The 288,358-nt window shown below is 43.0% G+C and overlaps 1 protein-coding gene across 6 annotated transcripts; it reads right to left on the reverse strand.

Annotated features, from left to right (window-relative positions):
* Positions 1–5,890: 5,890 nt before the first annotated feature.
* On the reverse strand, positions 5,891–182,116 carry LOC144944915 (adhesion G protein-coupled receptor B3-like). 6 transcript variants are annotated; one of them, XM_078873091.1, is made up of 31 exons: positions 181,114–182,116; positions 164,374–165,191; positions 144,899–145,006; positions 132,144–132,317; positions 118,447–118,611; positions 111,824–111,988; positions 105,294–105,458; positions 97,845–97,946; positions 95,293–95,399; positions 93,148–93,336; positions 92,105–92,173; positions 89,477–89,585; positions 71,680–71,826; positions 70,683–70,755; positions 69,738–69,843; positions 63,075–63,115; positions 59,756–59,882; positions 56,940–57,043; positions 55,669–55,771; positions 54,686–54,836; positions 50,516–50,585; positions 43,107–43,173; positions 42,515–42,600; positions 37,032–37,203; positions 33,201–33,290; positions 32,513–32,552; positions 29,832–30,817; positions 28,169–28,204; positions 23,573–23,677; positions 16,640–16,702; positions 5,891–12,826 (listed from the first exon to the last, which is right to left on the reverse strand). In XM_078873091.1, the coding sequence occupies exons 2-31, from the start codon at positions 165,173–165,175 to the stop codon at positions 12,629–12,631; spliced, it is 4,920 nt and encodes a 1,639-aa protein (XP_078729217.1). In that variant the 5' UTR covers positions 165,176–165,191; positions 181,114–182,116; the 3' UTR covers positions 5,891–12,628. The 6 variants fall into 6 exon arrangements, with proteins under 6 accessions (XP_078729217.1, XP_078729219.1, XP_078729218.1 ...); XM_078873093.1 differs by having other exon boundaries at positions 29,832–30,775; positions 56,940–57,046; XM_078873092.1 differs by having other exon boundaries at positions 16,640–16,699; positions 56,940–57,046.
* Positions 182,117–288,358: the final 106,242 nt, after the last annotated feature.

Consider the following 288,358-nt stretch of genomic DNA (forward strand, 5'->3'; position numbering starts at 1 on the left):
ATGAATCAAGAGCTGTGTTCTGCAACAATTGGAAATGCTGCACTCATCGCGTTTTTTTTCATTTTGCGCTTTTGCTCACAATGACCTTCAACTTCAAATATCTTGCCACTTTGAAAACAAATATTGCTTCAATAATTGCCTCGGATAGCCTCGCTTTATGGGGGGGGGGGGAGGAGAAAAAAACAACTCGATCATGATTGAGAACAATGCGTACTCAACCCCAGTATGCAATGTTTGGAGGAATATAAATCCCATGTTATTGTCATGTGATTGGCATGAAAATTGAGCCGATTTGGTGCAATGGTCCCTCGATCATCCAGCGCGTCAGCCGAAATTGGCCCAACGCTTTCTTGCGCCGTTGCTCGAGTTACGATTTTGTGATTATCGTTCGCTCGTTAGCCCCCTTGCCAGCTCACAAAACAAACATTTTATCAGGCCATCATTTGTGCTATGAAATCGCTTGATTAATCGCATCGGTTGTCTGGCGTGAAAAAAAAATACACTTTTTAAGAGAGCGTTTATCAATCATGGAACTTACGTTGGCATTGTGGGGAGGTAGCTGTGACTGCCTCTTGAATGCTCGCAGTTAACGCTCGTGCCTAAGAAAATCGAATTGTTCTTGATCTTCAATTAATCTTTATATATAATAGCCTACTTGTATATATGTGTGTAACGGGCAGGCCTCGCCAAACGCGGGGGTTACGTTCAGGGAAAATACTGTGTAGGGCAAAACCGCGTTCGACAATAGACCATTGGGGAACAATACGGTTGTGTTCCTGGGTCTGAAATAACCCTCTCCCTATTTGTTCAACTAATGTCTTGTGTGTGTGTGTCCACTCTTATTGTTCAATTTCACTTCAACTCAAAAATCGCGTCTCCATTCCTCTTCCCGCACCGCGCGCGCCACTCACCCCAACGCTCGCCCCGAACGCTGTCACTCCCAACATTTACGATTTCACCATCTCGACGTCCATATGACTGACGTTCTAAACGAGTGGGCGGGTAGATGCGTGCGGTAATGTGTGAACATTGGCATTGTGCGTTGTTAAAGGATCACACACAAACTAAACACGCGCACGTGGTAGATACATCGTTCTCACAGTCGATTCGTTCCCACCTCCCAACGGACGCGGCCCTCTCACGGCACAACTTTGTCGACGACGAGATGAGAATCTTAGCAGCGCCAAACCGCGTAGAGCCAACACATCACCCCCGTGTTCCAGAAAACAGACCTCATAAGGTACGCCGTGTATGGCCGAAGCAAGTGTTTGATAAAGCTGCGTTGGGCAAGGTTTTCACGTATTTACAAAAAATAGAATTTTTAAATACGAAGCACTTCCATCAGCCTGGTCCGTGTCCCAGCAGCATTTGGCACCAATCAAACATCTCATCGTGTCAGAATGAGACCAGCTGCCATGTGTGAAGCCTTCACTTTGTGAACTGACAAAAAAAACCTCCATTGTTGTGCTTTCATAATCACGTGGCCTCATATCCTGGCTGACCAATTTTACCCATTCATAAATGTTGGCAGTAATTTCAACAATGTTTACGTAATGTTGGAAACCGACACGGTTGAAATGTTTAATAAATTACGAGTGAAAGTTATTGTGCAGCTTATGACGTGTTAACACGGTGGAAAATGTGTTGCAAGTGCACAAAAATAAAACGGCATTTTATCTTTAATTATTCATGCAATTGTTCGAGCCCTGAATTATTGTCTGTCCGGTGCATATTATACACCAACGTCTTCTCAATCAGTCATGCAAACAGATATGTGCAACTAATAGTGAAACGTTAATGCACAATGCAACAAATTAACAAAACAATGTTGGGGCAGCAATACCATATGTTCCATTTGGACCATACAGATGGAAATCTGTATTGAACGATAAATGCAAAAAAAACCCTATAGATTTCCTAGGACTCGGAGCTATTCGTTTGGCGCTGCCACAGCCAGTGAACAGTGAGCGGGGGGCATGGTGGGTACGTTGATCGGAGGCGACTACACCACGACCATTGTCAACAGAGGGATGGCTGAAGCACGACTTGCCGACGCGGGAACCCATTTCCCTCCTTGTCATGGACAGAGCAGCACGATGATGGCAAGACACCTCACGGGGGGGGGGGAGGGGTGGAAAAAGACCAGGTTGGCTCGGCCAAGAGAAGGTTGAATGCAAGTGAGTTTTTACTCGAGTATTGAAACGCTTTATGAAATCCAACCAAAAAGACTGGTTCGCCGTCCGATGGACAGTGCAAATGTGAATCAGTTTGTGGTGAGAGTCACATAGCAGAGGGGACCCTGGAGACGGATGATGCCATGGCATTCCGTTGGGATCAGGGCCTGGGGTATAACGCTCCATATCCCCTTGATTGCCAAGGTCACCATGGAAGTCCAGTTTACCATTGGCACCCAAAACAACATGAGGCATTTTTTTCCGAATTCAGTAAAAAAAAAACAATCTTTCAAGAGCCGCAATGCTTGTGAATACGAGACGGTGATCCCTAATAATTAATGTCACGAAACAGTCCTTTAATGAGCAGCATGCGGCTTCGGAGCCGAGGTTCCAACTCCTGCCCATGGTAAAATGAACTTACATGGTGAACTGGCCCTGAATGTTCAGGGGTCGGCCACCAAAATAACAAGAAGAGACATTTTTTTTGAATGTCAAGAGCCACACTGCAAGTCTTTAAAGAGCCGCAGGTTGTCCACTGGCAGGCCCTTAGGTGCATGACAAAGTCGAGGAATGCAAGTAATGCTGATCACCCAAACTGGGATAGGTGGTTCCGATACTCGGGCCTATTGACCCCCGTGGGCTGGACATGCTCAGACAGAGGTTTGGGTGGCAAGGGGATCTCCAGATGCTGGGCTTGATGACCTGGTTAGTTGTGAGCGTGAGGCTTATCCAGCGAGATCTGCATGATCGAAAACTGTTGGGTTTCTTGCAGAGGCCTCTTTATGTGTTTATCAACAATTCCTGCCAAAGCCTAATATTTGTTAAGGGAGCCAATAGGCTCTTGCTGTCTTTTAACCTATCCAGCCATTTGCCAATTTGAAGACACCATTTGCCACAACGACTGCAAAAAAAACACAACTCAACAAAATTAATACTAATGTAGGACTCGTACAAGGGTTGTCTTTCTCTCCTCTTTATTTTCCTCTTAGAGTCCACCTTCGCCGCGCTACCGCTCCGCGTCTCGGCGCGGCCTCGCTCCGCTCCCCGTCTCTCTGCTGCGCCATTGCTCCACGTCTCTCCGTGCCCTCACTCCGCTCCGCGTCGCCCCGCGTCTCTCTACCTCACTATCGCTACGCTTGTCGTCTCTACGGTTTCTCCTACTCTGCATCCTTCCGATGCATGGCTACCCTGGTTGCTCACTGCGTTCTCGCTACCACTGTCTCTCCGTGCTTTACTCTACTAACACTGTCTCTCTACGCTTTACTATCACTTGCTCTGCGACTCCCCGGGCACCGTTGCTGCAGCTCCATCCACGACGCCGACTCGTACAGGACCCCCTTCTCTCCGTTGCGCTCTGGCTTATATCCCCACACCAATTAATCTCCCTAATTATCTCTACCCCCCCCCCCCGCTTATCACTCACCCCCTGCCCCCCCCCCCCCGTGTCACGTGGCCTTGTTTTCGCCGCCGGAGCGACGCCAGCTAATGCCCAATTACCTTTCCAGCCAATCACTGGCCTGTGTCCTCCCGGCTACCCTGACACCTGTTTCAACCCTTAACGACCCACTTCGCCTGAAGCCACAACAACAACCATTACCTCACATCACCCCACTGTACTGTGCTTGCTTACATAGCAACAGACGCAGGGGATGCGTGGCACGCTATACTCAAGCCCTACACTAAACAGGCAAGCTTAACAATACAACACACAGAACACAATGTAATCTGAAAAAAAATTACCGTGCTGCGTACTGGCGTTGATAGACCTTGCCCAGCGTTGGTTGTGTAAAGGAGTTGCAGCAACCGGGCGAGCCTTGAACTTCGTCTTCATTACCTCGTCCTCATGGCGTATCAGAACATCAAAGAATCCCTCCGTTCAGCCGCACCAAACTCCTTTCTTACCCCTCCTTTGATTCCCCCCCCCCGCCCTATCGTTTCCCGAACCTTCCAGGACTCTCCACCCAATCCCAATTAATTTCCCAAAGCGGTTTCGCAACCGACCACTCATAACCATTTTAGTTTTCCCTGACGAACAATCAGATTTGAATGTCCCTCCGCCTTCAAATCCGATTGGGTGCCCATTGTCAGCTCCCTCCCTCCACCCCACTGCGATAGCTCCTCTGCCAATGAGAGTCTGGCGTGCTTTTCAAACTCACGAGGAGTCCGTCTTCTTTCTTTCGTATATGGCTGATGTAGACGCAGAGCAACGAACGACAAAGTTACATTTAGGTGGTGTCAGGGGCAGCGAGGAGTGATATCCCCGTGATGTCTCCCCTTCCTATTTGTGGATCGGCATTTCATCATTGTTGTACGGTCTGTTCTGGATTAGCGCTCGAGTTCAATTCACCACTCACGGTCAACACCGGTGACAACTGAACTGGTCCTGGGCCTCCCCTACGTTGGTTCGGCCTCAAATGAATACCTGGCGGGGTGTGTAAACATCGCCCCCAGGAGAGACAGAGGCGTCTGGGCGTAGTGTTGGCCAACAACTATCCCTTGTGTGCCGTGCCGGCCTTCATAGGTGCTCGCTCGTAGCACTTGCCCCCAACAGACTGATACGGCAACACGGGGGATCCTGATGCGTCCGTGGACACGTTTATTTGTTGTCTGATTCCGCACGAAATGAGGCTGACTTAATGTACTGTTTTTCAAATGATTTTTTTCTATGCGAACATGATATCTTATAACACGTAGGCTTTCGCGACCAATATTGTTCATAATCAACGATTTTTGGGTTTAGATCGCGTTATTTATAAATGTGTCGTAACCCTCCACCACCCGACACGGCCAAGCAGTAAAAAAAGTGTCACGTTGACAAAAGACAAATAGTTCACTGCTTTAGCCCACCGGTGTGTTGAAGCGTGAAACCACAACATTTACAATTTGAGTACGACGTTTCGCTGGTAATTGCATCCAGCATCATCGGGCAATTCGCCAGAATGGTGAGGCTCTGCTGTGTCTCCCGTTCTTATATAGAGCAGCAGCAGGGTGACGTCATCATTAACTCATTAACTCATCAGGTGCAAAGATTTGAGGGGGGGGGTTATTGTAATTATATACTTGATTAGTAATAAGGCTATTGTTACGATGCGAGTTGTAGATTAGTAATCATTTGGAATGTGTGGAAGCGTATTATTAAATAAGATGCATTACAATTCCTTATAAGGGAAACAAGCACTAACTGATTATTAATGTAGCATAATCACAATAGAACACATTCCAAATGATTACTAATCTACAACTCGCATCGTAACAATAGCCTTATTACTAATCAAGTATATAATTACAATAACCCCCCCCCTCAAATCTTTGCACCTGATGAGTTAATGAGTTAATGATGACGTCACCCTGCTGCTGCTCTATATAAGAACGGGAGACACAGCAGAGCCTCACCATTCTGGCGAATTGCCCGATGATGCTGGATGCAATTACCAGCGAAACGTCGTACTCAAATTGTAAATGTTGTGGTTTCACGCTTCAACACACCGGTGGGCTAAAGCAGTGAACTATTTGTCTTTTGTCAACGTGACACTTTTTTTACTGATTGGCCGTGTCGGGTGGTGGAGGGTTACGACACATTTATAAATAACGCGATCTAAACCCAAAAATCGTTGATTATGAATTTTATCTTATATTCATGCATGTTCTTGTGTTCGTGTGTGTTGTGTTCTGTTGCTCGCGAAAAATAATGTCAGTGAACAAACGCACGCAGGTAATTGTTTTTGGTAAGGGGGATATTTTTTAATGATAACTTTTTTTTTATTACAAATGACGCCCAAAATCGATATGCAAACACAGATGGCAAAGTAGACAGTCCCCACATGAATATTATTTTGCCAGAGTTAGATATCAAATCATACATCATAGAGCATCAATCATAAACGGGAGACACAACAGTTATGCTACAGCAAAGTCAAGCAATCTACACACGTTATAATTAACATATCCATATGGACAGGAACTAAAAAGTGGATTGAAATCATTATGAAAGTTACTTTTTAATTCTGTGCTTTAATTATTTAGTATTTGTTTAGTATCTTACACGATTAGGAAGGATGGTGCCAAAATTAAACTTGAGTCATGCCCTTCTCACAGAAGCGTTGCAACTTTTTATATTAAATGCTTTATGTGCATTGTGAATGGCTCCTGGACGAAATTATCAATGTCCGTTTTGTTTCGAACACTTACATTCACAATTAACGTATATATTTTTAAAACCAGGCTGTTGGTAAATAATGTCTAAAATATGCACTAAAAGTCACAATGATTCCGAGGGGATTAATCCAGATCAACATGCGATAATTAACAGAGAATTAATACAGGGAAAGCGAGTGAAAAAACACGTAAATTGATGCGTCTTGACAGTTAACTGTATTTAGTAAGCCATTTACTGCTTCTAATAATCATACTAAATGAGGTCATTTTGGGACAATTGATTAATTGGGAAATCACTACTTTTTAGTCTTGTCTGCTTTGCCTCTGTTGCTGTGATCGGACCTTTCTGAGCTACAAAATAATGTACAAATGCGCCCCCCCCGTTTGGCTCTGACAGCTGATGTTGATTGGGTTGCCATTTGTGAATTGGTCAGAGGCCAGTTTCAACAATCGCACACCTGTGTTCATTTTTCATTTCTATAAAGTTGGGTTGATAATACATTCAAGAAGGTGGCTGTGCATTGTAATCTTGGATGGCCAATCCAGCGCTTCCAATGTAACATGCGCTTTCCTACAAAGCAGACTGGTTTTTTTCAATTAACCGCCGATGCAATCAAGTGAATTGTTCAGCATCCGTTGGTGATGCAGTAAATAAATGTACTACCGACGGTCATAAAAAAAATCCCCATCTTGATTAACAAAAAAATGTCTATCTCACTTTCTAGTCAGTGGATGTTTCTCAGTCCAAACATTTGGTTATTTTACATCAATTGTGCAAGCCGTTTGGAAAAGAATTTAAGATGAATATTTTTTTAGACTAAAGCACTCCACTGACACACACGTTGTTAAATAAAAAAGCGAGAACAATTTACCTACACGATATAATTTCCAGCATAGTCAGTCCATACATCCTAACTAGATGTCCATAAATCCTAACTAGAAGTAGGTACATATGGAATAAGAATGTACAGAATAAATTGAAAAGCTGTTAAAATTTTAGTCAATTGTGTAAGGGCTTAAGCGATGGGCCAGGTTGCCTGCCAGTCATAAACCTTTCAAATTGTCCCAGAGGAAAGCTTTCAATTGCAACACAATACAGACAGATCAAGTGGCAAAAGAAACAATATCAAATTCGATCAAGACACTCCCAGTCCAGTCTCAGCATGGTTCTGCACCAGGTAACTCTTTGCTTTCTACACTGGAGCCCAAAAAGTTGAGATTAAATCCTGCACCAGCTGTGAAAATCGCTCTGTGGTCTCGCCTCGTTTACCTGCACACATTAATTCCAAGGTCCAAGCTTGCTTAATTTTTGTTTTACACAATTTGCTTTTCTCAGAATCTAAGAGGCTTACGTGGCAGTAAACAGCTCCAAGCCACCCTAATGGAAGGCTGTCTCCTGATGCCATGGGCATGGATGTCGATGTAGGATAATTGTGTGAAACATTAACCTAAACTTTTTTCTGTTTAGGCCAAAATTGGGTATATTTTTGTCCTTGCTCACCACTGCCAACGTTTTTAATGACGATTTAAAAAAAATTAACACCTACCTTAGAATGTTTTTGAGAAAGTAACATTTCACATGAACTCTTTAAAGCGTATTACTGAGTCTCAATACCTTTCTTGTTAATGATTGTTTTTGCCAATTCTGCTTTTATTTAATCTCCATTTCGTAAGGAAACCAAGGAACAAGTTTGATATGGGAATGCCCGACACTAAAACTCTGCAAAGATGCATCAGACACCGACTTGCCTCACGAACCTTTAGGTGGATGTATCACACTACTGTGTAACAGTGGCTTCTTTGTGGTTAACTCATGTCGTAAGAAAGAAAGCAATGATTTGATGCAAGCATGCGAGGTTTAAACATGAGCATCACTGATTAAGCATCATCCACCATTGTATAACGAAAACAGAACCAGTGTGGGAAGCATTTATAGAGCCCTAAATGAACCTCGGAAGAAGTATCGTATGAATAATATATGGTTTGTGAAGATCCCAGAAATATGACACGCAATGTCAAATTTGTGAAATGATTTAAATATCTTTCATCCTGCAGTGGTTGCGCTCATTCACCAAATTCATAGGTCACCCTAACCTTTGTTTTAAATTACGTGCACAAATTAGTGGATGAAACATGTCACAGGAGGATTATTGCAATATTTATTGTGCCACAGTCAACACAATTAATCGCGTTGCTCTGCAATCCACTTTAGCAAGTGCAGATTCATTGAGCTGTGACACAAGTGATGCATGTATACTGACGTAAGTATATTAGGGATTTACATGTTTTGGTTACTTACAAATGACATACGTGTGCATGTTTGTCATATTTAGTTGCCGAGAACACGGGGTGCGTGTTTCGCCTGCAGGCAGTGCTTCTGTAAACCCAAGGAAGTGATCAATCTACATGTGGCAAAACAGACACAGCTCATATCTGAGTGGCTGGCAACAAAGCATAAAAGTTACACTTTGCGACTGGCAGGGCTCCGAAAACACGAACACTACTGGCTGGCGTTACATCATGCCAATATTCAACTGCTGTGAATTATTAGGGGGCACAGGATACACATTTCAGATTGTTTCAGAAGCATGTGCAACTGGATGCCCTTGATTTACAAGATAAATGTATGACAATTCGTCGCGATAATGCTTCTCGTGCCGTCATCCCTGGCTACGTGATTGATCCAAATGTACATCGGGTCCCACCCCGACGTGCAACATAAATGAACTTACGGTGAAGAGACGACTACGTCTCGTCTGTTCCGGTGTCGTCTGTTCGAGGAGCCGTGCACAACTGGTGGTTTAAGCGCTAATCCTGACCGTGCGCAGACAAATTAGTCATAGGTCGAACAAAGCTGGTGCGATTACGAACACGAAATGATGAACACACCTCGTAGTTACCCACTGTATGACTCGAAGATGAATCAAATATAATGCTTTCAAAGCCAACTGTGTTCAGTTTAATCTACAAAAAACGGGAGGCTCCGTTCAGGTGCTCAAGGTTTCTGATGGTTAAAATGTAATGCAAGGGGCATGTCCCGGTGTTAGTGCTGCGAAGCAGACGCACATTTGTTGATGTTTTTTCCACAACGGAAAGGCATGTAGCAACTGCCCCGTATTACGATAAGTTCTCAGCGTCGAGGCTGCCCGAGGGCATCTGGGCAAAACGTCGTGGGCATCACGTGAGAGTCACACCAGGAGAAGAAAAAAAACCAAAGCACTTCCTGCACTGTACTTGGATTAAGTGAGTTGGATTAGCAAACTTGTGGCATTCATAGAGGGTCAATTGTCAAACTTCATCTGTGAGTTAAAATGTATCTGTCATTGATCTTAAATCTTAGGAAAACTTACGAAGCAGACACGTGCCCACCGGATGGTTGACGCTATGCTGTAGTCAAATGAATAGGCCCGTCGTAGCAGTACAAATTCACCCCCCGATGGTTTCCATGAATTGTCACAATTTTTCTATGCAAGAATCCATTTTTGTTTTACATTGATTGTGAATGGTAGCAACTATAGAGGCTGCAAGGTGTGATGTGAATACCAATGTGACTTTACCGAAAAAACCTAAGAATATGAATCCTTGCAGTCACAAAAGCTTAAAATCTAGAATGAATACCAATACGTACAACTTACATTTATAATGCTCCCATAATATGAAATAAAATGCCTCACTGCAAACATGGATAACGTGAGAAAAAAATACTGAATCTCGAGTGTGAAATTTGGTGCATGCAATCATGAGCTTAGGAATTTATATTAATTGATGAATAAATGCATGGAGTCCACCCCGAATATGGTGGACAATGTGACCAGCATTTCTATCTGCTGCCTTTGTTTTTCCCTCCTCATTTATGCCAACTCAATGTAGCAAAGGACCACACAATCCGCAATCAATCGGCTCCGAAAATTCAAAGCAGGGATTGAATGCAGGGACACTGCAATTATAGCGTGCATCTGCTGTTTTTTACAGACACGCAAACACGCATTCACAGAACCCCCCCCCTGTTTAGTCTTATGGAATGCATGTGTAACGGCTGTTAGTGAGCATCTATTAAGGCTGGTTGGTATGATGTACAAGAGGGTGTGGTTATCACCATGCCAATTTGCCTGTCTCCCCAGTGCCGTTATTTACACACACTGTAAAAGATAGTACTAATCTCAGGCCGAGTCAAACAAAGGAGAACTGAACAATAGGTTCAGACACCACGTGTCACTGAACTTAGCTATGGTCTTGAATCGAACCCTGGTTGATGGGATCACAGTAGTCTGAAAACCATTCCATCACTGATTCCATCTTGCACACACACGAGCACAGAAAGGCCACACTATCTCACGTTGCCAATGCCCTCAGTACAGCAGCACATGGAAGAGGATATACCATTAAGGGTGAGAGGATAGGACATTAAGGGTGAGATAATTACGTGGCACCATGGCCAAACTCATCCTACCTGGGAGTGCCTGTCGGAATGCGTGTAGCGTTGTCAGCATTGCCCACAGCTCTCCTTACCTTCCTGATATAATACTCGTACTGTCAGTCCGTCACAGATGCACTGGATACTCATTTGATTGAAAACTTAGTTTCAGGGAAATGTTCATTGATAGTACCTCTGTATTAGTTTAGGCAGTGTTACTTAAAATGTCATTTCCTAAGCGAATACTTTGTGAATTAAATGATATTGTCATTTTCGGACAAAACCCTCTGGCATAACTCATCCCATGTGGAGACAGCCGAAGGAGGGTGGACATTGTTCTACTATCTAAGTAAGTGCTGGCATGAGAGGTGAGTGCTACCCAATGATCGTTTCAGAGCACAACTGTGCCTTCATAATATTCCTTTATCAGACTATTACATTTTAACAAACACAATTTTATCATCCATCTACCAGTAATTCTGTTATATTAATAAACGCAATAGAGCATTCCTTTGCTTTGTTGCTGAAATGCCACGTGGTTCCACCCCATCAGTGACTCCAGGCCAGACTAAAATTTCACTTTTTGCACCATCCTTCTCACGAAAGTACAAAAAACACATGTGCCAGGATAATATTACAAAGTAAGACAATTGTTATCCCTCCCTCGAATGCCTATGTACAGTGGTGTAACTCACAACTCCACAGCGAGTGCAGACGATGTGAGAACAACGGGAAAAAAAGATCTGTCGCGCCGTAGCAGCACTCTCTAACTGTTCCATGGTAGCTGTAAACATTTTTTTGTAATGGTCTACATACTTTCTCTGTGAAAAAATTTGGAAGCAATGGAAGCCAATTTAAATAGTGACACTTTACACTTAGCAGCAGTAAATAACCACGGTGGAATTTATGGGGAAATTACTTCAAAATGTGTGGTCAACCAACAACGTAATCGTTCAGCGATTGTTGAATCGCCAGGTTAAGAACACAATAATAATTATTGTCACTGATCATCAGAACCAAACTGCAACCCACCTTCGGTTGTTGTGTTAGTCGCGGTACGTTGTTAACCGAAGCGAATGTATTTATACATGCTGCCAATGTTCGCACGAGTAATGCTTGTTTTATTTTTGCTTGTTTTTTTCTTCTTCTTCTTCTTAATAAACATTGCAAAACGGATTAAACTATACACTGGTAATTATACGGTGAAGCGTATTGTACATCCAGTCAAAATGATGGACAATAGTTCTTAAAATATTAGCATTAATTCAACTACTGTATGTTCAGTTAAGCAAGTAAACAAGTGAAGCAAATGCTATTTTTTTTGTTTAAAATATACCATCACAACCTAATATAACTTTTGCACTTGTATAATTCTTTTAGTTTATTTATTTTCTTTTTTTAAAAATAAAATAATTATCATTAAATGAATTATTAAAAAATAACTTCTCATGCCATCACATGAATTGAAATTCTATTTACATGCAGTCAGACCTTTCCGATACATTTTACATGTTTGCAGTACAAAGTCTGAATGCTCTTAAGTTTAGCGAAACTAAAAACTGAAAAGAATTATATAAGCCGGTCGTAAGTAAACAAATTTAAATGAACACTTTCTAAAGAAAGGTGGTATACCTTTGTTTTAATTATCACAACAGAGTCTTAATAACTAACTTCTTTACAATGCCTATTACATTCGATGCTAATAGAGATACACGCCACAACCTGGGCCAATATCACTCGAAAAAATTTGCCTAAAATATGAAGCGTAAAGTACAGCAATTCCTTAATCAAACAAAGTAATAAGGGGGGGGGGGGGAAGCTTTTTTCAAACCTTTCTCTCAACCTTTCTCACACAAAAGTGTGCTTGGCTGTCCGTGCACCACACTCACACCTCGGTCTGGAAATCGCCCGTTCCTCCCGTGAAGGAGATCAGGTCTTCCGAAGCTTCCTGCTCCGACGCATCCTTCATCTGGTGCTCGTGTCCCGTGCCGTGGAAGGGCCACATGGCAGGAGCGGGAGACTGCCGCCGGCTGCTGTCGGTCGTCGGCAGATCGAGCGGAGGGCGACTCTGAGAAGACATCTCCTGCAAGGGCAACGACGGCAGAAGTGACAAGCGATGAGATTGTCGCACAACGCCACTCGTTGGACCACAATGACAATGTCAGTTAATTGAATGAAGGGCAGAACGGTATGTCGCGAGTCACGCTTAATGAAATTACTACGTGCGGGTGTGAATGATAGTGATGACTGTGGTTGTGTTGATAGCAGACAATAACGAGGGTGATGAATCTGATGGTTATAACCAGGACGATCAGGATGACAGCATAAACCATCACGCGAACTCCGGTCATTCTTGCGGTGGCTTTTGGCTGGACATCGAACAAAGAGGGCCAATGCATCGTGCGCTTTCAGATGCGCTTCTGCGGCTGTCTGGAACGCTCTTTCTTCTGATATTAGGAAGCCACGGGGGGCTGTGCACTTGTAAATGATCTCGATTTAAAATGAATTTCTTTAAAACAGATTTTTGTGTTTAGTTTGTTGTCCTTCGCCCACACTTCCGATTAGCACGGTTGGTTCTGTACAGTTGGAAAGAAGTTCAACATACATGACGATGTTGAGGGTGAATGATGAGGAAACTGATGATGACATTATGGTAACAATTGCCTTGAATCTTTATGGTAATTTTTTTATTTGTTCGTCAGTCTACATTAGGCGTTATGGCTGCCAGCGCTTCAATAGACTCCCAGCCTGGAAGAGCATGTGGAAACTCTCCCTCCCTCACTCAACTCTGCCGAGTTATTGAGGTGCCATGAACTCCATGCCAGCCATTAGGATGGGACACATTTCGCTATTCAGACGAGGACAGGACCTACTGTTCCAGGGGCTTAGACCATAAAGCTATGGCCATGACGGCTGGCAGAAGGAAAGACCAATTTGGACGATGCCAAGAGTAATACCTGTCAGAAAATGTGCTCCTGCAAAGGTAAATTTAAGTTATTACTGCCAGCCATGAACTTTATGCCAGGATTACTGAAGACACACCCCGACTGTTCTCTTATTAATTACACGTCATGTGCCGTTCACGACACCATTTCCACGCGCCAGCGCCACATGAAATCGTGTCGCTACACTCCCGCGGGCATTGGGCGATGCTCATCACTGCTGCTAGTCCTGAGCCAGTCGTAGGAATTCCATATGCCTATGCCAAGAACCATGGGGACACATCGCTCGGAGGTTGACCGAGGTTATTTTTTCCTCCCATAACCAACTAAATGAGTATCAATTTATGGTACTTTGAAGGGGAACGATTGCAAGACTGGCTCACTCCATAGCAATGTAGAAGTTGTACCACTGGTCAGGGTAATTTGTGGAGAGAGACTTTAGCGCTCTCCAACCAAGGCTGAGAGCGGTAATGCATTAGCTTTATCTGTAGAACGTGGTCGCGATAACTGATGAAGATGATGCAAAACAAATTTAACTTTCGTATGCACTTTTGTCGCTAGAAGGGACTTAACCGATAGGATATAGGCCAAATTGATCATTGGCTGCCAAAAACTTGAAGGCAAAAACAAGTGCTAAAAGAGTTCACAAAACCAGCATTCAATGAAGTGCGCACCCCCCTCGCCCCCCTCTCAGCCTCATGGTGTCATTGCTTGTGACTTAATCTTTCAACGCCATCTCACTAAGCTTTTTGAAACTCAAAGATAGTATCGCTAGTTAAATATTTTCCAAAAATCGGCACTCACGTGGGAAAGCGTCACATAATTAATGCGTACATGCGCTTTTTCCTCCCTCGTTTATTTTAACCTATCCACGTCGATCTCCAACCGTGGCTCTTACCCGCATACGTCCACGGTTTAAAAATCGCCGCATGGAGCAGGAGCGTTTATGGACGTGCAGAAGGAGCTATATTAAGCACCATAATGCCCTGTGCCACAGTACACAAGGGCTTTGTAGCGCAGGGCAATGCAATGTGCAAGGGCCAGGGCCGGATTAAGGTTCTTGTAGGCCCTAGGCACTTGTTTCGTAGGCCTTCCGTGATAACTTTCTACACTTGGCACTGCTGCCCCTTGGTTACGACTACTACTGCCGCTGCCGCTCGCTTGTTTCACACGGTACTTCGTCCAGTCGCTGGACAGATCTCGTTACTAATACGTTCATTATTTAGTCTGTGACCCTAATTTTACGGGAGCACGCTGTGTGCCGCAGATAAGCAGATTTAATTTGAAACACTGTGCCTATTCTTGCTATGTCAATGAATTTATTCAAGGAAATATCTTGGCTACATTATTTTTCAATAGAAACAAAAATACATGGTCACATTTTTTTGTAGGCCCTTTAGTTTTCATCGGCCCTAGGCACAGTCGGCACTGTGTCTGGTATGCCTTTAAATTTCATATGCACTGTTGGATAATACGGCCCTGGCAAGGGGGGTGTCGGAATATAATTGTGCAGCATTATCTCTTATAGAAGTCGTTTGCTTCATCCGTGCTCTCCCTCCCACGCTCTAACCCGTCTCGTGTACACGCTCAATTCTTCGCCTTGAGGCACAATCATTTGCACGGATTGTACAAAATAGCTCAAACTGTGAAATTGCAATCATTACAATGGTATTATTATATGATGACACACACAAACACATGAACACTTAGTTGCTCGTTTCACTTAAATGAAAATAAAATGTAACTGCGGTTATTGTTCAAGACGCTGCAAGTTTCACAACTGAAACTCGCTCTCCTCCTCGTGATACCGGTGAATCGTGCCATGAGCTCGCTGCACATGTTGCACATGCTGCACATGCTGCACATGCTGCACGTGCTGCACATGCTTCACATGTTGCACATGTTGCACATGCTGCACGTGCTGCACATGCTGCACATGTTGCACATGCTGCACATGCTGCACATGCTGCACGTGCTGCACATGTTGCACATGCTGCACATGTTGCACATGCTGCACGTGCTGCACATGCTGCACATGTTGCACATGCTGCACATGTTGCACATGCTGCACATGCTGCACATGCTTCACATGTTGCACATGCTGCACATGCTGCACATGCTGCACATGCTGCACATGCAGCACATGCTGCACATGCTGCACATGCTGCACGTGCTGCACATGCTGCACGTGCTGCACGTGCTGCACGTGCTGCACGTGCTGCACACGCTGCACACGCTGCACGTGCTGCACACGCTGCACACGCTGCACACGCTGCACACGCTTCACGTGCTGCACATGCTTCACATGCTTCACATGCTGCACGTGCTGCACATGCTGCACATGCTTCACATGCTGCACGTGCAGCACGTGCTGCACGTGCTGCACGTGCTGCACATGCTTCACATGCTTCACACGCTGCACGTGCTGCACACGCTGCACACGCTGCACATGCTTCACATGCTTCACATGCTGCACGTGCTGCACATGCTTCACATGCTTCACATGCTGCACGTGCTGCACATGCTGCACATGCTTCACATGCTTCACATGCTGCACGTGCTGCACATGCTGCACACGCTGCACACGCTTCACATGCTGCACGTGCTGCACACGCTTCACATGCTGCACACGCTGCACACGCTGCACATGCTTCACATGCTTCACATGCTGCACACGCTGCACACGCTGCATATGCTTCACATGCTTCACATGCTGCACACGCTGCACATGCTTCACATGCTGCACACGCTGCACACGCTGCACATGCTTCACATGCTGCACATGCTGCACACGCTTCACCCGCTTCACCCACACGCACGCTGCCTCCCGCACGAGCTGCCCAGCACTGGAAGGCTGCACGGTGAGTGGCGTTGTGGTGCGGGTGAATGCTGCATGTTTCATGGTGCGTGACATTTGGTGCCGTGTGTGGGGTTCTGAGCTCGTGTAGACTCACGCTCACGCTCTCCACCACCGAGTCGCTGCCAGGGGACGACAGGCTCCATCTTTTCTCCGACTGCTGCAAAAAATATAATAACGAAAGGGCTGATGTAAAGTCTATTGGCAAGGGTGGCGTACGAATGTCTTTTTGTACTTTTCCATCTGGAGTTTATCGTTGGTAGCTCACACGATTATCATATGACATTATTTATGTGACCGACATGATTACACATGATAATTGCCCAGGCGACGATTCATTAGCACGGTTATTCGGTACTTGTGGAGTGACATCGGGGATGTCACTGTATGGTGCCGGCCCGATAGGGGCGTGGCGTGCGATGCACCGTCATCGCGTACACCCCGTGGTGGGTGTAGTACCAGCCCTAGCATGGCTTGGTGTGCGCTGGGATAGCGCAGGAACCACGCATAGCGTGTGGTGAGGGCTTACGCAGGGGGGAGCGGGAGAGTGTCAGCCCAGGGACAGTGTTGCCTCGGGCCATGGCACTCTGGTTGACCCCGTAGACACGTGATCACGAGTGTCCAAAGAAGGGGCCCCAGGTGGGGGAGCGGGGGATTAGGGGGTGATCACATGTCCGGGGAGAGCTCTCGAGAGAGAGAGATCGAGAGGAAGCTAGAAGGCTCCAGAAGGCGGGCGGGGCCAAGGGCTGAGCAGCCCCGAGCCGGGAGGACATAAGGCGGGTCCCTGAGAGGGACCGGGGTCGCTGCATTCGACAAGCTGGAAGCTCCACGTCTACAAGCTGGAAGCTCTACGTCCTACGAGGCATCAACACGTGGTCGGGACCCGAGTGAGGGCCCAACCTTTCGTAGCAGTAACTCCTCTGTATTGGGTAGTTAGCTGGATGGCCACCACCCTAGGCTGTAATCTGGTGTTACGTGTTACAATAAAAGTGTTGCCTCTAAAGAACAACATCTGCGACTCAGTTGGACTCACTACACTTGTAACAGAGCCGCTTTACATTTTTGGATGCGTTTTGTGAAGAGTTTGAGTAATTCTGGCCATAACGCTGCAGCACAACTGTCGGCTTATGCTGCGAGTGCTGTGCGTGCTCAGAGGCCTGCGAGCAGACGTGGCAAGTGCTGGATTCACATCCCTTCAGAAGGACACGGTTGGCTACGTATGGTGCGGAAGAAGCTCAACAAACATACGTGTCTTTGACCTTTGACCGGATGATCAAAACAGTGTGCCTCAAAGCCCATCTCGATTACAATCATTGCCACATCAACATTTCTCTATCCACTGCTAGACAGAATCCCTCCAGCCTTGGTACAATTTCTGCTTGCTTTCACAGCTGCGAATATATGTTGTTCATTATCTTGCAACGATTAAATCTGTCCACCTTTGCTCTGGTCATCCCGCTCAACAATGCTCTCTCTCTGCTCAGTGCCAGTTCTCTTCCTCCACTCGCTTCATATCACCAAGCAATTTGCCCTGCCCAAGAACATTTTCATTCCAGCTATAGAGCCTGCCAGTAATGATGTTCATCAAGAGGGTACATTCAGGTGGGGCTCCACTTCCAGATACTGCCAGCCAGACTCCTTTGACAAAACAATTTTGGTGCGACCAAGTGGAATTATATTATAGCACTGCTAGATACGTTTGTCAAGCCACGCGACAGCGTAGCAGAATACTCAACTCACAATGGGAAGGTTGCGAATTGAAATCTCAGCTGGGGATAAATTCATCAGATAATTGCCCCACCTACAGTGCCGGATTAAGCTAGTGCGGGGCCTGTAGCGTATGTTATAAAGGGGGAACGAAATAAAAAAAACCTAAATATTAAAACACAAATTTTTAACTTGCATCGTAAAGTAATAGTAATTTTTCATTTGCTATACAGGCAGATAATACGACAAATCGCTAACCTTAAACACCCAGTCGTTCATAAAAGTTGAAGGCAGTATAGTACTATAGTAATAGAGCAAGTGCAGAATCACTGAACCGGAATTGATAGCTTGAAAGCATTTCGTGCGGGGCCCTTGAAAGTGCGGGGCTCGTAGCTACATATGTAGCTACTTTTGCTACTACGATAATCCGGCACTGCTCACCCCCCACCCCCGCCCTGGGATTCGATACAATGAGCACCACTTTGGAGGAAGTCCACATTGGTTGTTCTGTGGAGACACTGGCCCCTGCCACGTTGATGTGGCATAAGCACCACTGTGACTAAACACCGTTTAATTATATTTTGCTTTAACAAAATGTGTGCAGCATTTGTGTGCATGAATGTATGTATGTATATATGTGTTGGTAGATGTATAGATATCTATGAGATAGACTCTGTCGGTCCATGTATGTGCCAACAGGCAAGCAAGAGACAGACGACTTGCAAGGCAGGGATATTTATGGACTTCATGGTAGACAGAAACCAAATAAAAATGCAATTATTAAAAGAGATGTATGGACGAAGAGAGCTAGAAACCACAAAAAATAGATCGATATCTCCATTCTCAAATGAACATTGGGAAGTTCTCATCCCCAGAGTTGATTCTGGATGGTGAGGGGCTAGTGGTGGGAATTCTAAACGCCCACAATTTGGGACCAGTCTCTCTATCAGACAGCACCTGTTGATCTCCCACCAAAATATGCACAGTCTCATATGGTGGTGCTTATTTTACAAACTCTGAAGGAGTGATTGGCGCAAGACAGCACTACCTAGAACTTGAACGGACGACCTTATTGATGGGAACCCTGATAAACGATCAGCCGGACACAGTGGTGAATGCCTGCCATTGCAACACTTTTGAGGTGAGGGTTGGTGGTTCATGTAGTGTTTTGTGAAACTCTCAACTCGACTGAGCGATGAGTAATGGACATCTGTGAAAAGGAGCTTTATAGGTCATCAGATTCCTCCAGTATAAATATTCTGATCACCAGGAGGTGGTAGAGCAAGTGTAATACATCCATCTGTGCAGAGCTTTGAATTTTATCCCTTTAGTTTTGTTGGATTTCTCTTGGTTCTCCAGTTTCAATCAACACGCCAAAAACTCTATAATGGAACTCGCCAAGCATTTCAGTGTAGGACCATCCTGAAAAAAGTTAAAAAGGGCATGATAATGACTACAAACTTAACTAAATACCAGTTGTCAGAAGAAGAAAAACTATTACAAGGAATGTGCAAGGGATATTACTTGGCCAAAACAAATGACAACCAAAACAATGCGTATCTTTCAGCCCAATATGTGACGTGAAAGGTTTAGTAAGTGGTCTTAAGGGGCACTCTGAGATGGAAATTCTCCTGACAGATCTCTACGGGATAGAGGTCTGTGCCACTTATGCAAGCGTACGTTCATTATCGACAAAGGTTAAGCTGGCTCGTGAATGTGCACGTTGGTAAATTTGCGGCATGCTAGATAAGTTAATAAAAGTCTTGGCCACTCCGCTGGGCAACATGAACTTCTCAATTCAATATGCCGTAAATCCGTATGACAGCCGGGCATTTCATGACAAAATTGTTTTAAAATCCTCGTCGATGGTTGGATTGTAATTAAATTTGCACGCCAGATTATTGATGAGGAAAGGTTTATTGATGTTCGGCCATTCTCATTTACACTTGACTAATTAGCAAGAAAAACCTTGGTTCCTTAAAATTACAAAATCCGTGGCTGTTCAAAGCACCTCTTGACACCTTCCTTTGGTGTGGCTTAAAAACAACTTGGGCATACGCGAGCGCAATGGGAAAAAGTTTGAAGCAAACAACTGTTCAAAGGTCTCTTTTTGAGGTTTAACTTTTTCCCCCAAAAAGAAAACTGCCCAAAAATGAAACTGTCAAGGGACTCGCACACCTTGGTGGTATATCTCACACGTCAGCAAGTGTTTTGTCACTCCAGTGGTTACATATCAGGAAATGGCGGTGTTGAGAAACGTTCATGCGATAGCTAGAATTTAACCACCGTGGCTGTTCAAGTGGCCCATCTGCACTGTGTTCAATGTGCGGTTGATTAAATCAGGCCAAATAGCTTTTGCGACAATGTTGCACTCTGATCCCCGTATGAATGTTTTTTTCACGAAGGTAAAACACTTCGCAAAGCCCAAGGCTATATGTATTCATGTACTGTATGTTAAGACTTCTTTCGCACCGTACGTAGCCAAACCGTGCCAATCAGAGGTGCGGACAACAAAAGAGCTATCAACACTTTGTGATTTCGCGAGCATCGGTCTGGTGTTGTTATTCAGTATACTTTAGTCAAAGTGCAGATTTATTCCGACTAAAAAAAGTGTCCTTGTCAGTTGCCCACTGATAATCTATTCATATAAAAGGGAAATTTGTGAATGTGTGTCTGTTCGAAATGTTTAGCATACTTCCCGACATGCAACTAACTTGAAATGTGGCATGTGGGTAGCTTCCAGACGGTACACAATGCAAAAAGTATAAAAATAGACTTTTGTATTTTGGGGGGCTGGAGGGGGGCGCAATAATGGATTATTTTGCACGGCAAGTGAGCGGTGACGTCACATCTGTGATGTCACCCGCATGCGGCAGCGTCATGCAGTGTGCCTGCTGACGTCACGCTCCCCCCCCAAACCCTCCACGTGGGCCGTGTATTAATCCAAGACAAGAATCCAAGTCTCGGGCGAAGCCGGGTAGTAAAACGTGTATATCAAAGTTTCATATCACATCTGAGTGCCGGCCTTCACAAAGAACGAGCTCTTTCTTTGCTCGCTCGTGGCAGTTTTAACGAACGGCGCGGATACTCACGTGACCACAATTCGTAACAGGGACACCGTTAAAAAAAAACGTACCCCGCCAGTAAATACGTGGAAAAATAGCGAACGCCTCTGTAGAGAACTTAAACATTTGAGTCTGGCATTGGTAACAGGGGAGGCGATTTTTCTTTCCCCAGCCAATTTGCAGAGTGAGGGGGCGGAGCTTTGGCCTGCGTTTTCGTCAGCTGTTGCTTTGTGGGCGTTCCCCTTTTTTCACTCTTACAGTTGTTAAAGAGCTGGGTTGGAGGGGGAAGGGCGCCTTGACAAAGGAATTTGCATATCAAGAGGAATTTAGCATATTTATGGCAAATGCAGATATGGGATTAGTCACTACTTGTGGAATGAGTAGGAGGTGGGGGGGGGGTTCAAAGTCATATTATGCCCGTGCATTATGCAAGATTAGCAGCATCAAAGGGAGGGAGTAGGGTTAGCAGTAATAAAGGGAGGGAATTTTAATAGTAAGGAGCTGCAGCAGCTAAACCACCACGTAAAAACTAAAATATAAACTACATCAGTATCATCAATATACTAAATATACTCTCCAATAAGCTGAGCTACAAACAGTAAGTCATACATTACAATTCTATGTCGCAAAAAATATATGCCTCCAGCTAAACTTTTTTCTCTTACATCACACGGGTCTACCCCGTACTATATACTGCCATAGACAAACCCAACATAGCAGTCACGAAAGCTTTAAATCGAAAATTGTTAAAGAGTGGTATTTGTGACCAGAACCATCCTGAGCGCGATCAGAACATCTTTGACTGCATGAGTTAGTAAGGTGCCGAATAGGGGAATATCCTGCACCTTTTTATAACTGCTTTTGGGCAATTTATCATCGGTTGCAAAAAAATTTGCGGCAGAGAAACATCGCCCTTTTGAAACTCCTACAATCAGAGGAGCATTACAAGGCGCATAAATCATCACGCGAATTCCAGTCAACATCGCATGGCTTTTGGTTAGCCATCGAACAAAGACGGCCAATGCATCGCGCGCTTTCAGATGCGCTTCTGCGGCCGTCTGGAACGCTCTTCCTTCCGATATTAGGAAGCCGCTGGAGCTGTGCACTTTCAAATTTAGGGGCCGTCCATAAATGATGTCCCGCGATTTTGGACGTTTTTTGAACCCCCCCCCCCCCCTTCGTCACACGGCGTCAGAAAAAGTCAGACCCCCCCTCAAATATGACGTCACAAAGCTCTGCCCCCCCCCCCCCCAAAAAAAAATAAAACATGCTTCAAATTGCTTTAAACTATTGTCATTGTAGTGCATATTTAATGTGGCGCTGCACTCTGATGTTGTAGGAGAAAACATTTATTAAAAAGTATATTTAATTAAGTAAAACGTGTTGTCTATATTTATTTAAAGTTGTGCATTCTGATGTGACGTCACATTTCTCACCACCCCCCTCCTCGTCACACATCGTCACAAATGTCTGACCCCCCCCCCCCCCTAGGTGCGTGACGTCATTTATGGACGACCCCTTAGATTGACAACTCATTTCTTTAAAACTGCTTTTATTGTGTTTAGTTTGTTATCCGATTATCACGATTGACTACGTACGGTGCAAAATAAGTTCAACATACAGTATGTCTAGAAAAAAGTCATGGAAGATGCTACGTAACTATCTGTAAAGTGAGTTTAATATTGGCTCAACTCACGCAGAGCTAAACCATGTTAAATTACGTGGAAAACAAACCACACATTTGATGTGGTGCTTTTCTTCGTTTTATTTGTGTGCAAAGTTGATGGTCAAGAGTGCATGCCCCGTAATCAGAGCCTGGTAAATTCAAATCTTGGTAAGGGGTTTCATTAATCGACTTGAGCATTGTGGGTGAGTCAATTGTGGTTGTCTTATCAATCGACTTGCCCGTGCCATCACAGAAAATGTAAATTCCATTAAGTAGTTCAGAACTGGTGTTATGGAGATGAGCACCACCCAATGCTTGTGTGCGCAAGACCATGTCCTTTTTGTCTTTGTTTGGGACTGAGTTGCAATCAACAAAATCACCACAACGTGGAGAGAGAAATGTAACCCTCACATAACTTCCCAGATTTGAACTCAGGTGCTCAGCGGTCCCGGGTCAGTGCTCTGACACTGACATTATTTTCTTTTAGCCGCCGAACCCCACGGTCACAAAACATATCTCATGAGATGCCGATACTTTAGTGCAAAAAGTGCAATGGATAAGAATGTTGTGCCGAGAAGCTCTGTTCGCTCACCTTCAGGCTATCTGCAGGTGACTGCCAATGTCGATCCAAAGTTGGGAATTTTTGGCTCATCTCATGAAACATCTCATGGTGCCTCTTTCTCGTGTGCATGATTTTCTGCAAAAAAGGCCGAAAGCCACAAGCGAAGTTAAAGTGTATACGAACAAAACTCACACGCACAAGCGAAGTACAGTAGACGAGATTATCCGCGCTAATGACGGGGAGGACGGCCGCGGATAATTCAAAATCGTGGATATTCCAAAAATATAACCATTTTCCGTGAATCTCTATGCCAAAAACGAACGATCGACCGATCTATGCGCGTGCTCAGTGATAACACTTTCCTGCTCCCGCGCATAAGACTCTGCCCACTAAGTGGATAGCTGAGCCACGCCCATCAACATCAAACTCCACCCACTTTTGTCATAATATGCAACTACTGTACTGTAGAGGCGATCAAGTGGATTTCGGTTTAAGTGCGTGACTTGTAATGAAATTTTTTAAAAATAACAATGTATTACTGTTTTTAGATTATTAATTTGGGCTTTATAGAAACCATGAGTTATTACATTATGTCAAAATCTCAGGTGCATGGTCAATCCGTAAATCGGATAAACCGCATGTGGATAATCAACAGTATACTGTACAAACAAAAACACAACATAAGCAAAATTAAGGTATGAGAATAGGGTTTCCCCTTTTTCTGGCAACAAAACAGGTGTTAAGATGTTAAAACACCAAACTGAAACATTTTACAAGGAATCATGTCTGCATTAACTGCAATACTTGTGATCAGAATGCAAACTTAAAACATACTCTGACAGCATATGCATTGTCTTTGAAACTGATTGGTCCACACCAGAATCAGCTTTCTTTCGAGCCTCGTCTCAAACGGTGTTAGACCAGAACTTTGGTGTTTTCACATCTTAACACTTGTTTTGTTGCCAGAAAAAAGGGTGACAAAAGGGTGAAAAAAGGGGAAAACCCTATTCTCATATTTTGGTACTGGCAAATGAGGTCCCATGATAAAGTTAAGGGAAATACAAAAAAAACATGCACACAAGTACAATTCAAGTATATATAAAGAAATGCGTCTCACTCCTGCCTGTCAGCCGGTCACATTTGCTCAAAACTCTTAGACGGTGACAGAAGACAAGAGGGCCACAAAGCAGGACCCGTTTATGTTTTTTTGCAGAATGCACGAGGCTGAGTGCTTTTTGTACAAGTTTCTGTGATGTTGGAAAAAAACCATGGGGGTTTCCAGCCTGCAGCGACTCTTTTTTTTAATTCGGATTGGGTTTCTCCTCATTTACAGACCTGACTTCTGGAGTACAGCAACATAGAGAAACGCTTAAATCCAGATGGGGGAGATAACGACAAGTTGCCCTTGGAGGTCAGGAGTCAACTGTGCAACAAGCTGTCTGATCTATTTGAGGGAAGAAAGTGATGATGAGGTGCGATGGCATCAACGGCAATGGCCATTGCGTCTCGCCCTTCACCTCGTCTTTCCAAATCCAAGGTATCACGTGCTTTTGACTCAACTCCCTTCTTCATGAGATAGATAGATCGTTTATTGTCATTGTCACCAGTACAACGAAATTTAAAATGCTCACCAGTCAGGGCATCATTCATAAATTTAAATTAAATAAAACAAGAAAATAAAAATAAAATTAAATGAAAGATAATCAATTTATACTATATATAAAAACAGCCCAAGTATACCCACATACCCACATAAGGTTACATTTTGTCATTGCACATCTCTATTTCACATTCAATTGTAAACACTATTATTTAATAATTAATTAGCATTATTGAGTGTGGTGATCGCTGTAGGATAAAAGCTCTGTTTGAATCTGTCCTTGTTTTGACTGATCTGAATCGTCTGCCTGATGGCAACAGCTCAAACAGTGAGTGTCCAGGGTGTGAAGAGTCCTTTAGAATGATCTGTGCTTTTTTGATGCAACGTGAACTGTGTAGTTCTTCCAGTGTGGGGAGATGGCAGCCGGCGATCTTTTGGGCTGTGTTGATGACCCTCTGGAGCGCTTTCCTCTGAGCCACTGTGCAGCTGGTGTACCATACACAGATGCAGTATGTAAGAATGCTCTCGAGCGAACTTGGTAAATGCTTTACAACATATCTGTGACCGACCGCTGAATGAATTCACCCTTGAAGGACAGCGGAATGCTCATTAAAACTTTAGAATTGACAAATGCCTCATTCTGTGTGCGTTTGCACGGAAGCGACCTCTCTCTCTCTCTCGTTGTGTTAACCTACATGTGAGCAGAACGGCGTTTCAAAACCGCACGCTTGAGCGGTGAGCAGCTGGCTTGTTTAAGCTTTATTTTGTGTAATTGTGCCCACAGGGTACGTTACAAGTTTCAAACAAAAATTGTTCTTAATGAAGCAACATGGTTTCGAAGCCTTTTCCGCAATAGAGCTGCGTACTATTATGTTAAGCTGGCGCTAATAAAACAACTCAGAATAAGGACATTAGACTAATGAGCACAGTTTGTACAGTAATGTAAAGGTTACCGGAGATTTTATTCAAAATTGACTTGATGAACATTAATGTAGCGAAATGTTTAAGGATTTAAAAATGGGAAAAAAAGCGATATCAATAACGGAAGCCAAAACCCTTAAGACGTGTAGCTTGTGTGGCGTGAGAGTGGGACATATATCAGGGGGTACAATGCACCGCTGCGCTAACGGCATGAACGCATGACCTTGGCAGTTACAATTTTCCAAGGAGAGAATCAAAATGAATGGTTGTCTCTCAGTGTATCTGTACGTACGTAAGTGTACGTTGAACTTCTTCCGCCGTACATAGGCGACCATGCTAATCGGAGTGTGCGGGGGAAGGACAACAAGAAAGTATCTACGGGTTCTTCAAGTGGCTGATTTGTCTTCTGAGTGGAATATGACTTTTGGGTTCATAGAGGCGTGATTTCAAGTCATGCATTTGGACCTTTTTGCCAGTATCAAACATGATCTGATTGTCTTTGAAACTGATGGGTTTACACCAGAGACAGCCTTCTGTAGGGCCTAGTCTCACCAGTGTCAGATCAGAGAACGCCAAAAGATGAACGGTACAAAGACAATGCCATATATTATCAGAGCATGTTTGTTTGCATGTTCACCACGAGTACGTCAATGCAGAATTGATTCCTTGCAAAAGGTTTCTATTTGGTGTTTCAACATCTTAACACCATTTCGATTTAAAGCTTTCGTGGCTGCAGGAATTCATCTTCTTGGTTCTTTCGGTAAAGTCACGTAGAAGAGAAGTAATAAAATAATAAAAATAAAACGTAATAAAATAATTCTCACGACGTTTCGGCCACAACGCAAGCAGCCGTCCTCAGGCGACAGCGTCTGAATGACTCAGACGCTGTCGCCTCGACAGACCTGGTTTTCACCTGAGGACGGCTGCTTGCGTTGTGGCCGAAACGTCGTGAGAATTATTTTATTGTTTTATTTTTATTATTTTATTATTTCCCTTCGACGTGACTTTACCGAAAGAACCAAGAAGATCTTAACACCAATTTTATTGCCAGAAAGGGTAAAACATGTTCTCATTTTCCATAACACTCCGCTTCATTTCACAGGCCATGATGATGGTGATGGCATTGACACGTAAACACCCAAGGAACACTACCTATTTGATGGCAACTTGCGTTGCCTGTAATTAATACAGGAACTTAATAATTTTGCTAATGCTGGATCAAAATACAGCCGCATACCTCAAGTGAATGTTAATCGGATGAAAAACAACCTGCAGGAGTAAATGCAGTGAATGTTGTGGTGGGAAGTGCTGCAGAGGTCTGTGAACTGATTCTTTGGGAAAAGTTCTGCAATGTATTTTTTTCTGGAGCTGTAAGGTGATGAGGTGGTTGGTGTGATGCTTGTGGGATTTTAATGATGGGGGGAGGGGGGGGGAAAGTTATGTTCTGTTTTGCTGCTAAAAGAGAACTGGAGAAAATTCAAAAGAAGTAAAACAAAAAAAAGATGAATAGGCTTTTGCACATCACTCAAGCTTATCCAAGGAAGGTGGCCTAAACCCTCAAATGGGTGAGTGTCAAGGTTTATAATTATCCATTTCTTTTGACAGATTATCTAAGAGACTGGGCCAATGTGAGGAATTCACTGTTGACATTGGACACAGGGATGTTCTTTGCCATGATCACTTGTGTCCATGACGAATATGCACGAATGTTGGTCCTGTTATTGCAAAGTGCTTCACACAGCCAGAATGAGCATGAGGGGGCCATGACCCACCAGTGGAAATTCTACATTTTCACGGCTGGGATCATTCTCTCCTCGTATGGGCCACTGTTGACTGACCACACATTGGCATGCATTCTGTTAAGTCCCACGGCTGAGTTGATTCCCCACCAGGGTTTCAACTCGCAAACTTTCTGATTGTAAATCGAGCAGTCTGAGTGGAGAGCCCCCTAGTCAGATGATTGTAGAGATATTAAAAGGGACCAAAGTTTAGAGGTCAAGTGTTTCACCAACATATAGAATGTCCAGTTAATCAATGATCACATATACACTTAACAATCTATGCTGTGTAAAACATTTTGTGAAAAAAACTACAATTGCGCTTACCTGGAAATCTAGCTCAGAATATTTTGCTTTTCGTCTCTGAAATAAAATGGCAAAATAGCAAGTCACTTATTATGCTCATTTTCTCTAATGCGATAAATAAGTTAAGACAAATATAACAATTACTATCAAAAGTATGCTTTTTTTGTTATAATCATTTTCAGGTGGTACATTAATGAATTCCAATTATATTTGCAGTCAGCGTTCATTAAAGCGTAAGACCTGCACTTGTCAAAGGATATTATATTAAATATAAAGTATGTTTGGCACGCTTACGAACAAATCACCCGGAATGCACCCTGTCTCATCAGACCTCACAAGCTAAGCAGGTATGAGCATGGAGAGTGCTTGGATGGGCAACCACCACCGTGCACAACTAGTGCTGTGACTGCGGGGCTGTTTTCAGCAGAGGGCAATGCATAAATATCCAATGCTGTACTGTACTATTATGCAACGTCTATGCTCCCCGCCTTCATGAATCCTCAATGACCAAGCGTGGTGAAGTATGGTCAAATAACCTCCATAGGTGTGGGGGGGGGAAGCCCTCATCCAGCAGTGGATTGATAAAGTGTCTGCACATTGATGTACTGCAGAAGGATTATTGGAGACGAGCCCTACACTTTTCTCTGCTCAAACGAGCAACGGGTGGAAATTCCACATTGCCATGGCATGAGCCAGTCTATCATTGAGACAACTGCTGTTCCAATATCTACAGCCATACAGCCATTATATATTACACTAAGACTATCATTGGACATCAATGGGAGGAAAGTATGATCAACCCTGCCCACACAGTACTGTCAGATACATATAAAAGTCTGCCGGTAATATTTATTGTTCAGGTTGCTGTACAGACAGAGAAGTTCGCGTTAGACTAAGATGGCTAGCAATTGATTTCAAGTTAAGCCAATCGGAGGTTACCACTGTATCAGGCAGCAAGAAAGGTATGAATCCATCATTATGTTCATTTGACTTTTTTCGGTTGATTATGATAACCATAATCATAATAATAATTTCTCCAGGAAGGCCTCATTTAGTCTTAACATTTTCTCTGGATGTTTGGCCAATTCCATAAATGAGTGATTGGCTTAATATTGGAGGAAACAAGAGTAGCTGGAAATTCCTATGCACATAAAGGCAGAATACCCAACTCATACATAGCCTTTGCTTGTCTATTTTTTCCAAGCCGATCACCCTAACAAGCGGAACATGCAATGCTTTAAAAGGAAATATTTAGTATATGGAAAAATGCGATCCTCATCTGGCCCACGAAATATAATTCAAATTTTCGTCATTTAATTAACTAGGAAAGCGTTATCGTGTTTCGAGTACATTTTTAGAAGATTCTGCAGCATTTGCATGTTTGGTCAATGCAAGGAAACCAGAAAAAGCCCACGCTTATGAGGGAAGTAACATCTCTCGGCCAATTTACAGCCCAAACCTACAACACCCAATATATTCCAGGCAGCCTCCCATCCAACGACTTAGCAATTACACCCATGCTTAGCTTCCGAGATCTGACAAGACTTGGTACGTTCAGTGTCATTTGGTCACACGTTGAAGCCGCTTGTGCCTCCATTTGATAAACCATCTGTGGGTCATCTGAAAACGAGACCCATTCATTGCAATTGGGCAGCGCTTGATCGGGGTTGGGTCTAAGACCTACATCGAGCGAGTTGACCGAAGTGGTGGATCCCGACTCGCTGTTGAGCAGCTGCCGTATCACCCCCTTGTCAAACTCCGGCAGACTCGTTAAGGTGTTGGACGCGTTGTTTCCCCGCTGGCCGGGCTTGATCATCGTTCTCCGGGACTGCAGCCCCATCCGCGGCCCCGTAGACGCACCACCACCACCGCCGCCCCCTCCCCGCGCACCGTACCCCAAGCCGCCCCCACCATCCGACTGTCGCCCGTCCAACGTGCCACCCTTGCCCTCCTTGAGGCTACTCTGCAGGACGATGTAGTCCTTCTCGAGAGCCCGCTCTTGCGCACGCAGCAGATCACTGTCCGTGCGGCTGAATCTGTCGCCGCCGCCGCCGCCGCCGCCACCGCCACCACCGCCTCCAAACGGAAGGCCAAAATTGGCCCGGTGCCCATTTCCACCGCCGCCACCGCTTTCTTGCCCGAGCCTCACGCGTTCGCCGAACCCTCCGTAACCGCCGACCACCTGCTGCCCCGAGATCTGCGAGATGGGATCCTGAAATCCCACGACGCGAGCACCGCCATCCTGGTATCTCGAGGAGGACATCGCCGCCCCCGACGTCTGAAACCTTGGCATGGTGGCGCTGCTCTCTTGGAAGCGCTGGCCGTGGGGGCCGTGGTCCGGAACGCCGCGTGCGTTCACGTGCTCGTGCACGTGAAGCATCTGACCGGCGGAGTCTTGGAAGCGCGGCAGTGTCGCTGCCGAGTCCTGGAATCGCACGACTGAGGAGGACTCCTGGAATCGAGGCAGCGTGGACATGGTGCTCATGTGGATCTGCGTGACCGGGTGCATGGGGATTTCGTTTGCGGAGCTGCCTGGCAGACGCGTCTGGCCCAGGCAGGGCTGCATCTCCGTTTGCTCATTGTTGGCGTCGTTGTCCGGTGCGGAGGTGCGCGATAGGGTGCTCGCGACTGTGGAGGACCGAGAGGGTTTTATGTCTTTCTGATGTAACACTGGAATAAACGCAATGGAATAAATGCTGTTGGAAACATTCACGGTTATAATTCCCCAAACAATATGCATTATACACGGGTAATTTTATTTTTTTATTTTGTTATTTTTTGTGTGCTCTCACAGCACCAGAACGTTTTTGCGCACGATCAGCGCACCCATTCTGGGTCTGTAATGTGGCAATAGCACAACTCAATTTGCTCTTGCTCTGCCACACATTGAACTGAAATGTCCTGTTATTGAGCCACTCGCTATAACAATGGCACTTCTGCTGAATGTGCCATTACGTTCTATGTTTATACTCCTTGACTATAACCATGACACTCACCTATAATCTAACCGGGAGCTATTCACAGTCTGCAAGATCTGCGGCATCTGTAGGTTTGATTTAAAGTTGTGGTCAAAACACACCGATATTTTTCAATTATTATTTAGATGTGGTGGAATTTATAGCAATAAAATTACGTAAAAAAATAAGCACGCACACACACTAGTATGCAGAATAGTGAGCGATTTGTTTTGAAAGATATAGAATTGGAACGAATAGAACCAGGCTAATGATAGCGATCTTTGAAAAACCACATTTGTATTCCAGTCACAAAGCTTAGCACGAAAATACACCGATGGTTATATTATTGCAGTGAACTTATTACGTGAACTTAAAATATTCAGTTTGATTTCCCACAGCACCGTATGCATATCGTCTGTATTTCTATATAATCGGGTTATAATTACAGAATTCAGCGATTCAAGGAAGTTTGACGATTCGGGGTTATAATTCTAATCAAGAATCGATTCTCTTTTTTAACACTGCGGTGGGTGGGGGTACTTCCGGTGGCTACGGGGGGTGACGTCACCCGATTTCATACAATGTATGACAGATCCCCTGTATAGCCTCGACAGATTGTTGGAACAAGTCCTCTTAGCGAGCACCTATGAAGGCCAGCATGGCACACGAGGGGTTGGGTGGCCAGTAGCCATATTTACACGCCGCACCAGATACTAATTTGAGGCTAAGTCAACCTAGAGGAGGCCCAATATCAGTTCAGATAATCGTCACAGGTGTTGGCCGTGAGCGGGAATCGAATTCTGGTTGTTGGGTTTGTAGTGCAGCGCGCTAACCACTGCACTGACCCCTCATCCAACATATACACACACCTAAAACATAAATTCTTACGCTTGCAATTCGATGTATTTATCGTGAAGTTAAGAATGAACACTAGTCGATGATTCGGGACATTGTTACACCACTGGCATGTAGCCTCTAGGATATTCTATGCAATGCTAAGACACAAGCCACTTGATCGCATTAGGGTGGCTTCTCTGGCAACTGAGGTACAAGATGTGATTCATAAAAAAAACGTCATTTGTGAAAACATGACATTTTGAAAATGAAAAATATAATTTTCACGCAGCTATTTTAAAACAGAATCCCCACGCTAGACATAAATAGTCGATATATGCATACAAATGAAAGCCATTACTTAAAAAGAGCAAATTATTTAAACTGCAATTATCTCACACATACGTATATTGGCTGCAAGGTATTGAAAACACTGAAAGAGTTAAACACAATTACTTTGCTTTAAATCGCCCGAGGCCATATTTGTTTTGCAATGATTTAATTACGGATATAGTTTTCATTTATCATTCTACGCGGGACGATGCAGCAAAGAGGCAAAGAGTTGTCACGGTACCTGAGCGGCAGGCGAGATCAACGTCCTTTTCAAAGTCTGTCTGTAACAAATTTGCAACGGTCAAAATCAAACCAAACGTCGACGTAGAACTCAGAAGAGCGCTCGATTACCCTCAACAATTGCGAACGCGCGCGCGTGTGATCGCATTGCAAAAATGAAATTAAGTTAAATGGCCGTAAACAGTTGTGGATGTGGAATAACCTGGGAGTAAATGAGACGGCCTACGTGAAAATGTACAATACACACAGCATGTAAATCGTGTAATATTTCTGCATGCGCGCTTATGTAAATGTGTGTGTAAATTATGTACATCGTTAGAGCGATCCATGTGGTGAACGCAAACAGAAAACAAACACTAATTCTTCCTGTGGACCAGCCACCTATTGAATTTATTTTAAGCATCATATTAAATTTAAAACACCCAGCACATCACGGGTGTCATATTGAACTGTAGGGGCAATTTTAACCTCCTTTGTTTTACAATTGCGAGCATATATCAATTTGTGCAGAACATCAATTTTGCTACGCTGCAAGACACAAAACCATAAATTGCATTTTAAGAAAGCTTTAACATTGTTAAGATTATAATTATTTCTGTGGTTTGGGAAAATGGAATGATACGTAAATATTTTTTGGCCATATTTTTGTTTTGTTTGCTTTGCCGTGATGATAGAATACTGGGTCTCACCATTATTTGCGCATGGCCATTTTGGAAATAGCTGCAGGGCTCACTGGGCTCCAGTCGTCCTGTAATCCGAAATTTGATGGCGCTTTGCACCTGTAAAAACAGCCAATATGTAATATATGTGCTCCACAAAGTATCGGGATGGCTAAATAAATGCAATAGTTGGCCATTCTCCCTTTTTTTATAATTTTATAATACGCGCGACATTAGCACAATGGCGGGTACGGATAACTGCCCGGACCCTTGGCGATTTACATGCACAACCGTTTTTTCCCATAATCTGGTCGTCCATTCCTCACGTGCAGTGTCAGCTATTTCCCAAAAGGTTTTTTGCGGGGCACCGAGGTCTAGCCCTGAGCCCGACACTACATCACGTCCCAGAGTGGCTGCTCACCGACTGCCTGGGCTCCACGTATCCCGAGGCAGAGGAGGGACAGAATTAGCTTTCTGCTTCGCCACAGAACAACGGCGAGATCGCTTCCCGATAGTTGTCGTTGTTTCGTACCCACAGTGCACGTGGGGCACCGAAGAGTTTTTATTTTATTTGTCCGTGATTTGTGCCTCAACAAATTTTCTGCCATCGCGTCCTTAGGCGATTTGTCACAGGCAAAGGCCAAAGGAACGTCACGTGGGGAGCTCCCCGATTCACCCGACATCCATGCACGACCGGCCATAATGGAATGCTTCAGGGACGGCCAATTTGTCTTCTGACGTGACATTGCCCCCTCTTGCCAGCCGCGACACGGGTACTCAAGCAGCGGTCCTGTGACATCAACATCCATCCTCTCTGCCAGACTCGAGTCCCAAGCCCAACTCCACAAAAAGCCAATCATCCGAGCAGCAGGTCAGGACCAGGGCCTCGACTCTCGTGAAACCTCCAAGAAAGCAGGTGAGGACCAGGCAGTAGCGGACTGGCACAGACTATGGGATAATAGTTGACAGTCTAAGCCATGGGGTTCCAAGCAGTGTCGTAAGTCGGGTGATTACGCCACGTCATAATGAGAGTATTTCAGAGGCTGATATAAATGGCCAAGAATCACATTGTGCAGACATCACGGTACTTTTTGGAGCACGGTTGACACGTTTCTCGAGGAAGATAAAACATTTGTCCACTCTGGGCCGTCAAAAGCATTGGGTTGGATGCTGTTACACTGCCGAGCACGGGGTAGCTCAAAGACGGTGCACGACGCTGCCACTGTATTTGTATGCGGACCTCGCCGTCAGGTTCATGACAATAAATTGTTAAGCCTGGTACACAGAGCTGGTCTATGTGCATCGCTTGCAGGTTCATTTTTTTTTTTAACACGCGCCTCAATTATGTTTCGCGGGTGAAAACTTTGCGTGCACTCAGGATTGCGTGTTAAAAAAAATCCCGAGTTACTGCATTATTTCAGCGGGGACCATTTTTCATGATTGGAAATATTCACGGCTCCGTTAGCCTTCAGGTTGTTAACGCGCTTACTTTTATCCAACGCAATGTGACGGACAATTTTGTAACGTTACGGTGCGCCAGGGGCCTTTAAGGGAACGTCGAATCACGCATTCACGAGGCTTCGTTGCACACACACACACGGACACTCGGCAACCCAAAGCTTTTGGCTTTTCCTCCTATTTGTCTTCACAAGTTTCAAATTCTAAGGCTAGACAGTATTCCTATGGGGTAATAGGGAGAAAGACTCATTTTTTTTTACTGTGGGGCTATGGTGGTGATGACCTTTGCTGCATTCATTTTAAGCCATGAATCACGATTTTAAATCTCCAACTGGCTGGCTGGGTGTGTGACTACGCATATGTAAGCCTGCTCATAGCTGTGTGGGTGTATGTGAGATTCTTTCATCGCGTCCACCGCAATTTCCTTTGATTAACTTTCTTCTCGTGCGGAAGTTGCAATCGCTTCAGCTGGACGTGCGGCAAAATCATATAAATAAGTCAACGGCGAGGCTATCTGCGAACTTGCATTCATTTATTGCAAAACGACTGCTGCGGGTGCATTCTTCAATGCGGTGATGAAATTAAGGTTCTATGTTAACGGGTCAATTCCCCGCACGTAGCACATCCAGTTTGGTAGTCTCTGCAGGCTCCATCTATGATGTCAAAATGAAGCCCGTTTGAATGTAAACAAAGCATAAGATAAATGTTTCAGTGATACTTTTAAAAGATAACAGGTTTACAGATATATGGCAAAAAAATAAAATAAAACCCCTATATTATTCTACACGTGAGATTTTCTATTCAGATAAAGGTCAGCACATGCATTAAACAGGCATGTATTTAAAAAAAGGGAATCTGCCAATTTCCTTATTGCAGCTATGCTCTTTTCTACTCCAGAGAGGACACGTGCTCACGTAGAACCGTCACAATAAAAATACGCTCCGCGTTTCCACTGTCCTGAACGGGCATCAACCTACTAAACAGAGCGTACAGAATGCGGACTCATCTATACCACTGATTCCTAAGTGATGCAAAAACGAAAAGCCCTCTTTGGGGACAAAGGGCACGAACACACTGCTGTTGATCACTGTGACATGAGATGATGGGACGTGGCACGTGAACTCATCCCCACACCTGTCCAAGCATTATTGATTTTTGGACAGTGTTGATGTAAAACAATAGGTGGTCATGAGTCAACACCATCACACCATCGGGGTCACCATAACCCAATTCGTTGTCCCGTATTGACTCTGCAGAATGCTTCACGTTGGACGTTGACATTTGGGGCCCGGATTCACACGCTGTAGGAAATGGTCGAAACACATCACCGAAGGTAATTTGCTTCTTTGTTGGTGTTGGACACAACTGGGGGGCACGTGTTTTTGATAGATATATTTTTTTACTTTTTGTTAACAAATACTGGAGAAAGAGGAGCTCTCTACCATGCGTGAGTTGGGCCCTGAAAAGACGGCAAAATGACGATCAACTGATTAAGAATTGTACAATCACTGATTTGGAGAAACTTGCGAAAACACTGTTTCAGGAGTTAACCGTAAAACATGCATGCAAAAAAAACACATTTTAAAAATCTGATTTGCATGCTGCATAATACTCGACACATTTTTCAAACACAATTGTTTTGTTGTTGGAGTTGTAGAGGCATTCTCCAATGAGAATTGGTATATATTATGTATACATCAATAAACTTCAATTTAGATCACCTCGTTTTGAGCGGATGCAATTAATTCTAAGCCAAATGATATTTGAATTTCCAACTCGCTCTGCACCTTCTGATTCTTGTAACCCGGCAAATCAGTAAATATGTTAGTGGTGACTCATGTCCATGAGCAACGGCTAATCATTTTTCATTTTTATTTTACAATGGTATGACTCGCAGCTAATTTTCTACAGCAGCAGGGCCCTGTTTGTCGAGTGAATTATGAGATTATAGCTCTTGATATTTGGCCGGATGATGGTGGCGTATATGCCTGTAAATCCAACCCACTGGGAGAGGTTGCGTGGGTGAATCACATGGAGATGGAGCCGTCAACTGAGTGAGACATTCATCTTTAGGGCAATGATCCACCTGCAGAAGGCATTGCAGCAAGTCGTATAATGACCGATCTGTGAGCAGTAGGTGCATTCATCCCTCGTATTATGAGTTTTCTCTGGGCACTCAATCAAAAAACAATAATTCAAGCACGTGCTCAAGCATTTCAAGATAGGACCATCCTTAAAACATGTTAAGAGTCGGTAAAAGGCTCTCTTATATTAAAAAAAAAGCCAGATTTGTATGTTGCTAGTCCCACCAATGCAACTCCGTTGGATTTCAAGAACGATACCATGAACGTAAAAAAAAACATCTGCGAGTGAATAAAAAAATCACATTTGGGTGCCACGCACCTCTTTCTTGAGGATGCAGTGAACACTGAAGATGACGCAGCCCTGCAGGGAGTCGAAGACTGAGAAGAGGATCTGAAAGAGGCTTGAGCGGGGGTCAGTGATGGCCAAAACGGCCGACATCCACGTGAGGGCGAGGAGAGGCAACACCACGCACGAGCTCCACAGCGACGACCTGGCGAGTGGGCACAAAGACAAAGATCCCCCGTATAGCCTTAGCAAACTGTCGAGGCAAGTATTATTAGCGAGTAACACTTATGAAGGCCGGCACGGCAAACGAGGGTGGGTGGCTTGCACCATGCCCGGCCCCCTTTGCCTCCCCAGTGGCGATGTTTACACATTGCACCAGGTACTCATTTGTGTCTGAGTCGACCTAGGGGAAGGCCCAGAACCGGTTCAGATAATCGACACTGGTGTTGGCCACGCAGCGCGCTAACCGCTACTACACTACTGAGCACACATGCACAGCACACAGCATGGCTCGGCAAAAGAAAACCCCACGGTGTCTCGCCACCAGCACGGCAGCACCGCAAGCCCCCGTGGGAACGCCACGCTTTAACTCCCCCCGATCGCATTGCCATTATGCATGTATGTTGAACTTCTTTTGCGCAGTACGTAGCCAACCGTGCTTTTATCGGAGGTACGGGGAAACGGTACATGTTAGCTACGGCACTGCCTCTGGCACCATCTCCCGTCTGCGACCGTCCAGTCACCGCAGTGAACGTATGATGAGAGGAGTGCGATTCTACACTCTCTCACTTTACCTCGTCCAAACGTGCCCTGTTGGGCGCACTTCCCCGGTATTTGAGCAATGCCTCATGGGACCTTTCTTGGCAGTATCAAAATCTAAGAATAGGTGTTACCCTTTCTGGCAATAAAAGAGGTGTTAGATGTTAAAACACCAAACAGAAATCTTTTGCAAGGAATCACGTCTGCATGTTCACCACAAGTACTTGTGGTGAACATGCAAACAAAAAACATGCTCTGGTAATAGATGCATTGTCTTTGTGACGTTCGTCTTTTGGCGTGCTCTGGTCTAACACTGTTTGAGACTAGGCTCTAAAGAAAGCTGTCTCTGGTTTGGACCAATAATTTTCAAAGACAATGCATCATACACCACCAGAGCATGTTTTTGTTTGCATGTTCATCACAGGTATGCGTGGTAAATGCAGACACGATTCCTTACAAAAGGTTTCTGTTTGGTGTATTAACATCTTAACACCTGTTTTATTGCCAGAAAGGGTAAAACCAATTCTGATCAAGACCTATTGATTCACCTCTTGCTACTGTGACTTGCGATTAGCACGGTGAGACTTGTGATTAGCACCGTTGGCTACGTATGGTGTGAAAGAAGTTCAACATATGTAAATACATTGCGTATGTAGCGGAGGCGGTGACCACCACTGCTGTCGACTTCCCAAAAAAGTAGTGGTAATTTCAGCAACCACAATGGGCTGACAACTCCTGACCAAGGGATGAGATCTCGATACTTTTTGTGAGTCAAGTTCACTTGGCCACAGGGCTACCCAGCAGAGCAATAGTTTAAGGAATCCCATTAACAATGAAGTACATGTCTAACCCAACGCTTCGGATGTGAGGTTGTTGGATCATGAACACACCAAACAAACACGAAACACTCAAATGGACGGTTGAGTAGTCAGTAGGAGGAGGCATTGCTAGTACGAGAACATTGTTGTGTTTCTATAGACTGTACACTCCCATTTCCTCCCTTGTACAAAACGCTCAATAAGTAATTGGCCAAACATGGCAGGTAATAATCTTCTTACTAAGGGATCGTCAGACTCATGCTTTCCATGGTTTAGAAGGAATGTTCCTTCTAAACCATGCCTTCCCCAATTGTCTTCCAATCCTGCCCCTTTCTCTCTCTCGCCTCCAACCGCCCTCCAAGCCCGCTTTTTTCCACATTCGAACCCTTCATCAAATCCCTTGCTTCCTCATCGAACAGCTGAGCTAGCGCAGCCTCTTTTAATTAATTTATTTGAGGCGTCCTTACATGACCCTTACACGGAGAAGGATATTGGTATTGATAAGCTGTGTCAGATATTTCATAGAGGCTGAATCAGGGGTTTGTAGTTTTCATTAAAACAGGTGAAGTGTCCTCAGATGTACGAATGGCCAGATGGAGACAATATATCCTGAGGGTAGTGATAGGTGGCCTATCAGCTCCCATAAAATGGGTTATTCACAAAGACAATGTTTATATCTTTAAACAACATCCGCCTACTTATTCCCTTATAGTCTACACTGTTCTAATTTATAGGAAATAGTGTCTGGCATGGCCAAAAATCACAGTAACGACAATGTAAATCACGAACATTTGTTCAAGAAATAAATTCAAAAAGCACTTTGCACACATAGCGCATGCAAAGCGTGCATTCTCACCCAAGTGCAACGTTGATGTTATGCAGTACTCCTGATTACTTTGACACGGATACTTTTTTCCCCTTTCAAGTTGGAATGTCATTGTGATATACAATATTCTGCCAGGGGAATTCAGAACATACAACAGTGTGCTGTCCTGGTTTTCTCCCCAGTCTAATAAAACCAGGTGAAGGGAATTTCTGTGGCAATTTTCTCCCCAAGCACCACTTAGTACCAGGTATCTGAAATGTGTATCTGTGCACAAAACCTGGGCTATTCGTCGCTCCAAGACTACACCAGATGGCCTCATTTCACTGCAGCTCCCTTTTGCATTATAACCTCTGTGCTTGTAAATTATTTATATTATTCTTTAGTCTATTTACAAATCCAGAGAAGCCTCATCTCAAAACTTTTTGAAGAAGCCCTTTAATTAGGTGGGTTAAAAAATGTTTTCCCGAAAAGTGTTCTTGATGTGGGAGGAAGCCAGACGACACAGCGAAATCCCTGAAATACCAGTCGATGACACTCAAAGATCTGCATACATTGGCTATGCACTCATTTATTTTCTGCACTTCAGCCATATTCTGCATATGGATGATGTTGATGTAGAGCAACAGCTGCAACTTTGCATTGAGGTGGATGAGCCGAATAATTGCATCAGGAGGAGCGGAATGGTGCATCGCCGTTATGATGTGTGTATGTTGAGCTTCTTTCGCACCGTATGCCTCCTTATTCATGAAAAGGGCATTGAGTCGTCCAATGCTCCATGCTTCTGTTGTGGGCGACCACAGCTGCTGCATGCTGCCGGAGAGTTTTTATTTTATTTTATTTTCCATTATGCGCATCAAGTCACCTTTACGTGCTGCCAGGGTTTGTGCAGTGGATGCGGTTTTAGGGTTGTGGCCCCCAAGAGGCTTTGCCAAAGATCGAAGCCAGGGAGCTTCTGCATTTGGTCTTCACTGCACTGCTGTCCCCCCCCACCACGACCACAACGCAGCCCAGCTGGTGTGGAAGTCTTGACTTAAAGCTTTCGTGACTGCAGGAATTCATATTATTTGTGTCTTTCGGTAAAGTCACGTAGATAGGTTCAAAGAAAATAACTAAAAATGACGACGTTTTTTTCCCTCCTGATGATGATCGCTTGTGTTGTGATTGAAACGCCGTAGTTTTTTGTTATTTTTTTCGTTATTTTCTTTGAACCTATCTACGCGACTTTACCGAAAGACCCAAATAACACGTTGTGGAAGCGGTCGCTTGCCTCCGCAATGCTGCATCGCAGTTGTGCGCCGTCCCGCGTGGATATTGCTGCTCTGACAACATCGCATCCAGCGATGTGGTGCTCTGATCAATCGTCCTTCTATTCTTCAGTGTCAGCTCTGGGGTCAGAGGTCAATGGGTCAACCTAGGGCCAGCACTTCCTCTCAGCACAACACTCTCGTGGTGTTTCCTTGATGTCGTCTCACCGTGTTCATCTCTATCCAACTCGTGTAAGAGGCTATCAGGGATACTGGCCTCGTGGGGTATTTAATAGCTATTGAGAGCTCAACCCCAATTCTACCCCCGCCATCAGTAGCCAGCCTCCCGTGGGGTTTATAGTAAACCAGGGTACTACAATCTCTCCTTACTCTCACTACGGCAGTCCTCGCCTCTGACATTCTCATAATTAGAGGTTTACAAGTTTAAATCCTGATCAAAGGTCAACTGCCTCTTCTTCTCTCCGAGGGATGATAATATCAACATTGGTTGTTCTGTAGAGAAACTAGCCCATGCCATAGAGGAACGTGGAATTTCCCCCACTAGCTCAGGTTATTCAATGAAGAGGAGCTACATCCTCCAATTGCTCATTTGAGTTGGGAGACATGTGTGTCTTGATTTGACAAATCACGCAGGTGTAATGTCTTTCTGCAAAAGGCTCATTCATTCATGGAATGAAGCTACGGTCTGTTCTCATATAACGTGGTAGTTTTATTCCTGAAGAATACCGCGTTATGGAAAAATCGCGTTATAATGAATAATATATAATATAGGGGTAAACCACAGTCCGCAATAATACGTGAGATGCGTACGCAGGCTGAACGAAGACTGAGGCGTGTGGGTAGCATCTGGAAGCATCCAACAGCATCCCTCCTTGTGCGATGCTACACCGATGCAGCCGTACCACCGCTTATTCCTACTCGAGCGACGTAGTTCAATTTGCTCAATCGCGTCATATCCAATTCGCATCCGCGTTATGAAAAAAAATGTTCCCTAACACATATTCTTAGGTTTTTTCGGTAAAGTCACATTGGTAAAAAAGAAAGATTAATAAAAGTAAAATAAATAAATAAATAGACAATCACGACGTTTCGGAGGCAACACAAGCTTCCGTCTTCAGGTGGAACCGTCAAGTACTTGATACAGCAAGCGTGCTGTGACGGTTCCACCTGAAGACGGAAGCTTGTGTTGCCTCCGAAACGTCGTGATTTTATTTTATTTTTATTTTATTTTACTTTTATTAATTTTAATTTTTTACCTACGTGACTTTACCGAAAAAACCTAAAAATATGTTCCCTAACACGTTCATCGCATCATATCCAATTCGCGTTGTGAAAACACGCAGCGTTTTAGCAGAACAGACCGCACCATCAGTATTTCAACCAAAATGTGTCTCACGTGACCCAGTGAGAGCACGGTGGCTTGCAAGCGACACGCTAGCGGCACTGAATGTCACCCCAGCTTGTTGCAGCAACTGGAGTGGGATGTTTGAAGTTCAGTGTTAAGCATAAACACCGTTTTGCAAATGCTAGCCACAATAGTTTGTTTTAGGTTAGATCGCGAAAATATGTGTGTCATTAAACGCGCCACCACCCGACACAGCTAATTAGTAAGGTTTGTCACGTAAAAAAACTACGTGCAAATTTATTACTAGTTCAGCACACCGGTGTGTTGGAGAGTAGACTTACAACACTGGCAATTCGAGTACGACGTTTTGCCGGTAATTACAAGTAGCATCATGAGGCGACAGCCAGAGTCGTATGTTTACATGATCTAACCACAAAAAAAAAAACCTTGGTCGCAAAAGCCTACTTATGTGTTAAACTGTGCAAATGTTGATGGGTACTCACCCTGCCCTGTGTTTCAGCTCTTTATCAGGAATGCCTTCTTTGGACACGAGCTTGTTAAAGACCAGAATTCCCAAAACCATGTTGACCTGTACGAAGCAAAAAAAGCACACACACACACAACAGGAATCCAGATCGCCCTCACTTGCTGCGTTTACAAATCCATGCAAGCTCATCCAAACGGAAGCCCCCCGTTACAGGTCTGATAGCCCCTAAAATCAATCAAGGGGAAGGATTGTGTACATAAAGCAATGCAGCCACTTTAAGGAACTGGGACTTGTTGTAAACGACATGTCATCCGTGTGATTTCAACGGTGCAATCGTGATGACGTCTCTAAAATAATATGACGCATACTTTAAAAACATAAGGTCAGCACTGTCAAAGAATACACTCAGCATGACAGTCGTTCATATTTTGGTGACATTTATACCATTATGTAAATATAAAAAATTAAACCCCCCCCCAAAAGATCGGGAATTATATATTTATATATATATATAGCCCACGGAGGTAGTTCAATGTGTGGCGCTGTTATCTTGTTCCGTTGCATTGAATCTAAGTCAACGTGAAAGCATTTGGATATTGTGTTTTTACCAAGACAACAGCAGCAGCTGGTCCAACAAATGAATAAAGCAGGCCTCCCTCAAGAGACAGCCAACAACTAGTGGGACACAAGACACACAAACAAAACCGTTAACAACACATCTTCAGTGGTTAACAATGCAGCGATACATTCCATTAATTTACGTTCTATATTACTGTGAAAGCAAGTTCAAGCAATTTTCTAGACAACACCTTTGGTTGCAAGCGGCTGATGATACAAATGTCAAACTTATTAACTTTTCGTAAAAATGTGTGCATAATAGAGGTTTTTTTGGGTTAGATCGCGTGAATATAAATGTGCTGTAAAACCCGCCACCATCTGACGCATCCAATTAGTAACGTGCCAATTTGTTACTAGTTCAGCACACCGGTGTGTTGGAGAGTAAACCCACAATTCGAGTACGAAGCTTCGGCGATAATTACAAATTGCATTATCAGGCAAGCGCCTTACTAAATGGCTGTATCGGGTGGTGACAGGTTTAACGACACATTTATATTTACGTGATCTAACCCAAAAAAACCTCTATTATGGATATTAGTCACGAAAGCCTACATATTAAACAAAAAATTAGTGGTTGGTAATTTTTAGCATTTGGAATATGGGTGCTCCGACAGCATTAATCAATCTTGCTGTCCTTGTACAAAGAGCTGCTTGGTTCAATGGGCCTCACCGAGCTGAAATAATTAAAGTCTGAGTCTGATCTATATTCACAAATCATGCTCTACAGTTGTTGATGTCGTTGTTTTAGTTATCGACTTAGACGCTAGGGGTGTTACAATATATCGATTCCTCAAAACATTCTTACGCACAAAAGACATGCATCGGGTCACACGTATAAGTATGTATGTTTTTCAGAGTTGGGCAAAAATTTAAAATTTCACACTCATAAAAGTAGATTTTGTTGCTAAAAGAAACGGTTCGAATATAGTGGCCACCCTGATTAATACTGGGTGTAATAATCGTAATACTGAGTGCCCTCTGCTACACAGTGGAAGTGAAAGATCCTTTGACGTAATTCGCAACAGGAGTCCATTGTATGCTGGTTCCAGGGTCAAAAATTGTCAAATTCGAAAATACACCACAAATTACTGTGCTCTCTTCAGAATCAACATAGTGATCATCTCTGCCAACTGGAAGAATAATGCCCCAGGTCACTCTTGCAAATGAGACTATCCTGGTCGCTTGAGGTCTTACCTGTTTAAACAAAATATACCTGAAATATTTAAATTATACTACACTCACTGTGCACGGGGGTATCTTAGGCGGTTTCTGCAGGCACTCTAGACATTTTACAGAAACAATGCATGCAAAGACTTGTAAAGTCAAGTTTTTATCGTGGTAAAATAACTCTTAAAGAGTTATTTTAAAAGGGATAAATAATTTGTTTATCTCTACATACTGTAAAAACTGGAAAAGTTCACAAAAAAATAAACTTTTACCAGGTCACACATTACAAGTTAATCCCCCCAATTTTTTTTTTCAGTGCACATACACTCTAAGTGACCAATTCACAACTCTTCAGCCACAGGAGGCACTCACCACGCTGAATCGTGAAAACGAAAATCGTTACAACCTTACTGGGCAGTAAACTCTACCCTTTGCTCCAGTGATGATTCGGTTTACGACAAACACACGTAACCTCTGTAGTCAAATGAGACATTTGGTGGACTTTAATTGTGAATGAAAGAATCGCATATATAGTCGACTCTCAATTATCCACGTGCGGTTGATAAGATTTGTGGATTAACCGCGCACCTGAGATTTTTACACACATTAAAAACTCGTCGATTTTCCCTTAATCCCAAATGAATAATCTAAAAACAGATGTATATATTGTTATTATTGGAATGTGTATTACAAGTCACGTGCTTAATCCGAACAAATATGTGCTCCAGTTAATCTGAAATCCACGTGACTGCCTCTGCAGTAAAGTAGTTGCATATCTTTACAACAGTGGGCGGAGTTTGATTGATTTTGATTGGCGTGGCTCTGCGACTCACTTAGTGGGCCGAGGCTTTTGCGTGGGAGCAGGAAAGTTTTGTCACTGAGCACACGCATCGATAGAGATGCACGGAAAATGTATATATTTTTTTTATTATCCGCGATTTTTTCTTATTCGCAGCTGTTTTCCCCACCATTAGCGTGGATAATCGAGTCTACTGTATGTATAACGTCTAATTCTAATCATAGTAATAAAGGTAAACTAAAATATTGATGCTGTGACAAAAAAAACCCATGAGCTCTTCCCCTATTTTTTTTTTATTAGGATGAGAGCCTTTGACAGGAATGTTTTACAACTCTGCCGTTATCTTTCACAAACTCAATTAAATATTCAGTCAAAAATGTTTTCGTCTGTTTTAAAATGGCAGCAGGACAAGTGCTTGCAACTAATTCTCATCCCACCACTTGGATTAATGTTCAAATGCTACCCACTAAAGTGCTTTTAAAATTCCTCCTCAGTTCAATGTTTTTTTTTATGGTGACATTTCTCGGAAAATGTCAAGCCTGCTTACACATATCAACTGTTCTCTGAAAAGAAAAGTTACGTACAACAAAAAACGTCGACGAAAATGAATGAGATACAACCAATATTCTCAAATGAACAGAAAAAAAGTATTTAAGTTTTAGTTACATCCATAATAATACCAACGATAATAATGAATGACATATTTTTGTCAATCCACTGCTGGATGAAGGCCAACCCGTCCCTTTTGTGATAGGGGTTTGTTTGACTGCACTTCACCACACAGCTCAGTTCAAGATTGGTGAATGGGAGGCCCAGGCCTTATTCAGCTATCGAGTGCCACTGACGTTCACCCCGGTCGACAATCGGACTCGGTCCACGGGGCGAAGACCCCAGGGCAGGCCGAGGACACCCTGGCGGGACTCTGTTGCTCGGATGGCATGGGAACGCCTGGGAATTCCCCAGGAACAGCTAGGGTCTGTCGCCAAGGAGAATTGTATTATTTTATTACGTTCTATTTTTATTAATTTTATTATTTCCCTTCTACGTGACTTTACCGAAAAAACCTAAGAATATGAATCCTTGCAGTCACGAAAGCTTCAAATCTAGAATTAATGCCCTCTACGGGGAGGAATTCCACCTATCTGTTAGAGTTTTTAACAGAAAACGAGACAAGAAGTCACAGCTTCTCGAGATGCTGGCCTTCCTCAAGAGATGCCGAGATAACAAGGTAATCTTGGAATTTCTCTCACTTGATACAGCTATCGTGCTGTGACGGTTCCACCTGAAGACGGAAGCTTGTGTTGCCTCCGAAACGTCGTGATTTTCATTTTATTTTTATTTTGCTTTTATTAATTAAAATTTTTTACCTACGTGACTTTACCGAAAAAACCTAAGAATATGAATAGGGAAAGGAAGGTCTCGACTGCCCATATCAACATGCTGTCGCTGCGACCCTCAACAGAACAAGCGGACTGAGAAACAAACGAATGAATGCACGTGAACGTATAGCGCACCACGTGTATCACTGTGCCACCGTTCCACCCCCCCCCCCCCCCAGTTCTATTCGCATGGTTAACAATATAATCTGAGAAACTTACACATACGCATGATGGAGCCACTTTATTTCAGGCTCCTCTGTATGTCAAAGTCAACAAACATCATAAAAAAACCCATACTCATATTGGGAACCATTCAGCTTATTATCTTTCCAGTGTAAATCATTATTATTATTATTCTAGAGAGTGGTCGTGAGTATAATAATGCTCTTTACCCATGAAATCCTCAAATAAGTCTCAGCACTCAGGGGGATCGTGAATTGGAAAGGCTGGCCAATCCCATTAATGGGTGTTTGGCTTATGCGGAGGAAAACAGAGAACATGGGGAAAACCAATGCATATGAGCAGGCAACACTCAAAGCTTCACACAAACACATTGAAGAATCCAATTGCTATTCTACCATCATCTGCGCACCTCACAAAACCAATCCTACAACATCTGGTATGCCCAGAGAGTCTCTCATGCAAGTACTAACCAGGCTCAAGCCTGATTGGCTTCTGAGATGTGATGAGAGTGGGAACATTTTGGGTGATTTAATGGTAGGCAGTGTCCCCGTGCTCAAACAAGCATTGGACACTACTACTCTCTTCTGGTGATCTAAAGTCTCTCCTGAGGATGATCACACTCCGCTAAGGTGTGTATGTAAGGTGTGTATGTATGTATGTAAGGTGTGTGTATGTATGTAAGGTGTGTGTATGTATGTAAGGTGTGTGTATGTATGGTGAAATTTTGTCGCACCGTACGTAGCCAACCGTGCTAATCGGAGGTGCGAGGGAAGGACAACAACCTAAACACAAAAAACTGTTCTAAATAAATGAGTTTTCAATCTAGATTATCTAAAAATGCATAGCTCCAACGGCTTCCTAATATCGGAAAGAAGAGTGTTCCAGACGGCCGCAGAAGCGCATCTGAAAGCGTGCAATGCAGTGACCGTCTTTGTTGGATGGCGAGCCAAAAGACGCTTTTAGGATGACCGGAGTTCAAAGTAACCATCAAGGGGGGCAGTCTTAGTGACTCCAGAGAGATGATAATGATGATGATGATGCACTCAATTAACCCTGGACAGGAATTGAGCCCAGACATGCATGACTTTCCTGCTCTATCAACTGAGTGATTCCTCCAAAGAAATACAACACCACTTGGCTAATAAATATTATTTTGAGAAATAGACCCAAACATATCTCTGGCCATGCCGACTACCTTACAGAGTCCAGACACCTTGTACAAGATTTAATAATCAATACAACTACATCCATTTTCCTCCTCCACAGCCCTGAAACTTTCCACTCACGAGTTTATTTTTAGGATTTAATGGTACCGTTTCTAGCATAGAGAACTTTTGACTCATCGATACAAATTGCATTTTCCCGCCGGGTATCCCGAGCAAAGCGCTGGCCATAAATCTGTTTTGGAGTTGACGTAGGGTGGCTGGATCAGGTGGGCCGGATAGTAGCCTCGGCGCCGAAGCAGCGGATTTGTGAGAGATCAGCAAGCCGAGCGCAAACTCCTGCGCAGTAAATACCGCAGGACGTTACGACGGCCACGGCGTTTGCTGTGAGAGACGTTTGGTCTGGCTTTGCTATCACGGCGCTCTTTATAACACGTAACAAATGAGAAGGCATCGCTTACGTTTGAAACAAGTTACATGGCGATGCTGCCGTTGGCAGTGGTGCACGGGCACAATGAATGAAAAATAATTCAACAAAAACGGCAGTGTGGCCAAACAGAATATAAAAAACGGCTATGAGGCAGTCGTGTGCCTGGTGAGTTTTCTCCGGGCACTTCAAAAACATCCTCATGCAGGACCCAACTAAAAAGAGTCTTGGGCCTTGGTGAGGATTTTCTAGGTACTGTAAATAATTGGTGTCATTCTCATGCTTTAATGTACGTGAATTCAATGCAGCTCTTCGATTATGTCTTCGAACGGGTGGAGACACCTACAATTTACTTCACACAAAGGAAGCGGCCAGGCTAAGCAATGAACCAAGTTCAAGCTCCTTGGCTAAAACTTGAACCAAGATATTTTATCTTCTTGGTTCTTTCGGCAAAGTCACGTAGAATGGAAATAATAAAATAATAAAATAAAACACAAGAATTTTTATTATTATTTTATTCTTTCCATTCTACTTGACTTTACCGAAAGAACCAAAAAGATGAATCCCTGCAGTCACGAAAGCTTTAAATCGAAAAATCAAGATATTTTAGTCCAGCATCGTTCCTGTTAAGTGCTTGTGGCCACAATGACTTATTTGTATCCGTCTGTGAAACTGGTTGCTAAAAGTGAGGGAATACTTTACACTGCATGTAATGTAAAAGTCATGAATACTTTCATTACGCAACTGTTTCCATTATGAATAATATAAATTTGTCTCGAGCCTCTTTTCTTGGCTGCATTCCAACATTTTAAACCACAAAGCTACCTTTTGTTTAATGCGAAATGACTTCCACTTTTTCCAGTCGCCTTCCACTAAAGAACTGTTTAAGAATGAACATAAAACTATAATTCACAATATCCACGACAATTACGCCTGTTGCAACTGTTTTGTCCTGTGAACTTGCACCTTCCTTGTCGCCATCATCGTAATGACTGGAATAGAAATCAGATTCAGTCCTGAACCAAGTAAACATGCCAGCGTCGGCCAAACGTTTGTGTGGTTTGTTTCCAACAGTGGAGAGATATCAGCCATTTCCCGTCTCCTGGCATTTACTCTGTATCAAAGGAGCCATTAAGAATGCCATCCTCTGCAAGACAAATCTTCCGATCTTCTTTTGCCTACATCCCCGCGATAATAAATCAGTAGACGCATCTTTATTTAACCCCGTCGTCAAGTAACGGCACGGTTATATTTAAACAGGGCTTTGTGTGCCCACTTTCATGAGCAAGATATTACCTGGATACACTTAAGTGACATATATATGTGTGCGAAATATATATGTTGAATATACTACTACTCTTCTTGGTTCTTTCGGTAACGTCACGTAGAAGGGAAATAATAAAATAATACACATAAAACATAATAAAATAATTCTCACGACGTTTTGGCCACAACGCAAACAGCCGTCCTCATGTGGAGAACAGGTCTGTCGGAAAGACAGCGTCTGAATGAACACCACCATGCTTGGCAGCGTATATTTAAGCTGAGGACGGCTGCTTGCGTTGTGGCCGAAACGTCGTGAGAATTATTTTATTATGTTTTATTTTATTATTTTATTATTCCCCTTCTACGTGACTTTACCGAAAGAACCAAGAAGATGAATCCCTGCAGTCACGAAAGCTTTAAATCGAAAAATACTACTACTCTTTCAGAAAATATTAATTACGGCAATTATGTTCTATGCATGGAAAAGAATACGGAATTTTAACTAGGTGTCCACATACACACCTGTTATTTTGAACAATCATGTCCATTTAAAAAAAAACTTGAATGTTCTCTTGAAAGGAAAATCACATTTTATTGTGTGTATAGTTTGTTGTTCCTACCCCCCCCCCATACATACGTATACAGCGCGTACGTACAATAAAAACCAGCTGAAAATTCACAGAGGTAGCCCTGGGTTTTGGGTGGAAATTCTACATTCAGACAAAATGACGCAGTCTCTGCATAGGACAATCACTGCCGACTTCCATTCAAGAACTACACATGGTATTCTTGTCGGACATGTTCATGGTCGCATTGACGACTAACTACAATCTACAATTAAAAAATATATATTCAATCATTCACTTAAAGCCAATAAACTATGCTTCCCCTGATAATAATATTTCATCTACATCGTCGTGTCAATGCATCAGCTCAGAGTTGCTAATTTGGAGGCAAAACAAGAAGAACTGTGTGGTGATAACCGTGGTGGTGGCGGTGCTGGTGTCATGCTCACTAATTGGCCGTGCCGTATCCACTCGCTTTCGTGAAGCCCACCGAGGTCGCAACTACGAGAGCTGGGAGCCCTGCATGGACACGGCACAAGACACACACACACATAGACATAGATCCCCCTCCCCATAGAATGAACAGACTGTTGGGGGAAGGGCTGTTAGCAAGCACACAGACAAAGGCAAAGATCCTCCGTATCGCCTTAACAAGTGCTTCATCTTCTTGGTTCTTTCGGTAAAGTCGCGTAGAAGGGGAATAATATAATAATAAAAATAAAACATAATAAAATAATTCTCACGACATTTCGGAGGCAACACAAGCATCCGTCTTCAGGTGGAACCGTCACAGCACGATCCCTTCTATGTGACTTTACCGAAAGAACCAAGAAGATGAATCCCTGCAGTCACGAAAGCTTTAAATCGAAATTTAACAAGTGCTGTTAGCGAATTGCACCTATGAAGGCCAGCACGGCACACGAGCGGGTGGGTGGCCAGCATCATGCCCAGCCGCCTTTGTCTCCAAAGTGGCGATGTTTACACGCCGTGCCAGGTAGTTATTTGAGGCTGAGTCGACCTAGGGGAGGCCTAAGCATCAGTTCGGATAATCGCCACTGGTGTTGGTGGCCGTGAGCGGGAATTGAACTTGGGGTTTCCGTGTTCGTAGCGCAGCGCGCTAACCGCTTACACTACCGCACACACAACACATCTCCTCGTGCACAGGATTACTGACCATTGCGCACATGAGCATGAAATACATGTGCACTATATAGTATGGTTCATTGATAAAAGTTGCTGTGCAGTTGCCAGTTAGCGCACTATGCCATGAACGTGGTGACCCCCGTTTGATTGCCGGCCACGCTCACTTCGGTGGCGAGTGATATTTGAAACCGGTTCAAGTGCTCCCCTATGCCAACCTGCTCTTACCAGCATGGTGAAGTGTGGTCAAACAATGCCCACGACTGACATTGTGAAGGCAGGCTTTCATTTAGCCAGGGTGTTGATATTCATTATTATAATGTATTAAACAATAACACAGTGGCCAAACCGTAACGACCGTTTGGAACGTTACCAACATTTATCACGAGCCTATAAACCATGTGCTAGGGGTTACGGAGGTGATGCCTCAGGTGTGGCTCACGAACATCACTATGATATCGATTAAAGTACGGTACTTATCTAAGCAGGGCGGCAAAATAGGTCGTTCGCCGAGAGCGTTGAACGATCCATCAACACAAACAAAGAAGGAATATGTGGCTTCAACATCACCTGTTGTATAATATTTGGAAATGAATCGATGTAGAATAAAATAAATAGAATGTGGATTTTTTTTACTCTTCGTGTGGGTGAGTTTCTTGATGGAAAAATATATAGTTTGTACGCTGGTTGTATTTAATCCGTTTTCTTTCCATTCCGTATCGATGACCTATGTGTACATCAAAATAAAATAACTTTATCGGTACCGAGGCTCCCATAAGGCCATGCAGGAGGGCGTGTGTCGTAGAGTGCAGCGGTCGTGTTGCTACAGTTCTCTGCGGTGAGTACAATGTCTTTAAAAACAACGGCTTTACGCCTCTTTAAATAAAATGAACGCGAGCCACTTGCGTGTTCCGAGATTCAGCGGTAAACGGGATCCACCACCCTGCAATTTGCAGATGTCTCGGAATGGGAAAAGGTTCATGCCCGTGACCGTGATAAGTGTAAACTGATGATTGTTTAGTGTTGTCTGCGAACAGACATTGCACAAAGCCACCCACTAGCGAGCGAGTGATTTTTTTGCTCATGCAGCCACTGTCGCCGGATTACGCGCTCCTTAAAATGAGCTGAAGAATTTCCAAAGAGCCTACGTTGTCTTGGCAAAAAAAGCTAACAACCCATTTGGAAATTAAATGTTTCATACGCTTTGAAGGCAAGGGCCAGTCTATCCATAATGCAATCATTGTTGAATCTGATTTATCGACCCAACATGATGATGATCTGAGTTAGGCCCTGACTGATAATTCCTCGGAATAGGCTTGCGATTCATTGCACAACAAAGTTTGATTTTGGATCCGATGTGTGCCAGATTGTTAATTGAATCGCTTTGGAAAAAAAAAGTGGACAATGAATTCTAAATTTAGTGAAGGTCTGATAAGCCCAAGGCTGCACAGTTAAATTTTACACCCACAATTTAAACAAGTCCAAGTATCCAGCTGAGTGCTACATTGCTTCAAAATGCTTCATTGCTGTTAAACAATAAAAAAAGATTGCGTTTTAGAGAAGGGAAACGAAATTGCATCTGTTTGTTTTCATGTGGTTAGCTTCATAAGTGTTGCGTGCTCATCAAAATGTGTTACTGGTGCTAAAAATACAAATAAGGAATGCATTATATCGTGCATGAAGGTAGGGCAATGCCTAAACACAAACACTGAAACTATCCAGCAGAATAGGTTTGGCGTGTGTGGATAATGACTTTACGTTGTATGCAAGGCGCATGGAAGTTTAGATGCAGTTGTCAAGTCGGAAAAGTTTAGGAGCGCCCAATGTAACAGATTTCTTGGAAGTAACGCATTTATCTAAAATATGATGGGTGTTACATTTAAATATATTGCATGTGTACCTCACATCGAATCACCTGAATGGGAATGCTTTGTCTCACTTTCTTAAAATGTTTATCCTGCAATGTAGGTTTTTAATTCCCCGTATCAAGATTCAGTACATTCTGAAAGCGTATCATTTAGTGACTATTTTTATAATGTCATTGAGCATCAGAACTTGTTCCAATTCACATTAATGCTTTTTGAAAGTTTTAACAATTGTAAGTGATAAAAAACCCGACTTTATACAGTGATTTATTATAGATAAATAAATATTTTTTCGTGATTCACTGAATGCGTGTGATATTTAGATCTCGAGTGTTTAGAAGTGCACTCTCTGTACATAAATAATGCCTCGTTTCCACGACCACTTTGAACTGGACTCAGAATCAGTGCGGGAGCCCAGACATTATGTCCTCACACTTCTGCATGAACCATGAGACTCCATGGGCTGAACCCCTTCTCCCTGTAGCCCCAGGACCCTTCACTTTCCCTGCACAGCCATGTCAAGCACCACGGTGGGGAGATGAGATAACTACCTCGCCTGGTATACAGGAGGTCGCATGGTATATTTGGAGTTTCATGTTCTCCCTGTGATCACGTGAATTTTTCTTCGGGTCCTCCAGGTTTTTCCATCCACATTTAGAAACATGCGTTTAGAGTATTTGGCTGCTATATATAATGTCTACGTGATAAGTCACTTCAATGAGGTATCATTTGTGGCCAGGTCGCTTTTGAAAAGAGCTAAACAGCTCAATGGGCTTTACCTAGTAAAATAAAATAATTGCTTAATGTTATCATTGCCAAGCCCAGTGGGATCACAGTCAGGAAGCAACATTTAAAATCTCGTGTTTTTTTCATTTACAAAATTCAAAATAAGTGTGCGTTCCGTTTGAGTGTTTAAGGTTAAACTTACTTTTTTAATATATATATCAATTTCAGCCATGTAGTTTCCACACAAACACAGTCGGGAGATGAAACTAAGTGAGTGATATGGCCCACACGTATCTCCTTTCCACATTGACCCTGTGATATCACGACTGGTTTCGGGCATTGGTCCAGCTCGGAGTGGCATGTGGCACGCGCCATGAAGTGGGCTCCCGTGAGATCGATCCGAATTGGCCTGGCTGACGTGGAAACGTGGCACCGGCCGAATTGCGACAACTTAGCCGGAATTTACCAAATCACTCTAATTTCTGTCTGCTTTTGTCTGATTTCAGAGGCTCAGTATGATTGAGCCAAGTTAATAGTTGGATGTGAGACTACCTGGGAATATCAGGCGTTGTAGGCTTGGGCTAGGAAGTTGAAAGAAGATGGCAGTACAACAAGGGATGGAATCCATCTGTGTGGATTTTTGTATGTCAACCTCTCACAATTGTGGGTTTTCTGTGATAATTATAGGTCTCTCTAGCATGTGAAATACTTGTAAATGTAATTTCCCAAACATTCCAATGGAAGGCTGTCCTGAAAAAGTCTTGAGTCTCACTTGCAAGGCTTTCCTGGGTAATTAAATTTCATAATTATGATTATGGTTTAAACTGGTCTTAGAAGCGAAGTTTAACGTTGCTTGTTAAACATGCGCAGTGTAAAGAGCAGCCTCACCCCAGCCCATGCACAGGAAGCGCTTGCGTATGATCCTCTTCATGGTGACGCCCCGCACAGCCATGTAGGATTGCCAGGCCTCAGTGAGAACCCAGCAGAAGGTGGCCAGAAAGGAGAAGTGCAGAAACACAGCGATCATGGTGCATACACCCTGCAAAGACACATACACACACGTCATCATCATAATTATCGTCGTCATAATGTATTGATTACAAATTCACAACGAAGATCTCTGAGCAATGGTGTCCATTTTGAGCCAGAGCCCAGCTTTGAGGCAATGCCGCCTCATATTAAGGGGGTGCAACCGGTACCTACCATACAACAACAAGCATATAAAATCTGCAGTGCGAGACACAGATAAGGATGACGAGAGTTGTGATGGCAGCCAAACTCAAATCCACGCTGTAATAAAAGCGGGACATTCCAACAACAATTTCCAAGTCATACATTTTAATGACCTTGATTTTACGGCATTGTATTTCACAAAACTGTTTAAAATGTTTATTACGCGACAGAACAGTCAGAATGCAGATTCAAACTTGTAAAAAAAATCTCATTATTTGTAGAATTTCTCCATTGGTACCTCATTTGCCAGTAAAAAATATGAAAATTGGTTTTTTACCCTTTTATCTGGCAACAAAACTGACACCTTTTTTACGAGGAGTCATGTTTGCATAGACCACAATACCTGCAGTTGGAATGCAAATAAAAAACATAACTCTGATAATGTATGCACTGTTCTTGAAGTTGATTGGTCCACACCCGAGACAGCTTTCCTTAGAGCCTAGTCTCACATGGGTTTGACCAGATGACACCAAAAGGCGCACAACTCAAAGACACTGCACCATCAGAGTATTTCTGTTAACAGATCATTTATTTTAAAAAAAACCCCCCTGTGACCCATTTGGAAACTGAGTATGTTTCACAATCAAGTTGCTCGTAGTTGCAACAATAGAAAGACTCGAGCAGACTGGCTACTATACCTTGTTCTGTGTTTGTGTCTGTCCAACCAAGATCAAGATGTTTGAAGAGATAATGGAGAGGCAGAAGTTGATGAGAATTACACTCCGGTCAGACTTGATAGATCTGCAAATGGGGATGCAAGAGAATGAACACAATCACAGAAGTGCCACAGGACATTTGGCACCTTTGCTTGCACACAAGTTCACGGTTATATTACAATGGCTAGAGCTTTAATAATCCTTCAACTTAATTTATTACCAGATAAAAAAAATTGTAATCAACTACTTTTTTTCTTAGTTGGTTGCAAAGCGACCCCCCCCCCCCATCACGAGTGATGATGTCACCAAGCCCCACCCATCACCTCCCGGCCAGTGGCACGCGTGTAGGTGAGGCTTTTTTTAAATGTGAGATTATTCTGCGTAATCAAACCGATAATTGGGACAGCAATCGATTGCATGTATGATCGTATAGCCCGTATCGAACTGAATTAATTATTTTAGCTAAATATAAATCATATGGCTTGGTAACAGCTCTCTACAACTGCATAGCCCTCTGTAGCAGATAAAGATGGATATCTGGGTGTAATTAGCAGAGGCATGCCTCTTCGGTAAAGGGTGCTTAAGTTGTGAAAAAACCCACGGATACCTAAGAATGCATTCGTTCATTCCACATCAAATGTTAATTCAAATAAATGTTTCACCTTCTCTGTGTAATTCTTAGAAATAATAAGGGTATAGTGTTGATTGGTATGCTTGATCCAGGCATTCTTAAGCTTGTGGTTTGAAATTAAGATTACTGTCAGGAGTTAGGCTTATGTTTTCGGGGGTAAAAGTTTAGGTTTGCGGATAACTTTCAGCACTTTGAATGGTAAATTTAGTATTATTATTTTGACAAAGCGGTGATAGTTTTCAGTGCGGTGATAGCTTGAAAATTTTACATAAACGTGTTTCGAGTTGGATGTGTGTGTCACACATGAAGCTGCAGTGTGCTTGTTGATATACGGAGCTGCAATGCAAAGGTAGCTCCACTGTGTTTCCTGCCCATCGTGGACGTGGTAACCAAACCTTGGTCGAGCCCTCCCTCGGGTTAACTCAGCCGAAACGAAACAAAGTATACCTGAAACACAGTGTGGTCACCCACAGAAGTGTCGCCACAGAAGCTTGCAGACATTTGTGGTGCTGGCTAAAACAGTCCAAGGGATTCTGTGTTAACCTTAAATAGGTGCTGGCTAAATAGCACCTTCGCCAACATCCTATACGGGCCTATTTTACTGAGTGAATTGAGAACATACCTCCAGATGAGGGTGTATATAAAGATGAGTAGCATGAGAGCGAGAGAAGAGATTGAGCAGCCGACAATCAGAGCCACAGACAGTGTCCTCACTGGCTCCACTTTCTGCTGAACACACAGATACACAAACAACGACAAAGACAAAGATCCCCTGTATAGTCTTAACAGGTTGTTGGGCCAAGTATTGTTAGCGAGTGCCTATGAAGGCCGGCACGGTACACAAGACGGTGGGTGGCCGGTACCACGCCTGGCCGCCTTTGTCTCCCCAGTGGCGATGTGTTCACACACTGCACCAGATACTCATTTGAGGCCGAGTCGATCTAGGGGAAACCCAGGACTGGTTCAGATAATCGCCACTGCTATTAGTCATGAGCGGGAATCGAACTCGGGTCTCTGGGTTTGTACTGCAGTGTGCTAACCATTACGTCATCGCTCCCCACGCAACTTGCGCACCCACACATACACAAAAATGTTATGTTGGTAGGAACCTTCTGGTTACACCAGCCCACAGGGGATTATTGTGTCCGTCCGTCGTGCAGGGAGGAGCTGGGTGGGTGGGGAGGGAGGGGCTGGGTGGGGAGGGGAGGGTGGGGAGGGGCTGGGTGGGGAGGGTGGGGAGGGGCTGGGTGGGGAGGGTGGAGCTGGGTGGGGGGTGGGAGGGGTGGGGCTGGGTGGGGAGGGGTTGGTCACCCTGTGGTGCCCTTATAAAACTCAACGTTTAACCTACTCACGCCGGCTTGTGCCCGCCCTCACAGTTGGGCATATTTGCGGAATACACCACGCCGCCGTTGACCCTGGCCATTGACCGAGCAACCCAACTTTCCTACCAGCTCCCTCCGCAGGAATGTGTTTTCATACGGCTGATGTAGACGCAGAACAACAACTACAATTTCACATTCAGGTGGTCAAGCCCAGATAACTGTGTCAGGAGCAGTGGAGTGTATTGCTGTGATGTCTCCTTTGTATATGTGGACGAGGCATTGCGTTGTTATGCGTTGTACGGTTTGTTCTGGATGATCACAGTCTCACATACATGCACTGTGCGCACACATGTATGTGCTAAGGATTGTACCACTCATCTCTCCTGATGTTGAAGTATTGAAAGATGTTTGTCATTCTGCTTATATCGTGAAATACAAAGTAGTACAAAAATGAGCGCTGCACGAAAGGCTGAATTTAAAAATTCAAGTTTTATTTTCTTTGCTCTTTGGTTCTTTCGGTAAAGTGACGTAGGTATAAAATAAAAGGTTATTATCCGATCTAGTGAGTGGGTAAAACATTTAAAGGATTAACTGGTTGTCTGTTGTTGCTCACGAAAGACAGCTTAATGGATGTCTGGATTACAATGTTGTTAAGATCATCATTATTCGTTGATTTTGTGTAAGATAATTTTTGTCATCATCACCATACAATTATTGGGGTATTAAAAACGCGTGTTCATCCATAATTCCGGTGTTAAATACAGTTTTGTGTAAGGATAAGCTTTTGTGTTTATAGCGGCCTTCCTGTTAACATGGCAGTGGTAGTGGGGTAGAAATCCAGTTATTTTCTCCTGTGATGAGGCATAGAGATGTTTGATTTGACTGGACAACTTGACAATTCGTATTTTAATAGCAATCTGTGTCACAGTGACTCCATACCCAACTGAGCAATTGGACAAAGCTAATTCATGTTGGCAGCCCAGAACCATTAGTGGTGAATCTACATTTCTATGGAGGGTGATGCTCTCTGAGTGGGATGAATGATTGAGTTGACCACTGACCAGTATTCCAAATTGCAATGTTCCAATTCAAAGTCAGGCGCTCTATTCTAGCACTTGGCTGGATATAAGAAATAAATAACCATTATAACCATGAAAATATATAAACACGAACAGAAATTACAGACAAGGGAGCTTTCCATCATGTTTCCTCACACCTCAAATGTATTGGGCATCATTCAAGTCTATAAATGGATGTATGCTGAACTTCTTTCTCACTGTACGTAGGCAAACGTGCTCATTGGAGGTGCTATTAATGGACCTGAGCCATTCGTTGAAAATTCCAAATTGTTATGGCAATGTGGAAGCCGCTGGAGCTATCCACTTTTAAATCTAAATTGAATAAAAAATATTTCTTTAGAACTACTTTTTGTGTTAAGTTTCTTGTCCTTCCCCCGCACCTCTGATTAGCACGGTTGGCTACGTGTGAAAGAATTTGAACAACAACTTTTTTTTCGATTTAAAGCTTTCGTGACTGCAGGGATTCATATTCTTGGTTCTTTCGGTAAAGTCACGTAGAAGGGAAATAATAAAATAATAAAAAATAAAACAATAAAATACATTTCTCACGACGTTTCGGTCACAACGCAAGCAACGCAAGCAGCCATCCTCAGGACGTCCTCAGGACGGCTGCTTGCATTGTTGCCGAAACGTCGTGAGAATTTGATATTAGAATGTTTTATTTTTATTATTTTATTATTGCCCTTCTACGTGACTTTACCGAAAGAACCAAGACTATGAACAACAACAACCGCTGCCATTCGCCACAAAGTGGCGGTGACATCACCACGGCGCTCGTGCCAGGCCATGTGCACTTTAAAGCCGCGTGAAGTGTCGAACGCCCGTTGGCAGGAGGTCACGGGGCAGACCCAGTTGCCACGGGTTGACTGACTGAAAGAAGTTCAACATACGTACGTACATACATGGCAGGGACAGATCCCTCAATAACACAACCAATGTCAACTTCCTATACACCGTTCCTTACTGCAAAGGCGTTGTGTGTCAACAGTGACCAATTACGCATGGGGGGGGGGGGGGGTTAAAGCTTGACCATGTACCTGTGTTTGAGCCTGCTGGGCGAGGACAGTGAACGCAGAGATCTTGCCGCACTGGCACAGGGTCCTCCCTGCGTCGCTCAGTAACGTCTTGCAGAAGCGAGGGGACCATTTGCCGAGCGTTGCATCTCTGGTCGGCAGGAAGATGGAAGCAGAATGATTATATTTTTTGCAGAGCAGGAGAAGCTACGGTAAGAACTCATCGACGATGATTTTTTTCTTACTTGCCTTTCACACCGCATATCGCAATCGCGTTGCCGGCGTCATGGAACCAGATTGAGACATTTTCATTTGGAAACTTGCAGAGGGCAGCATTTCTCACTTTAGCCCAGCAACAGCTGTCACATTCTCCCCCGTTTGACTCTTAGCAACGAGGCGATCCCACGCGCCTGACATTCACACAATGCAGTGAGTTGTGAGGGGAGGAGGGCGTTCCTGTGACTTCTATTGCTCTTGTTCACTCAGGAAAGTGGCACCGAGTCTCGTGGCTCTTCACCAGGAAGGTCCTAAATCGAAATTTAAATCGAAATTTAGGTCCTACCAAGTTTTATTGACAGCAGGGGGCGATGATTGCTATGTAGATTCATACTGGCATCAGCCCTGTTGAGCCATGCTAGTCACCACCAGCAGAAAAAGTTATTTGGTTATTTGATGACCACCTATCTATAAAGGGCCACATCATTGCAAGCACCTTTCTACGGCGCTGTTGATTTATTCGGAATACTGACAAATACAGTGCATCTCATATGCAATCACAATCAGCCCTCCATTTCTTAATAAGGGTGCTTTTGTGTTCTTTGCCTAGGGTTGGTTATAGATTGTATGCGGAATTCAATCGATGACACGACCACTCAACCTGTTCAATTAGTTTTAATTACGTTCAGATTTTGTAGGGAGCAAGACGACGGGGTGGAGTGGAAATGAAAGGACGACAAGTTGCCGGGACGCATGGCGGCCTGCCACCAGAGTGGCCACAGCATTTAGGAGATGAGATGTCGAGCGACGTGGTACCATTGTATTGCACACATTACGACGGTCTGGTAAATTTAAGCAAGAGCGTATGGTAGCGTGGTTAAGGATTTAATAATTATGAAAGCCGCAGAAACTGGGTCGTGTCAGCAATAACACAATAAATATTTAATGGCCCAAAAAGATCCAATAAAATAATATTGTTGAAATATCAAATGTTAATTATAAATTTGCTTTTGTTTTAGTAATCATTGTATAATTTCTGACAACAGATTATGGTAGGACTATTATAAAAAAATTATGCAATGGCTCCGTTAAGTACTGAAACTTAAAATGATGCAATTATTTGTACATTTACATCGCAAATAATGTTTATACATTTTCAATTCGCTCCCGGATAAGCTTAACCATGGAGGTTGTTTCACCATACTTCACCACACTGGTCAATGCGGGGTTCGTGAAAGAGAGCAAAAGGCGAGTTCAAATATCACTCGCCACTGATGTTAGTCGTGGTTTCAAAAAAACAACTGAGATCACTGGGTTCACAGCACATTGTGATAACCACTGTGCCAGTACATGAATGCACATAGCTGAGATGATGACTTGGCATGATGTGCAAGTGAAAAACAATATTTGTGGCGACTAGGAAATAGAATAAAATTCTCATTCACTTAGTAACCCTGGAGCAAATCACAAAAAGTGGCTCATTGCTTGAAGCGTTGGATATCATTGTGTGCGTGCAAAAATAAATAAAAAATACGCAGCTTCTACAAAACATCCGTCATTTCATAATAATTCTTATGAATCATACCGCTGCTCTGTGTTTCAGTATTTTAAAAAAAATTACAAGTGAATAATAAAATTTTCTTTTCATTTTCCCTTTTTTATTCGCAACATCTTCCCATAAAGAGGCTGCAAAAATCATTACCTTTTACTGAGGACCAAACGTTTCACCTCCCACACAGCATCTAGAAGCCACAACTCTTAAATTGCCTAAACTCTAAAATACTTTGTAGCAGCTCATAATTTTTATAAGGATCTATTATCGACAGACACACATGTCTCTTTACGCCTAGCATGCAAAACACAGAATAAAGGAACTGGTGTGTGATATTTCACGAAGTTTTATTTAATATTTGGTTTGCTTATTTATTTGCTTGCTTCTATAGCTCTCAACTCATCTGCTGAGCTTATAGGAAAACATTTACTTTGTCGCTGTAATCTGAAATTACAGAGTCGAGAAATGAGAAATGGAGGATGGCTTTCGTGAATTTCAATTCATGCACCAGCAGATGTAGCAACACTGCTTGATGTATAACCAACATTGAATACACACTTTGAATGAGGGTCTTTCTATGCATTTTTATCAGATGCATGAATGTTTCATTTTGATATAAAATTGTTACGCAATATCACCACAGGATTATGCAGACAAGTGAAGAAGCATTGAAAAATTGATTACTGTGAATGTTTATGCTTAGGAGACATTCACCAAATCGTACATGAGAGAATAATTGCGTTAAAATGGAATTAATTCGGCAGTGATATGCCAACACTACACCTATGCTATGGAGCTAAACTGTGCAAACCATAAATATTATTTTGTTCATGAAAATTTTCCAAAATGAGAAGAACAATCATTGAGTCATACTCTTGTGCATACTGAATTGGCAGTAGCTGTGTAGCCATGAAACATAGGAGGCATTAAATTAAAATCATAAATAAAACCAAACAAAATGAAGCAATGCATATAATAGATCTATTTCCGACTAAAGAAACTGCAAAAATCATTCACGTCCATTTGAAATAAAGCATTTAAAAAAGTATATTAATGAAATCAGTCAGAGGCGAGTCAAAGGGTCTTCATCCTCCAACAAGCATTGGGTTGCACTCATAAATTTGTGGCCCTGAGCCAGTGGAGGAAACTCGACATTCCAATGGTGGGATTAAGTCCGCCCACAAGACGTTCGTTGTTGACTTCCCACAAGTAAAAAAGAAAATCTCAAAGTGTCTCGCCGTCCAAAGCAGCAACGTGGCAACACGCATCTTCACCGGTAGCCCTGAGGCAGAGGACGTACATTCCGCATCGCATTCCCACGGTGGGAGTTTGTGTCTGCCAAGTAATAACCCACCACGCTGGCAATTATGCACGAGCAGAAATGTCGTCTTTTCAACGACAACAACAACAAATAACGAAAACGCTTTCCCCCCTCGCTCGCGCCTTAGCCTTGGCGGGTGGCAAAGTGAACAAAAGACAAAAAAAATCTCGGCCAACGGGGAGGACCCCGTGGGGTGGCTCTCTCGGCTCGGTGCGTGTCGTTGAGAAGTGTCGGCATGCTCCGTGTTTACTCACCTGCTCGCCGCGTCCCACGAAGAGCAGAATGCGCCCGTGCCCTGCGGTAACGGGGAAACATCGCGAGCATTAGCGGGGAAAAACCCTGCATTGCGTTTTTATAGCTCGCTTTATTAAAACAGACTCCCAAGAGACGCATTGCTACTGTGAGCATTACGAGTTTGATATTTTTTAACAGGCGCTGTCTCCCCGACAGACCTGGTCTTCACCTGAGGACGGCTGCTTGCGTTGTGGCCGAAATGTCGTGATAATTATTTTATTATGTGTTATTTTTTATTATTTTATTATTTCCATTCTACGTGACTTTACCGAAAGAACCAAGAAGATGAATCCCTGCAGTCACGAAAGCTTTTAATCGAAACATAAAAATGTTTTATTTTTATTATTGTATTACTTCCATTCTACTTGACTTTACCGAAAGAACCAAGAAGATGAATCCCTGCAGTCACGAAAGCTTTAAATCGAGATTTAGGGTGTGGGCGTCTGTTGGTTAGTTTGGTTGGGTGCTGTTTATTTTATTTTGTTGAACAATTCTTGCATAAAATAAAGTATTGGCATAAGATGAAATGACAACTTAACAAGTGCCCATTCCTTTGCCAGCTGGCGGTGAAAATTACGGCGAGGATTTTCTTCATTTCAAGACATGGCTCCATTGGGATGTATTTTACTGACTCAAAAAAACCTCTCCCGTAAATTCGCTGGCATTCATTTTAATATTTATACATGTAATAATCGCGCAACTTTTATTATTATACTTTTTTATAGTCTAAAGACTTTCTTTCAGGAGGGTCCTGCCAAATATTGATGGTCGCGGCGACGTTTGCTATGCCTTTTTGCAATTCAGTCAAATTTGCGAGTAGTCTTTCAAATATGGGAAAATTTAAACCATGGTGCTGACATATTTCACCATGTATATGACACGCGGCCTTGAAAATGCCCATGTTTATTTGCACGGTGAGACATAACCACACATGTGAATTGCGTGGATGATTCATACCTCAAAAAATTAAGTTTACGACCCAGGGACGTGTCATCAGATGTCATATCTTGTTCAAAAAGTGGGGGAAAAGTAGGGAAGTTTTTAATGCCCAGCTGAGCTATAGGGCTTGATTGTGACGGTCTCTACTGGTCCTGCTGCTGCTGTCTTCACAGAAGCTCTTAATCAATCAGCAAATGTAATCGAATGGCGTGGCGTGGACTTCTGATAGCAACGCTGCGTTCATTCAAACTCTCATTGTTGATTGAAATAATACCGGAATTCAATGTCGATACATTTTACGTAAAAAATAAGTTTAGTTTGAGCGCGTTAACAAATTAAAAGCCCCACCCCTCCCCACCCCCCAAGCTTGATTTCTTATCTATAAAAAACATTGCGACCTCATTCCGCGCTCAATCTCACATACAGCTGACGTGGACGGTTTACAATCCGTCAGACCACGGCGACGGATCCTCCGGAGGTACGAGAACGATGTCCTGCCGAGGTGTGCCTCACTGTGATGGATTTGTCACGCGCAGCACCCGGCTGAGGCACGAATCCTCGCGCGGTACGGACGGCAATTTGATTTAGTTATTCCCCCCCCCGCCCCCAACCACTGCCACAGTTCTCTGCACTCAGTCAACTCGGAGCCAGCTACCTGGCACAGCAAGAGCCCGTAAAGTGAATAAGTGTTTCTTCGTACGCACTCGTAGAAAATAAAGGTTTGGAGGCACGGGCTGAGCCGCGTTGCGGTGAGTCGGGCCTCAATAAGGCATTTAGGGAAGATGAAAAATTGGTATTGTCGATGGTTATGCCATTTCGCGAGCGTGGTAGCGACCATGACGATGTTGATGATGATTGACGATGTGCTGTACATTGAGGGCGACGTTTGCATGGGATTGAGTAAAGTCTGCGCGCATGCTGATCGGAAAAAAAACAAACCCTCCCAGCAAATATTATTCAGATAAATTGGTGAAATGAAAGATAATTATTCACACGCAATGGAGCACGTTTTATGAACAACAACAATACGCAGAGTAATGACTATATTTCGTAAGTATTCAGAATGCTAATTAAGCAACAATGAAGTAGCATTAGTCACAATCTCCCCCGAGTCAATACTCCACGGATATGAAGCAAAAGAGTTAATCTCACGTCCAAAAATGTAAGCGACCTGACCGATTTCCCTGTATTGTTCATGCTAATAATGTACACCACAACTCCGTTACTAAGCAACAGGCGATTGTGTGGACTATTTAAAAAGCGCGACGGTCAAGTCCAGGAACGAGTAATGAACGATTGAACGCGCACCGCGTCGAACGTCGCAGCTTGCGGATCAAGCACTGGTTGGCACGGCTGGTGCTAACGCCTCTGCATTGCTGTGTAAATTTGCCAGGCCAGCAAACCGAAACAGTTTATGCAAATGTGTAATATTTGCCTCAATTATGTTTGAATCCACGCTGCTACGTCAAGACCAGGCACCTATCGTTGTCGATGAAAATTAATGTGAGTCTTCCCACCGGAATGCGATATTGGAGCCAAAGGCCTTTCCCTGCTCAAGCAAGACAAAGATAAAGGATCCCCCGTATAGCCTTAACAGACTGTAGGGACAAGTGCTGTTAGCGAGCACCTATGAAGGCCGGAACGGCACACGAGGGGGTGGGTGGCCAGCACCACGCCCGACCGCCTTTGTCTCCCTAGCGGCGATGTTTACACACCGCACCAGGTACTCATTTGAGGCTGAGTCGACCTAGGGGAGGTCCAGGACCGGTTCAGATAATCGTCACTGGTGTTTGCCGTGAGCGGGAATCGAACCCGGGTCGCCAAGTTCGTAGTGCAGCGCGCTAACCGCTACACCACCGCTCCCCTCAAGCAAGAGCACATGTTGTCACACCCATCCCCATTGGTAGACCTGAGCCACTGGCGGAAATTCTACATCTCTAAGGCGGACACCAGTCTCTCCATTGTATTATCATTGTTGTTGGTTTCACACTGTCTGAATCTCATCAGCAGAGTAAAACCTGTTGAACAAATGTTGCTAAAAAGAATAGACACATTCGTACAGAAAATGACAATGCACCAATATGTGGCCTTTTAGGCCAAAGGGGCAAGTAAAACTTAACTATTACTACAATTATTTTTTACTTTACCAAGTAAGACACACTGAGCTATATAGCTCTTTTCCAGAAGCGACCTGGCCACAAATGATAGCTCAACAATCACGCGGAAATGAATAAGCGGCCAAAAACTCGAAACGCATTTTTCTAAATGTGGAGGAAAAAACCAGAAGCTCTGGAGAAAAATCCACACAACAACGGTGAGAGAAACATGCAAGCTCAAAATATGCAGCAGGCATCTGGGTAAGGATCGAACCCACGACCTTCTGTATACCAGGCGAGGAAGTTCACATTTTACCACCGCGGCACCCAGTGCTGTTAGTGAGCACCTATTATGGCCAGCATTGTGTAAGATGGAGTGGTCAGCAGCACCCCCTGGCTGGGTACGTCTCCCTACAGCTGATGTACACAAACAGCTCCAGGTGATTATTAAAGGTTGAGATGACCTAGGCGAGGGCCCTGGACAGGTTCAACATCGCTTGTCACTGATGTGGGTGAACAGAAATGGAATAAAGATGGCCAGAATTGTAGAACATGAATACAAAAACAAAAAAAGATTCCCCTTAAACAGACTGTTGGGGCAAGTGCTGTTAGCGAGCACCTATAAAGGACGGCATTGTGGCACACGAGGGGGTGGGAGGCCCACACCATGCCCGGCCACCTTTGCCTCTTTAGTGGCGATGTTTACACACCGCACCAGGTACTCATTTGAGGCTGAGTCGACCTAGGGGAGGTCCAAGATCGGTTCAGATATTTGTCACCGATGTTAGCCATGAGCGGGAAAACGGAGCATCAGTGTAACTAACTGCTACACTGACGCTCCCCATATGTATGTACACATGCACAGATGCATATGCTATCACAGTACTATACTTAGATGCAAGTGCGGTTGAATTAAACACCTACAGACTAATAATGATTTATTATTGAACCCATTTCGCTGCAATAAATATATGTTTGTAATTTCATGATTAAACACTAATGTCCCACCCTCTGGGTATGTACAGAAATGCAACTAATGAGCTTATTCAATATACATCTTCACATCAGCAATTTTCAATGCTAGAATGCTTCCAGACATTTCATTATTAAGACTGCAGCATGCATTTTCACGATTGGCAACGTGTGAATTAATCATTCGCAGAAAATTGACACCGTTTTGCCAAAAGGGAAAAAGGAATAATACAATAAAACAATTAAAAAAATGCATACGATGTTCTGAAAGTGTTTTGCCGACGCACACGGGATATGTGACAAGTCCCTGTGCTGTGAGCTTCTCTGCCATTTCCATCCTGTAACCAATTAACCACGGAGCACGACTCTAACGGCACACCGATGATGTACCCGCCGTCGGCGGAGACTGCAACAGCGGCCAACGTCTGCTGAAATCACCGTGCAGGCGTAGTAGTGGTGCATGCCTGTAACCCGGCTCTTTTGGAGGCAGAGTTTGATGGATTGTGCGGATTTAATCGCGTGTACAAGGTGGCCAAGAGATGGCAGTGCAGCAAATGGGGTTTATGATTTGCCCGCGCAGATTTTAAGACATGACGTCCCCTCGGACTGCACGGGGTTTTCTCCGAGTGCACCGATTTTGCTCTCGTGCGAGCAAAACACTCATTAAGGAAAAGGCCAATCGTGCAAATGTAGGTCTCTCTTCATAGCGAACCATTATACGTGAGCGGTTCTTCCTAGAAAATGGAAATGAAGTTCTGCATTCATATTAAGACTGACACAATGACAGCAACACCAACAAAATGCACCAAGTATAAGCTTGGTGCATTGAAAATCCCATTCCTGTAACTCTGACTGGCCTTGATAGGAATATTGGGATATTTTCTCGGGAGGGGGGGGGGTCTAAAAAATAAAATTAGGCTTTTAATAACCAATTTATTGTTCTTCTTGGTTCTTTCAGTAAAGTCACGTAGAAGGGAAATAATAAAATAATAAAAATAAAACATAATAAAATAATTCTCACGATGTTTTGGCCACAACGCAAGCAGCCGTCCTCAGGTGAAGAACAGGTCTGTCGGGAAGACAGCGTCTTCAGACGTTGTGGCCGAAACGTCGTGAGAATTATTTTATTATGTTTTATTATTACTTTCCTTCTACGTGACTTTACCGAAAGAACCAAGAAGATGAATCCCTGCAGCCACGAAAGCTTTAAATCGAAAATCTATTTATTGTTGTATTAGCACGACGTACCAACTCCTTTATTTTCGGCTCAGCAAGAGCCCATTGAGACCACAAGTCTATTTTTCAAGGAGACCTGGACTACAATGTACTGCAACAGCACAATTAACTGATGAAAAAAAAGAAACTTAGTAAAGCATACTCTTTGGTTCTTTCAGTAAAGTCACGTAGGTATAAAATAAAATAAATCACGACGTTTTAGGCGCAACACAAGCGTCCGTCATCAGGTGGTAAAGCATGGCCTGCTGCTGAAGCAGACTATATTAAAAGCATGATAACAGCAAATTGTTGTAGTGCACTATAACGTTAAAAAACGATGTTGAATCAATGAAACACGGATCAATAAGAGAGTAATGCTGTGTAAAAAAAGGACTCAAAGTGTAAACAATAACAAAGTCAACGCAAAAATTAAGACTAATATGATTATAGACTCACTTAGTAATTGTGCACAAGCTGCTGCGTAAATGCCCCAAAACAAGGGAATAATTCAACTCAAATCTGTCCCCCTGGATATCCGGAGAGACCACCACTGGGCCATCTTCATCCTAAAGGTCCTCTTAAACAAATCTGCCAATTACCTAAAGGACTGCTCAGTTCCGCTGACTCCCTCCCGCAGCCTCAGAAGTGCCTCTGTATTCCTTCTAAAAATGACATTTGCTAAAACTTTGGTAGTAAAAAAAAAACATTTCCGTGTCACTGCTCCACTTTTCTGGAATACCCTGGTCGCTCATCTGCAGCTTGGTTCCCTCTCTTCACTCATCCCCCTCTTTACTTCCCGAATAAACCAAAACATAGCGTGTACTTGCACGTGTACCGAACGTTTGTCTGGCGCCCCTTACTCCCCACATGTTTACACTCTCTTTATAGATTTACGTGTGTTTATGTCACTGTGAGATTAAATATAGAGCTTACTTAAACCTGGATATAACCTTATCCAGTGCATCTTGCTCTCATGTTATATTTGTACCGTTGTTTCTTTTTTTTATCCGCGTGTCTTGCATTTACGACCGAATAATAATAATTCACAGCCTATTGTCATTCTATTGTTGGATGAAAGCCTTCCCACGCCATATCAGTCATGGGGTTGTTAGACCATGCCTCACCGATGCTGGTCAGTGTGGGTTGGTGAAAGCGGGGGTTGGGGTACCCAGGACAAGTTTAAATATAATTTCCCATTGGCCAGGAATTAAATTCAAGTCCGCGGGTTCAAAGCACAGCACGTTAACCACCGCTCCACCACTGAAGCCGAAAAACAAGTTACGATTTGTTAAATGGATTGTGCATTCATCTGCTCTGCCACATCAACCAGAACGCCCCATCCACCATAGGTGTTGCCTGAAAATGAAAAATACGACTCGTCAAAGCGGACGGTGAACTCACATTCGATGTGTGAGAGAATTCTATTTCCAGAAGTGGCAAGTCCTTGTTCTTTGGTGCTGGCCGGATGGTCACAGACACTATCCTGGAGTTGATTATGGTCCCATTGCTGCAAAATACAACATATTTCTGATCAAAGGACAGACATTTCACTTGTTTACATTTAATTCACTCGTTGAAGATCAGTGTGTTTAGAAATAAGTTGCAGGAGAGCTGCTTTTTGCAAAAGTTTTCAAATCGAAACGAGATAGATTTTCAGTGGCACAATTAGGATAATATCTTTAAGTTCCTCGAATAATGTTTCACTAGTTTCAAAACACACATCTAGCAGAACAAAATAGTGCCTGCCAACTCTGCATGACATATTTTTAAATTCCGAAATCCAATTACAGGTGGGAAAAGATGTAAGCATTTTAATTGTTTCTCTTGGGCTAACATTTTAACCATGAAACTTTTAAAAAAGGTTATAAGCCGTCATTATATTTCACTCGTTATAAATCGTAGGCACATGAATACACATGTAAAGTCTGCGTGGGATTAACTATACTTTAAACTGCAAATTCTACTCTATGCTGCAGAGGCTCCACAGCAAAAGAGAGTGTTTAACGAGCATGCCAGCGAAAGTGTTTTTGCTCAGTGTTCACATTTTGAGAGGATTTTTTCTTTGCACGTTATTTTTTCCTTACATATGTTTGTATCCGTCAACGATGTCAAAAGGCCTATTATGGTGGCGTGTGCGCGTCTGTATATATGCATGTACAGCCTCTGTGTGATGCCATGCCTCTGCTACGTGTGGTAGTGCGAGCATAGTACAACGTGTGTAAACGGGGGCGTTGCACGTGTTGTCTTCGCGAAAGGCACAATTATTATTTCTTTTGTCAATTTCGTAGCGATTTAGTGGTGCACTTGACGTGGAAATATATTTGGAAATAAAGCACAATTTATTACCTTGGCTTGGGTATGATGCCTTCCAGGTTCTTATAAAAAGACACTCCGATGACATAAACCGGCGGCGGTTCTCCTGCAACCAACGCAAGAGCATGTGCACAAATAAACCACATAAAATATAGCTCATGTACACACGAGGTCCTTTCATGCTCGGTGAGTTTTATATCATCAATGGCTAGGAATCTTGTGCCTAATGTTGCATGCACTGCCCTGGCATTAACGCTGCTTTGAGTCAATGCATAATGCTTTAATGCTAGAAAAAAAAACCCACTGCTACGCATTTGACGTCATTATGTCTGAGATCATGACTTGTTTTAGAAGACGTGTATTTTAGAGAAATACATGTCATGTTTAAACGACATCTGCTGATTATTCGGCTAGAACGTTTCTGCATAAAACACGCGCATGTTTTCATTTATTTAAGGTTGAAGTTTCTAACGTGCAAATATTACGTAACGTAATGATGCTCATCTCCACTGGTGACTGTATGGCAGTCGTGAAAATGCTACACTCCTATGGCAGGGTAGCCACTATGGAATTCCCACCATGCATAACGTTGACCTAGTGGCGATCATTTAATCAATTCTAAGGGCTGAGTTGACCTTTTCCTGGATTTAAACACTCAACCTTATGACTGGAAACCAGCTTGTGCAACATAATAAAGGTTCCAAATAGAAATATGTATTTCGTCATTAATATTATTATTCAAAAGCCAAAATATCACCCAACTGAAATAGAGGTAGGGTAGTCCTTGTGGCGAAAACGCCACATTTATTATGCCGGGGATCAGGCATCAAATAAATAAATAAATAAAGGGCATGACCCATCAACATTCTAAAACAATTGCCGACTTTCCCGAATAACGCCAAACCGAGTTTGGCATTCGCTGGCGAGGTTCCGCGCGGTGCCTCGCGGTTATTTGTGCCGACGTGATGATGTCGAGCTCCCCGAGAGGAGCGGTTCGTCTTCACGGTGGAACGCTTCCCACCCCTCTCACCCTGGCGGCCGGACGAGAGAGCCGCGTTGGAGATGACCACCTTGTCCTCCGTGCTCTTGACCCACTTGATCATGTTGCGCCGGCCCTTCACTGGGAACGTCAAGTCCGTGCCGCCCTCGGCGCTCGAAAGTTTGTGCACGCCGACGACTACGGGTGGGGCATGCAGCAGATGGAACAGACACAGAAGATCCCACCCCGTTTAGCCTTTAATAGACTGTATTCTTAGGTTTTTTTCGGTAAAGTCACGTAGGTAAGAAATTAAAATTAATAAAAGTAAAAAAAAATTTGCGACGTTTCAGAGGCAACACTCCGGCTTGTGTTACCTCCAAAACGTCGTGATTTTTATTTTTTATTTTATTTTTATTTTACTTTTATTAATTATAATTTTTTTATTTTATTTTTATTTTACTCTTATTAATTTAAATTTTTTACCTACGTGACTTTACCGAAAAAACCTAAGAATATGAATCCTTGCAGTCACGAAAGCTTCAAATCTAAATATAATAGACTGCTAGGGCAAGTGCTGTTAGTGAGTAGCACCTATTAAGACCGGCACGGCACACGAAGGGGTGGGTGGTCAACACCCCTCGTGACGATGTTGACACACCGCACCAGGCCCTCGTGTACGGGCTGAGGCAACCTAGAGGATGGTCATCGCCGGTTCAGATAATCGTCACTGGTGTTGGGCGTAAGTGGGAATAGAAGTCGGGTTGCTGGGTACGTAGTGCAGAGTGCTAATCACTTAATTACTGCTACCCCCCACACACACAAATGCAACACACACCGATCATAGTTAATAATAATTATAATCCAGCGCTTTCCGTAAGTGATCAGAAAACCCACATTGAAAAGACATTTCACTCCGCAGAATATTCATGCGGCAATTGAAGCTCTCACCAACTAAGGACCAAAATAAACCATTCAGAAACAACAAAAAACAATTACCAAAATGGAACAGCTGCACTCATATCACACGAAGGTATACCATATGCAACGTAAATACGCACCATTGAGTTAGGCTTTTCGCGTAAATAGGACAAGAATGCCTTTATATTTACGGCACACATAGAGCCGGTGAGTTCGAAATCATGCTGTGGGATGATAAACCTCACTCATTCCTGCGAGCTCCATAACACCCCCAGCACACAGCAGTATGTCATAATTTGTGACTACGCCCATCATTGTAGTAATTCGGCACAATACCCATTACGCGCTTGGAGATCTACAATAACTGTGCCTGATACTCATGGGCAATCAAAAAGGCCCTCTTTCCAGCAGTGTGTATTGAGACTGAGAGTCAATCATCGGTGTCAGAACACAACCGATAGAACCACCTGTATAATGGGTCATGCTGTACTGCGCATCTTCTGCTATTATCATCATCATCATCATCCAGAGCGCGTGCTCCCAAGACGTGTACCTTGATACACACCTGAGTGTCCTTGTAATTGAGCGCAAGGTGGATACGATTGCAATGTTCCACAATACGTTCTCAAATGGATCACGCAAACTTCTCATGAATTATGTAAATAAGTGCAGATAATGCTGTGAAAGGAAGTTGAGAATGCATTTTCACGGCAATGGTTACCCTTTTTTTACCAAATATCATCATAACAGAGGAATATTGCCTTTTGTTGGAGCATTACATTTGATCTACCAGGCTAGGAGAAAATCATAACATTTATATGCAAACACCTCCTTGTAAGGGTTACAGGCAACAATATAAAAAAAAAACAAGTCTGTCTTTCCAAATAAAAATCGAGGCCAATGCCAATTTTGTTCGTGAGCCTAGAAACCTTATCTTCCTATATTGTCGGAAGAGTTGACAACGGCACATCTAAGTTTGGCAATCCACTCGGTGGCTTCCTGAGATGCCAAGTATAGGGGTGTGAGGTGCCTCCCAGAAAGGGCCTCAGTGGGTAGGCTGATGCGATATGTGCAACGGTTATGACTTTTTAAAAATATTATTTATGTAAAACTATCTTCAGATGGAGTCAATGTCAAGTTCTTCTATGAATGTAAACAAAGTTGTGCCCCTGTTAAAACAAGCACGATGCAGTGCTCGTCTCTCTCAGTTGTCCTGAAACAGCACGGGAAATTCCACATTCCCACGGTGGGGACCAGTCTGTAATAGGTTGAGTAACGCTGACTTTTCACAAGGTGGTTGTGATTGTATTGGCTGCTGAAACAAAATAAAAAACAGGATTTGAACTCACAATCTTCTTAATGTAGATCGAGCACTCGACCAGCAGTCTAAATCAGCCAGATATCGCATGTGATCGTTACTTACACATATATTACAGATAATGTTTTGCATTAAACCCAGAATGTAATGGAATTGGCTTAACTGTGAGAAAATTTATTTGAATATAAAAATAAATAAATATATACATTTCAACATAAAACTATTTTAACGTCCAACATCCTAACCTGTAGTTAATGTGATTTTCATAACTATGAATTTGCAATCTCTGGCTGGGGTTAAATTACTAAGATGTTATTCAGTGTCACTTTTCATGCATCTGCCTGCCATTGGAAACACACAATCCTGAGATGAATAGTTTTTTCTAAAACCTCTATTAAACTCTCATGGGATTTATATCAATATGCAACTTCCGGCAGAAGCGTTTACATGAACTGGGTAACAAAAATGAAACGCGCATTCGGTTTCCATTTAGAAATTGGATAATTAAAATGCATTTTAATCAAAAGCAGCCTGTTTTTAAGTTGAGTAAAACATTTTTCAAAAAGATTGTATTTCTATGCAACAGCTCCGACTGACATCGCGTACTGACCCTGATGTATGCCTTGTATTGGCACAGGAGCATCCTGATTATGACTACAATTGGATGGATTTCATTACATGCACTTAATTCTCCTGAAAAGTATTCACTTCATACAAAAGGCATTCATTTGACAAAACACAACGGCTGAATCAATTGTATATCCTGTTTGTGGGTAGGATTCGTTGTTCGTAAGAATAGATACAAAATTATTTAATGCAATATTTATTCAACTTAAACGTGAAATGGAAACCGAATAACATACAACTAAATTAAGTCACTGCCGACTCAGGTCTAATATTCTCAAGTGTAGGGAGTTGATGTTCTTTGCCGGGTCACCAATAACTACAGAAAACAATTAATTACACAAAATATACATACGTTCGTTAACGTTGGTATTATTCAGCTGCGAGGTTTGACATTCATTAATGTACCAAATGAGTGATGGAGGAGAAAAGCCACCACGCAGAGCCCGAGTGACGGATTGACGGGGAGCTTTCAATAAGGTGGGCCTAATGAAGTCACCCCAGGAGTGGCTCTGTGCTCTTATATTCCAGGGCCCTTCACTGAGAAGATACACATTCTTCCATCGGAATAATTTCCTTAAAGGAATGTACTGAGCTCATTACACAGTGCAGAGAACGCTACTGGGATGTAGATTGTGATGTAAACAAATGGGGTAGATTGGTGGCAAAGTGATTAACACTGAACTTTGATTCCGGGCTTCCCGAGTTTGATACCTGGCCACGGTTCACATTAGTGGCGAGTGATATCTGAACTGGCCCTCCCGCTTCACCAATTCCGACGTGACTAGCATGATAAAGGAGGCATTGATTCAGCAGTGGAACGACAAATGTCTGTAAATTATTATTCCAGATTTTAAAAAAATATGAAAGAATTTGATTGACCATATTATGCTTCCAGTCTTTGGACACCACGCTTAACGAATGTGACCATCGCCCATCATCAATTCTCTCTCACTATACCCACAGACAACTTTAACATTCTCCACACAGCTGTCCATAGAGGTCTGGCTCTGGCCTCATTTAAAAGGAATCCCTCCCGTTTCGTAGCCCTATTCCACAAGGTCATGCCCTCTGCCACTGCAACCTGCCCTGGGTTCAAAACACAAGTGACAAGTGATGAGACAGTGCACAGGCGGTAGATCTCTGTGGGAATCTCGTCTCATGCTGATGGCGCATTTATTTATTTATTTCCCTTTTGCTTATTTATCCGCTTGTTTCCTTTGTGCACGCTTTGTGAAATATTTAATTTCGTCAACCTCTTCTTGTCGGGTTAGTTTGAGCAAAATTTCGATCTCATTGCCCGCCGCCCGTGATGTTTGTTTGTGATAAGCGGCTCAGGAATGAATATTACCTTTGAAATTGGATAATAGAAATACAGTTGACTCTCCATTGTTCAATTGGGGGGGGGGGGGATTCATGTGGTGGATTAACCGTGCGTAAAAAAAGTGTGTGTGTATATATCTATATATATAAAATCGCAAATCTGTCTGTCTGTTTGTGTGTGTGTCTGTGCGTCGCCGGACCATACGCAGTTTCATTGGACGGCGGTTGCCCCTGGCAACGGGTAGCGACGCATTCGCTGCCGGGTGGACGCCATTTTTAATTCCCGTTAAAAATATGCGCACGCATTTGTCGTATAAACTCGATATACCCAGCGTTGCCCGGGGGGAAAATACATTTAAAATCTCATGAAAACTTTCAAACATTACATACCAATGAAAAAAACAACTGTGTAATTACTTTTAAACCCGACGCGCCAAGAATCGATTCTCTGAATCGCGCAAAGGAAGCGAAGGTTGTAGATTCCTTTACATTCGGACGATTCCCGTTTACTATAAGTTGCTTAAAGTCGATATAAACTGCTACGAACGGGAAATATCCGGCCTTGACCGGGGCAAAAATGTAATTAAAAACTCCTGAAAAAATAAAAAAACAATGAAAATGAAACTCTATCATTCAAAATGTAAACCCCCAACATGCCAGGAATCGATTCTTTCAATCGCACAAAGGACTAATCGAAGGTTGTAAATTACTTTAGGATGGCGCTTCCTGTTTAATATAAGTTGCTTATAGAGTTTATATAAACTGCTACGAATGGGAAATATCCGGCGTTGACCGGGGCAAAAATATAATGGTGAGGGCGGTTGTGAGTGGCGATTGTGAGTGGTGATTAGTGAGTGGTGAGGGGAGGTTGAGTGGTGAGGGTGAGTGGTGAGGGTGAGTGGTGAGGGTGAGTGTTGAGGGTGAGTGGTGATTGGTGAGGGTGTGATTGGTGAGGATGAGTGGTGAGGGAGAGTGGTGAGGGAGAGTGGTGAGGGTGAATGGTGAGGGTGAGTGGTGAGTGGTGAGGGTGAGTGTTGAGGGTGAGTGGTGAGTGGTGATTGGTGAGCGTGTCATTGGTGAGGATGAGTGGTGAGGGAGAGTGGTGAGGGTCAATGGTGAGGGTGACTGGTGAGTGGTGTGGGTGAGTGTTGAGGGTGAGGGTGAGTGGTGAGTGGTGATTGGTGAGGGTGTGATTGGTGAGGATGAGTGGTGAGTGGTGAGGGTGAGTGGTGAGGGTGAGTGTTGAGGGTGAGTGGTGATTGGTGAGGGTGTGATTGGTGAGGATGAGTGGTGAGGGAGAGTGGTGAGGGAGAGTGGTGAGGGTGAATGGTGAGGGTGAGTGGTGAGGGTGAGTGTTGAGGGTGAGTGGTGAGTGGTGATTGGTGAGGGTGTGATTGGTGAGGATGAGTGGTGAGGGAGAGTGGTGAGGGTGAATGGTGAGGGTGAGTGTTGAGGGTGAGTGGTGAGTGGTAATTGGTGAGCGTGTCATTGGTGAGGATGAGTGGTGAGGATGAGTGGTGAGGGAGAGTGGTGAGGGAGAGTGGTGAGGGTGAATGGTGAGGGTGAGTGGTGAGGGTGAGTGTTGAGGGTGAGTGGTGAGCGCGTGTATGTGTACCTATGGACGGGGGGTGCGTGTGTGGGGCGAGCGGTAGTGTAGTGGTTAGTGCGCTGCGCTATGAACTCGGCGACCCGAGTTCGATTCCCACTTACTACCACCACCTGTGACGATCATTTGAACCGGTCCTGGGCCTCCCCTAGGTCGACTCAGCCTCAAACGAGTAACCGTGGTGTGAACATCGCCACTGGGGAGACAAAGACGGCCGGGCGTCGAGAATCCAAGTCCCGGGCGAAGCCGGGTAGTAAAGCTAGTATTTATATAAGCGCGTGTGTGTGTGTGTGCTGTTTAATGATGTGGGAGCTGTAGCACAGTGGTTAGTGCTCCAAGCTTAGAACCCGGAAACCCCAGTCTGATTCCCGCTGCTCACAGCCAACACCAGTGATTATTATCCAAACTGGTCGTGGGTCTCCCCTATGTCGACTTGGCCTTAAATGAGTACCTAAGCTGGTGTGACTTAACCGAAAGAAACAAATAATAATTCCTGCAATCACGAAAGTTCTAAAATTAAGATTGGTGTGTAACCATCACTAATACACGACAAAGTTCAGCCGAGCTTGGTGCTATGCCCTTTTGTGCCATACCAACCTCAGTAAGTGATCTCTCACAGCACTTGCCCCGACAGCCTGTGTAGGCTACACGGGGGATCTTTGTCTTTATTTAAGGATTAGCAGCTTCTCGCTCGTCAACGGTTTGTGACTTAGTGGCATCATGACCGCAAACAAATTAAGTAACCAAATTCTCAGGTTTTTTCGGTAAAGTCACGTAGGTAAAACATTAAAAGTAATGAAAGTAAAATAAAACAAAACAAAAATAAAAATAAAATTCACGACGTTTCGGAGGCAACACAAGTCTCCGTCATCAGGTGGGACCGTCACAGCCAGATTAGCTGCATCAAGTGAAGCAATGATTCAAAATGTAATCCCTTATAAGCAAGTTGAAGGGGGGGAGGAGAGGGGGGGGGAGTTCATCAGAATGTGGTAGCCAATGAATGGAACGTATCGGGAGGGAGGGGAGTGGGAGGGGGAGGGAGCCAACAAAACATTTGGCGACGGCTTGGACGCGGCTGCTGCGCACGCCAACACAATGGGCAGAAAGGGTGGAGGGGAGGTCTGATACACATGATAGAACAAAGGAACGAAAATGCCCATGTTTATACCAATGCAGGCTGAAAAATGAAGAGAGTACTGTTAAAAATAACTGGGGATGTTAACACTCGGTGAAGTAAATTAAAATAGTGCCTGTCAGATAAGATGGTCCAAAAAGTGTAATTAAGTCTTTTTTGCGTGGTTAATAACATCTTTCCAGTGATTACTGAGTTTGTACCCATCATCACGGTTGAAATTATGTCTGTGTTTGTATATTTGTATGGCTTCGTGTACAAACCTTTGATGGTAGCCAGGAGGCTTGCAGAGAACCTTGGTCTCGGAAAAGACAATATCATGAGAGCCCGCCGAGTTGTAGCAATGATCGGCAACGGCCGAAGAATCAGTTCTGCCGTGTTTCAGATCTGACTTGTGCTCGCGGACACGATCAGCAACATGACGTTTTGTTTCTCCAATGTAGCAATCACCACAAATGCAACTCAATTTGTAGACTCCAGGATACTGTAAGTCAGGAACGACATCCTTCACAGATGGAATCAGATCACGGATTTTATGCACTGTGCTGAATCGGACTTGGATCTTATGTTTGTTTAGAATTTTGGAGATCTTTTTGGTCACGCCTGCTATGTATGGTAACGTGATAGTTTTGGTCGGAGTTTCATGTGGTTGTTTCTGTGTGGTGGGAGAGACAGCTTGGCGGATAGTACGGTCAGAGTATCCGTTCATCCTGAGGGCCCGATGTACATGTCTTAATTCATCAGTCAGGTGGTGTTGGTCAGAAATGCCATGGGCTCTGTGGTATAGCGTTTTGATGAGAGAATTCTTTTGAGATGGGTGGTGGTGGGAATCCGGTTTCAGGTAGGAATCTGTGTGGGTGGCTTTCCTGTAGACAGAATGTCCCAAGGATCCGTCAAGCCTCCTCTTAAACAGAATATCCAAGAATGGTAGTTTACCGTCTTTCTCCACTTCCATGGTGAATCTGATAGATGGGTGTCTAGAATTGATGTGGTCCAAGAAGTGGTTCAATGCTGGGAGGCCATGTGGCCAGATGACGAAAGTGTCATCCACATATCTCTTCCACAGGGAAGGACGCAGGGTGGATGTCTGGATGGCGTCTGATTCAAACTTTTCCATGAAAATGTTGGCTATAACTGGTGACAAGGGGGAGCCCATAGGGGTACCCTCATTCTGTTTGTAGAAGGTGCCATTCCAGGTAAAATAGGTGTTGGTGAGGCAATGCCTAACCAGCGCAGGTACATCAGAATTCAATCCCTGTTGGACTAAGTCCTCAATTATTGTTAGGGTGTCCGGTACTGGGACTTTGGTAAACAAAGATACTACATCAAAGCTGACGAGAATGTCATCAGGAGATAGTACCATGTCCTTAACCATAGAGACTAATTGGGTTGAGTTGAGTACTGCCGAAGAGGTCTTGCCTGTGAAGGGGAGCAGAGTATCTGATAGAAAACGGGCTAGTTTGTACGTCGGAGAGTTTATCGTCGACACGATGGGTCGTAGCGGGGTGCCTTCTTTATGGATTTTAGGAAGACCATAGAGTCTGGGAGGTCTTGCCGCCGATGGTTTTAGAGAGGGACGTTTGCTTGGTTCGATTAGGGAAGTCGAACTCATGATGATACTGTTGGTTTTTGTCGTTAGGCTTTTAGTGGGATCGTTTTTAATTTTGGAGTAACTCCCATCATTAAGAAGGTCCAGGATTTTGTTGTTGTATGAATCTTTATCCATGATGACCGTGGCATTGCCCTTGTCTGCCGAGAGGATGACTATATCATCTCTCTTTTTTAAATTCGCGAGTTCAGAGCGTTCGTTTTTGCTGATGTTACTAGTGGGTTTCTTAGCATTCTTGAGAATAGTAGCTATTTCAGCTCTTGCTACATCAGCATGGATGTGTCCTATGCCTCTGAGGGCTACATCAATCTGAGAAATCATATCCTCTACTGGTATATATTTAGGGGTGACGGCGAAATTTAGTCCTTTGGCCAGTACCGTTTTTAGATTGTCAGAGATTGGAATGTTACTCTGATTAATCACGGTCTTGTTAACATCCAGCTTTGCGATGTGTGGCTCTGGTTTCTTTTTAGATAGGAGGTTGAATTTAGAAATCAGGTTAGCTTTGCATTTGGCTGACATTGAGTCAGCAGAAGCAGAAGTCATGTTATCAACGTGGTTCCAATCAGAAGGTGACATTTTTTGTGTTAACATTAGATGTGTTTGTAAGAGAGTCTTGTCTAAATTATCGAGTTCAGATCGGAGTAACCTTATTCTCTCCGAGATTAGTGATAGGCTAGCTTTAAATAAGATCTGTTTGGAGTTCGGTGAGGACACAGCAGCGGATGTGAGTGTGAAAGCGATGGGTATTACCTTGTTATCGCGGCATCTCTTGAGGAAGGCCAGCGTCTCGAGAAGCTGTGACTTCTTGTCTCCGACCAAAAAAAAAACTCCGACCAAAACTATCACGTTACCATACATAGCAGGCGTGACCAAAAAGATCTCCAAAATTCTAAACAAACATAAGATCCAAGTCCGATTCAGCACAGTGCATAAAATCCGTGATCTGATTCCATCTGTGAAGGATGTCGTTCCTGACTTACAGTATCCTGGAGTCTACAAATTGAGTTGCATTTGTGGTGATTGCTACATTGGAGAAACAAAACGTCATGTTGCTGATCGTGTCCGCGAGCACAAGTCAGATCTGAAACACGGCAGAACTGATTCTTCGGCCGTTGCCGATCATTGCTACAACTCGGCGGGCTCTCATGATATTGTCTTTTCCGAGACCAAGGTTCTCTGCAAGCCTCCTGGCTACCATCAAAGGTTTGTACACGAAGCCATACAAATATACAAACACAGACATAATTTCAACCGTGATGATGGGTACAAACTCAGTAATCACTGGAAAGATGTTATTAACCACGCAAAAAAGACTTAATTACACTTTTTGGACCATCTTATCTGACAGGCACTATTTTAATTTACTTCACCGAGTGTTAACATCCCCAGTTATTTTTAACAGTACTCTCTTCATTTTTCAGCCTGCATTGGTATAAACATGGGCATTTTCGTTCCTTTGTTCTATCATGTGTATCAGACCTCCCCTCCACCCTTTCTGCCCATTGTGTTGGCGTGCGCAGCAGCCGCGTCCAAGCCGTCGCCAAATGTTTTGTTGGCTCCCTCCCCCTCCCACTCCCCTCCCTCCCGATACGTTCCATTCATTGGCTACCACATTCTGATGAACTCCCCCCCCCTCTCCTCCCCCCCTTCAACTTGCTTATAAGGGATTACATTTTGAATCATTGCTTCACTTGATGCAGCTAATCTGGCTGTGACGGTCCCACCTGATGACGGAGACTTGTGTTGCCTCCGAAACGTCGTGAATTTTATTTTTATTTTTGTTTTGTTTTATTTTACTTTCATTACTTTTAATGTTTTACCTACGTGACTTTACCGAAAAAACCTGAGAATATGAATCATTGCAGTCACGAAAGCTTCAAATCTAGAATTAAGTAACCAAATTACTTTAGGAAAATATAACAACCCCGTTAAGTTTAGTAAACAATACACACGTATATTGACGGTCTAATTCATTCTCCGTGACAGAAGGGCCTTTCTGCCAGCAGTGGCATTACGTGTAGCAGGGCTGCGCTTTTCCCTTATTCAGAATACATTATATGGTCACACACAAAGTGATTGCCACAAATAAACCGCAATACATTGCTGATCTCGTCAAAGAGCATAAACCATCACGCGAACTCCGGTGATCCACGCAGCGGCGGATTTTGGCTCGCCATCGAACAAAGACGGCCACTGCATCACGCGCTTTCAGATGCTCTTCTGCGGCTGTCTGGAACGCTCTTCGTTTCAATATTAGGAAGCCACCGTAGCTATGCACTTTTAAATCTAGATTGCAAACTAATTCCTTTAGAACTGCTTTTTGTGTTTAGTTTGTTGTCCTTCCCCTGCACCTCCGATTAGCACGGTTGGCTACGTACGATGCGAAAGAAGTTCAACATGCGTACGTCTGGCCTGGCTGCCCTGGAGATAACAGCACTCAATCAGCGATTTAAAGCTTCTGGTTATAAATAAACAGTTGTTGTCCTTTCGATTTAAAGATTTCGTGACTGCAGGGATTCATCTTCTTGGTTCGTTCGGTAAAGTCACGTAGAAGCGAAATAATAAAATAATAAAAATAAAACAATAAAATAATTATCACAACGTTTCGGCCACAACGCAAGCAGCCGTCCTCAGGTGAAGAATGAAACACCACCAAGCTTGGAGCGTATATTTCCCATAAATATGCTAAATTCCTCTTGATATGCAAATTAATTTGTCAAGGCGCCCCTTCCCCCTCCAACCCAGCTTAAATATACGCTGCCAAGCCTGGTGGTGCCCATTCAGACGCTGTCTTCCCGACAGACCTGTTCTTCACCTGAGGACGGCTGCTTGCGCTGTGGCCGAAACGTCGTGATAATTATTTTATTATGTTTAAATTTTATTATTTTATTATTTCCCTTCTACGTGACTTTACCGAAAGAACCAAGAAGAGTGGTTGTCCTATGCAGAAACTGGCCTCTGCCATCGGAAGGTGGAATTCAAAATGTCTCAGAGCCACCAAAATAAATGTGCCCATCCCACGGCTGGTTTGAACAGGGAGGCACTTTGGCTTATGAATCGCACAAGAGCAACCTTTGTTTGGCCGCGTTTCTATGAACGCACCGCACTCCGTTTATGGGGAACCCATTTTCATCACAGTTATGGCTACAGACACGGGGAGCAAGCCATTCCGTCAGCAGCAAGGTCCGCCGCAGTCTCTGGCATCGGTCTCGGTAATTTGAGTGGCAGAACACCCACAAAAGCACCGTTGAGCAACGGAAGCAGGTTTTTTTTTGTATCCTCGTGTCAAAAAAAAACAAGGCAAGAAACAAGTTTGTATTCAATTCTAGATTTGAAGCTTTCGTGACTGCAAGGATTCATATTCTTAGGTTTTTTCGGTAAAGTCACGTAGGTAAAAAATTAAAATTATTTTAATTTTATTTTACTTTTATTATTTTTAATTTTAATTTTTTACCTACGTGACTTTACCGAAAAAACCTAAGAATAAGTTTGTATTCACTTTCTGTTCTTCCATCCTCGTGTATACCCCCTCTGGTGTGACAGGTCGGCTCAAAAAAACGAGATGAAGTATGGCACCGACCACATCCCAAAGAGCATTACGCAACCCGCGAGCATCAGTGCGCTGTGGTCTGCACTCCTTCAATGGTGGAGGAGGAGGAGGAACAAAACCACACGAACTCTCTCTCCGCTGAAGATCTCTCGTCGTGACCAGCAGCAGCGGACCTCGCCATTGGCATTTATCTTTTGGATATATTGCTGCCGCCTGTCTTACGCAAGAAGATAACAGCGTGCCGAGCACTGCTCTGCTGCTGCTGCTGCACTGCCAAAATTGTGAACAGCACGAACGTACTCGCCTGCAGGGAGTAAAGGGAGGAAGAAAGGTGATGGTGTAAGTTGAACTTCTTTCGTACTGTACTAAGCCAGCCAAGCTAATCGGAGCCGCGGGGGATGTTGAAACGAGACTTTTATTAGGCAGAGTGAGTGAGGAGTGTGGCATGTGCCTGATTCAGAGACTCACATGCGCAAAACGCCCGAGCTACAGCGGGAATCTGTGCCGAGCTTCAATGTTTTTAGCACGTACGTATGAGTTTGCTCTGGGTTTCTCCAATTTCCTCTCACTAGCGAATGACGTTTAGAAAAAAACAGTGACATGGAAACCCATTTCTAGGGGTGTCTTGAGTCGCTGTCTACTTGGGCCTCAGATTCCCAAGGGTAGGGAATTGATTGTTGGCCAAAAATTCCAAGCAGGACCTCCACAAAAGCGTCTTGAGACTCCGTAATGGTTTTCGAGGCGAGGAAATAAATGTTTATCGTTATGTAAAACACGTCTTAATTGTATCGTTCATGTTGAGGCAATAGCATCGGGCAGCTATGGGGGTTTAACTGCAGCTTGCGGCCTTGACTACCATTACAGCATGCTTTATCTACATTCAGGCTGGTGAAGGCAATAGAGAATAATCACAATCAATTATTCGCGTATACGTAAACGCAAGTGCACCCAGGTAAAGCGGTTGTACTCTCTCAATGCCACGTTTTAAAATGATGGTATTCGCGAAAGTAAAACCGCGGGTTGGTTGATTTACGAGACGAACGGCAATATTAGTTTCAAAGGCCTGAAAGAGATCGACTTTCGGGGCAATTAGCAACTTCGGAGGTTCGCCCTCGCAGCCGTGTGCTTGGAAACATGAATCCAGTGGCTGGCAGAACACGTCATTAACTGCTCTCAATTTTGCATAATGCCTTCCTTGAATGTTTTTTAAAAAGGTACTTTTTCACAATTATTGCCCTCACCGTTCATTTTGGCACAAACAAAATAAATCTGCGAGTATTAATGAGGTGATTAAGCCCATTGCGTAACTATTAGTCACGACCGCACAATAAAGATAAATGGATTGGTCCACCTTTTTGGAAATTAAAGTTCATTTGTTATAGCTCTCCGAATGTGGTCACGTTATTCAGCACAGCACCAACAGATGTGGTTCTTTATTAAAACCAAGCCTCTGACGTGTCTCTGCAAATTAAAGGTAAACATCCTAACCAGCCAAGTGCACTGCTACACCAAACCTGGAACTCAACAAGTCTTTCTAGATGTGTTTTTATTACATTATTTTGCCGCGAATGCAGAAGGGTTAATGGCTGTGCATTTAAATTCTTAATCGCCTTCTCATGAGTGCAATTTGTTCAAATGTCTATACCTGCTCCATGCTTGTAATTGTTTTTCATAGCAATTGGAGAAGTTGTAAAATTGAATATTATTTTACACGAGCTGCACGAAACAAAAAAATGGAAATTCAAATAGTCATTATTCTAATCTTAAATCAAGGATTTATTTTGCTTCTAAGCCCTGCTCTAATGAGTTTCACTCGGTGCTCATCTCTGTCGGCATGCCTGAAGCCAGGGGTGGAAATCTCACATTCCTACCGGTGGGACAAACACTGGTGATGTCCAACAAACATAGGACTCATTTAATCAACCCTTGAGGGACGATGGGCTGAGTTCTATGTATGGACGTGTATGTTGAACCTCTTTCTCATCGTACAAACTATGGGCATCTGTGTGAGTCGATGAGTCACTGTGCGAGTGTATGGGTCTCCGTGTGAGTCTATGCACGTACGTATGTTGAACTTCGTGTGCACCGGTCATAGCCAACCATGCTAATCGAAGTTTATGACCATTCCCGATTTTTTGTGACCCGCAACATTCTGATTGTTTGGGTCAAGTGCCCTAATAGCATTGCCCCCAAACAGCATGCGTGTTGGTGCTGTGATTTTAAAACACTGCATTCAGTTGAATTTTACTTCAATTACTGAATAATTAGGTTGAGTACGTATATATTCTCTCAAAGCCGGGCTCATTTGGGTGAGAGCCTATGCAGTAATGCGTGACGTCTGGCATACAGCAAATAAAATAAAAATCATAAAACCACATTTTCATTACATTTACATATAATTAACTCGTAAAATATTGACTGAACACTGAAAACCATTTACAGCAATACCTGCATACCGATGATTTAATATTCACAATTTCATAACGCACAAAATCGTCACTGTAATGTGACTTCCCATGAAGCAGGGTTGGGAAGGCTGATCTCCGCTGGATGTGTGCGGCTTAAGAGATTTCCTGATGGCCTTGAAGAGTGCATTTTGTTTATTCGTGAAATAAGTGAGACTCGTGCAAATGCGACTTATCCCCCAGTCTCTTGTGTTTTCACTCGGTTAAACAAAGATCAACTCACAGCATGTACGTGGATGACCGAGGCCTCCAAGGGCTTGGGATCATCACGTTTCATACACCAGATCAGTAAAGCTGTTCGCATATACCCGAACCATATCCTACTTGCACGGTGGCTAGCTCCAGTGCGAACGGCGCTCCAGTTCGATCGATTTAGATTAATGTTTAATTTATTAGTAACGCTGAAACGATTCCGGACGGGACAAGGTCGCTGCGGGGTCAACCTCGTCCGATGGGGTCAGGCTACTGACCCAACCTGCGGTTGTGGAGCACCACCGATGATGTCACGCATCGTGAACAACTGTCCCCTGACATGTTTTGACGGTGGACTACCGGTGCTTCACCGTGCCAATGTTCGTTGGCTCGGCACACAGTGCAAACGCGAATAGTAATTAATTCGTTTTGGTAGCATTCCTGCTTACTTCCAATTCTGGATTTTAATTGAATCCATGTTAGAGAGGTTTTAGTGTGTCCTCTGCTATTATTCAATTAACACAAACCCATTGTCATGACCAAACATCGTTGTGGAGTGCGCAAGCACCCTCCTAAAATGTTTGCTCGTACTGTAATTCTAATGACTAGTTAATGCATAAATACCATTATAACAACAATGCAAACAAAACGCTGAAATAAATTTGCTCTGAATTTTAACAAAGACATTTAATTGGTCCAGTAAATTGAATAAACGTGCTTTGGAAATCCATATTAGAGGTTTTTGGGTTAGATCGCATAAATATCTAAATGTGTCGATAAAACCCACCAACTAATTGGCTGTGTCGGGTGGTGGCGGGTTTTAACGACACATTTATATATTTACGCGATCTCACCCAAAAACCTCTATTATGGATGATATTGGTCGCGAAAGCCTGCTACGCGTTAAAATGCTTTGGAAACGCTTGCACAAGGGATTCAAACCAAAATATGCAAATGCGCCGTGCGTATTTAGCATTTTTACAGAATAATTCACTTGAGCGTGTAGGCGACCTACAGGGGAAATAAATTGGTTTATAAATTATTCAGTTTTTTTTTTAACGGACCATTTTGCCCATGAAACTTACCTCGTGACCAGCGCATTTTAGATGTTAAGCCCTAAAGATTTCACAATTATCTCCTAAAGCCTTAACCTTTAGACCACAGGTATGCCTGTGCTTCTTTAATGATTTACATTTAAATCAGTGTATAAAGTACAGTATATGCATATTTGTCCTCTAATTTAAAGATACACAATGTAAAACAGAAAAATTTATTCTGCCTTCTTTAGCATCATAATATATAATAATTTACTTATTTATCCAGGAATGCCACACTGAGCCATATGAACCCCAATACCTTGCTGCTGATCTCGTAAAGAAGTATAAACCGTCATCACGTGAACTCCGGACACCCTCGCAGCGACTTTTGGCTGGCCATTGAACAAAGACGGTCACTGCATCGCGCTCTTTTAGATGCACTTCAGTGGCCCTCAGAAACTCTCTTCCTTCCGATATTAGGAAGCCACTGGAGCTATGCACTTTTAAATCTAGATTGAAAACTCATTTCTTTAGAACTGCTTCTTGTGTTGAGTTTGTTGTCCTTCCGCCTGCACCTTCGATGAGCATGGTTGGCTACGCACGGTGTAAAGTAAGTTCAACGTACGAACACACAAGTGTGAGGAGCACTGGGATAAAACCAAAGTGGGCAAGAGGGAAACGCTCGATCCCTGTACAGGTTGAAACAGATGTAGATTACATTATTGGTTCTTTCGGTAAAGTCACGTAGAAGTGAAACAATAAAATAATAAAAATATAAAACAATACAATTCTCACCACGTTTCGACTGCAACACAAGCAATCATCATCAGGTGTGAAAAACACAGCAAAAAATCAGAAAAAGTGGCGTTTTTTTCTTAACGTTATTGTTTTATATTTTTCTTATTTTATAGTTTCCCTTCTACGTGACTTTACCGAAAGAACCAAGAATATGAATCCCTGCAGTCACGAAAGCTTTAAATCAAGATGTAGATTAGTCCGATTGCTGTACCGGTATACACCAAACCTCACCACCTCCACAGTGCTGGATTACAAACCACGTGCATAACAGCCACTGCTGGGCTTAGTGAAACATACTTCAATATAAGTTGATTATATTCAAGTGAGTACATGGCCACATTGATAGAGGATATCCAATGTGGAATGCTCGATTGAGTGCAGAGTGGAAACAAAGCTATATAAACAGTGTTCCATTGCCACAGGCATCAGTAATAAATATAGAACAAGCCTTGTGTGGCAATCGCTAATGCTGCAGAATCCAATAAAGCATCTGCAGTTGAAGTACCGTACACTTACGCTCAGGTATAGGCTACAAGAACAGTCCGGGCTGCATTGTAATCCGATCAACTAATGACACTTGGGTAATGCAAGCCGCATGGGTTTCCAGACTCAATCAAAATATAATGTATTCACTCAGCACGTAACTTGTGAATTGATTAAAATGCATTCTTATGCTCATGATGCGTCCATTGAATCGTGCGTTGGATAATTATTAATTGCATATGCTCCTCACATCCAAGTAAGTAAAGACAAATGGGGCATAATGAGAGACAATCCCAACGAGACGGCAAAAAGTAACATTTCACTCGAATCTGATCGTGATAATTCTTCAACACGATTCATGCACTGTAAACAAATGGATACACGCAGCACGGTCAAATAATTGCTGTTTATAAAGCATCCCATTATGACAAGCACTTATGTTCAGGCCATTTGTCGAATACAAAGAGGCCCGAGGGTGTATTTTTAAAAATTATATTTTCACCAGCGACCGTAAAACTTTTGTAAAGGTTTTCAGTAAATAGATATTGATTTAAAGTGGTCTCCTAAACTTTCAATTCAGTGTTATAATTGATATAGTTATAAGAAAGAATACCTTTCCACCCGAAGTGGAAAATGGAATTTTCAAGAAAGAAACTTAAAAAAACGAACAGTTGTTGCATTCAATGAAGTATGTGTCCAGAATACATTATTCACGGCGTAATGGCTCAGCAAATGGATGCGTTACTGTCAGCACAAAAGGTTCCGCATATTAAATGCCCACTTGACTTACCAATGTTATCTTTGGCGATGTACATGTCGCTGAAGAGCTTAATTCCCGAGCCCACCACGTGAACGAAGTCTTCCACAAGCTGCATGAGCTCCAGCACAGCCGGCGGATTCTGTCGGCGGCACAGAGATGCCCGTTGTCCCTCTCTCTCATGCACAGCGGCCGGCTCACAAAGGAGAACAGCACTGCTGCTTGCTCTGCCCTAACGGAATGGTGCCCTTTTAAAATGGTGCCCACTGGAATAATGCTTGCTCTAGTGGTTCCCAGTGGTCCACGGAGCACTGATGGTTTGGTCCCTGCAAGGCCATACATTGGTCTCGTGGGTTTATTGGCAATACAATATTTTTTTCACGAAACGTCGTATTTCTTTGACCGCATTCCACAAATGGACAACTAAAGAGTCGCCTTTTATTGTCATTATTGTCACGGCGGTGTTCGCGCCGTCTGGATCGTCACGCAGCCGACCACCGGCCGTCGTGTGCTCGCACGACAGTCACGGGACACTGCCTGAAGCCGTCGAACGGGCTCGCCGGACTCTGGCGTCCGGTTAAAATGCTTCGTAAAGTTCCCTCTCAAATACTCAAAATGAAAAAGGAGAGGCTGTTGAAGGTTTACAGTGGTCCACGTGTCCAGAAAGGTGGGGAGCCACTGCCCAAGACTTGCATAAGAGAGATGTGCCGCAGTTGTCCGTGAAATGTGCTACAGTTCTTGCAATTCAGCTTTGAATCAACCTTCGTAATGTCTTGCTCAAATGAGCGCTGGAAGCAGTGCTCAACTCCTCTTTAGAGCCCTGAGCCAGTGGTGGAAATTCCACATTCCATTGCCAAGGATGAGTCTATCCACTGCTGAATGCCTCCACGAAGCGGAACTCCATTTCATTGATCCCAGAAAGGATGATGGCATCCGGCTTTGATCTCCCAACCTTTTGTCATTCGCGAGCCACTCGCTCTACCACTGAGCCACCTGTTTAGACACGACTGTCAACTGTGCAGGTCAATGGCAATTTGATGTTCAAAGCTTACAAGTGCCTCCAATAAGATGGCTCAGCCAAAAGTGAGCGCCGTTCGCTGTGTGTGTTCGCAACGGAGGCACAAAAGCAGCTGGGTGTACACGGTGCTACCCTTAATGAGTGCTCACTAACAGCACTTGCTTAAGAGTCTATCAGGCTAAACTAGAGCAACGTTGTCTTTATAAATGTCCTGCCCTTGGGCAAATTGATGCGAAGTGTGTTGCTTTACCACCCTTCTGTGGCTATAAAACAAAACAAAGCTCCCCCGTATAGCTTGACCAGTCTGTTGGGGAAAGTGTGCTGTTAGCGAGCACCTATGAAGGCTGGTACAGTAGACGAGGGGGGGAGGGACCGGTTCAGATAATCGTTACCGGTGTTGGCCATGAGCGGGAATCGTACTCGGATGGCCGGGTTCATAGGGCGTTAACCACTACACTATATATACATATATAGACACACACATAATTCGAATTAAAAATGCACATGTGGAAATTGTCATTATCAGCAATATCAGCCACTATTTTTTCCACTGCTGGATGACGTTTGCTCCACACCATGATCATCCCTCATGATCCTGGAATCCCACAATCCACCTCACTCCTGCACATGAACCAATTTCATTGCGCCATCTATCTGGTGGTTGCTCTTTCATTCTTTTGGCTTCCATTCCTTTACTAGCCTCATGCCTTAGCCAGCATCCCTTCAAGCGATATATAATGCCCAAGCCCACTAACTTTTCTCAATATTCAATGCGATCTTCTCCAATGTTTGCTTTGTTCACTGAACCACCGTACGTCTCTCTCTGTGTCTCTTCGTGTAATTCAAAGCGTGCGTCATTCCATGCTACTATGCGCTCTCTTCAGATCCTGTTCAATTCCCTCTGTGCCAGTGTCTATGTTTCAGATCCGTATGTCGTGTCGTTTAATCAACAACGAAAGGAAAAGTTTCCCCTTCGGAGACCCTGGGATCGTAGGTTGAAAGATCAAATAATGAAAACAAATGTTATCTGGGTTTTTTTTTTGCTCAATGGGCACTTTTTAAAAAACGCAGGGAAAGCAGGCTATCTCTGTGTTAATATTTTTTTCAAACTTCTGCTCATGAAGCACCAATAATTAATCGTATTCTATGCATAGGCGTATTTTATTCTTGTTGCTGTATCCTTCGTTAAATCGAGAGTTGAAACACACGCACTGAGACACATGAAACATTGCCTATTTTGCAAGGGCGACTTGGCTCAGAGTTTTCTGTTTATACATAAATATTTGTTAAAGATACCATCGAAAATACAAGATATTAGGCCAATGCAAAAATAAGAAGCCGAAAAGCAGAGGGCCCCAATCTTGTGTGGCAGAAATAGCAATAAAAGCTTGAACAATTTTCCATTCAAGCGGCAAGAACATGCTCTCTGTTGCAGGATAGTACATGACCATCAATTTAAAATGTCTCATTTAATACATAAGATGATATTCAATTAGCACACTCTGTTCTCTCACCATGTCTCACTGTGTGGTGTAAGGATACGTCCTGAAATACACGGAAGATGCATTTCTCATAAAGTTGTTGGAATAACACAGCCCACGAGAGTGCTCAATGGGAAATAAGATTAATGGCTTTTAACGTACCGTTGGCATGTCTTCCCACTTAGGTCTGTTTTCGTCCGAAAGCAAATTGCTCACAATTTCCAAGAAATTCTGTAGTGGAGGTGGGCGGGAGAAATAAAATACACGAAAATGTACTCCAATTCAGACAGTCGATTATAGTTCTCATGCGCATTCGTATGAACTACAGCAAAGCCATGCACGGACGGGGGAATCGCGCGAAATACAATCTGGACACGGGCACAGCATTGTTTATTTTCTACATCGGTAACAAGACGACAGCCCCGTGATGGGCGTGTCTTTTACACGTCGTCCTCGAAAGAGAACATTCCACCATTTAACCAAGATAGCTTTGAAATGAATATTTGGATTGCATATTCATCACGAACGAACGCCAAACAAAGAGAGGAAGCTGCCGTATTCTTCCGCCATGTTATGACGTGAAGCAAATTATTTTTTTGAGAGTGGGAACATCAGTGGGCACAGGACACCACCGGCACACGGACGACAAAACAATCGCTTATCATGCCGGTAGAAGCAGAATGCCCTTTGAACCGAACATTACAAAGTTCAAGATGCCGCCTCTCTCCTTTTCAGGAACGCAGGCCACCCAAAAATTATATGGATAGAACGAAGCCACATTGGGCACGATCTTAAGAGTGTTCACGCTCCCTTCAGAATACATGAAAGTGTGCGCTAAGCGAAAGTGTGTGTGCAGTGTGCATGTGTGTGGGGAGCGATAAGGGAGCGGTTAGCGCACAGCGCTACGGATTCGTCGAACCGCGTTCGATTCCCGCTCATGGCCAACACCAGTGATGATTATCTGAAACCAGTGACCATTATCTGAACCGGTTCTGGGCCTCGCCTAGGTCGACTCAGCCTCAAATGTGTACCTAGTGGGGTGTGTAAACATCACCACTGGGGAGACAAAGGCGATCGGGCGTGATCCTGGCCACCCACCCCTTCATGTGACATGCCGGCCATCACAGGTGCTCACTAACAGCACTTGCCCCCAACAGTCTACAACAGGCTACGCGGGAGGGTGGTCTTTGCCTTCATGTACGTGCCTGAATGTCCTCGCTGGTTGGGTCGCGAGAGACCCGGCGAGCCTCTTGCGTGAAGTTGCGCAGGACCTCAATGCAGGCCAGCAGGTCGCCGCTGTAGAGCAACCGGGTCTGCGAGGTGCCCGCCAGGTTGCCCAGCACCGCAGCCATGCCCTCTGCAGTGGCTTGTCCCACCGCAAGCTGGTCCCTCATCTAACAACGAGCACACACACAAGCCCACGTTCGTCATCGGCGTGGGCGAAAACGTGACCCGCGTACGGCTTTGCGTACAATATTCAACTCGCAGTTATAAGGTCACGAGTTAAAGGTCGTGACGTCACTGGGCCATGGATTGGCTGAACCCCACCCTGTGAATGTGGAATTTTCACCATTGATTCTGGGCTAATGAAGGAAAGTGCCACCCCATTGCTTGCTTGAACAGAGGGGAGTGAGAATTGACTAATTAACTGGTTCAAAAGTTTCAAGTGTGAATTGGCACTGACAGAATCAAAGATACAATCGGAGATAAATTCTGGGGAGCTGGTAGCGCAGTGGTTAGAGCACTGCGCTATGAGGCCAGTGACTTGAGATTGACTCCCAGCCATGGCTAACTTCAGTGGCGAGTGATATCCAAACTGGTCCTGGTTATCACTCCCCTTCAGCAACAATCATTGTGAAGTCCGATCAACAACCCCACATGACCATCACAGCATAGGGAGACGTTCATTCAGAAGTGAATTGGCCTGAAAATGACAATAATTATTCGCAGAGTAAGTAACATAATGCCACATGCCCTAGTCTCAGCTCATTTGCCCGAGTGGCAAAAGGTTAAAAAGGTAAAGGTGAAGCCCTGCAATTGCTCGCTCATTCCACTGCTGGCAGAAGGGCCACCACGAGAGAGAGTGCTAGGCAGCCCCTCCATTCGATCGAGTGGGACGTCAATGATATGCCACGCGCAAATGTGATTCTGAAAATGATAATCACATCACAGAGAGCAAAGATTTATCCAAACCGAGCAAAAAACACTGCACATTAATCTCCAGTTAAAGAAGGCGGACAACATTGCCTGCCCTAATAAAGATTTATAAACAGAGTTTTATTTATACGCACATCACCTGCCAGTTCATGAGCAGGAGTGAGATGGATCGTGGCAATGCATGATGGTGAGGGATGGCAATGGTGTGAGTTTGACATCCAGCAGTGGATAGATAATGGGTGTAATAATCATGATATCAATTTGTCATCATCATTTTCAATAAAGTGGCTCTCGAGTGAAGATTCTCCGAGTCCATATTGATATTTACATAGTGTGTTTTACTCATGCATTTTTATTCAGACGTTAATTAAACAACATTTGTTATGAGGAGCTGTTGATTGACAATGATTGCCACTCAGGCTCTGTAAGTCTGCGGTAATTTCAATTAGAAAAAAAACACCTTTTCATCATATGCACCCAAAACAAGACAACGTGACTTCGTGAAGAATATCAACTTGACTATCTCTAGGCTCTTGCAAAAACAAGAAATTAGCATTTTGAGATTGTGAAGAGCAAGACATGATGTTGTATATGGTGAATGAGGGAATGTATCGTGAGAGCAGCACTGAAAGAGCATAATTTAATCCTGATCAAGACAATGGATGGATGGAAACAGTCATATGCATGAAACATGCCTTTGGAGTATTTGGTTGCAAAACATTCCCACATGATAAGCCACTTTGTTGAGCTATCATTTGTGGCCAGGTCACTTCTGGAAAAAAACGATACAGATCAGTGGGCCTCACCTGGTAAAATAAAAAATTGTTTGGTTTAGAAATAGATGAGAAGAGGAGAGAAAATGACAATCTTAATGCTGGAGGTAAGCTACGTGGAGGACATGAGGAGAGATTTCAAGACTGTGGGAGCAGCAGTGGAGAAAGAGCGACCTCCGACTAAGAATGTTATTGGAATCAAATCAACTCAAACATGACACGCATTGTCATTTCCAAAATTACAAAAATAACACAAATACATTTTTAATATTATTTCACTGGTTCCTCCGGGATTATCCAACACAGTCCTTGGTGTACAACACGTAAAGAAGGCACATCGTCACTGAAGCAAGACCCATGCTCGAGAGAGACGAGAAGCAGAGCGCAATCGTCGCAGCGTCGCAGTGCACCGCCTCTCACCAACTGCAGCGCATTGCGGACGTCGTGGGAGATGCATTTGATGAAGCTTAGCTTTTCCCACGAGGCCACTCCATCGGAATTCAGCGAGCACTGCCGTATCACCACTCCTGTTCATTAGCCGGGGCGACAGCAATTAACATTATACAGGAGTAACAGCATTAGGCTGCGTCAAGCCGGTTTGTGCCGAGGCACCGCTCTGTTCTAGATTTGAAGTTTTCGTGACTGCAAGGATCCATACTCTTAGTTCTTTCGGTAAAGTCACGTAGATAAAGAAAATAAAAAATAAAAATAAAATAAAAGATAAAAATAAATAAAAAAATTCTTGCTGTGGTTGTACCCGCCTGATGACGAACGCTTGTGTTGCGCCCGAAACGTCGTGAAAAATGTATTTATTTATATTTTTTATTAATTTTTTTTTCTTTTCTTTACCTACGTGACTTTACCGAAAGAACCAAGAGTATATACACCGCTCTGTTTTGCTTCATTTTCTGTTCCGTGGCTCATTTTCAGTTGTTAAATTCTTCCCACAACTGCAGCGAACTCCATCGTCCTACCTGATGGACACTATGGTATAAACGTTCTCTCTTCAAAGGTCAACTTATTTTCTCGGGTGCATTCTCAAAAATGGAATTGGGCGTCTGGAAGTGGAACGCTTTTTAGTGGGGTGCGTGTACTCTCCCTGACATGTTCTCTGCCGTCTCTAAATGACACAACGAAACGTAATTAGGCAAACTTTGAGGGGAACATTTACCCGCCAGCACTTGCACAGGCATTGACCGAGAGATCAGGCTGAGCAATAGAGAGGTGGAATTCTGAACACTGCATTCACGAGGTTGGTAAGTGAGAGAGGTTGCTTATCTAGTGCTTTTAATATTTAACATTCACCTGTTTGTAAGGGGATCAACATGATTTTTAAACCAATTTTTACAACACATCACCACAAAACACGGCGTAATGTTTTCAAAGATACCGTCATTTAACAATTTAATACCTCACATACTTTCTGCTGCTCGTACTTTATAAATAATATATTAATATGGATCTTTGAGACCGGATAAACTCTAAGCTGAAACAGCATTTTAATGTTGCTGCAATTTATCTCGCTTCAATGAAAGTTGTCAATATTTGACCACGTAGGAGTGCCAGACTCACAAGCAAAAGCTGCGGGTTCTCTCCAGAATAAATGTTTCTCTCTCTCTAATTGTATCCCGATTGTAATGTCGCCGATTATATATATATTGTTTGAAGGCAATTACCCTTTTTCACGGGACATAAAACGACACGTGTGCTATGACGAATTGCCATTGCCGGAAATGTTGACTATTCCATATTTCGATGTTAAGGCTGCTGTGTTATTGACGGATGTGTGTTGAGTTCATTTTTTTGCATCAGAGTCCATTACAATAGGAAGAAAAAAAAGTGGAAGAGTCCGCAGGCAATGGTGATTAATCTTATTAAACAATTACGAACGAACGCATGTTCGGAATTATACGCCGTCACATCCCTGACGTGAGTAACAAATACATTATAAATAATGAACCATATGTAAGAGCGGCTGTGAATGCTGCGGAGAGAATGACGTGTGGCAGTGGCAAGACATCCCTTTGTGGCGTGGGATGTGAAATAAGTGAACAATTCACAATAAGTCACTCAAATGGTCTTTAGGGACTTCAGCAAATTTCAAACGGTAAAAATCCATTCCCCCCATCAGTCATTTTTTTTGGGTAAATAAATGCATGCAGTGTCTGTATAAATCTTAAGCGAGAGGTCGTCGATATCACAATCAGGTCGCATTTGAGAATAAACGTTACATTGCACTCAAGAAAGGCAGTGAGAAAAAATGTACACGTACGTACTGTATTATGCCCCATAACAGATCCAATATAAAAGTAATTTAAAATTAATTTGGACGAAAACCAAAGGGCAGCAATTTTCAAACCAATAAAGCAGAAACCTTGAAATAAAACCAACTTCTATAGATATTCAACTCTTAGAACAATCCGAAATGTCAATGGAAATTAAGTGACTTTTAAAGAAAAAATTGCATCAATGTTTTGCGAGGTACAATATAAACATTTTAATGCCTGTACACTGATACATACAATGCAAATATCATTTTTGGTATTGCATCATACATATCCCCAGATTGTTGACAGGTTTGCTGTTATATGTATGCTATATATTGTTGAAAAATATATATAAAAAAAAGTTGTACACATTTTGGAGGAGGGTTTACGACACACTAATTTAATGTCGCCCAATTTTGCTGTTGTCACGAATCATAATATTTGTCGTGAAAACCTACGTGTTAAATTTACAGATGAATTTACGTAAATCGTAAACATCCTATTCTTGCATGTTACACGCATCGTGAACCACCTAAGCATTGACATCAATCGATGAACTTATGCACGGGTGCATACCTAGAAATTGCCATCAAGGAGACAAAGTAACAGTAACAGCAACAACCACAACGGCAAAGATAAGTGTTTACGGTAATGGGTGATGGGTGGTGAGCGTGTGGCCACTGGGCGTGCTGCACAGGGACTCACCCGTGGCGTCAGTGGGGCAGCGGTTGGTGGCCACGTTGGTGGCAGCGGTTTTCTGCCACGTGACGGAACCCAGCTGCTCTTGGCGGCAAATTTCGTGAGGAGCTGCGAAGGCAAAGGGATAATATGACGATGATTATTTAAGTTTTCTTTGGTTCTTTCGGTAAAGTAACCACGACATTTCGATCGCAACACAAGCGGTCGTCATCAGGAAAAGGGGGTTAGCCTCTAAAGGCAAACTGTTTATAAAGGTTTAAAATGGGCGTAGCCCAAGTGTCAGTAGCATGGGCGGGGCAGCTAATGTTAATGTCAGTGGTGGGCGGGGCAGCTAATGTTAATGTAAGTGGTGGGCGGGGCAGCTAATGTTAATGTGAGTGGTGGTCAACGACGGCGCTGGTGGTGGGTTACCATCAATTAAAGAGCTGCCAGGGAAAAATTAGCATGTTCATGTAAGATCGGAGAGCGGCCTCCACGGCGACATGTCTCAGACCATGTTTGTGAACATAAGACAGATCTGAAACACGGTAGAAAGAACCAAAGAATATAAATTCCTGCAGTCACGAAAGTTTTAAGTCAAAATGTATTAGTTAAGTTATCAAGGAAAGCCACATTTGAATCCAATGACTCTTTTTTTGGCGGGTCCTGTGTTCAGGTTTTTATAGGTCAAGACAGACACGGGGTGGGAAGGTGTGAAGTCCATTGCTAAATATTACTGTTATTGTCATCATCAAGCTTGTCTTGTAGCAGTGTAGCCCTTAATTAAACTTATCACAATGAAAACAACTGTATTCAGAAATTATTAATTGAGTTATGCAGCCATTCAATTAAAATCACGCTGGAAAATATGTTTGAAGGACCAATAACTTGGAAAATGTCAAAAACAATCACTCAATTGTGTCAATGTGACCGAATATCAAACCAAACTTTAAATATCAGTGTTTCCCTCCTCATGTGGAATTTTCCAGTGCTGGAAATTCCACATTCCCATGGTGAACTCCAGACTTTATTGAAGACAATAACAATTAACTTGTGCTACTTATATTATCCACCCGAGAGGAACATGGGATCGTATGTACACCAGACTAGGATTTGCACTTTCAATTTAATTCTGAGTCAAATGTCATCACCAAGCACAATATATACTACACATACTACAAAGCTAATGGTATGGTACATTTTTATACACGTGTAAATCACCGCAAAATAAATAAGTAGGGAAACTAATAAATTATGCACGGATTGTCAAATTGACTTCATGTTACAAAGAAAGTACAGTGATTGCAAGTTTTCCATGACGGACTCGCTCGGTGCTTGAACTTCTTCTCTGCTACGGCAGGATCGAAAAGTAAGTGTGTTAAAACACGTTGTAGTTGAACGCAAAGTTTGTTCAACCGATCCACAGAGGCAGTAGGTGCAGCGTGGATAGCAGCGTACACATCCAGTTCGTCAGGGATGCGTTTGATGGTTTGCACTTCGCCACATTTGCAGGTCGGCGATTCTGTGATCGTCGGTTTGTGGATGGCGGACGCGCGTCTCCCACACTGCATTTCCGCACGGCTTAGCGAGGTCCGCGGTTGTTAATGGAGAGAGAAGTCTAGTGCTTCCACATAGCCTTAAATTTACTCATGAGTCCAATCTGTATTTTTTAAATTAACAATCCTACAGGGCCACCTCATTGCACAGAGCTCAGCACTTGGGCTCCAGGGTAGATTCATGATCTCGGCTGCAACTTTTAAGGCCTGGCCGATCCTGAAACCAGCTGTGACGACACAGCGTTAATGTGGAAGTGAGATGTGCGTACCGTGATGCTGTTTGCTTAGTTAAATGTCCCAAACGTGCAATTGTTAAAAGCGTATGATGAAAGATTATGAGTTGGCTGGGTCATGCCTCAGACTTCAGGGCACTGAGTCAGCACTGGTAAAATCACAGTTTCCAATCCAGGCAGCCACCCATTTTTAAACTAGGTTCTCAACTGTATTGAGTAGCGGACTTAATGGTGTCTCTGAAGCCCACCAATACCTACACAAAACAACAAAAAAAGCATCATGTAAAGTTTCATTTTCTCTGTGGTTAAATTCCAACTTTGAGGATTTAAAATATCGATCTGACTTGTCATGCAACAAAACTTTTCTCCCATTGGGGAAAGCGTGCCTCTCTGTGTGTCGAAAAAGAAAAGGTCACTTGAAGTGATCTTTGAAGTTCTGTGAAATCCAGTTCTTCTGTGGTCCATTCTCTAATCCACAGGGCTTCGCTGTCCTGTGGGACTTCTCTGAATGAATACTTTGTATTGTGACTTTCAATAGCCCACGCGGGGAAGGGAAAAAAACATTTGCACTTGACATAGTCTCAGGATCTATGCACCCCCACCCCCCGACTGCGGCGGGCAGAGCCGGATGGGTTCAGTGGGTTCAGAAGCAGAGGGCCAATCCCACAGTGCCTCATGGCCTCTGACCAAAGTCACCTTGAATACAACTAATCTCCTCATGTCTTGGAAGTTAAGTAGGATTGAGCCTGGTTGTACTTTCCGTGGGAACCTTCCTGTAAAATCAAGGTATTGTAGGATTCTCTATATATATACCTGGGTAAATATACCTGGGTTGTTTTTCTGGGTTCTCTAGTTTCCCCTTCACATGCCAAATGTTCTTTCTTGGGAATTGGCCAAACACCCCAATAGGAGTACACTCCTAAAAAAAGGCTTGAGACTCAGTGAGACATTTCAGGGCAAAGGGGGTGATTATTGCACTATGTAACACAATTTTTGTTCCTAGGTAGTAAGTGTTATTTCGTAATTGCTCTGCCTAAAAAGTATCGAAAATATCTATTATTCTTGATTTGAAGCTTTCGTGACTGCAGGAATCCATACTCTTTGGTTCTTTCGGTAAAGTCACGTAGGTATAAAATGAAATAAATTACGACGTTTCGGGCACAACACAAGCGTCCGTCATCAGGTGGGAAAGCATGGTTTGCTGCTGAGGCAGACTGTTTTAAAAGGTTTTAAAAGGTTTAAAACAGTCTGCCTCAGCAGCAGACCATGCTTTCCCACCTGATGACGGATGCTTGTGTTGCCCCCGAAACGTCGTGATTTATTTCATTTTATACCTACGTGACTTTACTGAAAGAACCAAAGAGTATATCTATTATTCCCCACAAACTTTGCTTTTGTGACCAGGACAGTGATATTTTGAAACTTACCTATTTTCAATGAAAAAATGGGCGAATTTGTGTCTTTTCGTTCACGTAAAGTCAGAAAAAAAACAACGTATGAATCAAAATGAACATCTTCTTGGTTCTTTCGGTAAAGTCACGTAGAAGGGAAATAATAAAATAATAAAATTTTAACATAATAAAATACAATTCTCACGACGTTTTGGTCACAATGCAAGCAGCCGTCCTCAGGTGAAGAACAGGGCTGTCGGAAAGACAGCTTCTCATTCAGACACTGTCTTTCCGACAGCCCTGTTCTTCACCTGAGGACAGCGTCTCATTCAGACGCTGTCTTTCCGACAGCCCTGTTCTTCACCTGAGGACGGCTGCTTGCGTTGTGGCCGAAACGTCGTGAGAATTGTATTTTATTATTTCCCTTCTACGTGACTTTACCGAAAGAACCAAGAAGATGAATCCCTGCAGTCATGAAAACTAATATAAAAAATTGTTACGCAATGTTATTATTATTTTTGAGTTTGGGGAGACGGACCCAGACCCTGCTGCTGATCCGCAGACCACTCCACTGTGCAAGAAGAGCCAGGATTCCAGTGATCATGGAAGGCACTAGTGTCAAGATTCTATAGAAGTTGAAATCTTAAGTGATGACCTCACTCAGTGTTAGTACATTGAGAATGTTTCCACTCAATGTCAGTAGTCGTGTTTGCTATGCTGATGAGCAACAGAAATACACTTACATCCCAAGTGCATCAATTAGCTGACCAAAATTGTGAAAAGACCACAAACAACCTTATCTATTACCCAGTATGCTCCATAATAGCACACACGATGATATATGCACCTATTAAAGCTCCACTTGTCGTTTGTGAGTGCTTTGTAATGCTTGATTTTCTCATACAAAATATTAACTACACTACTGTCCCTTGAGTGATTTAAATGTCTGAGTTTAATATAACTAATTCTACGCCAGTGCAATAATTGCATAGGCGTAAGCTAAATGAGGCTCCAGCATGTTGAGAAATAATAATTGCGTTCGTGACATTCATCCAATAAATTCACCAACAACCAAACTACTTCTGAGCGTCAACATATTCATGCCGTTACACAGTTTTACGACCGAACAAAAGAAGATATAACCGTTCCTGGGAACACAACTGAAAAATAAAACAGAGTACTGTATTCATTCAAGGCGAGCCAGGATACAAATTAATAAGTAAAGAGATGATAAGGTGTAGCGTGTGCGTTTTTACATAATTATTTCATGCTAAATGAAATAGCCACATACCAAGGTGTTTAAACAGCCAGTTTTCAATTGGTGCATTTTGCCTGCTATGATATATGGCTCAGAAACATGAATAGTCACAAAGAACATGGAATAAAAGCTGATAACTCGGTGATGAAGCATGGAGAGATGCATGCTGGGAATCACGGAGAGAAAGAGAGAGAAAAACACGTAGCTCAGAGGACGAATGCAAATCAGAAGCATCACACTGGCTTGGTGAAGATGCAGCACTCCAAGGTATGATGTCCGATGGATGAGACGGGTGATGGAATGGCAGCCAAGGACAGATCAACCATGGAGACGAAGCATTACTATAACAAACTACGACTCCTACACTATTTTTTATTTTACCAGGTAAGGTCCACTGAGCTATATAGATATTTTTCAGAAGCGACCTTGCTAACACAAATGATAGCTCAACGAAGTGGCTGATCACGTGGAAATGTATAGCAGCCAAATACTCCAAAACGCATGTTGATTCTAAATGTGGAGGGTCAAACTGGAGGACCCGGAGAAAAATCCATGCGACCACGGAGAGAACATTCAAATTCCAAATATACAGGCGTCAGGGTCGGGATTGAATTCACGACCTCCTGTATGCCAGGCGACGTAATTAATATCAGCACTGTGGCGCCCTGATCGTCTACTCTGCAAGACCAAAATGGATTCCGGTAAGCCCACTTTTGCTTACCTTCATTATCAACACGATATCTCTAACTTGCGTGCAATCTCTAATCTTCGTGTCTATGTCTGTCTCTCAGTGTAAATACAAGGCATACACTTCTCCTTGCTTCTTTGCTAACGTACAGCCTTTGTTCCATTTTCTTTGCCAATGATCCACAAGTGATTGGCACCGATTCTGATTTTTCATCGGCACATTGCTGCTCTCCATTACTGTCGTACAACATTGAATACAAATGACTCCAACCTATTCATGTCCGCTATCTTTAATTAATAAATCTAATGCTGATATGACGTTAACAACCTGCCCTAAGTATATAAAAACTTTTTTTTTCAATTGTGTTCCTCCGATTGATTTAGCAAACTCGGCTTTGTGTGCCAATGTAACAAGAAACACACATTTTATGGCACCGTCACCACATGTCATCTAACAAGGTAGCTTCCCGCTGCCAACACATTTTGAGACTTTGACTTCAAAACAAAATGCCACATTTAAATAAAAAATCAACAGCGACTTACCGCTATCGGCATTATATTTAAACTTGTTGCAAGACGGAAATTATTAATCCAGATCACGGCAGGAAGCTCATTTTACACTTAAACAAATTTTTACGGCTAAATAAATTGATTGCGTGATTTAATAGCGTTCAAAGGCTAAAGCGTCTTGTTAAGATGCAGAAAGCAACGCTCATTATGGGGCTATGCTGGTCTAAAGGAGTGAGCGTGACGAGTCCCCAGATTCAGAGCAATCATCAATCAGAGTAGCATTTAGAAGGTTCTTGACAGCGACTCATTTGAAGCTTTCATTACACACCAAAAAGGTGGAATTAGCTGGTGGCTGACAGCGGACGGATTGGGCGTGTACAAAATTACGCAATTTAAAGCGAGTGGTGGCTGCACTTTCATAATGAGAGAGTTTTTACAAATTCGGCCCCCGGTATTTCACGACGATTCTGGGTAGGTGATGGCCTTGATAAAACAATTTTCAAGAAAAATACGACGTACTTTTGACCGTTTCCATTTTGTTTGCTTGCAATAAACAAAAATAAAAAGCTAATTTTGGAAGGCTACCAAAGGCATTCTTTTTCCTGTCGTTACGAGCAGAGGTGAGATAAGAGGCGAGAAGGATGCAGCAGAAGAGGAGAAGGGGGTCGCGACCTCAAATTCTCAGTCGGTGAAATTCGCAAAGCACAAGGCTTCAGCTTGTGGGTTACATTGTGCGGACAGCACCTTGGTTTATTGCCACCATAAACTGTGGGAGATGTAAACCCCATGAAAACCTCACCTCCCTTCCTCTTTGTTGCCTCGAATTTCTTCCACCCACACGCTCGCTGCTGTCTAACACCCCCCCCCCCCCCCCGGGGACCCTGCCCCCCCTCACTCGTATCTCCGATTCACCTTCACGATAATCCTCTAGTTTGCCCTTTGTGAGTGAGTCACAGCAGGCACAAAAAAAATATATTTTTTTTACTGTCAGAGTCAAAAGGACAATTTCGTAATGTTATGCATTGTAATAAAAAATAGATTAAGCTCGCCAAAGCAAAACAAATGTAAGTGGCCAAATTGTAATCTGCTGCACCGTTAATTTGAAGTCAGTCACAGGTCTCACCCTGCTCAATTGATCATCTAATGGAAGTGACCAACACAAGAGGAATATGCAATTTTACCCACTGTCTCAGGTCCACCGAAGGGTACGAGCACTGCCCCATGGCTGTTTTAATAGGAGTGACAATTTGCATTTTTACTTGACGGATTCAAAGTTTAGGATATTTTCTTTACTATGTAATGACCTCCAACAACACTTTCAAAATAATGAGCCTTCTGGTCCAATGTTATCCAGCAGTATTTTTTTCAGCAGGCAAACCCAGAATAGCATTTTACTCTTAGGGTTTCATCAGCGGTCAGGCCCATTTCATAAATGGCGCTGGATGAGGCCTGATATCAAACGCAATAGCACCCCTTGAACACAGTTGGATTTATTCAGCACAAAACAGTAAGCTCGTCCAGACAAGAAAAACAATTCAGTCTTTCAGTATATAGGCCTCCTGGACCTAATGAGTCGTCCGTTATACCTTTACACACACAGATGGCAAGGTGGTGTCCGACCTCTGGGCACCTACATCACGTTCAGAAGCTTGAGAGCTTAAATCCCGTGGAGTGGGGGATGGCGTGTCGACAAAGCCCATCATCCTTTCAGGGCCAATAAAACGAGTACCGCTTTGCTGCACCAACAATGTCTCATGGAACAGCGACACAACACCGTAGAAATGTGGAATTTTCCACCAAAATGTCTCAGCACAGCGCGAGCATCGCGACGGGTGACCTACCGGGGCACTTCGCCTCAGCGCACGTCTTTGTCTCGGAGGAAAGGCCGTCGCACATCTTCCCGTCGTTGAACGGCCCGTGGCAGACGCGGATGCGCCTCCGCTCACCTCTGCCACACGTCACGGGGCATTCGTTCCACTGACCCCAGGACATCCACTGGCCGTCCACTACCCAGGCACAGAGACACACCAGGGGGGTGGGGGGGTGCCCAAGATAAGCCATCCAGACTCAGACTTTACGGAGCAAGGGGCGTTTGTGGAGTAGCCGTCGACGGCTGTCACGACCGTCAGAAGAGAAGGGGCGGTGTGGCACCAGCGGCACACCTGGCACGTGAGGGCAGAGAAAAAACATCCACACGTACACAAAGTACGCGCACACGGATGCAGTACGAACTAAACTAGGGTCAGGCCTCGGCGTTCGCAAAAGTAAACTTCGCGAATGTAGCTGCTCTTTTTATATGGGGGGAGGGAGAGAAATGGGGTTATGTTCCCGTGGAGAAAATTAAAATTGCATAACATTAATCCTGTACTGTCCACACAAACCAAACATCCATATAACATAATTAAATTGTACAACAATATAGATAATAACACAAATAAGACAACAGAGTAGAATAAATAAAAACAAAACGCATCAATTCCACTGTCAATTTAAAAGTTGTATGTACCTCTGCGCGGTCACGGTCACATGAACGCGAATGACACGGCACGTCCTCCTGCACGAGTGGACCGGCTCGATGCGTGTGGCAGTGTGTGCGTGTGGGGAGCGGTGGTGCGGCGGTTAGCGCTACGCTGCGCTATGAACCTGGCGACCCGGGTTCGATTCCTGCTCAAGGCCAACACCCAGTGACGATTATCTGAACCGGTCCTGGGCCTCCCCTAGGTCGACTCAGCCTGAAATGAGTACCTGGTGCGGTGTGTAAACATCGTCACTGGGGAGACAAAGGTGGTCGGGCGTGGTGCTGGCCACCCACCCCCTCGTGTACCGTTCCGGCATTCATAGGTGCTTGCTAACAGCACTTGCCCCTACAGACTGTTAAGACTATACGGGGGATCTTTGTCTGTGTGTTCGGCCGGATAGAGGGGGCTAAACGGGCGCGGGTTAGAGAAGAGACGGAGTGATGTGGTACAAGAGCCTCTTGTGGAGGAGGCTCGTGAAGGACGCTGCTGATGCTACTGGGCAGTTGGAGGCAGTCGCCCTCCAGCAACAACGGAGGGTCGGGAGGAGCGACGCTCACAACAACGAGCGGAGCGCCGGGCGGCTAAAACACAGCAAGTTGGCTCAGGTGGCGCATCGACCAGTCATCTCAGTCAGTCGACCCGTGGCACCTGGGTCTGCCCCGTGACCTCCTGCCGGCAGGCGTTTGACACTTCACGTGGCCTCAACGTGCACCTAGCATGGCACAAGCGCCGTGGTGACATCACCGCCACTTAGTGGCTGTTGTGTGCACATCAGCGCTGTGCGCGTGGTGTGGGCCCTCTGGGTGTGCACACACACAGGGCCCACACAAATCCACCACGAAGGTGTGCTGCCAAATCGCGAAACTCGTGCTCGCTCACAGCAACACGCCCCAACAGTGCGTTAAGGCTATTGGGGGTGGATCTTCGTCTGTAATATAGAAGGATAAGAGGACTTTGGATGACCTGACAATGCATCATATGAGAAATACTGTTTAAAAAGGCACATTTTTTAAAATCTGCTTATATGCAACACAGGTTGTCATCATCTCTGTTTATTGCCGTAAGCTCGTGTTTATATTCCTATAGGGTGGGGGCAATCACTCTGCAGGGCGACCATGGAAATACAACACAAATGACCGTGTCATTTATTCATCCAAAAAAAGGTCCATGTCTTCCATAGACTCAATTCTAGGAAGGTCCCACATCAGGACGTTTTACCAATCCCACCGTGGAGTGTTTTTGGCCTGATACACAACGCAAGAAGGAGAGTGAGAGAAATTTAACACGATAAATCATAAGCAATAAAGATGGATCCTTCGTGCAAAGTAAAACGGGGGAGAGAGAGGGACATAAATTGACAGCAAGTGGAGGGCTGCTCTAGGTTATAAGAGCAGCGGAGGGGAAGGAATGGCCTCCCATTGCACGGCGATTGATGACGGGAGGTGGATGGAAGTGTGTTTTCTAGCTCAGAGAGAGAGAGAGCAGAAGCGATATTGCGAGATGTGGGCAGAGGTAAATAGGAGGAGGGATGTAACGAATTTTTGATGAGAGTGGGAGAGATATTTTTTATTCGAGAGGTAGGTGAATGAAGGTGGTTGGACATTTTTTTTTGTGGTTGATGCCTTGCAATTGCATTAGCATATTCATACTTAGGGTACACACGTTGTTTACATGCCATCAAACTCGATGGGATGTTACGCCCGTGCCGCTTACAAAAACAAACACGTACCCCTGGCATGGATAAGCCTCAGAGGAAAATAAATGAGACTGAACGTAGCAATATAATATGTGACCCCACATAAACTGCCCTTTCCTAACCCTCCACTCACCCTTGTGCAATGATTCGGTTCAGAAGCTACCCTCCCCCATCCAACACACATTTCTCATACAGTTGCAATTATAATATTTCCATCTGTGTCATTGCTTGTTCGTAAAGGACAAAGAGTGAATAGATGGCAGCTCATGATCTTGCCTCCGGTCCTCTTAGCCATTTGTAACGAGGGCATTTCCACAATCCTGTCAAACATTTCACGTCCTTTTCCACATTTATCGGCCAACGGAATTCCACACAAGTGGCCCTATCATGAATCCACATCGCTCAAGCGTTGCTGGTCTAATGGCTCTTTGCATACTCACCATCGTCTTCACTTGCTCACGTTTTTGCACTGAACTCTTGCAAATTATGGACCTTTACACGAATCAACAAGAGACCACAAATTGAGGAACGATATATCGGCGATGTTCCCTTTGTAGTAGAAAAGGGACTTCCGGAAATAAAGAAGTGATTTCCTGCAGTGCCTTGCTGTTGCTTACAATCCAATACATCACGATATTCAAAGCTTGGCGTCTACAAGCGCAACATCAAATTAATCAACATTTCCCTGCGTTTGGTAAGCTCATATAGAGGGCCCTATTGATTGCGGGTGTCAGCAGTGGTGTCTTAACTGAAAAATTGATGTTTGGCTTTTTTTATTATTGTACCCCTCCCCGCTGCATTGTAATGACTGACACGCTCCTGTGAGACCCACTGCGCTCTCTGTGCACATGCACAGCTTCAGCCCCCCGTCTCAGTGGAGCGCCACAATTGCTGCAATTCCATCAAATTACCAAGAAGCGAACATCAAGCGCTCGAAAATTGTAAAAGCCCTGCACTGACCCTGCTCTCATCATCACACAAATGTGAATGCACCCATTTCTTTGCTTCAACCCGCAACATAATTGCATCAACCACCGCCCCCCACCCCACCCTTACAACCCTAGCTTGGCAAAAATAGGCAATCATCCAAATAAGTTACTGCATACAGAATTTCAGGTGAAAGTATACTTTTTTGTTGTTGCAAATAAATGCTTGCCTTGATTTGCACCGAACATCACAGCGATGCCACTGTCAGGTCAAAATCCCACCTACGCATCGTGCTTGTTACAAAAAAGATGCCTGCAAGCACGGTGGATGTTATCTACCTCGCCTGGTATACAGGAGGTCGTGGGTTCAATCACCACCATGACGCCTGTATATTTGGAGTTTGCGTGTTCTCCCCGTGGTCGTGTCGATTTGTCTCCGGGTCTTCCGGTTTTTCCCTCCACGTTAAGAAATATGCTTCAGAGTATTTGGCTGCTATAAATTTCCATATTCTAAGCCACTTCCTTTGAGCTATAACGTGTGGTCAGGTTGCTTCTGAAAAAAGAGCTATATAGCTCAGTGGGCCTCACCTGGTAAATAACAAAAAAATTTCAGGTTAATAGTTTCATTTCATTGCGTATGTATACTCTTTGGTTCTTTCGGTAAAGTCACGTAGGTATAAAATAAAATAAATCACGACGTTTCGAGCGCAACAACAAGTGTCCGTCATCAGGTGGGATTTTATTTTATACCTACGTGACTTTACCGACAGAGTATGGATTCCTGCAGTCACGAGAGCTTCAAATCAAGATTAATGTATGTATGTTGAACTTCTTTTGCACCACACGAAGCCGATCGCGCTAATCGGAGGTTGCGAAGCATTCAACAATACAACAACAATAATAATCACGAGTGATATGTGACCTGTATGCTTGTATGAATTAATTTCTGTAAATACAATGGGCAAGGATAATTTCATTAAAAGTGTCTTAGAACTGGGTGGAGTAGAAGTACAATGGTTGGTATGCTGTGTGATGAACCCAGCGACCTAATTTCTGTTCCTGGTTCCGGCTGCCATCAGTGCGGTGAAATATGGTAAAATAAATATTATGAGCAACAGGGTGTGGGAATGTCTTCATACGACAGTGGATTGACAAAAGGCTGTATATCATGTTATTGTTATTATTATTTTAATACATTATCAGAGTGAATAAAGTCACACGTAATCCTGTGAATGTTTTAAATATGCTAACAGGTAATAGCAATGTTAAAAACAATAGTATTCACCGTGTGATGTATTTTTTGTACGTGTTTAAAAATAAACCTGAAATTGGATTGGTATTCATTTCCTGGATTCTCAGTCTGGTTATATTTATAATGCCATTCATATGCATATGTTCACGAATATGTATGTATGTATGCATGAACGCATACATACAGGGGCAACAGAGTGGCTTATTAACAATATGCATCCCCTAGATATAAGTGTAAAATAAATATTGCTGTGCAGAGTAAAGAATCCGATATGAATACATGCATGTTTAAAGTAATTTACATTTTTAGACATAATGTAATATTTCATTACAGATGTGAAAGAGTATTTCATTCCCTTTATGAATTAAATAACAAAAACATCGAAAATAGAAATTAGCATCGTGCCACTTTGTGACACTAAAAAACGCATTCAGGAAAAAAAGAATGGCTTTGTTGTTAATGGATATTAAACAATAACGGCACACTGCGCATTTCTATTTGAGGCCCTGAGCCAGTAGTAGACATTACACATTCCCATGGTATTGGCCAATCTCTCTACAGGACCGTTCATAATATTATTAGGAGTGACCATATTAATACTGTGCATAGGGATTAGCGTGAATCCGTGTGTACTTTTTTAACACCGTTCATTAACAACCACAACGACATACAATCATTTTAAGGACTTTAATAATAGAAATTAAAAAAGATTTCCAGAGCAACATCACTTAAATACGTTTATGAAGCTTACTAAGAGACTTTTACTGAAATATAGGCAATAAAAGAGCCACCTGGTCACAAATGATAGCTCAACAAACTGGATTATCACGGTGACATTTATAGCAGCCATATACTCTAATATGAGCCATAAATACAGTACACACTTTTTACAGAAAAGATATAGGCTTTATTGTATCAAATGATCACCGGAGTCCTGTCTACATAACATTAAGAGACGTCCTCATTGTCCTGTGGCATCATAAAAGGCACCAGAAAGAGGCTGAAACATTAAATTGTCCAAGGTAACAAAAAACTCAACACGTTCGTCAATAACTGCCTTGAAAGGACAAATATATAACAGGTCAGGGGTTGGCAACCAAAATATCAAGAGCAGGCATTTTTTTCCAATTCGGGAAAAATACCCCTAAATATTTGAAGAGTCGCAATGCATGTGACAATGAGATGGCGGTTCCTTAATAAATAACGTCTCATATGCATGTTGAATTTCTTTCGCACCGTACGTAGCCAACCGGGCTAATCGGAGGTGCGGGATGTTTTGGGCAAAGGCCCTTCTCGGCACGACGGTCCTTCTTTATTGTCCACATGAGATCACGTGAACCAGGCCCTATAGATTTTGCAATGCTCGGTGAAAATAAGTCTGATTCATGTATAAATAATGAGAAAAAATTAAGTGCAGAAATAACATCAGAAATGTCAATACTTTCTAGATGCAAAAATATGCAACAGGCATTTATAGCAGCCATACTGCTAATTGAATTGGCTTCAAGCATTACAGGCCTACATTTGAGCACTTCCATCTAAACATGCTATGACTGAGCCAAAACGTCTACACCTGATAAATATATAAAAACAAAACATATCTTCTCTTTTATTTAAGTGGTCAGCAAACTCGATTTAGACGTAACAAAGGGTACACTGGAATAATGTTTTGTTGTCAAAAAATTCAAGAAAGTACATTCCAGCTGGTTCAAAAATAAAGTCTCTCTTTACGTACAATATGAAGACTCACCGATTGTCCGTAAAACACAAATCCTCATGCCGTTTTCATCTCATTGTTTTACCTGGGCTAGAATTATGCACAATGATGTTACTCATAAGCAGAACGCGTATGTAATATGTGCCGGAACGCACAAATAGTAATTCAGCACTTGAGTAAAATGTTCACTCGAATGTATAAAAAAAATAATCATTGGGGGAATGTGGTGGGAGATTGTGCGTAAATTAAAAAGGTATTTACCGGGACAAACGCGGATGTAGCATTCTTGTTTTTCAGTCCATTGGCCCCTGCACTCCGCGCCTCCATAGATGGGGCCTTCGCACTCCCGTGATCGTTGCTGGGTCCCATTGGCACACGACACAGAGCAAGGAGTCCAATTTGACCACTTTGTCCACTTTCCATCCACTGCCAAACAGAAAACAAACAGGAAGTTTGATGTGATAAAGAGGTCATTGTAATTACTGCAGCTGATGCCACCACAACTCACCATCACGCCCGTCATTCAGCCTGATCATGCAACTGTTGTACAGTCAACACACAACTTCCAAAGTCTGCATTTACATTGTGCCTCCTTCTGGGCTTCAGCTTTCCGCTGAGATGCCCAACCTATGGGTGCTCACTCAATACCTGTCTCAGCAACATATTCTCGTTCACCATGCGTACTTACCCCAAACTATGGCAAAGTCTCCTTCCCGATGATGTCTGCAATGCTTTCTTGCAACATCTATTGTTGTATTGCTCTCAGAGGGATTTGGGTCTTCATGAAGCCGACCCACCCCTACTATCCCCGCCAACTACTCATCAAATTTTGGCTGTCGCCTGATGAGGCTGGTTGCAATTACCGACTAAACGTCGCACTCAAATTGTAAATGTTGTGGGTTTCCTCTCCTGAATAAGTAACTTCCTGGAATGTTTTCATTACGTGACAAGCCTTACTAATGGGCTGTGTCGGGTGGTGGCAGGTTTAACGACACATTTATATTTACGTGATCTAACACAAAAAAACTTCTATTATCGAAACTATAGGCCGTGAAAGCCTACTACGTGTTAAACTCCTCTGCCCTTCCAGAACCCCCACCCCTACCAAAAACAAGCCCAACCCCAGCCAGAGGGAAGGGTCGTGGCCTAAACAGGAATGGGTGGGGCCTAATCAGGATGGGGTCTAATCAGGAAGGGGTGAGTCCTAAGGAGTAAGAGGGAAGGCCTAAAGAGGAAGGGGTGGGGTCTACAGTAGTTGAACTTCCCAGTTGATTTAAGACAACAAAATAACAGAATCAAATACGTGTAGTAGGCAGCGTCGCTATATTACTGCGGGTGTGGCCACAGGAACAACTAGTTATATTTACATATGCAAACGTCTAAGTTGTTTATTGTTTTTCCAAAAAGCTTATCATGCACATTTTCTCAAAATCCTAGTTACAGCTGTCTAAGTCTCAAATGCTGCCCGATACTATAATGTAGACATTGCTGTTGGCTCAAACACGAATCTCTTAACACTAAAATATATCAACACTTTTTGAAGTGGTGATGAAGCCAGACCTACCAATGCTTCTGGACAATTACAAACATTTACAAGTATTATTTCCCATAATCTGGTCAGGTGGCATTGTGCCACAGCACCTGACTCACACTCGGATGATCCTGAGCTTAAATTTGAGATGGATCATTCCAGGCCATAATCCGTCCCAGGGTTAATAAAATAAGGGGCATTTCCTTAACAAGCAACAGCAGTTGTCCTATGGCAACAAACGAATTACTGCCATAGAGATGTGAAACTTTTATTGCTGGCTCAGCATCGTTGCACCTGCATTAGGGCATGCACAGGCATTTTAGAGAGTTACACCCGGAATTTACTGGATAAATATTCACACGAACGCTCGCTCGGTGGTCTCATTAGCTACACCTGCTGCGGGGGATGTGAACATCCCCTTGTTGGATAAGGAGATTCCACCGTGGGCTTGTAATCTTGCTTTGCCAGTGGGAGACCAAAAAAAATGTGTAACCATGTCATTGTGCAAGTGCAAATTTAGAAAAAAACTGCTCCAGGTTTATTTTGTGATACATTTCAAGATCCCAGGACTTTTTATGTTTCAGGCTTTGCTGACAAAAGCGGTTTACACAGCCAAATTAAAGCACCGATATATATATGAACATTACGCCTTACAAAAACAAATGCATGAAAAAATTGCCCATTATACAGTATTAGAAAGACACTGGAGCTATGCACTTTAAAATCTAGATTGAAAACTCATTTCTTTAGAACTGCTTTTTGTGTTTAGTTTGTTGTCCTTCCCCACACCTCTAATTAGCACGGTTGGCTACATATGGTGCGAAAGAAGTTGAACATATATACAGTGTAAAAACATGGTCGGTTCAATTAGAAAAACTGTGATCCTGTATGGTTATGAATGTTTGCAATGACCAAACAACATTATAAAACGCAAAAAGGTGGCTTGTATTAAAGCACATTTCTAGTGATAATCAGAATGCAGTGAATTGCAATGCAATACTTGTGCAAATAAAAATAATTACTGCAACAATCTCAGCGAAGTTAGCATTTAAGTAAAAACTATTTGCGAAATCCTCTTCAGAAATTTGGGAACGATTTGTAAACCTGTCAATGGGCCAAGGCAGTTTGTCCCTCGCCACTGTTATTTCTTAAGCTGCCGTGTGTTTACATAATCAAGCGAACTTACATTTCGCTGATCCTTGTCTCTCACATTTACCACCAATACACGCATGGAACTCCCTCTCTGCAGCGATCAACTGCCAACTCCATCCCGCTGTTCAAGTCCAAGCCCATGACCTTCCCTTTCTCCTCTGCCTATGACTGACTGCCTCCCCCCATCCAATGCATTCTTTGCTGTCCTCAGTGCACTGGAGCCCTCGCCTGCTCCCTTGACTGACATCCTCCCGGCCCCCTTCCCCCACCTTTTCATCTGCCTCTTGCTACAAACGACGCCCCCACCCCCATACTCCCGTATAGCATCTTCTGTCACATTTATCCACCCTTATATTGCTAATGCCTATGCGGCTTGCATCGCATTCATTGTTGGGGAATGACTCGGCTGACAATCTTTCCAACCCTCTAACAATGCAAAGAAGCATCAATTCACATCGCAATACATCAAATTGTGTGTGTGTGCGTAAAAGCGTCGATTCTTTCGGATTCAAACTTATTTGGAGGAGGCCCGCCTGCCAGCAGTGGCAGGAGCAAATCATTTGCAAGGCTTCACCATTACCCCTTTGTTTACCTTTCACAGTGCATGCAATTGAATCACTGGATATGCCATATGAACAGCAACGGCAAAAAGGAATCACTCCTTGAGTAGAATCTTGACAACTCAACGAATCTCGAAGCAGATAATCGTTATGTGTCAACAATCCTCCACATGAACTCGCCCAATTGTGCGCGTGCTGCTGACCAAACACGTTTTGTCAGCCTGCCAAATTATTCATTTGTCCCCAACCTCATAAGCATGCAAGGGTGCACGCGTGCGCACACGCTCGCGTGAATTTTTGTGCTTATTCATGTGTAGATGTATGGTGCGCAGCAGGGAACGATGGCGCAGTGGTTGGTGTGCTCCGCTACAAACCCACATTACCTGGGTGATTCCCAGCCAAGGTTGGATACCCCCCCCCCACCCGTGCTCTAGGTGAACTCAGCCTTAAATCGGTACCTGGTGCAATGCCAGCCTTAATAGGTGCTTGTTAACAGAACTCTTCCAAACAATCTATGCATGTACGTATGCTGAAGTTATTTTGCACCGCAAATAGCCAACTGCGCTAATCGGAGTTGTACAGGGTGAGGGGGGGTGGTTGTCTTTCTCTTTGTGTGTGTGCAGGTTTGCTGAACATTTCTGTGAGGTCTTGGGGGAAGAAAAACTCTTTAGCTCAAACAACAGCAAGATTGACCTTGATGGGACTGCAGTGCTTCAAATATTGGAGGAATCAGCTGGTCTCTGTGACTGGCTAGCTGAGCAAGTGCGAAGGGTGATCTTAGAGCCTGAGACCAGGTAAAGCGTCGGGCAGAGGATGACCGTTCAAGCGAACTGATGAGGGAGGTTGGCTTTTTATGTGCAGACTGCCCAATGTGGCAAAAGTACAACCATCTGATACACAGGATGGGTTCCACATAATTGGAAGGATGCCTTGGTCGTCCCCATTTTTAAACAGGGGAGCCAACACTGATTACAACAACTACCCTGGCATCTCCCTCCTCAGTGTGCTGTATTTTTCAACATCTTTCCAGGCGTGCTGAGAAGAGGCTTGCAGAGCCCCGATGTGATTTCAGACTGGCGCGGTCCTTCACGAACATAATTTTCTCCGTCTGTCTGCTGCAGCAGAGTTTTAGGGAATTTCAACTGAACATACGATCATTATAAAGCATATACATATGTGCTTTATGATACGATCAATAGGCCAGGGCTCTGGATTATTTTTCGTCCTTTTGGAGTCCCTGACCCTCTGCCCAGAATCATTATGGACCTTCATAATGGTGAGCAGGACGGGGTTAAGCTGCATTGCCAGGAGTCGGAGCCATTATCTGTTCACTTTAGAGTGTGACAGAGGTGTCCTCTGATTTGTATTTATAATGTTGTTAGTATCTTTATGGATGGATATCCATTGTTTAAATATTATAAAGTACGTTTTATGGGTGAAACGGGGTAACTTTCGATGCTATCGGAACTAATTAAGCATTTAAAATGTATTCTCTATACTCGCTTAATGACCAAAGACATCACTTAACGACCGTTTTCGTGGAACCAATTGCCATCGTTAAGAGGGGTTCTACTGTACAGTGCATTTTCGGCGAAGATTAATCTTTCGATAAAGTGGCTACGGAGGGATAGGGTTGCAGCCTACTATTGTGTATCTCTGGTGTAAATGAACACCCTTCGTGCCTCTTACCAACAACCCTTTCGGCTAAGTTTATATGGATGGCCTACAGAGCTTTCTCCGTGAAATATAATGAACGGTGGCTGGATTGAACATTTCCCGTTATTTTAGCTTTAATTTAATGTCTTTCTTTCTTCTGCATGTGCATTATTTTAAATTCAGTCAATTAACAGTCGCAGAAGCATCAAATATAACCCAACACATCCCCGCATTCACATCATAATTGGACTCCATCTCTGTAATACATCAAAAAACATATTGTTCCTTCTAAAAAATTGAACATTATATTCACAATGCATGCACTATATACCATCATCATTACTAACACCGCCTTAAAAACTGAACAAAAATACATTAAGCCAATCATTTGGCCAATAGACATTTCAAACAAAGGAACATCGCATGGAAGGTCATTGCTATAAATAGTATGCATTTTCTTACTTTGTTATATGTAAAAAAAGGCAGCATTCATGAATGTAATGGTGGTACTAGAGTCGTAGTGGGAAGCGGAAGTGCAGTGGTTAGCATGCTACGCTACGAACCTGATGACCCGAGTTTGATTCCCGCTCATGGCCAACAAGAGTGGTGATTATCTAAACTGGTCCCTGGACCTCTGCTAGGTCAACTCAGCCTCAAATGAGTACCTGGTGCAGTGTGTAAACATCACCACTCGGGAGACAAAGGCGGCCGGGGGTGGTGCTGGCCACCCACCCCCTCATGTGCTGTGCGGGCCTTCATAGGTGCTCGCTAACAACAGCACTTGCCCGAACAGTCTGTTAAGGTTATACAGGTGATTTTTGTCTTTAGTACTGGATTGCATTTCATCCAATTTATAATTCTGCACAACTGGCAATATACTTTCTCATATATTAGTTATCAAAATATACAGCCAAAGACACGCTCAATGCTATTACACTAAACGAGGCTGTGGAAGACATTTTGAATACCACGGAGATTAAAATAACAAAATGGTGGTTCATTGAGAATTGGAATGGAAAAGAGACCACAGGTGAGATCAAACAAGGGGTCTCATGGTGGTTATAACGAGTGATCTGATAGAGGTCACATTGGGAGGGCACATGGGAGGGGTGTGGGGCTGATTGCGGTGTTTTCTGAAGATCACATTGAATCTAGAGGTCAGATTGTGAAATCTTAAGGAGGCCACATGGAGGGGTGTGGAGGCTGATAATGGGGTCCTCTGAAGATCAGATTGAAGAGTGTGGAGGTCAGATGTGTGGTCCGGTGGTATGAAGGGCTTTATGGAGGTCAGATAGAAGAGCCTGGAAGTCAGATTGAAGGTTCTGCAAGCTAATGACAGTATTTTCTGGGAGGTTATATGGAAGGGGCTGGGGTCTGATGGATAGATCGATAGATCTGCATTCTGATGGTGGGGGTCTAAAGAAGGTGAGATAGAGAGGTCTGGAGGTCACATAAAGTCAGATTTTGTGGGGTCCTATGAAATGTATTGCAGTGATATGTAGAGATCTTGAGGCCATATTGGAGACGTACGAAGGTCAAATGGAAGGGTGTGGAGGTCGGATTCAAGTGTATATTAGAGGTCTGATTGAGAGATCTGGAAGCCCCAATGAAGAAATCTGTAGTGAAGGAGTCATGAGGATCTGGAGGAGGTCAAATTCAGAGTAATACAGAGGCCCAATTGAAGGTTTACACGCTCAATGGGTAATCAGGAAGTCGACTGAGGATGATTTGGATTGAAGTGGTGGACACAGACAGAAGTAGGTAAGGCAGAGAGACGAATGGTAGAGATAATACAGGGACGATGGAGATGTCAGATGGAGATTTCATGGGGGAGGCCTAACCACCACCAGTGGGCCACATGCTTCAGCAACATCCTCACTCCGCCTCTGGAAGGGCCCCCTCATCAACATCAAGATAGCTTGTGCAGCAGTGCGGCTTGGAGGGAGGGGGAGGAATCGTAGCCGTTGAGATACACACGGAGGTACCTGGACAGAGGGCAATGCTGCACACTTTGCTCTGGTTTTTGGGCCCATCGCAGTGGTTGCCGCCATACTGCGGTTCGTTGCAGGTGCGCTCGCGCGTGCGCAGCCCGCGGCCACACGTCAAGGAGCAGAGGCTCCAGGGGGTCCACTCCTCCCACGTGCCATGAACTGTGGGGCACACAGGGCACAGCGGCAACAGCAGCAGCAGCAGGAGGAGGATGTCTCTCGACTGCAACATCCGACATTGTCACGCACTCACTTAACCCTTTCCCCATTCTGAGACGACTGCAAATTGCAGCATGGGGTGAATCTCGGAATGCGCAAGTTGTGCAGCGTTATATATTTCTTAGAGAGGCATAACGCCATTGTTTTTAAATACATTGTACTCACCTCAGAGAACTGTAGCGACACGACCGTATTCTATGATAGATGGCGCCAAACTGTGACACACACCCCCCCGCATGGCCTTGTGGATGAAGTTATTTTCTTTTATTGATTTCTTCCGATTCCACTCTGATGATGTACATGTGCATGTATGTCATCGGAATGGAATCGGAAGGAAAACTGATGACGTACACGTACATACACGGAATGGAAAAGGGTTACTGTAGAAGTTACACTTCTGGTTCATGGCGCACAACGTAGCGGAGCGCCTCGCCAATGCTCGTTGGAGTATGGAGACAATTTGAATTGAAGGGCAAATAGCAATCTTTGATTAAACTGACTGACGTTAATAAACCATGCCAGGTTTTTTTTGCTAGGCCAAGTCAACCTAGAAGAAGTCCAAGGTCAGATTCAGTGGTGCTGTGAATGGCTAGGAATCAAGTCATTGGAATCATAGCACAAGCAAACACACTGACCATCACAGCACTATTCCCTCGTTAAGTGTTAATAGTGGCTGGGAAATATGAGCGTTTAGGCACCGCACACATGCACACGATCCACTGTTCCAGTTGTTGCGTTTTATAGTCACAATATCAGCATTACATGGACTCCTCTACTTACGAACACCCGACTTACTAACTTTCAGAGATACGAACACACCTGTCCATATGTTCAGTTGCCTGTTCGGACAGAGAGTTCAACCACCGCGCAATAGATGGCGGTGATGGCATCTCCATCTGCAGAATGTGAGGAATCAGTGGCATCTACATCTACAGGAGATTATACAACTTTTAAAGCCATTCCCCGTGTTTAGTGTACATGCCGTACAACATGTTTGGAATCGACAGGAGTAAAGGTGGCCTTACGAAGAAATCGACTTATGAACAGACTTCTGGAACCAAACTCGTTCGTAAGTAGAGGAGTCTCTGTATACAAATGTTCACTGTGCATAGGTGGGTAAGTGAGAATACACACAGGCGAGGGAGTTGAATGTTATCCAACTGCAGATGCACATATCCTGTAAACAGCCTCCCGGTTTAAATTGATTAAACTCCACTTTGATTAGCATAATGAAACATCCTGGGTATTGCAGACTGCCCAAGTCAGATGTTGCCAATAAAGCCAACTGATTGATCAATGGGCTCCCACATAATTCACATTAAGTCCATTGATCACACTTGTCAGATGCACTTGGAAAAACCAACGATGGCTTATTTTGCTAATCATGGTGGTATTTGGGATGTCCCCCAATATAGCACCGAATGTGACAAATGCAGTGTTATAATTGGCTGGGTAAAGGACGGCGGGTGCCTGTAACCCAGGGCTGTACAAGAAGGCGTTGGTGGATCACCCAGAAGTGTGAGCCGCCAAGAATTACTGGGCTGCACGGTGGCTAGGAGATGGCAGTGCACTAAGTGGGGTTGTAAATCCATATGTGCAGACCTTTAAGTATTATCTTTTTGTTTAAGTGGAATTTCTCCAGATAGTCAATTTGCTGTACAGCCATATCTTGGCCACATCACAGCCCAATAAGGTTTGAGAGTTTCATAACTTTACATCATCCACCAACCCTTGCCCTCCCAACTGCTGGATTCGATGCAGGCACCTCCATGTTTGGTCGATGAGGCCACCGTGGGAATGTGGAAGGGGCTCAGGGTCAAAGGTAAAGTTCCCACCCTGAAATTACTTGCGAAAGACACTGCTGTTAGAAGGGCCTTCACTAGACTAAACTAACTAAATTAAACTTTTTATTTTAGCAGGTAAGGCCCACTGAGCTATATACCCATTTATTCTTATAAGCGACCTGGCTACAAATGATCACTCAACGAAGTGGCTTATCATGTGGAAATTTATAGCAGCCAAATTATCTAAAGGCATGTTTCTAAATATGGAGGGAATAACGGGAGGACTCAGAAAAAATCCACACGACCATAGGGAGAACATGCAAACTTCAAATATACAGGCGTGAGGGTCGGGATCGAACCTACGACCTCCTGCATACCAGGCGAGGAAGTTAACATCTTGCCACCGCGGCACCAGAGGAATCTCTAGAAAGACTCTCTGAAGGGCATTCGGCCTCCTCTTCCATGCTGGCTAGATATCTTAGAAGAGGTGGGGATACCCACAATTCACACCGCACGCACGCACGCAAGCAGCTGAGCAACTAACTTCAGTGTACGTATTTGTACTGCCGAGTGGACAGATGTGAGATAATTTCAGAAACTCGCGCCATTGTTCCAGCTGTCGTGCCAGGAGAGTGAACTTGGCGACCTCTGGCTTGCAAGTATCGTGGAGATCAGTACAGCCGCAATATTTGTTTGAGCAGGGAGACACATCTTCTACTTTAAATAGATCAAATTAACCATTAAACTAGCGATGGGGAAATAGGATGGATATGTTACGGCTGGAGGCAGATGGCAACGCAGACTTTTCCTTAGCGGGTGTATACCTAACAGGTATGTGCAAGGGATCCGAGTGATCATTTTATGAAAGGGACATGTGATGGAAGCTTTAGACGAATGACCTCCAGCTTGGAGATGAGCACAATAGGCTGCTAAGAAACCCGTTCAAGCCAAGCAGATAGCAAATTTGCCGTGCTGACCCATTGTTATGCAAGTTATATAACTCGCATTTTGCCTTTCGTTTAAGCTCGACAAAACAACACTACCGTCTTTTTTCTTCTCACATTTCTCGAAATGTCAAAAGATAAAACACGTATCTAGAAATGTAAAGGTAAAAAAAAAAATTCGTCTGAGGTTCTATACGCTTTCTTTAAATAAAAAAAGATTATCAGCGCTAAGAGTGTAATAATTAACACCATCTTGTGATTCAATGAGTTGTCATAATTCGGGGGTGTTGATTCCGTAAAGAATCAATTTGGTTGTTTTGCATTTCGGTGAATTTCGTGCCCATAGCGGTTGCAGAAGTCACGTATACCGATTACATACAGGATACAAAAATCAAATATAACATATCCTCACACCGTATGATTCGCCGTGTTCATCATGAATGTAAGAATCAAATTTAATCGATAAATCCAAGCACCGTCGCATGTCTAAGCAATATGATTGTGAATAATCGCTGCCTTTCACACGTGCATTTAGGTTTATAAAAAAAAAAAAGTTACCGCTCATTTTAATGTTGTGATATACCCATTGCAGATGATGGTACTAAGCGGATGGTATCCAGTCCACAGTTCTATACCAGGCACCAGTACCACAATGTATGACAAAAACGGGCATTTATTTCATACCAGAGGGAGAATGGGCTGAGCTGACCACTCACTAGGAATTGAACAAAAACGTTCAGATTAGGAGTTGGGCAATGGGTCACACCACCACCTGGATATAATATCCGCATTAAATTTACGTATGACGTATTTTATGAGGCATTCGCGCTCGCTTGGGTTTATTATTTTAATCATTTTTCTTACAATGTTACAGTGCATGATGTAACGTCATCCTTGCAGGCGGGGCCTTAAATTAAAACATTTTCATTTCATTTCACAGTTTCAATTTCGTGCAAAAAATTTAATTTCAAACGATCGATAAATCACTTTAGCTCACCTTGCACACATTTAAAGTGCCCCTACCCCCCTCCATCTACTCAAATTGGTTTAGGGTATGTATAACACGTACTGAACTACCCAAATGAGCCAAGGACAATCAAGAAGAACATGTGTACAGCGACTGCAGTATTTCACCCACAATTACCCAAATTTAATTTTGGAACGTTGAATATATCCAGAGCTCTAAATTGATTAAAGTGAGCGCCAAAGAAAAGTCAGTACATTAAATAGTAAACTCAACACCCGGGAAGTGTGGGTTTATGGAGTACAACGCTTGCAAGGGCATTTTTCTCTTCTTGCAAGGAAAAAAGCCAACGCCTCGTTGTGTTTAATGATTACACTGGGAGGCTGGCAGTCGAAAAGAACCGGGGCTAGAACACATTTTATTCAGCGTCAACAAAAACGTAACGGTGGTCATCCTTTGGAGGGACTGACCATGTCATGAAAATGTGGAGTTCCACCGCTGGCAGATGGCCACCTATGGTGATCGGTGCCGCTCCACTGCTGGATTGAGCAGGGAGAAAATCTGCCTTCAACTGATCTCATTTTCACAGTGGTCATCCAATTGGGTGTGTTCTCTCCTCTGGCGAAATAATAAAGTGATACATTTTAAAATCATCTGCTGGATGAAAGTCTCTCCATGCTGTGGAGATTCTTTGACCATACATCACCACGCTGGTTAGTCCGGGTTGGTAAAGGGAAGGGGGTCACAGGACCGGATCAGATGCTCGATCCTCCAATCTTTGCAATGGACAGGAATAAAACTCGGGCTGCCAGGTACAAAGTGTTGTGAACTACGATTTAAAGCTTTCGTGACTGCAGGGATTCATCTTCTTGGTTCTTTCGGTAAAGTCACGTAGAATGTAAATAATAAAATAATAAAAATTAAACATAACAAAATAATTTATAAAATAATTAATAAACTATTTATAAAAGAATTATAATAATTATTTTATTATGTTTTATTTTTATTATTTTATTATTTCCATTCTACGTGACTTTACCGAAAGAACCAAGAAGATGTTGTGAACTATCCACTGCAAACAGCGTTTCAGCCCCTGAAGTTAAGAGTTCTGATTATTCTATGTTACATTATGGGCCATGCAACGTGGGGTATCAGGCACATCTTTTTTGTTCGGCAATGTATTCGTTGGCCACACTTGCATTCCGTGGTGTAATGGTCAATGCACTGGACTCACAGTCCAGAGGTCGCCAAATCATACTTCCAGCACTGCAATTGAAACAGTCGGCAAGTTTATTAAGTCTCCCCCACCCCCACCCCGCCCCCATTCTGTCCACCCAGCAGTATAAATTACTTTTACCACATAATAAACTTTTTGGGTTAGATCGCGTTATTTATAAATGTGTCGTAACCCTCCACCACCCGACACGGCCAATCAGTAAAAAAGTGTCACGTTGACAATTTGCAATTTGTCCGATGATGCTGGATGTAATTACCAGCGAAACGTCATACTCAAAATGTTTTAATGTTGTGGATTAACTTTTCAACACACCGGTGGGCTAAAGTAGTGAACTATTTTGTCTTTTGATTGGCCGTGTCGGGTGGTGGAGGGTTACGACACATTTATAAATAACGCGATCTAACCCGAAAACGTTTATTATGAATAATATTGGTCGCGAAAGCCTACGTGTTAAACTACTTTTACCAGAGTTAGGTCGTTGTCTGGCCAGCGTGGAAGAGTAGGCCAAATACTCACTCAGAGGCTTACTCTAGAGCCCCCCCCCCACCACCCTTTCCTAGGGCGGAGGCCCTTGTTAGAGCAGTGGCTAGAGCAGTGCCGGATTATCCTCGTAGAAAAAGTAGCTACGGGCCTCGCACTTTCAAGGGCCCCGCGCTAAATGCTGTCAAGCTATTAATTCCGGTTCAGTGATTCTGCACTTGCTCTATTACTATAGTACTATACTGCCTTCAACTTTGATGAACGATTGGGTGTTTAAGGTTAGCGATTTGTCGTATTATCTGTCTGTATAGCAAATGAAAAAAGACAAATACTTTACTATGCAAGCAAAATATTTGTGTTTTCATATTTACGTGTGTTTTTTTATTTAGGGACCCTTTATAACATATGCTACAGGCACCGCACTAGCTTAATCTGGCACTGCGCTAGAGTGAGCAATTGCAAGGCTTCCCCTGTACCTTTAACGCCCGACTTGTATGCCACAGAACATCGCAGGCGTTGGTGATTACCTGTGGAGTGTTCCATTTATACTGGACCTTTGCCTTCTCTCCCACGATGTGACCATGAATGCCTATGATTGTCGCATGCGCTCTGGATGGCGGATGAGCGATTGACATTTCGGTTCTGCTGAGCATAATGACCCAAGTATCTGGAGCACCAACACAACATTCACGCGCACATGTCAATGATAGGGCTTGCTTGAACAACCCACTAACGTCTCAGATCGGGCTGGATAATTTGAAGAGCAAAGCGCATCGCAATGTCGACACAATAAATACAGCGCGTGGTGCAATGGTAACACTTGTGCCAGGGAGTAAGATTGTCCCGTGTTCGATTCCTGAACCGGGCGTCTTGCTGCGGTGAATTTGCATGTTCTCCCCCTGTTATGCATCGGTGTACTCCAGGTTCTCCAGTTTTCTCCTACAGCTAAACATCATGTAACATTGATTCGTAAATAATTTTGGACAAACTTTTCCAATGCTGAAGAATTTACCTGCAAATTAGTCAATTGGGATTGCACACAGAGCCACTTCTGAAAACATTTGGCAGATCCTCCTGCATAAGAGTCTTGAGACTCAGTGAGGCTTTCCTGGGTAAACACGTTGTAGAAACAACAATTAAATAAGCCAACACCTCACGAGTACTCCGCCGATAACGGCGTAACACACCATGCCGCTGGTCTCGCCATACACGAGCAGCGTCGCCATTTTACAGCTGAGGAGGCAAAATGGCTCCTCAGCTCGGGGAAGGAGGTGCATGAGATGGGAGAGGATACGAAGTGGGCTTGAGCCAAAGGGCTCGTGGTTCACGTTAACCAGGGTGGGCATCCCGTTGGGAACGCACAAGCCTCTCAGCTTTCATTTTTTTTTGAGAGGTGGAGCGCCGTTGTTTTTAAAGACATTGTGCTCACCGCAGAGAACTGTAGCGACACGACCGCACTCTATAACAGCTGGCGCCAAACTGTGCCACACGCCCTCCTGTGTGGCCTTGTGAGAGTCTCGGTACCGATAAAGTTATTTTATTTTAGTTTTTCTTCTGATTCTGAGTCACCGTAACGGAATGATGTACGTGTACGTCATCGGAATGGGAAAGGGTGAATACAGCAAGCAGTTCTTGGTTTGAGTCTCTGCCTCAGATGAAGACGTGTTTCGTTCACCTTCTCTCTCAGCCACGGAGTTTCGCACCAACGAGCAGCACAAACAACTGCTTATTGTTACAGTGAAAAGTATGTATTCTGTGACGGTCCCACCTGATGACGGAGACTTGTGTTGCCTCCGAAACGTCGTGATTTTTGTTTAATTTTATTTTATTTTCATTAATTTTGATGTTTTACCGACGTGACTTTACCGAAAAAACCTAAGAATATGAATCCTTGCAGTCACGAAAGCTTCAAATCTAGAATGAAAAGTATGTGTTGATAACAACACATAATTTATCATGATTAAAATTAAGTAATTCTCCTACTCAAAGCCAAGCCTGGAAGTGGGGGGGGGGCGATGATGGCCACCATTCTCCTCACGTGGCATCACCCATTTCCCCATTTACCTCAACATTTCTCTCCGCGACTGATGCTGATAAGCATTCCGAGGTGGTTTAATGTCATTGGAATGTCATTATTTGTACAAAGTAGTATATACCGTCAATGCTCCATTTAGTTCTATGCTGCCAGCCATGCCAATATAGTTAATAGTGCGTTTGCGTGATGCTTAATGAAACAATCGCATTAGGAATTCTGTGTGTGTGTGTTTTTTTTCTTTCTGGATGTGAAACGTACAAAGTGGTTGAGCATCATTGGGTTATACGAGGCTAAACGCGCAAAGTGATTTAGTGGCATTCGTTGAGATGCATGGGACTACGGCGTATGGACAGCGAGAGCACTGTACACCATTGTCTCGGTGCAGCGCAGAGCCGGACGATCAGTTCTGAGCGGGTTTTCGCAGCAATGCCCTTCAAGATGACTCAATGTAAGAAAAATTATGGATTTACTCTCTAACACACCGGTGTGCTGTATTACTAATGAATTGGCATGCTGTGTTAACGTGACAAACCTTACCAATTGGCTGTGTCGGTCTAACCCAAAAACCTCTATTATTAAGAAAAATAATTGTTATTTTCGTTGGGTTAACTAAGTTTCGGCGAGAAAAAAATAACCAATACATAGCATCGTATAGGATAAAAAAAAAATGCGAAGGCCTTTAGCAGCAATCCATTTCATTGAACTAAACATAGTGGAGATGCTTTACCGCCGGTGTGGTTACACGATGCTTAAATGTAAAGAGTGGCTTGGCGCAGATAAGCTTTGTGGGTGATATACATACGAGTTGGCTTCGTGACACTGGGCTGTGTGCTGCCAGATGTGCATTAAGTGGCTTAGCACCGTGCCGCTATTGGGATTGTATGGCGCTCGGTGTCCCAGGAGGTTTAGGGCCATTGGGTTTTATGAGTTTGTTAAAGTTATTTATTTATTTTGCAAATGATGAATGCCTGCGCATGCGGGCCTTCTGTCTTTGGTACGTACTGCACTTTGGATGCAGGATAACTAGAAAGCAAGGGTTATGAAGCAGATAATTCGTAATGGGGTGTATTAGACTAATAATGGATCTCTCAATTAACCGTAATCCTATGTTATATTTGATGTACTACTTTTCTTCGCGTTATCTTGCAGGAATACATTTCAAGCTGGGGTAAAAAGCAAAGCAGTTGTTAATCTTACAGTTGTTACCAATTGCAAACGAACATATTGTTGGCAATCAAATGCAACCTCAAGACTTGAAAATATTACATCTATGCCTAACCCATCGCAGGGCTGGTCTATTACAGTTCATGTGAGTTTGGTAGCAAACAATTTATGAAAGGTCATGGCACCCTTATTATTTGAGCCACATGAGGAGTGAAACCGTTAGCTGTGTCTTAGTGCATGAATAAACGAAGACAAATATCCCCCATGCAATTTTTCAGCGACTGTTGGGGCAGGTGCTCTTCGCGAGCACCTATGAAGGCTGATACCACCTACGAGGGGGTGGAGGAACTGGCGAATTTTGGCAGGAGCAAGGAGACAATAACATCCAACAGGATTGGCTGAGAACACCACTTGAATTGTGACTCATCAAAATAAATCTCACAAAGTCTCAAGATATTTTTTTCAAAAGGTCCTTGCAATGGGATTTCGGCCATCTCATGAATAATTAACGAACATTAAAGTCCACAAAGAGCTGACGAACTGATCAATCACACAAAACAAGCCACCATGCATATGGCACATCGCCACGGGGACCGGGTCACACGTTTTCTGCATAGAAAAAGGATCACGTGGCTCAATGTAGAAAAAGAGGCACTGTAGCCGGACCACCATCACCACAGTGAGCTAATACACACAGCTGCAATCATAATTATCATTTTAATCATTTTGAAACAAAGCGTGTTAATTTTGCGCCCGTAAAAAATACTACAATTTGAATGAGAAAACACAATTGTTTTTTCTTTGTTCGATAATGATGACCTCCCATGACCTCCACAGAAGCAATGATTAATAATTATCAATCATTATTAATCATTATTAATCATTGCTGCTGTGACTGCAAAACAGCTGCATAACCAGACCAGGTCAAGGCAGAAACAAGTTAGTACATCCAATTAAAGTGTGGCCTATGTAAAAGCAACATCATCAGCCAAGATTACTCCACTGCTGGATGAAGGCTTCCCCAAGCCGCCACCAACTCTGACTACCCTGCGATGAAATACTCCACAGAGTACCTTTGCACAAACCCATTACATCATTCCACCTCCTTTGTGGACCGTCCCTCACAGAAGCGTTCCATTCCTCAGCTGCCATTCCATTTTGATTTTAATGTCCATCGGCCATCCTCCCTCCGAGCCACGTGTCCAGTCCAAGCCCCGCTTACTGACCTGAACGAATGATGCAATTCGCCTGCATTAAACTCTGAAATGCAATGTTTTATCTTTCTATCTCGATGTAATTCCAGGCATACGCCTCTGCACGCTTCTTTGCGCATTCTTCAGTATTTGTTGTCCGTTTTTTTATTGGGAAAAACCTCCATTATCTGAACCGCTCCTGGGCCTTCACCTAGGTCGACTCAGCCTCAAATGAGTACCTGGTGCGGTGTGCAAACATCGCCACTGGGGAGACAAAGGCGGCTGGGCGTGGTGTTGGCCACCCACCCCCTCGTGTGCCGTGCCTGCCTTCATAGGTGCTCGCTAACAGCACTTTCCACAAAAGTATGTTAAGGCTATACGGGGATCTTTGTCTTTCTTTGGCATTAAGCACTATTGTACTGAGAATTTGTAATTTTAAAATAGCATTGCTGTAATACAGGCACTTGTTTTCTGGCCCATCATTCACCTCCAACACAATAATCAATAAGACCCCTTAAAAAGCTATAAATAACTCTCACATACAAACGGGATTATGCATGATTGCATATGATAATGTATCATGCGGACTGTTTATAACATCATCACCGTCATTATTTATTCACATTCATATACCATGCATGACTTGTGCTGCATGACAATGAACGTATACTGTACCATTTATCCTTATCCAAGGTTCTCTGCCAAGGTCACTCAAAGACAAATCCAACTTTTTTCCTCCTTTCAAATAAACGTTCACGTGACCTCAGCCATACCCGTGGCCTGAATTGTTTTCGTTTCCCTCTGTGTTTGATGACTAATGCCACCTTAGAGAGCCCCTTATCTGGCATTCTGCAACTATACAGCCCGAGGCAATTCATTTTTAGCAGGCTTTGTCCTCCCCTCTAGTGCCATTTGTGCACATTCATAAAATAGCTGGGTGACATTAAAGGAGAAGTCTGGAACCCAGAGGGATATTTAAAACCTTCAGCGGGAGGCACTGCGAGGCTGGATGTACGATTTGCAAAAAGACGGAGGGACTGACCTCAAATCTCAAGGAAATAAATTGTGGTGCCTCAGCTGATTACCACAAAAAAAAACGTCAACAGTGATTTCCTGCTGCTCAAATAAGGAATGAGGGAGGTAGTGAGCCAGTGGTGGTGAATCAACATTTCTAAGGCGCGATGAAGTCTATCCAATAAGGCAACCACAGTTGCCTTTTCCTCAAGTGGTACCTGTTTTATCGTCCCGGGGAAGGGATGATGGACCGAGTGTACCGAGCCAGAATTTCAACTCGCAACCCCACCGATTGCGAACCGAGCCAACAGGCTAGTTTCATTACTGCTAAAATTATATATGAAATCAAAACGCTTAAAAACGTAATTACCAAACGATGAATCACACATTAAAACGAAAGAATCCATCTTAAAATATGCACGGGGGCAGCAGTTCTGTCTGCATCAATAGCCCCAAGCCAATTGTGGAAATTCTCCAGTTCCATGGCAGGCACCTCTCTATTCGTAGAGCAGGCGGCCACTGTTAGTGACCATAATATTACAAGATATAGCTAAAGCATGATCTGATTCATAAGAGATAATTACTGTACATTACAATTATGTAGTACATTTGATGCAATTCGGTTCACATTAATCTTCACATTTATGCTTTGGGCTGTGATACCCCTAAAGAAATCGCAAGGCAGCTGTTTGCTACATAATCCTGCGTACTACCATAATGGAACAATTATTGCCCTGAAGCTATCTAAGACGTGTAACGGGAATAAGCTGCTGTATTTCACACCGTCTCCCCCAGGATTAAAACCATTGTCAAGACGGGGAGTTTCAGAGACATCATCAGCCTGCATTGGCCCATCTCTTCACGCTCCCTCTCTATTCTGATTTCCAGCCAGTTTTACTTCGTAGGACTAATTTCAGCTACCTGCCTTCAATTCGTAATTAATTTTTGTCCTTTCTAAGACCACTGTATTCATATTGTCTTTTCACATCCTCATTTATCGTGCATTACACTGGTCAACACACTTTTTCTGGCATATGGTATTCCAACGGGTTTAAGGTAATTTTGGGGTGCTGATTTCAAATCTGGCATCAGTTTTTGTCTATCACATCAAGTTTTTTGAGATATCAAATATTGCATTTTCAATAAAAACTGTAGAAGAAATATATTAAATAAATGTGGATATCTACATAAAATGATATTATAAACACACTATCCTAAAAATACAGCACCATATTTTAACACTAAAGCAGTCACTGACTCGCAACAACTTGCAATCATAAGTGACAGAGTTAATTTCGGGTAAAATCAATGAAAATGGGGTATGCCGATAGCATAAAAATGAGATGTGATAGAGCAAATCTGAGATCAGATTTGGAATCAGCACCCTGAAATTAGTCTAAAACAGCTGCAAAAGTCCAGGCCAGAAAAAAATGTGTTTTTTTTGTTGACCAACTTCCCAGGGCCGCGTGGGATATGAGACCCGGTCTCGCATCTTAGAAGCCCTCGCCTCGCCGACTGCAGACTGCTGCACCCGCAGTGCGACTAGCGAGTACCAATCCGACTTTGCCGTAACATCAACATCATCATCATCATCTTCACGTCAGCTCGACGTTTTGAGAACGTTATTTACACCTGTTGTCCAACTTGGATGCCCCGATCCGTGGACGCAATGAGATGGCCCGCACGTGTTCACGCGGTGCACGACGTCCTTCACAACCCGAGGGTCGCTCAAGCTCGACTTGAGAAACGGCGCCCCACTGGAGGATCTTATCTTGGGGGTGCCCCACTGCTCAGCCTGCCTGTGTCTTCACAAACCAACCCCAGCCTGCTGTAGGGAAGCGCGAGGCCCAGCCGAAGTGGTGGGATCCACCGGAGGGGCCTGCACGTTCCTCCGTTCTGCCGGACTGTCCCTCACTGAATCGCCCTTCGCCTGTGGATCACTCAGCTGATTTATACGGTGGCACCTCTCAAGACGTGATTGGCTCACGGCTTGGGTTCACTCTGCCGAGTAACATGCTTCTTTTCTATTGGCTGTACTAGCTTTCCATGTGTTTGTGTTGTTGATTGTATTGCTTGTTTAACTTTTTATATCAATCGAAAACTTATTTCTTAACAACTGATCTATGTGTGTAGCTTGTGGTGCTTCCCCTGCACCTCCGATTAGCATGGATGGCTACGTACGGTGCGAAATGTGTTCAACATACTTACATATCAGAATGCTATGAAATGTAATTCAATAGCATATTATCTACAAAATACAAAAATCAATTCTCACACGTACCGTTCGATGCCTACATCGCAAGAGGGAGACTCAATATGAACGAATTAATGAATATACACCAAATCGTTAAACGTCCATAAAGTACCACAATGAAATGCATCGCGTGAAACGGAGACAGATGCTTTTTAAAATCGTCCATTGGACTAAATTGCACGCACACGGATGATCCACAGCCAAAACGCAAGCACATTGTTTTTTATCCAAGTCGTTCAGTCGCAGGTAAATGGATCCTGGGAGAGAAAGATAAACCCTCTGTGGATGCCTCCCGGGGACTGCGAGCTAAACTGCTGAGTCGACTGGTCTGGGCACGGCCGCACCACCTGCCCGTTTCGCCGGAGACGAGATGACGGCGCGTCGCATTCATCATCTCGGGCCTCACCTGGACACACCGCTGAGTTGTTGCAGATGCGCTGCTCACGCAAGGTTCCATTGCAGAGGTTGGGGACGCAGGCCCACGTGCGCACCTGCGATCCCTCGCCGCACGTGGTCGAGCACTGGCTCCACTCGGACCACTCCTTGCCACCCCCACCCGGGGACTGATCCTGTTCTCCTCCTAGATAATAGAAATCGTCGTCGTCGTCATCAACGTCGTTCTCATTGTCATCATCATCATGACCATATTGCCGTTTGAGATGAATCAGGAAAGGGGATACGCTCTCACCAGTCATTCAACAACAACAACCGCCATTCGCCACTAAGTGGCGGCGACGTCACCACGACGCTTGTGCCAGGCTATGTGCACCTTGAGGCCACGTGAAGTGTCGAACGCCCGCTGGCAGGAGGTCACGGGGCAGACCTAGGTGCCACAGGTTGACTGACTGAGACGACACACACACTAGAAGGCATGGAAAAATTGACGTATTGGCGGTACACTGATGCAACATAACACACCGGTACTCACAGAACAGTCTGACGCTGTATCTGTTCCCTTTGACTGAGTTGCAGACTCTCCATCAGAAGTTGCCTTAATTCAACAGCGGCTTTCCCATTCGAACGCGTAGCACGAGTCATCGTATTTTGATGCCACGGGCCGCCAAGAAACTTTTCCGGAAAGGAATTGAGGAACCGTCCAAACAAGTCTAGGGCACGAGGAGTCAAATCTGCCTTTGGAACACGGAGCAGCCAATCGTCAACAGGCTCGGTGCTGCTACACGGCAACAGACTGTGAAGCTTCGTGTTCAGCTGCTCGTAACATTCGTCTTCCGACTGCGTCGACATCACGAGAGCTGATTTTGACGCACCCCGCAAGATTTTCTGACCGGGGTTACGAATCGCGGGAAAATAAATTATGATAATAGTTTTTTTTACCCTTTTATCTGGCAACAAAACTGATACCTTTTTTTTTCACAAGAAGTCATGTTTGCATTGACCACAATACCTGCGGTCGGAATGCAAACAAAAAAAATACAACTCTGATAATGTATGCACTGTCCTTGAAATTGATTGGTCTACACCCGAGACAACTTTTCTTAGAGCCTAGTCTCACATGGTGTTGAACCAGATGACGCCAAAAGGCGCACAACTCAAAGACAATGCACCATCAGAGTATGAGAGCTCGGGGTAAGCATTTACTCCATCACACCAATAAAATAAATTATAATTGCAAAAAATGTGCTTTAAAAAAAAGAGCCAATATTGTCAAATATATAATAATGATACTTTCTATAAATAATATATGGAAATAAGAATGTAATTGAATTAGCAAAAGTTAGTCTCTCTTTTGTTATGCAACTCATTCTGTATCATTTCAAGTCACTCCGAACATTTGTTATTGCTCACTCTTACGAGTCGAGTCCATCACAGGTAAAGGTGCAAGCGTGCAAAGTTTTATTTCGTTTGCGGTCAAAGGTACGCAGAACAAAGCACCAAATGAAAACACGGTACTGTGTTTTCAGTTCATCTTAATTCATGAAACACGAATGCCATGTTAGTTGCCTTCTGCAGTATTGCTCTTGGTCAACTGTCGGAAAGACACAAGTGCCCAAGCGTGACAGCATTTCACTTAAAATAGAATAATCAATTTTATTGCTATTAAGATTGCTGCATAAATGTATTACTTCTGAAATAAACTATGGCATGAGAGGTAGACTCATCACATAATATATATTCACACGACACAAGTATAGTTTTGTGATAAAATCATGAGCAATAATAAAATGCAATATCCGGTTATAGTTTTTACAGAACTTCTGATTGGCTTTGTGAAGTCAAAGTCAAGGTTAAAGTACTGCTCTGCGCAGCTGTGCAATGGTATGGCAAGCATATTCATTCACGGCCTTGAGTGGGTGGTGAAATTTCACATTTCCACGGTTGGAACCAATATCTGTATATAATATCCACAGAGAATAGGTTTTCCCCTTTTTTCTGGCAACAAAACAGGTGTAAAGATGTTAAAACACCAAACTGAAACCTTTTACAAGGAATCATGTCTGCATTAACCGCAATACTTGTGGTCAGAATGCAAACAAAAAAACATACTCTGATAATATATGCATTGCCTTTGAAACTGATTGGTCCACACCAGAGACAGCTTTCTTTTGAGCCTAGTCTCAAAACGGTGTTAGACCAGAGGACGCCAACAGGTGAACAGCACAAAGACAATGCCACTATCAGAGTAATGAGGGCTCCACTGCTGCCTTTCTTCATTGACCACGGATGGATGATTAGATGTGTTGACCTCCAGTGGGATTTGAGCTCTCAAGTTTCCAATTATGGCACAGGTGCTCACATGTGGTGCAATAATATCTGCGTGTTTACATAATCGTATAACATTAATAAAGTCTAGAAGACTCAGAGGCCTGGCTGATAGAGCTTAGAACTGGGATTGAATTTGCAACTTTCTGATTGTGACTCAAGTGCGCTCAACCACACTGCCACACATCTTTAATGATTTTTGCCAAAAGCGACATTAAGTGCATGTTAGAAAAATCTAGAGGTCTTACTTTCATGCGCGATTCCTGTCAAGTGAGACATACTGTGCGTGTGACATAATGGATAAGGTACACGAACATACAGTGAGGGAAAAAAGTATTTGATCCCCTGCTGATTTTGTACGTTTGCCCACTGACAAAGAAATGATCAGTCTATAATTTTAATGGTAGGTTTATTTGAACAGTGAGAGACAGAATAACAACAACAAAATCCAGAAAAACGCATGTCAAAAATGTTATAAATTGATTTGCATTTTGATGAGGGAAACAAGTATTTGACCCCCTCTCAATCAGAAAGATGTCTGGCTCCCAGGTGTCTTTTATACAGGTAACGAGCTGAGATTAGAGCACACTCTTAAAGGGAGTGCTCCTAATCTCAGCTTGTTACCTGTATAAAAGACACCTGTTCACAGAAGCATTCAATCAATCAGATTCCAAACTCTCCACCATGGCCAAGACCAAAGAGCTCTCCAAGGATGTCAGGGACAAGATTGTAGACCTACACAAGGCTGGAACGGGCTACAAGACCATCGCCAAGCAGCTTGGTGAGAAGGTGACAACAGGTGATGCGATTATTCGCAAATGTAAGAAACACAAAAGAACAGTCAATCTCCCTTGGCCTGGGGCTCCATGCAAGATCTCACCTCGTGGAGTTGCAATGATCATGAGAACGGTGAGGAATCAGCCCAGAACAACACGAGAGGATCTTGTCAATGATCTCAAGGCAGCTGGGACCATAGTCACCAAGAAAACAGTTGGTAACACACTACGCTGTGAAGGACTGAAATCCTGCAGCACCCGCAAGGTCCCCATGCTCAAGAAAGCACATATACATGCCCGTCTGAAGTTTGCCAATGGAACATCTGAATGATTCAGAGGACAACTGGGTGAAAGTGTTGTGGTCAGATGAGACCAAAATGGAGCTCTTTGGCATCAACTCAACTCGCCGTGTTTGGAGGAGGAAGAATGCTGCCTATGACCCCAAGAACACCATCCCCACCGTCAAACATGGAGGTGGAAACATTATGCTTTGGGGGTGTTTTTCTGACAAGGGGACAGGGCAACCTCACCGCATGAATGGGACGATGGACGGGGCCATGTACCGTCAAATCTTTGGTGAGAACCTCCTTCCCTCAGCCAGGGCATTGAAAATGGGTCGTAGATGGGTATTCCAACATGACAATGACCCAAAACACACGGCCAAGGCAACAAAGGAGTGGCTCAAGAAGAAGCACATTAAGGTCCTGGAGTTGCCTAGCCAGTCTCCAGACCTTAATCCCATAGAAAATATGTGGAGGGAGCTGAAGGCTCGAGTTGCCAAACGTCAGCCTCAAAACCTTAATGACTTGGAGAAGATTTGCAAAGAAGAGTGGGACAAAATCCCTCCTGAGATGTGTGCAAACCTGGTGGCCAACTACAAGAAACGTCTGACCTCTGTGATTGCCAACAAGGGTTTTGCCACCAAGTACTAAGTCATGTTTTGCAGAGGGGTCAAATACTTATTTCCCTCATAAAAATGCAAATTAATTTATAACGTTTTTGACATGCGATTTTCTGGATTTTGTTGTTGTTAATCTGTCTCCCACTGTTCAAATAAACCTACCATTAAAATTATAGACTGATCATTTCTTTGTCAGTGGGCAAACGTACAAAATCAGCAGGGGATCAAATACTTTTTACCCTCACTGTAGCACTAATTTCACACACCCCAGTTGAATGATGGACAGTCAACTCCCTTTAATTAATTATGAGGCTTTAAGTTAAATTACATTTCGTGCAAGTTGTGTTTAATTAAATAATAATAAAACGCTGCCTGCTCTTAGCATATTCATACCCACGTTTTAGACTAAAAAAAAATTCTAAATTAAATTCAAAGTAAGGCTGAAGCTCGGCTAACTTGCTGAGCGTGGATTTTTAATAAACAGCCTTTACTTTAAGGCTATTCACGTCACACTCGATGAAAGAAATTCGGTGGCATCAGCAATTTGTTATGCTGGGGAAAGGAAAAAAAAGAGTTAAGTGATTAAACTGACATGAGCAAAAAAAATGAAAGGTACGAGTTAAACTTTGGCTGATAGCCTTGCCATGAGAAACGCTGTGGCATATTGGATGCCCAAAGCCGACTCATGCTTATTGACAGAAACCGTAACAAATGCGCATTAATAATCCCCTGATAAACTGAATGATCATTCATTTTCAAAATAAGTAAATGCATGCATAACATATCAAAAAAACAGCGCGCACGTGACATTGGATGCAGAAGGCATGGCTGAACTTCAAACCTATTCAAGGTTAAAAAAATGGGGGGGGGGGGGGGGGGAGATGTCATTACAAAATTTGTGTGCGGGTTAGCCGACCGGCTTGGGCGACTTGTCAGCGAACGAAGCCAGCAAGCCCTCAGAGAAACTGGCAGTGCTGAGGAATAACGAATTACAGGTGACGGGCAGTGAAATAAACCTCACTGCTGTGTTGGAGGATCGCGGGGAATGGGCAACGCTTATTTTTCTTTTTTATCCGTGGAATTATTTTCGCACGCCACATCCATTTCGCCGTATGTGTTGTCAGCATGATTTTTTCGGTGTAAACCTGCTCGTATAATTTGAGGAATATCAGGTATAATATGAGCCAAGAATGCCTGTTTGTGTGTAACGCACGTGACGTCACTCCACATGCCGCGCCCCCCGCCCCCGTCATTAATATTCATGAGCGGGTGGATTTTTACACTCACGCAGAAGGTCGAGCGGAAATATATTTTTTTCGCAAATTCGCTTTAAGTTTGACGTTTCTTTATTGAAAGTTAATCAACTAAATAATTATACGCAGCAACAAAGTGGATTTGGTGTCGATTTAAAGCTTTCGTGACTGCAGGGATTCATATTCTTGGTTCTTTCGGTACATAAAAGGGAAACAATAATTTTATTATTTACCTTCTACGTGACTTTACCGAAAGAACCAAGAATATGGATTTGGTGTCTTTATTTATTTCTTCAGCACTTGAGACAAAAGGTAAGTCTAATTAATGCTTCTACATTATGGTAAAATATACATTTCTCGGTGATTTTCCAGATATTGTATCAATTTAAAATTTATTTCAACCCCAGCGACCGAAAGCAGAAGAGAATAAAGTATCAGAGCAGTGAATTTGAACAAATTGAAGGTCAGTTATATACAGTGCTACAGTGAACTGCAGTGAAGTGTTTTATAACTTATATTTTGTGCCAGATTCACTGCCATGAATACAGTGCTACAGTGAAATGCAGTGAAGTGTTTTATGACATACTCTTGTGCAAGATTCACTGCCATTAATACAGTGCTACAGTGAACTGCAGTGAAGTGTTTTAAATTTATACAAGATACAGTTATACTCTGCTCAATTTTCCCGTAAATATTACAGCTTCCGTCCTATAACGGGCAAACAAGCTAGTCTCAGGTGTAACGATGTAGGACCACGATGGAAAGGCGGATCCAGTGCTAATCTGTTGTTTAATTTCCTCATGCCAATAATCCCCATTCTAAGCCAGCCTAGCAGCGTGCATAGTGAACATGCACACATGATTAAATTGGCAATAGTTCAATACCTTCCAAGCTTTAAAAAAAACAAGAATAGGTTTTACCCTTTCTGGCAATAAAACAGGTGTTAAGATGTTCAAACACCAAATAGAAACCTTTTGCAAGGAATCAAGTCTGCATTAACCACACGTACTTGTGGTGAACATGCAAATAAACATGCTCGGATAACATATGCATCGTCTTTTGAAACTGATTGACCGGCACCTTCCAAGCTGCACGATGAGTTTACGTCACACGGCGCATGAGGTGCGACACTGGGAGATCGACATCCATTGGAAGGCGGATTGAGAGGTGTTCACGGCTCGCGATGTCATCACCTTGATCGAAAAAGGTTTCTTCATCATCGCCGTTTTTGTGTTGCCCAATTTTTGTTGAGCAACCCTTTGACTGATTTGCCTCGGGTTTTCTCTGGAATGTGTCCAGAGTAGCAGCAAAAACTTCGCTGCTACTCTGTTCGTTTTGGATCATCCTAATGCAGAGTAACGGATGGACAGAGATAGCGCATTAACGCGAATTATCTTTGTTGGAAAGCGTTACAAAAAAAAAAACCTATTGATGAATTTAATTATAATAATGAATCTCAATGCATCGTGAGAGGAGCTCATTATTATATCCCTATTTTCCTTGTAATGGTTGATCGGCTTATTATGATTGCTTTCTTTATAAACTTATCTTGAAACAGTTAAAATGGAAGAATGATCGTCGCAGCACTAGCGTGGGTCAATGCAAGAACAGCAAAAAACCAATGCACATCGCTCTTGTAACAATCATAGTATAGTGTTGGTACATCCTAGGTTAAACCTACACCATACATATACTGCCCATTGTTTTGAAGAGAGGATTCACAACATCAATCGGGCAATCATATTGGGTTACTGTTAAAATATCCAATACAGTATTACATTGCATTACTTATACAACCTTGAGTGATGAGAAATATGAGATGGATTGCAGCGAAAGTCACCTTCTGGCACCTAGGATAAGACATTCTGTATACTCACGCCATGAGCAATGTTTCCATGTGCACTGAATGTGATAGTCCCAACCAAAATCACCAGTGATTAAAATGGTATTTGCACTAAATTATGCCAAGCCAGCACTTGTGACAGTGAAGGACATGCACTTTGCTCGACCGTACAGTTTAAAACAGGGCCTTTTGCGAGGCTGGTAAGAGAAATTGATTGTATTGGTCGCAGGCAAGAGTCCTGTGGTGCCTTGTTTTCAAAAATGTTTCCTGCCCAGATGTTGTTATTCTGTCAGTCGGGGAGGGCTCCGATAATGGAATCGAGTTTTGATCTGTAACTGAATCCGGCAGTCCAACCGGGAGGAGAAAAAAAAAGAAGATGAATGAAATCGAAAAGTAAAAAAAATAAATTGTGAATAAAAAAACACACACACACATTTAAGACTCATGTCCTTTAGCAATGCAGCGAGTTGGCATTTATTGATCATTGAACGGCCACATGCTCCCATAAGTCATGGTGTCACGGACGTGAAGCAGCGCAAGACTTGCGCACGCGAAGCATTCATGTGGCACAATGCCTCACCCGGAAGATCATGTTGTGCACAAGTATACGCCAATAACGTACACGCACAACATCTTCTTTGCAATGGCATCCGGGTGAGTGGTCTGCAGCAAAGCACTGAACACTCAAGTCCAGACCCAACATACCCCATCACCACGATTACTGTCACCATGATGCTGCTTGTTTACCCAGGAAAGCCCAAGTCCCAATATTGTTCTTTTCAGGAAGATCCAGCTGAGGTTTAACAATGTTTAAACATTGGGATGTTTGACCAATCACAGTTGCATTGTGGTTTTTTTCTAAAAGCTACGAGGTCAATGTGTACTATCTTCTTGGTTCTTTCGGTAAAGTCACGTAGAATAGAAATAATAAAATAATAAGCGAGTTGCCATTACTGTATGTTTTATTTGTATTATTTTATTATTTCCATTCTACGTGACTTTACCGAAAGAACCAAGAAGATGAATCCCTGCAGTCACGAAAGCTTAAAATCGAAATTCAATGTGTACTAGTTTGTAGAAAGTGCCATAATACGTCAAATTTTTAATACAAATGTATGGTAGTTTTTTTACTGTGCAATACATATATCACACGAAGGGTAGCACGTGACAACTCCTGACTACAAATTCGAATATCAGTTAACTTTATTTAAAACATGTCCTACGTGGTACACTTGTTTAGGTGGTGAAATATGTTCTATAGGTCGGACCTTAAATGTTGAAATAAACTCTGATTGCTGACGTAAGAAACGGACACGTGCATTGGACAACTACATGGAGCTTCCCCTTGCAATCATGTGATGTTAATTTAAAGAGAGTTGAGCTGAGGAATGTAATGAATCTTGACGTGCATTTGAGTGTGACGATTTCATTCGGCCGAACAGGCAAGGGATGCACTGCGGTTCGAGAACTCTGCTCACAATCGGAATGTTGTGAGTTCAAGCCCTGGTGGGATGTCCAACTGGTTGTTCTTTGGATGAACTTGGCCCCTGCCATATAAATGTGGACATTTCACTAAGGGCTCGCAAGCCAAAATAGATGATGACCTCTGTCCAAAATTAACTTGAGTAGAACACAACATAATAGAAATACTCCGTAATAATTATAATCATTCGCGTATCAATATTTGATTGCAAATGCATTGGTTGACTTGGTCCGAGTGTTATGTAAATGGAGGACGACTTTAAAATACATGTTCGTCAAAGGGGAACTGCGTTGAAGGACGCAATTAAATTTTTATTAGAATTTCAAATCAAGGAAACGGTGTGATAGTTATTTAAATACTGCACAGTACAATTACAAATATGGCATTATGCTACTCACTTTTTACTGCTATACTGTACATAAGCAAGGCTGTAATTCGTGAAAAATGCATCAATAATAATTCATATTTAACTAATTGACAAGATCAATCATTATTTTAAAATATGGAATAAAAAAAACACAGCACGTCATCAATTGCTTATGCAATATAAATGTTTTATAAAATGCAATCCTGTATTCCATCAGAGATTCAGTTAATAGTGTAATGCCATGTAATCAATGCATTTATTTTAGCGTGGTGTGTCATGTTTGTGCATATGCTGTAATGTATACTTAATTGCACAGTACGTGGAACCCACTGTATTTACTAATGCAAAAGACAAAGATCCCCGTGTAGAATTTCGATTTAAAGCTTTCGTGACTGCAGGGATTCATCTTCTTGGTTCTTTCGGTAAAGTCACGTAGAAGGGAAGTAATAAAATAATCAAAATAAATAAAACATAATTATTATGTTCTATTTTTATTATGTTTTATTTTTATTATTTTATTACTTCCCTTCTACGTGACTTTACCGAAAGAACCAAGAAGATGAATCCCCGTGTAGCCTTAAGACACTGTTGGGGAAAGTGCAGTTGGCCAGCACCTATGAAGGCCGGCAATGCACACGAGGGGTTGGGTGGCCAGCACTACGGCCAACCGCCTTTGTATCCCGAGCGAGACTTACATTCATGAGGAAACCCACCAGCAGTGATAAAAGGGTAATGGGCCATTATTTTGGATATTGACAATTAACAACCAATTAACACCAGCGCTATGCAATTATTAATTACCAATGCATCTTTATTTAAGGATGTACGTGCGTAAAATATACACATCTGCGCGGCCTCCTCATCTGCGTCCAGAATGAAATCTGCTTCCTCTCTCCCCGCGATGGATTGATGAGACGGAGCGCATAGCGAGTGCCTGGGTGGGCCGTGAAACATTTTTCTTTCAATTATTAGAGGCATATTAAATATGCATTCTGCGGCAACGCATTGTGACCTCCAAGTTCTCATGCAAGAAGAAAGCAGGAGGAAGAAGGGGGGGGGGGAACACGTGTCATTTTGAAAACCTGTCAACGTGTCAAAGTAAAACTGCTTTTCTCTGCGAATCAGCAGCAGGAGCTTACAGCCATCTCTGCTCTGTGGCTGGCGCATGTTTTCTATTCCTTTCCTCCACCCCGCTCAAGCAGAATTCTCCAAGCGGCCGTTGTATTGCAGCCCACAAGCAAAGATCAGTGGAGTTTGCGTGCGTCCTTGATGATCCTTTTTTTGTGTTTGAGTCGTTATTTTATGCGTTCTATTAGACCGGTCTCTTAGGTCTACGTTGCAGCACGCGGGAGAGGGACGGTGCAGCACGAAGCTACGCATCGTGCTTTGCGGGATTGTCAAAACGACGCGTTTGGAATGAGCGTGTTTCCAGATGCATCAAATCAAAGGCCTTTGAACATTGCCGGCGTTCAATTACCTTCAAAGCAACACCTGACAAAAGCAACCAAACTCTGCACTGGCCCAGTAGTAGTCCTTTGACTTTGGAGCCGAGTTATTATGCCACTGCATTTGGAAAATAGTCTAAAGCGCAGTGCAGGTTTCTAATAATGAGAAAAGGTTTGACAGGTTACTTTTGTCGTTTAATTTGAGGAATCAGTGATCTCGCCGTTTCATTAATGACCTAAATAATTTTAACAATGTTGCGATTCCAGCAGCTGTTCATTTGCGTTGGTGTTTAGTGGCATCTGCTGCTACCTATAGCTGTCTGTCATCGTGCCCTGCCGTCTATGTGTGGATAATGATGAATGTTAGACTGCCCTGCAATTTGCACTTCTATATTTTTGCTCTGAGCGAGCGATGGCGCAGTTGTTAGCACACTGGGCCATGACCCTGGCAAGCTGAGTTTGATTTTGGTCGGAAACCAATACAACAAGAAGAGCAATTTTTTTCGAAATTCGGTGAAAAAAAACCCCATGCATTTCAAGAGCCGCAATGCATTTGGTGAATTTGAGTCGGTGGGCCCTTAATAAACAACGTGACAAAGCGGTTCGTAAAGGAGGCACACGCGTCTTCTTGGTTCTTTCGGTAAAGTCACGTAGAAGGGAAATAATAAAATAATAAAAATAAAACATAATAAAATAATTCTCACGACGTTACGGCCACAACACAAACAGCCGTCCTCAGGTGAAGACCAGGTCTGTCGGGGTGACAGCGTCTTAACACCTGTTTTATTTCCAGAAAGGGTAAAACCTATTCTTATTTTTGATGAGCTGAACAAATATAAAACAATGATGTTTTATATTAATAATAACAATAATGTTTTATATTTGTATTATTTTATTATTCCCCTTCTACGTGTCTTTACTGAAAGAACCAAGAATAGGTGTTAAGATGTTCCAACGCCACATTTGCAAGGAATCAACTACTTGTGGTGAACATGCAAACAAACACGCTCTGATAATAGATGCATTGTCTTTAAAAGGATTAGCCTACACCAGAGACAGCCTTCTTTATGGCCTAGTCCAGGGGTCGGCAACCTACGGCTCCGGAGCCGCATGCGGCTCTTTACGGGCTGCTTCTTGACGATATGTACGTATGTACAGTATGTACATAAATGCATTGCGGCTCTTGAAATACTGAATTTTGTACCGAATTGGAAAGAAATGGCTCTTCTTGTTATTTTGGTTGCCGACCCCTGGCCTAGTCTCTCAAGTGTCAAACCAGAGAACGCCAAAAGGCAAACGGCTCGCCAGTTTCACCATGCAGTTCGCTAACCAGAGCCTCGATTGTTTTTCAATGGCACTGTCAGCATGCTGTCGTGAAACAAAGACGTTTCCGTTTGTAACGCTCACAGCAGTGAAACTGTCATTATGTCATGAAAGGCAACTTGAAAATAATATCACAACTTCCTGTGAAGTTTATTCGAATGGCCGCTTAACCAAACTCGTGGTTGCACGATTAGACGTCCTACTAAGAGTGTTTACCACATGGGAATTAAACCGACATATTAAGTTGTGAAATTTGAAATGTGATGAAGTAAAACACCAAAATTAAAGTTAGGTTTAAAAAAAATACAAAATGTTGGTAACCAGGTTGAGACCATCAACTCACTGAGACTCTCTTTCAGGAAGGCCCTGCATTGTGATGGTTGGGAAGTTTTTTTTCGCTTCAGAGAAAATCAAAGTGATTGGAGAATGCCCACACTCATGAGGGGATAATACGACCAGATCCACACACACGCCCATCAACTAATTTTACGGCCTATCTTCTCCTGGCCACCTCGCAAGCCCAGCAGGTTTGGGAGTTTCACAAACCCAACGCAATCTACCAAACCCGGCCTCAAAATTAAATGGTAAAGGCATTCATCATCACCAGTCATCGCTCCCTGGTTCCACCATGCTGCGTGTTAGCAAACGAAACACTAGTGCATTCGTGGAGAAATAATTAACCCCCCGCCAACCACAGCCATTTGATGAAAATGTCACAATTCAGATTCAAAATTCCCAATTCACTTCAACAATTCATTAGTTTTTACACTGGGATGAATGTAGTGGCCTCTCGCGGCTGACGTCAGGCCTTGATGTGCGCCAATTCTTACGCGCATGATTCGACGCGTGTGCCGTGAGCATCACAATCAAGTGTCATTCGACGAACAAACGAACGGACGAACGAATGAATGCGTCATTACATCCCCGTGGCCCACTGTCCCCCAAAACACGGCAAAATTCCTGGCGTGTCTGCCGTTTTGTTGATTCAGAGTGGGTGCGAATGGGAGCCGACCTGGATGCATTTGTTCGCAAGGAGCCGGGGGACTGACCGTACTGCTGCGAGGAGAATGGCCTCCGTGTTTGGAGTCGCTTGCCTTGAACCTCCAGCGAGCGAAGGCCTTGACTCCGAGGGGCCGTCAGAGGGAGAGGCAGCCAGTCTGCGGAGAGTTGTTTCAAAAATAAGAATATTAATTTTAACTGAAGGAATCCGATGAGCGGTGCAGCTCTTGTTCACAGAAGTACACTCGGGGCAGGTTAGAATGTTACAACAACAAATAATACAAACACACGACAGGAATGCATAGTATAGAAAAGGTAAGAAAATCACAGAACAAAAAATAGAAATAAACGAAACTATTTTTTATGTTACCAGGTACAATCCACTGAGCTCTTAGCTTCTTTTTCAGAAGTGACCTGGCCACAAATGATAGCTCAACGAAGTGGCTCAACATGTTGAAATTTATAGCAGGCAAATTATCTAAATAATCTACGAGAAGCGGCCACGACATGAACCTATTTACAGCGTTATTCACGGCCGTTCGCAATTTTGTGCATCATCGCGTTTTAATCTGTTCATTAAAGCCGATGCGGTTAATGGTGTGTCATTCTGTGTAGTATTTAAAAATATATATCTCTCTTACTCTTATTTTTGTCAACAAATACAATGAATACACCAAAGGCATAACTTAAGAGTCTTTACGTTGGGTTTGGCAGATGATAACACACACCCACTAGTCATAAACTTAAACTCAGGGCTGTTGCAAGATGGTGATTGAAGCAAAACTTGCGATTGGCCGAGACACGAGTTTCCTTTTTAACAAAATCTTGAAGTTCACCTCAAGAAGATCATTGTTGTGGAATCTGATGGTTAGTTACAATTAAGCTGCAGTGCGATTTCCTCTTTCCCCATAGCCCATTGGCCAGCTTTGCCTGTTTGGTAATCAACAAACGCGTCCGATGAACACTATCTAGATGACATCTGAATGAAGGATGCTGATAAACATGCGCATCTTGATTTGGAGAAGGCTGTAAGGGCTTGCCTTTGGCAAGTGGTTGAATACCAACCGCTATTTCCACAAACCATGGGGCAATGCAATTAGCATCTCAATGTATTTTCACGTAGAAATGTCAAAAAATACAAATGCTAAAACGTTTATGCCGGTCATTATAACAGCTGCCATGGACGGAAGAATAGTTGTGGTAACGTTTTCTTAACTGTGCTTTCCACAAGTGACTCCATCTTGTTTGTCAAATGAGATTGCACTGATAGTACACCTTATCGTATTGATGTGCCCTCTGGGTATTGTTCAGATTACCAGCCATAGTCTTAGGCTTCGATGTCATTCATGGCACCTAAAATGATACAGCTGGAGGGTAACTAAAGGATAAACGTGTCAGTCACGACAGAACACTGCACATGCTCATCGCTGCAAAACCGACGCTACCACCTTTGCACTCCACTAAGTGCCTGTAAAAGGCATGATGCACTCGGGGCCTATTTCAGGGCAATTATTGTCAGACATCGTCATCGGCAACAGTTACCGCATTAGTTTCTATTGTAAGAAATATGTTGCCCAAAACTGGACAAAGTTGATTGGTGTTCCTCTAGAAGGCAACCGAGATGGAAACTTCCAATCAAGTCATAAATATATGTCACATGACTACCCAAGGGCTATTTGCTCTGCAGTACAGCCATTTTTCATCAAGTGCCCTATTAAAAAAAACTCAGCTGTCATTTGGCTGAATAAAAACTATATTCTTTGATGCCACTGCCATACCAAGTTCAGTCCATGTGCCGGAGTAAGATGAAGTGTGGGGGAAACGTGGTAAGGACAGTAAGGACCATGAGTGGACTTCAGCAGGCCAGGCCACTGATGTGTAACGAGGGATGATGATGATGACACGGTGGTCGAGACTAATGATGGAGCGGCATCCAAAATAAGGGAACACGCCCAAGAGGATGTCCATTGCGGAAATTGAGCGATCGAATCGACTCGGCCTGGGGGGGATCATGACGTCCCATCACATGACCTTGAGAGATGGAAACGGCTTGGCAAAGGCCTTCATCCAGCAGTGGATAGACAATTGCTGATGATATGATGATGAAAAATAACTTTCTACAGTAATTAGTGTCAGTTTCCCTGCATTCATATCTGATATACCACAATGCACCAGAGTCATGCCAACTCCACGTGAATAGCATTTCAATATAGCAATGCACAATTCCCGAACAGACTCAGTCTGCAAGGATTTATCGAGGTTTTGGACGGACTACAATGTTGTGCACAGGACAGGGATACTGCGATGACGTCAAACGTCAATCCATGTCAGTTATCTGCTGCCCTTTGCTGCACAGATCGTAGTAGATATCAAGAGCGACTTTAATTACCTTCTCGCCTGGAACCAGAATCTGATGCAGCAGCGGTTTAACAAAAAAATGTCAGTCGGTGAGATGGAATACGCAGCGGGTTGTCTACATAAACGCTTTCCATTTCTAAGTCACGCTGAAAAAAGAAAACGCAGTATGGATATTGCATTGCAATACATTTTTCTTCCCAAATAAATTGGCCGGGCGTGGAACAGGATGTCAACTATACGTTTGGAGGGGCTCTTGAGCTCGCACTTAATTTTAATTTTTTACCTACGTGACTTTACCGAAAAAACCCAAGAATATAAATCCTTGCAGTCACGAAAGCTTCAAATCTAGAACTTGTAGAGAGGTTCTACCGCCAGTCAGGGTTGTGAGCAAGCATTTGTAGGGCTGTACCTTCACCTTACACGCGCGTGCGTGTGTGTGTGTGTGTGACAATTGTTTGCGATCACAAGAAAATACCATGAGCAATGATTGAAGATGGATCGGAGTCAAAATTGAGACAATTAACTTAAAAGTGAAAAGCAATATATCAATGTGTGTAAAAAAACTAATTTTTCAGTCGAGTGCATGGATAATTTATATAGATACCGGTATAGAACACTGAATACAAATGAATATTGTGCAAAGAAGCATAAAGAGGTGTTGCACCAGGGATTACGCTGAGAGACAGAAAGAGAAAAGCATGGACCAGAGAGAAAATGCAAATCAGAGATGTCATGTTGACTGAAGGAAAGTGAGTTTGGGCAGGACACATTGCTAGAAGGGATGATGATGATGGCTGATGGTCAAGGCTGGTGATGGAATACCAGGCAAAAGACATAATCTGCTCAAGAGGTGACCACGATGGAGATGGAGCGATGGGATGATCTCATGTGAAGGAGCTGGATGGATTGTGGCGTTTCACGACATTTGTGCGATTCATCAACCCTTGCTTCCACAGTGCTGGGGTACAGGCCGTGTGCAAAGCCACCACTGCCCAGTATTGGCCAAACATCCAAATGTAGAACTCTACTTCAAACTAAGGTCTCTGCAGGACATCCCTGGTTCTCAGTGTCAGATCCTTTGGGTAGACTCCAGTCATAGGAGACAAAGCCATTTAAAACACTACCCGTCTGACCCAATGCAGGTTTGCCAGAGTGCATTGCACCCACGTCGTACTTGCAGCGTTGTAATCATATGTGGAATGGAGTAGTTCTATCGCAGAGTCTGTCTTAAAACCAATTGCATTTTAGAGTGTAATTTGCTCGAGGAATAGCATTAATTATTCCACTTGTTTTAGAATAGCTTGGCACGAGTTGCATTAAAAGAACAGCGTGTAAAAAAAACAGCACACGGCGTAGTCATAAAGCAAATACTTCATGAACCTATCCAGTTAGAAAAAAAGTAAGGCTGTTCCTAAACTGCTTTAAATATTTGTAAGTTTATGTAATAAAGTGGCAGAATGCACAACGCACACGGTGGCTCATAAAGGCCATGAGCTGAATACAAAAAATAGCTTTGTTTGCCAATTGACAGCAGAGTATCGAACGAAATAATGTTACCGTGCATTCTGGCACAATTCGCCTTTGTTGAAATCAGGGCGCCGCCTGCGATTACCGTGCGCATGAGTCACGGTAATTTTTTTCACGCGTGCGATTATTTTGTGGGCCGAGACACGCACACCCTCGCCGGCTCTGCCGTGCGTCTACGCGGAGGAGGCTGCTCTCTGCATTCTTAGAGGATCGGCTGAGCATAAAGTTAAAGCGAAAGCCTCTCCCTGCATATTGCGCCCACGTCACGGCGGGCAAAGGGGCCTTTCTCTTTTTGACGAGGATTTAGACGATTCATTCACATCGGTCGGACGAGTTGGGAGAGATGAGATCGCTCACGCTTTGCCCGAGCACACACAATCCGAAGAAGCTTGGACTCGTCATGAACATGCCAACCGGTGGGCATGGACAGCGATGAAGAAGACATCCACCCTCGGTGCTTCACAGTGTCGACGAACCCCGCGCTCTGCTGGTCCTAGTGTGCCAAGGTTCGGGAGCTCGGATCCACGTGTCAATGGTCAACCCAGCCCATCATCCCCTCTGTGATCGGTAACACGATTACCGCTTGCTGGGAAGTCAACGGCGGTCTTTCTCATGAGAAACTGGCTCCTAAATTTCGATTTAAAGCTTTCGTGACTGCAGGGATTCATCTTCATGGTTCTTTCGGTAAAGTCACGTAGAAGGGAAATAATAAAATAATAAAACTAAAACATAAAATAAAAAATAAAATAAAAAAACTGGTTCCTGGGATACCAGGGAAAGTGGTCACTGCCCCAACACTCATTCAAACGAGGAGACATTTTGACTTCGACTTAATAAAATTGAGAAAACTTGAATAATTAAAAAAAATACTTACGTATGTTTCCTTTAAATAAACAAATTACGAATTCAACTGAAAACAGTACCCTGCGCGAGTGTAGTGTTAAAGTAATTTGTATAATGTTTACTTAAGTTGTCGAAGCAATGGCTGGATGTGGTGTACGCATATCTGTCAACCCCTTACCAGTGCCTAGCTTATTACAGACCAATTCAGACCTTATTGGTCACCCCTTGCCCCTTATAAACCTCAACGTTCATCCTACAAATTCTCATCACGAGGGAGAAACACAAACAAATAGATACAAAAAAATGTTGCCCGTTTTCAAACGGCTGTACGCCGTATGGACCTGAAAACTAAAAATGTCCCTGTCCAAGAACACGGGTAAACCGTATGGGCTGACAAATATGTGTACGGGTCTATAATATTCCAATGATGTGGAGGTTGGTGGTGGTGGATCAAAGCTGACCAATCACATTCATAAGGTAACCAAACTGAGATTTAATTCCTGCAGGGGAACGCACAGCAAGCAGGTTGCCGGATCATCTCTACAAAGTTTTAAGAGTCGTCACTTTCTATCCGCATGTGCAGCCATTTGTTCATATGTGAAACCTACTGGACTTCTGTGAACAAGAGCTCTGTAGATTTCGATTTAAAGCTTTCGTGACTGCAGGGATTCATCTACTTGGTTCTATCGGTAAAGTCACGTAGAAGGGAAATAATAAAATAATAAAAATAAAACATAATAAAATAATTCTCACGACGTTTCGGCCACAACGCAAGCAGCCGTCCTCAGGTGAAGAACAGGTCTGTCGGGGAGACAGCGTTGTGGCCGAAACGTCGTGAGGATTATTTTATTATGTTTTATTTTTATTATTTTATTATTTCCCTTCTACGTGACTTTACCGAAAGAACCAAGAAGAAGAGCTCTGTAGCTCATCGGATTCCTCCAGTCTAAATAAACGATCTGATTCTTTTTCTGGATGAAGGCCTCCCTTTGCCGTGCGGGTCCATGGTGTGATTCGACCATACTTCACCATGCCGGCGGGGTGAGCACAGACGTGTGAGCAATGAAGCACCGCACAACAACAACAACGTCTTTCCTGCATTGCTCTTTGCTGCTCACAGCGTAGCACAGCCCCCCCGCCCCCACCTCAAAAGGTGCCCTTGGCAACCTGGCATACACGGTCGCCCATCGTCCGTGCGTTATCGCGGCTCAACCGTGGGTGTCAAAGATTTTATGCTGCACATTAGAAAAAAAATGCTCAATAAAGAATCGGCCAAACATCGTTCTGGAGGACCCTGGTGAAAAGATTCTCGAGACTCATTATTTATCATCGATTATTCAACTCTTAAATGCCCACGTGTTTAAATTTGTGTAACGTTCTACGCAATGGGTGTACACGATTCCTGCTGCCCCGAGAGGCGGCCACATTCACCACGACGTTAAGACCAAAGAATCAATTCTATATTTGCACGCGACTCGGACTTCCACGAAAATAATTGCGTTTGTTGCACTGTGATTTCATCCTCCATGCACCTAGCTCCCCCCCCACCCCACCAACCCAGGTTTCCACTGTGTAGGGATCCTTGTCAATCTCAGTGGCCGATACAATGGGAGCCATCTCTGCCGCCGCTGCTTCTCCGCGTCGGGAGTCTCCGCAGGAACGGACGAACGAACGAACAAATCAATGAATGAATGAATAAATAAAGTGTATCATGTCTTTCGGCGGTGTACTTCATTTGGGCAAATAAACCAAGCACAAAATGGAACCCTCTAAAGTAGCACAGTGGGATATTTAATTTATGCAATCTGGCTCGGTCCATTGGCTGCTAAAAGAAACACACGGGCGCACAGCACAGCACCCACCACGGATTGGATTTGTGCGAGACCCAATGAACTTTGAACTTGGGTAGGTGCACGAGCCACACTGGAGTGCAACCCCTTGCTGCATTGATGCGCCACTGCACTCTGCAAATGGCTCACGAACCCTTGGGTAAGCAAGTGGTGCAAACACGGCGATGCCTTTCAAGTTCAAATACAGCAAAATGAGCAATCTCACCTTTGTGGGAGAGAAAAAACACACACACAATCATGTCAACGAGCCTGTAATGTGGTTGCTGAGACACATGTTTGGACAGCGATCGGAATTGCAATGAAATCTTGAGCCAAGTGGCCTCATTACACGTGAAAATAGCTGTGACTGAAAATGGCCGCATTCATAAGAAAAATGTTGCAGCATCGCTGTAGAGTTTCCCTTAGTTGTCGATGCATACGCATGCAACCAAACAAACAACATCACCGAAGAAGCCAGCCTACGATGTGTTGCAAGCAATCTATTGCTGCATTTTCGCCCTCTTGAAAAACAAGATGAGCCCTTGCGTGGGAACACTGCCCACAAGCTGCTACGTCTCTGTTCCGTACTGAACACCAGGCCACTCCGCTGTTGGGATTCAAAAGGTGGGAACTAGTGAGAGGGCTCCCTGCTTTAACAAAATAAAAAATGCCACTGCAAAAAGCACTGGTCCAGAGGGCTCAATAAGCTGACCAATTACAATGTAATGTTATTGTATTGCTTGTGGTGCAAGAGACACGTGTCTGCTTCGTATTTGTTACATGTCGCTATGGTCGAATACTTACGTTGTGTATTGTGTACAAGTGCTCTAACTTCGCAGAGTGTGTTCCGTGTGACCGGGGAAGTACAGAATGATGCACTTCACCTGGCCACGTTGCCAATAATCATCTTAGCATAATTTTCATCATCATCATTAAAAGAAAACTTGTCACTGAAACAAGCAGAGATGTATGTTTTCGCAATTGTAAGACAAACTCAAAGCTGATCAAATCTTGCCAACAACAAACACATGAACTGTTGTTGCCAATGCAATAACGTTAACTCATCTGTTACTGGTATCAGTGTTTGTGTTTGACTTTCCTTAGCCCCCCCCCCCCCCCAAATCTGTGCCTTCGACGTCACTCCATGAGATGACGATCCCGTTCGGAACATTCGCAGACCAAATGCATCACTCCTTGCAAGAGAATGGCCCACTGAAGGGGACTTAACAGATCTATTTTGGAGAACCCCTTCAGTGATGCTATACGCACTCGAGGGGCAGCACTCTCCCGCAGGCGCTTCTGGAGAGATATGTCTGTCGCATGTCACTCAAGCCAATACAGTACAGTCTATATACAGGGTGGCCCAAAAGTCAGGACACAAAAGGTTATTTCATTTATTTTAACACTGGCATCAAAACATTTTAGTTGTTTATTCTTTAAGTTAATATTTTATCTATTATCATTATTAATATATAGCATCTTCTTATTATTCCCGTGGAGGTCACCTCAAATCCATCGATAACAAAACTCGACCAAGAACCGTGAACGAATTGAGACGGAGGATAATTGATGAACGTTCAAAGACGACACCTTGTAATCTTAAACAAGCCCTCAACTCATTTCAAAAGGGAATTCATGCACGCATTAACGCAAGCCAGTTAAACATTTTTGTTAAAAGAAATGAAATAACTCTTCGTGATATTTTTTTTGTTTATAAACGTAATAACCCTATGTGTCCTGACTTTTTGATTCACGCTGTCGAATAAAAAGGTAAAGGGGGCAGCCCTGCAATTGCATGCTCAGCCCTGCTCATGGTGGAAGGGTTCCCACGAGAGGGATCCCTTTAGAGGCCAAGTAAAGTGTAGCCCACATTTGTATGTATGTACAGGGACTCCTCTACTTACGAATTTTCGACTTATGAACTTTCATAGATACGAACAAGCCTGTCCGTATGTCCAGTTGCCTGTTCAAGACTCGTCGCAAAATATATGGCGTTGCTTGTTCAATGTCATTACCCAGAATTCCCAGCATTTCTGCCTGGCTTGTTTTGAATCCAAAGGACCAAAAAACTTAAAGGTTTACTTGAGTGTCGGCAAATGTTCACGATGCTATTGCCTGTTATAAGTTGATTTATGAAGAGAACAGAGTAGAGAGGAAACACGAGCACCAAAGGGAAGTAGCATCTACACCTGGAGAACGTGAAGACCCAGTGGCATCTACATCTACATAACATGAGGAACCAGTGGCATCTACATCTGCAGAACATGAAGAATGAGTGGTATCTACATCTGCAGAATATGAAGTATCAGTGGCATCTACATCTACATAACATGAACAATCATTGGAATCTACATCTTTAGAACATGAAGAACCAGTGGCATCTACATCTGCAGAACATGAAAAGCCAGTGGCATCTACATCTGCAGAACGTGAATAACCAGTGGTATCTACACCTGCAGAACATGAAGAACCAGTGGCATCTGCATCTGCTGAACATGTAGACCCAGTGGAATCTATATCTGCAAAACATGATGAACCAGTGGTATCTACATCTGCAGGACATGAAGAACCAGTGGCATCTACATCTACATAACATGAAGAATCAGTGGAATCTACATCTGCAGAGTGTGAAGAACCAGTGACATCTACATCTGCAGAACATGAATAACCAGTGGCATCTACATCTGCAGAATATGAAGAACCAGTGGTATCTACATCTGCAGAACATGAAGACCCAGTGGTATCTACATCTGCAGAACGTGAAGAACCAGTGGTATCTACATCTACATAACATGAAGAACCAGTGGCATCTACATTTGCAGAACATGATGAACCAGTGACATCTACATCTGCAGAACGTGAAGAACCAGTGGCATCTGCATCTGTAGAACATGTAGACCGAGTGGCATCTATATCTGCAGGACATGAAGAACCAGTGGCATCTATATCTACAGGCGATTATACAACTTTTAAGTGTACATGCCGTAAAACACGTTTGGAATCGACAGACTTCTGGAGCCAAACTCGTTCGTAAGTAGAGGAGTCCTGTATGTTGAACTTATTTCACAACCTACGTAGCCAACCATACTAATCAGCGGTGCAGGGGGAAGGACAACAAACTGAACACAACAACAATAAAGTGAACACAACAACAAGCAGTTCTAAAGAAATGAGCTCTTGAGAGAGAGCCAGCTCCCTCTGGAGAGTCGTTTGGGTTGCTCTGCCACGCGAGCCAGACCTCTGAAAGGGGGTAGGAATACCCACACTTTACCCGACAACGTGAGACCTGCCGATAGACTAAATTGTGGTTTATCAATTTAAACCGCTGGGTGGACAGAGGGGGAGGGGGGATTTAAATAAACTTGCACCATTGTTTTGAAACGGCTGTGCTGCGAGATTAGGGTACATAAATAACTCTCAAGAGCAGGAATGTCACCAATTTAAACGAACACCCACATTTAATTAGATAGTCCATCCTTCTCAGAGTTGGAAATCAACCAAATACCATATAGTGAAACCCAAATTTGCATGTTTTTTGTATGTATGTTGAACTTCTTTTGCCCTGTACGTATCCAACTGCGCTAATCGGAGGTGCGGGGGAAGGCCAACAAACTAAACACAAAAAGCAGTTCTAAACAAATGAGTTTTCAATCTAGATGATGTAAAAGTTCGTAGCTCCAGTGGCTTCCCAATATCGGAAGGAAGAGCCTTCCAGACGGCCGCAGAGTCACTGGCAAATGAACGGAGGACCCGTCAAACTCGTTACACTTGAGAGCCCATTTAATCACGGGTGACTGCCTAGATCCAAACCAAGGACCTCAGTAATGGCGGCTCAGCGCGTCTGACCCTTGAGCCGCCCTGTCTCCTCCATCAGAGTGCTCTTACATCACGACCATTGAAAACTGTTGTCTCTTTTGTCAGTCGAACAAGCTGACCGTCCTCTCCCCGCTACGAAGGAGGACCGTTTAAACGAACAAAAAAGTACGGCACAGTATTAATTGTTGAGGCAGTGTTAATGATGATGATGATGGTGTTGCAGGTTGTCGTTGTTGTTGTTGTTGCTGGTTAATGCGTCTCGCGTTCTTGTGTCACGGTTTTTTCGAAGACAATTTTGGGGTAGAGGTTCTTGCGGCACCCGTCGGATGCGGGTGAGATTGAGCTTGTCAAATCTTCTATCAACCCCAGCCAGCGATCGTTGCTCAACCCACATGAGCCTACATATCGTAGTTGACTAAGCCTTTGTGTTTACAATCATGCCGTATGTATAGATTTAATGCGCGGCAAAAATCTTGCTCTACTTTAAACATAACTACTCCTCTGCCAATTGAACAAATGAAATGCACGGCTGTTGTGGGAAAATATAATTTCTATTTTTTCAACAGATTAATGCAAATAAACACATTCGCTTGAACGATATTTAAACTGATCGTTTTAAGTAATGACAGCACCAAAAATAAATCTAATTGCCACATTTCGTTACAAAACCGGGGCCCTTACTTTAAACGCATGCATCATAAATGTCCCGGAAATGTAGGGAGGAGGAGAAAGGCAATTAGTGATCTGCAAAGCAGGGCTCCACGCTGGAGATGTTTTTTTGTCACCAACCCTGCGTAGACATTCCAGTCACGAACTCTGTTCAGCGCGATGCCATTCATGCCTCAATGACTTTCCTCCGAAGCTCTTTAGTACTAATGAAGGCAAGTCAGGCACATTGTTTTTTCTTCATAAAAAAACGAAATACGTACTGTATACGGTGTTATTTGAAGACAAAAAACATGCTAGCAACTTCCGCTCATGATTACCCGCAAAATCACTCGATTGGGATTACGCAAAGCAAGCGTGGCAGCCCCGTACGCTGTGAAACCTTGGTAGAAACCTCTTAAAAGAACAGTAGCGAGGTTTGGTGAACAGAGACTCAAGCGAAACATTTAACATTGTATCTCTCTCGCTCCAGAATGTGTGATACATTGGCCAATGTGTCAATTTCTAATCTATTCTTGTTATACCTTTATGACAACCGTCGTTTAGAATCTCTCTCCATCTGTCTGTCGTCATTTTTTTTTACTATTTCATTTTTCTTAAGTCTATGAACTCCTGCAACAACAAGGGAGTGTTTTATTGCTCTGGCTGTAATTTTGCACAGACATGCTGTGTATTGAGATAGTGTGTTAACTCATGCGGGGAAGGAACTATTTCCCTTCCATTGTTTATTTTACTGCTGCACTCCTCATTGCTGACATCAGCAGTTTTATAACAGCTCGACAAAAGAAAATGGACGTTAAAAAAGATGCAATAAAATTGTTACGGGAGTTGCTCAATGCCGTACTGTACGAGATTCTGCTCATTTTCCATATGCACGCATTCGTTTGGGACCATCTTAATACCTAAAACTTGATAACCTCCGCTTGAAACGTTTCGCAATTTTTGCGTGTCACAGGGCACATCTCCTAGACATCGATTAGCCATGGGCCATGACGAATGAACATCGCGTTCTTATCAAAGGGCTGAAACTCAATTCGGACTCTTGTTTTATGACCTTCAATACATGTTACAAAACACAGCGGTCCTCTGTGGAAGGCTAATTATAGGCACTGTGAATGAAGTTCACTTGAACAAGTGCCTTGCATTGCTGCCCCGAAGGGGTTTTGAACTGAAAAAAACAGCATTCCGGTGCAACGTATTAGGGGGCTCCACTGTCAATTTTCAGTCGAACAACGACTCCGCCCGCTTCTGTGTTTGCATGGTGGCTCTGTTATTTATACCGAGTCTACAACTTCACATCACTGGCAGAGCGAGTAGACAAAATGTGTTTTGGTGGTGGTGTGTGTGTATCACTTTCCATCAAGCCTGACCAACAACCATCGATCGCGCAAAAAGCCAAATCCTGCAAACGGCGGCAAAAGGCGATGACTTCGATTGATCGGCCCGCTGTGTTATAGCGTCCGCCAATCGGCTCGTAGAGACAGAGAGCAGACGACGCCAGTGGCTTGCGTGAAAAAGGCGGCCCAGCCATTCGGAGATAATTAGTTACGGCCTTCAAATTTAACCAAGACACCCGAATGCAATTTACAAACGCTCACGAGTGTCGCCGTCGTCATCGCTCCGAATAGGAGTTAACCAAACTCTCGCTCGGCTCGGCTGAGGTCTCCAACAGAATGACGAGTGGGCGATGGGAAATCCCACGGTGGGGTTTTTTTTAATGAATGCCCGCGTGGTCTCAGCCGCAGGGGCAAAACGAGCGGCGAGAAATTGTGAACTTTCCAATGGCGCGCGATCGTTTGTTGAGAAACCTGCAGGTGATTGAGACAACCACCCCCCTAGAGATGGGGTGACACCGCACCTTACATCAACTTTACATCAACCACAGGCGCTGCTGCTGCACTCAATACCGCTCGCCACGTGCAAGCTGGCAGCAGTGGCAGCACAGGCAATGGAGCCAACCAGCCAGTGGGACCTATGCAGCTTTTATTGATTTTTTTCAATTCCCCCCCGCCCCCTGTCATAGTTTGACATTTCAGAATTGTAATTGAATCACGGGAGGCTTCACAATCAGTCGGTTTGCGGTTTTAAAGTCCAGAGGTGGAGCACTTCCACTACCAAGTTCCGCACACGCACACCTACCGCCCCCACCAAAAATACAAAAAGCCCAGCACGAATGGACTTTAATGAGGGCTATACAGCTCGAACGCTTTCAGAAACGCGCCTCCAGCTACAGAGACACTCCAGCTGAGTCTGCAGGAGAGAGCGAGAGAGAGAGATCGCGTGACCTGAGACCGGAGGTGCAACGTGAAGAACCTGGAGACTGCAAAGCAACGTGGGGGATGTCTTTGTGTGGCCCCATCGCGATTCTAATGGTCGTTCCTTGCGAACAAAGCCACTTTTTTTTTGGTGTGGCCACGGGTGACCCAACAACTTGTACTGGACGTGTTGTATCGCGGGTCATGCGCTTCCCACTACTCCCCGTGCCCTCCCCAATCCTTTGCTCAACCCAACGGGCGAGAATATTCTTCAAGGATGTGTCCCTTCGGTTCACACAAGGGGCTCGCAGATGGAATGATTTTTTGTTTTGTCCAAAAGCTCGCTCATTTTGACGCTACAATGACCGTGCCCACTGAGGGCGGAGCAAAATGCATCGCTTGTTCGAGTAATATTGGATGCTTGAGTTCACGGATACACGCATTGGATTTTGCGTGCGTGAGAGAAGAGGTGCGTTTTGTTCTTCAAGTCGTATATGTCGCACGTAATTGGTTCTCGTCGATCCCCGCAGCCACGAGAGAGGCGATACTATTCACCGCGACATTCATAGAAAATAATTGATTGCTGAAACGAAATTGTGGAACCGAGGCAATGTGATGTGCATCAATCCGTCCACCACGCGTGGCTAATCAAAGAGCCAGCTTCGCCTAGTGTACTGAACAACATCTGTACTATCGCAGGACACCAATGAAGTGTAGCCTAACAGCTTGTTTGGGCATTTGCGATCTGATTTCCCAGTAAACAAGGGGAAACGCATTGCAGGCACTCATCGGTGCAGTGAGCATTGGTGACTACAGCCTTAACACACGTTTAGAGCAAGTGCTGTTAGCGAGCACCTATGGAGGCTGGTACAGCAACACGAGGGGGTGGGGGATGGCCAACACCACGCCCGGCCGCCTTTGCCTCCCCAGTAATCAGTTGAGTTTGAGTCAACTTAGGAGAGGCGCAGGACTGGTGCAAATATTCACAATTGTTATTGGTTCTGAGCGGGACTCAAACTTGGATCGTCGTGTTTGTAGGGCAGTGCGCTAACCGCTGCGCCACCGCTCCCCACTACAACCAACACCACTACCATAAACATTGCTCCCACCACTTTTGAAGCCACTACCCTCAACCAACACCACCACCACCACCTTCACTACAACTGCTGCCATCCATAAGGCAAATACCAGCACCATGGGCGTTAATTCTTCCATCAAGATCAACACCACCACCAGCACTACCACTATCAACAGAGAAACCACCACAACCACCGGGACATTTGCAAGCCTTTGTTTTTGTTCTTCTTTTTAAGCAGTAAGGTTATGATATTTCCGTGAAAAAAAATATTTTAAAAGGAAATATACGATTCTCTTTTAAACCAGGTCAGAGAGAGGGCATCACAGGACAGTTCAGTGTTTTAAAATGCCCTTTGAAGCAGATCACCACCATGTCGGTGATTTATTGAAATATCTGCGTGCCTTTTTCGCTTTTATAAGGGATGGACTTAATATCAATGGACCTCTAAGCCACCGTCATTGGCAAGTCCTTGATCGGGCTGGTGAGAAAAAAATCCCTTTAAGCCTTTGTTAGCTTATTAAAGCAGTGTCAATACAGCAAGAGAACAGAGGAGTGCAAAAGTAAAGAAATCAAGGGTTCAATAAAAAATATATAAATTCTCCTATCTGATCTTTGGCATTGGAGGGTGTGCACCGCATGTCGTGTTTAATTTTTAAAGATGAGAAATGAGATTGTAATCCTATAACTGGTGACTTGACAGGAACCATTTTGTGTTACCAATTAACCCCTCTGATGTTGGCGTGAAGATGCATTCACACAGATCTCTCTGTCGAGGGAAGTACAGAATGTAGGTTTTAACCCCCATTGTAGGTTTTTAACCCACATTCTCTTAACTGGCCGAACATCCAAAGTAGGAGTACCATTCAGCAAACGAGTTTAGAAAATCCAAGAAGGCTTTTGCGAGAAAAATAAGGACAATGATTACTCCAAATGGTGCCCAAGATAATGAGATTGGAAAAAAAATTGCATTTGCTTGGCTGCATTCAAAGCAGGCATAATAAATGGCATATGGTAATAATCAATGCTGCATGGAGTATTGATGTTTTAGGCATACTTTCTCATTTAGAGTCATCAAAATTGAGTGAATACCTTAATTAATTTTAGATGGAAAACATTGTGAAACTTGGCATTCTGCGTTTAATAAAACAATTGTCCAAATCAGCCATTATCTTCCCATATTTTTTTTAAAAAGGTTATTTCCCTAATTAAATGTTTATTGCGCTATCGTTACCATGTCACCAGGTGAAGCATCCATTCTGCCTTACCGCAAGTGTTAAAGAACATATATCCCTTGAGTTGACCACACACCCAGGGCCATACTGTTCCAAAAACCCTGCTGCAACGAAATGTTTTCTGGATGGCAGCCAAATTAAGTGAAAACTTAAAATTCCGTGCGATGACTTTCATATGAAATCATCTTTGAGCCTTATACGTAAGAACACAGTTTAAACCCGTGTGGCTGAAACATGTAATTGAGCCGCGGATTTCAGCGGCGTGGGCTCACCGCCTTGAGCCATGACCAGTCTGGCCATCTCACACACCATGTCTTCTTAAAAGGGACATTCATTAACAGCACGATACATCACATATATTTTTCTATTATCTTCAAAGTTCTACTTGTTTTGGCATAAATACAACCGCTGCATTACCTTTCAGTTTGTCAAAAGCAGGCTAGCGCAAGCCCCGTGCCAAATGTGCGAATGGAATACCTGCTGCGTTGCAGAAACAACTTGAAAACAAAACACGAAGTGGTGCGAATGATTAATGTGGCTGAGCACTTGGTGTGACATTGCTGTTAAGCATGGCAAATTAATTAATCTTATTATTTAAATCCTAATTAACACAATGTTTCAAGGTATGCTGTAACCACACGACGGCGCACGGATTATGTAATAATGTATTGCATGAGTGTATGGGGGCAGAGATTGATTGAAATGGGTAGTATCCGAGCATACCTCCCCCATATTCCCAAAAACATTGAATTATGCATTTTAGAAGGAGATTAGTAAGACAACACATTCAATTGTGCAATGATAATGAATGTAGTTTGTGATGTCTAAATCCCACGTTTAGAAAACAAAGCATATACAAGCCAAATAAATAGCTTTAGCTGTTTACACCAGGAGTCAAAGTCAAATCGACCAGGGCCTGACCCAAGTTTTGGCAGACGATTACAATTAATCCAACATTTTGGGAAAAGGTGCCAACGTCTTGGCCTCTAAAAAAAAATCACCAAAGTAATTTTGTTAAGGTTGTGAATTTGGCCGAGGTGGCTGGATGCTTCAGGAGTCGGAGTAACTGAGACAACACTGCTGAGATCCTGGGATTGAACCTGGACAGCCACACGTTGTAAAACGATTTGGTGTTGCATTTCCTTTAACTGAAAATCTATCTCCAAGAACTTAGAAATGTTGGTTTTGATTGGCAGGCGAGGAACGTTCTTTGCATGGCGCGAGAAGGCGTGCCCTGGGTGTGGATAAAGAGACCTACGGAAGTGACCTCAGAAGTAGTTCTGCGACATCAACTTCTGGAGCCATTATTTGATGCAGAGTGAATGCAGTCTAAAATAAATATGCGTAGGATAGCTAGGAATGTGAAAAATACGAGACATTTTGATTCACCTGCTGGAGTCCTAGCATCTCACATTTTACATTCAACATCTCATGTGGTCCAACCGATTCCCTCGGCCTATAATGTGTCCCTTCTCAAATGGGCATGGGATGGTGTTCATCTCCATCAACAGCCTGAGTTGTGTTGATAACGCAACATTTCAATGGAATGTGACTTCCCACTGAGATTAAAACTCGCAACCATTTGATTTAAAGTTGCACACTGTAACCACAGTGCAACCTGGCTGATTGGAGATGGAGTAAGCTTGCACGATTTAACAACGTTCCTAATTTCCATAACTTGGTTAAAGTTCACTGAAAGGGCATCGGCGGATTAAGATGGGAAAACCCCAATTAAAGTATCAGAGAAACGATTCATCTTCTTGGTTCTTTCGGTAAAGTCACGTAGAAGGGAAGTAATAAAATAATAAAAATAAAACATAATAAAAGTGAGAATTATTTTATTATGTTTTATTTTTATTATTTTATTACTTCCCTTCTACGTGACTTTACCGAAAGAACCAAGAAGATGAATCCCTGCAGTCACGAAAGCTTTAAATCGAAAGAGAAACGATTATCATTACATTTCCAAAGTTAATCTAAGCAATGCATATTCAGAGATTCCTCGCTTCACATCGTAATCCTTTCGCTCGTGAATCGTTCCTATTTCAGCAAAACTGTACAACAGAAGGCCCTGCCCCAGCTTCTCTCGCTATTGTGTGAGGGGGGGGGGGCACCAACACAGTGGCGTGGAGCATAGTATCGACAAGGCTAGATTATTGCAACTCACTAACTCTACGGGACATCTGACAATAAAACCAATTTACCAAGCTGCAGTGTGTACAAAAGTCCCTGGCACGTGTCGTGATGGGTACTGCAAGATCCGACCGTGTCCGGCCAGTGCTCGCTGAGCTGCATTGGCTTTCAGTTGCCGAATGAATACATTATAAGTTCGCACTAATTACGCTCAAAGTGCTTGCCACAAATGAACCACGATGCCTTGCTGTTCTCGTCAAGGAGCATAAACCATCACGTGAACTCCGGTGATCCTTGCAGTAGCAGCAGCAGCAGCTTTTGGCTAGCCATCGAACAAAGGCAGTCACTGCATTCACTGATTCGCGCACTTTCAGATGTGCTTCTGCAGCCATCTGGATCGCTCTTCCTTCCAAAATTAGAAAGCCACTGGAGCTATGCGCTTTCAAATTTAGATTGAAGACTCGTTTCTTTAGAACTGCTTTTTGCGTTTAGTTTGGTGTCCTTCACTGCACCTCCGATTGGCACAGATGGCTATTAATGTGCGAAAGAAGTTCAACTCAACATACGTACAATGTGCCACTAACGAGAGTGACATTCTGGCTGTTGCTTTATGAGGTTCGTTGTAATTACTGGCGAAACACAGTACTCGAATTATAAATGTCGTGGGTTTACTCTCCAAAACACTGGTGTGCTGAACTAGTGACTAACTGGCATGTTTGTTTATGTAAACCTCTATTATACCTACTATACTCACCCAGCAGTGTCTGTCCTTAACGCTCGTGACGTCACTCCACGTCGACCAGCCCCCCTCATCCATAATCATGAGTGGGTTACGTCCTCCACATGGACCCCCCCCTCATTAATACTATGAAAAGGTGACGTCACTCCACATGGAACACCCTCCCTCCTTATTAATAATCATGAGCAGGTGACGTCACTCCACATCGAACAGCCCCCCTCGTTAATAATCATTATAAAGTGACGTCCTCCAAATGGACACCCCCCCCCCCCATTCATAATAATTAGCGGCTGACGTCACTCCACATGGGGGGCCGAAGCGCCTCCTCCTCCCCCCTCCTCGGCGTCAACTGACAACCCTCACTACAAAGGCAGAACCCTCACGTCACGCGATCTCCGTAACGCTATTGAGACATCGAAGTAAAAAGGACGCCGTGATGAACAAGGGATTATAATCTTAAAATGAAATAAGTCTGTGTCACCGCGCCCTTACTAATTGCACACGAATTGATGCAATGAATATCACGTGGCGGTCTGCTTTTCGCTTGCAAGTTTCAGATTTACTGCAATACACCCGTCCTTGGACGGGCAAAAGGCTAGAGGATAATATTTGTCACGAAAGCCTACGCGTTGAAGAGAACTTGGGCGGACCAAGGGGACAACTGTCTACAACCGTTTCTTTTGCATGCCTTGTGAATTCAGATGATGGGTAATGCATTTCGTTTGGCAGACACTGCTTTGCAGGAGGGTGTCGCGAGAAGATACGACAACATTTGCTTACGAACCTCGAGGCTGTATCGCTTTGTTAAACGAGTTAATTTCTCAAGACTCCATTTGATAAAAAAAAAATGGGAAGAGGGGTTCACAGCATGTAACATCAAGGGAATATATTCCATATTTGATGAATGCAATAATTAAATGCTTATCGATATCCGGATCATGGAAGTGTTTCCATTGCTTCCAAATTATTTGAACGTAATTAAAAGACACGAAGATGCATTCATCAAAGATCACTGACATTCTAATTATCCAAAGTCCAACAAGTCGTACCTTGCACGCCCTTGCCACGGTCATTAGCCACATCCTTGGGAAGGCACCCTGGCCTCGGGCAATCATCCGTCCTGCTGGCGAGTGGAGACGCGGGGAGGGTAACCGGGAGGATGCTGCACGCACAAGGAAGCGCCACAGACAGCTCCCCTCCATGGGCACACTGCAGACGTGGCCCCAACACCACACATCCGAAGCGTCCACTCTCAAGCCACGAGCACAGGACCCCGCATCCCCCAGCTGAAGTGACGGAGCCCAGCACAATGTCAAGCAGAAGGAAATCAACCGATAATTCCGAGTCGCCGCCCGCGGGCCCAAGACGCTGGTCCTCGCGGCCGCTAATCCTGGAGATCTGAACCTCTACGTCGTCAGCGTTGGAGCGTAGCAGCAGCAGCGGCGAGAGAGCGTTCGTGGCCGGCGAGCACGGCTGCAGCACGTCCCCGCCGGTGCCCGGTGCGGTCCAGGCGGAAGACGTCCCATTGCCGGCGGGCAAATGCAGGTCGAAGCTGCGGACCGCGACACGGTAATCCCGGCAGCTCTCTTCGTCGCTGGCGGCGATCTTCAGGAAGACCGAGTACTTGGTGGGATCCGGGTTGTGCACGATCCACGTGCAGCTCCCATCGCCGCCCCGCGTGCCGATCTCACGCGAGCCGAACGAGCCGCGCAGCGCCTCGCCGATGGTGGAGGTGCACGGAGGAGTCGAGGTCACCGTGCTGGAAGCGCGAAGGAGAGCCGTGAGGAGGAGGAGGCCGGACAGCAGCGCGTGCAGGGCCGCCCAAGGAGGACCAAGCCAGGCGGGGCTCATGCTTGGTCATCGCAACCTTGTGGAACAGAAGAGAGAGAGGGGGGGGGGGAAGGGGGGATATGAGTGATGCCAAGTGCTCATGGGCAGCAAAACAGCACCTGATATAACGTCGACCTGTGACAAACACCTGTCTGGGTTTGATCTAGAGAGGTGTTTTGGCATTTGACATATTTGTTCGGGTGGCAGGAAATTGATTTCTACCAAGATATGGTGATATTGTGTTGAACTCTATTGTGAGATACTGCACGGTGTTGATATACCTAGGCTGATTGAGAAATATGCCTGGGTTTGATCTCCTGGAAAAGTAGCTACCCGAGGTTGGATGAGTATGTTAACTGTAAGCAATACAAACTGGTGAGCATGGCTTACCTAATTAAAACCAGGTCTTATTTAGTTATCGCACTGATAGACAACAATAGGCGTCTTGTAAACATACTATCCCCTGGTGTGGATACATGGGAGTGTATTCATGCCCTCGTACTCAAATCAGCATGGTGCTCATTTTTGTTCGTAGTTCTGAGCCAATCGTGAAACATTCCACGTTCCTATGGCAGTGAAGAATTATTTTTTTCCCGGTAATACAACCTCTGTGGAGGTGGATTTTACACGTTGGGTGTTGATGCCAACATGTATTGTTATGATGTCAAAATGCATTGGTGTGCATGTGCGACTGATGAAAAGACGATGTTTTTATGCATTCCTCACAACACGCTCCAACCAAGTTGCCCTTAATGCACCAAATCTCATCGGACCACATAGGTCTTAGCAGAAATGTGCCTGATTAGTACTTGGATGGGAGACTGCTTTGGACTAGCATGTGTTCTAAAACAATTATTACCATTTTTATTTGACCAGATAAGGCCCACTGAGCTGCATAGCTATTTTTTAGAAGCAACCTGGCCACAAAAGACAGCTCAACAAAGTGTCTCATCACTTGGAAATATATAGCAGTCAAATACTCTAAACTCACGTTGATGATAAACGTGAAGGGAAAAACCAGAGAACCTGCAGAGAAATCCACACGACCACGGGAAGAACATGCAAACTCCAAATATATAGGCATCAGGGTCGGGATCGAACCCGTGACCTGTGTACCGGGCGAGGTAGTTAACATCTCACCACCGTTCTAGACTTGCTCTGCAAGGTTGGCAGGAGATGGCAGCAGAACAACAAATTATTAAACCCATGCACGTGGATCTTTGAGTATGATATATTCATGTGCGTAGGCTTTCTCCGTGTCCTGTGATTTCCTCCCACGTGAAGTCAAACGCTCATGTTTGGAATTGGCAAAACATCGCAATACTGGAACCTTCTGGGGAAAAAGTATTGAGACTCAGGGAGGCTTACTGGGTAAGTGACAGACATTATTACAATATTATTACATATTAATTCACTGATAAAGCATAGCTAGGCTATCATACTGGTAGGAACCTCCTGGTTACACCAGCCCACAGGGGATTATTGTGTCCGTCCTGCATCCAAAAATGGGAGGGGAGGGGCTGGGTGGGGAGGGGAGAGTGGGGAGGGGTTGGGTGGGGAGGGTGTGGCTGGGTGGGGGGTGGGAGGGGTGGAGCTGGGTGGGGAGGGGCTGGTCACCCCGTGGTGCCCTTATAAAACTCAACGTTTAACCTACTCACGCCGGCTTATGCCCGCCCTCACAGTCAGCCATATTTGCTGGAATACACCACGCCGCCGTTGACCCTGGCCATTGACCGAGCAACCCAACGTTCCTACCAGCTCCCTCCGCAGGAATGTGTTTATTGCAAACAGACAGATGTGAGAATTAAGTAGTGATGGCGTAAAGGATTCGCTGTAGTGAATGTAGCGACCACTGGTGGCTACAGGACTTACATGAACCCATTACATACAACAAATTAATATTGAAAAAGATGGCATCTTGCACAAAGTATTTGATGAATGTGTAACAAAGTGTCGTGAGGACCCTTATTCAGTCGCAAGCACTCTGACCACCGTGCAATGCAGCAGCCTACTTTACTTTCTATACTTGATTAGCCAAACAAATAATTCCGGTGTACTTGCGATTATATAATTGGGTGTACGATAATGTCTAATTGCCTGATATTGTATTCATCCTATGACTAGCTACAGACAATTGTAGCTTGAATTAAGTATTTCAATTACATTTTAAATGCATGAAAGGCACCTTTCAAACATATATACATATCTGTTCCTCTCTAGATTTTTTTTTAACCAAAAGTTAATTTAGTGATATAATACTGGCAATGTGTTTGTGTTGTTCTTTTAAAGATAAACCATTGCAAGATAAAATGTCTCGAAAAAGTCGAGATGGCACAGATTTAAAATGAGATGACCACCGTGCAGGCTGGCTGCAAATGTAGGCAACAAATTTATTTTAGTTACCGATCTAAATCACGACCAACAACATGCAGGAGACTCAATACAGTATCGATCTAGTCGAGCACAGTTCATTTAAAATGAACTGCAACTACAGATGCTGCACATAATCCCTCTTTTTTGTTGGTATTATATTGTCCTACAATACTCAGCACTGAAGAAAAGGAGCTTAACCTGCGTCATCCCGAACGCTGGGCCGAGTTAAATACTTCTTTTAGCAAAAGCATGTTTTGAGACTTTCTGTCCAATGATGCATTGTGCACTCTTTCTGTGTGGACGCGGACGTTGAACTTATTCAGTACGTAGCCAACCGCGCTAATCGGAGGTGTGAATGCACGGTGCGCTGCCCTGAAAATGTTTTTGTTGCAAAAATGAATCTTTGTTAGGAAATTTCACACTCTTAAATGATATTTGGGCACCGCTCAACTGATTATAGAGGCCTTGAGCCAGTGATGTTGGGGACCCATTTCTACGGAGGACAACCACTGTTGGCTTTTCTGCAATGCGGTACCTATGGTCTTGGCTCAACAGAGATGATGGGTTCAATCGGCTCCCAACTGGGATTTTAACCCAAGAACCCGGGGTGCTCTGCCGCAGTGCCACCCAGTTGGTTAACTAAAGCTGGATACTAATTACAGTTGGTTTTCAGAGCATGACCACGCTCTGGCAGATGAGTTGAGCTTGTTATGAAAGCATAGCTTGTATCGTTAATTTAATTTACTCCCTTGCTAATGTATATCACATCTTAGCTTTTATATTCCTCGTATGAATGCAACTTAGGGCTCTTGACCAATACAATTCATAAAGATTTACTGTCTAAATAAAAACTATATTTTCGTGGCTCATGCTAATTTATAAACTTTAAATTAATGGTTCATTCAGCACTTTTTTCGTCACTAAAACATTTATAATGGATGAATACTCTCCATCCGGTCATGGCTATTCACGCGTATAATCGGTCACGTCTGGTCATTTAAATTTATCAAGCATTTTGTTGATTTGGCCGTTTTCACAGAACGTGCATACATCACCGGCGTCGCCAGGCTTTCGTCACGCTTTCAATGCATGCAATTAACCCCCGAAGCACATCAACCGCAATTCTATTGCATCACTCGCCATTCTGCGGGCGCCGCAGAAACTATTCATTATTCACATAATTGTGCAACTTGCGGAGTTTCTTTTTCAAATTTAAAGCTTTCGCGACTGCAGGGATTCATCTTCTTGGTTCTTTCGGTAAAGTCACGTAGAAGGGAAATAATAAAATGATAGAAATAAAACATAATCAAATAATTCTCACGACGTTTCGGCCACAACGCAAGCAGCCGTCCTCAGGTGAAGACCAGGTCTGTCTTGCGTTGTGGCCGAAACGTCGTGAGAATTATTTTATTATGTTTTATTTTTATTATTTTATTATTTCCCTTCTACGTGACTTTGCCGAAAGAACCAATAAGTTGCGAAGTTTCGGTTCACAATTGTGCCCCCACCAGGAGGAACGCGTGCCCCGAATATATCCCCGAATAAAAATATGGGTTTCATGGAAGAACCCCGAACGTCGAACACAAGGGGTGACAGCAGCGGCACAAAGACGAAAGGCAAGTTGTTTCCATCTTGGGAACCCCTAAGAATTGAAAGAACCCCCATGAAACCCATGACTCATAAACCCACGTGGAACAGTGCGTACAGCGATCAACACAAGCGTGGAGTCGTGCACAGATTCCCTAAGTGAGGAGCTTTGTCTACTTCTGTGAGAGAGCTTTGATGGGCATTCGTTAAAGCTACAGTTCATTATATGGCGTGAATAACATCATCGTCTATTTGTGGAATAAACATGTTGCGAGATATTTTCACGGGGTGGTCAAAATTTAACATTTTTGAATGAGAAATTAAACAAACGTTATGATCTATGACAATGTCTAAAATGAAGTCTGACATCATATCTCCATACGGAAAATATGACAATCACGTCAAGAGTACCGTACTGTACAATAGTTTAAAGTTGACCTATTTAACAATCCTGGCACTGCCACTATTCAATCACTGCTCGGCTCACAATCAAAAGGCAGCAACTTATAATCCCAGCCAGGGGGCAGGTCAAAACTAATACCACTTTGTGGTAAGTCAGCAGTGATTGTTATATCGAGAGAATGGTACCCGCACCATGTGAATGTAGAATAATTATCACCACTGGTTCAGTGGTCAATAGATACGATTTTCACCTCGACTCTTGTTTAAGCAGAGAGAACGTGTGCCTTTCACTTGACATTGGTTTTAAGAGATGCACTTCTTGATACTACATTAATATCCATCCATTGAATAATTGGATGAAACAAATTATACGGAATTACGTTTTGGATTGAACATTTGCCATTAATTAAAACGCTCTCTCTATCTCAGCCAACTGTGAAAGTGTCTTCATAAAGAGACTAGTTTATTGTGATGAAACACGCACACACACGTGCTCTCGTTTCGAATTAATCGGATAGAAAACTACTCCACTGATGCTGTGACGTTCGAGGTTTGCCGGTCATTTCGTCTTCAGAGCACGTGTGCGTAGTAATGTATGCGGTATTCTTCTCCCCGAATTTATGGTAATGAGCCTTGCAGAAAAAAATATAAACTCGCAAACGTCCAATTTTTTTTAAACTCGTGGTGATGTTCAGCTGGAATCCAGAACATTCACGCAAAAGTTCAAGTCACTGAATTGGAATACAATACATTGAAGCTGACGTCAACGTGCTGTCAATTGTTAAGTGCCCTTAACGTCTGTCGAACTTTAGAATTCCTGAATAAAAATCATGGCTTGCATGAAAAAACGGGGAAATGTTCAAAGCAGCACGGGTGAATTAAATGTTAATTTTACAACAACAATAAGAAAACTCACACTGCTCAGCAACACTGCCTTAAAAAATAAACAATTCGGCAGCGTTTCAGGCAAAGGTCCTCTTGATCGCACATGAAGAAGAACCAGTTGGCTGAAAAATTGCCGATTATAATTTTTTTCCTCTTCATCTAAGGCGGTGCTGTTGCCACAAACTGCTCATTGTGCTTGCTCACCACTGCCCGCTCGGCATCACCACATCATTTGTCACATTTTCGTATTCAGTTTGACCTCCAACAATGTAGATGCTACTGGCTCAAGCTTCGAGTGCAGCCTCGTTAGAATGAGTGCGCTGTGGTACAGGGGGGTATATCCTCCGCTGCTGGACCGCATTAATGTGTTTTTTTCCTTTTCACAAATATATGCCTTATTATTATTCCCGGCTTCCAATCTCTGTGCCCATTATGATTCTCCACAGCAGAATTTCATTACACGGAATTAAAATGGGATCCACGCGTTGTGTGCGAAGATGTACGCAATTATGCATACACGTGAAAAAGTGAACTGTACACCGTATACACATGCAGCACACAGAATAGCCTGACTGTCGGGGCAATGCTGTTAGATAGCAGCACTGAACATGGTCCACACACATCGCATGAAGGGGTGGTACGGCAAGCTCCACACACGACCACCTTTGTCTCCCGAGCTACAATGGTTTACCTGCATCATGGTATTCACTGAAGGCCCCAGGAGAGGTTCTGAGAGCGTTTGCCACTGATATTAGCCATGTCCGGAAATGAAACTGGGTTTGCAGTGCGGGAAGCACTGCTCCCCACACGTCGACACACGTACACTGACGTACCAAGTTACCTACAAGTGTGCATTTTGTGTTTGCGTCTATTTTAGGCATGGGGAGACAAAGATGGCGACATTTTAGATGTGCAAAAAGTGCACAAATTCATCGATTTGCGTCGATTACAGAATTCGTAATACGTGCATCAAATCACACGTCGGTGGGTGTTTACGCACCGCACCAGCTGCTCATTTTTAGGCTGAGTTGATGTAGAGGAGGCACAGGACAAATTCTGATATCACCAGAGAAGAGATATGAGCGATCGCTGGCACGATAACTCAGGTGGCCCGTGTTCGTCGCGCTACACTTCTACGCCGTCACCCTCGACTTTGGGTACATTGCCGTGGGTGTCATAAACACGACCGCATCCACAAGCAGACACCTCGGTGGTGCTGAAAAGGCAACTGTTTGGATTCTCCACACGCAGAGATGGCCCCGTGGACGTAAATCCCTGCAGCATGAGAGCTCCCACCATGAAGGTGACTCGAGTGGACTATATTTTGTCCTGCGCCGTTGCGTGTCTTCCCCCACACAAAAAAAAACACTGCGCCGCCCATGTCTGCGCAATAATCGAAGACCATTAGCGGGCAGCACCGCGAACATCCCAAGCCCGCTGTCACATTAATCCCGCCATTGTGGGGAGGCAGGGGGATCACTGCCTAGGCTACTGCTCCTGGAGGCAGGGAGCTCGGGTAGGGAGACGGTGGTGGGGGCGGAGGGAGATATTCTCGGGATGCGAAGTGATGCTCAGATTTTAACCGCAAGGATCAGCGGATACAAATCGCGATTTTGCATCCCGGATTTAATGCATGCCGATCCGCTCAGATGCGGCATGCACCTTTTCAAAGCGTCCGTGGTCAAACCTGTAAGAGAGAACGTGCCATGCGACCTCCTGATGTTGTTTTTACTTTTCTGTAGGCAAACAGAGGCATGTGGATGACACGATCAAAGTACACTGCCACAGCGAATGCTGTGATATATTCCCTAGCAGCAATGCTTTAGGTGCCACTCTTGAAATCAGTGACATGTTACTATTTCAATGATGGGATCTTAATAAGACGCGAAAAAAGGAAAACACACTATCGCCACAGTACGCAAGCAGCTTAGCCATGGTCGGAATCTATAAAACATTTAAGTTGTCCTTTTCAACTGCCCATGATTAATGATACCCATTGACTAAATTCAATGCATAAGAATGCAATACGTGGAAAGCCTGGTGGCTGAACTCTGACAGGTCAAACACCACAATATGGGCACATTTACATTGGCGTCATTGTCTGGCCCAGTCTTCACCTGGGATTAGAAACTACAACGGAGGATGGTCCCCTGAAGAGGATTTTGTAAAACAACACAAGCCAAAATGAGCGGTCATTTTGTTCGTTGTATTCATGTGCAAAATACAATGTAAAACATCCCAGAAGCCAAGGGGGGGGGGGGGGCAGGAAGTCGAGACGATGGTGAAATGTTCTCAAGAAAGTCTATGACGTCACTTCCTGGTTCTCGTTCAGGTGATTAAGTAATAGGGCTGGACTGGGGCAATATAGGAAATTGTTTTAGCATGCATTGATCTGTGCTAGCTCCCGACTCAATTAAAGAAAGTGTTGCAATACAATAATGAGCAGGGAGAGGGGGCGTTGGGGGGGGGGAAGTCTAGACTGATCAGACTTTTATTCTGGATCGAATGATTTGTCTGGTTCGGTCTTCCTCACTCCACATTCACACTCACGGACAGGCTTTACTTGTGCGATATACGAGTAAAATCTCATTTGTACGGTCAGTTGCCAAGCAGTACTCTGACCTTGAAACGTTGCTTGAACCGCTCCTTGGAAGCACCAATAAGAACTGCCCTCCAGTTTTGATTTCAAATATGGGTTTGCACGTGAGAGGAAACATGTTGATACTTTTAAGTGCCAACGAGCCTCTGAGAAAGAAACCCCCCCCCCCACTATGAGCAGCCAAGCTAAGCCACCCAAATACAATCTTCCGTCGAATAAGGCACGGCAACTCTGGCCCTAACACTCCTTTGCATGCCACTGTACCCGGTGGCTTACAAAGGGCATAAATAAATGCCGCTGTTCCTGCTATATACAGGGGTCTCTCGGCGACGTGTGATGAATACCCGCCCCCGCCCACTCGCTGTGAATCATGGCCATCTTCGCTCTCACTCGGGGCTCACGGGGCATTGAACTTCTGCGTGCATGCGCGCCTCAGCGCACAAGTACTGGCGCTTGCATTCAAGACCCCCACCCCCTCCCACCTCGCCCCCAACACCCCCCCATCTGGTTACACAATCGCGCTTGCACCACAGCGACAAACGTGTAAAGGCCCCACGCTAAACCACAGCTGCTTCACATTCTGGCCGGTGGCTTGATAAAGCATCGGCTGCTAACAGAGGCCGCGACGCACTCAATCCACGAGTCGTCCGTTCGGAGGAGGCGCATCACGTGTCTCAGATATTTGCTTTAAAGGCCGCCACGTGCTTTTTTGCTCGGTGTGTTCTTCTCGCATTCGAAACATATCCTCGAGTGAAACATTTTTCTTTTTAATATCCGTCACCCGATTATGCGTGAGAATTCGTTCATCCGCCGTTGGGAGAACCTGGTTCTCTTTTCCAAATATTCAGGCGGAGGGGGGGGCATCCAGACCACGGATAGACTGAGTTGTTTGGAAAATTCTTCCAATTATCCGGGGGTTATCTGTGGTCACGCCGCTCCCCCGCCCCCCTAGGATAAACGAGTGGATCCCACAGTTGGAACCTCCGGATATTCAGAAGCAGGTTCTACCCGTCCAACCTGGTTTAGCCCCAGATACATGGAGTTTTAACTGTTCTTTAGCCGAGTAACGGAAGCGTTAAATCGTAAAGTGGCAAAAAAAAACCCCGCATCAGGTCTGCCCCTCGTGAAGGTTGTCATTCAGTGTCCATTGGTAACAATATTATGAATGCAAGGGATATGCCCGTCGTTGTTGTTATTATTATCATCATTTCCCACACCTACCATTGAATGCATCTATTCTGGTGCTTTGACTGCTGCATTCAATTAACGCTCCGCATGTTTTCTTTCAAGCTGGCTTAGCCTGCATTCCCACGGGCAAAGTTACCTACGCTGAATTTGTCCATTTTAATTGAAAACCCATAAATTTACTTCCGACCCCTCTGGTGAATCAACATGTTTGTGGTGATGCCCATGGGATAACAAAGGCCCCGACAGCCAGCGATAGATTTTATAGCGTTCATGTGAAGTCACTGTTTACTTTGCAGTCATATTTGCCCAATCAACGTTCTTCAGTCCCGTTTAAGTCACGAATCGGTACTTTTGCGTTGCGCGTTGTACGTCTGAATTGAGAAAGAAAACAAACGTTGCTACATTCTCCATGCTTGTTTGGTACTTTTAAATACATTGCGGGGTAGGCATCGCATACAAATCTATTTGAATTGAATATAAGCACTTGAATGACTTATCATTGTGGTGCGTTGGACTGGTGCACGGGTCTCGTTAACTCATTAACCTTAAACGTGTGCAAATAGAAATAATGTATTTTCTCACGTACAATCATATGCATCTGTCGAAAGCATAACAATAACGTTAAATTGATTCATTTACGCATCATTACACCCAGAAGAGAATGCCTTGCCTGTTAAGCCTGGGTGTGAACGGGGTAGATGGGTGTGTATGGGGTGGGCTGGTGAGTGTGTGGATGTGAATGTGCTGGTTGGGTGTGCACGGGGTGGGTGAGTGGGTGAGTGAGTGCGTGGGTGGGTGGGGGAGTGCGCGGGTGGGTGGGTGGGTGAGTGAGTGGGTGGGTGAGTGCGTGGGTGGGTAAGTGAGTGAGTGGATGGGTGGGTGGGTGAGTGAGTGGATGGGTGGATGACTGGGTGAGTGGGTGGGTGAGTGGGTGGATGGGTGGGTGAGTGGGTGGGTGGGTGAGTGGGTGGTTGGTGTTGGTGGGTGAGTGGGTGGGTGGGTGAGTGGGTGGGTGGGTGTGTGAGTGGGTGGGTGGCGACACAGATTCGATTCCCACTCACGACCAACACCAGTGACGATTATATCAAAACCAGTCCTGTGCCTCCCCTAGATCGACTTAGCCTCAAATTAGTACCTGGTGAGGTGTGTAAACATCGCCATTCGGGAGAAAAAGGCGGCCGGGAGTGGTGCTGGCCACCCACCCCCTGGTGTGCCGTGCCGGCCGTCATATACTCTGCTCGCGAACAGCACTTGCCCCAACAGTTTGTTAAGGCTATAGGGGGGATCTTTGTCTTTGTGTATGGGGTGGATGGGTGTGTATGGATGGGGTGGGTGTTTATAGGGTGGGTGTGTATAAGGGGGGTGGATGTGTACGGTGTGTGTACGGGGTTTGTACTAGGTGTGTATGTATGTATGTATGGGGTGGGAGGGTGGTTGGGGCAGGCAAGCCACATGTTTTTGCCCTATTAAATGGCCTTCACTGGCCCCCTCGGATATTCAACGTGGTCCCCCATTGCTACCTGTCCCCTCCAATTTACAAACTGTCCAGACGCTGCTGCTGTTAGGCACAACGTGTTATTACAGTGGAAAGCCAAGTTTGTGTCATAAAAATATCACATTCGCTACCAATTAGTATAAATGCATGAATTAGACTTCAATTTAATCACATTTCCAAATGACAACGTATTCTATCATGGGGAGCCAGGATTAATTACGGACCTATCCACACGTGACTAAAATGAGGATACATTATATAAAAAAAGGAAAATAATTAGCTGAAAACATGTTCTAAATTATCTCCTAAATTTTTCAGTTAATGTGTATAAAACGAAATTAGAGAACTCTTTGCATGCATTTAGCATGATACCTCCTGGGCAAGTCAAGCATTTTTGGCATTGACATACCCCAACCTAAACAGGTAAAGAAATGTTTGGACCTAGGACTCTCTCTCTCTGTCTCTATAGGGAAATGCAGCATGCATATCAATGGCTTCTCACGGGGATATAAATAGAACAATGATAACCGCATCCCATACTTGAAAATTGAGTAACGAGCACTGCACGCATGCGTTGATCAGCTGACGTGGAAGGATGGGCGATATCAGACCCTCAAGGCCCAGAGGTGCTCATTCATGATGCATGTGAAGGAGTGGATTTCGAATCGCTGCCTGGCTCATGTCAGTCATTCACTATCACTCATCAGGGATATTCATTGAACGTCCATCTACATACAAGAAATTCATCTTCACTGACACCATTGTCTATTATATTATGCATGGCCAATGAGCTATAGTATGGAGCATAAATGGGGTGGAGCGGTGGTGCAGTTGTTGGTGGACTGAGCAATGAACGTGAAGACCTGAGATAAATTCTTAGCAACGGCTCTATATGAGCTGATCCCGGGACCAGCTGACACTGATAACCTGGTAAAGCATGGTCAAATGTTGTTGAGCAGGCAAAGCATTAACAAGCCTCCATTCAGGATCAGATGAACAAAAGCCTATTATTAACGTCATTGTGGACGAATCTCCCAGTTCAACGTTCACTGGTCAATGTTGAAAATTCCACATTCTATTCTCATGGCAGAAACAAGGTTCTGTACAGGATGGCCACCGTGGACATCTCACGTATCTGATACCGAATTCATCAACCCTGGAGGGATAATTCGGCTCTGACCCCCCCCCCCCCACGGAACCCCGCCCCCAATTCCAATTATGAGTCAAGCGCTCTGTCATGATGCCTGCTGGAGCACGTGATCGTACAGCTTTAAATGTAACTCATTCACGTGTAAAGTATACAAAAAAATACACGAGGATAATTTCATCTGCACCTTTCCATCCGGAAAGCATCGGAGTTTTGACGCCGAGCAGGACCAAGAACTAATTATGGCCAAAAAAAAATCGCCCAAGAGATGTGGACCTTTTTGGAGGCTCTTATAATAATAGCTCAAATAAATTAGAAGACAGAAATGCTGGTTGACATTACTCGGAGAAACGCGCCACCCCACACCCCACAGGGGGCAATTGTTTTGATATGGTACTGCCCTGACCCGCTTGACGGGCGATCGGTCGATGACCATTTATATAAAAAAAAGAGGGCCGACAGAATCGAGGTGTGATCTTGATTATGTTACACCTTGCAAATAAAACGATTGGCAGCGCATATACATCATCAATCTTCTCCCATAGGTTATACGGCATCGATTAGGCGGCGCAAGCACGCTCCGCCGTCCCCACGATATAAATAGCTAAGGTCTGGTAAAGTGTCAATTTTCCATGAGAGCAAAAAAAAAGTATCTTTGAGTTAGGCTGCAAGGGGGGCCTTTAACGCCACGCTTGACTGTGAAATTAAAGAGCACATTTTCCGCGCACACTGTGGCTGGCATTAACTCGAATAATAACGCAATTAGCAACCGCGAGACGCCAAGGTATAATACAGTAAACGGGTTTGCTTAATTAGTATCGACAGGACTTCTCAAATACTGACGTGCAATCAACTGGGGAAGCGAGGTGTAAATCCATTTGCGTGACCGATGCACATGCTAACATTTTTTTAATACCCTTTGGATTTTTCATTTACCTGGGACTTAACCGGTAAAAAAAAAAAATTCGTTGTATAGTTTAATTTAATGAGCAACGAGTGTTTTCAGTTGGCAAATTTGCAACAAAAAAATACACCGACGCTGTTATACAAAGGTTCGCGACGTCCCTTGCCGATACTGAGTAGCAACATGTTTGATGGCACCACCGGTGTTAATCTGTGACAAAAGATTCCGACGCGGTCGTGCGCCCAATTGTCACACGTGCAATATTTTGTCAAACGTAGCACGTAATTAACTCAGGCACGCTCAGATGAAACTCGGTGTGGACCGGCTCCTCTGAGAGTCTGAATGCCGCGAGTCTTAACACAAGTCTCCCTCGCTAACCTAATGAGCAAAAGGTATAAATGGAATGGCAATGGCATTGCTCCGAGCTAACAGAGAAAGCTAGGTAGGCTTGGCAATACAACAACAACAAAATCACACATCAAGGTGAGAAATTGAGGTTATATAACTACAAAAGATTTCAATGCTGACGGGTTCCATAATTGCATTGCCTTCTGCGAGCCATGGACACAAACACCTCCTCCACTGCAACTCTCTAAGATATAACACACAGCTCTATTGCCCGTTGGTTGCACACAGGGGAATTGTACATACAACAATCAAAATGAATACGTGAATTTGAGATGGAGCAGTTAATCACTCACCTATGCGTGTGCGCTATGATAACAGTTTTGTATGATGCGTTTTTATTGTTTTACTGCATCATTATTTTTTTTACTATTATTAGTATTCATGATCTGTTGTTATACTTGAACCTAATAGGGGAAATGCAATGTCTCCACGGCAGTGCCCGGTATTGTAATTTAGCACTGTGCTTCGTGTATTTTCAACGCCTAAGAACAAATGACCCAAGATGTACCCGCACCTTAACGAGCCGAGATCAGCCCGGTTCGTGCTATGATGGGTGACCGCCAGGGCTTGCGTTTGAGACTCGGGGCTGCGTTGTGATCAGGCGTTGGCAGTGCACCTCCGATTAGCGCGCTTGACAACGTACGATGAGAGAGAAGATCAACGTACGTACATGCTCGGTGTCGTCCCTTCGTATTTGTGGGGGTTTTCTCCGGCTACTCAGTTTTTCTCTCAGAAGTCAACCACTCATTCATGGAATTGGCCAAACATCCCAAAACAGGTTTCCCCCCCTGCAAAGAGCCTTGAGAGTCGGTGAATCTTTCCTGGAACAATAATTGTAATCATTAAATATTTACCATCGGTAGCGGTAACTGGCATCGCAATTCCACGGGCATGGGATTTATGCCGATGCAATGATGTGCGTGCGCATTCACTCTGGCTTACGGTGCAGTGCGTGAGCCTACACGGTACAACGCATGCACCTAACTGCCGGCGTTACAAATGCATCGCGAGTGCGGAAACGCACGTACACACTCGTAATGAATCACCACAAGCACCGTTCAGCTGTAGCCAATGAGCCCGGCGTGTCTCCTACGTGCAAATACAACAACACGGTGAGCAATGCGTCCGTGCGGTCGACTACCCCGAGAAGCGTTTTGCCGTCTTTAGGCAGTTGAGCACGTTCCGTTGTGTTTCCACCGGGGGCCGCCTCCTTAAAATCGGGGAGCGTGGGGCTGAATTTGGGGCTCAGAGCACATTCCTTAGAGCTATCTCTAGGCTACCCGGCCCCGCTCAGCGCACAATGAGCAGTCTTTTATCCTGTCTCCCATCCTTGAAATTAGCGCAAAAACACCCACTCGCTCCTTCTCTCTCACCCTCTCGTCCACGCAAGCTTTGGATTCAGTCTCGAAATCTCAGCGCCGAGCAAAACCTTTTTTGGGGTGAGAACATGCAATATAAACGTGGTCTCTTGTTTCGATGGCGATAATTGCACGCTTGTCCGTGGTACACGATTGCGAAAGGGATCTGAGAGCTCTCCGCTTCTATGGAATAGAAACGTAGCAATGGGGCAAAACAATAAAGAAAAACTGGATGTGAATGAGACACCCGCGTTTAAGAGACTGCTAGCGGTGGCATGCAGACTCAACTAAAACACGGGCGAGCATTCATCAGTATCTGTGCCCCATAGCTAAAAACGCACACAGGCAGACTGACGTTACGCAAAACAATCCCTTCAAAAGCAGGACGCAAAGTTCTTATTTTAATTTGGTCCAATTGCTCAAATTATAATCACCGTATTTTTTCCCCATCTCGTACAATATATTTACGGATGTCAGGCTAGAGATGTCACAACCGTGACTGTTCAGCGAATGGCTATGTTCGCACCTCCGACGAGGACGTTTGGCTACGTACGGTGCGTGCAAGAAGTTCAACGTGCACGCGTACGTTCGAGTCTGCATTGTGAGTCATGCATAAACCGTGCGCTTGCATGCGCGCGTGTGTGTTTGTGTGTTACGCGCATTCCCCCGCCGTTACCGGCACTTGCTCACTGCCCCCCCCTCCACCCCGTGTGTAACAAGGCGCGCCATTCTCTCTCTCTCTCTCTGCGTTGTGCACATGGCCCTTGCGAGTGGCGATTTTCCATCGGGCTCAAATCGGAGAACGAAGAGCCGAGAAAGAACGATGGGAAAACGAAAAAAAAGGGGGGCAACAAAAGCGAAAAAGGGACCAAGGAGCGATGGAGAGAGGTCATTGTGTGAAAGCGACGTTCGAGAATTAGGATTCAAAGCAGCGCGCTGAATCGCATCGCATGTGACGATGCCGCACACTCAACTATGCGCAGAGCGAACAGCAGAGGGTGTTTTGGGATTGGCAAGCGAGATATTGGGAGACGTTTAACGCAGCGGTCGGGCGGGACTGCCGCTCGTTTGGGCTCGCACTTGGGCTCCAAATGAACAAAACTCTCGCAGAGGGCACGTTATCTCCCCACACGTTATCTCCCCACACGTTATCTCCGCACACGTTATCCCCAATTGTGAAGACAATATGCATGCGCTCCGCACGCACGCGCGCACGTATGCCGAACGGACTTTGCGCATAGGAAACGTAACGTTGGAATGGAGGAGGAACCGGTGCTTCGAGCGGCATCAACACGAGGATATTATTGCGCCGAGATGAATTAACCGAGACAACAACAACAACAACTAAAAAGCGGCAACAATCAACTGAAAAAAACCCCCCCACACACAAACATGTTACTCTGTCGCGATAAAAGCGTGAGAAAGTGGCGTTGAGTAGCAACAATGCTGTGGCGAGGCGGGATCGCGAGCGCTTCCAAAATGACACAATCGTGCGCAAAGAAAAAAAAACCCGGCGCAAGTGAATGTCACGGCGCATCGCGTGGCCGTGCGATCGTAATCTCCGTCGCGCACACAACGCGCCGACAACACACGCGCTCTCGCACTCGACTTACCGACGAATTACAGCCAGTTTTGTCTTCTCCCGTCGCTCCTCGGTCGCAGATTTTAATCCAATAAAACAACCCCCCCCCAACTACACGGCAGAGCAGAGCGCCAGGGCGCATGCAGTAGACGCGAACATCACGCTGGCGCGCCTCTCACCCATCAAGTTTCTCGCTTTCTGATCTTCCTCCTATTAACGAAGCTGCTGCTGCTGTTGCTGCTGCTACAAGTATTCTTCCTCGCTACTGCGGGATGTCCGAAACGAGCCTCTCCTCGGAGCTACTCGGCGCGAATGCTGCGGAGATTGAGCGCGAAAGCCCCGACCCGAAGAAGCAGACGCTCACGAGGAGGAGGACGAGGAGGTGGTGGATGTGTTGACGATGGCTTTGAGAGAGGAGGAGGAGGAGGCGGCGATGAGCGGAGACGCGGAATCCATGCGCAGCACAGCGAGACGCCCCTCTGTCTTGCATCGCAACACTCTCGCTTTACATCCAGCGGATGTGCACCGCATTGCAACCTTCTCTCATCATCATCAGCAGCAGCAGCACCACCATCACATCATCATCATCCAGAGGACGGCACGCATCTTCTTTTACGAGTCCCACTCTCGTGCGATATTGTGTTGACACGCGGTTCCCTCACTGGAGAATGAAACACATTGCGCTGCTGGCTAGGAGCGAGCAAACCTAGACGCGCGCAGACAGAGCACACGACACTTTCGGCAGGTGCACGTCTCGAATGAAATGCGCGCCTATTTACGTGTCGCTGGTCATGACAAGTCTGGCCGTCCTGAAAGAAGAAAAGAAGCAATAGAATCTGATGTGAAAACGTAAATATCACTGCGTTAATCGAGAGGATTGGGCAAAGTAGCTCTGCGGTTCGAACGGGGCTCGCGTTTCTTCTGATCGCCTCCTTTCGGCTCCAAGCGTTTCCAATGCGTCTCCCGGGGCGAGCGAAAGAGCGAGTCAGCTAAAGGCACGGAGAGAGAGAAGAAGAGAGGGGGGGGGGAGAAAGATTACGATAGACCAAACCGGGGTTGTGCGCAAAACGCGGAGAGAGCGGAGCGCGGATTCAGGAGTGTCGGGTATTTATTGTACTGGCTGCTTAAGATGTTCTCACTGATAAAGCCGCGAATGTATAGACAACACCATTGCGAACCCGTAGTATGTAATTGCGCATGCAGTATATACTGCAGTATATGCACAATAATACTACTACGACGAAGAATGCTGAAATAGTATGGTCTCTATTCTACATGTGTAGAATAGAGACCAACACGAAATGAGTCTTTTCGTACGCACGGTGCAATTATTATTTATTCATGGGAATGCTCGACTCGCAGATTCGGTTAGCGTTCAATCCCGACCCGTGCTCGAACTATGGACATCATTGTTCGGTACATGCAGCCCAGTCCCGTTTTCTAGCAAGTCAACGGTGGCCGTCATATAGGCGTCACGGGAATGTGGAATTTCCAGTTCTGGCTCGAGGGACGCCAAGCGGAGGACGAGTGTCGCTCTCTTTTCGCATGAAGAGACACTGACGTTCAAACCAATGCTGCTACATGCATGTTATGAGCTTGTGCAACGTGTAACTTACAAAGACAAAGACCCCCCTAACGTATAGCCTCATAAACAGACTTGTGGGGGGTGTGCTGTCAGCGAGCCAGTGCGGCTCACGATGGCGTGGGTGGCCAGTGGCGATGTTTACTCACCGCAAGCAGTTAATCGCTTGAGGCTGAGTCGACCTAGGGGAGGCCCAGGACCGGTTCAGACAATTGCCACCGTTGATGATCGTCAAGCGGGAATTGAACTCGGGTGGCCGGGTCGCGTAGCGCGGCGCGCTAACCGCTGCGCCACCGCTCCCCACCTACGCGCGCACCATCTATAGACTGCACGCACGCGTGGTGATGGATTCAAGAAACCGTTCTGCAGCACTCACTGGGAATTTTACAGTCTGCGCGTTTCATCTTCTAGGATTTTGGAGGGAACACGTTTGCAGGTGCGTTCCTTTCAACGCCCGTTCAACGTTAAAGGCGAACAAGGAGTATGAATTGCACGCGCGTATATATCTAAAAAAAAATCTCTGCTAATTAAGAATGCGCGGCTGGTATTTGGGAAGGTAACCCGTGTCTGTGGAGAGGGGAGTGGTGGCGCAGTGGTTAGCGCGCTGCGCTACGTGAACACACACACTCTGGGCTTGACTCCCCGCGGCGGCTAACATCAGATGAACGGGTCCTGAACCCTACTTCACCAACACGCACTACCGACCATCATGATGAAGTATGTTCAGACGACCTCCTTTGACCAACATGGTGCGGGAAAGGCCAGCAGTGGGTTAACCCTTGCGGATTATGACGCTGTCGCAGATTTTTTTACATGATGATTTTAAGAGAAGATTGACGATTGAACATACTTCGTGCGCGCTTTCAGACATTTGATAGCATTCCTCCATAGTGGGAAATCGTATATAGCAATACAGTTGTAACTGCACGTAACTTACCCTTCTTGTCTCGAAATATTCACAACCCTAACCGATTACGGATGATGCCCACAGACTGACCAGCGGCGTTATAAATGGTCAGCAAACTGGACCTGTAATCCAGGTGTCGCCGGTTCGATCTGCCGGCCAGCGCAGGATGTGAGACAACGTTACGGCTGACCCACGCCGTGCCAGCCTTCAAGGAGCAGTGGGCTATGGAGGAGGCCGTGTGCTCGGTGGCAGATGACGGGGAGCTCTGCATGCTGATATGAGCTACCCGTCGGAGGCCGTTGGACTGCGAGAAGGGCTGCGTGCAGAACGAGAGAGAGCGAGAGAGTGAGCGAGAGAGTGACCGAGAGAGTGACCGAGAGAGAGCGAGAGAGTGAGCGAGATAGTGACCGAGAGAGTGAGCGAGAGAGTGACCGAGAGAGAGCGAGAGAGTGAGCGAGAGAGTGACCGAGAGAGTGAGCGAGAGAGTGAGCGAGAGAGTGACCGAGAGAGTGACCGAGAGAGTGACCGAGAGAGTGAGCGAGAGAGTGACCGAGAGAGAGCGAGAGAGTGAGCGAGATAGTGACCGAGAGAGTGAGCGAGAGGTGGGGGTTTACATAAAGCAAAGTTATTTTTAAAAAAAATTACGAAATGATGAACGAAGCAAAGTGCCGACTACACCGAGCATCTTCTTGTTTCCACTGATCGTAAAAAAAAAACGACGGTGAACACGTGTCTTCAATTCGCTCTGCCTCTCTCAATCTAGCAGTGCAGAATGGGTGCTACCGGAGTCGATCGGCCGGTGACGTGTGGTGGGGTAAAGTGTGGGTACCCCCGCCCGCCCCCCACCTATTTCAATACATCTGGCCAGCGTGGAAGAGTAGGCCAAATACCCTTTAGAAGGCCCGAGGCTGCAGGTTGTCCTTTACCTGTCGAGATATAGCCGATGATCACAGCACCCCGGAATGTCTAAACGTTGTTTGGACACCCACCATGCACAAGAGAGTGGTGCAGAAGGCGTCACGGGCAATAGAGGGCAGTGCCGTAAATTCCATTGTTCTCTCCGCACCTCCCACCCTCAGCACTGGTCAGCGAGGTTCATGAAGTCGGGTCCAAATATCCCTCGCGGCCCGCAAAGCCATGGGGAGAAGCCTTACAAGCAGCAGAGTATCGATACAAAAAGGAGGCGACACTCGTGCTTTCTAGAAAAGAGCGTGTCATATGTAACATTACAGTTTTTACATAACTTTGAACTTTTTTTTACAGCACACGGGTGTGAAAACATTATAATCAGTAGAAGAGTGGGCCAAAGTACCGCCCCCTCCACCCTCCCCCGTGAGGTTCGATGGAGCTGCCTCTAATCGAGGCCCTCCTTCCAGCAGAGACGTAGGCAAAGCAATTGCAGACTGGCAACGTACTTCATCGTACGACCCACCCTGACCCCTGGGGCTCTCGAAACAAAGGGGTGGAGTGTATCGAACTGCGCAATTTTTTTTATTCATTCGGTATGCAACGGGTTTCCCCCCCCCCACTCTCCAGCTACATGATAGAAAAAAACACATTCATGTAAATAGGATAAATAAAGGGTATTATTATAATTCCGATTCGTTTGTATGCAAATGTAATAACGGTCGAGCGCGATGGATGGACATTGCAAATAGATACGCTGTGCCAATGTCATTTACAAGCAACAATGTAGACGTCAGCCTCATGCAACATTACAATGGTTGGCCCATAAGTCAAGCACCAGTCACCTGGTGACACCCTTTAGACACGAAATTAGCATGATACGTGCGCATGTCTCTTTGCCGATGAATGCATCCATTGCAACCGTTACATCACAAAATAATCCGTTCTCAACTCCGTGTTGCATGTAGCGTGTCGAAGACACCAAACGCAGGGCCTTTGCAGGCCGTAGGGCGAGTGCTGTCGAATTTAAGCCCTGTGTAGGTACATGCTGGGGGGGGGCAGCAGCCTTTGTCTCTCCAGTGTTGTTGATGTTTACATGCTGCACAAGGCTTTCTTGGAAAGTATAAGTCAACCCAGGGCAGGGTGGGGGGTGGAACCAAAGTAACAAGAACAGCGACAATGCGTGTGGACAACGTCACTAAGGAGTTCTTGAAGAGCCGCAGGTTGGCAACCCGTGACCCCAGGGCAGAGGTCGCAACCGGGTACCCGATACCCGTACCCTACCCGATACCCGGCTACCCGTACCCGGCCGGGTACGGGTATCCGTTTGCGACCCTGGTGCGGCCGGGTACGGGTACGGGTAGACCGTGAGTCACTGGTGAGTCACCGTTTGTCACTCATTTCCTAACGTCTTGTCTCTTCTCACAATTCAAGTTCCTAGAATCAACTCACCCGCTCCTGCAACATGGCTTCATCCCAGAGGTCGCAATCAGGTACCCGATACCCGTACCCTACCCGGCCGGGTACGGGTAGGGTACTGGTACGGCCGGGAACGGGTACCCGTTTGCGACCCTGGTGCGGCCGGGTACGGGTAAGGAATCAAAACCCGTTTGCGACCTCTGCCCCAGGGGAAGCTCAGGCCTGGTTAAGTTATCACTCGCTCGCGATGTTAGTTTTCTCAAGGCATTTCAACCCGCTCTTGCTCACCACCTCTCTCATATCACAATTCTGATCCCGATACGGCTTTAAGAACGGCCCTGGGAACGGGAATCCCCCGTGTTTTCCAGCCACGTCTCTCGATCAGATATCCTCAACTGTTGAGTGAATTTGTTGCGAGTAAAATACCGCTGTTTTTTCGCGCATATGTACAAGTTATGAACATCGTATTGTGACTCTTCAGAAAAGTGAGTTGACTTGGGCAGGGGACGTCGCTGGAAGGCACGATGGCTGGCGGTCGAGACCACCGATGGAGTTGCAGCCAAAGGTGTGAAAACACGGCCAACATGACGTCAACAGTGGAGAAGGAGCGATTAAATCAGCTCGTGTGTAGGTGCCAGATATATTGTTACATTGACACATGTTGACAACTTGAGGAGGCCTTTATTCAGCAGTAGATTGATCATGGCTGATGGTGATGATGACCGTTGCTGGTCGTGTCCAGAAATCAAACTCAAGTAGCTGCGTTCAGAGTGTAGTGCATTGACCGCTGCGTCAGCGCCTCCACCTTATGCAACACCAAGACACACGTGCACACATACGTCTGCAGTGGCACTTTGGCAGTGGTGCAAGTGACCCATGGGGCATCTAAGACTGCAGGAATACAGCTGCCATGAGCATTGATTTCATGCGAGATTGGAGGCTGTTGGCTTATGCAGGTGTGTACATATAAATCTACTTGCCATGAGCAGCAAGTGGCAGCCCATGTGAATAATCACGTACGCAAACTCATTACCTGAATTAAAAATCTCGCTGGCTCAAGTTTTGACATTTGATGTATGTAAAAAAAAGTTCAACATTTGTTAAAAGGGACGTTAATCAGGCTACTTTAAAAAAGTCTACTCTGGCAAGTAGCGTATAACCTTGTTTAAAGGTAAGGGCATACACACACTTTGAGGGAGGGGGGGGCCACGCAGTCAACGTTAAATTAACTTTAAAGCAAATGTTATACGATTACCAGAACGGGTAAGGTTACGCTCGATTTTTGTCCATCACGTATTCTGCTCTGGCTCTCACCCTCTACGTCTATGGGATACGGCTATGATGTGACACACGTAGCTGAATGGGGATACTTAGTTTGCAATTTGTCGGTACCCTCCGACTATTGTTGCAGACAGTTTTATATCAATTGAAGCTTGCAAGTTAAAAGGTGGAGCCGAGCCTTCAGCCTTCAGCAGAGTGGATTCAACCTCCTCCAGCCCACCCCGGACAATAACGGGCGATTGCACGAGAGAGAGAGGCATCGTTGTATACTTTTAGAATTAACGGTTGTCCTTGGGCGCATTTATCGCATTCAGAATGCAATATTTTGAAGGCAAGCGCAGTGCAATGTTATTGGGTTGTTTCTTGTTCCGAATGGAGACCTTTGTTTAGCACGAGGCGAGGGACCCCCCCATGGATAATTAGAGTCTCTTCCGTTGAGGAAGACTCTCCATTCACAAGCAGTGCAAGCAAATAAAAACACACCACCGAATGATGCAGTCATACATCGCACTGTGATATTTCACTGCATTCTTGATAAGAGGTCCCCGTACGGACGTTCAGAAAAAAATAAAGTTTCGTGCTAGCACTTGTGTTCTTTTCATATCATGTGCTGAATTGTTCTATGGCCCCAATTACAATGTCTAATGTATAATTGAACTAAATGGTGACATTACAACGCAGATTTATTTTTTCACAAAACTAAAATTAAAAACAGACCAAAACATACACAGACTTAAAACATTATAATCAAACAGCCATTAGTACATTAAGAAGTTTCACATTACCTTTAAAACATACACACCTTGCAAATCGATATACACATACGATATCTCAAAAACGAAATGGTACAGGCTTACAGCTATTGAATTGACTTTAATGTTGTGCATTTCTCAATGATATATGCTAATTGTCTGTACATCACTTATTGTTTAATTGGTGCCTTATGCATGATGATCAACGGTATACATTTTAATTACATAATATACACAAAACATTTTTTTACCTTCCTCTCACCCCTAATATTTTTTTTTCCAGATCAGCCCTTCAAATCATCAGAACGCTCTACGGTCGTCTTCAAAGTGCCTTTCACTTACGGCCAACCCAGTGGGCTGCTGCTCCTAATTATGCATCTATTTGTCGGCCCGCTAATGTTGTAGAGAGCAGCTAATGAGAAAAATGGTCAGGACATCCCATTATAAATAAATACTCCAGATAAATGGAGCATGTGTTGATGAGAATGCCAATTAAAAGAAGGTGTTAATGCTAGCACAGATAATATTCCAGAGGAATGTATTAAATATTACAGACAAATGGTGCACCAGGAAGCCTCACAGTGTCACAAATCTGCTCTTTTGTAGGAGAATCAAGATCAAGATCCTGGAGAGAAAAAAAAAACATGAATGCGATGGGTAATACTCAAGAGTTCCACACCAATAGATTCAGTAACCCATTGTTGTACTGCCAATTCTTGATCAATTCGCAGTCCAAGCCTACAAACACCAAGTATTCCCAGACAGCTCATCATCCAATCGCTAACCAGGTGCAAGCAACCCTGCTATTCCATTCTTGCGCATGATGGCAGCGGCAATGTGTTCAGGAGCTAAATGCCAATGTCGAGGTCTGCCATCCACGACGAGAGGGCTTCAGGAGAGAATTTGTGTGGTTTTGCTACACCCCCCCCCCACCTCTGTTAAAGGAGCACAGATTGCAGTATTTTACAACATGTAGATTTGAAGTTTTCGTGACTGCAAGGATTCATACTCTTCGGTTTTTTCGGTAAAGTCACGTCGGTAATTTTTTTAAATAGATTCATTCAGGCGGCACCGTCACAGCAAAATTACTGTACTTGATTACTTGATACAGTAATTTTGCTGTGACGGTTCCACCTGAAGACGGAAGCTTGTGTTGCCTCCGAAACGTCGTGATTTAATTTATTCAAAATGTTTACTGACGTGACTTTACCGAAAAAACCAAAGAGTATTTTACAATATGGTCCAAAGTTTGCGTTGCTTGGCCACAATCTCACAAATTAACTCTGCTTATCTTACACGATCTTACAATATTGGGCACATTAAAAGGTGGTTTTGTGTAGGCACCAACACAAAAAAATGCAGTTTTTTTCTCCGATTGAAACTGTTGGTGCAAATGCTGTTGCGAGGAGCTATTCAGTACGGGAAGCATTCTTTTAATTGCTCAACCAATCCGGCAAACTTATTACCACCGCTGCCGTGTGTGCAAGACCAGGAATGCAAGCCCGGTGCGGATGCGACTGAGGCACAAAGACGGCATTCGCCAGATTGGTGGTGAATAATGAATACGCACGAAACACTACCGCAAGTAAAACTTTTAAAAAGGTGGTAGATTCTACTCAAAGTGTGTCAGTTTAAAACATTTATGCAATGCCCGTGGTGTTTGCGTTACGATTGAACACAGATTCCAGAGCGTTTGCCTCGTCTATCAAGAGCAGTCTGTAAGCTAGTGGGCCCGGTCATGCTTAGCGCATTTTGCTTGCGATAATCCCCCAGGCCGCCTTTACAAAACAGACTTTTTTCTCTCTGGCTCTCTCAATGAGCTCTTAGCTGCTGATAAATAATTCCACGTACGTCTGGGCAGTGTGGGCGAGGCGGCTGTCGGAGTTTAGATGTGATGCCCCGTGAGTTCTAGAGAGGGCGCTAGAGGGACAAATAGTCCCCGCAACAAAATAAACCCGTTTGACGTTCGAGCCTGGGTTGAATGTTATAATGGAAGTTAAGAATAGCGTTCAATAAGTGGATATTCAATGTCCCGTGAATAAAAAGGACTCCACTCGTGTAATTCCCTCCAAAGCATGGGGTTTTAGCCGGGTACATTTGCTGTGTTTTTTCTCTCTTTTTGTTCACAAAAGATATTTACAAGAGAAATAAACGGACCATTCCAAGAAGGAGTCTGCTGAAAATGCGTCTTGAGATTCAATGAAGCCTTCCTGTCGAAAATGACCATTGTATCGTTTTTTTTATCAATGTAATCATCACGAGTACAAAATGTACGTAACAGCAATAGCGTGACACTTGTGTTGAAGTAATTGAATGTTCCCATTGTTGGCCCCATATTGCTTTGCGTAAGACATGTTTTTAACCATGTGCATCTCAATGTGTTTAAACATTTTTAAATGCCATTATTTGATCCACAGAGAGAAGCTGGTAGCGTCAAAATATTGATTCTCATTACACGCGAGACGTCATTGGGAGTTTGAAGAGCTTGCGAATTGACTGTGTACCAGGGACGTGCGGTCAGGGGAGGCAGGGGAGGCAGAGCCTCACCTATCATACTCCAATGAAAATAGCTGTTACGAAAAGTAAAAAAAAAAGAATAATCCAATGAAATAAATATTAAGATTTTTCCACTGATCTGTGTTATAAATGTAATTTCTGTACGATTACAATCATTTTTGTAGTCAAAATCGCCAAATTTGCGGACCTCTGCTGCAAATGCAGGAAGAAACGAGAGGTGAGGCAGCGACGAGCTCAGCCTCCCCTCTGATTGCGCAACCCCTCATTAACTGGATGGAGTGCATGCAATACGCGCGTGCCTGTTACTATCTCAGTATGTCACCAATTCAATGTTTGTAGACCACTTAATTTCATGTCCTCGCCTTCCATACTCCAGGTAACTTATTTCACGTATGTGTATAAAGATATTTAGGCTCGCTGGTCTCGTCATGAAACTGCAATGAAAAGCACCAGGGGAGGCAGCTATCACATCTGCCTCACTGAAGGGGACGTGTCTAACACGCCCCCCTCGGCGAGGACACGCCCCCTCGGTGAGGCCACGCCCCCCTCCGTGAGGCCACGCCCCCCTGACACTAGCCAGTGCCTCCCCAGTCAATGACCTCACCGCAATTACTGATGTGGACAATGCAGCACATAATACAACAACAGAGGGGGACGTAACGACGCGTATCTCTGAAGTCGCGTTCACTGGCCTTTTAACTTTGCCTACTGAGAAAAGCCTATTACAATTACATTTAATCTCCATCCAGCAAGCGAGATAACATGCCTTGTGTGTTGTAGCGCCCTCTTGAATGGATGAGAAGATAGAAAAATATCTGCAACGCACGGACAGCAAGATTGAGTGGAGCAGTCGGCTGGGGAAGTCCTTGTCACTTGCTCATGCGTTGTAAATTAGCCAGGTTACAAGTGTATATATATTATATTTTTTACAGCCTCTGAAAACAGCTCAGATACGTGACCTCTCAGAATAATCGGCGGCTAATCTGGGAAAAGCGCTGGGGTGTTGTGCCCAACTCGACTACAGTTTTTGAGAATACATGTAAATTACAAAAAATATATAATTTAGAAATAATAATAAAACATTTCATATTCTTGGTTCTTTCGGTAAAGTCACGTAGAAGGTAAATAATAAAATATAAAACAATAAAATTCTCACGACGTTTCGGCTGCAATCCAAATTTTCTTGCTGTGGATTTCACACCTGATGATGATTGCTTGTGTTGCAGTCGAAACGTGAGAATGTTATTGTTTTATATTTTTATTATTTTATTATTTCTCTTCTAAGTCACGAAAGCTTTAAATCCAAATTTAAACATTTCATAGTTAAGGATACTTAAAGTGAGTGGCTAACTTGAGCCATTTCCTTACACTTTTTGGCATTTCAAATCAATTCGGGTAGGATTAATTCAAAGAGATTGGCCAATTCCAGCCACTCCCACGGAGTTGTCAATCGTTCTGTCTCGGACGCTAACAAGCCATAGTCACAATCTCATTTGCATAGGCAGAGGCTTCCACCCCAGGTCTCCTTGGCACTGCCCCCACCAACATTTAACTCACCAGCTGCCACTGCTCAGACTTGTAAAAATAACTACAACTTTCATGTATGTATGTTGGACTTCTTTCGCACCGTACAGTCAGTAGCCCAACCACATTAATAGGAGGCGCGGGGCAAGGACAACAGATGAAACACAAAAGACAGCAGTTATAAAGACACGAGTCGACACTGGATTATTGAAACGTGCACAACTCCAGTGGCTTTCTAACATCAGAAGGAAGAGCACTCCAGACGTCCGCAGAAGCGCATCCGAAAGCGCGCGATTATGCATTGACCACCGTCTGTGTTCGACGGCTCAGCCACCTGTGTAAATAATTCACGCCGGCACAATGGCAGTCGGGAATTGAAGAGAAACCAAACTATAGCTGCGATTGATAATTGATTTTTTACCCTTTTATCTGGCAACAAAACCTCGTAAAAAAAGATGTCAGTTTTATTGCCAGATAAAAGGGTAAAAAACCAATTATCATATTTTTTACTTGCAAATGAGGTACCAATGGTGTAAATGCTAACCCCGAACTCTCATACTCTGATGGTGCAGTGTCTTTGAGTTGTGCGCCTTTTGGCGTCATCTGGTCCAACCCATGTGAGACTAGGCTCTAAGGAAAGCTGTCTCGGCTGTGGACCAATCAACTTCAAGGACAGTGCATACATTATCAGAGTTATGTTTTTTGTTTGCATTATGACTGCAGGTATTGTGGTCTATGCAAATATGACTCCTCGTAAAAAAAAGGTGTCAGTTTTGTTGCCAGATAAAAGGGTAAAAAAACAATTATCATATTTTTTACTAGCAAATGAGGTACCAATGGTATCGCTGCGATTGATCAACGCTACCCAGTGCTTTGAAACATAAACACAACGCAACTGATAACAACAAGGACATCAACATGCCTTGAGTTAAATAAAACAATATGCAATTCACGATGATCGTACTAACACGCAGCTCTTTGTCAATCCACTGCTGGATGAAGCCCTCCCTTGCTTTTTGGTCACGTGTGTGTGTGTTGTTGCTGTTGTTTTACCATATTTAACCGCGTTGGTGAGTGCAGATTGGTGAAACGTTGGGATGTTTGGTCAGGTATATAGTGGATGTGTGGAGTGTTACGCAGACAGATGTAAACCAGTGGTTCTCAAACTGTTTAGGCTGCTGTACCCCCCCCCCCCCGCACCTTGTTGAATGTTGTTCCAACCGAGTAGCTCCCCCTTGCCCGACCCGACACGGTTCTGAGAAACAAATGTACGAATAATGAACGTCAGTATATTGTAACCCAATTGTCCATTTTGTGAGTCATCCTAACCAGCAAGTAACTTGCAAGCGATTAATAAAGAAGAATTCATCGGCCGCTCTGCTCGCAATGACGTCATTTGTTTCGTGCTCGAGGGTTAATCTTTGAAACGATCGATGAGTTTAGAAATGTATTTTATATCGTTCTAGGCTACCACATTCATTGCAATTTCATCGTAGTTATTTTATATTGGCAAATTCATACACGATTATTCAATAACGACTTTCGTGTACGATAAAATGTCGCAGAGTTGAACACGTAGCAGGCTTCCTCCACCAATATGATCCATAATCGATTTTTTGGGTTAGATCGCGTAACTATATAAATGTGTCGTTAAACCCGCCACCACCCGACACAGCCAACTAGTAAGGGTTGTCACGTAAACAGAACGTGCCAATTCGTCACTAGTACGCGACGAATTGGCATGTAGTACAGCACACCGGCGTGCTGTACTAGTACAATACACTATACACTACACTATACACTACACTATACTACTATACAATACACTACACACTAGTGCTGTACTAGTGACGAATTGGCACGTTCTGTTAACGTGACAACCCTTACTAGTTGGCTGTGTCGGGTGGTGGCGGGTTTAACGACACATTTATATATTTACGCGATCTAACCCACTAAAAAAACCCACCTCTATTGTGGAGAATTTCACACGTTTATAAATCACCCCCCCTGGGATATTGCCACGAACACCCATGGGGTCCACGTATCCCCCACCCCGGTTGACAACCACTGATGTAGGATGTCCGCGCCTCCGATTCGCGCGGCTGGCTACGTACGGTGCGAAAGAAGTTCCCACATGCTGTACTTGCGTCCGGTAGAGTCGCGATGTGGGTGGAGAATGACAGCTCGGATCCACTCCAGGGGTGGATCCAACGCACACTCAATTCCAGCGCAACATCGGCGTTCAGGAGGTAAAACAACAATAGTTTAGTTTAATTTGTATATTTTTAAGTGAATTTAACACGTAGGCTTTCGCGACCAATATTATTCATAATCAACGTTTTTGGGTTTCACGCTTCAACACACCGGTGGGCTAAATTAGTGAACTATTTGTCTTTTGTCAACGTGACACTTGTTTACTGATTGGCAGTGTCGGGTGGTGGAGGGTTACGACACATTTATAAATAACGCGATCTAAACCCAAAAACGTTCATTATGAATGTTTTTAAGTGATTCGTTTACCTTTCATATACTTTGCACTGCTATCGTGTTTGTTTTGCCAGTTGTTGTAACGCTCTGACCTAGTGGACATCCGTGAAAAAGAGCTTCATAGCTCCTCGGATTCCTCCAGGATGTAAATACACATTCTGATTCTGTGCACGCTCAAACTGGCGACGACGACGACTTCACAGTTTTGGTTGCGTTTGAAGTGGGAGGTGGGCGGGGGAGGAAGTTACCGTATAGCCGATCCCGGGATGAGATCGTTTCGAGGCACGATGCGAGAGTGAAGTTTGAGATTGTGGAGTGGATGGCAACGCTAAGGGCTGTGCGTCTTTCTTCCAGTGGCAGCTGATTATTGAGAAGGGCAGATGGCCATGGTTGCAAAACCCGTGGGACGCGACAGCCGACTCAAATGACACATTTCTAGGTCATCAGCTCGATGACACGGATTCGTTATGTTACACTCTATACTGTAGAATAATCCCACCTGATGACGGACGCTTGTGTTGCGCCCGAAACGTCGTGATTTATTGTATTTTATTTTTTATACCTACGTGACTTCACCGAAGAATATGAATAAACGTTTCGAATGTTAAATTCCACCACTGTCTCGTGGCCATCGATGGCGATGAACACGGCCCCGTGCTCTTTTTTAATATATCATACATATGTTGAGTAGTTGTTGAGTAGTAGACGGAGGTACTCGGAGACGGAGGTGAGTTAGGGGCTTCCGCCAGGGTTTATTAACACGTATCACTATCCCTGGTTCCCTCTTTGCCCCTTCCACTATCCCCGTTCCTCCAGTGACCCCGCTTACGTCACGGGGTCTCCATTAAATACCCTAGGAGGGGTGACGTCACGTGCACTGCCCAGCGCGTGCGACCCCACGTCCCGTGATGTCACCGCACCGGACAGCGCACGCGACTTCACCACTCTCCTCTACACATATAACAATAATTATCATTATTTGAGTCCATTTTGGGGTTATCATAGGCCATCAATAATTACACACAGCAATACCGTAGCTAGTCGCGAGCACGACTTTTGGGGGCAGGCAGAGAGTTAAACACACAATTATTAAATATTATGCGAACAATACAATGCGATAAGAAAATATATGCTTCATTTTTTTTTATTCAGATGAAAGTGTAACGTCAGTCGGACCATCACTGAAAGCACGTGCCCAGAAATACATGACGATCAGTATTTCTAAGCACTCCACTGCTATATTTTCCTCCTTAGCAGTCATAACAAAGGTTTTTTGGTTTAATCACATAAATGTGTTATTTAACTCACCACCACATGGCACAGCCGATTTGTAAGGTTTGTCACGGTAACAAAACATGGCCAATGAATTATTTACTGCAGGACATCGGGTGTGATGGCGAGTAAACCCACAACATTTACAATTATATTTTTGATTTTTTTCGCTGGCGATAAACAACCAGCTCCATCAGGTGAATTGCCAAAATTTGGGTGGTCTAACGACACATTCATATTTAAGCGAATCAACCCAACCCCACCCCCCCACCCCCAAAAAAACATTTATTACGAATAAATATTGGTCGCTAAAGCCTACGTGTTAATTCTCCTTGGCAGTGTTTCCACCCTTGTGGAAGAGCTCCATGTGCCAGGTGCATTGACGACGAGACACGTCAAGTACGGCGTTGACTCGGCCACCTAGCGCTGGTCTTCCCGACAGACCTGTTCTTCACCTGAGGACGGCTTGCTTGCGTTGTGGCCGAAACGTCGTGAGAATTATTTTATAATGTTTTATTTTATTATTTCCCTTCTACGTGACTTTACCGAAAGAACCAAGAAGATGAATCCCTGCAGTCACGAAAGCTTTAAATCGAGATTATTATCTATTCTTACTATTACACTGGTCTGCAATTTTTTAGACGTCGGTCTGCTTCAGAGATAAAATGTGCTGTTTGCTATGAATTTTTACGTGCTGATTTCAAGTATCACAATTAAAACTGATTGGCTACTGTTCCCAAGATATTTATTTTTACATTTTACATCTATGAATATTGTTTAGATAGTAGAGTTTTACTCATAAATTGTAAACCTAGGTCTATAATAATAATTATTATTTTACCAGTTAAGGCCTACTGAGCTCTGAAGTACTTTTTTGAGTAGCGACCTGGCCACAAATGATAGCTCAACGAACAGGCTTATCACGTGTAAATGTATAGCAGTCAAATTGTCTAAATGCATGTTTATAAATGTTGAGGGGAAAATTGGAGGACCCGGAAAAAATCCACACGACCACGGCAAGAACATGCAAACTTTAAATATACAGGTGTCAGAGTCGGAATCAAACCCACGACCTCCTGGATACGAGGCAAGGGAATGAACACATTGCTACCTTGGCACCCCAACAAATCTAGGATGCAGTTATTTTACCAATCACTCTGTCGTGCCACCGCCTTAGCTTTTTGTGTGACCCGTTTAAACCAGGTCGTGCTATAAGGTTGAAGTGACTGTGAAACAATGTCATCAGGTGCCTGAAATACATGTGGTGGGGGAGGAGGGAGTTTATGTTTAATACACATGGTTGACAAAAGAGAGTCTTGCGAGCAGAACAAATGTATTTGAGTCTCATTTGTATGTCTTCAAAGTGTCCCTGATCATATTGATGAGTCTATTTCACCAGCAATGCACTCACTTTAAGGACCCACAATATCTGGGAAATTACCAGTTGTCATCATTGGAAGATGCATAGATATATGTTTAGATAACATCAGCTCAATTGCTTCCTGGGAAACACTCAGAGTGAAAAAGCATTGTCATCCCCTGCCAAGGGGACATTTTGTCCTCCTATTGAAATTCTAAAGCATGAGATGTTACAATTGAGCAGAAAAAAAACTATATATTGCCACTGATACAAAAAAAAAACCCGATGATCGATAATGAGGCTTTTGCGCAAGGATGGGGGAGTTATAGATTTGTAGACACTGGAGCCCAGCTTTTGAAATGACTACAGAAGGTCCAATTCTTCATACCTGTTATCATTATTATTATTATTGCTGCCTTGCGATTCATACAGTGAGTGTTTCAAGCTACGGCCAACAGCGAACAGCACCGCAAACCTTGGCAAAACATTCCGCGAGCAAATGCTCTCTCTCCAAGGCAATTGTGTAAAATGAATTCAACAATGCGTGGCAAAAACATTGTGCCACACTTTTAAAAGGAAAAAATTAACCCGTAAAAACAAAGTTTTTCACTATAAATCCTTTATATGCGTGGCATCGGTTCTATTTTATTATTCATTTATGTTTTTCTTGAGTAAGAGTTTCATTTTTATCACATTGGTATTTTAAATTAAATATGAAAAAAAAATTCCTAAAAGTGGAAAATTTTGGAAAAAAATTTTCACGAAAATAAATTGTCACGCACAACGAGTCTGTGTGCAAAATGTCAGCTCGATTTGATCACGGGAAGTGGGTTAAAAAACGACCGAAATATTTGCACGGTCGTAAGCGCGCAAGCAAGCAAGTGAACTTAATATAAAGGATTTAAAAAGAAGGAAAAAAATACTCCGAGGAAGCATTAAATGCCTCATAATATAACCCTAATTCTGATTACAGTTACACGGCCACATTGTTCAGATTATATTTGCAAATAATATATTTGCAAATAATCACGGGCATGCGCATAGGTTATTGTATCATAGAACGTTCAGCTTACTGAACTCACATCTGGTTCTTAACAGGCACTGGTAAATATAATTTTGGGCATATAAGAAAACACACACTCTGTCTACAACTCCCTTGACTGTGGTACAAGGATAATCTAATCAACATGATATTTTGAATATAACATGCATCAATCGTGTCTCTGCGAATGAGGCTATACGAGTATAGTATTCAATGTTTTAAATATTTACATGCATGTAACAAAAATCTTTCGAGCAAGCATTTGATTTCTGCACACTTGTTCTGTAGTTAGAGCAATTTTTGCTGTTACAAAAGCGATATGAAAATAGTATTCAGAGCATTTAATTCCTCGCACACCACAGAGCATTTTTGATAGCCACTTTTAAAAGCGACGTTGAGTCTGTGCCTCATCTGGGTTCTTGCTTTGTTACAAAAAAGAACAATACAAAAAATAAGCGACGTGTGTACACGCTATTCCAACGAAGAGCGGTGTTGCAACCTGCATATAATTTGTATATATATATTAATTTATTGATGAGGAAATTCAGTTTGTACGTACATATGTCACATGCTGATAAAAAAAATGTCATATCGAAAAGTCCGGGATCGTTCTTTTGTAATCATCTTCAAGATGTGAATTATGTGTCCAAGAAAAAGAAATAAATAAATATATTTTTTAGGTGTCAATGTTTACAGTAATTAGAAGCACCAGATAGAGAATACATAGGTACCGATTATGTGTTAACATTGCGTGCTATAAAATAGTTCAATATATGCAAAAACTGTTAAGTTACAGTTGACTCGTCATATTCCAGAATGTACACGCTCAGCCCGTTTTAGTCGATAAACTGCTCGTTGAGGGCATCTCCCATGGTTTGAGGGCCGCGAGGGATACTTCATGAACCACGGTCACCAGTGCAAGCTGAGGGTGGGAGGAGCGGAGAGAACAATGGAATTTACGGCACTGCCCTCTACTGCCCGTGACGCCTTCTGCACCACTCTCTTGTGCATGGTGGGTGTCCAAACAACGTTTCGGCATTCCGGGGTGCTTTGGTCATCGGCCATATCTTGACAGATAAAGGTCAACCTGCAGCCTCGGGCCTTCATTAGAGTGCATCTCTAAATAGTATTTGGCATACTCGTCCAGGCTCGCCAGATGTCTTAGGCCCGGTGGGAGTAGCTACACTTAACCCCATCACGCGCGATCTGCCGATCGTCTAAATGTGGCGTATTCATAGATATTGCTGGGTGCGCAGGCTACACGTGTGGTGCTTGGAGTTGGTGGTGCCTGCCCGTAATCCCAGGATGATCTATTGTTGACACATTATGTCCTTCTAGATTTGAAGCTTTCGTGACTGCAAGGATTCATACTCTTAGTTTTTTCGGTAAAGTCACGTAGATAAAAAATGAAATTAAAATTAATAAAAATAAAATAATAAAATTCACGACGTTTCGGAGGCAACACAAGTCTCCGTCATAAGGTGGGACCGTCATAGCCAGATTTGCTGTATCAAGTGATATCAAGTGATACAGCAAATCTGGCTGTGACGGTCCCACCTGATGACGGAGACTTGTGTTGCCTCCGAAACGTCGTGAATTTTATTATTTTATTTTTATTAATTTTAATTTCATTTTTTATCTACGTGACTTTACCGAAAAAACTAAGAGTATACATTATGTCCTGCTGACACACACTACTGGTTTGGCTGGGAAACAAATCCAGGTGGCTGGGATGATATGGAATTAAGGAGAGAACGATTCAGTGATTTGACGAACTGTTGTGATTCCGGATTGCAATTTAAATAGATTCAATAATTAAATCGTTTAAATAATAAACCATGCGATTGAATGTAGCGCCTTGAGTGGCCGCAAGCGATTACGTGAGTCCATTATGTAACAACGAATAAAAAAAATGAGCATACGTGTGACGTGATGCATGTACCTAGAGATTAAGAACTGATATCAATCAATGATTAAATGCACCGTTCCACCCTTATGTAAAAGCATAGTGCAGTGCACTCACCACGATTGTCTTTGTTTCTCAAATATGCACAAGTGTACACACACACAGAAACATGATAAAGAACCACATCCGGATTCGTTCACTCCCACTCGATTAGAATGAGACAATAAAACATTGATATTCATGCAGGGGCTTAACATTGTACGAATCACTGCGCGGTCGCTTTTGGCGATTAATGTATTTCTTAAAATGTGAAAGAGCTTCGGCCAAATAATGAACAACCTCATTTAGCAAATATATTGTCGGTGAAAAGTTGTTCATTCTGGTGTGTGTCGTATATCAGCTCACTCTTGACGTATTGCGGTGGGTACATATCCGCAGTGGAACAAACCCAGGCTGTCACGCATCGTTCCAAAGTGTAAAAAATAAACTTTAATGAAATTGTAGAATCGCTGCTCCATTATCCGCACGCCAAAAAGACTGCAGGATGTTGGGTGTCCAGAGACTTTCCATCTGCGCAAGGGTTCAGTGGAGAGATGTATGAATAAAAGATGGAGTTGTTAGAAGTGAGAAATTAAGGTGAACTAAATATCCCAACTGAGGCTGAAGCGTTAGTGAATCGTTAAATGTCAGTGGGACAATCTACACATGGGCATTCGCTTGTACACAAATGCAAAGTCGATAGCTGAACACGTGTTCTGGGCAGAGCTGGCATGCGGTCTTTGTGAAACCTGCAACTGTTGGCTGCCTCAGTAATAACAGAGGCCCCTAGATACACGAACCTCGACGTGATAGGATCATTCACATGTATACAGGTGCTTTCAATCGGCCCTGATTAAGCTCTGATTATGCATATGTACGTATGTTGAACTTCTTTTGCACGGTACATAGCCAACAGTGCGAATTGGAAGTGCGGGTGAAGGGCAACACATTAAACACCAAATAAATGTAAATTTGAAAGTGCATAGCTCCAGTGGCTTCCTAATATCGGAAGGAAGAGCGTTCCAGACGTCCCCAGAATCGCATCTGAAAGCGCGTGATGCAGTGGCCGTCTTTGTTGGATGGCTAGCCAAAAGCGCTACGAGGGTGACCGGAGTTCCCGTGAATGATGTATGCTCCTACATCAGTTGACTACAAATCATAAATCCATCAGTTCAAGCACTGGCCAGAGTTGGCTCCGCATATTATTTTAGTGGGTGCTATTTGCTGCGATACCCAGAAATGCAAAAAGTAGTTAACAGTCTCGACCGTGCCGATAATACCACAAATGGCAAAAACAACCCAGATTCGGTGCCAAAGCTAGCGCCACTCTCCACGTCTGATTGTTCTCTCCAACGTTGACTTATCATACTCGGTTACCCATTTTAGACAGAGTAAACCTAGGGGAGGCCCTATCCAGGTGTAGCAGCTACACCAATTGTCAGCAGCTTGCATGACCAGGCTCTCACCACTACACAACTGTCACCCACAACATACATATGCATACATGTCGTGAGCTACATATGAATTGACCAGATAAATTCCCCAGAGGTGCAAATATTGAACGCCAGGCAGCGAACAATGTTAACATCCATTCCTTGGGTTTGAGTTTTAGCATAAGCTAAAATACAGCCCCGAGCACTTTACATTTAACAGATAACAGCCGATATAAAATGGGGCCGTGAAATAGAAAAATTGGACATGTAGCACTGTGAAATTACCCGATATAATACATTCTGTAAACTAGGCCATCAAGGTATGCAAAACATGTCAGCACCGCACACCGACTGCCTCATAGATAATCATTCGGAAACCTTTAATACGAAAGTCTATTGCAATTTAAATTATTCATTTGGACGTCATGAGTGCATTTGATCCTTAAGAACTTCACTTTGTCAAATAGAAAAACATGCTGCGTGTACACACAGCCACGTTTAACCTTTAGTAAACATTTTTTTTATCATCAGCCATTATAAATCTACAGCTGGACGAAGACCTCCCCAAGCCGTCACCACCTGTCATGATCCTGTGATCTAATAATCCACTTGCCGCTGCACACACGCTCATGTTATTCCACCTCCTAGGTGGATTTCATCTCCGACTCATTCCATCCCTTGTGGCTGCCACGTCATCATTACTTTTGACCATCGGCCATCATCTCTGATAGCGACGTGTTCTACTCAAATCCCACTTATTTGTCTTAACAGTTTGAATTATCAACCCAAGTATAGTCTCTCATCCACACGTTACTCTTTCTGTCTCTAAATGTAATCCCAAGTCCCCCAATCTTATTCATGATTTTTAGGGCATTTTTATTTTTTGTAATTTTGTTGTTATATGACCATGTTTCTGAACCAATATGTCCTATAACAGCGAGCACAACGCTTTATTCTCCGGGCACACTGGTCCGTTACATTACGCAATCAGGTTAATCTTTCTAAAAGCAATCAAAACCTGCTCTCGCTCACCTCATTGTTTCATCATTTTGATTCGGGTCCACTCTTGCCATAGTTACACATCTTCTGATGTGGTTTTCAGTTGTGTCTCTCTAACAGATATCTCCAATTGTTGAGCAAACCTGTTGTGCATGGACATTGTTTTGCGCATATGTATCCTTTGCAGCCTACACTTATTAAGTTTGTCTAATATTTCCTGCAGTTCATTCCTATTGGTCGATATAAATGATGGTATCATCAGCACAGCTGAGACGGCGAATGTTTTTTTCTTCTTCTCATGAATATGCATGCCTTTGTTTCTCCTATTCAGTTTTCCAAAAATATGTTTCTTTAAAAAACAAATTATCTGGCCTAAAGTGAACAAAATATTTAAGGCTCCAAAACCCATTGCGTGCGTAGGTGTAAATTATATCATTTCACCAAATCCCATGGTTCCACAGGTATGTGCCAGTTTCTTAACCGAGACCGAACGGCAGGTTTGCTTTAGTATTAATCCAGCCTTGGTCTCTGTCACTGTAGACTTTCTCGACCTGCGTGCGAACGTATATTACAAAGACGTGCATTAGCAACGGAGGATTAATTCCCAATCAAGGTATTCTACAACAAAATGATGTTTTCTATGCACTTGGATGATAAACTCAACAGTTGCAATATTTAAATCTCTGTTTTCTTTATTCGAGTACAGTACTGAACTGATTGCACGTGCTTTAAATACATAAGAATGCAGGTTTCCTCGCTTTAATGTGGGTTCGGTTTGTGCGATTTCACATGTATGAAACTAACCTATATCTACCCAAAACTCGCTTTATGCGGTGCATATGTGGCTATCGGACGTGGGACAGCATTGTGTGTGTACTGGGTGCGCGACTCTGCAGGCTTTGTGCTTTTTTTGGAACGCATTTCACTACTACTGCATAAAGCGAGGGGATCCAGCAGTCATGGTACTGTGGTACAGTAAAATAGTTGTCATAACAACAACATTCTTTATTTACTTCGGAAAGCCTCACAGTCTCAAGATATCACCAGGAGGGTCCTGCATTTGGATGCATGGTGAATACTTGCGTACGAGTGATAGGCATGTGGAATGACACGATGTATGTACTATGCATGTTGAACTTCTTTCGTACACTAGAGTACCCAGAGAAAGTAAGTCTCAAAGCCCCGCACAGATGGAATATCATAATTTCTGTGCTGTTGAGTTTTTTTCCCCTTCCCTCGGCACCTCCGATTAGCAGAGTTGGCTACGTACGGTGCAAAAGAATTCCACCATACATGCATTGGCCACTTTGCCGAACGCGTCTGAAAAACCCTGGTGTCGTCCAGGGAGTCCTCCCATCCACGTTCCAATCCCCACATCCTAATCTGCGGACGTGTCGAGATGAGATGCATTCGGGGGCGATTCTTTCGCTGGCTTTGTTCACATCCAGGCAAAAGCACATTGAGATACGCCTTTTGCACGCGAGATCTCTGGGAAAAAAAAACATAACCGGGGAAATAGATCACCAGCGTTGTCACACTGGTTTTGCGTGTCATCCTTGGGAGCCTGACTGAAAGTCAAAAGCGTTGCCACCGACAGGGCCCGTTAGAGAAGAAGCGGAAGAGAACGCTCGACTATGGGAACCTCGAGTTTGCTGTAAACCGGCGCCCCAGCAGCTGCAACACAAACCGGGAGCAATCTTTATATTCATAACCGCCGTGCTCAAGCGACGGTAACCGTGGTTCTTTTGTGGAAAAGCCTCACCGAGGCCCCCGGAGCCTTTTCAAGGAAGGCTCCTCCATTAGAGGATGTTCGGCCAATGCACAATTATGAGCTTTTTGCATGTAGGGAGGAAACCGGAGGAACCAAATAATACCCATGCACACAAGGGGATAACAGGCCAAGCTCTACTTATATGGATTTAACAATTAACGCTTTCTGCACTGTTATCTGCTGGCCATGTCACAGCCCCAGTGGCTTTAGGAGGTGAACACATTTGCAATGATCCACCAACACTCACTTCCCGAATGCTGACTAACAGACGTGGGCCGTGGCTCTATCTCAGTTGGCACAGGCACCGCTAAAAAGAGGCCCTTGCCAAATTGAGTGCCTTTCTGAATAAAAAAAAAATGTTAATACGGTACGCAAAATCACTCACGCAGCCGTGTAAAAATGGCATGGGCGAGCGGCTTCCTGCTCACGAATCGCGTTGCATGCTCATTAATGAATCCTCATGCAAGACGGCAACAATTACTCCTCTAAACGCCGCTTTGAAAAATCTATCTACTACACAATGTGGTTGATATGATCAATTACAATCGGTCTTTGGGGGGGGGGAGTCGGAGGCAATTGCATCAATGCCGTATCTGTACTGCCCGTCAGGCTGCCCCTCTCGCTCACACATTGTCTTGTTGTTGTTGCCCTTGCTCACCATTACGGCTAGAAAGCACGGCCCCTTGAAGCAGTCACGTTTCAATGCAAACCTCACATTTTCTCCATGCTCCCCCTCCCACCACCACCACCTCCCCCCAACTAATGGTTGGAGTTGCGTGCTCATTGGCACTCGCCACAGTGGACAGTCCGTGTGTTTACCTACCAGCACCAAGGAACAACACTCGCGACATACGCGGTAGTTTCCCCACACCCCGCACTAAAAAAATAAAATAAGCGATTAGCCTACGGTGAAAACCCGAGTGAACGGGGACATCGCGACACTCGTTTGATCCGTAAAACGTGAACACAAAAACGAAGGCAAGGGTGAGAGGCCCTGTGAGCAAGCCTGTGCTAATATTAATTTTACAAAAGACATCAGTTGCAAGCGGCTCTCTTTTGTCCAAGACCGCTCGTGCTCTTATTTTAAATTGTGCTCGCGCGTTTTCGCTCGCTCGCTGGCGCGCGCGCGTGCGTGCGAAGTGAGCGTGAACATTACCAAACGTGTGCCTGGGAACAACATTTTTTTTTATTCCTTCGGCAAAAAGCGCACGCGGTAAAACAACAAAGAGGCAAGTGCCCGAGGGGAGGAGGGAAGTGGAGAACTCTTGGAGCAAGGAGGGATTTGCGCCCTTTGCTCGTGCGAGGTGCGCACGCTTTACCACCTCCGTCGCCACACCGGTCATTTCTCTCATCGGTCTCCACTAATGGCGTGTCTTGTCCCATTTCTCATTCAGATGCCAAAAAAACCCAACAACAACAATAATTTTAACCCATTGTAAATGCAAAGAATGAAAAGGTTCGTGTTTTTGACATGACGCGGAGAGGTTTCTTATATGGTTGGAAAGGCTCCGTAATCATTTGATTGCTTTGCCCACTTTGTGGTCAACAAAGGCGGACTCGTGATATTACGTTTAAAACCACATACACATATAGCCAGTCGCCTTAAATGCTGTGAATAAAAAAACCCGTCATATATGGTAGTAGAATAAAAAATAATATCTTAACACTTCAAATTTTATATGACAAGCACTGTAATAAGAAAAATTCAGCCACTTTCGTTTTAACGAGGGGGATTTATACCAATTTGGCACTTATGTCGAGCAAAAAATATGTATTATATGATTTTCACAATGTTAAAGTCCAGATTAAATTAAATGTATTACATATACTGCACATCTATGTACTTGCACAACTAATCAAACAATTAAAATACTTAACTGGAAACGTGCTCATAAACGTGAAAATAAATGTCTCGCCTCGCTGTGTGCTGCGTTGCAACACTATCCGAGTAGATAACCTCGCATTCAATAAACCTTCAGAGCCAGGGTGAACACCCGACTCCAAACGTATTTTATGGATTGAACGAGGTAAAACTGATGGAAAAACACAGCACAAATACAGCATCTGTTAATACTTGGAAATATCAATACAATGAATGAACACTACAGCATCATAACTTTGTCTTAGATAATATGAAACTCAACAATGGATCCTGGATGGACCAGGCACCTACATTAGTACTGAATAGCTATACAATAGAATAAGCTACTGTGTTAAATAAGGGCACATAGTGTAATCACCATACTGCAGCCTAAATGTACAGCACTGCACATAACACTGAACTGTGGATTTCGTCATCCTTGCTCTCAAGATCGCAATAAAGTTACATGGGTACAAGTCTGACTCGACTTATTCAATTACAAGTAATATTCACAATAAGGTAAGTGGCATGCTTCGTTGTTAACTAGGCCTCATATTTATCATAACAATTTAACAGCATTATAAAGGCATTTACAGCATTATAACGGCCGTTCTAACATAACAGCATTCCCAGTATTATAAGCACATAAACGAACTTACAGACAATGCTTCTTAAAGTCCCACAATTAACAGATGCACCTGTCTTCACTGAGACGCTAGTTGTGCCTCCATTTTGTACTCTGTGTAATGGCTGATACCTTGCCGCATGGCTCAGAGGATGTCAAATTGTAACTTCCTGGTCACGTGACCAAACTCAACATCCAAACAGGAAATTCCTGTGTACACACACCCCCACACCTGCCGTGAGACAGAACAATCAAACATTGCTATTTCAACACAAATAACGTTACAACGACCACACGTACATAACGTTATAAAAACGTTATTATAACGTAAAAATCACGATCACACACAAACATCCTGTAATGGTGGAGCCCTCCAATTACTTCGTTGATTATTGCTGAAGGGCTGGTGTTAGGATTAGAGGGAGCCGACGAGATATCTTGGTCCGACTCTTCCACGCTGGGGACGAACGTTTTGGAAGGAGGTAGGGGTACCCACACTTTACCCCACCACGTGCAACCTGACCACTGGAAACCCAGAAACAGCACAGGCAACAGCAGCACAGCTCAGGTTCACGTCCTCATACGGAGCAATATTTAGCTGTTTTTATATTACCAGGTAAGGCCCACTGAGTTATATTGCTCTTCTTCAGAAGCGACCTGGCCATCACAAATGATGACTCAACCAAGTGGAAATTTATAGCCGCCAAAATACTCTGAACGCACGTCGATTTTAAATGTGGGAAGCAAAAAGCAGAGGACCCAGAGAAAAATCCACGCGACCAAGGGGAGAACACACAGAAGGCATCAAGGGTTGGGATCTAAGACACGACATCCTGTATACCAGGCGAGGCAGTTATCATCTTGCCAACACGGCGCCCTCTGGCTCTGTGTATGGCTCCGTATGCTCGGCATGTCCCATACTTTAGTGCCTTCCTCTGCTTTAATTGTTTTTAATTTGTAACATTTGTGACCCAGGTCACCCGTGAAAACGAGACTCATATCAAGGCCTCTTGAGTTAGCACCTGGTCAAACAAATGGTTAGCAAGCTATCTAATAAAATAGTGGAGCATTATGATTAATATAGACTTCAGTCCATCACACCACGTAACAATGTTATAGTCCATCAGATTGTATCGGATTTCCACAAAAACTTTAACACAGTAAACTGTGTCGATTAAATATTTATCGCATGTGTAATTATCTTTGGACGTGCATGTTTTATACAAACGCTGCCGAAAAGTTCAACTTAGCAAGTAACGTCACAGCATGGATCTTGATAATTGGTTTTTTACCCTTCTATCTGGCAACAAAACTGACACCTTTTTACAAGGAGTCATGTTTGCATAGACCGCAATACCTGCAGTCATAATACAAACAAAAGAACATAACTCTGATAATGTGCACTGTCCTTGAAGTTGATTGGTCCACACCCGAGACAGCTTTCCTTAGAGCCTAGTCTCACATGGTGTTGGACCAGATGACGCCAAAAGGCGCCTTTTGGCGTCATCTGGTCCAACACCATGTGAGACTAGGCTCTAAGGAAAGCTGTCTCGGGTGTGGACCAATCAACTTCAAGGACAGTGCACATTATCAGAGTTATGTTCTTTTGTTTGTATTATGACTGCAGGTATTGCGGTCTATGCAAACATGACTCCTTGTAAAAAGGTGTCAGTTTTGTTGCCAGATAGAAGGGTAAAAAACCAATTATCATATTTTTACTGGCAAATGAGGTTCCCATAGAGCATGGATCTTGTTTTCACGCTGGCCCCATGAGATAATGACTGGTTCCATGGTCATCCTGAGTACAAGAATATTGCGTGAAAGGACTCCCATACTTGTCTACCCATACCCGTATTCTTGTACATGCGGCGTACAGCCGTTTCAATACGGGCAAAACATTTGTTTTTGTCTATTTGTTTGTGTAGTTCACGATTAACACACCCTGAGAAAACCAGAAAACCTGTTCGCGTTTTGCGTTCTCTGGTTTAACACTGGTGAGACAAGGCCAATCAGTTTCAAATGAAATGCATACATTATCAGGGAATGTCTGTTTGCATGTTTTGCCACAAGTACGTGTGGTGAATGCAGACTTGGTGCCTTGCGAAAGGGATCTATTTGGTGTTAGAACATCTGAACACCTGGTTTATTGCCAGAAACGGTCAAACCTATTCTTATTTTTCATCAGAGGGCCCAGTTATGGAACTAAACTGAGCGGGCTGCCAGAGCAAGACTGCCAATGGGGACTTAGGATCACTGGCCTGGCTCTTTGCCAGCACGGTTCCAATTTCATCATTGAAATGAGTTAACAGACTGGAGGCAAGGACTGTTATGTTAGTGAGCACCTATTAAAGCCAACACAGCACATGAGGGTGGAGGTGTGACCAGCACTCAGCCCAGCAGTGGTATATCCTCAGTTCAGATTTTCAAAGATATTAACAGTTGTCTATTTTTAGGCTGATGGGACCTAGATGACTAGCGGTTACGTTCAGGAATCACTTGCCGCTAATGTAGTGCATTGTAATAAAACACACGCCTGTTTGTATCGAAGTGCATGAACCGCTGCTCCAATACTTACATACACAAACAAGTCAAGCACCCCCTGCATAGCGTTGTCAGCTGTATTGAGGCAAATTGTTAACGAGCACCTATTCGAAATAGCACGACACATGAGGAGTGGTGTGGCTAGCACCACGCACAGCCACCTTTGTCTCCCCATTGCAGTTATTGACCAGCAACTCCAGGTTCTCATTTAGGGCTGTCAGTCTAGGGGAGGCCAAGGAACGCTTTGAGTTCTCTCAATGATATCATGGCCAGGAATCAAATACAGGTCGACAGATTTGAATTACCACTGCATCACCGCCCACCACACATAGACATACAGAAACAAAGATCCCCGTAGAGACATAACAGACTTTTGGGGCGAGTGCTGTCAGCAAACCCCTATAAAGGCCGGAATGGCACACGAGGGGATGGTTGGCCAGCACCACTCAATTTGTCTCCGTAGCGGTGCTTTTGCACATTGCGCCAGGTACTCATTTAAGTCTGAGTCCACCTAGGGAGGCCCAGGACCGGCTCAGATAATCGTCACTGGTATTGGCTGCAAGTGGGAATTGAACTCGATTCGCCAGGCTCGTAGCATAGCACTCCAACCGCTACCCCACGCCAAACATAAACAGACAGTTGGGGCAAGTGCTGTTAGCGAGCATCTATGAAGGCCGTCACGGCCTTCACACACACGCAAGGTCACACACACACAAAATAAAAAATTAGACATCTACCGCCTGCAAAGAAAATTGAAACAATAAAAAAAAGATGACATTTTAGGAATAGTAAAAATTTGCACATTTTCACCTGCTGGTAGAACGTGATGCAAACGGGGGGGACCCAAAATAGACAGAAAGAACACTGAGCAGGAGCACATTTAGAGTACTGACAAAAAAAAATCTATTTATTTTGTCCGTGGCTCCCACAGAATTCTTAATCAAACACCAGGGTGTAGATGGTGGGACATTTTGCATGAAAATAATTTATGTTGCTGCTCGGTCGGTAAAATAAATGCATGTCTTTATTTAATACCTGAATAGTGTGCCAGTGTATATGAGAGTCGGAGTTTTTTTTATTGTACATGTTATCGTTGTGTTCTTCTTGTGCTGCAGTTGTCCAACCTAAAGAGCACAGACAGTGCTGGTCATAAGGTCGGAACAAATGTTGCCCAGTAGCAAGGGCCCTAATGAACCGGCTTGCCTGGAGTTGACAGTTCAATTTCTTCCACTGGACATTATATTTATACATGTGCAGTGTAGTAATGCATGCGCAGCTGATGAGAGGCACGTGTGTAATGGAGTGACGGACGCGCAGCTGAGGATAGGCGTCTGTGTGTGGGCTGTGGGTTGGCTGTCGATGTACTTAAAACAAAATCAGCAGACTACCTGCTGGATTATTCTTTGGTTCTTTTCGGTTAAGTCACGTCTAAAAATAAAATAATAAATTAAAATAACATATTACGACGTTTCGATTGCAACACAAGCAATCATCCTCAGGTATAAAAGAAATAGCAACAAAAAATCTAACTAGAAAACAACACGTAATCAACCAGGCTATGCGTTAATTGTGTGTTAACCGACTCTCTGTGTTGTATTACATCACATTTCGATATTTTGCTGGGTTATTTAATTTTCGTGTGCCTGTCTCCTAGTTTTCAATTTTGCGTGCGCGTTCCACATTGTCATCTTACTTGCAGCAGCAGCAGTACGTTGGCGTACACTCATTGATATGCTAATTCTCTCTGCCCCCTCCCTCTCTCCGTTCTCGCCCCCCCTCTCTATATTTAAGGGACCGTCATAGAGACAACCCCTCTCTTTGTGCCGATGTGTGTCCTCTCTCTGTGTGCCGTTGTGATGTCTGTCTACCTGCTGGATCTCCTCACCGTTTCGAAGAACAAATGTGACCTAAGGTCTTTGCTCATTTACCAGCTTCACATTCCTTATTGCCGTACAAATACTGGAGGAAGGGCCCTTGCTATTGATGCCCCCAGGGTCTGGAATGCTATTGCCAATAAACTGCAACTTGGATCACTACCTGTGAGATCTTCACTCAAAACTGCTCTAGAGGAGTTGTGCACCCCTAGCTGCAACTGCTATTCAGAATGGCCTGAAATCAAATGTATCATTCCGGATGACCACTGCAAAGTATGGTCTTGAGTTTTGATTATAATGTGCTGATCATTAAAGATGTATTGGAAATTTTATATTCTGCTAATGATATTCCAGCTGTTATGAAGTGACTCATGCAGCCAACTATGGCTGCAAAGTTTGGTCGTACATGTTATATATATCGGTTATTGTTAAATTTCAATTACAGTTCCTATGATCACTGTTACATTGTTTTTATAGCTTTATTTTGGTGATTTTTTAAAGTTTTGGTTTAGCCATGTTTGTTTTTTGTAGTACAGAGTTAGCCTGATAACTTTAATCTACATTGTCTTATGGTTGTTATTGTTTGACTTGCATCCCTTTGGGATTTTTTGCACACAGCGTTGAAACACGGTGTTTTTTTCTGGAAGACTTTGCTGTTTTTTCCAGGATTTTTCTGTTGCGTGTAGTCACTTTAAGATGTGTCTTGTTCATGTTTTTGTTTTGTTGCGGTTGCACCTGAATCAAGAGCCGCATTGCTCACAGGGTTATACCTAATAAAATAAACTGAAACTGAGGTCCTGAAAGGTGGGCGGGGTCTAGCTGGGGGAATAAAAGCCGGCGCGTGGGAACGCACGGGGTAATGCTTTTGTCCTGAGCAGGTGTGGGTGGTGTAGGAGAGAGTAGGGGTAGCTAGTAGGGATTAAGGTGTACCACGCGCGGTGTCATGCGTGAAGTGGAGTGTGCACCCACAACTGGTGCGTATGGAGGTAAATAAAGAACGAGCAGGTGTTATGTTATCTCAATAAGCACTATTTTTAAATCCTTTATATTAAGTTCACTTGCTTGCTTGCTTGCGTGCTTGCGTGCTTGCTTACGACCGTGCAAATCTTTCGGTCGTTTTTTAACCCACTTCCTGTGATCCAATCGAGCTGACATTTTGCACACAGACTCGTTGTGCGTGACAATTAATTTTCGTGAAAAAAAATTCCCAAATTTTACACTGTTTAGGGAAACATAAATAAATATTTAATTACCAATTGCTTAATGGTGGCAGACAATCATCTGACCCATAGGTGGCAGCCATCTCAAGCCAGAGGACGAGAGGACTCTAGCCGCCCCGATGCCACGCATATAAAGGATTTATAGTGAAAAACTTTGTTTTTACGGGTTCATTTTTTAAGAAGTTGAGATTAAGCCCATCGGAATGTAAGTGCAAGTTCTGTCAGCAAGCATCTATAGCAAAGCGTACAAGGGAGTGGTGTGGCCAGTATCGTGGGCGGCCACCTTTGTCTCCCCATTGCTGATGATTATGCCTTGGAATTAAAGCCACTGTATAAATTTACATAATATAAGATAGTGTGTTGTGCTAGGGAACTTACTCTAACAGAAATTAACCAAAGGGCTGCCCAAAATTGGGTGACAAACCAGTGCTAAAAGTATTCACTTTTGGTGCGATATCGCGAGATGACTTCACTATTTTGTGACATCGTTTCGCAATGCTGCGTGTCACACGGTGTGATGCCACTTGATGCTGCTTGTAACGTAACATTATTACCACCAATGAAATAGTTCCCAGAACAAACGCATGCTGAAAAACTATTCATAGATTTCATACCTATGCATTATTTTTCTTCCTTGTTACACGTACATTTGACTAAATATAATTACCTTTTTGGTTCGTAAGCATCGTACTTCATCATGAATAGACACACATGAGACTGTAGAGCTATACATAGGTACCAAGCTAAATATGAATGTAGAGTTTTAATAAGATAGCATATAATAAGATAGATTAACAATTTACAAAAAATGCAACGTGTGAAAAATGAGTTGTGTACAAAGACATTTCTTGTCCCAGCTTTAAAACTCTTATTCAGAAGGATTCTGCTTTAATGTTGGGTCACTTTTGTGGAACATATATCTTTTACAGATACATTTGCATCTATCTTGTCAATGCTGTACTGCCACAGAGAATCCTGCGCTTTAATTGCATGCCACTTTTCTCTGCCTATATTAATAGTGACACCTTTGGAAAGGGCAATTATATAAAAAAAAAATGCTCTGCCTATCCTGAAGCATGGATCATCATAACAATATCGTGCTTTGTACTCGACCCAAATGTGTATAGCTGGTTGGTAAAATTGATCATGAAATGCACACGCAAACACATTTATGTTAGGTGCAATAAGTGTGGCAGCATGTAAACATTTTAACTCTTTTTCTAATTGCTATGACTAAGGTGGTTTGGAGTTTTGATGCAGTGGTTAGTGAACTGCGCTATGAACACGGCAACTTGAGATGGATTCCCAGCCATGGCTAACACGAGTGGCGACGGATATCCGAACCATTCCTGGGCGCCCTCGAATTCACAACGCCAAATTGAACCAACACGGTGAAATATGGTCAAACAATCACCATGAGCGGCACAGTATGTGGATAATTGATAATGTACTGTACGTTATTTACAATTAACGAGTTGGATACAATGCGACAAACATAAATTGTAATCTTGCCACAGGACTGTGCCTGTTTACAATATCCTCCTTATAATGCAAATTATATTTTTGTCTCCTTCATCAACTTCCCTGTGGGTGTTTTTTTATGCCTATCAACAATGACTTCATTTCCCCGCAAAGAATACTGCATACATTGAGCATTCAGTGGCTCGCGCAGGAATTGAGAAATAGGAGCTCACGCTGGGAGATTTTGTGTGGGAGGGAGGAGAGTGCAGCCATTACACAAACCACCAGCACGCATGCCAAATTGATGCTGAATTGTTGCAAGTACATAAAGTGGCACATTGTAACCATTGCGCAGAGTGAGCGCAAAGGCTTCTTTTGGCACTCTCACATTTGAATTGGAACCCTCTCAAACGCGTGTCACTCACCGCTTACTTGCCTAGCCTATACCATTAAACAGTGCAACCAAAAAAACACACTGTACAATGCCTAGCATTGCAGCTGTGAGTTTGGGCAGGTGAGATGATAAATAGGTAGCCTTTGTCAAAAATGTCCAACTGGATTTCAGCATTCCGTACATTATGTAATGTCCGTGGGCTCTGGATATTGTAATCGGGAGAAAACAGAGATGGAAGTTCTCCTCGACATTTTGAACATCCTGTATTTATTTACGTGTTGACAATACCAATAGGTCATTGTCGCTGAATTTCAATAATTCCAGGTGTCTCGTGTGCTCTTTTTATATCCAAATGGTTTTCTTATATGGTGCAGGAAATTCAGTGCATCTTCACGAGGGCAGAAATTTTGTTCTTTCAAAACACATCATAGACATATGTGGAGGTGGTGGAGAGAGAACGCATTACTCATGTTTTATTTTAGGTATGCCGTGATACATAACTGCCACGCGTTGTTAATAGTAAAATAATTGTTATACAGCTTACCTGTTGAAATTAGTTTTCCGTTCGTTTGCCAGAAGGAAGACATAAGCTTTCACACTCAAAGGTTAGACTCGCGCTGTATTTGAGTCATTGCCACACTTGCATAGCCCTTTAATCGAAATGAAACTGCTCAAACCTTCCCCTGTTACTGTAGGCGTGGATTTAAAATACATTTAACCCTTTTGCTAGTCTCAAATATGACTAGATTACTGTATTCTTGTTTCTTTCGGTAAAGTCACGTAGAAGGGAAATCATAAAATAATACAAATATAAAACAATAAAATTATCACGACGTTTCGACTGCAACACAAGCAATCATCATCAGGTGTGAAATCCACGGCAAGAAATTTTTAAAAAAGTGGCTGTTTTTTCTTAACGTCAGTCACTTGTTTTTCCTTAACGTCAGCCACTTCTTTCAAAATTTCTTGCTGTGGATTTCACACCTGATGATGATTGCTTGTGTTGCAGTCGAAACGTCGTGAGAATGTTATTGTTTTATAATTGTATTATTTTATTACTTCCCTTCTACGTGACTTTACCGAAAGAACCAAGAATATGAATCCCTGCAGTCACGAAAGCTTTAAATACAAATTTAGATTAATGTTGTTTGCAACTTGCTAGGGACGGAGGTAACGGCAGATTATGTTAAAGGTTCGCATATGTGAACATCTGTGGAAAATGACAGTTACACCATGCACAAATAGGCTTACTGGAGAATAATAAAGGCCATCATTTTAAATGAGCACATCTCGCACATCAGTCATGAGAGAGGGGAGAGACAGCCTCACATAAAACAAGGCTATTTCTTACCACAGCAATCAAGGGTACTACCGAGCGCAGTTTGTAGACAAACAACAATGCACAGGCACTTGCAATTATGCTAATGTTTCGTACTAAAACAGGTAATATTTATGAAGGCCTTGAATATGCAATACCCTACCTGCAGTGGGAGCACATCAAAGAAAAGAGGATCGAACACAACATTTATGCTGCTGGAAGACAAATGTTGTGGTGCTACTGATTACGTTACGCGAATAAAACAACTGTTGATTGCTTGGTGTGAACAGACCCCTTCTGATTCGAATACAGTGCAGGGATATTTCAAGGTATTAGTTTTACTTTGGGAGTTTGATATCAATTGTATTAACAGACATTATTTTCTGTGACTGAATGACATCCTCCTACAAAACTGGTCACGTGATGAACCCGTGACGTAGCCAACTTCGAGCGTGGATTTTCATATTCTGTTTAAGGATTCATGCATATAAGAATAGGAATTATATTTTATAATGAAAAAAAGCTTTCTTCACACTGCTCTACATGGTTTTTCATATAAAATCATAACAAAAATTTCCCTATTGTGTACATTAATTACAGTAGCTTACCCTAAACTAAATTCAATAAATAAGACCATCAATGTATTTTTGGGTGTTCTGAGTACTGCCCAAATAATGATGTTATATCGAAAAAGTCATTATTATGCCACCGTGTTCCTTCAAGTCACGTCTTTCTCTTAACATTTAGCATTCTACCCGCAATAGATTGTCTCCTGTCTTTAATATCAAATTAATAAAATAAAGCAAAAGTCTTCGTATCTGACAGTGATCAAAATAGTAATTTCTTATAGTATTGTAGATGCCGAGCACCTTTCCATTGAACGTGTAATCATGCACTGACTCAACGATTGAAATATATTCTTAAGCTCACGATATATATGTGTATGTTTACCTTATTTTGCACCGTATGTAGCCAACCGTGCAAATTCCGAATCATACAGATCCTCTACACTTTTTGTTCTACAATTCTTTTTTACATTTCTATGCACACATATTATCCTATGTATTATTCTGTGCTTGGTTCACACGATTCCTGATACCACTATTAGTGTTAAATTAACAAACGATGTAAAGTAGTATGGATTCCCTAATTAATACGCCACCCTAGATTGAGTTGATTCTTAGACTTGCGAAGGTGAGGAGAATCATTCCTCAAATACTGGCCATGAATAAACTAAAACCACGTGGTCAAGATAGCCGACTGAATTCCACCATCTCCTGACAGACAAAACCCTGTCTTTCTCTCTCTTTCTCCACCTCTGAGAGAAAATGGAAATAATTTCACATTCGTAAAAATTAAATCTCGGTTTATAGAGACAATTGTTTATACATCACACCCGTATTTATTTTCTTGGATGCATTTCCACCAGCAAAATCGGCTAACAAATGTATTTGTTTGCCACCTGCAAAGAAATATTTTGGGGTCACCTACGTTGGTCTGAACCCATTAAAATGAAGACTTACATCTGAAAGGATTGTACCCCCTCATGACTCTTGACTGAACGCTTCAGCTCGTAAAAACGTTGTCCTTCAGTGCGCCCGTGTACTCACGTTATCAACCATCGTTATAAACGAATGCCTAGCATCCCTGGCTATCTTCGCTTTCATCTGGAACCATCTGAGTGAGATCATGGGCTGTCCCCCTGCCAAAGCACTTATCTACCCCGTGGCCACACAGTGAAAATTTACATCTCTTTCGTTGTACTTTTGAAACTACTGCGTGGCCAAAAAACTCATTGATAAGTGTTACAAAGGCAAAACTCCTGAAGTTTGCGAAATGAAGATTTTTTTTACACATTTCAGGAGTTAGTATCATCGATGCATCGCATATTATAGCATCATGTCGCCCAAATCAATGCATTTTTCTGAGTTTCATTGTACTTAATTGACCTCAATGCATAGAGCAAAGAGCCAAATAATCTCCACTAGAAAGCAAATTAATCAATCACAGTTAGCTTTACAGTTACTGAGCAGAGAGAGGAGATTTATGAACGGTAGGGTTGGTTTCTGAAGCATATGATTTGTATTTTATAAGGCTAGTTATATATCAGGGCATAGTTTCATCGTGACATAAATGCCGAGCGTAATTCACTTTCACAACGCTTGATGTGCCATCTCATCACGTGTTCCTATAAGTCTGATTCATGCTTTGTCTGCGCCAGAACGCAAGGCCTTTGCACAGACCCAATGTGTCATAACCACCATTCCTATATATTTCCAACGTGCAGAGCAGTCTCGGCCGAATCATTGACATATTCCTGTTCTGACTCGCAGGTCTTTTTTGGCTGGCCAATCACGGTGATGGATTTTCTTGGGAGAAAGATTTCGATGTGGCGACCATTTTTTGACATTCTTCAATAAAGCTATGACCCAGGGAGCTTTTGCAATGGCTAAACTTCTGCACACACAAACCACAATGTTATCTTTTTTTCAAATACAATATTAATTCACTTAGAGTGTTCTCCAAATACCAGTTCTGAGGTGACCTTTGGGCAAGAGTTTGATTTTTACTGCCATTACCAGTGCACATGCGTAGTTCATAGCATATGCCTACGTCATTTCCTGAAAAATAATCTCCTGAAACGAAGTTTAAAGCCACTGAGTGGCTTCATGTTCCTAAATCAAAAGAAGCTATGGGTATAAAAATAATAATATTGAGTGATACAATTCACTGGGGAATGGAGAAATGGTGCAGTGGTGAGCACATTGAACCCGGCGACCCGAGTTTGATTCCCAGACACGGTTAACACGAGTGGTGGGTGATATCTGAACTAGACTTGGGCCTCTTTTCAGAAATCTACACTGACCAGCAGGATGATGAAGAATGGTCAAACAATTCCCCATGACTATTCATCCAAGCAGTGGATTCAGGTTAATGAGAAATGCATTGTCTGGCATACGTACACATTAAAATCAAAGTGTTTCAAGAATCGTGACCTAGGTAGGTATATTGCACCACTGCACGCACAACTGCGAACAGGCAACATGATGATTTGGTTTGTTGTGAAAAAGACACAACTCCTGTGCTGTGACTCGAGAATGGCGCATTTCCTACACGAGCAAATGGCCAGTCACCTCGAATCACTGTGAACCATTTCGATTTAAAGCTTTCGTGACTGCAGGGATTCATCTTATTGGTTCTTTCGGTAAAGTCACGTAGAATGGAAATAATAAAATAATAAAAATAAAACATAATAAAATAATTCTCACGACGTTTCCGCCACAACGCAAGCAACCGTCCTCAGGTGAAGAACAGGTCTGTCGAGAAGACAGAGTCATTCAGACTCTGTCTTCTCGACAGACCTGTTCTTCGACAGACCTGTTCGAGAAGACAGAGTCATTCAGACTCTGTCTTCTCGACAGACCTGTTCTTCGACAGACCTGTTCTTCACCTGAGGACGGTTGCTTGCGTTGTGGCCGAAACGTCGTGAGAATTATTTTATTATGTTTTATTTTCATTATTTTATTATTTCCATTCTACGTGACTTTACCGAAAGAACCAAGAAGACACTGTCAACCAGTCGATACATAGATGCCCCATCAATGGGTAGTTTTTCTCTCTCTCAATAATTTAGTTTGTAATAGATCAATGTATCCAATTATATAGGGAACGCATATTTTGTATATCCAAATATGCAGTGCTGCAACATGAATTTAGCCAAGTAGCTTGTCATATTAAACTCATGGATATTATAGCACCTTAACTGTGTAGGGGTGAGCAGTACTCCTGGTAGGCTCAGTAGTGCCAAATAAAAAAAACATTCAAATCACACAACCTCCAGAAATAGTTTAATTTGTCTGAGCAAGCCAACTCTCTTGATATCTTACACGATCAGACAATCGTACGTATTTATTACATATTAGCGCATTCCACTGCTGTATACATATTGCAGCTATATATCCCATATATTAACTGCACAATTTAAACATATATAGAAACCCACATACACACGTAGAGACACCGTATTTTAATAGCAAAAAGAGACATTGTAAAATCCTAGCATTCCACGATTTGCAAAGAAATCAGATTTTCACATTGAATGACTGCTAAAAAGAAAAGAGATGGTTGCCGCAAGGAGTTGATATATTTTTAACCGAAGAGCCACAAATTTATCGCAAATAACAGCCCAAAAGGCATGTATAGCCTTACCAAGTGTCACGTCTGATTGCATCAATGGTTACGCCGAGGGACAACACAAAGTACAAATTATATTAAAGCAAAAGTGTATTAACTTCTGTGTTGCTATGGCAGTTTGTAAAAAATAAAGAATTAATACCTCAGGCTGTGTTTGAAAGACGAGCCATGAAATTAAATTCAGAAAATGTAGCGAAAAAAACTTGTTCAAAGTTCAATGAATTATATGCACACAAGTGGAAAGCTCTTATTTTAATGAAATAAAGAGGATGGATGCTTCATATAATTACTGCCATTTTGTCTAGAAGGTGGTATTGTGTTAAACGTAATTATACATGTGCATTTTTAGCATATCCGAATTTTGTAGAAAAACTAAAATGCGGAGAAAAATATAAAATGAAAGAGCTGTGGCAATTTCCTGAAGTTTTAAAAGATATTTCTGTTTTTAAAAAATGCACCCATGTTACACCATTGGAACCTCCTTTGCCAGTAGCAAAATATGATAACTGTTATTATCATATTATCAATGATCATATTTTGCTACTGGCTAAGGAGGTTGTAATGGTGTACATGCTTACCCCGAGCTCTCATACTCTGATGGTGCATTGTCTTTAAGTTGTGCGCCTTTTGGCGCCATCTGGTCCAACACCATGTGAGACTAGGCTCTAAGAAAAGCTGTCTCGGGTGTGGACCAATCAATATCAAGGACAGTGCATACATTATCAGAGTTGTGTTTTTTTTTGCATTCCGACCACAGGTATTGTGGTCAATGCAAACATGACTCCTTGTAAAAAAAGGTGTAAGTTTTGTTGCCAGATAAAAGGGTAAAAAAACAATTATCATGCACCCATGTTTTTTTGTCAGGTTTAGTATTCGTATCATTTTGCCTGATGTTTTCGAATGCTTTTAACAATGCATTATTCTAAAAGTGTAACAGAGGGTTTGTCCTAACGAAGCATTCTCATGACGATTTTCGCCACCATTAACTTTGTTGAGATATAGAATGAAAGTCACAACTGAAACATTTAACATGGCAAAAAATGTGTACGTAAAATCCAAAAGTAAAATTACGACACATCATAAATAAACATATGTATTTTTATATATAAAACGCTAATATAAAAATAAAAATATCTTAGCATTATAACATTTAAAAAAATATTTAGAAAAAAAATGTGAGTAAGAAACTAAGCAATGTGTAATTTCCATTATTTGGCCCTTTAACATGGAAACTGTATATTTAAATCCATTACATCCTTTATACGAGATGACTCAGGCAACATATTTACACAGGGACTTGCCCAATTTCGAATATTTACAGTTGTGAATAATGATCAATTTTAATTATGTATTCAATGTAATCCGTTCTGTTTTTATTTTATTCCATTAATGTGGCATCATTATACATTGTATGCCATACTGTATATACGTAAATATATGGAACACTTTACAACAGTTACAACTTGCAGACACTGGGAAAGGGGCTTTCCCTAACCGTGCATCTGTGCCTTTAGGCTGTACACGCTGACACAGAATGAAGTGTTCCATGTACTTGGAAGTGAATACAAAAAATATACCCCCCCTCCCCCGCCCACTATGCATGGTTGTGGAACATTGTGAATGACCCATGGGGATATATTTCATGAAAAGGTGAGAGAAATACATTTTCAGCTGCCGAGATTTTCATTTTGCATTTGTACCGCCGGAGATGGCACCTTCATTTGCATCATGTGCATGCTCTACCTCCGCAAGAGTTATGAAATACAATAATACAATACGTATATTAATTTTTTTTATAAGATTGCCAGTAAAACGGTGTGCTTGTACGTGCTTTTAAGTTCCCATTATCTGAACGTTAGGACAAACCCTCTGTTACACTTATAAAATAGTGTCCACGCTAAAAAAAAAGCATTTGTATACCAGGCCCACTGGTCAACATTACACATTTCTATGACAGGAATCGCTTTCTCCATCGCATACGACTGTTGATTTTACACTAAGTGGTAGTAATTTAATCAACTATGGAGGGGTGATGTGCCAAGTCAACTCTCAGCCATGAATTGAACTCCCAACGTTCTGTTTGTGAGTTGGACACTATCAGAGCACCACCAAGATATGTATTTTACATATCAATATACATCTGAGCTATCATGCACTTAACATGGCAAAAAAAAAAGTTTCAGCAAATAATAGTTTTTTTGTTAATTTGTGAAGGTGCCTTAGTTTAGCATTGTAATCCCTAGGCAAGTCTATTGAATTATACAAATAATAAAAACTCATTATACTGTAGTAACAGAGTGAGTGTGGACACAGACCACGCAGCTTGAAAGCTATTATGCTTTAGCAGATGTAGTCTGAGAATGAAAAATGCTCCAGATGTGAGACTCAAATACAAACATTTAATTAATTACCACGGGCCAGCAATGCAATTTTCTGCACAATTAATTCCAAATGCTGTTGAAGATTTTCGACAACGAAGCCGACATGTCCCCGCTGAATTAATCCCACTCAAATGCGCTCTTTGGCAGATTTAATTTTGCCCGAATTTAAAAAAAAGTCTCCTGTAGACGAGTTTATTTATTTTCTTGGTAACACAACACGCTTTTTTTTTGAAATCTCTTACCACAAGTGAAGAAGACCAACCCTATGCGTGTGTGTGTGTCGAAGTGGCATAACCCATGGGGTGTAATGCAAGCAAATATAATGAAACCGTTGGTGTTGCACAGCATAAAAGCAAAAAAAAAACAGACACATGAATAAAATTATCTACTAAAAGTAAAACTATGTATATTTTAAAGCAATCCTGAGCCAGAAATTACTTTCTGGCCAGTGGAAAAAAAATCCACGTTGTCTATAGCGTGGGGTCAGATTTATTGGACACATCCTATAGAATGAAATACTAGAGCCAGTCCGTTTTATTCACTTTTTAGATATGTTTCTTTTCAAAATGTTTAATGTTCAACGGATTGTCGCTGCAAATAATAGATGGTTAATCCATATTGGTGCCCAAGAATAATGGTATGGTCTTGTATGTACGATGTTTGTAACTGCATGCTTGCATTTTGGCATGCAATTATAGTTTTCACGTTATTGACGCAATGAAAAAACTACATCTATAGCATCATGTTTGAGTCTGTGTTCAGCGAGTTTTCTATACTATCCCAAATCCCACCGATGTTAACATCAACATTTGCTTAGTTAAAATCTAAATTTAAAACTGGAACACAGCTTTATAATCGTTTTGAAAGCCACATCAATTGTCAGTTGGAATGCAAACACGGTGTCATACAATATTTACAACACATACGTCGTTTTTTAAATGTATTTGAAAGGCCTAAGGAAGGGAAAAATGCAATATAACGTGTAAGAGGGCAAAGGCAAGTTTTTAATTCCTTGTTCATTGCCTCAAGTGCAGAATAAGTCACAGAGCTGCCATACAGTCACTTAAATGCACGACCCACAATAATGGCCAAATGTCCTGAGGGCTGGTGGTAGTGGGTCAAGAGAAGGTGGCCCTCCAGTCACACTCTGGTACTGTCGGGAATTGTGAGATCTGTAAACAGGGCTTTCCTTTGGCCAATAACAAACAAGCACCTTCCACACATCCCATGCGTAATTTAACACTTGCAAAATTGCCATACCTTGTGAGCCCCAGAGTGAACGCAGAGCAAAATTGAGTTACATCGTTTGCTGCCAGAGGGGGGCATTTTCAGTTGCCTTAAGTCAGATGGCCAATGTGATCTGTCAACAAGCAAATACAAATTTATATATATAAAAAAATTTCGACAAATGAGTAATTATATTGTACCATAATATATTTTATAATGTGATGATGATGGTGACGATATAGAAAATTCATGGAATGTCATTGTAGATAATCATAATGGGTTTTCATTTTATGTACTAAACAAGCTGTGATGGATTAAGGCCCACTGATTTCTCCACCACAATGCATCCCATTAGGGAGTTGCATATTTGAATAATGTCTGTGTGCGTTAAAATAAAATATTTAAACAACTCAATGGTGGTGACCTACATTTGCACATTTACAATGACCTTAATACGTTTTTTAAATATTAAATTACTTAAATTTTTCTATCAGGTTTTCTATAAAACATTATTATTCTTATTTTACGGGTAATGGTGGAACAGTAGTTAGCACGATGTGCTATGTACTCGGTTAACTTGATCTGATTCCCAACCGTGGCTAACAAAAGTGGGGGAGTGAAATCTGAACCAGTTTTGGGCGGTTGCTTCACCGATCCGTATTGACCAAAGTGGTGAAGTATGGTCAAAAAACCCTCCATTAGTGATGTGGCATAGGGAGGCCCTCTTAAACCAGTGGATTAACAAAGTGCTTTAATTAATATTATTAATGTCATTTTATTCCTATATTAAAATAGAAAAATCTCATTTCAGTGCCTGCAGTATAAATGCACAACTAATGTCTTGTATGAAAAAATAAGAATAGGCTTCACCCTTTCTGGCAATAAAACAGATGTTAAGATGCTCAAACAACAAATAGAAACCTTTTGCAAGGATTCAAGTCCGTATTAATCACACGCACTTGTGGTGAACATGCAAACAAACATGCTTGGATAATATATGGACATTGTCTTTGAAACTGATTGGCCTACACCAGTATCAGACCAGAGAACGCCAAAAGATGCCTTTTGGCGTTCTCTAGTCTGACACTGGTGAGACTGGCCCTAAAGAAGGTTGTCTGGTGTAGGCCAATCAGTTTCAAAGACAATGCATATATTACACTGGTCAACAAAAAAAAGCATTTTTTTCTGGCCTGGACTTTTGCAGCTGTTTTAGACAAATTTCAGGGTGCTGATTCTAAATCTGATCTCAGATTTGCTCTATCACATCTCATTTTATGCTATCGGCATACCCCACTTTCATTGATTTTATCCGAAATTAACTCTTGTCACTTATGATTGCAAGTTGTTGCGAGTCAGTGACTGCTTTAGTGTTAAAATATGTTGCCGTATTTTTAGGATAGTGTGTATGTAGATATCCACATTTATTTAATATTTTTCTTCTGCAGTTTTTATTGAAAATGCAATATTTGATATCTCAAAAGACAAAAACTGATGCCAGATTTGGAATCAGCAACCAAAAATTACCTTAAGACCGTTGGAATACCTTATGTCAGAAAAAGTGTGCTGACCAGTGTTATTAGAGCATGCTTGCTTGCATGTTCACCACAATTACGTGTGGTTAATTCAGACTTGATTTTTTGCGAAAGGTTTCTATTTTGTGTTTGAATATCTTAACACCTGTTTTATTGCCAGAAAGGGAAAAACCTATTCTTATATTTTTATACTTTGATACTGGCAAAAAGGTCCCATAATGTCTTGTAGTTGTCCATATATACTGCAGGTTATTGGGTTTTATATGAAACAATGATACGTTTTATTTGCCCAGAAAAATCGGTCCCGTTGCGTTGTTGCGGACGGTTTGACCTGGCGGGCTGGAGGCGGAGGTGTTCCTTGGCCCGTCTAGAGCGGGGGGCCGTGGGCTCGCACCGCTCGGGGCGCTAACACTGTTAAAGAGTGATGAGGAACCGTTCCTGCAATTCCCTATTAGGGATATGGAATTAGCGGTGGTTCAGGCGAGAACAGTGTTAGCCGATGTGATGTTAGCGGGGTGCGACGCGTTCGGCTCCACCTCGGAGATGGGTATGGGAGAGGTGATGCATGCTGTGAAAGCTGAAGAAGCATGGAAGGATGAGTTGTGTGAGGTGAAACCTCAGTTGTCCAGGGCGCAATGGGTTTAGTGCGATCCCTCTTGAGTGAAGTATGGCCGTGGAAGTACACCCCTATTGATGTCTGATGGGGTCCGGCCGCAGAAAAGAAGAGACCTTCTTTGCCAGTAAACCTGCGGGTCACGCTGGATGATGTATCGGAATTATGCGAGACAGCTAAGGGGTAGTAAGGGATACAGCATGGCTAAACTTTTTATAAGTGCCATTGCATACGTCCCGCAATTGCACTGGCCTGGGAGATGGCCGGTGGAGGTCGTAGAAATTCGACGGCCGCGGTGTGTGCGAGAAGCGAGTGGGATGTCGCTGCTGGGATGTCCACAAGTCGCGCTTAGGGCCGCATGTTCATCCCCGAAATGGCTTATTCATCCCCAGTGTTTGTGTGGTCGGGGTCTGGGGTGTCGGACGGTTGGCTGGAGTAATTGGACGCCGAGGGAAATGTGTTGTACCACCCGCAGTTTAGGAATCTCTGACATCAGGGGTGCCCCGAAGGCCCGCTACATACGAGGGGCCACCGGCAGAGGACCTGTCATCCTCTCCCGTGAAGGCCTCCGATGACCTCAACCCCCCCCCCCCCCCCCCCCCCGGGCTTGAGTGCAAGCCCTCTTGGCCCGAGATGGCCACAAATCCACATGGGGAGAACTAGACATTTCGGTGATGGATCACCTGTGAAATTGTGTTTTGAGTTGTGTGTTGAAGGGCGACCGCATATTCGAAATGTCCGTTGCTTGTCGTGATGATCGCGGGGGTTGCATTGCATGCGTTGTACGGATTTTGTCATTGTTGTTGTTGCTTAGACTTAAAACTTTCGTGACTGCAGGAATTCACATTCTTGGTTCTTTTGTTAAAGTCACGTAGATAGAAAAAAAACCCACGACGTTTCAATCACAACACAAGCGGTCTTCTTCAGGTGGAGAGAAAAGAGGGGGCAAGCCTCCGAATGCAGCTGCTTATAAGAGCTACAGAGTGAGTGGGCGGGGGAAATGGCTGCACGAGAGAAAGGGGGAGAGAGGGGGGGTGGGGCAGAGATAGGAATGGGGATAAAAGAGCTGTAAGGAATGGTGACACCAAACTCCCGAGTGAGTGGGCTCTTCGGTCCTAAAACATTGGTTGCACGTTGCATTGTGTTAAGCGTATGGTTCTGCCTGAAAGAGGTTAATTTGAAATTGTGTAAGCCGAGAGAGGGGGGGGGTGTGATGTAAGGACAGTACGGGGTGATGTAGGGACAGTATGGCTCCCAGTGGCCATGGTTACTAATTAACGTAACGGAACAGACAGGGTCACGTTAGGGCAATGTGGGACCTAAGTGGTTGCTAATAATGATTGATGCCACAAGTGTTGACAGGGTCGGGTGAGGGGAAGCACGGGACCTAACGGTAGTAAATTGTAATAAGGGCAGAGACAGATAGGGCCAGGTGCGGTGAGAGAGGGTTCAGGCATAGGGGCGTGGCTGTGTCGTAAGGGGGATAAGAGCCGGTACGAACCGGGGCTCGGGGCTGCTGCTGTGGGGGAACTGCCGTCGCCGTTGTTACCTTGGAGCGGGTCGTCTTCATCATCTGGGAGTGGGCACCTTGTAGTCTTGGAAGGTTAGAGTTATGTTGTCTCAGAATAGAGTTATCTAAGTTACCGAAGTGTATATAGCAACTCGCGGTTACTCTTTAAGTTATCAGTGAGTCGGCGGACTTTATTCAGAATAAATATGCATAAAACTGAACAAGAGAGCTACATTACACATGTTTTGGTTGCTGCATTTTGCATATGGTATTAAGCAGAGTGCCTTGAGAACGTAAATATATAATCATAAATAACATTCCTACTTGCTGTACTGCTTACTACAGCCATCTTGCCTCCCCTGCCAATGGAAGTGAATGTCTTCCACACCACAATCCACGAACCCCACCTCTAGGTTGCTGGGATTCAGGTTGCATTCCGTAACGTCATTGGTTGAGCAAAGATAACTTTCTGCTGAGATCAATGATTATACAACATCAAATGATCCACAAATATTACCTGAAATCTGGTCTGCTGAACTAATTCTAAAACAAACTAAAAGCTATGCAACCTGTACAAACACACACGGATAAGCTCGAATGCATGTTTTAGCCAATTATAGATCTCCCAGACCCCTCCAGAGGCAAAGTGACTTCAGGGCTTGCTGAGGTTGAATAGGGTATTGACAACACAAAGCAGCCATCTAGCCTCCCAAACAGACATTGCTACATTTGGGAAGGCTGGGCCAGAATGTAATTCTCCTCTATCAAAAGGGGGCCTTTTTGAAGAAAACAAAATCAACGGCCACGATTCAATGCTTCTTAGCATGACCTTGGCAGAGTAACACCAACACAATCAAGCAGCGTGGACAGCACTCACCCTCTGCTGCAGATGACAGGAATAATTAGCAGAAAACTATGCTTTCAGCAACGACAAAGTGATGCACTGAATAGTTTACATTGCGTTCACCTGTTGCGCCCCCCCCCCCTTTGAGTAATTATATTGATGATGTTTTGTTTTTGCCATTTATCATTAAAAAAATATTTATTGTAGGGTAAATTAACAGCATAAAATACCCTCAAAGAGGAAAATGCATTGATGAATATCACAAGACAGCAACAGAATGCATAGGTATAACACTACATGAAATGTAATATTCAACAACTACAGTATTTATATTGTTTACTTAAACTGGTTCTGGGTATCTCCTTTCACCAACCTGCCCAGGATGGTGAAGTATGGCCAAACAACTCCCACATCTGACATGGTGTGGAGAGGCTTTCATCCCCATGGTTGATTGGAAAAATGCTGTACATCAATACTTCATTTAAATGAAGGAATGTAGGCCTCAACAATCATCACAATGCAACTGGTCAAACATGCTCATGGTGGACTCTTCTGACAAGAGCTCAAATGAGGTTTCCGAGATACAAACTCGATTATGTTTACATGGCAACTCATTTTTTCATTGTACAAAACCAAAAAGCATTTTGCTAAAATCCAGATTATGCTTATTTGCATAAAACATCACAACTAAGGACACAACAACCACAAGCATAACCGCCTACATAGGCACTGGTGTAAGTCTATAATTGCTACATAGCATCGTAGCGGCCACAATGCATTTACCGTGGAGCATTGCAATGGAATATCAGGCTTATAAGAATACGAATTACTTTTACGATGCAAATTATTTCAATAAAATAGCCACAGTATGCTGGGACATATTCATTGTGGTGGAATGTGTTTGGTATGTATGTTGAACTTCTTAGGCACCGGAACGTAGCCAACCACGCTAATCGGAGGTGCGAGAAAGCTTGATGATGAAATCTTTATGCGCGTATGCCTTTGTCTTTTGTTAAACATATAGGCTTTCGCGACCAATATTATCCATAATAGAGGTTTTTGGGTTACTAGTAACGAATTGGTATGTATTGTTTACGTGACAAACCTCACTAATTGGATGTGTCGGGTGGTGGCAGGTATAACGGCACATTATACTTTTGCAATCCAACCCAAAAACCTCTTATGTGTATTTGTTTTTGTTAATATTTCCATACCATTGCACCCTAAAAGTATTCATAATAAAGGCTTTTGGGTTAGATCGCGTAAGTATAAATGTGTCGCAACCCTCCACCACCCAGTAAAAAATTAGTCACGGTAACAAAAGGCCAATTAGTTACTTCTTCAGCCCACCGATGTGTTTGAAGAGTGAATCCACAACATTTAGAATTTGAGTACGACGTTTCGCTGGTAATTGCATCCAGCATCTTCGGGCGATTTGCCAGAATAGTGAATCTATCCACCTGCTTCCGGTCTTAAATAGGGCAGGACGACGTCATCATTGAACCCCATCAGGTTTCGAGATCAGAGGCGGAGGTGGGGGGGTATTGTAATTCTATAATAGATTAGTAATCAGTTCATTATTATGTGATTCCTCTATAAGGAAATTATATATATATTCTTTGGGTCTTTCGGTAAAGCCACGTAGATAGAAATAAATACTCAAAATAATAACAATATCACGACATTTCGATCACAACACAAGCAATCGTCTTCAGGTGATTGCTTGTGTTGCGATCGAAACGTCGTGATTTTGTTATTATTTTGATTATTTTTTCTATCTACGTGGCTTTACCAAAAGACCCAAAGAATATGAATTCCTGCAGTCACGAAAGCTTTAAGTCCAAATGAATTATGTATTGTGTATGACTTAATAATACGCTTTCAGGCTGTGCTAAGTCTGTAGCTATCAGAGCGGTAAAAATGATTGATATTTTACTGATTGGCTGTGTCGGGTGGTGGAGGATTGCGACATATTTATACTTACGCGATCTGACCCAAAAGCCTTTATTATGAATAATATTGGTCGCGAAAGCCTACGTGTTAAACCCTAAAAGTAGTTGAACATTGATAGTTAAAACATGAACTTTTATTTTATTTTACTATTTTGTGTTGTACCCAATTATACTGTTGCCGTGTTGACTGACGGATTCGGGGGATTTAAGAGACTTGCATCATTGGTTCAGGTGTCACGCCAGGAGGATTAAATCGAACTGGCGACCTCTTGAGTGCAAGTCCAGTGTGCTGACCATTACACCACATCCATATAATTACGGTCATATAAGTGCACATGTATTATACATCTTACGATAGTATCACACTTGTACATTTAAACACTCCGATTGCACTCTTTATTAAGATTAGAGCCCAGAGATACTGAAAAAAGCCCGAATTAAAATCATATCATCACAAACTCAAAATGTACATAAAATTATCCGACACAAGAGCCCAATCACATGAATGAGTTGATATTTAATTAGATGATTAGAAAATTAAACAACTATGAAGTAATTTAATAACATAATTAACGTGATAATTTCCGTTCAATTGATTATTTAATGGCGTGTTAGAAAATGTTAATTATAGTGTTCATAAATAAATCAAAAGAAAACAAACATGTCTTCATGAAAGCACAGTGGGCTACTTCCAATTAAAACTGCAAACAATACTAACCTTCACTTGTAAAAACACACACTGACTGTGTATAAACAGGCACAAAGGAAGAGAAAGTTACACGGCAGACTTCAAAAGATCAACAGATCTGAAGTATTAATGAGCTCACTTTATTTCCCAAACATCTCATCGTCCGTATTAAAATATTATATTAACATGCTCTGCTAACCAGAGCCGTTTTATTGATAAAATCGCAATATTCTAAGCATGGGACATCATACAAATAATTCAGTGCCTACTATACATGGGTGTTAATCTAAACTTCTTCAAGCGCAATGCGATTAAATCTATGTATAATATTTCACTAGGTTTGTGAAATAAATTGAAGCATCAATAAAAGTGGTACGCTACTTGTTACTCTAAAGCACCTATGGTGATCTGACCGGCTCGTGGATAACTCCCGAAAAAATTAACCCGTAAAAACAAAGTTTTTCACTATAAATCCTTTATATGCGTGGCATCGGTTTTATTTTATTATTCATTTCTGTTTTTCTTGAGTAAGAGTTTCGTTTTTATGACATTGGTATTTTAAATTAAATATGAAAAAATAAAATTCCCTAAAAAGTGGAAAATTTTGGAATTTTTTTCACGAAAATAAATTGTCACGCACAACGAGTCTGTGTGCAAAATGTCAGCTCGATTGGATCACGGGAAGTGGGTTAAAAAACGACCGAAAGATTTGCACGGTCGTAAGCTCGCAAGCAAGCAAGCAAGTGAACTTAATATAAAGGATTTAAAAAAGCACGATCCTCGCGATTCTATAAGTTTATGCGATCATCTTCTTGGTTCTTTCGGTAAAGTCACGTAGAAGAGAAATAATAAAATAATAAAAATAAAACATAATAAAATAATTCTCACGACGTTTCGGCCACAACGCAAGCAGCCGTCCTCAGACCTGGTCGTGAGAATTATTTAATTATGTTTTATTTTTATTATTTTATTATTTCTCTTCTACGTGACTTTACCGAAAGAACCATGAAGATGAATCCCTGCAGTCACGAAAGCTTTAAATCGAAGTTGATGCTATCAGTTTGTGAATTGGTTAACATGAGCACAAAATCAAGTTGGGAACTATTTTCAATGCAGAGGGAAAATGAGAGGTCATCTTTTCAAATTAATGGGCCGCGGTACGCATGGATTTAACAAATTCAGCTAACAGCCACAGCCCTAACTGCATGGACCATTTACGTAGACATAAGAATGATAAACTAACAAAAAACACACAGACCCCGAACACCACATGCATGGAAATATTTATATGGGGATTATTTCTAGATTTGAAGCTTTCGTGACTGCAAGGATTAATATTCTTAGGTTTTTTTCGGTAAAGTCACGTAGGTAAATTTTTTTATAAAAGTAAAATAAAAATAAAATATAAATCACGACGTTTCGGAGGCAACACAAGTGAGAGCTTGATACAGCCATCGTGCTGTGACGGTTGCACCTGAAGACGGAAGCTTGTGTTGCCTCCGAAACGTCGTGATTTTTATTCTTATTTTACTTTTATTAATTTTAATTTTTTACCTACGTGACTTTGCCGAAACAACCTAAGAATATGGGGATTATGTTGACGATACTAAAATGTGCCCTATCTTTAAGCGGTAACAACATCATTGGACCAACCACAATGTCAATACCATCGGTAAACAAGCAACGGATATTTTATGAAAATAATACAACTTTGAGGTTGTAGCGCTAAATCGCCTGTGCGTTAAATACGGGCATGAATACATTTTGCAACATACCAATGACACTTAAATGCCAATCGCGTCACGAGGAAAACTGAAAAATGAATATCCACAAGAGAACAAAACTAAGTTTCCAACATCCCCTCATTCAAATCAGCCGCTGTGGTTTCTGTACGTAACTTTCCCGCACCTCTGATGCGCACTGTTGGCTACGTACGGTGTGAAAGAAGCTCACCATGCATACAGAAATATGAACATAGGCTTGTAGGCTTCACTGCGATTTCATGGCATGGAATTTAAGTGAAGCCTGGAATAAAATTGCATCTAAAAATGTATCCAAACCACACTTATCATCTGCCGATAAAACTTTCATTGCACTGACTGAACCACTTTAATTAATTTGTGATTTATTATAACCGTACAAGCTGATAATTCAGTAAAATATGTTTTCAATTATACATTTATATTACAACTAAGTCTTTCTAGATTTTTGGTTTAAAAAATATGCATGTTTTTATGATTTGGTATGTTAGTTTTTGTACTATATTTGTGAGCCTTTTAGCGTTACTTTTCATATACACCAATTGAATCGAGTTTTTGTAATCGGCTCCATTTCTTCTGTGTATAATTAAACATTTACCCCAGGTCTCCTCTTGCAAGAGACTCATCTTCTTCACATGCTGCCCGTCGCTTTGCGGCATAAAGGTGACCGACCGACTAACCACACCACTTTGCAGACTGTGAATAATGAATGGCGTCTCGAGTTAACTATGAACAACATGTTTGGTTAAACCCGTTGACAATATTTATTGGCTACAGCCAAGAGCACCAATTGACACTCCCATTGGCAGTTTGCCAAGCTGTTGAAATGCATTTGCAATTAGCGGAACGGCCATTTAAACGTGTTAAATCAACGTGAGGGGACATAACAGACTGAAGACGTTTGCAGTCCGTTTAAACTGCTTGGTGTTGGGTGAGGTTGCCTTGCAAATCTCAGAGAGTGAGTTTGTTCCAATAATACGTTTTATAGCGAGCTCAAAGATACCACATATCCTGAGGAAAGTAGCCATTTTTAAAATACACAGTTATAACAAGAGAATACAAATACTATGTTATATATATTTAAAGAAATATAAAAATTCCAAAACAATTGCATACAGAACCATACTAACCAATGCATATTCATGTCATACAGACAACGATATATCTTCTTGGTTCTTTCGGTAAAGTCACGTGACTTTACCGAAAGAACCAAGAAGATGAATCCCTGCAGTCACGAAAGCTTTACATCGAAATACAACGATATATTTTAGTTCTTTGTGCCATCTACTCATCAGCGCAGTATTGATTCCAGCTAGGGGCATCTCCAGCAACAATTGGTACCTGAATCCGGCCTGGGTCACCCTTGGGTGATCTCAGCCTATAATAATTGCTTGTTAGAATGTGCTCAAGTTCAGTAATTGGGGAGACAAAGCAGCCAGGCATGCACGGGTGCTGATCCATTCACTCCCAGGTGTGCAAAGCCAGCATTAATAGGTGCTCACTAACAGCATATGTCCCAACACTGCAGATTTAGATGAGGATGTGTGTGTGTGTGTTTGTGTATACGGTATGTTAGAGGTGTAACTGTAAAACTAATTCTAGATTTGAAGCTTTCGTGACTGCAAGGATTCATATTCTTAGGTTTTTTCGGTAAAGTCACGTAGGTAAAACATTAAAATTAATAAAAGTGAAATAAAATAAAAATCACGACGTTTCGGAGGCAACACAAGCTTCCGTCTTCAGGTGGAACCGTCACAGCCACGACAGCTGTATCAAGTAAATGAGAGATTGCAGGAGCTACCACTCCGTATATATAATGGTTGGAGAGGGGGGGGGAAGGGCCAAGTACAGCACACTTTTTATTCATATGGTAAGGTGAGGCTTAGGAGGGTGAGCCTTTGTTATGGAGAGGTACGGTTTGTGACTCAACCTGTGACAAGGAGACAACAACTAAACATGGTAAACCTGTAATAGTTGTCTGTCAAATAAGATTGGCCAAATAAGTGTAGTTAAATCTTTTTTGCATGGTTAATCACATCTTTCCAATGATTACTCAGTTTGTAACCATCATCATGGTTGAAATTATTTCTATGTTTGTATATTTGTATGGCTTCGTGTACAAACCTGTAAAACCCCATAACTGTAAAACCCCATAACTGTAAAAGCCCATAAGTAAACCTCCCATAAATTGTGATGAGGTCACATTTCAAGAACACGTGATTTAATTATAACAATATATTTCGATTTAAAGCTTTCGTGACTGCAGGGATTCATCTTCTTGGTTCTTTCGGTAAAGTCACGTAGAAGGGAAGTAATAAAATAATAAAAATAAAACACAATAAAATAATTCTCACGACGTTTCGGCCACAACGCAAGCAGCCGTCCTCAGGTGAAAACCAGGTCTGTCGAGGCGACAGTCTGAATGAAACAGCACACTCTGTCGCCTCGACAGACTTGGTTTTCACCTGAGGACGGCTGCTTGCGTTGTGGCCGAAACGTCGTGAGAATTATTTTATTGTGTTTTATTTTTACTATTTTATTACTTCCCTTCTACGTGACTTTACCGAAAGAACCAAGAAGATATAACAATATAATTAATATAGCAGGCATTGTGACCACGTGATCCCATGTGGTCACATGAAAGCATTACATAAAACATGTACATAAAAAAAATATTATACGTGATTTGATGCATCAATTATGAGCTTAAGAATGGATACCAAGTGATTAATCGATGCATCATTACACCTTAATTTGATACATTTTAGCAGGAAGGGCACGATAAACTGTTATAGATGTTATACAATATACCTTTAGGATATGCGATCATAACCCTGTTTTTATGAATCACAACTAGCCAAGTATCATATTTTTGAAGACCGCTCACACCAAGGTACAAAACAGGTTGTTCCCATTTGCCACAAACCATTGCTGTGAATGTGCAATGTCTTTACATTGCATGATGAAAATGTGCCAAATTTTTGCAAGGCCCTCGATGTTGTAAGATGCATGGAAGTGACAGGACTCCTCCACTCATGCTTACATTCCCATGATGGATGCCAGTCACTTAATCGGCCAAGTCGTTGCTGACATACACATACTTAATCACAATAAAACAAATACCTCTGTTTAAATGTACAATTGTAAAATGCTGCAGTCGAATTTACATAAATCGTCATGATTAAAATACTAATTAAGTTTAAATACTCTCAATGCACACAATTGTAGGGCCTTTTCAAGTTAGAAGGGAATAATTACATTTCCATGCAGTCATCTGTACAAGAGGAATTGCATCCCGAGTGAAATTGGATATAATTTTGCAAATACTTGTTTGCTAGTTTTTTATGTTCAAATGTTGTGAAGATTAATTCAGAGAAAATTGCAAAACAATTGCAGGAGACAGAACAGTTATAATTGTGGTCCAAGGAGCTCTGTGATTTCTGTATATCATAATTGCCCTGGACAAAAGCCAAAACCCTGACATATATGTTTTTATCTCGGCAAAAAAAGGATTCCATGCACAAAAAAAGTGTAATAGCAGCTCTCTTGCCACGCCCACACACATTTGTACCGCATTCTTCTGCAATATTACATGGTCATTAGCTTGATGACACACAGTCGACGTGGGGTATGTGTAAGTAATGAGGCACATAATTCCTTTTTAGACAGGCTGTTTTTAAATAGCATGAAAAACATGGAAGAAAAAAAAGTCTCAAAAAATAAATAAATCACGTGTGAGTTGTGATCCAGGAGCAGATTTTTTTTGTTATTGTTTTAGATTGTGATAATGCCCATAATCCCCAGGTGGACTGATGATAAAGTTAAATGGGCTGAGAGTAAATAAACTGGCGCTGGTCATATTGAGGCCTTTATTGTGTTTGATTGTCTGCGAAAATCCTGGGTTATTTTCGAGAACCGCCATCTATTTTCGAGCTGCTATACCAGATATTAAAATAAGAAACTGCCACATTCAAGTCGATCTTGATTGCTGTGACGATGTGGATGGTAGTGAATATGATGGAAGAACCGTCGTGATAATGGTAATGGTGATGACAATTATATATTTTCATCTGATAAACAGAATTAAGGGGCCATCCATTTAGTAGGTACGCAAAAATCTGTCAAAACTTGACACTTCCCCCCCTCCCTGTACGCACACGTACTTTTTACACCCCCTCCCCCACCTGCGTACGTACACCTGACGCACCCCCACCCCCCCAATCCTAGAACGGCTGATATTTAATCCACGCTAAAACGATCAAGGATTAATAATATTAACGTGTTTAAGCAAACAGATAGTCCACCGCCGGACTATCTAACTCATTTGAAGGCCAATGTAGACAAATTATGATCGAGGTTTCACCCCCCCTCCCCGTTTCCTATGCGTACGTACATTGTAGTTGACCCCCCCATACGCAAGCGAAAGCATTTGGGTTAACCCCACCTCTATGCGTACGTACTGAATGGATGGCCCCTAATGGATAATTGTAATGCATTTGAACGTGTGAAGAGATTAACCTGGGCAGTGAAGCGGCAGTGGTGATAATGATAAGAGGATGATGAGTTTAATGTCATCACTATCCTAATGTTGTTGAAATCCAAGACTACCTAATCATACTATGGGTTTGAAGGATATAACACAACGTGCAATACAATTTGATTGCAATCATTCCTAAAATGTACAACACCATCTGCCGACACCACAGGGATTTTTTGTTACCATTTCTCAAACGTATTTCTGTACCATCAAGCAACAATTACACACAGGTTCACATCATGGACGAAAAAGGAGAAAATGTAATTGGTGAAAAGCCATTAAAAGGGTGGCAATATAAAAATGAAATTGAGAAGACGGGTACAATCATGGGTTAATCCTCGGAGCAAAGTGCAGAAGGGAGCCATCAATAAGGCTTATCACAGGCCAAACAGCCGGAATTCATTAATGCACTGTATCATTACAACAGCTACCGGGAGGGACTTCACTTGAAATTACGTTGCTTCATTAAACGAAGCAACAAGATGCCCACGCCGCAGAGTCAACAGCAAACGGGGAAAGTACAAGGACATTAAAACTAGGCGACCGGGAGGTCTAAAAACCATATAGTTGTCTTTCAGGCTGCACAGTGACACCACTGTAGGTCAGCTTTACTGGACTGCAGGAGAAAGTCGATTTTTTTCCAGCAAGATTACATTTTAATACCTAGAATACCCTTTTTAGTGACAGTACAAGGAGTAGGTTGATTTGTCTTTTTTTCCAATTGTTATTACAATTACACTATCGGTATCGCATCACGTGATGAAGCACACAACATAGGGCTCACACAGAGCAGTGCGACCGTTGTGTTCGAGAATGGCCTGAACAAAGAGATTTCACAGCAATGGTTTCCTCACATCCACCCAAGTGAACCACACCCTAAGGGGCTGAACTTTTCCACACGCTGGTACACAGAGAGACATGTTTAATGCATTGACATGAAACCTTAACCAAGCGAAATGTGAAACCAAATCCATCGTCTATGCCGGGCCTCGTCTTCCTCTGCGCGACCCTGGTGTTCATTTTTCTGCCGTCCAGATTGCTCTTTGTTCTCATCGCTGCTGGGTGCCAGTCACCCATGGCTCATTGGCGCTGCCCTGGACTGCCCCGTGGGATGCACCGATGCTGGACCCAAGCCCTCTCAGGACCACCTTGAAGCCTCGTTCGCGATCCGGTCCCCCAGGACCTCCTGGAACTTCACTGGGACTCAATAGGCCACAGTTCCCTCGTTCCCCTGGTTCTTGGCCGCGTTGATCCCTGGGACGCGCGCCATGGCGTGGCTCTCATTCCCCTCTTCCGTGTGTCTCTGCCCTCACCCCCATTCCCATGTCAAATTCCGCCCCAACCCCCCTCCACGTGTAAACAATCCCTCGCTATTGTAAAGCGTCTTGAGATGCGGTTGCAATTTAGATGCGGCGTAAATTTAAATGTGTTGTTGTTGCACCCTGTTATGCGTTAATGTGATTTTGTGCGTTTGTGTGTTTGTGCAGTCATTGCTGACCAAGCTGTTGCTATCGACTCACTCTCCATCAGCTTCATCAGAAGCTGGTTTAATCAAAGATGACCCGGCTGGATTAAAGCCCACGATCTCATTGCTGCTGGATCAATGCTCCGCGCTCTGACATTGGCACTGGTCCGCTTAGTCACGCAGCCACCCAGCCAGGTGAAGTCTAATTTGTTATTTTATAAGGTCCTTTAGTTGTGTATTTACAACCAGGCACGTTTTACTCGGGGTATGGGCTGTGTGCAGGCAGTGCAAACAAAATATGTGTGCTGTAAAAATAAAGACGAGTTGTCTCAATGTGTTCTCTCCTCCTTCAAATAAAGTGCCGTGTGTTAATGTCAAACATTGCAATATAGCACACATTAACTACACACATATAAGAGGCTCTATCCAAAACGTATACACCCCTTGCCTGACCTGACTTAAAACCTCACGTAGATGTGTTTGAATGTATTATTCTGCACACATTTTTTATCCCGCTAAGCCTCGTATGTTATACAAAGCCTCACCCTTTATACAATGGCAGTCAATTCTGGCTTCATGATAATTCGGCCAGGTAGCGTGCAAGTGGAAGGTTGAAAATTAAAATCCTGGGATGTGGGTTGCCTCAGAACCATCTTCCCTCGAGGGTCGATAAAACAATGTACCACTTCGTGAGAAAGTCAACAGTGGAAATCACGTTTACGGTTTACATTTGTATTTATTTATTCCTATAACAGGCTTCTCGCAAGGCCTACACAATTCCTGTCGTTTTGATGCGTGCTGCGCCCCATTATCGACACCCACGCTCACATATGTAACAATTGAGGTACCTTTTGTTGGCAGATTTATTTGTAAGTATCTTACTATATTTCTGCATGCCCAGAGTTTCAACAGTTTAACATATTTTTTCGTGTGCAAAGTGCTTCACAGATTTGCAAAACAAAAATCCCATTCCGCAAACAGAAATGGCGACACCTCTGTACATAAAATGGTGACATTACACGCACGTAAAATTCAACATAAAGTAAAGCGCTGCGTTTTTTGCGGCGAGCATGATGACCTTTTACAGGTTTTTTTCTTTCTGATAAAATGCACCGCTCACACGTGCCCCAAAATCTAACTCAGCGACTCGATTACCACATTACCATTTAAATCAATCCTACACGGATGGATGCCGGAGGAGGTTAGGAAGGTGAATTTCAAATTTCCAAGTTTAAATCCAGGACCCTAATATATGTGTGGGGCTTTTATATATATATAAGTTGAGGCTGAGTTGCACCATGGTAAGAGCATGTAACCCATTCTTGGAATGTTGAGATTTATTATCCTGGTCAAGGGGTAAGACTCAGCCTATCATCCAACTAGGGCGATTAAAATTAGTACCGATTTCGTATTCAGTAAGCATATGCAGAGAACGGCCTCTGTTACTTCGTTGATCTATGAGGCTCAGTAGCTTGGTTTGACAATTTCAAGTTTTACTTGGCATTAGTCCTACATCATGAGTAGTCTGATGGACACTTTTGTGCCGTGCCGTAGGCGACATGAGTCAGTGATTCAAATGAATCGTGGGGTCACATTTCATACTCTTTGGTTCTTTCGGTAAAGTCACGTAGGTAGAAAAATAAAACAAAATAAAAAATAATATATCACCACATTTCGATCGCAACACAAGCGGGCGTCCTCGGGCAGAAAAAATAATCCAGCAGTCGACTGATGGATACATTTTTGCTGACGACCGCTTGTGTTGCGATCGAAACGTCGTGATAGATTATTTTTATTTTGTTTTATTTTTCTACCTACGTGACTTTACCTAAATATCCAAAGCGTATGGATTCCTGCAGTCACGAACGCTTCAAACCAATATTGTCACATTTCAGTTAAAGAACCAACTCGTGTTTTGTCTGATTTTTGCAACGTTTGGCCATTGCCTCAATTCCCCCTCCACGACCCCCATTCTCATTGTGCTCTTTTAGCCTAAATGTTACGTACAATAATAAAAGCAAATACAATTATACAGGAGCATAATTCGACGCATACATTGGCGGAGCATGCGAATGGATTTTTATTGATGAACTTTCGTATTCCTACACGTAGGCTTTCGCGACCAATGTTATTCATAATCAACGTTTTTGGGTTTAGATCGCGTTATTTGTAAATGTTGTGGCTTCAACACACCGGTGGGCTAAAGCAGTGAACTATTTGTCTTTTGTCAACGTGACACATTTTTACTGAGTGGTCGTGTCGGGTGGTGGAGGGTTACGACACATTTATAAATAACGCGATCTAAACCCAAAAACGTTGATTATGAATTTCGTATTCCTCTTGCACAGCCGGTGCGAGAGAGACTGAAAACAAACTGCTGCACGAGTATTTGACTGCAGTAGTATCGTCTCACATTTCACATTGGACGTTCTGCAAGGAGGGGGGGGGGGTGACAATGGAAATAAATAAAGCACATGGGACACCAATTTGCACCCTTTAGAGAACACATTCACGATCGCCGTATTTAATGGAGACGGCGTCGACGTTTTTACGATAACCCGATGACGTCAAACAAAGTTGAAAGTGATTGCTGCCCGTGCGTCTGATGTATGATATCTCCGAAGCACACCACGTCCTAATGGGCCTCAGCAAGCAGCATGCCTCCGCTGGAGAGGAGAAAACACAACAAACGTTCCTCATGCTCCGTTTGCACAACCACCGAGTAGCTGATCCGAGCCATGCTGGGTCTCCTCGGAAAGTCTTGGCACAGCTCTTGAAACGTTGTGATCTATTGTTTGTCTACCGACGTGACTTTACCGAAAGACCCAAAGAGTATGGCCCCGACACTTCAAGAGCCTTCTTGGTTCTTTCGGTAAAGTCACGTAGAAGGGAAGTAATAAAATAATAAAAATAAAACATAATAAAACAATTCTCACGACGTTTCGGCTACAACGCAAGCAGCCGTCTTCAGGTGAAGAATGAGACACTGCCAAGCTAGGAGCTTATATATAAGCTGAGTTGGAGGTGGAAGAAGAAGAGAGCCTTAACAAAAGAATGTGCATATCAAGAGGAATTTAGCATATTCATGGAAATGCGTAGGAGGTGGGCGGGGGGGTTTTCAAAGTCATATTATGCCCATGCATTATGCAGGATCAGCAGCACCAAAGGGAGGGGGGGGGGCTGCTAATCCTGCATAATGCATGGGCATAATATGACTTTGAAAACCCCCCCGCCCACCTCCTACGCATTTCCCATGAATATGCTAAATTCCTCTTGATATGCACATTCTTTTGTTAAGGCTCTCTTCTTCTTCCACCTCCAACTCAGCTTATATATAAGCTCCTAGCTTGGCAGTGTCTCATTCTTCACCTGAAGACGGCTGCTTGCGTTGTAGCCGAAACGTCGTGAGAATTGTTTTATTATGTTTTATTTTTATTATTTTATTACTTCCCTTCTACGTGACTTTACCGAAAGAACCAAGAAGATGAATCCCTGCAGTCACGAAAGCTTTAAATCGAAATTTAACTTCAAGAGCCATATATCTCCACGAGTTCAGCCTCTTCCACTCCACAACCCTCCCATTTACTTATTTCCACCACAAGAGGAAGGCAACCATAATGTGGAAAATAAGTATTCACGGTATGATTAAACATGAAAAGAAAATCAACTATATCAGGAATATTTCACCATTCGTTTTTTTTTTACCTTGCGTCCCTCTTCTACGTTAACCCTGTGACATCATGATGAGGACATCGTGGGTGGAAGCGTGCCACTTATTTTTCTAAAGAGAATCATGCAGCTCATGTTGCATGACTCACTGTTATCTTGTGTACATGGGACAGCAAATCAGTTGCTACAATTTCAGAGCTATAGCTGACGGACAACGCGAGTTGGCTACAAAAGTGCCGTTTCCACTATTTGCCCAGTTACTTTAATTATCACGAAAGCAGGGCCAGGGGCTTTCCGCGAAACAATCAGAGTTGAAACATTCTCAGAAATGCGTATGTGCAAATAATATCAGGACCACATTGCTGACAAAAGGTAATGTTCACCCGTATAATTAAATCTTCGCTACTTTAAACATTGTCTGCTGTCTGCTCATCTCGGCCCAAATTCTGACAGGGAATTCAGGCCGCTTGGGTGAAGTGAAGCAACTAACGAACTGGGGCTACAGCCCAGACGAGCGACTGACCCGGCCTGACATAGTACATGCCAAAGCTTTGGTTCTTTCGGTAAAGTCACGCAAATTGAAAAAAAAAATAAAGTGAATAAAAATGAAATAATAATACAAAACTAAAAAAACACTAATGTAGACTGTAGCCTGGTTCTTAATCGGAGTGAGTGAACTGGCAGTCTATAATGTAGACTGTAGCCTGGTTATTAAATTAGGTGAGTGTACTGGCAGTGTATAATGTAGACTGTAGCCTGGTTATTAAGTTAGGTAAATGTACTGGCAGTGTATAATGTAGACTGTAGCCTGGTTATTAAGTTAGGTGAGTGTACTGGCAGTGTATAATGTAGACTGTAGTCTGGTTATTAAGTTAGGTGAGTGTACTGGCAGTCTATAATGTAGACTGTAGCAATGGTTATTATTTTATTTTGATTCACTTTATTTGTATTATTATTTCTATCTACGTGGCTTTACCGAAAGAACCAAAGAATATGAATTCCTGCAGTCAAGAAAGTTTCAAGTCATGATATATGCCTATTTATGTTCTTACTTATGACAATTTAGTGTTCATGTTTGTATTTTATAGTTTTGCTTTGAACTAGAGCCAAATATTTAAGAGACGGCATCCTTGCCTATAACATCTAACCGTTCACTAACAATGGCGCATGCAAATTTGACTGCTTCGGTTGAACCAATGCTGCTGCAATAATGCACTTTCCAAAGGCCGAGTGTCTGATGGAATGTGTACAAAAAAAACCAGATTGTTTTATGTACAGGCACAGATACGTGAAGGATGTACATCGTCTGCTTAGTGAATTTTGCCAAAATATACAGAAAAATATGACTAGGACGGCAACGCACCTCCGATTAGCACGGTTGGTTATGTATGGTGCAAAAGAAGTTCAACATAAATACATTATATTCTTGGTTCTTTCGGCAAAGTCACGTCGAAGGGAAATAATAAAAATATAAAACAATTAAATGATCACGACGTTTCGATTGCAACACAAGCAATCGTCATCAGGTGTGAAATCCACACAAAATAAATACATGATTTAATAATGCCACGGCAATCCAGGATGAGCCCATTTGTCCGAATTTCAAACTGGGTCGGCTCAATTACCAGTGATCGTGGGAAGTTGCAGCGTTACCCAGGAACATTTTAAGTGATGCCAAGATTATTTATCAGGATGCCGCTGCTTGGAATGTTTTACCAGCATTGTTGGTTGTTTGACTTGAATCCCACTGGGATTTTGCACACCGCGTTGGTGTACGGTGTTTTTTCTGCAATATTTTGCTGTCTTTAATTGGATTTTCTGTTTGTGCTCAGTCACATATTCACTTTAAGATGTTTTTTTTTGTTCATGTTTTTTTTTTTGTTGCGGTTGCACCCGATTCAAGAGCCGAATGGCTCACAGGGCTATACCTAATAAATGAACTTGAACCAACAAAATAATACACGTACATATGTTTGCACGTATGAATAAACCATATAACCGAAGAAGATGCACACATGTTTGAAGGGGTAATGACTCTTCTTATTTAAAATAGCAGATTTGTCAGCATCTCTACGCTCTGTATTGTCATATCCTAGAAGCTCACTGCCTCTGCTAGGTATATGTCAGAGTAATGCACACTATGACGCTGATGTGCAATCCACCAACGCTACCTCCCAAGTGCAGGATTACCGCGACTGGTAAAGTGATTGATGCACACTCATATTGCCACTGAGACTTATCATCAGACCATGTTATACAAAGACGAACAGAACAAAAAGATCAAGCCTGCCTTTGAGGCAACAGAACATCTTGTACCCTTTCAACTACAGTAAATGTTCAAGATACGCGGTAAAATAAATACGATGCAATTCATATGTCCAGGAAATCCTAACTAAAGTCGCATCAAAACTGTGTTCAACCATCACACTACAGTACTCATCTTTCTGCTTCATCCTTCACACTCTATCACACCACGCATTTTTTTTGTCTTTAGTGTGTTATCCGTCTCAACCTCCCGCTCCTCCGATTAGCACGGGTGGCTAGAAGTGCAACATAAATGCATTTATATCGCTGGATGGACAGAGGCGTGGGGGGTGGGGGTGGGGAGCATTTCAGAAAAAGTTTCACTTGCCGTGAAAGGCGTGCATACCATTTCCCCCCATCTCCTGGCGACTACACAGCCCAGTGGGGGTTAAGAAGCAATGACAACTGCGTGAACCACCAACCCCTTCCTAAAACTGCCCTGGATTACAGCCGTGTGACCTCCACAATTCAGATCGGAGGAGCACGACGCCTTGACGTTGCTTCCTCCTTTCCTCGTGCTCTGTTCGGGATTGGGCACAAAGAAACATAAATGCATACTCTTTGTTTTTTTCGGTAAAGTCACGTAGGTAAAAAATAAAATAAATGAAAACAACTAAATTAAATCACGACGTTTCGGAGGCAACACAAGCTTCTGTCTTCAGGTGGAACCGTTAAGGCCAAAGTCACTGTAGTAAGTACTACAGTAATTATTTGTGTTGCCTCCGAAACGTCATGATTTAATTTAGTTGTTTTCATTTATTGTATTTTTTACCTACGTGACTTTACCGAAAAAAACAAAGAGTATGAATCCTTGCAGTTACGAAAGCTTCAAATCTAAACATAAATGTACCCCTCTTCACCCCAACGTTTATGAAACTGCAAGTGCAATGTGCCACAAATATCTAGCGCGCAAAAAATCATCCAAAACTATCACTTCACACGTTTCAGAGGTAAAAATATATATATATATTTGACGATCCAACCGATGCAAGATACATTCAGCCAAAAGTTTAAACGTGTCCTTGCCCGACAGCCAGCTCTGTTCATTTGTCCCCTGCGGAGTACGCCCACACTGCATTCACACAAGAGCGCTCCTTGTGCCCATTTCATGGTCGTCATCGTCGGCCTAATGCTGGTTAATGAATTTGTTTTTGCCCGCCGGAGTTTAGACAAAGTTACCCCTCGCGTCATTGGGTACGATTTCATGAAGGACACTCATTTCTGAGACCGAATAGTGAACTGGGATTGAACCCTACGACACAATGGAGTAACCCGTCCGAAATACAGAGTGTGTGAATACATGGTAAAAAATCCATTCCGAAAACACTATATCCTAATTAGACACCAGTTTGATGACTTGCGTGGCTTAGTGTCAGCGTTCATGAAAATCAAAGTGCATGCCCAAAAAATGAATAAAAACTCCGATAAGGCTGAGCGATCTTCAACAGCGCGGGTAGCAGAAGCATTGGAGACAATCGCAGCCGAGACGGTGAAGAATACAGGGGAAACCTCTCAAACCATGACAACACAATGCGCGTCGCCAAAGCCACAGCGGCACACACCTGGAGGTTGAGAACCATTAAAAATAATACAATTATTATTATGAATCAATAATTCACGTGTCAAAAAAAACATTTTTTCTGGCCTGGACTTGTGCAGCTGTTTTAGACTAATTTCAGGGTGCTGATTTCAAATCTGATCTCGGATTTGCTCTATCACATCATTTTTATGCTATCGGCATACCCCATTTTCATTGATTTTACCCGAAATTAACTCTGTCACTTATGATTGCAAGTTGTTGCGAGTCAGTGACTGCTTTAGTGTTAAAATATGGTGCTGTATTTTAGGATAGTGTGTTTATAATATCATTTTATGTAGATATCTACATTTATTTTATATTTTTCTTCTGCAGTTTTTATTGAAAATGCAATAAAATATCTCAAAAACCTGATGTGATAGACAAAAACTGATGCCAGATTTTTGAATCAGCACCCCAAAATTACCTTAAAACCGTTGGAATACCTTATGCCAGAAAAGGTGTGTTGACCAGTGTAATGGATGAGAGCTTCATGGGTTGCCTATAAATGCAAGTGCACAAGATGAGGATGGGCTCGTTGTAATTGATGCGTGTTAATATTCAGCCAAGCCGGTAGAGCGCTTGACTCGCAATGGGAAGGTCGCCATGTGCATCCCACTGAGGTGGATACAATAATTGCCTGCTTATGCGAGCAGCCAAGAACAGTGGTTGTCCTACAAAGAGACTGGCCCCTGCAATGGGAAAGTGTCATTTCCACCGCTGGTTCGTGGCCCGTTTATGGAGGCGAGGGGTGTCCAATGCTCATTTAGGCAGAGGGATGCTGTTTTATTGCCAAGGGAATTTAGAGGACGTACAGATTGCTTGAATTCATTCTAGATTTGAAGCTTTCGTGACTGCAAGGATTCATACTCTTAGGTTTTTTCGGTAAAGTCACGTAGGTAAAAAATACAATTTAAATTAATAAAAGTAAAATAAAAAATCACGACGTTTCGGAGGCAACACAAGCTTCCGTCTTCAGGTGGAACCGTCACAGCACGATTGCTGTATCAAGTAAAGAGAAATTCTAAGAGACCCGACCATGTATATATACTGGTTGAGGAGCCAAGGTTCCACCTGAAGACGGAAGCTTGTGTTGCCTCCGAAACGTCGTGATTTTTTATTTTACTCTTATTAATTTAAATTTTATTTTTTACCTACGTGACTTTACCGAAAAAACCTAAGAGTAAGATTGCTTGAATTTAATATGTAATTGGAGACTAACAAAATGTAAAGATGGTCAGCTTTGGTTTCTAGAGTCATTATTATTATTATTATTGAGCATGGATGAGTGTGGTTCTTATTTTTACTGTGATGAATTGATATTTAGTAATGCTTTCAATTGTATGACTGCCTACAAGTGTTCCCTCCAATTGATCTGGTTGTTTTTATTTAAAATTGCAACAAAAATAATCGTTTACTGATCTCGCATATTTGCAAGGCGGAGTGTTTTTTTCGCAACACTATTAGTTTATTACGTACATGGCCTTCAAATGCATCTTGTTGCATGCGTGTGTGTCTAATTTAGTGCGGGGAATAGGAGCACAGTGCCAAGTGCACTCCACTATGAACACAAGGCCCGAGTTCGATTTTTGACTGTGGCAAAAATCAGTGACAAGTGATGTTGAACTAAACTGGTCCTGGGTGTCTGCTAGGAGATGGAATCGGCCTTAAATACGCACATAGTGTGGGGTGTTACCATCAACACAGTGGAAAATAAAGGTAGCTCGGTATAGTGCTGGTCACATCACCCCCCTCCATGCACTGTTCCGGCATAAATAGGTGCTTGATCACAGCACTTGTTCCGACAAACTGTTAAAGGCTGCATACTCTTAGTTCTTTCGGTAAAGTCACGTAGGTAAAAAATGAAATTAAAATTAATACAAATAAAACAATAAAATTACGACGTTTCGGAGGCAACACAAGTCTCCGTCATCAGGTGGGACCGTCACAGCCAGATTTGCTGCATCAAGTGGCTGTGACGGTCCCACCTGATGACGGAGACTTGTGTTGCCTCCGAAATGTCGTGATTTTATTGTTTTATTTTTATTAATTTTAATTTAATTTTTTTACCTACGTGACTTTACCGAAAGAACTAAGAGTATGAATCCTTGCAGTCACGAAAGCTGTTAAAGGCTGTTTTGGGTATTTTTACGAGACAACTTTCTGTTGCTTTAAACACCTCTCCGTACAGTTTCATTTTGTGTTATTTAAAAAAAAAGAATAAACCCTTCAACAAAAATCATCACGCACCCCCCTCCCCCCCAGGTACAAAAACTGCACTGAAAGAATCCGATCCAGAAGTTGTTTGTGATAATTATACGAGTAGGCGTCCATTATCTTTAAACATTTGAATGCGCATCTCTGAATTACACACGATAACGTTTAACGTGCGCCCCAAACTTATTATTAGCGCCAAGTTGTTCCAATCTTTACCTCCTATTGCTCATTGAAGGAGACGCGTGCATCATTGCTCATACATAATATGGAATGAAATTTTAATATTTAAACACATTAAAACAACACCGCCAGACCAAAGGCCATCACTTCTCATGAAGAGGCAATTCGTGTGACAGCTGCGAATTTCAGAGGGAGCGAAAAACCCGACAATATTAAAGTTATACATCAAACGTGTTTCATTTTTGCAAGAGAATGGGCAATTTAAGCCACGGTTTATAAACATACTTATTATGCAGTACAACCTAACATGCATTGCTCAACACGCTTTTGTGAATAGTGTGCATGTGTGTGCTGTATTAGGCAGTGGCCTATGCAAATTGTTTTGTGCGCGTTGCCCCATGTGTACGTGGGTTTTCCCCATGGTGCTATAGCGTTCTCCCACAATACCAAACACTCATGAATGGAATTGGCCAACACATCCCAATGCAGGAATCTCCTGAACAAGGCAGTGTTAAGGATTCTGTGGAGGCTTCCCTGGGTAACTGAATGTATTATTATTTCCATATATTGTTGCATATATATGAGCTTAGACAATATAGTTCAAGTGCAACAGCTACAATTTAAGACTCGATGTTCAATCTTGTATCTAATATACACAAATATGATATCCTAAGCTTGCATGTATGTTGTACTTCTTTAGTACCATCCGTAGCCAACCGTGCTGGTGCTATATTGCTGTTTGTGAGGACCTGTTATTTTATTGCCAGTAAGACTGGTGGCGGGGGTGGGGGGCAGCGATGAGACTCCTAGAGCCCCTCGCTGCCGATTGTGTGTGCAGGCGTCATGGTGGCGAGGCGTTAACTACCTTGCTTAGCATACAGGAGATCGGGGGGGTTCGATCCCAACCAAACGCTTGCGTATTTGGAGTTTGCGTGTTCTCCCCGTGGTCGTGTGTGGTTTCTTTTCTTCGGGTCCTCCGGTTTTTCCCCTCCACGTTTAGAATCAACATCACGCATTTAGAGTATTTGGCTGCGATACATTTCCACAGGATAAGCGGCTTCGTTGGAGCTAATCATTTGTGGCCAGGTGGCTTTTGAAAAAGGGCTATATAACTCAGTGAGCCTTACCTGCCAAAACAAACGTAGTTATGTTTAGTTGGTTTGAAGCTTTCGTGACTGCATGAATCCCATACTCTTTGGTTCTTTCGGTAAAGTCACATAGGTATCAAAAAAAAAATTATCGACGTTTCGATCGCAACACAAGCAACCGTCCTAGTTCAGCAGTTCTCCTGCTGCATCTGTTCCACCTGATGACGGTCGCTTGTGCTGCGATCGACACTTCGTGATTTATTTTATTTTATACCTACGTGACTTTACCGGAAGAACCAAAGAGTATCTTCTTGGTTCTTTCGGTAAAGTTACGTAGAATGGAAATAATAAAATAATAAAAATGAAACATAATGAAATAGAATAATATTATTATATTATTATATTTTATTATATTATTTATGATATAATATTATTTTATTATTTTATAATGTTTTATTTTATTATTTTATTATTTCCATTCTACGTGACTTTACCGAAAGAACCAAGAAGATGAATCCCTGCAGTCACGAAAGCTTTCAATCGAAATTTAACCAAAGAGTATGTTTAGTTGTTTCGCACCTTCTCGTGGGTCCCACATTTTCATCACCGAGCCTGTCAGGGAGCAGATCGACGCTGGCCCCGTAGCTGCAGCGCGCTTGGCTCACCGGCGTGTGCATTCGTGTCGACGCTCAGCAACAGCTCCCTCCGCTTCGAGGTTAAAAGAGTGGCCGTGTAGCTGGTTCAAGGGAACCCCCAAAATCAAGTCTCCCAGCTACCAGCCCTGCGTCCTGCCGGCTATGTATTTGTGTAGAACTTATTTCACACCATGCGTAGCCAACCGAGCTAAACTAAACTAAAACTCAACTATTTTTAAATCCTTTATATTAAGTTCGCTTGCTTGCGTGGTTGCTTGCTTGCTTGCGTGCTTGCTTGCTTAGGACCGTGCAAATCTTTCGGTCGTTTTTTAACCCACTTCCCGTGATCCAATCGAGCTGACATTTTCCACACAGACTCGTTGTGCGAGACAATTAATGTTCGTGAAAAAAAAATTCCCAAAATTTTACACTGTTTAGGGAAAACAAATTAAATATTTAATTACCAATTGCTTAATACTGGCAGACAATCATCTGACCCATAGGTGGCAGCCATCTCAAGCCAGAGGACGAGAAGACTCTAGCCGCCACGCATATAAAGGATTTATAGTGAAAAACTTTGTTTTTACGGGTTTACTTGTTTATTGTATCAGGTAACACCCACTGAGCTATGTAGCTGATGTTTTCTTGTTGATGATTTTGCTTTTTGTTTGTTGCGGTTGCACCCGATTCAAGAGCCGAATGGCTCACAGGGCTATACCAAATAAATGAAACTGAAACTGAGCTCTTTTTCAGATGCGACCAGGCCACAACCTATAGCTCAACACGGAGTTGCTTATAATGTGTACATTTATAACAGCTAAACACTCTAAACGCATGCTTCTAAATGTAGAGGAAAAAACCGGAGGAAACTCATAAAAAATCCACGTGACCACGGGGAGAACATGCAAACTCAAAATATACAGGTATCAGGGTTGGGATCTAACCCACGTCCTCCTGTATACCAGGCGAGGTAGTTAACATCTCGCCACCATGGCACCCACGGTGCTGCAAGATACCAGTGGGGAAATGATTGCCAATTATTCCCCATGAGCAGCATGACTGAGACACGAGTGGGTGATTGGACTAGATAATTGAACATCGGCACACCTATTACTCAAGGTGTGGCCAGCTTGATGTCGAGACGGTCCATCCAGAGGATGCATAACGTTTACTATACATTCACATTCACACCTGTGCACGTGTGCATATTGTGATAAAACATTCACACGTCAATATATGCCCCTGGTCAAATGAATATTAGTCAGCACTCGTCGCATGGACATTCCACATTTCCATGACAGGGGGCTTGGATATCCAGACAATGGCCACTGTTGACTATCCACAGAGAGGTGGTGGTCATTCATTATCAAACTCAAACGTAACGATTGACTGAGTTTACCCTCGATTTTGGTATTTTATCTCACAAATACACACTGGCTACAGTGTCGCCTCTCCAGATGCATCAAACAAATCAGTCGATTAATTGTAATTCTCAACCACGACAAATTTTGCCTTGAGGGTGGATTGCTGGTAAAATTCAACGTAGTAGATTTCAAGATTGGAGCACGAATTGTACACTCCTCTACTCATAAAATCAGGATTCTGAAGATCAAAACAATGCCTGCCAATCAAGTTAAAATATGGAATGTTACGACTTTGAAATACAAAACAGTCACACGCCAAGTGATTATGTTACAGATTCCAGGCTAAAGCCTGCTTAATATCCACATCCCCCCCCTGGTATGATCTCTGCATAAATAATATACCTTCCATTGTTTTGTTCGTTCAATAAAATGAGTAATGCGGGCAAAGCAGTAGCTATTCGCTTTCAAGTGCCGAATGCATTTTTCAGCCCGACCACACTTTGGTTGCACCCAGTTAGGCACACCACCTGTGATCCCGCAGCCCGGAGGCAAATCAGTGAATCACATCAATCTGTGACACCCCCCCAAAGCCACCGCGAGCTGCGAGTTAGCAAGGATAATTCGGTGCACACGCGCGCCCCTGGCCCATCTATAATATAGTTTCCAACCCACATGTAAAACACTCCTTGAATAAAAAAATGTAATGGCCAAACATTGCAACACAGGAATACAACTGCATGCTTGGTCCGTGAAGTTTCTTACCTCGCACGAGAAAATTCAAGCAAAGGCAAATTTGACTATGTATTTTTGCTCTACGTCTGAAACTGCTTGTGGGCCGAGTCCAAATTAAGAAAGTTCATTCACTGGTCACTGGACTGACAGTGACTTCGACTACATGTGAGGAGTCTGTAAGATGTCAGCACGAATTATTTTGCTTGCCAGCTCGAGGCTTCAGAGCCGCATCTCAAAGCAACCGAGTCTGTCTCCGAGATATGCCTCAACATGGAAATTAGCTTTTATGCGAATTTTAAACTGTTTTAAGTGAAATAGACAAAGTAAAAACAAAGAAATTACCATGGAAACGTCACTATTGTAAAACGTGTTGTGTCACTTTTTTTATAAGCTGAGAATATAAGCCAATTTAATACTGGAGCTAATTTGAGATTGTACTCAGGTTTTTATAACAAGTACATTGTATCAAGAACAAAGTCAATTACAACAGTTTGTGTGTATATATTATTCATCAGGTAAATCCAACCGAGCTATTATCCATCTTTTTTCATAAGCGATCTGGCCACAAATGATAGCTGAACGAAGTGGCTTATCATGTGGAAATTTAGAGTATCCAAATACTCTAAATGCATGTTTCTAAATGTGGAGGAAAAACCCAGAGGACCTGGAGAAAAATCCACGCGACCACAAGGAAAACATGCGAACTACCAATTATACAGCAGGCGTCAGGATCGAACCCACGACCTCCTGCATACCAGGCGAGGGAGATAACATTTTGCCAACACGGCGCCCACCACATATAAGGTACACACAAGCATAAGCAGGGGTTCATATTCTTGGTTCTTTCGGCAAAGTCACGGAGAAGGGAAATAATACAATACACATGTTGTTTAACTTATATTATTTATTATTATTTTATTATTTCCCTTCTACGTGACTTTACCGAAAGAACCAAGAATATGAATCCCTGCAGTCACGTAAGCTTTACATCGAAAAAAGGGGTTCATTGCATTTCCATGGATACATTTACAATCTAAATAGGTTAACATCCTTTGGGGTGGACCAGTGCCACAATGGTTAGCGCTCCATACTATACACCTGGTAACCTCACAAAACATCACTGGTAAGTCATCTATTAACTCATTTTGGGCTTCCTGCTTTAGCAACCTGCCAGTGGCAGCTGGTCTACATTGGGTATTGGGGTGGCGCCCCATAAATGTGTGATTATTATTTGAAGTATAGATGTATATGGAAAATATATGATGAGAGGATGTGCTCCAGATTCAGATTCAGCTGAAAAATATCTTTCAAATCGGACCCAGATACGAAATCCCAAACGATCCGAAAAACACGTCTTCCGAATTATTATTTGCCAGCAAAAATAAATCGTATCACGTGGTGATAAGTGACATCACTTTTGTGAGCCAGAATACACACGCAACATACAACGTCTAATCAATCATCATGAAAAGTAACCAACATAAAAAAACGAGTTTTTTAACATCGAAGTACCAATAAGATCGACAGAAAAACATGGATTATTGAACATACACAGGTTAAACACCTCATCTGGACTGTAATAATCATCATGAAAAGTAACGAACATAAAAAAAACTAGTTTTTAACATCGAAGTTACAATGAGATTGACAGAAAAACATGGATTATTGAACATACACAGGCTAAACACCTCATCTAGACTGTAAAAATCAGCAAGCAGGCTTGGGCGGGACACGTCAACGAAAGTAATGATAGCCGGTGGTCAAGAGTTATGACGGAGTTGTAACCAAGTGAAGTCATTTGTCAAAAGTGACGTCCATTGTGGAGGTACAAAATCAGTCGTTTGCACAACCCAGGGTGATGATTTTAACACGATTGGGGAGGACTACATACAGATGTAGATTGATGATGGGTGCTGATGAAAGTATTTAGTTCTCTATATTGATTTTATTCGCCAATTTGGTAAATAGATTGACAGATTCACATAGGTTGGCAGAGATATTGAATGTTGAAAGTATGTAGTTTATAAACCTTGTATTGCATTTGTCGAGATATTTTCAATAATACAGATTTAATATGTAGGCTTTTGCGACCAATATTATCCATAATAGAGGTTTTTGGGGTTAGTTCGCGTAAATATAAATTTGTCGTTAAATGCGCCACAACCCGCCACAGCCAATTAGTAAGGTTTGACACGTGAACAGAACGTTCCACTTCGTTACTAGAACAGCACACCGGTGTGTTGGAGAGAAACCCACAACAATTGCAATTCGAGTTCAACATTTCGCCAGTAATTACAACCAGCCTCATCAGGCGACAGTCAGAGTTGTAATTACCGGCGAAACGTCGTACTCAAGTTGTAAATGTTGTGGGTTTACTCTCCAACACACCGGTGTGCTGTTTTAGTAACTAATTGGCATGTTTTGTTTACGTGACAAACCTTACTAATTGGCTGTGTTGGGGGGTGGTGGTGGGTTTAACGACACATTCATTTTACACGATCTAACCCCAAAAAAAAACTCTATTACGGATAATAATTTATATAATTTCGAGTTTATGTTGATTTGTTACACAGATGGATGATCCCGTTTAGCCAGCTGCCCGGCTATTTCACACGGGGGATCCGTAGTTTTGTACGAATATAGTAGTAGCAGCAGCAGCAATAATAATATTGCAGAGAATGTGTACAGGCCCCATTTCGTTATTTTACCTCCTTCATTTCAACGCATTTAAGAGCATTATACAGCGCATATGTGGTACCAACAGGTGACAAGCATTACCTGCATATGTCATCATTACTTTCAACGTTAATCTTTGTGTTATGCTTTAAACATGCTAAGTTCCATGATTCTCATATTCGAGCTTGTTTCCCACGACACCATTATCCATCACCCTGCACACATCTTTACAGAATCAAAAGGAAATGTTCGCTAAAATTAAACGTACTAATCGGCATATTCACCAATTTCACTGAAACGATTTGTGAAGTGTTAATTCCATTAATTCTGACATGTTATTTGTGGAATATACTTTAATCTGAACTACTTTTAGGTACAGGCGCCATGTGAGGCAGCCACATTCCGTGTATTAATGCTCATCGTCGGGTTTTTTGTTTTTGTTCAAATAATTCCATCTCCTCCTTGAAACCTCTGCCGTTCTCCAGCCTCTTTTTGCAAACGAAACTCAACAACATTATTAGTAGCGATTCTCTTGTATCCATTTAGTGTGTTCTTCAATAAAGATAATCGCATTTCCTAATTTTAAATATCCTCCTGTCACTGACAAGGGGACCCTATTCGGCTTTGTGATACAGCGATTGAAGATAGGCTACATTTAAGGTGTTCCTTCCTTTCTGGAGCGGCGTTTGGATAAGTTTTAATTTCGGTCTCTGTTTAATTTCGGTCTCTGTTTAGTACAGTACACGATGGAACTGGTCACCCGAGTTAGATTCCCGGATAACATCAGTGGCGAGTGATATCTGAACTCGTCTCGACCTCACCTTTCACCAAACCCGTGCTGACCAATGTGGTGAATTGTGGTAGAAATCCCCCCCCCCCCCCATGTCATCCATTAGTGGATTAAAAGTGGGCTTTTGAAACAGTCTGCATCAGCAGTAGGCCATGCTTTCCCACCTGATGACGGACGCTTGTGTTGCGCCCGAAACGTCGTGATTTAATTGAGTTGTTTTCATTTATTTTATTTTGTTACCTACGTGACTTTACCGAAAACACCAAAGAGTATGAATCCTTGCAGTCACGAAAGCTTAAAATCTAGAATTTTTTTTATTTTTGTATATTATGTTGTAAAGGTGTAGTGGTGTTAACTACTCGCTGTTCGCAAACTGTGAGAGAGCGGATCGTAAACAAGGGTTTCCCGCTCAATCAAACGGTCAGGGTCAAATGGGGTGAGGTAGGATCCAAACGCCAGATTGGGAAGGACCAATCAGAGGGTCCCACAAGGTGGCCGGGGATTGGACAACCTGGCCACGAACAGGTATAAAAGCCAGAGCGCTGAGAGCTCTGGAGGAGTTCTGCTACACGAAGACCCAAGTCGGCCGAAGACGTCTAGGACCCTGGACCAAGCCCTCCAGCCCTTATCAGGGCTAGGGCTCAGTGTAACCAGTGGTCGGGGAGAGATCCCCTAGGTCCAGCCAGAGGATGCTGGGAGAGCAGGGAGATTAGATAGCCTGCAAGGTCCGGAGGCTTGTACCTTCTGAGGGTAACGGGTGAGGGGACCATATACCCCTTAGTGTGATAGGGACTGTGTATTAAGATAATAAACAGTGTGTGCCATAAAGAAGTTTAGAAGTCCGTCCTTACAACACTACAAAGGTATGCCTCTCAAGAGAGCACATCCAACTGGATGACCTCCACAGGGATACGATTGGGATTGCGGATCATGCAGGATGACTTCGGTGTAGAATAAAAACCTTTGTTCAGCACTGGATAGATCATTGCTGATAATTATATAAAAAATGTAATTACATAAGAAATGTAATTATCCTAAATCTCACAAATGGGCATGTTAACATTATCCCTTGAATTTGAATCTCGACTCATTCAACGTTCAAATGGTATTATCATCTTAAGCTCATACATCATACGGTGTTCATGTACGATGTCTATATATATGTAGTTGGGGTGTCGTGGTCTATCATTGAAAGGAGTGGAGAAATTGGCATGAAGAGAAGGGTGCAATGGGTGGTCCACCTGTGCAAGATGGGCATTTGAGTTGACACTCAAATGCCCATCTCTGAGTGTCAACTCAAATGCTGGCAACCAAAGGCAAGAACTAAATCCAGATGGCAGGCTACTGTGGGAGAGCACCGGAGGTCGGAGGTCGTCTGTGCAAGTTACGGAATTTGGCAGGAGGAAGAAATAAAGCAACGACATGCCCATGATGATCTCTTGACCTCCAACTATAAATTCGGATAATTAAAATAATTTCACACAACTGTTATTGTGATGCTACCCTGAGCTTCATTGTAAAGTATTTCAGTCCCACCATTCAGGAACCTCGCATCATGGAGCAATGCACATCAGCGTCGGAACATATGCTCCAATACGGCACGGTCTTATTTTGTGTGCTAACCCACTCGCTTACTCATTCATTATTTATATTATTTGGTACGATTTATTTTAAAAAAAAGTATTCGCTGGAACATACAATTATGATGATGCTAATGCATATTTAGCTCAGTCCTAGCAATGGCACAGAGCATAATGCTGTCACAGATAGGGCAGGACACCACGAGTCAGAGCTGTTAAGATGTGGCTACAGTATTACCAAGATGCGTGCTAAACCATTTGCACCAATACAGCACATTGACAAATGCTACTATGCACACATTTAACCGTATAAATAATTCATGAATTAAGCTCACGTAGAAAAACGTCATTACTTATACATTGTAATTAATGCATTTTTATTTAATGCAGTGATCCAACTTAACATACCACCGAAATTTAAAGAATGTATTATAACGGCATTTTTGGTTCGTCTTAAAAGCAATAGACTTGCATGTTATGTTTGGCCCAATTCCTTGAATACATTTTTGCATGTGGGATGAAGACCAAAGTGCCTAAAGAAAGCTCGTTTGGGTAATTAAAGCAGAATTAATGCATCGTGAACTATGCAACTTGTAAAACTTAACTTTTTAAAAGAGACGTGACTAAGTCATGCCGTTCGATGTTTTAGCCGTGCCTCTGCATGCTCCACTGAGAACATGGAGATTTAAAAATGTTTAATCTCGCTCATCACCAGCTGAGCACTGATAGCCCTAGGCACATCCTGCTGAATTCCAAGATTCATATTTTACGCCAATTCTGGGAAACCGTGGCCCCACTATTACTGATAAGTATCAGGTAGTCATAATGCAAACAAAAAACACAACTCTGATAATGTATGCACTGTCCTTGAAGTTGATTGGTCCACACCCAAGACAGCTTTCCTTAGAGCCTAGTCTCACATGGTGTTGGACCAGAGGACGCCAAAAGGCGCATAACTGCATTGTCTTTGAGTTGTCCATTGTCATTGAGTGGACCAATCAACTTCAAGGACAGTGCATACATTATCAGAGTTATGTTTTTTGTTTGCATTATGACTGCAGGTATTGTGATCTATGCAAACATGACTCCTTGTAAAAAAAGGTGTCAGTTTTGTTGCAGATAAAAGGGTAAAAAACCAATTATCATATTTTCTACTGGAAAATGAGGTTCCAATGGAAGTATCAGGTAGTTTATTGTGGTAGTGATTGGCATTTAGGAAAATACAATATGAACTGTTGTAGCAGATAACTGTAGTCATCAACCATTATGATAACTGTTAGAGTAATTCAAGCTAATTCTCAATTGTAAATATTTTGTTATGGCCATTTGTCAATCAAACGCAGGTTGTTTTTCTATAATTCTAGATTTGAAGCTTTCGTGACTGCAAGGATTCATACTCTTAGTTCTTTCGGTTAAGTCACGTAGGTAAAAAATGAAATTAAAATTAATGAAAACAATAAAATCACGACGTTTCGGAGGCAACACAAGCTTCCGTCTTCAGGTGAAACTGTCACAGCAACAAAATCTGCTGTGACAGTTTCACCTGAAGACGGAAGCTTGTGTTGCCTCCTAAACGTCGTGATTGTATTGTTTTTATTTTTATAAATTTTAATTTCATTTTTTACCTACGTGACTTTACCGAAAGAACTAAGAGTATGTTTGTCTATACGTCACCACATTGGTCAGCACAGATGAGTCAAGGGTGTAGACTCACGACTGGTTCAACTGTCACTCAAACTCTGCTCACTGGATTCATTGCAAAGTGGGCATTGACGCAGTTACCCAAACTCTCACAAATGAAGGCTTAAATATATATTCGAAAAGACACAAACTACTAGCAAGGGTGGAACAGCCACCCGGAGAATGCATGAAGAAAATATCTCTGCATGTCGGAGAGGGAGGGGAGGAAGGAGATGACTGTGAAGAGGGTTGCGAGCTTGAAATTCCTCCGAAAATAAAATCACAAATTAGACACATCAATTGACTCTTGAGACAAGTCGGTGGACTTGAGCATGACACATCACAAAGGAAGAGCATGATGGCTGAGAGTTGACACTGATGATAGAATTGCGGCCGAAGGAGGGAAAACCTGAAAGGGTGGAAATGGAGGATGATATTAGATAATGTGCAGGGGATAGATGGATTACATTTTGACTCTAAACTTTCGTGACTGCAGGAATTCATATTCTTTGGTTTTTTCGGTAAAGTCACATAGATAGAAAATAAATAAATAAATAAAATGACCGCTAATGTTGCGATCGAAACATCGTGAGTATAGTATATGGTTTCTTATTTTTGTTAATTAGTATTTTCTATCTACATGACTTCATCGAAAGAACCAAAGAATAGAAAGATGAATTGTTTCACCGTGGGGTGGTCATCTATTGGGGAAGTCTTCGTCTGCCAGTGGCTAGATCATAGCTGCTGCTGATGGTGCATTTTTTTTTTATCAACCCATATTATCCTGCAAAGGCACTCAGGAAAAGGAAATGTCATTAATGTGACTAATATTTAGTCGTAACAATGGTATACACTGGCCAAATGTTGGGGGTGACACTGGATGAATGAAACCTGTCTCTGCTATTGTTTCCTCAGCTGAATTAGGTGTTTAGCTACATCGCCTTGATTAAATCAATATCCCACCATTCAATGGTTATCAATTGTCGTTGATGAGTCAGTGATGATTCATCAAGATTCGCTTTGACCAGATTGAAATGCATTTCTGAAACTCCAGAAGTGCTATGAGTCATGAAAACCACACGTAACTTCGCATGTCAATTTCACTGCCTCTTCAAAGCTATATTGCGCGTATTATAAAGCAAAGGCACAAACTGTGAATAAAAATGACATCCTTTCCATTATTTATTTTCGCCAAAACAAAAATGACAGCGGGAGTTGAAACCATTTATGGACGGGGATTTTAATAAGTTTCCGCGAATATGAAATGAAATATAACGTGAAGTGTTGACTGCATGTCGCGAGCTTGCGTGCGCTGGCGGGTCCTCTCCAGCTGTCTACCGGCGCAGGGACTTGTCCTGTTTTTTCGAGGCCAGCAACTCTCATCCGCAGCGCTCCCTGCAAAGCTATTCCGGGCTCGCCATATACTCACGCGGCTCACGGATATGAAAGCGTTTCATCAGAGCCACCTGTCGATTTTCCTCCAGCACCCCCCCCCCTGCAACATTCTTCCCACCGACAACTATTATCTTGGTGTGATTGTAGAGGGGGAGAGACAGGGGCTCACGTGTCATGCTGGGTTTCTGAGGACAGCTCTGGCGGGTGGAACTCCCACTGACACCGCTGTCGCCCATGCGAAAGCATCCATTGCTTTAAAAAAAAAATCATCACAGTGCATGGGATAATTATCACCCGTGGCTTGTTAGAGCGCGAGTATAATTGGTTTCTTAATTATTTGCGGTTATTTAAAAGATGTTTTTGACAGTGAAAAAAGCAATAATAATAATAATAAAAAAATTGCAATGCTATTTTTTTCTCTCCAAATAAAGAGTGCGATACTTTTACTGACACTGCCTCTAATGAATGTGGTGGTTGTTCGCTATTTTAACATACAGTAAATATACATCGAGGTTAATTTGTTTTAAAGCAATTTCATTTATAGAAAGAATGCACACTCAATTCCATTATTTTTCAAGGAAAAATAATTCGATTTCAAAACAAGCTAACTAAAACATCATACATTTTTATTTTATAGACGGGGGACAAAATGCACCTGCTTGGTTCTTTATCTCATGTCATGAGCAGATATCACGGCGCAGCGTGAATAATATAATCTTCAGATTGACACGAAACATAATAAAACCCCAGAGATAATGGCCTTTGCCGGATAAAAGCTTAACTCCAACTTGGAAACGCATTCTCATAATGGAAATACTCTATTAAATATTGTATGCGAAGGTCAAACTGTTATCCACGATGATGAAACCTGATGGGATGCAGCGATATCAGTGCAGGACAATTCAACGTCGGTTCGAATTGCAATTGACTTGGTAGAAAAAAGAAAAGAGACACTATTGGACCCCCCTCCAAAAAAAGCCCCAATCCATCTGAGGCATGGGGTCTTGTATGAAAAATGTTGAAGAAATGCTCGTCATATCGAGTATATGACGAGCAAAATTCATTATCTTAACAGGACTTATACACAATTTGATGCAGAATGACCACGAGTGCATATTGTTTTAGTTAGCATTGGCCTTGAGTCTGCGAATTACTATATTGCATTTATATTCAACGTCATTACTTCCATAATTGATATAATAAAAACGTAATATTTATCATAGTTTCTACATCTATCTATTTTATATGAAGGATACGGTTTTGCAATGCTCATAATATGCAACATTTTCACAATTGTTTAGCAACATAGATGAACTATATATTTCAAATGGTTTATCCAAATGTAAAATTGCAAAGATGTGTGTTGGGCCATTTACTTCACGAATAGGAAAAAAAGCTTACATTTGACAATGGCTGTGCATACAATTAAACCAACTTAAATATGTATTAGAAATGTGTTTAGGCAAATAATTGTACGTGGACAAATTTCAAAATAATTTCGAAATGTAGCTTATGCTTTTTGGGATAAACCATGGAACGAGTTTCAAATTATTCAACTAAAACATGTTTTAGCTTTTAAGCGGATTAACAACATTATGAAATCACTTCCATTGTTGAGAACGAGTTTATACAGAGACAATTTCTTTGAAACCTCAAAATATTCAATGAATTTGCAACTGCCAAGCCAACATTACAAGTGCATTTATATAATGTGTCTAAAATGGCTGTAGATAAATTGTTTTAGAGTTATTAAAATGTATCATGGTCATGCAAAGATATGTTCATTGTATGTCATTGGCACATCATAAAATGGACCTTTTCAACATCTACTTTGCTCAGAAAGCTGAAGCACTATAGGAAAATAAATCTTCAGAAATCAATAAACTTATGGATTATTAGCAACCGCAATCGCTAAACACGTGGTCATTCTACAATCAGAAGACTGAGTTTAAATCAAATCAAGATTGGGCTAGCATCTCATTTGAGTTGTAAATTCAAATACTGTACCACCTACTTTCATTAAAATTTAGAAATGCTGTCACAATTCTGGGCTGCAAATGGCAATGCGTGCTGTCACAATGCTTTTTAACAGGGAAATACATCTTTGACTATTATTGGTAAACCAAGTGTGTTTAAATGGCCTCATTTACAACTTTAGGAACATTTCTGAATTCATCATGGGTTGTTGCCTTGCTTATGAGATGCAGTGACAAAGGGCCACTATTGCAATACATATCACGGAATTTTCCGTCCGTATGCCTGCTTTGAATTTGGCACTGTGCCCACAGCACACATTTAATAAGACTTTGACAGAGATTCAACCAGCCATTCCCGAGATGTGGGAGAAAACACCTTCAAGACTATGCGATCTCTTTTACCAGTGGCAAAATATAGTAGTAGGTTTTTACTCTTTTAAACTGGTACAAAACTGACACCTTTATTCAAGGCATCGTGTTTGTGTTGTGGTTATTGCAAACATGATGCCTTGAATTTCGATTTAAAGCTTTCGTGACTGCAGGGATTCATCTTATTGGTTCTTTCGGTAAAGTCACGTAGAAGGGAAGTAATAAAATAATAAAAATAAAACATAATACATTATTTTGAGAATTATTTTATTATGTTTAATTTTTATTATTTTATTACTTCCCTTCTACGTGACTTTACCGAAAGAACCAAGAAGATGATGCCTTGAATAAAGGTGTCAGTTTTGTACCAGTTTAAAAGGGTAAAAACCTACTACTACCTTCAAGACTGTTGTGAGAGTATTCACAGCTCTTTCAAAAGGAGCACTAGGCAGTCACACATTGCTGACTATCTTCTTGGTTCTTTCGGTAAAGTCACGTAGAATGGAAATAATAACATAATAAAAATAAAACATGGTGAGAATTATTTTAGTATGTTTTATTTTTATTATTTTATTATTTCCATTCTACGTGACTTTACCGAAAGAACCAAGAAGATGAATCCCTGCAGTCACGAAAGCTTTAAATCGAAATTGCTGACTATGTTTGTATATATTGCTGAAACTGGACACTACTAATAGTAACAAAATGGATGGTGAGGGATACTTCTGAATATTATTAGGATCTTTGATAAGTTGTTTTAGTTCGGCTGCTGACACTTTTGGCATTTATACTGAACCTTAAAATTCTAAATACAGCAGGCAATGAGCATGTTACATGCAAAATTACGTTTTCTTTCAAAGGAGCTCTAAACATGGTCTCAGGTGACCATGGCAACATTCAGTGACCCGCAGTTCTTAAATAGTGGTTGAAGAAATGCATCTTCTTAATGTTCTTAAACGAATTGTTATTCATAGCATGGTAGTATTATTTTGTTGCCCAATTGAAACAAGCCGCTTACCATACTGTTATTCTTCCATAGCTTAAAAAAACTGCATGTGAGAGCAATTCGAACTTTCACACGTTCCACAACTAGAAATCAACAGCTTTTGTGTGACATCCGTAAAATAGAGCCTAACAGCTTATTGGGGCCTTCAGTCTGAAATAAATACAATCTGAAATCTGATTTAATATGTATAAAGTGTTTGGAAGAACGTCATCGGGATAGAGCTACAGTATATATAATATCAGATCGAATATCGAAGTACCTCTGCAGGACAAACTTAAAAGATCCTTTGGACACACCATCTACAGTAATAGTACGGATATTGAACATATAATGGCCATAATTCAGAAGCATTGGCGGTAAAAATAGGAGTATTGCAGACAAAAGTGAAGGCGTAGTTGTTTAGCTTCATTGGCATACAAACTGCCGACTATTCAAAGGCGATGCTTAGGGGAATACAATTAAAAGAGCAGATTTTACATTTTAGTTGGCTGTCTCTTAAGCCTATCCTGCTAACATTGTTTTTGTTTTCTCAGGTACATCTTTTACATTTGGTATTTATCTGCTCACTTAAGATTGCTTATAGGTTTTTAAACGGAATAGTAAAAACAAAAATGCAATTTTACAACAATTAGGAAACTGGCCAGTTTGGAAGATCGTGAGTTGAGATAGTGGACAGGAGTCAGGTAATCCCGTGTTGTGCCTCTGGGACAGCTCAAATTAATTCTAGATTTGAAGCTTTCGTGACTGCAAGGAATCATATTCTTAGGTTTTTTCGGTAAAGTCACGTAGGTAAAACATCAAAATTAATGAAAATAAAATAAAATAAAAATAAAAAATGAAAACAAAAATCACGACGTTTCGGAGGCAACACAAGTCTCCGTCATCAGGTGGGACCGTCACAGCCAGATTAGCTGCATCAAGATTAGCTCAAATTAGTGATCACGTGGTGGGGAGTGCATCGTGGTTATTATAAGAGGGGACTGAGCACCATAAACTCTGCTTGATTGATGTCATTTGAGAGATAGTAATATGGAATATTCACCATCTCTCAAATGACATCAATCAAGCAGAGTTTGGCCCATTGCGATTTTGAGAAGGAAGACCCCGGGATTTAATTTTGAATGAATAACTAACACACTTAAAAACGTGGACGCTTCACACTTTTGTACTAATGTCATGAAACAGTGATTAAGATGCAAAGTCAGTCAACGTAGCTTCTCAAAGTGGCATTCTTCAATAAATTACGAAAAATATTGCATTCAGTAGAATAACAATAAAAATGTACACCTCGTGCAATTAACCAATTAAAATTAAGTAATTATATTAGACCTGCTATTTTAATCACGAAGGTAATTAAAGTGTCACACTGATACTAAAAAAAATGCAACAAGACTAAAATATTTATATTACCTAATATTCCCCATTGGATATCTTATAATTGTTTAAAAGGTAAAAAAAATACATAGATATCAAAAGGAGAGCACCTTCCCACATATGCTATTTTTTGCCAACTGAAATCAATCTTCAACCACATGAGAGAATGTGTATGGGTCCCATAGTAGTTCAAATACTAAAATAAAATTCCCTTGAAAAATACAACTCTGATCTGACAACTTCGCATGCGTCACTCCTCTGAAATGAAAGTTTAAAAAAATCCTTTTATACAGCGAGGGAAAAAGTATTTGATCCCCTGCTGATTTTGTACGTTTGCCCACTGACAAAGAAATTATCAGTCTATAATTTTAATGGTAGGTTTATTTGAACAGTGAGAGACAGAATAACAACAAAGAAATCCAGAAAAACGCATGTCAAAAATGTTATAAATTGATTCGCATTTTAATGAGAAAAATAAGTATTTGACCCCTCTGCAAAACATGACTTAGTACTTGGTGGCAAAACCCTTGTTGGCAATCACAGAGGTCAGACGTTTCTTGTAGTTGGCCACCAGGTTTGCACACATCTCAGGAGGGATTTTGTCCCACTCCTCTTTGCAGATCTTCTCCAAGTCATCAAGGTTTCGAGGCTGACGTTTGGCAACTCGAACCTTCAGCTCCCTCCACAGATTTTCTATGGGATTAAGGTCTGGAGACTGGCTAGGCTACTCCAGGACCTTAATATGCTTCTTGTTGAGCCACTCCTTTGTTGCCTTGGCCGTGTGTTTTGGGTCATTGTCATGCTGGAATACCCATCCACGATCCATTTTCAATGCCCTGGCTGAGGGAAGGAGGTTCTCACCCAAGATTTGACGGTACATAGCCCCGTCCATTGTCCCTTTGATGTGGTAAAGTTATTCTGTCCCCTTAGCAGAAAAACACTCCCAAAGCATAATGTTTACACCTCCATGTTTGACGGTGGGGATGGTGTTTCTTGGGGTCATAGGCAGCATTTCTCCTCCTCCAAACACGGCGAGTTGAGTTGATGCCAAAGAGCTCCATTTTGGTCTCATCTGACCACAACACTTTCACCCAGTTGTCCTCTGGATCATTCAGATGTTCATTGGCAAACTTCAGACGGGCATGTATATGTGCTTTCTTGAGCAGGGGGACTTTGCGGGCACTGCAGGATTTCAGTCCTTCACGGCGTAGTGTGTTACCAACTGTTTTCTTGGTGACTATGGTCCCAGCTGCCTTGAGATCATTGACAAGATCCTCCCGTGTAGTTCTGGGCTGATTCCTCACCATTCTCATGATCATTGCAACTGCACGAGGTGAGATCTTGCATGGAGCCGCAGGCCGAGGGAGATTGACAGTTCTTTCGTGTTTCTTCCATTTGCGAATAATCGCACCAACTGTTGTCACCTTATCACCAAGCTGCTTGGCGATGGTCTTGTAGCTCATTCCAGCCTTGTGTAGGTCTACAATCTTGTCCCTGACATCCTTGGAGAGCTCTTTGGTCTTGGCCATGGTGGAGAGTTTGGAATCTGATTGATTGATTGCTTTCTTCTGTGAACAGGTGTCGTTTATACAGGTAACAAGCTGAGATTAGGAGCACTCCCTTAAAGAGTATGCTCCTAATCTCAGCTCGTTACCTGTATAAAAGACACCTGGGAGCCAGAAATGTTTCTGTTTGAGAGGGGGTCAAATACTTATTTTCCTCATTAAAATGCAAATTAATTTATAACAATTTTTGACATGCGTTTTTCTGGACTTTTGTTATTCTGTCTCTCACTGTTCAAATAAACCTACCATTAAAATTACAGACTGATAATTTCTTTGTCAGTGGGCAAACGTACAAAATCATCAGGGGATCAAATACTTTTTTCCCTCACTGTATATATAATAACTTTAAACGAGAGGGTGTAATGTTACATATCTACTCATGGTGAAAATCAAAGTACTGTGACATGTGATTGTTTTATTCATTTTAAACTCGCCCACTCATTACGAATTCAATTGCAAGTGTGTCCCTTTTAAACACAAAGTAAATATAACAACATCTGTAAAAGTCGGTGGCAATCTCATGGGTGGACTGGCCCCCGCCATTTGAATATGTCATTCCCATCACTGGCTCAGGACCATCAATATAGATGAACACAACTTAACTGGTCTTTTGAAGATAAAAAAAAAACATTACTTTTATTATATTTGGGGGTGGAGCAGTGGTGCAGTTGTTAGTATATCACTGCTACAAAATTGGCTACTAGAGTTCAATTCCTGCCCAGGTTTGAACCTAAAGAAAGTACAGCATAGGGGAGGCAGCCTTCATCCAGCAGTCGAGTGTTAAAATATGGTAAAATCATGCGTTAAATTTGACAACTTCTGAAAGTGCTCCCAGGAAATGCTGATACTGTGTTTATTTTGGCGAGAGGCACGTTGCAACTTTCGAAAATATAAACACGAAGGAGCTGATCTGGAGACCATCTCCATAGCAACAATGTAAATACAAGTCAATTACGCATAAAAGTAGCAATCATGGCTTCAAAGTAAGTGTTGCTTCTGTTGCACACTGGCAATGAAAGATGTGGGCAGGTGCTCCAAATCGAGGGCAAACACATTTCTTGTGATAATCTGTAAAATGCAACAGCACGTGTGTCACACAGCAATTCGCAACCAAGTCGCCATTAACCATGTGGCTGGTGTACAGGTCACGTTACTCAATAACCCTGCCAGCCACCTACAGGCCCGACTCAATATCGCATGCTGGTGTACACACGCGCATTGCTGTACTGCACAGCACATAAGGACCTTCACAAAACCACACTAATCAATTGCTGCACGAGAAAATAATTAAAAGAGTGGTCCCTTCCTAATGTGCCACACTTCCAAAGAGATCACTCCCTGATGTACAGGCACCACCGAGGGGTTGACATTGTGTCCGTGTGTGTTCATGAGCATGCTACATTAAGCATCAGGTTTGAACCCCCCCAAAAAAATCACAGAATACAACACATATGTCTCGGCTTGGTAAAAATACATTTTAAAAAAGTAAACAAAAGCCACACCTACAATAGTTGTTCATCATCATTCAGACATTGTCTATCCACTGCTGGATGAAGGCTTCCCCATGCTGTCGCCCACCCCTTATTTTGCCTTGTGATGATTCCACCCCCACTGGATTTCACTCCTTGCTTTAGCCGATCTCGTTGGGCTCAATCTCTGCGGCAGTCATTATCCTCGACCTCATTCTTTTCTCTTTTGGTTGCCATTTCATCAGTGCTCTTGCCCACCAGTCATCGCGCTCTTCTGGCGATAAGTCCTGCGCGAGACCCACTTTACTTTATTCCTGAACAGGCAATAATAAACCGCCCTAGCTTCGAATAAATAAATAAGAATCCCTTTCTGGATGAGAGCCTCTTCGTGCCGTGCGCGTTGTTGGAGGGTTATACGAGCGAACGTCACCACGCTCGTCAGCGTAGGTTGATGAAGACGGGGAAGCATAGGCACTGGAGCATAGTACAGTACAACAATATATTTTGCCACGCTGCCCTTCACATGCGTTAAGATTATTTAGCTGCTATAACTTTCCAAGTGATAAGCCACTTCGTTGAGATATCGTGTGTGGCCAGGTCGCTTCTGAAAAATAGCAATATAGCTCAGTGGGCCTTAACTGGTTAGATAAAAATAATTTAGTTTAATTTGAATATATATTTTAAGTTATTTGCGTACCTTTCCTATAATTTGCACTCCGATTGTGTTTTTGTAATGTTTATTGTTGTAACGTTCTGACCTGCCCCTACGAGACATTTGTGAAAAAGAGCTGTATAGCTCATTATATTCCTCCAGTATAAATAAAGATTCTGATTGTCACTGCTCCACTCAAACTTGCTTGGCTTCCGAAACTTAGTGATTATAGGACAATGTTATTTGTTTAAACAATTAAACACTTTCCTGCGGAGGGAGCTGGTAGGAACGTTGGGTTGCTCGGTCAATGGCCAGGGTCAACGGCGGCGTGGTGTATTCTACAAATATGCCCGACTGTGAGGGCGGGCACAAGCCGGCGTGAGTAGGTTAAACGTTGAGTTTTATAAGGGCACCACGGGGTGACCAGCCCCTCCCCACCCAGCCCCACCCCTCCCAACCCAGCCCCACCCCTCCCCACCCAGCCCCACCCCTCCCCACCCAGCCCCACCCCTCCCCACCCAGCCCCACCCCTCCCCACCCAGCCCCACCCCTCCCCACCCAGCCCCACCCCTCCCCACCCTGTCCCTCCCCACCCTCCCCTCCCCTCCCCACCCAACCCCACCCTCCCCACCCAGCCCCTCCCCACCCAGCCTCTCCCCACCCTCCCCACCCAACCCCTCCCCACCCTCCCCTCCCCCCCCAGGCCCTCCCTCCCCACCCAGCCCCTCCCTGCACGACGGACACAATAATCCCATGTGGGCTGGTGTAACCAGGAGGTTCCTACCAGTATAACGCACTTACCTATTAACTTAGTTATGATATTTGGACTGTGAGTTCAGTGCTAAAGAAGGAAAATATCCCCAAAGTAATTAAGGACGCCAAGATCAACACAATGTATGAGGTGAGCAATAGCGATAAATACCCAATGTACTTTGCAATAAAATACACACATGAGCACACTTAGTAAAGTGCCATCATATATCTTCTTGGTTCTTTCGGTAAAGTCACGTAGAATGGAAATAATAAAATAATAAAAATAAAACATAATAAAATAATTCTCACGACGTTTCGACCACAATGCAAGCAGCCGTCCTCAGGTGAAGAACAGGTCTATCCGAGGACGGCTGCTTGCGTTGTGGCCGAAACGTCGTGATAATTATTTTATTATGTTTTATTACTATTATTTTACTATTTCCATTCTACGTGACTTTAACGAAAGAACCAAGAAGATGAATCCCTGCAGTCACGAAAGCTTTACATCGAAATTCCATCATATACCCATGCCTAATTGTCAATGTTGTGGGTTTACTCTCCAACACACCGGTGTGCTCAACTAGTAACGAATTGGCATGTTTTGTTTAGGTGACAAACGTTACTAATTGTCTGTGTCGGGTGGTGGCAGGTTTAACGACACATTTATATTTACACGATCTAACCCAACCTCCTCTCTATTATGGATATTGGGGGGTGCGAGACATGGGCAGATTTTTTTAGAAGGTAAATCATCAATAGAAAAATTTAGCATGGGCACATAAGTTACTCTACTTTCTTTCATCAAACCTATGTATGTGTAGTGGCGATACGCGCTGGGGTAGCGATCAGGTGCCAGCGCGTCGGGATTGGATGTGTGTGTGGTGACGCGCGCTGGCGGTGAGGGATCAGGGGTCAGCGCGGGATCGTGTGTTGTGTGGGGCTGATTGGCTGGGTGCCGGTGACGCGCTGGTGTGGGAGTGATCGGGTGGCAGCGCGGCGTGATTGGTTGGTGAATGGAAACACGCGTTGGGGAAAAGAGGATCGTAGAGATAGCGCGTTGTGATTGGTTCACTAAGGAGCGATGCTCACATCGAGGTCCGCATCCGCTCCGTCTCCCGGGAGGAGGGTCTATATAAGGTGATGCGCACAGGCGCACGGGGAGAGTGTAACCAGCGAAGACTGAAGACGGAGAGGAAGAGACAGGGCCCTGCGGTACCCAGTCCCGCTGTCCTGTGAGGACCGGGACTCGGTGTAACCCAGAGGCGGAGTGTAGGGGGAGCATGCAGTGTCAGCATGCGGAGTGTGTAGCCAGAGAGCTAGAGTCTACACGAGACGAGTGATGTGTGTAGCCAGAGAGCTAGAGTCTACACGAGACGAGTGACGTGTGTAGCCAGAGAGCTAGAGTCTACACGAGACGAGTGGAGTGTGTAGCCAGAGGCATAGGGTCTACACGAGACGAGTGATGTGTGTAGCCAGAGGCCTAGAGTCTACACGAGTTAAGTAAGGAGTGTAGCCAGAGGCAGAGAGTCTACACGAGTTAAGTAAAGTGTGTCGTCGGAAGAATAGAGACCACACGTTGTATTGTGACAAGTCAAGATTTAATAAAAAGTGTGTTACCCGTCAAGAAGTTTCCTGCCGTCATTTCCGATACTTCATATGTATTAACATTATACACTAAGGCTACAGTAAAATTTCGATTTAAAGCTTTCGTGACTGCAGGGATTCATCTTCTTGGTTCTTTCGGTAAAGTAACGTAGAAGGGAAGTAATAAAATAATAAAAATAAAACATAATAAAATTATTCTCACGACGTTTCGGCCACAACGCAAGCAGCCGTCTGCTTGCGTTGTGGCCGAAACGTCGTGAGAATTATTTTATTATGTTTTATTTTTATTATTTTGCTACAGCAAAGGTTAAGAACCACTGCCGTAGAACAACCACCGTTGATTTGGAATGGAGTGGTACGCGTTTTATTGTACCGGAGTGTAATAATAGGCCGAGCCAATCCTCTTAACGGATTTTAACTTTCAACCTTCTGATTGCAAGTTAAGCGCTCTGCTACAGTCCCAAATTTCCGCATAATTAAGTAGTGTGATGGAAAAGTACACCGTTTAAGAGTAATGATGTCGATTATTTTCCCAAAAGATTCACAGAGACTATCTCGAATGATAATAATAACAATTTACTTCTTTATCACAGACAGCTACACTAAATCGTAGGACTCTTTTTCAGGGGGGGGGTTCCTGTATTTGTTTTTTATTTGAAAAACATTTTCAGTCAATTACCGAGTGTTTATTATATAAGGGCGAGGAAACCAGAGCACCCGGAGAAAATCCACGACTTGCGAAAGAGGGCAACAGTATTCATGTACAGATGGAAACAGATGGTGATTAGTCCACTTGCTGTACGGCCTTCTTGTCGCATGCCCAGGGTCGGACGCACATGGGAAGGGAGTTTCACATTTGTGTGTGTAATCCGCCAACCCTCGCTACTGCCTCCAGAGCTGGGCTGTGCTTCTGTGGCCGTCTGGAACGCTTTTCCTTCCGATATTAGGAAGCCACTGAAGCTATGCACTTTGACAAACTCGTTCGTTTACAACTGTTTTTTGTGTTTAGTTTTGTTGTCCTTCCTCCGCACCTTCGATTAGCGTGGTTGGCTATGTATGGTGCGAAATAAGTTCAACATACATACATACAAGCTATAAGCATAACGACCACCGACCGGCAAAAGGACATTTGACCAATTTTATTCGTGAGTGTTTGGCTTGTTGGAGCAAGCCGGAGCAGAAAGAGCTTACTCATAAGAGGGACGACACTCAATGCCATCTCCTGGCCACTTCGTAGCCCTGTATCTACGACACCTGGAAAGTCCCGGTGGTTTATCATCTTATTACCGACCACATCTAGAGCCCAATTGACTTTTCATATATGATGAGACTGTGTGCATTTTGATTTTGTTGGGAAGTACATTTTTAAAAATGGCTTTTACATGCCAATGATAGGGGTTCAAAGTAACAGGACATTGCCACAAATAGGCCGAGATATGTTAATAAAAATTGGCGGAGTGCTTCCTAAAGAGTGGATTTCAAAAAAATGCGTTATTCGCCACATGTCATCTATTAAAGAGATGTCCAAAAAGGTTCATTTTCGCACCTAATTTTAATACATCTCGGAGACAGCTGGGCAATAAATGTTCAATGGATTACGGTGACAACCCAGTCAGGAAAGTGGTACTTTTCATCATTTTGCCTCCACCTCATGACCTTAAAGGACCTGTGATGGAGCAATGCTGTGATCTACCGGCATTGATTAGTATTTAGCAAAAGTTGTAATTTTCTCTGGCAAATAGTACATTTGTCATTGGGAAGTGATAAAAATTGACTTCCCTTGTCTGCCAGCCATCTCGCCACGGCAATGCAAATTACTGTACACATTCATTTATTTCTGCAGCCAGCATTGGGCTTAGCACTGCTCGACTGGGATTTGCGTCTGGTCAGTGCAGTGTGCAGAATTGCTCACGAAACGTAGACTGATGTGCAGATGGTCAAAGGAGGAAACATTCTTCACATCATTACAGATGCAGTGGCCCAATCAAGAGTAGGTGCTCAATCAGTAACGTCTGTAACTGCAAAGAGCCCCGTGCTGTGAAGAGAATTCTCAAATGCTGCTCAAGTCAAGATTAACTCTACACCCAAACTAAACATTTTCATCAATTTGAAGCTGCTAAATTAGCGAAATTTAATAAACAACACATGAACATTTCAGAATGTGGCCCTGTGCGAAAAAAACATTGGTGGTAAGTGATTGTCCTGTACACTTTGTACTATCACGCGCATCAACATGTTATCATAATAAGAACGCAATTATTTTAATAACACGGATGCAAGTGGACTGCTGGTGCGGCGGTTTGCACACCGAACCATTAACCAAGCAACCAGCCACGGCTGACATCAGTGACGAGTGATATCTGAACAGATCCTGGGCCCCCGTTCATGAACCTTGACTGACCACTGCGGTGAAGCATAAATGAAGCCTCTCGAAAACCAAATCAAGGCGTGGTGAGGAATTTTGTCCAGCAGAGAATAGACAAAGTACCGTAATATTCTTAGGTTTTTTCGGTAAAGTCACGTAGGTAAAACATCAAAATTAATGAAAATAAAATAAAAACAAAAATCACGACGTTTCGGAGGCAACACAAGTCTCCTGATGACGGAGACTTGTGTTGCCTCCGAAACGTCGTGATTTTTGTTTTTATTTTATTTTCATTAATTTTGATGTTTTACCTACGTGACTTTACCGAAAATACCTAAGAATATGATTCCTTGCAGTCACGAAAGCTTCAAATCTAGAATTAAAGTACCGTAAATTAGTGCATTATATCTCAGGTATGCAAAAGGAGATTATCATATGAATTGCGACAGCACAAAATATTTACAAATCATCATAACCTAAAACCTGGAGAAGAAAGGATTCAAATCGATCAGGTTAATGTAGCAACACAAATAATTTCCGTTTTCTGTGATCGATTACTCTGGCCACCCCAATATTACTACCTCCTGACCATTCCGATTAAGATGGTGATGGCGTCACCAAACCCCACCCATCACTTCCCATCCAGCGGCACACATAGGAACAGAGATTTTCCCACCACTCCCTCCTCCAACCACACTCAGAATGTTTAATTAGTAGTGGGGGAAACGAAGCACTTGCCATGCCATCGTCATGCACATCCGATTAGCACGGTTGGGCGACGTATGGTGCGAAAAAGTTAAACGTGCATACATGCATCTTGCCCACTCCTCGAATCTACCATTCAGAGGCCGTGCTCGCATGGCGGCAGGGTCACCATTGGTGGGATGAGGAACACGACAAAAGAGCCCTATCAGGAATACTATTCAGCGAGACGGCAGGCGGAAGTGGGAAATGCTTCTGTGATGGATCTTCTCATCATTAACATATTAGAATAACAGGAAAGTGCAATTGCACAAACACTTTGTTCAACCACCAGCTTTCCCTTTATTTTGTTGTTGCTGTTGCGGTGCTGTGTGTGTGTGCTTTGAACCTTGTGTTGTGGTTGTTTTTAATTCTCTCCAACGAAGATTCATCGTCAGCCATAATCAATAAGGTGTAGGATGAAGGTCTCCCCAAGCTGCCGCCATTTTTCTTGTTCCTGCGATGTAACGATCCACCTAGCACGTGCACTCGAGATGATTTCTGCACTCCATCTCCGACATGAATGTCCTCCCGGGCCCGTTGGCTGCTACTCGTTATATTATTTCTATTCTTTGGCTGCAGTACATTTCCACATGCTATCGTTTGTGGCCACGTCGCTTCTGAAAAATAAGCTAATAGCTCAATGGGCTTTACCTAGTCAAATAAACCTAGATATATATGTAGATATACTTTTTAGTGATTTGCTTACCTTTCCTATAGTTTTCACTCCTGTCATGGTTTTGTATTGTTTTTTGTTGGAACTTTCTGACCCTGTGCGCCGATTGGACATGTGTAAAAAAGAGCTTTATAGCTAATCAGATTCCTCCAGTAATAAATAAAGATTCGGATTCTGATTTCTCATCAAACATGTCCATGTTTCGGCTTCGAAAGATGCGTCTGTACATGACACTGGATATCCAAGCCAACAAAGCATCTCTTGAGCTGCCTCGATCACCAATTATTCACAAACACAACAACTGATCTGCATCCGTACCTTGACACCAACATTGTGGAATTTCATAGAAACTTGGATTTGTCGAAAATATCTACGCACCAATAAAACATTGCGTATTCAATACACATTTCAAAATAACAGTTAATGTTAGAGTAATACGATCTTTAAATATATATATATTTAATATAAGGTGTATTCTGGAGGACACACCAAGGTTAGCCAGTCCCTTGCACTATTTTTCTAATCAAATCTTGAGGTGGGGACTGACACAGCTGCTGTTGGTACATTTCGGTCTTTATAGATAACTTTTAATAACCACTTTTATTTTCAGAAATGATTTTCCCAGCAGGTGAATGGCGATTACTAAAGCTATTTCACCGTCGAATATGCTTGTGTTCTCTGTGGTTGTTGGCAGTCAAAACATTCCTTAGGAACACAGGAAATGAGCATTGTTTTGGTGGCTTACTCATTCGTTCTTGTACAACAAAAACTCCCTGAATACAATGGATTCGTGTATAGGACTTCATCTGTCCTCAGCGAATTCATACAATAGAAGTGAGACTGGTGCATTGCCAGTTACATATCAGTATTACCAAATATAGTAATGCTAATCAATAGCAAAAGCAATAATTCAAATCAGAAATTCGAGGTGAATGAATTCCGACCGGCTTAAAAATCAACAGATTCACATCTGTACTGAGGCAAAAGGACCCTGTGGGGATGTAATTTCAATCCAAAGTGTTTCCCTACTGTGAGTGGTAGGGCAATGCTCATCTCCGATGGTGGTTCTGAGTTGTTGCTATGGAGACCAGGAAACCGTTGGTCGATGTTCGGTCGCTGGGTTCATGGCACTGGTTATGAATTCTCACTTAAGAAGTGGGCCTCTTCACGGCTGCCATCTTCCAATGGTGGTTAGCGGCCATTAGTTTTCCGTCTACAATCCTATGGCAGGTGTCTGGTGTTTGTATCCACAGGACGATCTTATCTTATTTTAATTCTACATAGCGCCTTGACACTGAACAAATAATTCCTATTTGTACAGCAGAATAGTGTGAAAGATGAGTTGATGAGAAGGATGGTAGGACATGAATATGATGATGCGTGAAATATCGATGATGAAAGTGTCAATGAGTGGTTGATGATGAGTATGAGGAATGGGTAAGGAAGTTGAGAAGAGGGATGGAGTTAATGCTGGCGGCTGGAGGGGGTAGAGGAGTTTGAGTGAGGGAAAATAACGGGACCAGAAGTGAGAAAGAACTGAGTCGTGATTGGGCACAAGCAGGATGTGGAACAGACAGAGACAGATGGGAGGGCCAGAAGGCGCGTAGAACGAGATAAGGGAAGCGAGATACGATGTGGCCAGACCATGGAGAGAATTGCAAACTAGGTTGAGGAATTTAGTAGATGGGGAAGCCAGTTTAGTTGGATGAGGAGAGGTGAGGCGCTGGAGTAGGATAGGGGAGGTTGAAGATTATCCGGTCAGCGGCATTTTGGATTTGTTGGGAGTGGTTTAAATGCATATAAGAGGAGATTGAGCATGAGGGAGGAGTTTCGGTAATCCGGGCGAGTGAAGATGAGGGAGCGAATTGGATGTTCTGCGGCTGTAGTTGAGATGTTGATTTCCCGCACAGTGCCTCTAGCTTCTTTAAAATGACGCAGAAAAGCCTTGCAATGCGGTGAATGCATTTCTTAAAAAAGGTTTCATTTACATGGTGCAGCTTACTGGACACCACTCAAATTTCAATGTCGAATAGTTGAGTTTGAAAAAGCGTATTTACGTAAAAAAACATTCGTTGGATTAGATTTAACGACGACGTTTAGAGAGCCAATGCCAGCATACACTTGCATTGAGTGTGAAAGCTAAATATAAATGAACTGCAGTGATGCGAGCATCAATGATAAGACCTTGGTACACTATCTACTTTATGATAGGACGTTCAATAAAGGATATTTCTGTCCCAATTGTCCAATTACAATTGTGAAAGCTAGCAATTTTGTTGACAAGCTGAAAAAAAACAATAATTGGACTTATATAGGTTTTTTTTTACTTCCTAAAAAGTAATGCACAGGTCAATCTGTTTTCAATACAACCTTTTCCTGTATTTTGCAATTTCAATCTTAAAATGTGATCGATGCAACACAAGTTAACCGGACAAATGAGTAATATTATACACCACAACACATAACAGGAATCTCAGGATGCTTTGCATGTCAAGGGGATATCACAATGTTTATCCAGCAGTTCAAAATATTCGAGATGGTGGCAAAAAAAATGGTCAATAAAAGTCCACAAAAAAGGTTTTTTTCTTGGCTTAGATCGTGTAGATATGAATGTGTCGTTAACCTGCCACAGCCAATTAGTAATGTTTGTCATGTAAACAAACGTGCCAGTTAGTTATTACTTCAGCACACCGGTGTTGGACGTTTCCCTTGTGATTACAACTCGCTTCATCAGGCGATGTGCCAGAACTGTTAAACTCAATATAAATAATTGAGGCACAATGGCAGCAGAAGGCGATGGTGGCTATGCTGTTTCAATAACCAGTATACAGTTATCTTGTTGCTGCTGTAAATTATCGACCACGACAATCTGGTCTCTCCAAGCGGGTGACTGTCATGGACCGGGTTTTGCTATTTTATAGGCATTTTCACTTGTATATTAAGACATTATTTTAAATCTGCATGCATTTTCTCTGGATGTTGAAATGGTTATTCAGCCACAGAAAGTACTTGAACCATTTTTTTCCACCCCCACCATTGCATAAAACTTCCATGACATGTTAAAACTTCCATGACGTGACACATTTTGCACGCGACAAATACTCTTCTCTATCAATTTAACGTTATTGTCTTACAACAAAGGTTCGGCAGTTATTTATTTGTCATGAATTTTGAAATTAAAATTACCCATGAAAAAGAAAAAAATACACCACGTGTTCGTGAATTGTCAGTAAATTGTGGACTCATTATAGGTTTAATTGATGTGACTAGGTAGGCATTGGCTTAATAAAAAAAAAACTGCTGCATTTACAAAAATAAGCATTCATATAAATGTTTTAATTTAAAGTGGTAAATTCAGATATAACTGTCTAAAACACCGTCTACAAAAGCAGTGCCGTCAAAAATCTAAAATCCTGCCAAAATAGAGCTTGCAAGCACTCCACATTGACAAAGTAAGTGAATATAATCGGCCTTTAATGGAGAGGGCGCATGTGGGCACTGCTGTCTCTGCGAGGACACCATCAATTCTCATGAAAGTGCCAGATCGTGAGAGATGGCCCAATTTGAAGTGACACCAGTAAAATGGGCTTGGCTTCAAATTTCCATGAGGAGATGTGTACATCTTTCACCGAGCCAGAAAACAAAAGCCACTGAAAATAATAAGCAACATTTCTTTGTTTTGTTGCAACCTGAAACGAAACTGAACTGGTGGGCACAAGGCCCCTGTATTCATACGACTATATTTCTGGAAAGTTCTAGAATGTTCGAGAAGTTACTCCAAGTTTACTCAGCACCGAATCTATCTGGAATGTTCTGGAAAATAGGTGAATTTCAAAATATCACTTTCCTGGTCACAAAAGCAAAGTTTGTGGGGAATAATAGCAATTTTCTATACTTTTTAGGCATAAGCAATTACGAAATAACACTTACTACCCAGGAACAAAAATTGTGTTACATAGTGTAATCAGCTCAATCTTTACATTTGTTATTGCTACATAGTGAAAATACACCAAGTGAATACATTCCTTTGTAATCCTTCAGTCTAAATAAAAATTAGGATAAAGATTCTGAAGTAAATTTCAAAGTTTCACGTTTATTTAGTTTCAGCAGGTAAAAACTCAAGAAACCAGGATAGTCTAATTTTCAAGAGTGACCTGGGACACAGTCTGCTATGATTCCAAGTAGGGGCCGATGATTGCTGTGTATTACCCGGATCAAATAATTTGCAGCTCATCTTTAGAATTTGCCAAATTTGATCCCGACGCCGGTAAATGACGCCCTACCCTTGCGACTGAGGTCACGAGATCTATATTGTCCACTGTGAAGCAGATAGTGTGTATTCTTACGGTTATTGCATCCAAAGTGTTAAATCAGGCTGGCCAGATTCAAACTGTGAATCTCTGCAAGAAGCGTTGAACACGCTACCGCCAAAGCATGTCACATCCATGTCGTCAGTCTCCATGGCCTCTCAACTTATTCAAAGGTTACCCATCTCCTTGACGTGTAACGACACAACAATTCATCGACCAAGTTCACGGTGCATGCATCACATCGTGCTTGTAAAAATACGTGACCTGATTGACACTTGTCATCTGTGTCCAGACAGTATCCAAAATCTGAGAAGGCGGTCAAGATGTGTATTGCTTTCGCAGGTCAGGTGGTTGATGGGCTATGGAAGCGGTGGCCAACCGGTATCTTCCCGAGCCACGTGCGGCTCTTAATCCACCATACGCGGCTCATTCGAAGGGGCATAATGTTGAACATACGATCACAATAGCAAAGAATCATCAATGTCTCCCGTGCTGTGCCGTAAACTGTCTATATATATATACACTTGGCTCTTAGCAGAACTCTCATGTAGTTTTTGGCTTCTGGCTCTATTACAATTTGGCCACCTCTGGGCTACGGAAACCACTTGGGAAGAGAACAGAGATGAATCCGAGTGTAAAGAGCAGGGTATTTGAGGCGCGAGTGCCGTCCGTGTTACTGTGTGGGTCAGAGAGCTGACTCTTAACTAAGCAGTTTAAAAATAGGTCGTTGGCATTCGAGCATAGGTGCCGCATGCCAGGAATCGTGGCAAGATATGCAATGGCAGGTAAGTGCTGTAGATATGAGGAGGCAAAAACGATTGTGTGTGGAGTGGTAGAAACGTGTGTGAAAGATGGAGGAGAGCCGCGGTTATCAAGGCATGCAACGGTTTGGCCTCCACAAGTCCGGTGACCAGAGAGAAAACCCGAAGACCATATGGTGGGACACTGTCAGAAAAAATCTTGGAGGTTACGTGCAGCAGCTGTGGGATCTGTTAGAGGGTGGAACCCATTGGCGAGGCGTGGTGGCATCAACGACTTTTGACATAATGACATCTTGATATTGAAATTCAAATTGTCTTGTGTTTGCGTTTTTTTTCATTATTTAAGTTGCTTCTAGCCCTTTAACTTTGCATTATAGTAAAACCTAGCCGAACACTGCTTTATCGAACGCGTGTTTCGGCTCTGCACGGTTTGCCCAATATGTTTTACAGAACACAAGGGTGTAATAATGTTTCAGCTGTATGCGGCTTGATGCTGCCAATGTGCTCATCTCCGTGTCGACAACATAGTGCCGTTAGTGTGCTGCATCCGTTGGAAGGTGTGAATGGAGCGACTGTGAGAACGATTTATTCACCACGTATGTTACTGTGTGTGTTTTTCTATTGTGAATTTCCAGCCCTTGCCAGACGCACAGAAGACCTATTTGCCAGACGGTTAGCCGCGATGGCATCTTGATCTTAGATTGGGTTCACGTGAAACCGCTGCAACTACTCGTAGTTGGTACACTCACCTCAATCCTGAGGAGAAAATACTTTAATTAAATTGTGACCTTGAATTCTCAAAATTGCTGTGGGAACTTGAGGGTGGGGGGGCGGAGGGTTGTTTTGGGTAATTGTTTAAGTCATACTACCTCACCACATGCCTCTCAGCCTGTCTGCCTACCAATTTATACTCACTCACCCACCAACATTCTTATTCATCACATTAACAACAACAAATTGGTTGCATGGCCATTTCCAACAGAGCAAAAGTGAAGCCTTAAATAATAACTTTAAATCATTTAAAAATGAAATGCTACATCAGACGACTCTGTCAAGTCCACCAACGTGGGCAATTTTCAACACGACACTATTATTCACAAACGTTTTTTGGGTTAGATCGCGTATTAATAAAAGCGTCGGTAACCCTCCACAACCTGACACAACCAACCAGTAAGGTTTGTAGCGTAAACAAAACGTCCCAATTAGTTACTACTTAAGGCCACCGGTGTGTTGGAGAGTAAATCCACAACATTTACAATTTGAGGAGTACGACGTTGCACTGGTAATTACATCAACCAGCATCATCGGGACATGTTGCCAGAACTGTGTGGGGTGCTGGTGGCGGGTTAATGACACATTTGTTATTATGCTATCTAACCCGAAAAAAACCCATTTATTTCGAATGACATTGGACGTGAAAGCCTGCGTGTCAAACGGCGCTATTAATTACCGAACCTATGACTGGTCGATTGCAGCCATGGTGCTCACAACGAAAGGCAGGTTAAACAATAAATAAAGGTGTACCCCCACACACGTTTTTTTTGTTGCGTCCGATGTCGACTGAAGTTACTCCACCTGCAAATCGCGGCCAAAAACACTCCGTACAACAACAAAATAACCGGCCGAAAGCCCCTCTCCCCGCGGAAGCCCTTTCCCACGGAACATTGTCAATTTTTACTGTGGCGCAAAGTGCAATTACCGCCGTACACGTGTAATTATCCTGTCTCACTTTTGCCTACAGCAAGGCACAAACCTGCCGCCAATTACCACTGCACAATTAACTCCATTAAGGCCAGGCAGTGCAAGTGAAGGGTGGCGAGTGTGAGTAATGAGCAATAATGAGCCCGTGTGTGCGCTGAGCGCAGCATACAAGGCATTCGTTTTTTTTAAATAATCCACTGAGCAAAAAGGTCTAAAGTTTCTTGTGTTTTACTACAAAGGGCTTTAGTCGATTTTATCACGACATATCTAAAAACATGCATTACATGGTATCTATGGTAGAAATGCCAAAGGATGAACACTTTTTTTTAACCTTGTTGCGCAAATATATATATGAAAATCACATTTCTCTTCAGCCTTTACCGACTGTTGGGGCAAGTGCTGTTATTGAATACCCATTGAAGTCCTGCAAGGCAAATGAGTGGGTGGTGTTGTCTCCCCAACTGTCACGTTCCCATGCCCCAGTGCCTTTGTTTATGCGCTGCATCTCAATTCCAAGAATATCCAAGGCTGATTAGACCGAGAGGTGGGCCCAGTAGTGTGCATCACGACATAACCAATAACCTCTTCACATCATCGCTACTATCCTCATCATCACCATCACTGCTCACACCACCACCATTGTCAAATGTATATCAATATCTATCGTCATCAGTCAATGCATATCATAATTTTCATCACTATTATCTTCACCACCACCAGCGAGCCAATGTCTATCATCATTCAATGTCCACCATCATCATCATCTAATGTCCATGATCATCATCATCATCGTCACCATCCAATGCCTATCATTATCATGAATGTACTTCGCAGCATCATCACCACTATTTTCCTCGCAGCGGCTTTTAGCGTGCCAGTGAACAGTGATGGTCACCGCATTGCTCGCGCTTTCAGATTCGCTCCTGCGGCCGTCTGGAAGGCTCTTCCTTCCGATATTAGGAAGCCACTGTGAGAGATACACTTTTAAATAATCTAGAAACAAAACAAATTTCTTGAGAACTGTTTTTGTGTTTAGTTCCTTACCCCACACCTCCGATTAGCGCATTTGGCTACGTAGGGTACACAAAATAAGTTCTACATGCATACATTATTTATTCACCAGGGCTTGTTAACTGTGCATGCATAAGGGCCGCAATGCATATCAACGTCACCATCCAACGTGACGTTGGTCACTCTTGCAAAGAGACCATCCTGGTCTCTTGCATTCTCACCCGGCGAAAACAAATCAACCGTCTTAGAATGGCACCTTGTGATTGGCTATAGGGCGATGATGTCTGGCACCCTAGTAGAACATTTCTGAATGGGCCGAGTGAATTGAATGTTATGTTACTTTTCTTACTACCTTTCCTTCAAATGGATAAACAACAATTTTTTTGTGGAGTACCACTCCAATGACAGAAACAGACAAAGTGTGCATTTGTCTCACATACTATCCATCTACTGAAGCTTCAATACCTCGGCACCACGCTAGCCAACATTATCGCATGCATTCGCAACTCAAACTCTGAAAATGAACCATCCCTTTCCATCAACTCCCACCCATCCACAAGGATCACGCACTGAGAGGGAGGGGGGACAATGAGACGGTGTCTGACATTTCACACGGACGGTGTGCCATCTCACACACCGACCACTTCTCAAACGTTTCATGTCTAGGTGAACGGATAGATCACACCTGCGCTGGGGACCTGCCACTTGAGCTTGTCCTATTATCCACTTGGGTGGCAGACTCTTCTGAGAATGTCGCAAATTCCTCTCACCTGGTAGTGACATGGAGGATTGTGTCCCACAGTTATTCCACCACTGTTCACTTGTAATAATTTCTAATAAGTTTTCTTTTTAAATTTACAGCCATACATCGAGATATATTTGTTTTGGTAAAGAAGAGCATAGAAAGACGATGGGTATGAACGCACATTTTTTTTTTACAAGCTGTGGCCACTTTTTAAAATATGGGTTCATGCTCCCTTGAAAATACGCCTTATATTCTCAATGGGCTCACACCTGGATTCAGATGAAGGATTTGTCTTGTGATGATAAAAGTTGGGCAGCACAGCGGTGACAGAAAATTACTCTCAAGCACATGTTCAGTCCTCGTCAGAGGTCGACTCAGCTTAACATTCCTTCAGGGTCAATGAAATGTGGGAACTCACTGTTCAAAGGGAGGTAAAATTCCAATCATTACCTCAAGGCCACCTCTTTATTGAGTGTTTGACGGAGACATATAATTTGACCAAACATGCATCTCTACTCTTACAAGTGAAACACATAACAGTTGTTCTCTATGTTATGGTGCACAATGTGCGACACTCATTCCCTGTACAAAATTACTGGGCAACTGTGGGAATCGGACAATCAACTTCTATTCAAACTGGCCAAGTGGCAGACTGGCTGACTGGCTGCCCAGTGGGTCATCCAGATGTCTGAATTCAACGACCACATTATCAATTCACTGCTCTCCAACAAGCAGATGGCATTGCTCATTGCGCAAATGCATTTCATCCAATTACCCACATGCATCTTGATTTGAGTCGTTTATGTCAATGTTGCATCATTGAGGGTTTAATAATCATAGAATATTGTATAGCCCTTTGTCAATCCACTTCTGGATTGAAGGCCCTCTCCACGCCGAGTGTGTTATTGAAGTCGTTTGACCATAATTCACCACACTGGTCAGAACGAGATGGTGAAGAGACCAATTCAGACACTCGCCATTGATATTAGCCGTGTCAGGTAATCAAACACAGGTTTTTACCTTCATATTAGTGAGTTTAACAAAATCAATGTTCGTGTGTTTGACAAAAAATGGATCGGACTTTTTATAACAAGCTGATTCATGTTACGCAAACTGGAAAAGGTTACCACTCTGAAAAATGGCACTACATTTTTCCGACCCCAAAATTTCCGCTCTAGTATTTTTTTTGGAACGTGACATTTCTTAAGTGCAATGAAGATAACCGCGATGGCATCATAAATACGGGAAGAGAAAAAAATTATAACTTGCTACGCATTAAAGAAAAATTATGTTCATCAGAGGACGCCCCATGACTCTGCTTTTGAAATCGCATACGTATTTTTCGGTCGAAGGTAAGAACATAATTCTAGCACAATTTTTTTTTTTCTGGTGAGTGAACAAAAAGGATTTGCTTATCAAATACTGCCACTTGCAGGGGATTAATTTGGCTCCAGCCTAAAATATTTTTCCGAGTGGAAAGTTCCAACATCAAAGTCCGAGTGGATGTGACTTAATTTTATGATTTTGCAAGCCGGAAGAAAAAAAAAGTGCACACATTATTACGGTTTGATGTTTCACCCAAGGCATTCTCATCAGCTTAAGGCCGGGTGCTGGACCGAGATATGATTTTGCAGGGGTTATTCCTACTTCATTTTTGTGTGTGCATTATCATCAAGTAGCTGGAAATGAATGAATTAATAAATAAATGCATCACCGTGTAAAAAAAAAAAAAATTCCAATGCTTGGGTTTTTTTTTTCAACAGTGGCGATTAATAATTTATATTTATTGTATACATTAATGTTCATTTACGTTGGAAAAAACCCTAATGGCATATTATATATATTGCACCCGCTATAATACATCACAACTGCCGCTGTCCATAAACATTTGAGAAAAAAAAGGAAGAGCCACATTTGCTCGAATACAATTTACACATTCAGTTCTGTCAAGGCAAGAAACCTGGTCATGCCTCACAAATAATGACTATATTTGTATAATTCTATCCACTCATACTGTAGTTAAACGCTCATGTTTAGCTCCCTCATTGGCATCAACATGTGAAGAGTTCATATGCCCTGCATGAATTAATGCCTTTGGACTATGCAAGAAGAGGTTGATTCAAACGTCACGCTGCAGCACACAATTTGCACGCCAAAAACGTATCCCGGAGGAAAGTCAAGTGAACAAAAACTCCAGTAAAGCACCACACGCGTACGTTTGGAGGAAATCGTGGACAGCAGATTAAAATCCCAAATATCTGCAGGCGGTATACGGTCACTGCAGAAAATACGTTAACAACTGAAGTGTGGGTCCAAGGCTTCCAGAAGTGTTTCTCTTTACAGATCGTTCTTCTCCGTACCTCCATCTCCCACGCTAGTCTGGATGTGTTCTGACCACAGTTTGATCAAAGGCTTTGCACACAACGTCCTGTTCACAGCAAAAAAGCAGGTGCGTCTTGGCTGGAAGTACGATCCGTGGAAATGTTTTTAAGAGGTTGACACTTTTCCACGGATGTATAATGAAATCGTCTACACCTTTGCTGAACAGGCAACCGTTTCTCTCTTTCCTCGGGTGCTCAAACGCAAATCGAAGTGTCTTCACTCAGTTGAGTGTTGCGAGGTGCTCATATGCATTGGTGGAGATGCCACAATTCGTTTGGCGGTAACCAGTCTCTCCATCATACAGCCGCTGTTAATTTCCCATCAATGGGTGCAGCCTCACCACGTGTTCGTTATTTTAATTATAAGGTAAGAATTATTATGTGTGGATGACGACACTGACATTTGTGGGGAGTGGCACATGGCAGTGGTTGGCACGCTGCAATTGGAGTCTGGTGACCCTGAGATCAAGTCCTGCTCACGACCCACACCCAGTGACGATGATCTGAACTGATCCTCGGTTCCTCTAAGTCGACTCAGCCTAATCAATACCTGGTGTGGTGTGGAGTAAACATTGCCACTGGGGAGACAAAGGCGGCTGGGAAGTGGTGCTGGTCACCCACCCCCTTTAATAGGTGCTCGTTAACAGCACTTAACCCAGTCCGTAAAGGCTATGCATGGGATCTTTGTTATTAAAAGTTCATTGTCATTATTTGAAGTTATGTTTCAAAAACTGCATTTCAAACATTTTCATGGGATAGTGACCACAATAAAAAAAAACGTACAGGTATAACATTTGCACAAATTGACAATGGTTGTTAACTTCATAAATGTAGAAAAACAATCTCACAGCTATTTTTAGTTTATATATTCCCCACTATATCTACAAACATCCAATGAAGACTCCTCATGACCATTATCATCATTTTCGTCATTCACCTCTCCATGTTGTCAACAACGTCCTTAAAATCATTAATCTGCATTTTATCTTAATGTTTAAATTCATTGCTCCGCTCAGCTTTTTTGCAGAGAGTGCCCTTGGCTGCAATCTTAGATTAGAGCTTCCATTGCAAGATGAGTTCAAGGTTTAAACGAAATCATTAATTATTATTGCACTCGTGCAATCCATCCCGTATTCTCCTTATTCACTCCCACCTGACCTTCACGAAGTAGTTTTTTTTTATCAGATAAAATTAAGTATTGACGATGGGAAATTTCATCATCTTGGTTCTTTCGGTAAAGTCACGTAGAAGGGAAATAATAAAATAATAAAAATAAAACAAAATAAAATAAGAGAAAATGTTTTGATTGTTTTATTTGTATTATTTTATTATTTTCCTTCTACGTGACTTTACCGAAAGAACCAAGATGATGAATCCTTGCAGTCACGAAAGCTTTAAATCGAGATGGGAAATTTACTTCCAAGTTATTTTAACCAGGCAGTGGTAGCGCATGTCTCTAATCAAGGAGCAAAATCATCACGTGAGCTTCGATATCCTCGCAGAGGGTTTGGTTTTGGCTGAGCCATAAAAAAAAGACGGTGGTCACCGCATCGCGTGGCGCTATCAGATGCGCTTCTGCGGCCGTCTGGAACGCTCTTCCTTCCGATATTAGGAAGCCACTGGAGCTATGCACAGTTAAATCTTGATTGTAAACTAATTTCTATCGAAAAGCTGTGTGCTCAGTTTGTTGTCCTTCCCCCGCACCTGCGATTAGCACAGTTGGCTACGTACGGTGTGAAAGATGTTCAACATACATACAGCATGATGAAGGCGAGGGTAGGTGATAACAAAAATGTTGCAAAACTCCCTTCCCGTGGCCGTCGAGGTGTCATGCCCTGGCTTGCCAGGATAATGGAGTACAGCAAAAATGTTGAATCCGCCTGTTCCATCTGCTGTGGCATATGTATCAGAAGCATTGACATTAATCGAGGAAATGGAACAAAAATGTACAAGTGCACAAGGACGCGTGGAGAGAAGCATGCTTGCTTGGCATTAGAGTGAAAATGTGCAAGAGGAGCATATGCAGATTACAGGCGTCATATTAACAGATCATAAAAGTCCGCGGACTTAGGCAGGACTCAGCGGCCGATGGTGAAGAATAATGGAGGGGCAGCGAAGGGATAGAAGATGTTCAAGAGGTCGTTATCCTAGAGAGACCGAGTGATGAAATTTAGTCGTGTACAGGTTACCGTGTGGATTTTTTTTATAATTGCAGGAGCACAAGAGATGGGCAGGCATGAGGAAGCATTCATCCAGCAGTGGATTGATCATGGTTGTTGAAACATAATTATCGCTTACGAGCCTGAAAATTAAAACGAGATTTCACACAACATGCGATGTTACAAGATGATGTCACATGTAATGATTTCAGACAGATGTATGCACGTATGGGTCGCGAAATCATTGCTATGGAAAAAGAGGCTTGTATGTAGAACTTCACCCACATCATATGTGGCCAGCCGTGCTAAATTGTGAGGTGCCGATCGCCTTGTTTAGCAACGGTTTCTCATCGCCGAGTTTTGGCCCATCCCTTTGATCAACGTGCCGCTTAACACAAAACTTACCCAAACATTTCATTCAGCTTTCTGAGCGTTATCACAACCCGCCATGACAGCGAGCCAGACAGATGGCCGGACAGATGGACGAGCAGAGCAATACATTAATGCTTGAACCTTAGTTGGAAAGCATTAAAAAACCAGAAGTAATTACTCAGTTGTGGGGCGACACCAACCATTA

Source organism: Lampetra fluviatilis, chromosome 2 (genome assembly GCF_964198595.1).
Source record: "Lampetra fluviatilis chromosome 2, kcLamFluv1.1, whole genome shotgun sequence".
NCBI classification, from domain to species: Eukaryota; Metazoa; Chordata; class Hyperoartia; order Petromyzontiformes; family Petromyzontidae; genus Lampetra; species Lampetra fluviatilis.

What these genes read in the sequence shown, in the direction of transcription:
- LOC144944915 (XM_078873090.1), bottom strand. Translation starts at nt 165,175, where the DNA reads ATGAGCCCCGCCTGGCTTGGTCCTCCTTGGGCGGCCCTGCACGCGCTG. An exon ending in CCCAGCAGGCTCAAACACAG is followed by an intron (nt 57,047 to 59,755) that starts GTACATGGTCAA and finishes CTGTGTGTTCAG; the next exon opens with CAGAAAGTGGAGCCAGTGAG. An exon ending in CTTCCTGTGCATGGGCTGGG is followed by an intron (nt 50,586 to 54,685) that starts GTGAGGCTGCTC and finishes GTGTCCATGCAG; the next exon opens with GGCTCCCAGCTCTCGTAGTT.